Source organism: Megalopta genalis, chromosome 2, assembly GCF_051020955.1.
Source record: "Megalopta genalis isolate 19385.01 chromosome 2, iyMegGena1_principal, whole genome shotgun sequence".
Classification (NCBI taxonomy): domain Eukaryota; kingdom Metazoa; phylum Arthropoda; class Insecta; order Hymenoptera; family Halictidae; genus Megalopta; species Megalopta genalis.
Window position 1 is genome coordinate 7643811 of NC_135014.1, and position 286177 is coordinate 7929987.

General features: G+C 35.9%; 28 protein-coding genes and 6 long non-coding RNA genes across 52 annotated transcripts; 20 read left to right on the top strand and 14 right to left on the bottom strand.

Annotated features, from left to right (window-relative positions):
• Window positions 1-3937: 3937 nt before the first annotated feature.
• Window positions 3938-21829, bottom strand: LOC117218295 (uncharacterized). The gene is made up of 2 exons (XR_013037240.1): window positions 21355-21829; window positions 3938-5666 (listed from the first exon to the last, which is right to left on the bottom strand). It is a non-coding gene; the product is annotated as an uncharacterized LOC117218295 (long non-coding RNA).
• LOC143263876 (uncharacterized) lies at window positions 14089-49144 on the top strand. The gene is made up of 2 exons (XR_013037241.1): window positions 14089-14392; window positions 42482-49144. It is a non-coding gene; the product is annotated as an uncharacterized LOC143263876 (long non-coding RNA).
• Window positions 49145-74951: 25807 nt separating this feature from the next.
• Window positions 74952-81677, top strand: pug (pug C-1-tetrahydrofolate synthase, cytoplasmic). 2 transcript variants are annotated; one of them, XM_033466658.2, is made up of 13 exons: window positions 74952-75006; window positions 75828-75893; window positions 77104-77439; window positions 77833-77925; window positions 78009-78150; window positions 78238-78349; window positions 78956-79521; window positions 79621-79924; window positions 80003-80220; window positions 80294-80757; window positions 80818-81070; window positions 81181-81366; window positions 81432-81677. In XM_033466658.2, exons 1-13 carry the CDS (start codon window positions 74981-74983, stop codon window positions 81519-81521), a joined length of 2856 nt encoding a protein of 951 aa, XP_033322549.2. In that variant the 5' UTR covers window positions 74952-74980; the 3' UTR covers window positions 81522-81677. The 2 variants fall into 2 exon arrangements, with proteins under 2 accessions (XP_033322549.2, XP_033322550.2); XM_033466659.2 differs by lacking the exon at window positions 74952-75006 and adding an exon at window positions 75712-75730.
• LOC117218353 (putative methyltransferase-like protein 15 homolog) lies at window positions 81513-83006 on the bottom strand. Its single transcript, XM_033466662.2, has one exon. It carries the CDS (start codon window positions 82870-82872, stop codon window positions 81685-81687), a length of 1188 nt encoding a protein of 395 aa, XP_033322553.2. The 5' UTR covers window positions 82873-83006; the 3' UTR covers window positions 81513-81684.
• Window positions 83007-83581: 575 nt separating this feature from the next.
• On the top strand, window positions 83582-85634 carry DNApol-epsilon58 (DNA polymerase epsilon subunit 2). The gene is made up of 4 exons (XM_033466660.2): window positions 83582-83823; window positions 83914-84457; window positions 84549-85232; window positions 85316-85634. The coding sequence occupies exons 1-4, from the start codon at window positions 83756-83758 to the stop codon at window positions 85592-85594; spliced, it is 1575 nt and encodes a 524-aa protein (XP_033322551.2). The 5' UTR covers window positions 83582-83755; the 3' UTR covers window positions 85595-85634.
• Window positions 85635-85689: 55 nt separating this feature from the next.
• On the bottom strand, window positions 85690-100432 carry Hph (HIF prolyl hydroxylase). The gene is made up of 5 exons (XM_033466661.2): window positions 99890-100432; window positions 98732-99426; window positions 88823-88942; window positions 87805-88015; window positions 85690-87176 (listed from the first exon to the last, which is right to left on the bottom strand). Exons 1-5 carry the CDS (start codon window positions 100284-100286, stop codon window positions 87145-87147), a joined length of 1455 nt encoding a protein of 484 aa, XP_033322552.1. The 5' UTR covers window positions 100287-100432; the 3' UTR covers window positions 85690-87144.
• On the top strand, window positions 91840-93082 carry LOC117218357 (uncharacterized). The gene is made up of 2 exons (XR_004489758.2): window positions 91840-92744; window positions 92839-93082. It is a non-coding gene; the product is annotated as an uncharacterized LOC117218357 (long non-coding RNA).
• A 1523-nt stretch (window positions 100433-101955) lies between the features above and the next one.
• Ttc30 (tetratricopeptide repeat domain 30) lies at window positions 101956-105940 on the top strand. Its single transcript, XM_076528796.1, has 9 exons — window positions 101956-102155; window positions 102258-102323; window positions 102404-102742; window positions 102807-102942; window positions 103016-103180; window positions 103252-103520; window positions 104806-105213; window positions 105287-105671; window positions 105739-105940. The coding sequence occupies exons 1-9, from the start codon at window positions 102090-102092 to the stop codon at window positions 105879-105881; spliced, it is 1977 nt and encodes a 658-aa protein (XP_076384911.1). The 5' UTR covers window positions 101956-102089; the 3' UTR covers window positions 105882-105940.
• On the bottom strand, window positions 103368-104812 carry LOC117218355 (zinc finger CCHC domain-containing protein 17). Of its 2 annotated transcripts, XM_033466665.2 has the most exons (3): window positions 104442-104812; window positions 103701-104334; window positions 103368-103410 (listed from the first exon to the last, which is right to left on the bottom strand). In XM_033466665.2, exons 1-3 carry the CDS (start codon window positions 104556-104558, stop codon window positions 103379-103381), a joined length of 783 nt encoding a protein of 260 aa, XP_033322556.2. In that variant the 5' UTR covers window positions 104559-104812; the 3' UTR covers window positions 103368-103378. The 2 variants fall into 2 exon arrangements, with proteins under 2 accessions (XP_033322556.2, XP_033322554.2); XM_033466663.2 differs by lacking the exon at window positions 103368-103410 and having other exon boundaries at window positions 103522-104334.
• Window positions 105941-108002: 2062 nt separating the features above from the next.
• Window positions 108003-109042, top strand: LOC117218288 (26S proteasome non-ATPase regulatory subunit 9). The gene is made up of 4 exons (XM_033466576.2): window positions 108003-108161; window positions 108285-108384; window positions 108463-108650; window positions 108726-109042. The coding sequence occupies exons 1-4, from the start codon at window positions 108051-108053 to the stop codon at window positions 108951-108953; spliced, it is 627 nt and encodes a 208-aa protein (XP_033322467.2). The 5' UTR covers window positions 108003-108050; the 3' UTR covers window positions 108954-109042.
• A 4319-nt stretch (window positions 109043-113361) lies between these two features.
• On the bottom strand, window positions 113362-126395 carry Acph-1 (venom acid phosphatase). Of its 2 annotated transcripts, none has more exons than XM_033466643.2 (7): window positions 126261-126395; window positions 116067-116187; window positions 115835-115945; window positions 115016-115281; window positions 114609-114892; window positions 114252-114460; window positions 113362-113851 (listed from the first exon to the last, which is right to left on the bottom strand). In XM_033466643.2, exons 2-7 carry the CDS (start codon window positions 116169-116171, stop codon window positions 113600-113602), a joined length of 1227 nt encoding a protein of 408 aa, XP_033322534.2. In that variant the 5' UTR covers window positions 116172-116187; window positions 126261-126395; the 3' UTR covers window positions 113362-113599. The 2 variants fall into 2 exon arrangements, with proteins under 2 accessions (XP_033322534.2, XP_033322533.2); XM_033466642.2 differs by lacking the exon at window positions 126261-126395 and adding an exon at window positions 121904-122086.
• On the top strand, window positions 121667-132450 carry LOC117218339 (venom acid phosphatase Acph-1). 2 transcript variants are annotated; one of them, XM_033466640.2, is made up of 7 exons: window positions 121667-121713; window positions 128486-128612; window positions 128745-128861; window positions 129595-129808; window positions 130684-130892; window positions 130995-131336; window positions 131814-132450. In XM_033466640.2, the coding sequence occupies exons 2-7, from the start codon at window positions 128532-128534 to the stop codon at window positions 132075-132077; spliced, it is 1227 nt and encodes a 408-aa protein (XP_033322531.2). In that variant the 5' UTR covers window positions 121667-121713; window positions 128486-128531; the 3' UTR covers window positions 132078-132450. The 2 variants fall into 2 exon arrangements, with proteins under 2 accessions (XP_033322531.2, XP_033322530.2); XM_033466639.2 differs by lacking the exon at window positions 121667-121713 and adding an exon at window positions 126552-126741.
• LOC117218338 (uncharacterized) lies at window positions 132291-136088 on the bottom strand. Its single transcript, XM_076519431.1, has 5 exons — window positions 136005-136088; window positions 135352-135472; window positions 133542-134947; window positions 132487-132784; window positions 132291-132441 (listed from the first exon to the last, which is right to left on the bottom strand). The coding sequence occupies exons 1-5, from the start codon at window positions 136086-136088 to the stop codon at window positions 132380-132382; spliced, it is 1971 nt and encodes a 656-aa protein (XP_076375546.1). The 3' UTR covers window positions 132291-132379.
• Window positions 136089-137087: 999 nt separating this feature from the next.
• Sem1 (Suppressor of exocyst mutations 1) lies at window positions 137088-138154 on the top strand. The gene is made up of 3 exons (XM_033466657.2): window positions 137088-137248; window positions 137325-137421; window positions 137971-138154. The coding sequence occupies exons 1-3, from the start codon at window positions 137164-137166 to the stop codon at window positions 138020-138022; spliced, it is 234 nt and encodes a 77-aa protein (XP_033322548.1). The 5' UTR covers window positions 137088-137163; the 3' UTR covers window positions 138023-138154.
• Window positions 138099-142659, bottom strand: LOC117218336 (uncharacterized). Its single transcript, XM_033466633.2, has 10 exons — window positions 142530-142659; window positions 141818-142448; window positions 140924-141583; window positions 140518-140857; window positions 140103-140437; window positions 139811-140036; window positions 139397-139735; window positions 139116-139269; window positions 138868-139031; window positions 138099-138792 (listed from the first exon to the last, which is right to left on the bottom strand). Exons 3-10 carry the CDS (start codon window positions 141526-141528, stop codon window positions 138490-138492), a joined length of 2466 nt encoding a protein of 821 aa, XP_033322524.2. The 5' UTR covers window positions 141529-141583; window positions 141818-142448; window positions 142530-142659; the 3' UTR covers window positions 138099-138489.
• Window positions 142660-145887: 3228 nt separating this feature from the next.
• On the bottom strand, window positions 145888-148909 carry LOC117218342 (actin, muscle). The gene is made up of 3 exons (XM_076528803.1): window positions 148754-148909; window positions 147247-147394; window positions 145888-147099 (listed from the first exon to the last, which is right to left on the bottom strand). Exons 2-3 carry the CDS (start codon window positions 147370-147372, stop codon window positions 146095-146097), a joined length of 1131 nt encoding a protein of 376 aa, XP_076384918.1. The 5' UTR covers window positions 147373-147394; window positions 148754-148909; the 3' UTR covers window positions 145888-146094.
• Window positions 148910-149720: 811 nt separating this feature from the next.
• LOC117218349 (uncharacterized) lies at window positions 149721-150810 on the top strand. The gene is made up of 2 exons (XR_004489757.2): window positions 149721-150180; window positions 150470-150810. It is a non-coding gene; the product is annotated as an uncharacterized LOC117218349 (long non-coding RNA).
• A 471-nt stretch (window positions 150811-151281) lies between these two features.
• LOC117218347 (actin, clone 205-like) lies at window positions 151282-155330 on the bottom strand. Its single transcript, XM_076528805.1, has 2 exons — window positions 155173-155330; window positions 151282-152690 (listed from the first exon to the last, which is right to left on the bottom strand). Exon 2 carries the CDS (start codon window positions 152659-152661, stop codon window positions 151531-151533), a length of 1131 nt encoding a protein of 376 aa, XP_076384920.1. The 5' UTR covers window positions 152662-152690; window positions 155173-155330; the 3' UTR covers window positions 151282-151530.
• Window positions 155331-158822: 3492 nt separating this feature from the next.
• Window positions 158823-160841, bottom strand: LOC117218341 (actin, clone 205). The gene is made up of 2 exons (XM_076528804.1): window positions 160694-160841; window positions 158823-160117 (listed from the first exon to the last, which is right to left on the bottom strand). Exon 2 carries the CDS (start codon window positions 160094-160096, stop codon window positions 158966-158968), a length of 1131 nt encoding a protein of 376 aa, XP_076384919.1. The 5' UTR covers window positions 160097-160117; window positions 160694-160841; the 3' UTR covers window positions 158823-158965.
• Window positions 160842-161003: 162 nt separating this feature from the next.
• On the top strand, window positions 161004-165417 carry LOC143263878 (uncharacterized). Its single transcript, XR_013037242.1, has 3 exons — window positions 161004-161295; window positions 161483-161555; window positions 164244-165417. It is a non-coding gene; the product is annotated as an uncharacterized LOC143263878 (long non-coding RNA).
• Window positions 165418-167008: 1591 nt separating this feature from the next.
• On the top strand, window positions 167009-174756 carry LOC143263877 (angiotensin-converting enzyme-like). Its single transcript, XM_076528800.1, has 9 exons — window positions 167009-167196; window positions 171255-171618; window positions 171916-172234; window positions 172573-172797; window positions 173000-173363; window positions 173436-173597; window positions 173762-174016; window positions 174106-174281; window positions 174472-174756. The coding sequence occupies exons 1-9, from the start codon at window positions 167183-167185 to the stop codon at window positions 174540-174542; spliced, it is 1950 nt and encodes a 649-aa protein (XP_076384915.1). The 5' UTR covers window positions 167009-167182; the 3' UTR covers window positions 174543-174756.
• Window positions 172838-181494, bottom strand: Gnf1 (germ line transcription factor 1). Of its 2 annotated transcripts, XM_076528797.1 has the most exons (17): window positions 181108-181494; window positions 180843-180971; window positions 180610-180759; window positions 179541-179646; window positions 179057-179466; window positions 177793-177972; window positions 177285-177704; window positions 177047-177212; window positions 176719-176934; window positions 176390-176616; window positions 175972-176306; window positions 175666-175884; window positions 175396-175569; window positions 175237-175312; window positions 174975-175154; window positions 174740-174898; window positions 172838-173349 (listed from the first exon to the last, which is right to left on the bottom strand). In XM_076528797.1, the coding sequence occupies exons 1-16, from the start codon at window positions 181114-181116 to the stop codon at window positions 174767-174769; spliced, it is 3129 nt and encodes a 1042-aa protein (XP_076384912.1). In that variant the 5' UTR covers window positions 181117-181494; the 3' UTR covers window positions 172838-173349; window positions 174740-174766. The 2 variants fall into 2 exon arrangements, with proteins under 2 accessions (XP_076384912.1, XP_033322523.2); XM_033466632.2 differs by lacking the exon at window positions 172838-173349 and having other exon boundaries at window positions 174258-174898.
• Window positions 181495-181655: 161 nt separating this feature from the next.
• On the top strand, window positions 181656-188570 carry LOC117218334 (RNA polymerase III subunit A). Its single transcript, XM_033466630.2, has 21 exons — window positions 181656-181745; window positions 181843-182191; window positions 182626-182761; window positions 182839-182988; window positions 183093-183428; window positions 183620-183952; window positions 184032-184169; window positions 184238-184435; window positions 184533-184769; window positions 184861-185194; window positions 185257-185506; window positions 185592-185821; window positions 185914-186264; window positions 186406-186574; window positions 186659-186998; window positions 187084-187271; window positions 187348-187495; window positions 187581-187733; window positions 187813-188013; window positions 188097-188230; window positions 188394-188570. The coding sequence occupies exons 2-21, from the start codon at window positions 182148-182150 to the stop codon at window positions 188482-188484; spliced, it is 4161 nt and encodes a 1386-aa protein (XP_033322521.2). The 5' UTR covers window positions 181656-181745; window positions 181843-182147; the 3' UTR covers window positions 188485-188570.
• Window positions 188571-188724: 154 nt separating this feature from the next.
• LOC117218346 (parkin coregulated gene protein homolog) lies at window positions 188725-189946 on the top strand. The gene is made up of 4 exons (XM_033466655.2): window positions 188725-188974; window positions 189049-189367; window positions 189444-189593; window positions 189668-189946. The coding sequence occupies exons 1-4, from the start codon at window positions 188870-188872 to the stop codon at window positions 189838-189840; spliced, it is 747 nt and encodes a 248-aa protein (XP_033322546.1). The 5' UTR covers window positions 188725-188869; the 3' UTR covers window positions 189841-189946.
• On the bottom strand, window positions 189863-193599 carry GlnRS (Glutaminyl-tRNA synthetase). 3 transcript variants are annotated; one of them, XM_033466636.2, is made up of 10 exons: window positions 193461-193595; window positions 192949-193253; window positions 192682-192872; window positions 192198-192450; window positions 191820-192117; window positions 191143-191522; window positions 190748-191066; window positions 190441-190661; window positions 190090-190282; window positions 189863-190026 (listed from the first exon to the last, which is right to left on the bottom strand). In XM_033466636.2, exons 1-10 carry the CDS (start codon window positions 193590-193592, stop codon window positions 189976-189978), a joined length of 2343 nt encoding a protein of 780 aa, XP_033322527.1. In that variant the 5' UTR covers window positions 193593-193595; the 3' UTR covers window positions 189863-189975. The 3 variants fall into 3 exon arrangements, with proteins under 3 accessions (XP_033322527.1, XP_033322525.1, XP_033322528.1); XM_033466634.2 differs by having other exon boundaries at window positions 192198-192453; XM_033466637.2 differs by lacking the exon at window positions 192949-193253 and having other exon boundaries at window positions 192198-192453; window positions 193461-193599.
• A 58-nt stretch (window positions 193600-193657) lies between these two features.
• Window positions 193658-195190, top strand: LOC117218344 (EEF1A lysine methyltransferase 1). 5 transcript variants are annotated; one of them, XM_033466652.2, is made up of 5 exons: window positions 193658-193795; window positions 194158-194432; window positions 194533-194680; window positions 194742-194969; window positions 195027-195190. In XM_033466652.2, exons 2-5 carry the CDS (start codon window positions 194283-194285, stop codon window positions 195158-195160), a joined length of 660 nt encoding a protein of 219 aa, XP_033322543.2. In that variant the 5' UTR covers window positions 193658-193795; window positions 194158-194282; the 3' UTR covers window positions 195161-195190. The 5 variants fall into 5 exon arrangements, with proteins under 5 accessions (XP_033322543.2, XP_033322545.1, XP_033322541.2 ...); XM_033466654.2 differs by having other exon boundaries at window positions 193665-193795; window positions 194267-194432; window positions 194742-194973; XM_033466650.2 differs by having other exon boundaries at window positions 193665-193795; window positions 194267-194432.
• A 354-nt stretch (window positions 195191-195544) lies between these two features.
• LOC117218321 (uncharacterized) lies at window positions 195545-202180 on the top strand. Its single transcript, XM_076528801.1, has 6 exons — window positions 195545-195896; window positions 196026-196079; window positions 196379-196648; window positions 196727-197531; window positions 197705-197913; window positions 198020-202180. The coding sequence occupies exons 1-6, from the start codon at window positions 195801-195803 to the stop codon at window positions 198095-198097; spliced, it is 1512 nt and encodes a 503-aa protein (XP_076384916.1). The 5' UTR covers window positions 195545-195800; the 3' UTR covers window positions 198098-202180.
• A 558-nt stretch (window positions 202181-202738) lies between these two features.
• On the bottom strand, window positions 202739-204213 carry LOC117218291 (mitochondrial import inner membrane translocase subunit Tim13-B). The gene is made up of 3 exons (XM_033466578.2): window positions 203939-204213; window positions 203786-203854; window positions 202739-202874 (listed from the first exon to the last, which is right to left on the bottom strand). Exons 1-3 carry the CDS (start codon window positions 204050-204052, stop codon window positions 202776-202778), a joined length of 282 nt encoding a protein of 93 aa, XP_033322469.1. The 5' UTR covers window positions 204053-204213; the 3' UTR covers window positions 202739-202775.
• A 766-nt stretch (window positions 204214-204979) lies between these two features.
• LOC117218305 (sugar transporter SWEET1) lies at window positions 204980-209145 on the top strand. Its single transcript, XM_076528808.1, has 6 exons — window positions 204980-205269; window positions 205949-206026; window positions 206150-206273; window positions 207128-207283; window positions 207369-207488; window positions 207568-209145. The coding sequence occupies exons 1-6, from the start codon at window positions 205193-205195 to the stop codon at window positions 207673-207675; spliced, it is 663 nt and encodes a 220-aa protein (XP_076384923.1). The 5' UTR covers window positions 204980-205192; the 3' UTR covers window positions 207676-209145.
• Gyc88E (Guanylyl cyclase at 88E) lies at window positions 209135-230570 on the top strand. 6 transcript variants are annotated; one of them, XM_033466596.2, is made up of 13 exons: window positions 209135-209274; window positions 218175-218365; window positions 218972-219185; window positions 219795-220068; window positions 220667-220790; window positions 220874-221015; window positions 221253-221379; window positions 221499-221703; window positions 224774-224920; window positions 225281-225413; window positions 225778-226005; window positions 226281-226610; window positions 227411-230570. In XM_033466596.2, the coding sequence occupies exons 2-13, from the start codon at window positions 218198-218200 to the stop codon at window positions 227800-227802; spliced, it is 2484 nt and encodes an 827-aa protein (XP_033322487.1). In that variant the 5' UTR covers window positions 209135-209274; window positions 218175-218197; the 3' UTR covers window positions 227803-230570. The 6 variants fall into 6 exon arrangements, with proteins under 6 accessions (XP_033322487.1, XP_033322486.1, XP_033322493.1 ...); XM_033466595.2 differs by having other exon boundaries at window positions 209136-209274; window positions 218172-218365; XM_033466602.2 differs by lacking the exon at window positions 227411-230570 and adding an exon at window positions 226661-227078 and having other exon boundaries at window positions 209136-209274; window positions 218172-218365.
• LOC117218306 (uncharacterized) lies at window positions 214750-230870 on the bottom strand. Its single transcript, XR_004489749.2, has 4 exons — window positions 230655-230870; window positions 226298-226598; window positions 217001-217241; window positions 214750-216403 (listed from the first exon to the last, which is right to left on the bottom strand). It is a non-coding gene; the product is annotated as an uncharacterized LOC117218306 (long non-coding RNA).
• Window positions 230871-231181: 311 nt separating this feature from the next.
• On the top strand, window positions 231182-237617 carry LOC117218294 (uncharacterized). Of its 3 annotated transcripts, XM_033466582.2 has the most exons (9): window positions 231183-231418; window positions 232533-232655; window positions 232728-232848; window positions 234550-234811; window positions 235981-236106; window positions 236200-236290; window positions 236367-236503; window positions 236746-236878; window positions 237421-237617. In XM_033466582.2, the coding sequence occupies exons 1-9, from the start codon at window positions 231266-231268 to the stop codon at window positions 237469-237471; spliced, it is 1197 nt and encodes a 398-aa protein (XP_033322473.2). In that variant the 5' UTR covers window positions 231183-231265; the 3' UTR covers window positions 237472-237617. The 3 variants fall into 3 exon arrangements, with proteins under 3 accessions (XP_076384925.1, XP_076384926.1, XP_033322473.2); XM_076528810.1 differs by lacking the exon at window positions 237421-237617 and having other exon boundaries at window positions 231182-231418; window positions 236566-236782; XM_076528811.1 differs by lacking the exons at window positions 236200-236290; window positions 236367-236503 and having other exon boundaries at window positions 231182-231418.
• A 4918-nt stretch (window positions 237618-242535) lies between these two features.
• Window positions 242536-245956, top strand: LOC117228333 (uncharacterized). Its single transcript, XM_033484031.2, has 3 exons — window positions 242536-242904; window positions 243151-243355; window positions 243705-245956. Exons 1-3 carry the CDS (start codon window positions 242612-242614, stop codon window positions 243981-243983), a joined length of 777 nt encoding a protein of 258 aa, XP_033339922.1. The 5' UTR covers window positions 242536-242611; the 3' UTR covers window positions 243984-245956.
• A 30473-nt stretch (window positions 245957-276429) lies between these two features.
• Window positions 276430-277982, top strand: LOC117218320 (uncharacterized). The gene has a single exon (XM_033466616.2). It carries the CDS (start codon window positions 276753-276755, stop codon window positions 277770-277772), a length of 1020 nt encoding a protein of 339 aa, XP_033322507.2. The 5' UTR covers window positions 276430-276752; the 3' UTR covers window positions 277773-277982.
• Window positions 277983-286177: the final 8195 nt, after the last annotated feature.

Below are 286177 nucleotides of genomic sequence, written 5' to 3' on the forward strand. Positions count from 1 at the left end.
CCCTGAGCCTCTGCCGCAACTAACAACTCAGCTTTTTCTTGAACAACCAACTACGAACTAATCTATAGCACACATGTCTCTGCTCGCTGTTATACTATTGGCTGCCCCGAAGAACTTCCACCATCCTTATCATCCCAAATCCGAGCCGAACGAGCCGAACCCCGAAAACAGTAGAATGTTCCCGAAAGCTCTTTCCGGATGCCAGGAAACGGAAGTCGATTTCAACGGCGACAGCCGCTGAAGCTCGATTCTTTGACCTTACCGGTGGACCAGACTTGATCGTCCAGGATCCGAGAGGAGGTTAGGTTTAAGCAACTCTGTAGAAGTTGCGGACAGGGTTGGTTGGCCAGAGGGCGGTGGCAACTATTATAAACTGTAGCACCTCGAACTACCGCCTACAGCCTTCCTTCTCTTCCTCTCCTCTGACCTCCTCCCCAGCACCCTGCGTTACCTCCGCCTCCGCCTACTTCTCCTTTCCCAGCCCCCCCCCCTCCTGCCCCCTACCGCCACCTTCAGCCCCCTGCAACCCCCGACATCGCCTCTTGTCGGTGCAGGCTAGAACGAACGCCGGCCGCGTCTCCACACCGCCCCCAAATAACCTAGGGTCCCTGCCGAACTAACCCGCACCGTGGAACTCTAGCTCGACTACGGGTCTCTCCGACGGCGTACCCTCTAATCAATCAACCCCCAGGCATTTCGGCTGGTCTGCACCAGGGATCGCGGGTTTCCAGTCTTCAGAGAGACGTCTCTCTATCTGGAAAGACGAGGTCGGACCGCCACAGTAACCCTGTTGCTGCACACTCCGCTGGAACCGCATAAACACGGAGCACCGACCGGAATCTCTATCGGCCGGGGATGAAGATTGAAAGGCTGAACGTCCCGGCGCTCGGCGACCCAGTTCTCAGAGCGTTCTTAACGTGCCGAGAATCGACGCCGGGCGTTCCGAGGATTTCAAACGGTGATCGAACCTCCTCTCCGAGACTCCTTACGCGGGAGGCGATGCTGATGTTCCACCTTCTATCAAGCGAAAATCACGGTACCTTGATATTGGTTTTCCTTTGTTGACCTTTGTTAGGCCAGGGTTGAAGGAAATTGGTTGACCAGTTTCTGGATTTTGATGTTATTGGCATGCGATGACCACTAGAGCTAGACCTTCATGTATCCCTGTGTTCGAAAGATAGTTGCAAAATTTGTTGACCGCTTTCGAAAGGATTCTACCATCTAGTTTCTTTTTTTTTATTGTGTTTCCCTCTACGAAACATAATTTATGAGACATGGATATTGGTTTTCCTTCGTTGACCTTTGTTAGGCCAGGGTTGAAGGAAATTGGTTGACCAGTTTCTGGATTTTGATGTTATTGGCATGCAATGACCACTAGAGCTAGACCTTCATGTATCCCTGTGTTCGAAAGATAGTTGCAAAATTTACTGACCGCTTTCGAAAGGATTCTACCATCTAGTTTCTTTTTTTTTATTGTGTTTCCTTCTATGAAACATAATTTATGAGACATGGATATTGGTTTTCCTTCGTTGACCTTTGTTAGGCCAGGGTTGAAGGAAATTGGTTAACCAGTTTCTGGATTTTGATGTTATTGGCATGCGATGACCGCTAGAGCTAGACCTTCATGTATCCCTGTGTTCGAAAGATAGTTGCAAAATTTACTGACCGCTTTCGAAAGGATTCTACCATCTAGTTTCTTTTTTTTTATTGTGTTTCCTTCTATGAAACATAATTTATGAGACATGGATATTGGTTTTCCTTCGTTGACCTTTGTTAGGCCAGGGTTGAAGGAAATTGGTTGACCAGTTTCTGGATTTTGATGTTATTGGCATGCGATGACCACTAGAGCTAGACCTTCATGTATCCCTGTGTTCGAAATATAGTTGCAAAATTTGCTGACCGCTTTCGAAAGGATTCTACCATCTAGTTTCTTTTTTTTTATTGTGTTTCCTTCTACGAAACATAATTTATGAGACATGGATATTGGTTTTCCTTTGTTGACCTTTGTTAGGCCAGGGTTGAAGGGAATTGGTTGACCAGTTTCTGGATTTTGATGTTATTGGCTTGCGATGACCACTAGAGCTAGACCTTCATGTATCCCTGTGTTCGAAAGATAGTTGCAAAATTTGCTGACCGCTTTCGAAAGGATTCTACCATCTAGTTTCTTTTTTTTTTATTGTGTTTCCTTCTACGAAACATAATTTATGAGACATGGATATTGGTTTTCCTTCGTTGACTTTTTGTTGAATTAGGATTGAAGGAGATTGGTTGACCAGTTTTTGTCATGTTAGAGTTGTTGCCATGTAATGGCCACTAGGGCTAGATCCTAACATATCGTTAAATTTAATTAATTGGTTAAAAAATGGGTTCTGTATCAATAGTATAGTTTTTACTTGTTTCACTCATTCTAAACACGATTAATGTTATTTGAATTCGAAAACAGAGGTTCCTCAAAACTGGACTGCAGATCCGATGATGGTTATTAGACTGCGAATCTTTATAAAAATTCTCATTTTCATACATTATTTGATAAAAATTAGAATTAGAGAAAAGTTTCTTTCGTCAACGAAAAGGTTGCGCATTGTAAGAAGCAAATAAAAATGTTGTTAGATCTTTTGAATTTGTTCATAAGTGTATAAAAATTCACAGTGTAATGATAATAACTGAACACCGTTTGTTCCAGTTTTTTAATAGTACACAGAGATTCAAGAATTTTATTGGCCACGCTCTATCCGCATTATTTACGTTTGTTGAATTAAATTCTATTACTTGAATCTAATAAAAGGCGTTTTGCGAGAAAGGATTCATTAAGATCCGTAAAGCGAATGTTTCCTAAATCTTGTGCGAAACTTTAATAATGAACAATGTCTTCGCCATTGAAAATGTTTATCACACCTCGCCGAAAACAACTCTTTTCGTATCAGAGTATTTACGACACGTATCAGTGGTACGCAATCTCAGACAGCTGGCGGTATCAAAGAAGACGCCCGAATTCAACGATTATTTGCACGATTGGAAGACAGGTATTGTTCTTTAGATAGCGAACGGTGCCAGCGCAGCTAATAGGTAATTATCACAGTGCAATTTTGCCCGGCAGCCAATCCCATTCATTTCCTCGATATCTTGAAACGAACAAGCTATGCCCCTCCTACTGGTTTCACCCGCACGATCGTATGTTGCGTTCCAATATCTACCAATTTTCTACCACCGATTCCATCCTACGAACTACTACCAGCAAACAACTATAGGCGCAGGAGGAAATAGAGTAATTATAAGGAAATGACGGGCGTTGCCTGTGCGGTGGCTAACATTGAGAACCGTGCGTGGGATTCGCGTCCTCGTTCGTCCAGTTCCCCTTTCCGTTCCTACAAAATTGAAATACAAAGTTGCCCGGTCATGTTTCGAAAACGATACCAGAATTTTCGGTTTTTGTAGATATTGGAATTTCTATCGGCATGCCATAACATAATCAATACATGCTAATAAAAATATTCTTCCGAAAAAGAAAACGCTACGAATCAGAATTCGCCATTTTCACGACAAATAATATTTAATAGACTAGATTTTATCGATTAAAATATTTGTTCAGAATGATTACTCTCGCTTAATTATTTGTCACACTTTTTAACAATAAATAATTTTCAATAAAGTACATACTTTATAGAAATAGGTTCGTTTTGTATGTTTCAAAGTGTTACTTCCACATATTTTCTAGCGTTTTATACATCGTAAAAAAAGATAATGTTCGAACATATTTCTCATTGCTTATGAAAGAGATTGCAATAGATAATGAACAAGATTTGTATCGAGTCGTTTCACTTCGGTTTTTAACAATGTTCTTTTAGTCATTCAAAGCGATTTTTATTTCATGTATGACAACTAACGTTGCAAGCACGTGTAAAATATTTAAAGCCAAGAAATTTCAACGAAATTAGCATTCCAATAAAAATTAGTGATACATTTATTTTATTTATATTAGGTACAAAAATAAAGAAATTGTCCCCTTATTCTAATCTCTGTAAAATAAATAAGAAAACAATTAATAAAATAACTAATAAAAAAATTAATCAAATAATTAGTAGAAGAATTAATAAAATTGATATTATTAATACAATGACGTATTAGACAGATTCGGTTTACGGTGTGAAGAAACTCGTATCAGGGACGAAATTTTTTAATCAGCATCACCGATGAGTGAGCATTTATTTAAAAGGGCGGCCCCTTCGTGTCGACGACGCAGTGTATCGAGTAGACGTAAATTCGTTAACATTTAATTGCGCACTTACAATTAGTTCCCTTCGACACTTGCGTACGATGGCACGTGAGCCATGTACACACGGACAGCCACGCGCTGACAAACACGCACGCACACTACAAATTGACCGAACAGGCGACGAACCAATACACTCTGCAACAGCGCCGGGGATCTACAACGCAATTAATATAATTACTTTCGATCACACGGTTAGACACTGACCGTGGATTTCGAGATCTCGAACAATGAAGAAGTTTGCCGAGTTCGAGTCTTCTGTTCTCACTAAATCCCTCTTTATTCTCCGAATCTGTCAAGTAATGAACAGTCGAGAATAAAGGCAGGAGAAACAAAACTAAATATTTTCATACAATTTTCGACATTGTCGATCATTTTCTGTCAGACAGTATGTTCTTTCTTATATATAATTTTGATCATCAGAGTTAATAAAAATATTTAAATGCACCTTAACAAAATATTCAAAAAAAAATGACCATAGAAAGTATTTCTCCGTGCACGTCATTTGCCTTCTGAAACGAATTGAGCTGCGTTCGAACCTTTTTGTCATGTTACGAAAAATAAACAAGATATTTACGTGTTCCATGCATGCTGCAATCATTAATATATAATTATTAGTAAAAATCAAATGTAGATATATCAAACGAACGCTCTGTTAAAAATATTTATATCAAATCAATTCTAAAACGTAGATATACACAAAGTTATGCACTGTATCTTATTTATCTTATTATTCTCCAAAATTACGATATTTTACTAGATGCATCGAAAAAAGTTAAACAACAAATATCCGTACATATTACGTGCATAAACAAGTCGAAATTATCCACGTATGATGTTGATAACGAGTGCGTTAATTTTCTCATTCTAATAACACAAGAGTATGAAAATATAATTAATATCTGAGGGAGACAACAGGCAGAGTGTGCTGAAAAAATATTGCGCCAGCAAGGAGGTCTTATTATAGAAGACAGTCGTATCTTGGTATGCGAGGGGGATTGCCGGCAAATGATATTCTTCAAATATTCAGGGGAAGAGAAGATGCTGTTCGCAGCTCGGCCGAAGTGAATCCAACTTGCCCGTACTTGCAGCCGGCCTAGGTATCAGCGCGCGTCTGTACACGTGTACATATACTTTGGCCCGGGGAACAGTGGAGCTCATGAGTTTGCCAGAACGAAACTACGTGCGTGGTCCAGATGCATGCAATTTTGACTAGATTAACGCTGCATTATTCAGCTAATTAACTGCTAGGAAAGCTCCTCCCGGTGTTTTCGGTATCTCCCCGAAAACAATGTCGTTTGTCTTGCGCCAGTGCTCTGAGACACTCTGCCGTAGGCACGGACCTGGCTTATTCCGGCTATCCCAGTGTGCAAGTTAGCCTCCCATGGTCCTTCCACTGCAATAAGAACAGGCGGATTTCAAGGAACTTAGTCGCCATTGTTCCTCGCGAATACTTCAGCCTCGAATTCGAAATCGTTTCTGAACGCGGTTGAGCAAACAGAAAATTATTGGTCATTGTTGTGGTGGCTAAAGTGGTGAATCATGGCTTTGTCGTCTATAATGGAATCATTTGTGAACAAGGCTGAGCAGACAAAAGATACATGCCAATTTGTGCAGCGAAAATAGTGTGTAGTTATTTTACGAAATATTGAATATTATAGATGATCTTCGGATAGTTTCGTTTATTATTAAACCACGGATTCATGTGCAAACTTTCTCATCGTAAATAATTTTTGTCACAGTAAATGAAATCTGATTATCGCGGTATTAAAGTCTACGGGACGTAAAATAACTTCGCATTTAGCCGAACCATTATTTGATGCGCAAACAGGTGCAAAAGTTACTCGATTTCCCCTTTGACCTTGCCGATTTAATTACAAGCATCGCGGTAAATCGAGCTGCGGTTAATTACTCTTTAGTTAAAGATTGCTGGTTGAAGCTCTAGCTAATGAAGTTGTGTAATTCGAGATTGTAGTTCTTATAGTACCGTACCGATGCGTTGTTTCATTTAAAAACCCGTGGAAATTCGAATAGGAGAATTCGGGATTATTTATGTGGAGACGGTTACAGATTTTCACTTAAATCTCTTTGAAGAAGATAACGGTCGCGTATCGTGCTTCCAATTTTCATGGATGGCATCCAAAGGGAAATCATGTGTATTTCAAGCACACGGAACGTATCAAACGTTACAACCGCCATCTTCTTCGAGAACATTAGGCGATATTGCAGTGACGTTCAGCGTTTCCTCTCAAGCGCGAGCTCTCCAAACTTTAGGCGAATCGAGGATAGAGCAACAGAGGAAGAGAAGCAGCAACCGAGAAACGAGAAAGCTGAGGGCAAAGCAGGAGGAATGGTTGAATATTCCTCGAGGACGAAGCTGCAGTGGCCGGTAGCATAGACATCTAAGCGCACGCTGATTTAGGAACTAAGGTATAACACTAATATAGAACCGTCTTCGCACACATACGCGCACACTCGCATTCGAGAACCATAAATGGGTATTTTGCTAAATGTATACGGTTATTTACTGGCATTAATGGCAAATTGCTTGTTTCTATGCATGATTGCATCCTGAAAATATCGATATTATTCAGACTGTGACCTGTGTTGCATAAAATTTTGAAAAATCTTATGTTTAGTACGGAAATGATGGAAAATAGTCTTATATAAATATAACTACCTAGTACCTCATAGACTACCATAGTTATCGTTTAGTTATTACACGTATTTAATACTGTTACTTCCTCTATTTTGATACTTTATGCTTTTTTCATGATTTTAGTATTAGAATTTCTCAAAGTATTTGTAGTTTAAGAGTTGCAGTATGTAAAAAAAGAGGAAAATAAACATTTAACTTGTTTCCATAGTTGTATCTTTATGGACTTTGCTTCGGTAGAAAATCTAAAATAAATAACAATTAAACGCATTAACAATTAAGATATAAAATCTACAGGTTTAAAATGAGCACCATTAGTCGATCGACTGTTTATCCACTTCGACGAAGTATCATGCACTATCAGCAAAATGAATATTATGTCTTTTTCGAAACCGCCTTAAGTTTACCTATAATCGATTCCATTCGTATAGGAAAACTAGTCAAATTACATTTCACAATTGAAAAGTGACGATCGTTTCAGTACCCAAACGGTCAGCAAAGAATATTAGAATCTTCCCTCTATGAAGAAATACGAAATAATGTTCTTGAACGATTATCAATGTTTCGTAGGCCTTCCCTAATTAATTGCTATACAGGGTGTCCCAGGTTTTAATGTTCAAACTTCGTTAGTGTATTCTATGGCGCAAAGTAAGAAAAAAATGTTATGTAAACATAGGTCATATAGAGCTTTATTAAGAAGTTATAACAAAAATACAGAATAGGAATAGTAATTAATTACTGCGAGCATTGGCTTGAATAGATAAACACATGCCGTGTGTTTATGTAAGCTGTGTTTATTAATACATTTCGAAACGTATTAATAACCGTTGTTGACAATACATGATTGACATCGATCGAAGATTTCTTTTTATTTTTTATTTTTTTTTTTAGTTGATTACTATCCCTATTCTGAATTTTTGTTATAACTTCTTATTAAAGCTCTATATGACCTATGTTTACATAACATTTTTTTCATACTTTGTGCCATAGAATATACTGACAAAGTTTGAACATTAAAACCTGGGACACCCTGTATATCTATTTTGTATCACCGTCTTCCATATTTCATTCTCGTGTTAATACAATACCCATTGTACCCAGCAAAGGATTATTATAACAATTGAATAAAATAAGAATCAACGTAATAACATTTTCATCCATTCCCAGAAAATCCGTTTCGGAAACGAATTTGCCCGAAATCTCGAATCAAGAAGAAACGAGGTATCCTCCACCGTTCTTCGCGCCCGTCTTCCATTGTTCCCGGATCTGCCATTAACGAATCCTCGATCAAACGGAATCCCAGAAGCGAGCCTCTTCGCGAAGCTTATTCGTAGGAAACAACCGTGAGGGGTTGAGAGGGCTGGTGGGTGACGTCAGAACGGTACCACAGAACCATTTCGTGGGAATTCGAAGATATACAAAGGTATATGAGACCACGAGCATTCTCTCTGGAGGGGCAGCAACCAAGCTGCAAGTAGTGCGATCGCGTTATGTTGCAGACTGGAACTCCCGTTAACCGTGTGTGCCCGTACGTACGGGGACCCGTACACCCCCAGGACCCACTCCCTTGTTCACCTCTGCTTCACCGAGCCCCCTTCCAACGTTCAACCCTTCCTTATTGCAAGTTCTACGGTTCGTGCATTAAACTATGGAGTTGCCCAGGCATCGACCCGACCCAACCACCTACCATCTGGATATGCGGCCCGCGCGCATATACGCTATGTACATTTCTAATCAAGCGATATTGTAACTGCGGTCTAACCTCCAAACACCACGGCCTCCAGCACCTCCATCCCCGACTTCTCCGCCGCCCCGCAACCACCGACGTCGTTGCTTTCTCGTACTCTTCCCACCCGACCCCATGTCTCTCCCTTCCTCTCCTCGTCTTTCTCCCTTGCCAGAGCCTCTCGTTACCTTGCTAGGCTACCTTGCTTCCAGAAACTAGTCGGCAGACTGCCAACATCTGCGAGACTCGCGAGGATCGAAAGATCTTTCACGAATAAAAATATCAGAGTCGAACAGAATGTTGCGTTAGGGTATGCTGTGATGTTGGTATTGACGCGATATATGTAAAAGTATCGATCAAGAAATTCAGCGATGTGTTGTAAAATATGCGATTGCTTCAACCTGAATATTAATCGTTGTAAAAGAATAGTATGTTTTCACGATTCGCAGCTTCAACGCGAATCCCCACCCTTAGTCTAAGACCTTTTGCGTATTGATCCGTTGGAAATGAATTTTTGTCAGGTCTGTACGACATGTGTACAGTAAAAGGGGGAAATGTTTGTGGTTGTCTAGAAAATTCGTTTCATTCTTCTATGATTTTCACAGGCATAGATAATTACGATTGCGTTCACTTAAACGCGTCGACTGTGTTGAACTACCACCCTGAAAAGTCCCACAAGATCGAAGCAATTTAGTTAATGAGACTGAAGCTACCGTATTCGAGTTTGTCACAGTGATTACTCGTTTTAACACGTTTACGTCTTGCCAGTTCCAATGAAATTCAATTTGCTATGTTACCAGAAAAATCAATGTTTAAAGGTGGGCGAAGATACGAAAACGTAGAACTCGCACTGTGCTATTAAATAAGTAAAGAAGGTATGTACTTCCGATGATTCGCGCGCGCGCGGATTTGAAGGTTTCGCGTGATAAATTGCAAGAAAGAGTTCATAGTACAAACATTTCACTAACATAATTGTTCCTCGAATTAATGTACACAGAAACCAGAGTTTATTCTTTCAATCAAGATGTTTATCCGATATTTAAAAATAGATGGTTAGTTTCAATTTTAGGATTTCATAGCGACTGAAAGAATGAAATAAATTCATATCACAGACGGTTTTACAGAAGATTGCTATATTTTGAATAGAGATGCAGAGAAACGCTTAGAAGTTACTTCGACGAGTGAAATAAACAGTATAATTGTTCGGCGGTTTTAATAGCAGTCGTTCGGCGAAGCAAGAATTTCCGGAAATGTTTTCGATATCGAGTTCTTCAAGTCAAACAACATATATCGACAAACGGAATTGCGGTTTGTGTCTTCGACAATCCCCTCTCTGCGCAAATTTCTCGGAAAATCAACGGACTCTGTTACTACCATTCCTAACCCATGCAAATATGGCTGCTACTGCGTCGTGACTGCAATCGACTCGAAATGGAATTCGTGTGCAATCGTAGTTGAAGTTATGCAATCACGAAGACCGCCATAATCGTGGAATAAGACATTTAATGAAAAGCTAAGTGCACAAACCGCCGGGCAATTGGTAGCGGAATCGAAATTAATTTTAAAATGAAATTCAAGGAATAGAATAGATTCAATTATGCTTGCACGTGTTTTTCCTTATCGGACCGTGGAACGGAAATTCGCCGGAATAACGTTTCCCTTTTGTTTCCAATTACTAGAAAGGGTATATACCGACATTTATTTATTTTAAATCCAAGCAAACTCTGCGACAGCGAGATAAAGCTATTGGTTTGTGTATTAGTAAAGAAATAAATTTTAATCGATGCTTTAACTTCAAGAAAGGGAAACTCGCAGTAATTTCAATGAGGCATGATTCCGTATGAAAATTTATTCGTTACGATGTGAATAGATGACATGTGCTCAAAAGAGGGCTTCATTTCAATAACATTTCTATAGAATTACTCGACTGTAGGGAAAATTCCGTTGAATATGGGGGTCCATTTTGTGCGAAGTTATTTGACGCTCGATTAATGATACGAACATTAGGTACGGCACACACTCACCCTAAACCTATGTTTCAACCCTTGGACGCCTAAGCACCGTTGTGGTATTATACGATTTTGCAAACGATAGATCCGTATAATCCGTAAAGGATCGTGGCCAAGTGGGATGAACGGAGAGGTGAAAAGTTGAGAAAGACGACGTAACCCCTCGGGTGCGTTTAATCGTTTAATTATCTGAGTAACACACCCAGTAAATCTGTAACTGCCGCTCCTAATGAAATGACGGAACACAATGTTTTCACTGGAAGTGGAATGTTTGCTTCAATCAACCTTTACGAATAAACTACATATGAGCCGTTTATTTTGAAAGTGGCATAAGTCACCTTTTCAAAAAAAAATCGAGTTAATGGTAACACTAATTACACTTGAACGGTATCTTTCCATTTTTTAAAAATTTGCAATCAATAAGTTGAGAAATATTGAGATTTGTTCGAGAGAAGTTTTGCTAATTAACGGTATAACAAACATGTTTATTTTGAAAGTGGCGTAAGACGCTGTACTCAGGAAATTAATTGCGGGGCTTAGTGTTAAAGAAATAGAAACGTGTGATAAGTGTATATGAAGTATTGTTTTGAATTATTTTTAGTATCTTTAAAAAAGTTGTGATCACTGGACTTATTTTTATAAGTGCGAAAGAATAGTGCAGTTTTGTAAATTATATTATAGTGATGTGGCGGCTACCTCCAGACCCGCCAGCAGATGGCTATAAAATGTTTTATAAACTAACTTTAGATGAAAAAGATGAATTTCTAACTTTGGATTTGTCACCAAAAAGAGGAAGACCTAGGCGTTATTCACAAATAGAAATGGATCCGTTATACGCTGATCTCGTCCTGTTTCTTCAGCAAAATACAAAGGCATGATGGACTTGCTTAATTATATATCCCCAATATATCACAGTTATTTAAAAAATTTCAAACAAAACACGATTTCCGAGGACTTAATCACTCCTATTGATGACGAAAATTAAATTGAACCGATATATTTTCATATAAATTACTTATACTTATGTTTCAAAATGTACTATTTATTTTTGTATTTTATGAATATTAAAATAAAAAATACTTAAATCAAACCTTTATATTAAATATGTTCATGGTATAAATTATTATTATATATGTAATTTATTCAACAATTTTAGTAAATCACTGTCCTTTCAAAACGTCACTTCAGTAAAATACGTCGGACAAAATTAATATATGTCAGTCATTTTTCTAAACTATTTATTTTGAAAGTGGCTTAAGTCACTTTACCGTAATGAAAAATGGAGATTTTTTAATGTTTATACGAAATTATTTATACTGAGAAAAATATCAGTATCCTGAGATAACAAATACAAGTAAATCTTCTCGAAAGTTAGCATCCATATTTTTAAACGTGTTAAAACGCAAACCCTTAAATATATCGACTTCAAAACAAAGTGACTTATGCCACTTTTAAAATAAACGGTTCATATGTACACGACGACGTTTTTATTTCATCTTCAACTTTACATTAACGACTTGTATATTCCATTGTATCATCAGGCATTGTAAATTAAAATCGTATATAAAGATATGAAATCTTGAAGTTACTTAGAAGATAGCTCAACATTTCCAAAAACTCATCTGAAACATGTCAATATCAAAAATTTCCTACAATGTTCAATAACATTCGACTTTCTAATTTGACGGCATACTTTTATACCTCTAATGTATAATAAATCGATTTATAATTATCCAAAAGAGTAGAAATCTATAGCCATTTTGCTATTCCTTGAAAAGCACATGAAACGAACTTTTTAAACATGATATCCAAGTATCGATATAATTTATTGGGTAATTGTTATCTCCAAGTTCAACTTATAAACATATTCTTATAAAATTAATTTTAAAAATATTTTTAAACTTGTTCAGAGGACCGGACTCCTAGCATCCCTTAGAAGAAAGTTCCCTAGAACAGGTCCAGTCAAGGAGAGAGATCAGCAGATCAGTCCGCTGCGTCGCGTAACTGATTTCGTGAAAACCTGTTCCAGCGTAAAGCAGTCCTGGACCAAGCACTTTTCTCACGGTGTCTGACCTATGGTCATCTCACGAGACGCGAGAGAAACGCAAGGATCTGCTGCGCACCCTTAGCCAGTCAACAACGGGAAAGCGAAACTGGTCGTAACTCGTTTAATAGAAATTTTAATACCACTTTGTGAACATCCATATTCTGGGATATTGCAACTTCTTGCTGTTGTTGATAATACGCGATCGAAATAAGGTATGCAAATTGCAAATTTATGTTATGCACGTAAACATTAATGTCTTTCCGAAAGTTAAGAAGAAAACGACATTAAATAAGAAACAGACGGTACAAATCTTATTAAAAAATTCTAGGCGAGATATGATGCTGTTTCACTAATTTGTACAAAAGATAGCTATATGAAAAATTAAGTGTTCAAGTTTGTAGGGTATTTACGAAACATTTTTAATATAAAACTTATAATTGTTATTCTTGTTAAACACTGCTTATTAAAGTGACAAAATACGAAGGATTGAATTAAATCGGTATTTTCATAACCAGCGCTTGGAAAATATTAAACTTTCATTTTCTTAATGAATACTTGAGGATATATTACAAAAAAGACAGTCCCAAGTTCTCAAGAGATACGACAAATTAAAATGAAGTATAAATAAAATTTCTTTTTATTTTCTGTTTCTAAATATTGTCGACGGATTTTACGCATTCGTTAGAAAAAATATGTAGATGGGAAACAAAGTAGTGAAAATGCTAGAAAAATTAAAAAGTTTATATCAAAATCAAGTTACCAAGATTAGCTCTTTAGATCAAGATTTACAGAGAGTTTAAGAGTCCCAAATTCGTAACTGTCAAGTAATAATAATTTCGTTCGTATTCGTGAGATTTCTGAAACCGTCACTCGCAAAGGGAATAAACGAACCTTTTTAACAGAGTACCACCCAAGACAACTGTAACATATTATGCCCATCGTTATTAATTTTCATGGAGAAATTCAAGAGGACTAAAATAACCTAAACATATACAATGCAATCCTCCAATAGCGAGCTCTACAAACTCAGTTATGAGGTTCAACAAGCAATTAGAAACGACAAGGCTCTTAACGGTTCCTCTCCCCGAACAGCTGAACAAGCCGCATATTGCTACGTGATTTGTCGACAATTTAGAAATGCGTGATAGGTGATCACAAATTCGAGAAGGGAGAATCGACGGTTCGACGATCGAAAGATGAAGAAGAACCTGTTCTTCCGGCCACACGGGGCGACAGGGTGCTGGACCACCCTGAGTTCTCACGATGCCGTGGACCAATGGTCATCCTCCGTGCTCCCGAAAAACGCCGCAGCTAGAAGTGGGGTGAGTTTTAAATTTCGAGAAGAAAATTCCTCTTCCTAATTGTGTGCATCATCGACGGGAACCAGTTTCGCGTATTTCAACCGACGGAAATCTGGGTCTGTCGGTCAGTACTGGGGATGCTGCGGTCCATGCAGCATCCCCTTTGCTCGTAAAGCAATGTGTCATAATCCAACGATTACTGACAGTTCCTGACCGCTGCGTCGCGCCGCAGAGCCCCTCTGTCTCGTAAAAATTTGCTTTCGGAAACGTGAATCGTAAAGTGTCGCTATAAAATTCGAACCGGCTGGCAATTGGTGACTCTGTGCAGAGGTACCGCAAGATCTGACCTCAACAATCACGGCAACATTTTTGCACTTTTTATGGTGAGTATTTTTTGAACATTTTATAAGAATCGGACGAAAATTATAAACGGACTGTGAAATTTCGCGCGTCCGCGATAGAAGAAACGAGTTGGTTATAACAATTTTGTAGACTACAGATTTTATGTTGTTACGATCAATAAAACGCGAAATACTGAAATGATCTTAAAATGTAATAGTAGAAATCAATGTTTGACATTGACATAACCTTGACATAACAATTTTGTAGACTACAGATTTTATGTTGTTACGATCAGTAAAACGCGAAATACTGAAATGATCTTAAAATTTTCAAGACACAATCGTTTGACACCTTGAATTTCATCAAATTATTAATAGTAGAAATCAATGTTTGACATTGACATAACCTTGACATAACAATTTTGTAGACTACAGATTTTATGATGTTACGATCAATAAAACGCGAAATACTGAAATGATCTTAAAATTTTCAAGGCACAATCGTGACACCTTGAATTTCATCAAATTATTAATAGTAGAAATCAATGTTTGACATTGACATAACCTTGACATAACAATTTTGTGGACTACAGATTTTATGTTGTTACGATCAATAAAACGCGAAATACTGAAATGATCTTAAAATTTTCAAGACACAATCGTAACACCTTGAATTTCATCAAATTATTAATAGTAGAAATCAATGTTTGACATTGACATAACCTTGACATAACAATTTTGTAGACTACAGATTTTATGATGTTACGATCAATAAAACGCGAAATACTGAAATGATCTTAAAATTTTCAAGGCACAATCGTGACACCTTGAATTTCATAAAATTATTAATAGTAGAAATCAATGTTTGACATTGACATAACCTTGACATAACAATTTTGTAGACTACAGATTTTATGATGTTACGATCAATAAAACGCGAAACACTGAAATGATCTTAAAATTTTCAAGACACAATCGTGACACCTTGAATTTCATCAAATTATTAATAGTAGAAATTAATGTTTGACATTGACATAATCTTGACATAACAATTTTGTAGACTACAGATTTTATGTTGTTACGATCAATAAAACGCGAAATACTGAAATGATCTTAAAATTTTCAAGACACAATCGTGTGACACCTTAAATTTCATAAAATTATTAATAGTAGAAATCAATGTTTGTGTGAATCCTGTTTCTTGAAATCAAATCTAAGATCCGCGCTCTAGTAATAGCTGATAAACGTTTAATGTCAAATTGCTAGAAAATCGTACAAAATCATCGAAGAAACCAGAACTAGAAGACAACATTTATAATTATACTATTAACTAAAAATTTCTTTGTAAAGTTAATAAAAAAAAGTGTCATTCACGTGTGATAGTCAATGTCTTAATATTATTTGGCAACGGAATAATTTTCGTAAAATGCTATATTTTGATGGTACGGTTTCAATGGCCCCGCTCCAATTAAACGGGAAAAGAATCGAAACTGTGGGATAAGGGAACTTGTGAGTTTGGTGTACAGTTTAGTCGAGACCAGTCCGGTGAAACGAAATATCGAACTTTACATCGGAACATTATATTCCCGCGGCATAAAGGCGCCCGGGAATATTACTCGACGCAAAGCAATATCACGTTACATCGAGTACCGTTCTCGATGCTCGTGACTGAACCAGTTTAAGGTTAGAATTATTGATCTAATACTCTGAGGAAGCTAAGCCGAGTGTCTACAGTGGCCATAGATGTATCTTATACTTCCCACCCGACCGTTCGCCCCCGACTGAGCTCAAAGCCTCGAGTTTCGCAGCCCCAAAAGGAACCCCATAATTAATCGGGTCCCAGGCGAAACGCCCTCGATAGAGGCAGTCCATCACTATAGCTAAATGGAATCTCCATAGAGTTACCAAGAGACATTGAAATCCGCTTTTTTTCTTTTTTAAAATAATAATATCGCTCAGGTTTTCCTTTGAATGGCCACACCCTGGTTTTCTCATTTTTCGTGAGAAAGATATATAAACATCCGAGCGAATGATCGTTCGAACTTTATTGTTCATTAAAAGCGATTAAAGCAAATGATTAATAATTGCGATCGCCTAAGCAGTATTAGATCCAAGAACAAGGAAGTGGATGTCCTTCCTTAAATAAAAAAGATTATGATTTTGATATAGTGAACAGAAGTGGGTTTAACAAGTATAGACGTTCTCTGACCATTTTTGAAACAGTCCACAGCTTGAAGATGATAGAAAACGTCAGACAACTTTCCCAAATACTATACAAAACTTTGCTGGTTCATTATTTCATTCCGAAAACTAACTTTTAAATCAAATTTATTCGATACTGGTTACAATACTGGTTACCTATGCTTTCCGAAAAATTGTATAAACCGTGAAGACACAAAAAAGCGCAGATTTCAGAAAATATTTGAACGAGATCTAAACGAAACTTGAATCTGTCTGCTACCTTGCTTGCCTTAAAAAATGTTGTGTAGAATAAATGCTGAAAAAAAATAGCGTGAACTTGAGAAGACGTCTAAGAAAAAGAAAACGAGTTAGCATGTGTCCGTTGATCGCTTAAGATAACGATGGCTGCACGCATCGTTCCGTGTGGTCGGTTCGGGAAAAGTCGGCGATCGGGAGCAATTAGGGGAACACGAGGACGCGGGAAACGCGAGCATCGACAAACACCGACAAATTAGATACATACGCGGAGAGAGAGGGTTCAACCTTAGACGAAGTGTTAGGTCGGTCAAGCCAGGTTGGAAACTACGTGCGGCCGGTGATTACGTCGATCGTCGAAAGAACAAACTCCGGATTGGATTAAGCACACGGCTGCACCGGCACCTTCCCCATTTACCGGCCGTGGCCGGCGCCGCCGCCACGGTTTACCATAAAGTTTACAACTTCTGTCGGGCTCCGCGGCCGCTGTAACCGTACTAGAATGACGACAGACCGACCCTTTGGTCCTCGGTGTCCCTCTACGATCTGCACACTTGTGTCCACTGACACTGCACTCGAATGCACACGTGCGATCACGCGTCTACGCGTGGAAGGTACATTTTTCAAAGGATCGAACTCCTTGAAGATTGCGAGGAGAACAACTTTCGATCAGATCAAAGTATTCTGCTGCTTTTATGTCACCTAATGTGATCGATACCTGGAGGACTGATTATGTAGCGAGTAAATTCTATGCATTTATTGCACACTTGGTCTTGTGAAATATTGTGTATAGTAATGCATTTATTTAAAAAAAGCAAAAAAACCAAATTAAGGGAAACATTACAAAGAGAAATAATATTTATCAATATGCAATTATTTATTAAAATGTTGGTACCACCGGGAACTGAGAAATTCCTAAGGTCATTTGAAGTAACTTTTTCCTTAGCGCAAATGCAATTCGCTGTTTTGTTTACGAGTTATAATAAAAAAAAAACTGTGACCAATGAGAAGCTTGATGCGAGGCGGCCGAACCAACGAGCGGAACTGGGTTTTGTTCGCTCCAGCCTTGCGCCTCCGAGCTGTCCTCACATTGGTCAGTGTTTTTCGTTAATAACTCGTAAACAAAGTCGCGAATTGCATTCGCGCTAAGGAAAAGGTAACTACAAATAACCTCAGGAACTCCTCATTTCTCGGAAGTACCATAATTTTGCAACACCCTGTATATATAGTATAGTAATGCATTTATTTAAAAAAAAAACAAAAAACAAAATTAAGGGATACATTGCAAAGAGATATAATATTTATCAATATGCAATTAAAAAATTAATTAATCGAGTAAATATATACTAAATATATATAAATATACTAGTAAATATATATATATAGATTTAGTATATATATACATATATATAAAATTATATGCATTATTATTCGACTGGAAGTTTTCGCACAAGACAAAAATATTGTTTCATTTTTCACGTAATTTATGTTATCATAAGTGCATAAAATCCAAAGTCTAACTGCTGTTAACGATCAAGTAAAATTTCGTTCAATGAATTCGTGGAGAACGCTGAAATGAAGATATTAGCGTAACAGAGTCGTCGAATAATCGCAAAAATTATTGCGAGGCGTCCATAGCACAGCATCATGGCGCAGTGGAAGCCTCTAGGGTAAACATAATGGATCATAGCGTCACCCTTCGCAATTGGGGGGAGACTATCCCCGAGGGTTGGCAGCCGCCACCCTTTCCTTAACTCCCAACTAAGATGGCAGTCGTCCTGTCGGCCATTTAGCTCACCCTCCCCGCAGGACTTCTTGCGCGAGTGTAAAGCTCCATTGCCGGAGTCCAGGGTGGCGTTATAGGGATGCGTAAAGGGTACGTGAGAAACGAGTGATCGTCTCCGTGTAACATCGGGGCCAGGATAATTTTCTCAATTCCGCCGTGTCTCCCGCGGGGTCAGTCGTTAAAGGCTCTAAGTGAGATTCCGGGAGGAGGTGGGGAGATTGCGGAAGGCCTCGGGAAAGGGACGGTAAGGGTTAGACCGTAAGATAGTTTGATAGGCTTGGTTGCCAGGAGACCTCTAAGGCCCTATCCTCCCCCGGCTCGCCTAATGTCGAGAAAGGCTCCCGCAAATACATATGTACTTATAGGCTTATAAGTGATCCCGCTTATGTATCCACTCGTACAGCGCAGCCTATCTATCGAGCAGAGCTGGGAAGTAGCAAATATCGATGCAAATTAAATGATGTTCCTGCCCTAGAGATGCCAGGCTCTAAGGATTCCACGATAGGCTGTTAATGTTTCAGTGGATACGGTCTCACGGCGGCTAGAGGACTAGAATTGCAAACGGCCCCGCGATGCCGGTCAAGAATTTTCACGGGAATCTGCCTAAGGAGATCAAAAAAATTCGATACGTCCGAGAATCGTTCGCTGTGGTAGTAACAGAGACACGTTCGGCATACAATTCTGAAACTGAAACAATCGAGTGAACTAGATCCATTGGAAACTTGTTGAACTTTCTTTGCCCATATCGCGTTCTCAATAGGAGCCTTTCTAAATTCAATGGCAGATCGATGATGGACCCTGCGAGATCGACGCCGGTGCAGAACATTCAGGTGTAGAATCAAGGTCCCACACATTCGAAGAATTCGTACAGAAATGAAAGAATCTATGAGAATGCAATTAAGATGAGGAAGCAGGAGAAGCTAAATCGATGATGTTGAAGCCGACGAGCAGCGATCCCAGCTGACGAAAAACAAGTTCGCTTGCATCCCTAGCTACCAACCACAAGTCCCTCGCATGAGCGATTTCAGCGAGCAGGCATTAATATTGTATAATGTACCGACATGTATACCTGGCAGACGAGTATAAGGCTACAGATACTCTCGTGGCCAATGGCTGAACGTGCTGGTCCTGTACAGAACAGTTTTACCGATAAGACCCAGCGTGTTTAACAGCCGCTGGCTAAAGCACCGCTTCCCCGCCCCCGAGCTCTCTTAACCACCGCGTTCATTCACCATAGAACGTAGACTGGGTGTTACATACTGTACACGCACAGTACTGCCAAAGGAGATTCTATAAAACTGTTCCATCCACGCCTGAAACGACCTGTACACCCACGGTTGCGGTTTGCCGGCGAAAGTTCTGTCGTTTCCTCGCGAAACACAAGATTTCTGGATTTTTACGGCACTCGGAACAGTGTCGAGACTCTCTAAATATACAAATTGCAGAATTTTAGAATCCAGATTGATGATTCGCGATAAAGGAACGAAACTCGAACTATTCAAGAGATTCAAACGAAATTAATGAAAATGAAGAAAACTGAAGGGGATTCTTTAGCACTACAGTTACGAGAGATTATAGATATGTTGTTTATTGAAACTAGGATAGTTAGGAAGTTTTATTTGTTTTCGTTGTTTGATATTGATTTTTAAGTGTAACATTTAAGAATCATAACAGCTAATAATTTTCCATAAATTAAGAATCAGAATCTATGAATCTCTTTACAAATTGTTTAATAGCGACACAAATTTTGTTCACCAGTCAGTAAGCTATTTGATGACACATAATTTAGTAAATTCTTTTTGACGCTATTATTTGAGTATTCTATTATATTACTTTCAGATGTAGCACATAATGCATTTTATAATTTTCTTTAGATATTAACAATTAATAGACATGTTTTATGAAAAACAAAGCGATCACGATATATTCGTATATTTAGTGAAACAAGTAACGCCGCAAAAATTATATTCATACTAAATGGATCGCGGATTTTTATGCATTCAGATGTATTCCGATAACATTGAATAATGTTTCCAGTTCAATTCGAAAATACCAAAATCACTCGCATCGATAAGTGTCCATAAGTAAAGCCCGCAGCATTTGATTTTACACAATGATCCGCAGTCTACTAATAAATTTAAACGTATCATCATCGATCAAAAAAGATTCAAGGTACAGAAATTTGCACCTGACCCAGTCAAAGGTTGAAAATTCGTTCAGCAGATAAAATTGGCGTGTGTTATCGGTGACCGATCGTAGAATGAAGAACAAAGATTACGAATCGTGAAAACGTTAGCCCGTTGCGAAAAAGAAAGCGTGTTCGCACGAGGTCGCATCGACCGCGAGAAATCCCGTTAAAGTGTAGCGTAAATTACGGGGCGGCGAGTAAAAAGGCTGACTTTCAAGGTTACGCGCGTAGGGAAAGAAGTTGAGGAGAGGAGCGGAGGGAGATAAAGAGAAAGAAAAAAGAAGGAGTGGAAGCCGGATTTTCTTCGGTCCAGCGGGATTTGAGTAACCACCTCCTAGGGCACAAGAAACAACCTTAGACCCGGATCAATAGAAGAAGGGGGGTTGATACTCTCCTCGAGGAGTGGTGAGGATGTAAGGGGTGAAGAAGCGCCGAGAGAGGGGGTAGCAGCCAAGAGGGTACTGGCGGCAAGAGGTATGGAAGGGGGTGAAGTGGAAAAATCTTAGGTTTCCCGCACGGTGGCAGAGGGAGACTGCTCGAGGATCAAAGTGGGGGTAACCTTAGACAAGAGGCGTGGTCTGTTCCTATTCTCACCCCCGGGTTTCCACGGAGAAGCATCCCTTATAGCCGACGTGGAAGCCATGGACGTCGACTAGAACATTCACGAGAACAGATGGTGGAGGATGGCGCAAGATAATTAAGTAATATCCTTAAAATTTCCGCCTTCGTCTGTTGCTGTTTTCCTTCTTCTGCTTCTTCTTCTTCTTCTTCCTCTTCGCGTCTCTCGGGAGAATATCCTCTTCCCTCTTCGTTCGTGCTTTATTCCACCGTTCCCGGTCGTTTCCAGCGTTTCCTTTGGGATTCCTGGTGCGTAGGCACGTAGAACGATTATCCGGGCACCAAGAAAACGCGATTACAACAACAAATTCTGCACGAAAAGTCGTCGGGAAACAAACACGTCCGCCGCGGCAGCGTCGAACGGGAGTCTCTCGGCCGGAGAGCTTTTTTATCGGCTAACCCGTAGACGAAGCCGAAGAGTAAAACGAACCCGTGGCAGCTGTGCTTTTTTACGGCGCATGCGGGTGTTTCAGCAGGAACGAGGTGGGGGTCAAAAGAGAATCGAACTGGCCGTTTGTTTTCCATCCTTCCGTGCCGCAGCCCGAATTCACTCAGAGAATACGACTCGTAGAAAGTAAGGCGCCGAAATGTGGATCAATTATCGACCGACAACTTATTCGTTGGAAAATGTACGTTGGATCTCCCGTTACATTTCCAGAAGGGAACACAGTTTTCTGAAGATTTATCGCGGCGCATTTTGGCAAAGTGAACACGATGAAATCGTGATCAGTTGAGAATTTGGCTCGTTCGTTATTTGTTATCGTCAATTTTTTGTGCAATCATTTGATACAGCCACGCGGTTGATTCGGTCCGTATTGTATTCAAATTATGTTAAATAAAATGTCCCTTGTTATGCGAATATAGTTCAAGGTTAGTAAATCGTGCTATTTGAAAACTGTGTTATTTACACCTGTGTTGTAAGAGGGTTGTCTATACTTTATATTTATTCACGTAATTTATCAATCAATTCATATTTTTGCTTGAATTGACACTAAATTTTTATTTTGTTACCTGTAGAAAATATTTTATAGATAAAATGCAAAACTACTGTAACAAAAGTATAAACAAAATAGAATTATGCATTTAAGAACCAGCTTTAACAACGCTTTCTTCTCCTAATAAAGCAGTTTCGCTTTTTTTACAATGAAAATTACCGTACATTCAAGCATATAACAGTTAGATGTTACGATTCATGTGCTCTACCCTGTGTACTGTTTCCAACGACACATTTAGAACCCATTCTTACACGTCATTAAGTTCTTACATAACATCAATTATTATCACCGTAAAATATGCTTCCGTTCGATCAATAGACGATTATGTCAACATAGAACGTTACGCTCGCATTTAATCTACAGGGTGTTTTTCAAATATAAATAACGAGTGTTCGTATAACGAAATCCAACTTTTCAAAGTATTCTTTACCTATAGAAAATAAATTGTTCCGCGTTACTACTTGAAATAACATGTCCGAACGATTGAAACAGTTCCATCACATTTGAATTGTTTCCAAGAAACACAAAACTTGCTCGTATCTTTATCACAGTACACATTTTTTCAATTTTTCCTAAATTTCATAAGTTTCAATAATAATTATTTCACCAGATAGTTAACTGAAAATCTAGATTTTCAACATTGCGTAAAAAATTGTCAGTCTATATGAACAAAACTCATGAACTAGAGAATTAAAGATCACCAAAGTGGCTAACATTAGCATATAGATATCAAAGTAGCGTCGTTGCGTCTGTTCATTTCCTAAAAACTAATAGTATTTTGATCTGTATAAAAAGTTGCAGTCTAACGATTAGCTTGTCACTTGATTCATTAACCGATATGTACTCCTTACGTTTAAATGAATTTGCTAGTTTCATCTAGCCAAAGAGTTGCAAAACGCTGAGAATCTATTATCTCGTCTCACTCGAAAATTGCCCAAAAATTATTTGCAGTTGTTCATACCTCAAAATTAATGTATAAAAATTATTTGTACTTTGCTCCATCGATTGCTCGAAAATGCACGGGAAATCAGAGTTTTTCAAAGACGATAAAAAACCGCGGATGGGAAGTGCCAATGTGTCTGGCCCATGGAAAGTTCTTGGCAACAGATAATCAACGCGCTTATCGGCGTGTAAATCGTACGATTCGTGACACGGACTTCTGATCGTGCGTGGAGTTACACGCAAGAGCGTCGCGAGGGCTGCAACGATGGACATTTACACGTGCAACCGTGGCAGTACGAAACGTTCATACATTTCGGTTACATTACCGTAGACATCATCGGATGTGTTGACGGGAAATTCGAGCATAACTCAACCAAGGCTACCTGCCGGGATTTCGCGAAAACCTCCCTCTCTCTGTCTCGCAATTTCGCCCTGTCTTTCTCCAGCACTCGCCCACCTCGTGCGTTTTCTCTCTCCCACGATCTGTCTCTGGCGTGCACCCTCTGCGTGCAATACCTCTCACACACAGACTATCGCACACAGGTTATCACGGCTTCTATTTATCTCTGTCTAATTCGCGGATCCGCCTAGCAGCCTCTTTCTCCATCGCGAACGAACCCCTTCGGCTCCTCGTGGAACGTTCACGCCGCCCCCGCCGCTGTCTTCCTTTTCCTGTCTCCCTCTAACGTTGCACTGAGTGATGACGTCATTTCCTACGGAGGATTATACATCTCGCAACATATTTCCGTCGGCCGATTAAGATTGGGCCGACATTCGGATGGAAAACAGGATTTTCGGGACGAAAGCGCTCGCTGCGAACTTTGAACCAGATCCTGATGCTCGTCGAATGAACAAATAGAATTTATTTGGACGCATCGTGAATAATACGGTCCCGCTGCACGTTCAGGGCGAGTAACATTATTTTTATCCCTTAGCTATATTCTTCGGTTATTTCAATCATTCACTGCAAAGCGTCCAGATTCTCTTATTTTGTGCCTCTACTTTTTGAATTTCATCCATTCTATTGTCAGTAAATCATAGTTTTTATGAAAATCAAGCAAGTCAGAGGCGAATGTTAAAAGTGACTATAACCCTCCTTTTTAATCATTTTAATAGGTTACGGCATAAGAGTATTCTCACTTTCCTATATTAATTTCACAGTTTCGCAATCTTATTTACTTTTTGTTACGCCTTAAAAACCATATTCTAGCCATATTCACGAGCCATATTCGTATCCATTAAATATTGTTGCATTACTTTCAATTCGTTAAAACTATTCGAAGAGGACATACGTTTTTATTTAATCCTTGTTTCTTACAATCGAGGCAGAAGGTGATTTTGCAATCTAACAATCGAAAACGAAAGATTTGATTGAAATTTAGTAATCCGTGATTTTTGTCCTACCAAAACAATCTTATCAATGTACCACTTGTTTTATTTATAATATTCCATGAGCAACGTTGGCTAAACGGTGTTCGAATAAAACGTGGAAATGGGGTATTAGAAAATGTAAAAGTAGAAAGTGTAATTATTTTCGAGAGACATACCGAGGATCCTGAGTAGACCGAACGCGCCACTCCGGCTGCAAAGAAGATGGTCAAGCTTCTAGAATTTCCTTCGTATTTTTCTCCGGTCTTCCCTCAAGGAGGAGTTAAATTACTCCTACTGGACTGTAATCCAATTCGCATTCCTTTCGCGTAATCTGGGGCGAGTAAAATGTAATCAAATGGTCGTTTCGCAGGGTAACAGCTTCAAAGAAACTTTACTCCGTTCGAGGACTGTGCCGGGACATTAAGTAAAACTACAAATGCGCTTAAAACGCGGACACACACACACACACACACACACACACACACGATCGATGTACCTGTTTTGCGAATTAAGGAGAGCTTCTTCGAATTGCCTGCACGTTTCGTATCCGAGTTTAAAAGGTTGTTTAGTTTTCCGGTCGGTGGCGTTAAATGGCACTTGTTCCGGCTCCTTATAATTAGCATGTACATAATTAATCCCGAGCTTCTAAAGAGAAATTCTAAAACTTTCTCAATTAGTCGATCAACAGGATTCGGAAGTCCGTCGACAGAAAATTAACTCTGATATTGTTTCGCAATTGAAAGGATGGAATTGACACAATGTATTAGCTAAATAGTACCTCGGTTCATAGAGCCGTGATGTAGTTACGCGAGAAAGTGTCGCGCCAGGGGTATGGTAATTCAAGGGTTGTACGGCTTTTACGTTGCAATAACAGTAAAAGCATCGCGTTCACGGGTTAAATAGCAAATTGTCCGACTTTGCGTTCGGTCGGCTGTTCATATCGAACTCAACCGAACACGCTGCAAATTAACAACACGCTGAGCGAATTAAAAAGCATCGCAACAGGACGGGAATTTGTCACGAAGCTTCACATGTTTTATCGCTCATGATTATGATCCGCAGATCTACAATTTTCAATTAATAACGATTTTAAAGTGGCTAAATTATGTGTACGAGATCAGTTCCGGAACAAAAATGACATTTGCACGTTATATTTTACACAATCTTGATTGATACACAATTGATTACTCAACGAATGCATCAGAGGTAATACTTAGGGATGTAGTATTATAGGAAACGAAAGGTTTAAAATCATTGGAGATTCGCCCATTACACAATTGACTTTTATTAGATTATCGGGAACAACGTGTCATTAAAAGTCTTCGTTCACCGTTAGTTATATCGTGCGCTCGAAGGTGATTTTCTGGTAGAATTTCCTGCGGATAAAGACACCGTGGACGATCCGTTCGAGCCGAGGAAAAAGAGATCGGGCTGCGGAATTAAATCTCCGGTGCAAGCAAAAAGGGAAGAGTCTTAGTTGGTGCGCGGTCAACAAGTTTAGCAAAGGATCGGCAAAAAATCGGTGTCGCGACGGAGTTGAGAACTTATCAGCGCGTAATTAACGACAAAGCAAACTCGTGTCGTGGCCGGGCAAAAAGCCCCTCGCACGGATACAATCCCGTAAATTTCGTGGCCGGTCCGGCCCCCTGTCCGATGGCAAGCAAGAAAATCCCTTGTTCGTTGTTTTGCACGAGTCCTCGACGCGACGTGTTTGCCGGAATCAATTGTTGTTTCGGGGTTTGTTTGCGGCCGAACCGCGCCTCCCAATGAGCCAACGCGGAAATATTATCACAGCAACGCGAGAAATTACACAATCAGCGCAGTTGTAACTGCGGGACCGTGTTACAGCGAATACGGCCGTGGAACGGACCGACACGTCCTCGGCCACGGGGAATCATTCCGGGATGCGTTCTGCTTGCCGACCATACGCGCGGAAATTAAAAACCGGCACCATCGCGTCGACCTTTTTTCTGAATTCCGCTCGCCTAAACGCGCCGCTTTCTGTATCCTAACGGGACGGAAATTAAGAAGCAAATGTGAATCCCCTACTTTTGGTACGTGCAAAGTAACCGTATGCTTCGCGCATTCCAAGCTTCCCAACTAAACGACAATTGTCATTTTGATCGATCTCGTAAGATTTAAAAAGTTGTTCGCATTTATTACTGTTTTCGGTCAAACTTATTTAACGATAATAATAATTACGAGAACGATGTTTAAATTTCAAATTAATTGATTAAGTTCCAACGTTCGTGAGGTGATGATTTTAGCAGTCGTAGACTCAGAATGTGCAGACGATTTTACGCATTTATAATAAACTTGAATAAGTGTAAAATACAAAACAGTCCCTTGCAATCATTTCAATCCGCAGTGATTTTTCCTGACAAATTACACTACTCTACAGGAATAGTGCGAACTAAGTTAATTTGTCAGAATTGAATATCCCCGCCGAAAGCATAATGCAGTCGGGAAAACGTCCATTAAGTGTTACGTTGTGCCAACATTAGAAACATGATTAATCGTAGAAGAATTCAGAAACGGTGTTTGCCCGAGCCGTGATATCCAGACTGAATTAATTGAACGACTATTTCCGACAAACTCCTTCGTACATTGAAAGGAAACGAGAAATGAATTCTTGTCCAACGTGTTTTTGTTCGATCAAATAACTTCAGGCATTTCTTTAATCTGAACTTTATTTAAAAAATAATTTCTGCACACAACAGTCCGCAAATAACAAATCTGTGAATCTGTATCGTAAAACGTAACGTTAACATTTCCACGAGATGCAACACGGTTTATCGTATCCCGCAGCAAGCATAAGATCCCCACTCGAGAATGGAGCGGAAAAACTAGAAATAGAGGATCCTCTAGCACTGTTGCATTCGAAAATCCCACGGGTCAGCTTCCTCTACTGGAATCCCTGGACCGCAGAATCCGGATTTCGAAGAGGGTAACTTCTCGCGAGGGGAAGAATTTCGGACGTGGTCCGAAGGTCGTGAGACAGTGTCCTCTTCTGGAACTAGTCTAGAGAATTTTTGGGAGAACCTGCCCCCGACTGGAAGACTCTATCGATCGCCAGTTAAAGCGAATCTATTTCACCCGAACAATTCTGTAGCTGCAAGGAAAAACGCCGCATGTCATAATTTCAAAAAATTTAAGCTATTGTATCAATCGAACTGTAGACTCGTGAAAACAAATTCAATAGACTCAATGAAAATTATGCAATTTGGAGGCACCACTAATACGAAGCATTAGTGATCAGACCTTTAAGCGACAATATCTTAGAAATGAAAAAACATGCGATATCCGGCGTTCTTCCTTGCAATCATAGAATTGTCACCCGGACGGATCGGTCGCAGAAATTGTCTTTGTCCGCTTAATTAACCGCTGAACGGCGCCCATTTCATTTCACGCCGTTTATTAATATGAATGTTTACAAAGATAGCCGACCCCCACTTTACCTCGCTGCGGCCAACGCGAATAAAAGCGACGCTTAATTATGCTCCATAATTCAAATTATTATTCAATAATTTACTCCGTGCGACAACCGAACGGACAGCAGTTATACACAATTTCGGTTGCGATCTGACCTGGCCAATTTGAAATTTAAGCAAAGCGACCGGCATATTCGTTAATCGTGTTTTCGACCCCCTGGCTGCCCCCCATGTGGCACCTCGCGCCATTCCTTTCCTGTGTGTTCCCAGTCGGCGCGGACAGTAACATACGAGTTTCAACCGAATCCAATTAATGCTGACACCTCCGCGGGTGTCTTTCACCATTTTGAATTTTAAGCGACATAATATGCTGCTAGACACGTTCTGTCAGCCTTTCGAACTACCGCGGCTCGTTTCACTTTTCGCGGAAAACTGAACGCCCCATTTCGGATAGTGGAGGGGGAGCGGCACTGTAATGAAATTGTCTACGCCGCGTTGAATATCTTCGGCATGGGGACCCGTAACGAGATTATGATCTCGTGGTAACGGAGATCCCGTTCGTTCGAAGACATTCCTTTGTCGAGGTAAAGTCTCGACGTTGAATTTTACTTATTTCACTGACTTTTGTTACGTTTATGTCATATTATTGCATCGTATGCGAGAACAATTCTAGAATTTCTCTGCTGTTCCAAGCGAATTGGAGTTGCAAATTCAACAATGGTAGACAGGGATTGCGTTCGACCGCGGAGCATAAAAATAATTCGTCGAAACGTATTTTAGCTTTCTAAAACTGTATTAGAAGTATTTGGATTGCTACGTTATCAACGAATCGCGATTTTAATATTTTATTCCAGAGGTTTATAGAGACCTGATGATATTTAACTATAAACTGTTCAGTAAACTAATCTTCGCATCTTATAACAAAAACTCTATGTTCAGCCACAAATATTTCCTAACTCGAATATCGTAGAACAATTACATACTCGTTTAATTAATACGAGAAACTAGCACAAATTTATTACGACGACCACCCCTCAGTTTCGAAATTTAAAACATCGAGGGTCGGCGGAATCGAAAATACAATTAACAGAAAGCTTTCAACGGAGGCGTGATTTTTTATTGTTGCAACAGCGAATCATAGAGCAGAGAACAATACCGTTGTTCCTTACCTAATCCTGAGACAATGCCCGGCCAGAATTGCGTCGGCGATTTCGGAAGGTGGAAGGAGGGTCCCGGTTCTCTCGAGGGTGAGAAGCGAGACCCCTTTAGCCGGTCGGATATAGCGCTGGTTGGGGGTTGGAAGGTGGAGAAACAGGAAGAGGAGACGTAGACCGAGGAAGAGAGGAAAACCAGGGGGACAGAGAAAGAGGAAGAGTGAGGGTGGTCACTTGGCGATTAAGAACACGTACTAACCCTGCCTGGTTTCCACCCCTGCAACCTTGGATCAATACAACTTAGTTTCCCGTCTCGCCCCCTCCTTGCACCCCTGGCAACCTCCAGCGAACCCCTTTGCATCGCCGCCACCACCATCGCCGGCAACAATGTTCTTATGTCGTGGCCGAAGCTGCGCTTCTTACCGTGGAGACCTGCAAAACCTATCTGAATGGATCTACTACTTAACGGGTGGGCCCAAACAAAAGATAAAAATTCAACAACTATCGAGCTTAGCCTCCTTAACTTGCAAATAACGATGATGGCAACGTATCTCGTTATATTCGTTGTGGACCTTGGAGAAAATAATAACATTCATAAACTTCTTCTTCATCAGCTGTAGTTAAGACATTAGAAGACTCTGTACATCTCTTCATTTAAATATGGTTTCAATTTGACTCGAGTATTAGCTAGGTTTCATTCAAACGAGACCTTTTACAGTTGACTACGTTCGTTATAGATCTCAGAGAAAATTATAAACAGGTCCATAAACTTCTCCTTTTTTTGCTTATTTGTATCGACACGACTATTCGAATAAGCCGAGCCAGTTTCATACGAGGATCCTCCAAAAATGTCAAGAATGATGTCAACGGAAAATGTGACGCTTCACTGAAAAAAAGAAAAAACGCAACCGCAAAGATAAGCTTCGTAGTGCGCGAAAGCAGCCCGATCATTTATTTACATGCGAACCACCCGGTACAGGCTGCAGCATGAAAGTGTGAGGATTGTAGGTGTGGAAGTCTTCTTACGATCAATAGAGGTTAGTCGCGCCCAGTTCCGCGGATGAAGGCAACCACCCCTTTTCTAGGCTCCGTTGGGTGGTGGTGGTGACCCGAGGCAATCGCCTTCTGGAGGTGGAAAGTCGTTTCTTCGTCTCCTTCTTCTTCTTCTTCTTCTTCGAGAGGCACGTAAAAGCTCGCGGCGTCGACTCCTGACGGCTGCCTCCTGAACGACCCAGCTTTTCCCCCGATGGAGGGGAGCCTTTCAAGTCCTCTTTTCCTCCTTTTCGCTGTAAACATCCCCTTCCCTCTCCGCGAACCGCCCCCACCTTCGGCTGCTGTGCTAAGCCCAGATATTCGCATCTCGTTCTAATCCTTGCTTACTCCGGCGTACCTATTTTGCGTCTATCTCTCCTGTTCCTCGTCCAACCAGCGCCAGTCTGCATCTTATCCTCTCTCCGTTTCGGTCCCTTTCCTTCCGCCAGGTCGCGGTATACCTTTGTCCTCGTTTAATCGCCGAGCTTCCTCCGTATCCCCGGTTCTTCCACCCCCGCGCATTATCCTCTCGTACCCGCGTCTTCGCCCAGCGATTCATTCTTGTCCTTCGCAGAACGCTTCTTCCGAGTTTTTCCATTTGCCAGCTGCTCAATTAGTCCGTCTCTTATTGCCCAATTCGTACCCTTCCAGTGCCTCCCGGCACTCTGTTTGTCACGCAAACTGTCTTCATCTTTCATCAACCCAGAGGCCCTCCTCTCTATCCCCCGTTGTCCGGCGTCTTCCTTCGGGATCGCTTTGTCTCCCGTTCCTCCTTGTTCCTCCTAGCGCTCAACAAATTCACGCCTTTGTTCCAGCCGGTGTTCCTTCTCGCCCTTCCTTGTTGCTCGTCGAGCAACCTGTCTGCGTCTTATCCTGCGTTTGCACTCTCCGCCACCCTCCCTGCTCTTTCGAGCTTTTCACCCCCTTTCCGTCCTCTCGTTTAGCGGGGCGCAAGCGCTGCTAGTTGCAATTTCTACGAGTTTCAGCTGCAATATACACAGACACACAGACACGGGCAGACACGCCGAAATCCAAGCATACACATATCGCTGGTTGCCTCTCGCGAGAAGGAGTAACAATCTCCGGATCTCCCTTGGCGCGAGATATGGCGGTATTTCAGGTCGTGGCCACTCGGTTTTGGAATGTTTCCCTGAAGAGTGTCGATGCACACCGGAAACTTGCTATTGCCGGAGTTTTCGCGACGGAGGAGCCATTGTCAAGATTTCGTTCGCCAGCTTGCTAACGAAAAATCTCTTCGTGGTAGTGTCGTCAGCGTCGAAGACGAAGGAACACCAAAATCGGTAGACCACGGATTGCCTGCTTCTGCGAGAAAAATCGTGTTCGATAAATCGAAATTATTGAGAGTACTTTACAATGAAATTGCACAGTCGCATAAATAAGTGCAGGCTGAAAATAAGTATTCATAAGCTGACAAAGTACGTCGATGTCATCGTCGATACTTTATTCAGCAACTTTTGAAAAGGATGTTTGCGTCGAAGAAGAAGAGTGGAGGCTCGGAATTAGGATCGACGAGCCACCGAAAGAGGATAATCGCGGCCAACACTGTTTATCATGCGTGTGATCATCGGGTTACAATGGCCGGGGACATACGCAAGTCGGAAGTAGCATTTCTACCTAAAATATTTTAATTCGATATTCTGCTGAGTACATGGTTTATAACAACGCGCGCGGCGCGCACGGATTTAATAATCGCATCACATAATTTATTTCCATGGTCGCATGTAATCGCTTTTCCGGGGAATTTGTAATAACGGTCTACCAATTTTACATGGCAACGATTCAATATTTGCGCGGACCACATATATCCGCAAAGCAGGATGATTCCAAAATAAATACCCGACAAACACTGTTCCCGACGCAACTAAACCACATATTAAATACACAACATATTACAAAATTATTTTATAATTCATGATCCAGCTCGGAGCCGTGGACAGGCTTGGCTAGTTATCCGAACCGGTTATAGAAACCCCATCAGACGATGGGGTCGGGGCGGATTTTTCTGGTGGACGGCGAGCCGGATGCAAGAGGTTGCGTCTCCTCAAGATGGGTGTCGACCCATGTTGACAGGCGGCGGCGTAAACGGTCAATGATCGTCATTCGAAGATTCTGCAGGTGTACCGAGACAGCAGCCTCATTAAGTCAGCCATTTTAACCGGAGTCCCTCGATAGCTTTTCCTAGGATACCTGGTGCCACCCCTTGGATGAGCTTCAGCCGGCAGCGTGGCAAGCCAACCCGGCAAAAGCGATTAATTACTTTGAGCAATTTGCTCACCAACTCCACTCAGCTCGTAGACCGACACTATTCTCATTTCTCTGTCCGGGCAGCTACCACCATCTCTGTCCAGCCTGCCCGTCCATCCGTATCTAGGTACGTCCGTATCATACGCGTACATGAACGTGTGCAGGCGCGCGCGCTCGCGCTCATGCAACCCTGTGAACCTAGCCTCGGCACACGGGAAAGACACAACGACACAACGCGCCGCGGCGGCGTATACTTATGGAACACACCAGCACGTAAAGCCCGGCCACGTGTACTGGTCATTCAACGAAGGTACAGAGTGACTTCCTGTAAAGCTATATACATCCAACCAGGCATTCTCGTTCAAGTTGTCGAAGGGGTAGAGCGGTTGTAGTCAACATCCACCGAACGCTATTTTCCGCCCGAGTACCGGGTGGCACTTTACTACCGAATCGATCGCGCAACCCCGACCGATCGTACTTTCACGATCGCTCGTTACTATGAGAAAAAGAGAAGACGAGCCCGGGCCCCTTCTCGGATCAGAGCCGGGCTACTTTTCGTGCTGCGCCCTCCGTTTAATTGTTCAATAAGCCGTGTAACCTTCCACGGGCTGGCGATCGACGACGTCGCGCGACCCTCGTTACAGTACGCGCGGAAAAATCATGGTTGTCAGCGCGTAGGTTGCGATTTCGCTGCGAGGATGGCTACGGGCTTGCCCTTGATACGTGGTTTCGACGTGTTGATCACCTGTTTCGGTGGCTTGGTAGGAAAATAATCTCCAAAGATACAGTTCATTAAGCCGTAACAATGTATTGTTAGATTTTTTAGCAGTGTTAATCATTGGTATGAGTCATGGATTACACACAAGGTTCTTATATTGATTTTTAACGAGTATTTTGAGAATTTTTCGTCTTGAAATCAGTTATGCATGGGTCATCAAACCAGCTGGCATTTTTAATTGGATAGCTTGTAATTTTTATATTCTAGATTCGATATTGTAAACAAGATAGATAAGTTTCCTGTTCTATTTCTTTGCCAGGAGAATTTCATATAGCAGCTGATAACTTAATATATACTTGTCATTATTATCGCGTGCAGTTTCATGTCAAAGTTTAATCGTAAAGAATTTCAAGGTTTCTTTGAATGCACAGATCTTCTTTGTATACAACGCTAAAATTATTTATGAAAATAATATTTATATAAATAAATAAATAATGTTACGGATTTTTATATAAAGTCTACTTTATAAAAATTAAGCCGCGCCCGTCCACTCCATGCACGCGGGCAAGTTTTATGAAAATAAAGCATGCAAAACTTTGCAGAATTGGAGCAAAACTCTATCAGTTGGAGGTCTTCGGCTACGTGTTGTAAATTAGCAGCAATTATAATCGTTAACGGTATTTTAATTTCAAATGAGAAAATCGTTTAAAAGTCTTGAGAATCTAAATTGTTTAATATGTTTATTAACGCTCTTAAAGCGGTATGGCCTTCAGTTTTTACGCCCTTCTTTACCCCCGGTGTTGTGCGTATCTAAATTGTTAATACATAATACGATTATTATTTAATATTCCACTGTAATACGCTTATAAAACATATAGAATATACATTTGAATCCTGGTCGCATCGTGAATAATGATTATTTGATGATGAAATGCTAACTTCTTTGAAATTACCCTGTCGTTACCCTGCCATAACGCTCGATGGCGTTATGAAAAGAGGCGCGCCCGCCAAAGGGTTAAGTATAAAATGAAAAGAGTAGAATATTAAGAGATACAATGCCCTTTCCAAATTATTTAAGCAACAGTGTCAAGCTTATATTGATTTCTGTCTATATATGATTTTGATCCTGATGTTTCGATACAGCTTATTTTCCAAAATTGTTTATTCATATCTGACAAATAGGATTACAAAATATTGTTTGCTACCCAGAATTCTTAAAATATAAATATTAGTAAATGACAAGCGAGAGAAGAATGTATGACATTAAAATATGTTATGGTTAATGATAGTAACGAAATATGTAAAAGCCTCTTTTCAACTTATCGGACCCGCTATTACAGAATATTATGGATGGTGCACTCTGACGCACCTGCATAATTATGTTTTTATGCTAATGCCGCTCTCCGCTCCATAATAAAGGATTACCGAATGGCTGGGTATTAACCACAATTTGATGTGAGCTTGCGACGTTAATAATACGGTGATCGTGTCGGGAACCTTAGGCAAATGTTTGATCGAATGTCTCTGGATTCTGTAAGATACGACACGGCTAAACGTGAAAATTTTCATATCCAAAGATCATTGAGTTTTTTATTTCTACAAAAACCATCAATTTTACACATCCATCTTCTTTATGTAAAGTCCGTGGTTTTAACGAAATAGCCGTTACAATGTTAGAGATTGAATCAAAGTGCGATAGAACATTTTCACATTTATATTTCATGCAAAATCGAATTACCATTAACGTCTAATTAATAGTTCAATTATAATAATAAAAGTTCGTACGTTCTTTGTCTAATTAGATGTATTGATTTTAAGTCAGCGTCAGCGTTTAATCTATTCAGAAATGAGACAAACACGGTGACACGTTTCCAAGACAAAAGATGTAAATTTCGGAAAGCAGATCCGCAGAGATGTTAAAGTAATGAGATTAATTAATAGAATAGACCCGGAGTTAATTTAGAAGCATATGTCGGGTTGACCACGGGGTTACTTACATTTGCGATACGCGACACAGTGTGTCTACAGGATGTTTCAAAATAAACTTACGAATAATTAATGTAATGATGTCTCGTGTATTTGAGAGCAATTTTAAATCGTACAAACAGCGGCGCAGCCACAGCAGCACTAGTCCTTCGAAATAATCTTCCTATTCGTATTAATAATTTCATAATTTCGGTGACGTGGCTGTACAACTCTCGCGTGGAAATGATTATTAAATTAACCAAAATAAACAAGAAAATGTTTTCATAAAATCGAATATTTTTCATGATGTTAACAAACTATAATAAATGCAGAGATATACTAATATTAATATTATATTGTAATATTAATGCTCGGACAGTGAGCCATGTTTACAACGATACAATTGTTATTTTTTGTTATTTTTTAGATACTTCTTGCAGATATATCAATCTTTCTATTGCTCTTAATGTAACAGCAATTCATTTAATTTAATTACCAAAAATTAAGTAAAAAAAAAGGTGAGAATTTAAATACACTGAGTGAGAAAAAATGACCCAGTAACCGCAGTCCAAGGATTAATACAAAGTCTGATATAATAAATAAACAAATTATATAAATTTAATGGTAGTTCTATTAAATGTAAAAAAGAAGGTCGCAAAAAGGGATTTGTGAATTTGAATGATTTTGTGAAAATTAAAGAGTTTTAGTTTATAACAATACGAAAATTAACAAAAGACATTTCCAAGGAATTAACATGGATTTTCGATCGAGCGAGTGCTAGTTACTTTTTCGAAGTACAAAGAGCAAAAGCCAATGCAGCGTTGTTTACGGATAAATGTCTTACTTCCCCTACGTCGGTGGCCGCGGCCATTTTGTTACCCCGCCTTTCCTTGCAAAACCCCTTTCATATTCCCCTGCAAATGTTAGACTACCACCACCATCACCACCACCACCGCTAGTCTCGTCTTACCCTCTCTAGAAAACGTGCTTCCCCGCACCATTCGCCCCACCCTAAGCATCTACCATTCTAACTTACCCCCGCCCCGTCCCAGACAATGAGAAGGCGCTATCGCGAAGACGTGAATTTCTTTTCCACCCCTAGATAAGAAATACTCTGATGAATTATGAGGCCACCTACCTAGAGAGCTGAAAGCGTAGCAAATCGTTAATTAATTTCTAGGAAAATGAAATAGAAGAACATCATACTTAACTGCAACTAGAAAGGAAATTAGCTTGCTTCAATTTGCAATAAATGTACAAATAAATGTTCTAACAATGAACGTGTAAATAAATGTCCTCTAACCATACTAAGCGAATGAATTTTGCTTGAGAATATAATCCCTTGGTAGAATTTATCTTATCTTACAGAGAGCAACAGAAAGATTGATATATCTGCAAGAAGTATCTAAAAAATAACAAAAAATAACAATTGTATCGTTGTAAACATGGCCCACTGTCCGAGCATTAATATTACAATATAATATTAATATTAGTATATATCTCTGCATTTATTATAATTTGTTAACATCATGAAAAATATTCGATTTTATGAAAACATAATTTATCTTATCTTATCTTATCTTACAAATGCAGTTGTTGAGAAATTAATTAAAATATGCGTTCAAACGACTAGAAATTTTAGTCACCACAATTTAATTTAATTTTCAAGATAATACATCGAATAATTTTTCCCATAATCTGTACAGTTTTTTTAATATGTCAAATTGATGGAACACACACAGTACATACATATATTAGATCAATAATATTTGTATAGACCGCTAAATACAATTATTACAAAATCGACAAAAATATATTACTGTGAAAATACATTAAATAAAAAGGGAGCACATGCTGACATACACATTGAAGATCCAAGTATTCGATAATAAATAATATTCGGTAACCAGAATTGCAATATATATTTCAAAGTAATGTGTAAAAGAACTGCTGCTATATAATATGCGCTGTCCTTTTAATACGTAGATCAAGCGAATGGAACGGAGAACAGATTCTTTCTATCAAATGAAAACGAATTGACAATCTCTTCCTGTTGATATTAAAATATAAATTCATTGCGAAGTGAATTCTTACGTCTGTTCCCATCACGGAAGAATAGTGTAATCGAATAACTGGCAATTGAATCAATTCAGGCCGATTAAATCCGGCATCATATATTCCGTGTTTGATCGATCGCTTCCATTGGAAAACCGAGTAAGTAGAAAAGGTTTGCCATTGTTCCGGCGGCTGAACCGCAACACATTCCATTAAATCCTTATGGAATTATACTCGGGATTCCTCGAACCTCGGAAGTTCGTGTTTTATTCATTTCACTTTCTGCGTCGCTCAATTGATATTATCCGCGTTATCAGGATTTTATTTCTACGATTTATAACGGACACGTTTTTTGCATCCAACGTGTTCCTTTAGTAGTTTCATTCTTTCTTCAATGTTATTAATAGACGGCGGATCTTATGAATGTAACAGAGGAACGATAAAAGCATTAGAAAAATTGATTAGTTTTTCTATTAGGAAAGAAAATAAATTTCTATTTGTTTCCAATTTATTGCAATTCAGACGAAAAGCAAAGGTCCGCGATGTAGCTGTTCAACATCATTTTTTAAAGGAGGTAACATGAAATAGTAACTTTCTGTTCATTACACTTAAAAAAATACAAAGGGTCTTTCGCGTGAACTGGCTTCCCTTATAATAAGGGTCATGAAACAAGTCAAGATAAAAATAAAAGAGTAAACAACGCGGGGGCAAGCACTTACGAGTAATAGCATACATTATACAGTCCCTATTTAACGCGTTGACTGCCATGTTCGTCGTATGTGGCAGGCACAATTTCATTTTTGTTACAACGTACCTGCGTAAACGAAATTTCAATTAGATCTGCACGATCTAAAAGAATTGAAGTAGCATCCGAAACAATAGTCTCGTTAACTGAATGATTATTTTTGCAATGACGTAAACTAAATCACTGATTAATAGATAACTAAGTTACGTGATTTAGTGGAGATATTCGGAGCAACAAACGTGTTAACTGTTTCGCAACACGTTTAACATTGACTACATTTGTGCTGAAACGTTGGGAATAGTTCCACAATTCGTCAGCGTATTTATTTGTGAATCCGGTGAATTCGAGCAAGAGTTTCCGATGAACGAAAGGTACACGAGAAAGATCACTAAAAAGGGAGAATGAGGGGGAGAAATAGTGGCCGCAGAATACAACGTCAGGCTGGAAGGATTAGAAGGATCCTTAATCGTCGAAACCCAATCCAGCCGGGGAACGGAATGTCCTCATTTCCATCGGTGCTTCCGCTCCCAAAGATACGTGGAATTTCGGCAATAAAGATAAAAGTCTTCGATTACTGGCGGTTTTCGCGCCCGCGGATCATCCTTTGCTGCACCCTTTCTTCTCTCTTCCCTCCATTCCTTTCTTACTTTTTCCCTGCACCACAAATATTCTCGTAAAGAGGTTGTCACGGATTTTCGCCGACTAGGTGATACGCATATAAGTCCATTTGTCCTCCACGAGATGATTATATTAGTATTGGATTGCATTATAGATTGATTTATTTATTTGTTTGTTGAGGATAAATTATTTTCGAAAAGTGAAGAAATTGGTGTGAAGTTGTAACACAAACCTGGATGTGGAAATATAATAAATAAACTGACTGGAAATATATGTTCAAATCACGGTTTAATCTACTAGTTCCTAGACACCATATGGATTTTATAGATTTATAAAGAAAGCTTAGATAAAATACAAAACAGTAGAAACATCGAATTAGAACGATTAAACGCAATCATTTTGTATCTGACCCTTGGTACTTGAAATTCATGCAGCGAAGTTTTATTTTGCATAAAAACCGACGTTTATTTAATACATATAATTTTTAATATTTTTTATCGGCATGTCATTTGAAACTTGCTCTATATCACATATCATAGTATCATACGTAATTCTCCCAATTGTCTTGTATTCCATTCTTTACCTCGTTCAGTTATCTTAACCGGCATACATTCTTTGGGCTAAAATTAACACCTTCGCTTTTCCTGAACATTTTAAAAATATATATTTCTTTAAATGTCACATTATCAATGAAACGTCATATGTTCAACAATAATGGATAAAGTATTTATATATAAAAAAAATCCTTTACAAGAGTAAAGATAATTCAGGGTCTACGTGATAATTTTTAAGAAGACTATAAAGAAGACACTTTCAGAGCGAGGAATTTTGATCTGCGTCTGTGGAAACAGCATCGTTCGCGAACGTATCGCCTAAAAAGGCTTCTCCCCAAAAAAACTCCAAAACAATCTTTCTTCCTCCCCAAGATTGTCCAGCGAGCCATCGAGGGTCTAGGTCGCCCTAAAAACGAGCGCGTGCACGCGTAAAAAAAATCGAACAACGGGTATTCGGTGTCGGCATCGCGTAACATATCTCGATATCGAAATTCTGGCTGAACTCCGCGACTAACTGCGAGATAGAAATCGGACATGGACCGTGTCAGGATGGGCGGCGAGTGCGAGGTGGTTGGCGAAGGAGGCGATGGAGGAGGAGGTGGAGAGGGGAGAGATGCACCCCCGACCGAGAGAAGGACGAGAACAAGGATGTGTAAGGACGTGCTACTGCAGGTGAAGGAGAAATGGGTAGAACGTGGTATTCTGGAAGCAACGACGATCAATACCCAACAGCCCGGCACGTACGAGTCTGTATAACTATACCAGTGTATTCGGTGTACACGGGTAAGGGGGGTAGTTGGTAGAAATAGGGGTGGAAACATCCCCAAGGAGCCGATAGTAGCCCATAGCGCTGCCAACCCACCCCATAGTTCTGGCCAATGGATGCCCACTGCGATCTCGAGCTCCGTGCTACGAATGAGGAGCCTTCTCAGTCTGTCTCTTCTATCTGTCTGTATGCAAGCACTGCCTCTGCTCCGATCTATTTTCCGTTGCCCTCGGTCCCTCATCTCGAGAGTGACTTAACAATTAAATGCATCTACACGTCCTCCTCCGTCGAGACGGAGGCCAACGGAGAGAACACGGACCCGACGACCGCTGCACTCTTTTTCTTTCCTCTCGACGGTTTTAATTTGGGGATCCGGCCAGAGAAGCTCGCTCGCATCAAGAGTCCGTTAAAGAGTCGTCTGTTTCCACGCTTCTTCTTCTCGTTCTTTTTCATCCCGTGTTTGCGCCGAGGTCCGCTAATTGCTGGCTTTTCATCCCGAAAGCAGCCCCCGACAACCGGCTCGGCTCGCGAAGATCGCGGGAACTCCTCGAAAAATTGTCGCGGCCAACCGCTCGCTCGCCAGACTCGGGAAACACGAGAATCTTTGACTGGCGTAGGCTATTTACCGTGGGCAGAGCATGGCTTCGTTATAAATAAACAATTACGCGATCGCCTGTCGCGCGCTCGCGTGCAGAAAAAAAGGCGAGCAAGAAAATATTTCACGCTCTCTTTTGCGTCGCGCCTAGCCGCTTATTATAGGAAGAGGCAAATAGAACAAGATGACAAGGCGGCGTGCGTGAAATGCATCGGGTTCGCCTAACCTAACGTGGCGAGCTCGGTAAAATACCTGGAGAAATTATGTTTGAACAAAGAATGCGATGTTGGAATAGTTTTGTTCGAAACTATTTCTGCAGATTCACTTTTCAGTGAAATCGTACTTCTTAAAGTATAAGATTTTAATTCTTTCCGAAGTTAATTTTTACGTTTTCATTGTTACGCTGTAATAAAGATGACGTTAATTTTATAAAAGAAAATTTAATTTTCTTTCCGTCGATATATCCGCCGCATTTTTTCATTACTTCTTGGACTAATTTCGGCATCAGCTTTATTAGTTCGTCTATTATTTTTGATATTCTTTGATTCCATGCATTTTGTAGTATGTTCCATGTGTTAAGGAAACATATTATGGAAGAGTATGAAATGTACCCCAGATTCGAAGTGACAAACATTTATAACTTAATACGCACTGTCGACAATATGATGCCATATTGCAGACTTACAGATATTACCCAAACTGAATGGAATATTTACAATTTACACTAAATAAACAGGTGTCCTAATACTTTTGGAAGCGGGCTATACCTGTGAAATATAAGCAGACAATCTTCTAAGAACTTAAAGAACATTATTATCTCATTGGCAACTCCGAAATATTGTTTAAATAAGAAATAAGTTTGCATTTAAACCACACTCTTGTTGCTGTAACGATGCAGGAAATATTGGTTTTGCATAAAGGTGATATTCGCGAAGAAAATATTAATACAAAAATATAAAAGACAATTTTGTTAAGATCTTTGCAGCATTTTTATTGATCGCATAATTTTATTAATTGCATATCATAAAGGTGATATTCGCGAAGAAAATATTAATACAAAAATATAAAAGACAATTTTGTCAAGATCTTTGCAGCATTTTTATTGATCGCATAATTTTATTAATTGCATATCATAAAGGTGATATTCGCGAAGAAAATATTAATACAAAAATATAAAAGACAATTTTGTTAAGATCTTTGCAGCATTTTTATTGATCGAAGTTAATTTGTTATGCCTCCTACATATTGTTGTCATTTTAAAAAGACAAGCAACTTGACATTGTTTAAAATGCCATATCCCATCTTTCACTTCTAATAGACCCCCAAATAATTCTGCGGCCTTGCACCAAGCTCTCCAATCCATTTACACACAGAAGTCTCAAGAAATAATTAAATTCCAGATGAAAAGAATCGCGAAACTCTCGAGGCAACGCGTACACAAGTTCTCCGAACCTTTATTTTTTATTGATTCGCATCCTATCGAATTCAGGGAACTAGAAAAGGGGGAAAAGAGCGTCGCGTTTCTTTTTCATCTCGCCGAGCGTCACCCGGGGATCGCCGGTACCCTTGAAAACCATGAATGACCTTCGAAACCGGCGACGCATAATAATCCCAACCGCCGACCCTTCCTTTTTAAAAATAAACGTGCTGCGTGCGTACGCGTGGCGAAGTTCCAGGAAGATCTTCCGCCCCCTTTCTCACACCCGCATGTCGCGGCCCCAAGTTTATTACCTGAAGCTACGAATGAATGGAAGGAGCATGATAATGCGCGTTAAAAGAGGGTGGTAGTCCACTCCTGAAGGCCGTAAAGGGGTGTAGGAATTGTAGGCGGGCGTCAGAAGGGACGGAGAAGGGTGTAGAGAAGGGTTTCATTCATGAACGTGTTTTATTGTTTCAGGCAGAAACGCGACTGGAGGACAGAGGAGGCCGGATAATAGCAACGGAGGAACCGGAAAACATAAAACCCGCGCAAAAGTGGGAACCACTTCAAGCGTTTTCTGCGATACGACCTTCCCGAATATTATCCAGGACGACCCGCCGCCACGCGTCCTACCTTAACGAGAGATAAGAAATTCGGCAAGAACGTTTCCAAAAATTCTACGTTTTGCAAATGGAAATTCCAAGAGGAAATTTACGAACGTAAGGATAAGGACTTGTTGTCGGAAATAAAAAATTTAACGAACACGCAAAGATACGGTATTCAAAGAGAAGATTGTCGAAGAAGGAGACAAGGACTTGTTTCAGAAATAAGATGTTCTGTAAGGACGTTTCCAAAAATTCTATGTTCAAAATACGAATTCGTGGACACATATTTAAGAAGAAAATTTTCGAACAAGAAGACAAGGATTTGTTTCAGAAATAAAGAGTTCAGTAAAAGCGTTTCCAAAAATACTATGTTCGAAATGAAAATTCAATGACAGATATCCAAAGAGGAAATTTTCGAACGTGGGAATAAAAATTTGTTTCAGATCTGAAATATTAAAGAATGTTGTTTCCACGGAGATAAAAAGATAAGAAGCGAGACAAAGTCTACAAAAATGAAAATTTTTTACTTCTTGTATTAAAAAAAGTGCTATGTACATTCTTCCATTTTGAACATGTAAAAAGTAATGCAAGATGTGTCTGGGGGATGAAAAAGAACCTTGAGGAAAGAGCTGGTACGGTAGCTTTGACTGTAGAAAAACTAAGGAACGTGTTTTAATGTTTGAAAACAAAAAAATTAATTTTTTTTTAAATTAAGAAGAATAAGGAAATAATATATCTTCAAGATAAAAAGATGAATTTCATTATTATTGTAAAAATGTGTAAAATGACTTCTTAAGAAACACGTTATCCTTATCAAAAACTGACAAACAAATTTTGCCTTTATCTTTAATTTTGTATAATATGAAAATTGCTTCAATCTTGAAAAACAAAGAAATTAGAAGACGATGCCAGTAAAGGGTGGAACAGAAATTCAAAAGAAAAGTGTCACAAATATAAAAGTTCTCAAAAAATATTTCAATCATTAAACTAATGGACAAACGTTTATAAAAATGATAAAATTAAATATGCCTTACATTAGAGGTTCTCAAAATTTTATATCAGAAACTCTAAAACATGGAAGATACGGAAAACAAAATTTGAGTGAAAGGACACCATGAACCTTAAATCTAGGAACTGTCTTCACCGAAACATCAAGAACATTCTCTTGAAATGAGAAATTACAACAAGGAATAATCTGAACTGAATCATGCGTTCAGATATATGATTAAACGCATTGCATTCGATGATACAATATGTTAGAAAAAGAAGAAACGAATGCATCAACATTTGAATAACAAAACTAATCATTCTGGAAATTGAGAAAGTGACGATAACACAAAAATAAATAACCGAGAAAAAATGAATCATCAAGAGTTTGCTCAAAAGTAAACATTTATATCTAAAATAACAAGAATCCAGATTGCAATATCGATCGAATTACGACAATTCGAGTTCGAAGAACATACAAACATAACGGAACAAGTAAATAAAGGTGCAAAGAAGACCTTCATTCGATAGAGTGCCATTGCTAATATTGTCGATGTAGAACTTAAAGCATTGCCACGCCCTTGCAGCAACCTTAACTTCCGGCACCACCTATAATAAACCCTTTAAGCTCTAATGTGCATCGCGCCTCCCTCTTTTCTCCCATCCCCTAACTCCAGGGTCGTCCAAAGTTCTAACTCTTTCGACGGTCAGAACTTTTCCCGTTTCAAAAACTGGTTTCGGTACATCCCCAGGCAAAATTTCTTTCATGACAGTGAGCCACCAAGCCTGCTCCAACGTTAAAACTTCCACGCAATTTCACCATACTGGTCCGGTTAGATACACCTATGAAATTTTACGGTACGAAAAACTAATTTGTTCACAGCTCAAAAGAAATACATAGCCTCTTAATGCAAAACCACTTTTCACTACAACTCGTCAATTCATTTCAAAACATATTCAAAGAAAAGCCAAGTGCATGACGAAGCATTGAAATGCGCCTAAACGGCAACAATACTCGCATAGAAACGCTCGGAAAGCCCACGAACATAATTTTGTACAAAAAATTCAAATGCAGTTTCCTCGTTTGGCATGACAATTGAACGAGACAAGCTCATGCTGAAAATTCGTAACATGAAGTATTAGAAAGGCGAAGCTGCTCGAATAATAAAATTGCAATAACAATAGAACTATTGAAACTGGATAACTACTATCAAGAGTTCAAAGACGTGTAAAAATATCTCACAGATTAATGATCATTACGGAGAACTTCTAATATTTCTCTAATATCCAAATTCGAACAGTGATTAAGGGTTTCGAAAACTGCAATTAACCGAGCGAGGAAAATACGCAATGTAAATCCCACCCCCGGGTGCAGGGCTCGGCGGTGCACTGAAATATCTTTCCTTTTCCAAGACGAAAGAAAGAAATGGCTCCAGCTTTCCAATTAGCATTCTTACTCCTGCCGGCGCTGGCAAATTCCGGCTTCACGGAGTGCCAAGTGTGCAACATAAACCGCGCGATAAAACGCCGCCGCTGGCTCGTGTATATCACCCATACAGAGCCGGTTCTTTTTCATTTTACTTTCTCGCACGACGAGGTGGAAAGCGGTAAAGTAGAAACGACAGAAACACGGCCAAGAAGAGTTTATAATGCTCTCGTCGTGCCGCCTCGACGCTCTGCCACTTCGTCGACTAAACGAAGACGGTTCTCAAATTTCTCTTCTCGCGGACTCGAAGACTCGCAGTTGCGTTCGCGTCGTTCCATCTTCTCTTGCCGTACGCGAAGAGGGCGGAAAAGAATGAGAGACAAGTGGTACGAACGGTAATGAGGAAATGAACTGTATATTAGCCAAGACTATTTTGAAAGATTAGTTCGAAAGGTAATTCGTTCAGAAAGATGCCTTAATGCAGATTATTCGTCGACTTTGAACATAGTTAAGCGTTTGTTATCATCGAAATAACTAAATTGTAGAAGAATTGAAAATTTGTATAGATGCCGGTGGAAACATTTTCGTGAGTCTTTTATACTCTAACAGATTGTATCTACAAAATTAAATACAGAAAAAGTCATCGAGTATCGATAGTTCGGTCGATGAAGAAATTAATTTTCTTAAAATCGGAAAATTCGTCATTGTTAAATAACCCTGACACTGCTGAAGCTTTTATGGACACGTTGTATATCGCTACAGAGCCTGCCGAGATACTTACCATGAAAATTCACAGATCATCAGACTAAACTGATCAAGAAATGAATAACAAATTTCACGTAATTTAATGTAGAAGCATTACGTCCACAAAAGCGAACAAATTCTATATGGAAATAAATAATTCTCAGAGATGTGATATGCGAAAAATGTGACTTAATCTTATTCAAGAAAATTATAAATTACAAGACGAAAGTTATTATAAATTACAGCAAAAATACAATATCCTCTTTTATGCACACATGCATAGTCGACGCAAACAGAAATCATTCATGGAAGCAACAGAACAAGAATGCTGCACTAAGAGTTTCTAGAAAGTCCATTTTATGCAACAAGTTACCGAAAAAAAAACTACACAAGTTTCCAATAAGAAAAGAAAAAATGCACCGTTAGAACTAGAATTCCTGGTTCATTAACGCAAAAATGAATCAGTACCAAGTGTCAATTTAATAACATAATAAAAATTGCATAAAGCCGAAGAATGTCTCGTTTGCATTCTCTGTCGCTGCATATGCGTCAGGATGATTTGAATTTTACAAATGATATCAATCTTTCGCGCCGAGTATATATTAATTTGTTCAGCTGGAGACACGTTGAAAAGTCAGGCGTTGAGAGTCACGGTGAACGAAGACCTCGGTGTTTTTAACCCTCCGCGAGAAATTCACGCCGCGGGAAGACGTCGGGAAAGCAGTGTCTGGGCTCCCGTTGCGGAAAAGGAACGGCACACGGTCAAAATTTTCGCCGGCGATCCTCTTACCAGTTCGTTTTTCTCCTCTTTAATTTAGCGCCGACGACTCTTAAGCGGCAGCAACCGAGAAAACGCACGAATCGCCGACAGTTCTGCGCCCATGCAACCCGCTAATTATTTAATTATTTATTTACCGAGTTCATTTCGCCGGATTATACGCAGCGACCGCGTGCACACACACACATACGCACCAAGAACTCCAAGGTTGATTCTTTATCGCAGCCTATACCGCTGCACGGTCGACTAATTGTTTACTAAGCGGCCCTTTGCTCCTCGGACTTTCGCGCTAATCAGCAGGAGCCATGGTTTAAACAACTTCCGGTGCGTTTAAACGGCATCGCGAACAACTTGGCCATTCCTTATTCATGGGCAGACAATTCCTCTCGTTTCGGTGAAAGGTGCGCCGGGATCGCTTCATCGCCGACCAGTTTTTTGTATCAAGGGACACCACGAATTAATTACCGCAGAACTGCTTCGATCGTGCTGTCATCCATGCGATGTTCGGTTCTTCTCTGCAAGCTTTTACAGATCCATTTTGAGACAGAAAAGATTTCTTGGTGCTCGATGCAAAACGTACGGCCATAGTAATATTTCTAACAGTTAATTATTATGCGATCACAAATTAATCCCTGGTACATGTCTCTCGATAATACTGACATTTTTGTGGCTTCTAAATGATTTGGAATTGTTCAAAGTACAAGTCAACGACAGTTAACAATCATGGTGTAATAAGCTGATGATTAAAATCCTCTCGATTTTTGCTCTTCAATGGTTTTAACAAGGAAACTGGTCGTGCGCAAGACAAGCTTACTAACATTACAGTAAATTATATAAATATTTCTTTCGATTCATGTCTAACATCTCATATTTGCAGTCTTAAACACGAATGACTGCATCATTCTTTAAAAGGGAAGCGTGATAAAAGGCAATAACAAGTTCAAAGGATACGAACATCCGTAACCCTTTGCGCAACACTTTCTTTCAGAGCTAAGCTAATTACCACTACTTCTTTGTCGCTAATAAATTCCTAAATTAATATTCATTGCGTGCTAACCTTTCATTTAATACTTATATATTGATGATAAAAAAATAAGATTTTATTTCGATTTAAAAGAAGCACGTAACATCAATATTTAGGACTTTATGTTCAAAATCTTCGCAACATGTCTGACACGATATTATAGTACAAGGGGTTAAGAAGATATTTATTCTTGAAAATGATTAAACTTCGACGCTCGGTACAAGTATCGTTGTACCAGAACCAGAAAATAAGAATCTCAAATAGTGACGTTTTAGAAATATTATACTGTGGCACAGCATTAATTTTGCGAACGGTTTCAAAATGTTGTATAGGCCTCCGATATGTTTCTTTAAATAATCAAAAACTGAATTAATCGCATTACTAATTACAGTTCCACAAATTTGAACGCGCCACATATTAATTACTGATTAGATGAATGCTTATCACTGGCACAGAACCGTATCGATCATGTAAATATCCACCTGTGAAATTTTCTTTTACAGAAAATACTGCAACGCTATTGACAATGTTTGACGCTATCGGAAAGCTGAATCGAGCAAAAGCATAACGTAAATTATTCGTGATGCTCGTTATTTTCAATAATGTCCCGCGTATATCGAATGAATCGAAAGGAAAGTGGAAATAATTAAAAGTGGTTGTGCCAACGAAAGGGAAATTAACAGATTAATTGACGGGGCTGTTTTAATAATTTTATGAAACACGAATTTCATTCATTCGCACGAATTCGAACGCATTAATGAGAATATCGTCCTCTTCAATTAAAAGTGAAATATTTCGTGGCTCTGAATAAATGTAGCATTTTGCACCGCGCCTGCATTCAATCGATATCATTCTAGAGAAATTATTTGATCGAAAGTTAATATTTACCTCGAATTCACATTTAATAAATTATTTATGCGGCCGTCCAATTTTAATTGAAACGATCCTTTCATTCGTTTAACGTACAAATTTGTTTACACTTTAAAAGAATTGATTTTACCATATCGAGCTGGTTTTAAAGCAATCCGAAGTCTCTTTTCGACACAAGTGTAACACATTCTTCTGTAAATCGTAACAAAACATGATTTATAAAATCTCATCGCTTAAGCTACAAAAATAAACGCGCCGTATAAACGTAACTATTTTTACTATTAATGCAAGTTTTCGTTACCGAAGAAATCTAAATTATATAATTCATCGCAGAAAATACAGATTACCAAATTGAACAATAGCTCGTACATGAAATGAGTACAATAAGCGCTATGATAAATTCGAACATATTAGATCACAGTTTATCTGGTAAAACATTTACTAGAAACAGGAAAACAGTTTTCATTTTCAAATTCAACATTAATTCGTTCTTGGGCAACATCTAAAACTTGCCTTATAATGTCGTGAAAGAATCAGGTAAATCATTGTAGAACAATTTCAAACACGTTTCTAGCATATGTTTAAAACATATTTTAAGCGAAAACAATTTAAAATCGAAGTACGTGTTAAAATTAGTGCGCAACCAATAAACCTCATCTTTGTAACATAGAATGTTAAAAATAAAACACAGCTGTATTTTATTTTACATTTATTCTTTCATTTTAATCCCATAACAAAAACCGAACCAGAAAAACGCTGGCAATATTTATGCAACGTTTCCAATAAACAAGGAATATTTTTCAAAATATTTGTACTTTGTTGATAAATTCGATATATATTGCCCTGAAGTTTTTTATACATAAATCCTATTGATTTTACTATAATTCCATCTTTTGTATATCAACGATAATAATCCTGGCTCTCCTTGACAACGAGACAATCGTAAAAATCAGCGAATCTGGCTGTGCCGCAGACTCTGAATGATCCAATCCCCCATACAACTCCTTCCTGCTGGATTTGATTAGCCAAAAGAACTGCAGCTGGACCAACATCTGCCGGACCGGTTGGTCATCTCGATGTCCAGCTCGGTCGCAACGGCATTTTCCGTGTTTTATTCAATGGGGACCGGTCGATCTATCGGCCGCGACTGGTCCACCAGGATGCTGGAAGAATCCCTCTTGATCCTGGGAGGACCAGTTCGTCCGGTACTGGCTGGCTCGTGTCCGGCCACCCCTATGCAAGGGGTTGCGAGGACTGGTTTTCAAAAGCCGTATCTCCTTTAAGTACCGCATCTTTTCAGCAGATACAGAATGAACGTGGACAGTTTGTATCGTGCCAGTGAATCGGATTGTTGCCGTCGATTTCCAAGATGAACGAATGTAAGTAAACGTATCGATCGCCAATTTCGCTATTGGCCTATCTGAATTTTGCAACTGTAGCATTTGCAAGGGGTGACAGCCCCGACGACTTTTATCGAGGAAAGTTTTGAACCGTTCGAACAATTACATCTTTTATATTTAAGAGTTTGCTTGAAAATTTCCACGTTGCATTTAATCCTTACGCTAAGATCTTTTCATGAGTATTGTAAGTATATTAAGCGTAAATATCATATCTGGTAATATTGATTAGTTACTTCGTACTGCAAGTTGAGCGCACACAAATTCCGGCATATTATTTTGCTATTCATCATTCCTTAATGTACAGGGTGGATCACGCAACGTGATCAGCTTAATTTATTCTGTTGCTAGTGGTTCGATTGTAAACTTTTTGAGCTAAAATAACGTGGTTTAAAGAAAGCTTTAAGATGATTATATCAAATTTTTTGTTAATTCTTTTTTCCTCCGGAATTGTCAAGGTAGTCTTCAGTTTTTTATAGGTTGACCTACAATTTTTTTGTACCCATCGCTTAGGGGATGCTTAGATGAATTCGGCGAACATCATAACATGTAGCTTTTTCAGAATCTAAACAAAATGAAATTGTAGGTTTACCTGTAAAAAATCTTGATAACTCCGGAAAGAAAGGGTTGACAAATTATTTGGTACACTCATCTTAAAGCTCTCCTTAAACCATGTTATTTTAGCTGAAATAACTCGAAACATTAGCAATAGAATAATTATTATTATTACTTTGCCATTTGCAATCAAAAGAATAATTCATCAGAAATATTTAAAGAATTAATGATTAGAGAAAATTTACTATTCTGTACGAACCTTTTATTTTTCAACTAATCTTTTCCTTGTCTCATAATTTTCAATGGCAAGAGTAGTTTTAAGCAATTTTAACTAATTAGTGATTATACATATATACGAAATTGCTTCAATGAAAAAAAATTTACATAGAATAAATAAATTTAGTTCAGCGTGCCAGATTTATGTCCTTTCAAAATATAAAATAGTGTTTCGCTTTTTTGCTGATAATTTAGAATAATAATGGTAAAGTAAGAAATTAATTAATCGATTACCGACCAAGACTTTGATTCATTCTACACGAGAATGATAATCGTAGAAAGTTTCCAAGCTTTCGCGTAGGTGGCTCTAGTAAATGATGGGGTTCAGCTGGATCAATATTCCTCCCACGTACTCCTGATTCAGTCATAAAATGGCAGTATGCGCCATCTTTTAGAAGACTATTGGACACCGTCCACCATTATTGCGCGGTTTAATCAACAAATTAATTTCTACTTTTTAAAAATTATAATAAAATGATTCTTACAATTATGTTCATTATTTTAAGATATCATAGAAATAATGTATACAGAAATGAATTAATCTTTCTTAAAATTTTAAATAAAATAGGTAACTATTTGCTATGTTTCATAACTCGATAGACTTGTGGTTACACATGTTCACTACTGATCAACAAATTTTATGCATTTATAGAAAACATAAATCTGTAATATAAAATAAAGAATTTAAAGATACTGCAATTTCTTAGTAAAATTTCTGAGACAAGGAATAATCTTATATGTAAAATCTACTAGCAGCTATGCTGATTGTGCATATGTAATATATCCGCAGTATATTGTTTGTCAAATCATGATACATTGTAATAGGGCTTGTTGAAACATTACATTAGCCTTTGGTAATACATGTGCGCTTGGTACTAGTATACGAAATGAATATGAACATATCACACAATTATATTTATTTTAATGTTTCATTGATCCGCAAACATTCACTTATTTTGCCGCAACATTCATTTGCTTAAAAGATTGTTCTAAATTCGCATTATGCACAACAGTCGGGGACGAAACGAATTTTTGGGAATACCTAATACCATCAAGATATTGATCTATGCCTGTTGATCCTCCAGGGCAATTGCTTTCATCGTGCTCGACCAGTCGTTTATGTACGATATTCGCAAACGTTTTCTTCAACCCCCTAATTTAGGGAAAGTGGCATGGCATAGACATTGAGATTAATTTCGTTGAAGTCGGTCAATCTTAAGGCGGCAGCTGCTTCTGAAGGAATCCATTAGTAGGCTTATGGCGTCGGCATCTTTCCTAGGGAAACTAGCACCACCCCCTTAAGGGTAGTAGAACTCTGCTTTTGTCCGAGATAATAAGCCACCATTGTTGAGATAGGTGGATCCGTCCAACGACCTTATTGTCCATCGACCCGCTTTGCTTCGAATATTCGCGATAAGAGTCGAATTCTCGTCGTCAACCAACGAGACCATTTTACGACGACTTGACCACGGATCTTCCCGGCATAAATTATTCTGCGACGCCGTAAAAGTTTTTAGCTGCGACGCATCCACCCAGGATCATATCGTTACTCTCTTCCTATATGAAATATTTTTTATCAAATTATATTTACTTTGCTTTACTACTTTCTACTCACAGATTTACTTCACAAATTGTTTAGTTATATAAGGACAAGTCGTCTGACGCAGTCGCGATTACTCCTACGTCATCTTTCAAAGTGAACTTGAAAAATGTAGCACGTCAATTAATATATTTGACATTAATTTGCCACAACGAGTTAACGTAATAAAAGTTTATCTAAATCTACAAATATAATAGTTGCATCGATATATACGTTAAATAATCAGCATTTTGAATCAAGTCGCAACGAACATAAATACCAATTTAACACTGGAAGTATCAAATCAATCAAAATGAATGATTGAAAATTTAAAATTATAATGCAAGCGGTATTAAATATTTGTTTTCTAAAATTTAGTACTGCTATAAAGATTGCAACTTTCTCAATAAAATTTATATAAACCTAGTTTTACATTTCTCACGTGATAAATTGTTCTCAAAGAAATTAATGAATGGTAATTTCTTGCCAACGTATAATCTAGTCGTTCACGGGCATCGCATTTCAGAGATGGAATAACGAATTCTAAGTTGCGTAATTCTCTAAGTAGAACGCAGATCGCTGAGAAACGGAACAATAGACTTGAACGCGTACTATTGTACAGTTGCAGGCTTTTCTAGAAGCCCAATTAAGCTGGATAAAGGACGGCTTGTTTATGATTTTCTGGACCACGTGGATTTGCGGCTATACATTAAGCGCTAAACGTGCACCAACAACGTGTCGAAGAGATCTCATTAAACCACGTAAATTTCTAACAATACCTGCAGAAATTTTGGTTGTGAAATAGAATTCTGTGAAAAGAATTTGCATCCCAAAGGAAACATTTAAATATTTGACTGCGCATTCCAAACAGAAGGAAACCCGCGCTTCTTAGTATTTATTCTTCCCAAAGAAATTAGATACGGTTCATTTTTAAGTATTTTGTTTTCGAATCATTTTCTTGTTACCCTAAGTTGTTTGAAACTTTCTAACTTTATGTTACATATTATGGTTAAAACTCGCATTCATAATTTTCTTACAATTCATGGTTTTTATCTGCTGAATTGTACAAGCATTTGTTTCATTGCATAACTGTTTCAAATGTTTTTAAGTTGAAACCTACCAGGAGTATGTTATTTTCTCTTTATTCGTGTTTATGCTGTTTTAAACAAGAACTTGAAGATCTTTTATACAATAAGAGTTCCGACAGAAATTTATTTCGCATGGAAGCCTGCAATCTAAACTAAAATGAACTACATTATCGATTCATAAAACGATCTCTAGTAGATAACGATTTGTATAGGACATAATTTATTAACCCTCCACTATCTCATTGGGTCAAAATGTACCACATCTTTAAATTAACAATTAAATCAATACATTCGGAAGTGAAATATCGAGTTCTAATAAAGGAAACGATGTTCTAAAGTGTTCACATTTTATCCTCAAATTTTTCTGACTCGATATTATTGCTGGTTTTTTAGTAACAGTTTTATTAAAACGTGAACTGGGTCCGAGTGACCCAGTATAACATATGTGTTTCGGGTAGGAAGTGTGACAACGGAGGAGTTAGAAATGACACGTATCTGGAGAGCGCGGAAACAATGAAATATCGTCATCGAAACATTCGTCATCGATAACGTAGCAAAGCCTTCAAGTAAAGGAGTTTACCGAACGTCTCTTCTATCAAATGAAACACTTCTCGCGAAGCCAGTGCGCCTTAAAAATCGAGCTCCATAAGGATCGTTTGTACAAAAGTAGGAACAAAGAGGGTCCTAACAGACCGTTTAATCATAAGCCACAGGAAACCGCAGCGATGCTCATCGCAAGTCCGCAAACCGTTCGCCATGAAGCAAGCCAACGGCATACGATAGCTATGAAGTAGCCTCGGCTTGTGGAACGGTACTGCACCCCCAGGAACAAAGTTATATCGGCTCCTACTGCCGTTCGGTGAAAGAGGAGGTGAGGGCGATGAGGCGGGGGTGGGCTGGAGAGGGGGCTGGAGGTCGACGGGGGCGGTGGAGTCGGGGTGATACGCCGTGGCCGGTTCCTGAGGGAGCGACGAAGTTCGGTGATTACCTAGGACTCTCCTAGGAACCGAGAGTTTCGTACTTCGGCCGTGCGCTGGCTTCAGCAACCTAACAGTCAAGCAAAGTAACTAAGGTTATTCGGAGGTACGCAGGAAGGAGGATAAGGAGAGTTCCGGGCCGGGCCTAAGGGATGCACTGTCGATATCGTGACCGTCTGCATCAAGATATCCTCACTTGAGTGATCGCACCCACGAGAATCCTGGCCAGCGTCTGACCAAGGGTGTACACCCCGCAGATTACAGATTTTCATAATTGGTATCGCGGCTGAGCGAGGAACGTCTACGTCACTTATTGCATTGCGGATTGATTGATCTAACATACGAACCTGGACGGTCGCGAGTTGTCCTCGATTTTTATTGATTTTTAAGCGTAATGGATGAACCGGCGATATCTCTTGCGCTGTTCATTGTGCGAAACATTTTTTTCACAGGATTTGGGCTCGTATAAAATACTTTCATGTTTCTAGACTTATAGATGTATGTAGTTAGAAACTTATTTTGGTAGCACTGATTATAGCAGTTACTCAAACATTCGCCTGACTTTATATCGACATATTAAATAGACAAATAACGATATGTTTTGAATAGTTAACAATTTAAACTGGCTACTAGAAAATTAGAACACATTTGAAACTTTACTCTAATCAATTTTGCTGAATACGCCTTTGTACCCAAATGTACCCAAAAATCTTTAACTTAATGAATTTATTATATAATTACTTGAATCTTCCAACATTGTTTCAATTGCCACCTTTTAATTAATGATCTTGTTGATCTGAGTTCTAGTAAAAAGGATTTTCCATGGTAAACTTCGATCGTCCCTAATTGCTCGAATCGAAAAAGACGCGTCCCTATCAAGGGTCCAATTTCCCGCGACTTCAAAGGGTTCGAAATATCGTAAGGACAGGACATCGTAATAACCATAATTCAATATGGCTGTTAAGATGGTAGGCGCTTCGAGACAGTCTGGGAATGGGTTCCTGGACCTTCCCACCGATTCTCTTCTACACCCCGTATCCTCGATACAGATGCTATCTAAGAAGGGAATTCAGGGTGTACTATTGTTCTGTACCGAGAGATCTCGATGCTTCAGCCCGAGTGCACCGATACTCCTTAAACTTTGGACAAACTTTACCTTGCCGCCAAGTCCTCGTTACAATGGGACATATCTACGGTATCGGACAATTAATTCTCCCGAATTCAACGCACATATTTTTATCTTACAGATACCTTAGACTGATTTAAAATACGTGAAACTTGTTGGGAACTTTTCTAAGTTGAATCTGCTCATCACTAGTGATATTTATTGTTGAACGAATTTTGACGTATCGAATAGCAGTCTTAGCATTAGTATTTACTTTGGAAAATAATAAAGTAATATATATCAACGTGTACACATCCTCTAATTCATTTGTGTAGGAGGATGTCTGGTCATTGAATGCTATTGAAAACCGTATTATAAGACACAAAATATTCTTTTTTTAGAAACAAGTATCGACAATGCAAGAAATGATGTATTACTTATTGAAGTGTTACACGTAGTTACTTTGGTTATTAATAAAAATCAAATAGATAATACTTCTAACAAGTAAGAATTACATCAGATGCGCGGATTGAATTTTATTATATATTGATCGGGGTTTAATAGTAATTGAAAAATATAATTGGTTTATTGAGAATGTTATGAACACCACTTTAATTCATTCATTGGAAACGAGGTTACGTTATCTCATTTTCATTCTTATCAAGACGGCTAAAACTTATCCATTTCTCAATTATAAATCCCACATTTATTAAAATGAAATAATCGAAGGTAGGTAGAGTGGTGCACACATACTTAAGACCACTTGAAAAACGGTATAGCTTTTTTAAAACCAGACTAAATGACTTGAATTTTTTATAGATGATAGAAGGACCAGTCTATATATACTAGACTGTCCAGTCTCCAATACTTTTTTTTAAATTATGCTATTACTTGGATCGACAAAGAAATAAAAAAACTCATGTTTTGTCAACTCTTCTTAACTGAGCCTACATCGAAGATTTAGAAAAATGCATTTTGTAGATCTCGGTAACTTAGATGCATGCTGAAAATTTCATCGAGATCAGTTGACCTTGATAGGAGCTGTAAACAATTAAAGATCGCGAAAAAATCACAGTTTCGTTCCGACTTTTTACGCTGTCGACCAATACCTGTCATAAATATGCAGTTTCTAAAATATTTCAACAAATTGCAGCTTGGCTCTGCGTTAACGAGGTTAACGAAATTTTCAGAGATCTGCGTTAACCGAAATCTACAAAATGCATTTTTTAAATTTTCGTTATAGGCTAACATCGAAAAGTTAACAAAACATGAGTTTTTTTATTCTTTCGTCGTTCCAAGTAATAGCAAAATTTAAAAATGTATTGGAATCATTGTCTAGTAAGCTGGCCCCTCTATCATCTAAACAAAATTCAAGTCATTTAGTCCAGTTTTAAAAAAGTTATACCGTTTCCCAAGTGATCTTAAATATACAGTGACCCACAAAAGTGTTCGTACACCTTTTAAAACGTAATAACTTCTTTAAAACTCAACTAAATGATGTGAACTTTTTTCAAATGATTGAGGGACTGGTCTACTAGACGACGACTAAAATAACTCTTTTAAATTTTGCTATTATTTGGGATGACAGAAAAAGATAAGAAACTCTTGTTTTTTAACTTTTTTATCTGAGTCTATAACAAAAATTTTAAAAATGACTTTCATAAATCTCGGTAACTTATATGCGTGCTGAAAATTTGATCGAAATCGGTTAACCCAGAGTCGTGCTACAGGCGTTGAAAGATTTAAAAAAACTGCAGATTTCTTCCAGTGTTCGATCAAAATCGTGAGGAAACTGCGAGTTTTGTCATCTTTAATTTGTTCTAACTCATAACAGTGTCTACTGATTTCGATAAAATTTTCAGCATGCATATAAGTTACCGAGATCTCTACGAGAGGCATTTTTTAAATTTCCGTTATAGGCACAGATAAGAAAGTTAACCCTTTGCACTCGAATGGCGACTCTGAGGCGCCACTAAAAATTGGTGTACCATTTTTCAAAATCATTCTAAGAGCATCGGACTCGTTTCTACTTGAAAAGAAACTATTAAAATTGCATTGTACTTGTCAACAGGCTCAATTTCATGCGCATAAGTCGCAATAAATTATATAAAATAGAACTACTGTAGATCAGAAATCATGTTTTGGATTTCGAATTCGAATAGCTTCGACCGCAAAGGGTTAAAAAACAAGTAATAGCAAAATTTAAGAAAAGCATTTTGGTCATCGTCTAGTAGACTAGCCCCGCTATCATCTAAAAAAAATTCGAATCACTTAGTCCAGTTTTAAAAAGGTTATTGCGTTTTAAACGGTGTACGAACACTTTTGTGGGCCACTGTATGTCCGTCACAGTAAGTAAATTCTTGAAGAATATAATAATAACTTTGTATTTTTATTTGTAAATTACGAGATCGTAGTATTTACCAACAAATCTTCCACTTATGCGCGATTAAACCTCGTCAAGTCTCTTTTGTAATTCTTAGCCCGTAATAAGTGACCAATCCTGTTCCTCGACTTCCATTCAGAGGCAATCAATGTTCTCTCAATCCGGTGCCCTCGCATCAATTTCTTCGTAGTGTATAGAAAAATTAAATTGTACGCATTTTCTTCTCATACCAGGTAAATTTAAAACCTCTAACACCGATAAATTGAATTCATCGCCGTGCACAGTAATAACATATTCAGCGAATAGAAAGCTTTTACAATTCTCTTAACAAGTTCCCTTATTTTCAGCATTCAATGCTCGAAGCAAACAGCTCAATCCTTCCAATTCAAGTACTTGAGAAGGTAGAAGCTGATCAAGTTAAATTAACCACAGCAATCTAGCTTTTGTAAGAGTACTTTAAATGTTTACAATGTTACAATTGCTGCTACAAATCATTCAATCTGCGGGAATATTTCTGTCATCATCAACATGAAGATGTAAACATCAGAAATTTCTCACATTATCTTTCCGGATGAAGTTAATGGCAAGAGAGACACGAATACAGGCAATTCAATTTTAACACATTAAAGGCGGGGGATCTTGACGAAAGTATGCTAGGTAACGCGGCGACCGCCCCGCCTCGTTTTTCGTCCTAGAGCGGGCGATATTTTGTGTAATCATAAAAAAATGTAGACTTAAAAAAGTTTATTTAAACTCTTAAAAAACTAAAAGAAATATTAAAAAAGAACTAAACACTAATTACAAAAAATGTTTTAAAGTACATATTTATGAGAAGTCGAGATAAATCGTAGTACTACGACTCCCGCCTTTAATGTGTTAATACACAAATTCGCATTATTTCCACGTGGTCCAGTTTGCAGCCAAAAGATTTGTATATTTTTCACGACTAATTGTCCAGCATATGACTAGGTCTATATTCTAACCTAGGACGATGAATTCGTGCCCCCCCAGAAATCGTATTTAGTCGCGGCCATATTTTTCCAACGCATAGTAAGTAGAAGGGTGAAATCGTTTTGATCGTAGAGAAAGAGAGATGCTAAATAGAGGGTGATGCCCACACGGGGAGAACCGAGATGGTGAGGGGTCGCCCAATCAACCCCCAGCAAGCCGCGTCTTACCCTCTCTACAAAGTTATCTTTCTTGTCCCTGCCCCGAACAGAGTTAGAGCACCCTCGAAATTCCCAACTATTGACCGAACCACTCCGGACCATTGCTACGATCAATCAGCACTTGCGTTACTAAAGATGCGATATGAATTTCATATTCCTTTGAATATTCTTCGATCGTTCCCCGTAAATTCATAAATTCTTCGAGATATCTATGAATGAGGTTCAGATTAAACGAGCTGCTTGATACTCATTTACATTCAAATGTATAATAACGTATCGATCATATTGTGCATGAACAATGTGAACACATTGTACAATATAACCACCAATTGATAAGACTTTTATCTTTTCGTCAATCGATTTGAGTGACGAGCAAGATAAATAAGTATCTCGTAAAAACTAGTTTTCACAAGAGGATACTATAGTCCGTCTATTTATAAATTTTTTTTTGTCATTGCTTTTATTATTAAATATATTTTACTCATTTCGTTTGATGAATTAATTCTGTCCAATTATGTTTTTAATTATTTTCATAGAGAATAAGTAATAACAAAATCACTATTTTGTTGACTGAAACATTTCTAACGATGAAACTAAAGCGAAAACACCATCAACCGTGGCTCATAGATATAGTAATAGACAATGCTACAAACGAATCCTCAGTTTTCCCCAAGTAGAAAATAAAAGACGCCACAGCGGTATAAACGCAACCCTATTGCTATACGGATATCTGTGAGTTCATCGAAGTGGATACGACTTCCAAGTACGTTTAATCCATTTTGCGGCAATGCCTCCGATCACGGGGCTGTCAAATTTCTCTGGCTAATCAATAAAAGTACTTAAAAGCGGAACGACAGTGCCGAATCCACTACCTAGACCAAATGCAAAGTTAACTCGTATAAACTCGCGACACTTACCTACTTCGATATACCCAGTACATTTGATCAATCTCATTAAACTCCGGAACTTCAGACATTCGTTTTTAGAATTGAAGTTTCCGTTCTATGCGTACGTTTAAATATTTAAATCTGCGTTTTATATTCAAGCTTTTATTCCAATTTATGTATCGACGTACTTCTTTTTTTTAAAAAAAAAAAAAACATCGTGTACTGTATGTAGCAAAAGAACTGAATGTTGCTGAAAATTCGACAGAGATAAATAAATAATGAATTTACAAAAACGTGGCAATTGAAATAAATAGAACTTGCAGTTTAGCACTTTGAAAGCCATATTGTTTAAAAATTGATATCAGGATTAGTTATTTAGATATCAAAATTTATTTTCATATTAATATATTCTCAGTGCACCGGTTTAGATCTGCAAAATATAAGAAGGTTGATAGAGTACTCAACAAGGTGCGAATATTTAGGTAAATTCCCGGTTTCAAAAAATTGTTTCATAAAAGTTAAAGTAAAAACGAAATTTTGTTTATCAGTTAGAGGATTTTTAACGTTAAATGTGATACAAAAACGCTTACTTTAACAAATATTAATGTCATTTTGTATGCCATTGGCAGGCTAGTACGCATACATTTTTCAATTGTGATTTCATTAAACAAGTTACTTTGATTTTAAGGTGCTGTGCGGAGGTTGCTGTATTGGCAATCGAAGTGTAAATTGAAATTAGTTACAGCAAAGGCATAAGGAAACGCGCAGCCATAAATAGCAGATGTAATCATTTCCCAAAACTAAATCCCGATGGCCAAGAAGCGGCGATTCGACGAACCGTCGATAATTCAGGCCTATCTGCTAGCGTCTCTAATTTCCTTGATATTCACATCGAAGGGTCCTTACGGTCGAGAAGCCTAAGGATGCCAGAAATACCTATCTGAAGGCAGGAGCGCCTTCCATGACAGGTCCGCAGGATGGAGTTGTATTAATTTCATATCCCTTCCGCTGTCCAACGCGAAGCCTACGTTCAATCGTCTATTTATTGCCGACACATCCAATCTCGTACCATTTCCAGAAGATATCGCCTAGATGCGGAGGAGTGGCAATTGACTATTAATTTCGATTAGTCTCTCCTAAGGAACCTTGATTGGAAGCGGTCGCGCGACCTACGAACAAATTATAATGTGTACGTTAATTTGGTAGCCGAGGCAAGTGATGTCATTAAGGAATGTTTTTTAACACTAATTTCGAGGGAATAATTACAATATTTATAATTTTTAACAAAATTCATTGTTCTAATTTTGACTATTGTTATATCATGGCTGCTATACAAACGACAAATTTGTGTTAAAGAACGAAATGATTTATCGTTGCTTGAATAATTAAACTATTTAGTTGCATACTTAGGGGCTGGTGACTCAAAAGATTCAGTGAATAACAGATTATTTATCGTTACACCCAATTATACGGACAATAACGATGAAACATTCACTGTTATATAATTAATTATAAATTAATATAAAAATATAATTAAATAAATATATAATAAAATATATAAATAAAATATAAAATATATATATATATATTAAAATAAATATAATAATAGAATATAAAAATATAATTAAATAAATATATAATTAATTATAAAAATTTATTGGTACAAAGTAAGATCGATTTTGTACAACATTACCCAAAAAATTAAATTCGAAAATGTATTGTAACTATAATGTTAGTAACAATGTATACCTCTTTTTATTTTATACTCTGCACATAAAACGATAATTCATCTTTTAACCGTACAATTTAGTTTGCTAAAGCACAAAGCATAAAATGTGGAATAAACTGGACAATTTTGCATTTTTGTAATTAATATTGAATATAGGAAAGTGCACTCCGCGTGCTTGTTATTCGGAGCTAAATTTCGTCGTACCCGGCCGAAAAGCGCGATATAAATGTAAATGTTTATGGGAAGGCACTAAATGTAAAGTGTTGTAATGGTAGGTTTACGAGCCCGGCAGTTTACACGTGGCTCACAAAGTCGGCCGATTCATCGAGTAATTTGTGTCCCCAATGGTTTACATTTTGAGCGAACTCTAAGTGCCGCGCTAATCGTTCGTGTCTCTAATAAAATTATTACGTCCTCCGCCCTCTGCGAAAATAAACGTCGTCGCCTCGTCGGACAATTAAATGGTGCTAATTGAGACCGAATCGTGCAATGAAATTCTGTTTTTCATACTGGCGAAAAGAATAAATGTAAAAATAGGATAAAAAATATAAAAAAACACGTTTTACATTTTAGAGCTTATAATTTTATATTGAAAGTGAGATTATAAATCCAGAGTCCTTCGAAATGATGGATAAATTGAGTGAATTTGCTCTTAATCATTATTTCTTTTCAAAGACTCTGATTACATGATTCCTCATTCGTTTATTAATTATGTAATAGTGCCGATACAAAATGTTTCATACACTGATTTCAGCTATTTTATTACAAAATAATTGCAAAAAAAATATGAAATTTAAGTGTAAAAAATCTCAGAGCGCCACTTCATAGTCTAACAGAACATAAAGACGGCACCATTTCAGAATTAACACTTTGACGGCAGCGTCACCCATATGTGGATAGCGGAATTATTTGCTCAGAATAGAAAATTAATTTTTACGCTAGTTTATTACATCTTTCTAATTTTATTAAAAGATCGATGTCGTTCGAATTAACTTTCCAATTTCAAAATTTGATTAAATACATATATTACTTTAATTTTATGAAATTTTTGAATTTGTTAACGTGGCAGTAAAAGTATTAATATTTAACTTACTCACAATTAACATTCTCACGGCTGGAGTCACGTACACACGACTTCGCAAAAAGTTGGATTATAAAAATGGATTTAGTGCAGTTTTTTAAAAACTGTATCGTATTTACATTATTAACAAAATTTTCTTCTATTTATATTATTAATAAAATACATCATAATTGCACTATTAACACTTTGAATGCCGCAGCATCCATATATTGGCGACAAAATTATATATATAAAATTCAATTCTGAAAAACTAATTTTTACACTAGTCCATTATAATTTCTTAATTTAATTAAGATTCGCAAGAGGTAAGAATGATGGGAAAGTAATTGGTGTCATATAACTTTGCAAATACTTTAATTCTATTCAATTTTCTTTTGGCGTGGCCGTCAAAGAGTTAACATAAAAAACGTATAACAGAAACTGCGTTAATCTTACACAATATGTTTTAATGTTCTTTATATCTTTTTAGACGAAGACGCAACTCACGAGTTCTCGCGAAGCGCAGATGTGCATTGCAGCTCTCATTGTCGGTATCCCCCAATTACACAGAGCCGGGTACAAGTGTCCCCTTCAAAAGCCGGCTAGAGTTCGACGAATAAAATCCGCAGGCCAAGTTGGACGCGACCTATTAACGAAATCGAGTCGATTCCTTGAACATAGCCGTGAATGCACTCCGCGCTGTACCGCGTAAAGGAATTTGCGGTCCAAGTTGCTTTGCTATCCGAGATGGAGAAATCTTCCACCCTATAGCACCCAATCCAGCCCCTTTCCTTCGACCCCGCCCCCTCCCTTCTTGCACCCCGCAGTTTACTTCAGCCCTGATCATCCGTGGCTGCAGTCACCCCAAGGCTAGTTTCTCCGTAGAACCCTTAAGCTTAACTATCCGCAATAGTTGGAATCTGTACGTACCTATTCCACGACGGAGCTACGAACTCGCCCCCGTCTCCACGAGGCAGCACCCTTCATTCAGACTTGAACACACTGATTCGGATTTCTATGTATTCGGAGGTCCGAACGCCGGAAATAATCGATGGGCAGCTGAGAAACAAAACGAAACGAAAAACCATTCCAGCGGAAATACATGTAAGACGTTTTTTTCCAAGATAGACTTATAGATCTTTTGCTCATTTCCGAACAATGTGAATTTCATTTTTAATGTACAGTTGAATTCTTGACAGGCATTTTACATTAAATTGCAGTATAGACGCTTGATTTCCTTTGTACAGAAAATGATAACAGATTTCTCTGAGTTTCGTATGGTTTGCATGTAAAAAGCAGTTGTTGAATTGGAGGTATTCATGGTCAAAGACATTTTTCCTCAGAATCTATGCCAATCGTTGAGAGACAGAGGATATATTGATGAACGTTGCTTTTTTTGTTCTTTTAAGGATTGGAATAAGAATGGAGATATATCTAAGAGAGAGAAGAGCATCGTAACAGTCGTTTTACATCGCGATTTTGTCACGTGAGTTCAAATACATACCGGTTTCGGTAGTAGCATTCGAGTCACCCCTTCAGGACAACTGGCTAGCCGGAACCTGTTACGCGAATCTTTAAACGCAATTCCTGAGAACAAGTGGTCGGAAAACGTTTCGCTATGAAGCATAGTACATAAAAATTGTGTATACAGTGCTTATAAGAAAATAACCGGTCATTTCCAACAGATGTTACGCCAAAGTTAAAAATGAAAAATGTTGAATATAAAAGAAATACTTGAATCTGAGATTACTAGACTCAGATTTTATGCAGTTATGAGAAAAATGAACAGGTCAAATACAAAATTTTAAAGATCTTAAAGCTATCGTTGAATTAATTGTAAACTTATCACAAGACAACTTAATAAAAGACGAAACACATTTTCATCTAACTTATGATCCTCACAAATAATTTTAGCAATTTTAATTATAACAGATTAAATATATATATATATAATAACTAAGATTAATTAACAGATTAAATAATTAAAAGCAGATTAATCAAAATATTATTATTAGATTATTATTAGATTATTATATTATTAGATTATTATATTTATTAGATTATTATTAGATTAATCAAAATATAATTATTCCAATGAAAGAGGAAACGTGATCTTTTTAAAATTTATACCACTGCTTTAAACTACTCGTAACGGGGAACTTCGAAGCGCTACGTCTTCGAGAATACCAAACTGGTTGCGCACAAAAGGGTACGCGAAGGGCTAGTGTAAGTCAGAGTGATATTGATTCAACGTAAGATTGCCGCCGGCATATTTTGCGAATCGAGATTGAGTTGCAGAGACGTATTGAAGGGAAATGAATCGAGTGGGAATAGAGAGAAGAAATGAATAGAAAGCGTGGCCTTTGATGACCGCGACGGTTGAAGTTTCCTAGAAGATCGGCCACCTGAATCACAAAGTCGATGGAAACGTAGGTCCTCGAGGAATTATGGATGCCGACAGCTACATTGATCCGGCAATTTCACGGTGACCGCCAATTTCCCCGTGATCTTCGTCCACATTACTGTTGGTCTAATATTAATTAACCTTAAACTGCGAAGACCCGCGAGATTCGAGACTTGCGTGGGGTCGCAAGTCCTTCGGGAGGCACGCTGCAAGTGTGCTTAAACAGTCAACAATTTGAACGTTTACGTACATTTCAAGTACAGTTCCTCGATTACCCAAACCTCCTGAATTCCGATTGGAGAAGACACAGTAATGCTTATTTTACAAATCAGTAGAGATTTAATTTAGCACTTTAATCAAGTATCTTCCCTATTATCGAAACACTCATGTTTCTCTGACTAATTTAGTTAACGTATAGTGGGAGACAAAATTGAGTGGACACTCTTCAAAACGCAACAACTTTTTTAACCCTTTGGAGTCTATCGGGACATATGTGTACCAACTATGTATTTTGTACGCCTATTGGGAGAAATGAATCCCGTTTTTCCATAATACACGAATATACCAATCTCAGAATGCGTACCACGCACATATTTGTTTATATACACTTACTGACAAAAGTTCAGAAACAACGTAATCGTTTGATACATTTCGGTATATTCCCTATCTTCTAAGATATTAGGTCTACCGGAAAGTTCTGTCCGATAGTGTCACTTCAAGTTTCAATCCATATGCACATGTTGATTTGAAACATATACGACTATCTCACTTTGTCATTGCATTTACTCACATGTACTCTCCTAAATAAACTGAAACAAAAAGATGTCTCATGTCATTATTAAGTGAGACGCGATCGCAAAAACATGGCTACCGATGATAATGTCAGACCACACGCTGCTTTGGCGACTCGTCAGAAAATCGCAGAGCTAGGCTGGGAAATCCTGTCGCATCCACCATACTCCCCAGGCCTAGCCCCCTCCGATTATCACTTGTTTCTCCCTTTGCAAAACTTTTTACAGGAACAAAAATTCAAAACTGAAGCTGATGTCAACCAAGCACTAATTGAGTTCTTTGCCTCTAAAAATAAATCATTTTTTAAAAATGGCATTTACAAGTTGCCATCACGCTGGCAAGAAGTCATAATTAACGATGGAAAGTATATTCTACAATAAATATTATTAAATGTATGAAAATTGTGTTAACGGACAGAACTTTCCGGTAGACCTAATACATAGGTTGGGACTAAAAATAGCATAATGAGATAGCATCCCATACATCAATGATCAATGAGTTTGTTCTCAAATATACTTGTACAAGAGCCGTAATTAAATTGAATCGAAGAAATAAGACAAAAGCTGCGCGACATAAGTTAAGAAACATACATCGCTTAAGTTATATAATCACTTTTAAAGAAAAACAGCGATGTGTCAATGTCTGTAGTTTTCATAACAGTCTAATAAGATGTTGGTTGACCTTTGGATGTTGAGGACTGCATTGCATCTGCGTGGCATAGATTCAATTAATCTTGCACAAAACTCAGTCGGTATTTCTGACCATATTTTCGTGATTGTTTCCATTAATTCTGCTTTTTGTTAAAAGAGTGACTTATCACGAAAATTATAAAACGATTCAATGAATATGGAACTGTTAAAACGGCACCACGAATTGGCAGACCGCGAAAAACAGATGAAAAACTAGATCGTCGAATTGCAAGACTTTCTAAGTCGAATCCATTTTACACTGCTTCTGAAATTAAAAATCAACTGTATCTGGAAAGCATTAGTAACAAAACAATTAACCGTCGTTTAGATGATCGTCGTCATATCAAGTAATAACAAAATTTAAAAAAAAAAAAAGCATTTTAGTCATTGTCTAGTAGACCAGTCCCCTTATCATCTAAAAAAAGTTCAGTTTTTAAAAAGTTATTGCGTTTTAAGAAGTGCCACTGAATTTTGTTCCCCACTATACCTCGAAAAATCGGTTATATAAACTGCAAATAATGTTTTTTGGTACCAGCAAGAGTAATGTAATTATAAACGGGGAAACTTAGGAAATCTTTTAAACCGACGATCACGAGAATGGGGCTGCTGTTTGTTATTTAATTATGTAAAGCATCGTAATGCTTTAAATCAACAATAAAATAGTAATCACGCAAAAATTCCTAACTTAATGCGTATTCTCTTTAGTCGAATAATTATATTAGGTTTTCACATAAATAGGATTTCCACCGGCTAATATTGTTGCGATTGTGGTCGTTATATTATTAAACATGTATATTTTAATTACGTTTGTACCTGCAATAAACTGTAATGAAACTATCTACTTTATGCATATTTTATGAAGTCCATTTACTGCCACGGTATTAATTGTTTTGTCAGTTCCCGCCGTCGGTGGAAAATAAATTATTGAATGCTACAATGAATTATTGTTCCTAATGTGCAGCGTATTAAATCGCTATTTTCGTGTACAAAATTATACAGAAATTGTCTGTGTCACGGTTTCAATTTTTCAATAAGGTGGAATATTTTGCTATTACCAAAGTTAAGAAATCCTAAGCTGTGGCTCGAAATTCTCAAACCTTTAACTATGATTTTAAATACTACACTATAGATAAATGTATTCAGATTTATGTGTATATATATAGAGAGAGAAATCTATAGAGATTTTTTATGAGTTTCGAAAAATTTTATCTGATCCGTCATGATTTGTAAATTTGGTAAAGTTCTTTAAGAATTTTGAATCTAATATGTGTGGTAGATCTCAGACTGGTACACCACAGGGAGGAGCTTCACCCCGTAGGAGAAATTCATACGTCCTATTAGCAGCCTAAATAATTTAATTTCATAAATATATTTCACAGTCGCATAAAATCTGGAGATTCTTAGGGCGCCGGACGACTTGAAAAGATTTTACGTCTGCTGAAAACGGCTCAGTGAAACGGAGCGTGGCACGTTATACGTCCTTTATCCGGTCTTCGCGCTGATTGGGGGATCTGTAATGTCATTAGGCCGCGGTTTTCGACTGGCCCTTGTACCGTTTCACCATCGGAGGTCGGCGCAACCGGCGAAGATTAGTAAGATTAACCAAGATCCTGCTCTTCCGTGGCTTTCCGCGCTCACAGAAAGGCGTAAGTCCCACAAAGGAGAGCGATTCATGGCCACCTCTCCGATACTCTAGATTTCCCTATCGTTCAGGGCAAACCGGTCTATCTCACGGGACAACTTTACACTCCTGCTCCGTATTCACCCTCTCCCTACCACTTTCTCCACTCCCCTATTAAGTTTAATTACGTTTTGTCGGCATATTTCTTGCAGACGTCTCGTCTACATCTTCCAGACGAATGATCAGATATATTTCTGTTAAGGGGATTCTTTGGCGTAGAAAAAAATAAATTCTCTTTTTATTTAATTTCCTGAAAGCATATGCTTTCAAAGATATTTCTACCAAAAGATATTGTTGGATTCAAGAAACTGATGAAATTATACATAGCTGTTTGAACGGTTCTACCATACTGCGTACAACATAAAAAGGAATCAAAACATATCTTGACCCATACAGACCGACAAAAGAAGAGGAAATTCAGGGTCTTTTTTTTAACAAAAGGAAGGTCCATGAGCTGACAGTTTATCTATGTATATGATTTTTATCTAAATCAGAGCTGTTCAATATCTTGCCCGTACCGGCAGCGATTTTCAGTCCAAAGCAAACACCGATCGGCGAGTCTAAGAGCAACGATGCCCTATCCTTAGTTCCTGGTGAAACTCCCCACCAGTAACGACACATTATATGTATGTATACATATGAGCCGTTTATTTTGAAAGTGGCATAAGTCACTTTGTTTTGAAGTCGATATATTTAAGGGTTTGCGTTTTAACACGTTTAAAAATATGGATGCTAACTTTCGAGAAGATTTACTTGTATTTGTTACCTCAGGATACTGATATTTTTCTCAGTATAAATAATTTCGTATAAACATTAAAAAATCACCACTTTTCATTACGGTAAAGTGACTTAAGCCACTTTCAAAATGAATAGTTTAGAAAAATGACTGACATATATTAATTTTGTCCGACGTATTTTACTGAAGTGATGTTTTGAAAGGACAGTTATTTACTAAAATTGTTGAATAAATTACATATATAATAATAATTTATACCATGAACATATTTAATATAAAGGTTTGATTTAAGTATTTTTTATTTTAATATTCATAAAATACAAAAATAATTAATACATTTTGAAACATAAGTATAAGTAATTTATATGAAAATACATCGGTTCAATTTAATTTTCGTCATCAATAGGAGTGATTAAGTCCTCGGAAATCGTGTTTTGTTTCAAATTTTTTAAATAACTGTGGTATATTGGGGATATATAATTAAGCAAGTCCATCATGCCTTTGTATTTTGCTGAAGAAACAGGACGAGATTCAGCGTATATATAGCCACATATATATACAGGCTGTTCCACAATTATTTTAACAGCCGAAAATGAGGGGTAGCTGAGGTCATTTGAAGTAACTTTTTCCTTTGCGAAAATGCAATCTGCGGCTTTGTTTTCGAGTTATTAACGGAACACACTGACCAATGAGAGGTGACAGATGGTCGGGACGGACTCGAGCCGCGTTCGAAGTATTGAACAAATCACGAAGCGAGAACTTTCCGGATTTCTTTTTACTACGTAACAGTGATATTTTCAAGAAAAACGCTGTTCACCTTTACTTTAGAACGTCTGAAGAATATTTACTAATTTTTCGGACCCGAAATAGTAAATAATTTAAGCGTGACGGCCGTTTTAATTTTCTAGTGTGCATGACACCTTGTGTGTCATAACCTTGACATAACCTTGATATGTCCTTGACATAACCTTGATATGTCTTTGACATAACCTTGATAGGTCCTTGACATAACATCGATATGTCCTTGACATAACCTTGATATGTCCTTGTCATAACCTTGATATGTCCTTGACATAACCTTGATATGTCCTTGACATAACCTTGATTTGTCCTTGACATAACCTTGACATAACCCTGATATGTCCTTGACATAACCTTGATATGTCAAGGTTACACACAAGGTGTCATGCACACTAGAAAATTAAAACGGCCGTCACGCTTAAATTATTTACTATTTCGGGTCCAAAAAATTAGTAAATATTCTTCAGACGTTCTAAAGTAAAGGTGAACAGCGTTTTTCTTAAAAATATCACTGTTACGTAGTAAAAAGAAATCCGGAAAGTTCTCGCTTCGTGATTTGTTCAATACTTCGAACGCGGCTCGAGTCCGTCCCGACCATCTGTCAAAGCCTCGTGCTGCGGGCTCTCGAACTTCGTGCCGTCACCTCTCATTGGTCAGTATTTTCCGTTAATAACTCGTAAGCAAAGCCGCAGATTGCATTTTCGCAAAGGAAAAAGTTACTTCAAATGACCTCATCTATCCCTCATTTTCGGCTGTTAAAATAATTGTGGAACACCCTGTATAGCCACATCACTATAATATAATTTACAAAACTGCACTATTATTTTGCACTTATAAAAATAAGTCCAGTGATCACAACTTTTTTAAAAATACTGAAAATAATTCAAAACAATACTTCACACACACTTATCACACGTTTCTATTTCTTTTACATTAAGCCCCGCAGTTAATTTCCTGAGTACAGCGACTTACGCCACTTTCAAAATAAACATGTTTGTTATACCATTAATTAGCAAAACTTCTCTCGAACAAATCTCAATAGTTCTCAACTCATTGATTGCAAATTTTTAAAAAATGAAAAGATACCGTTCAATTGTAATTAGTGTTACCATTAACTCGATTTTTTTGAAAAAGTGACTTATGCCACTTTCAAAATAAACGGCTCATATGTATATGGCTGAAGCAGGGACAGAGATCGACTGTAGGTTGCGTCGAGATTAAGTGAAATAGAATGAGCATCGCACGATATGCATATAACGGCAATGCGTGCGAATGAGAGAGGAAAGATGGCATGAAAACGTAAACACTTCGCTTTCTTTTCTCACGTCTCCACTCCGCTAAGACGCTTGTCCATAGCTTTGCCCTTGCAAGGCCTGTTGAACAGCTTTGATCTAAGTGATACAAAAAAAAACTTTAAACGTGTTTTTTCGACATTATCTAACAGCAGTATAATCTCACAAAATATAAAAATGAAATATAATGTCAACCTGCCAGACTCGAACATAAAGCAAATTCATTATTGTATAGAGATTCTGGTTTGAAGCAGGATTAAATGCCATGACATCAAAGAGCTTAAACGTAGTTTTTTGCTTAGTTCTGGGGTGTGGTCGAGTCGTCAGTCTGTCGACGTTGAATAGAATCAGGAAAGCAAGCTGTTTTTGTTGAATTCAATAGGAAGTTCCAAAGGAACTCCACAGGTAAAACCAGATAAAACTATTCACTGAACTCGTTGTGAACAAAGTACACTGCCTTCAGTCTGACGCAAGCATGTATTTACATATTCCCTGAATTGTTATTTACTATTCTGGATTTTTTTCTCTCAAATCGTTGATACTATTTGTCAAATATTTTTCTTGATTACAGCGTTTTCTACTTTATAGGATTTTATATTCTTAATAACCCTTTGCACTCCGAATTTTATTTCAATTTCATTACCAGCAGTTCCCAACGCTTTTAAGTGTTTTATTCAAAATTTACTTTAACTAATAAATGAGCCGATTTAAATAAAGAAAGAAAGAAACAAATTCACTTAAATACCAGTTTTATTCACACTATTGTCGTATTTTGTAACTTTCAAGTGAATGATATCTCTTGAAACAATTTCCAGGATGCAGTCCTGGTTTTCTTTCGCACGTTTCACAAAAAAAAACTGGTTTCTCTTCTTCCTCCAGGTATCCTTCTATTTGAGCAAACTGCATAGTCCTTCTGTTTTCCTTTGGAATGTACGAAAATGAAATGAGGCTTTCCATCTAAACGATCGTGTTTATCATAATTTCCAGGCCTGCCCAATTTTATATTTGGAACACGAGAATCACGTATAAACATCGACAAAATGTTTTCTCGAAATGTCGAGTGGGACTCGACAAAGGAGCTCCTGAGATAAAAGCTGATGTCGAGTCACACTCGCATGTTCTTTTGTATAATAAGCGGTAAACAAGATTGTGACAAAATTTAACATCGCAAAAATATTCGGTCAGTGAATGAATTACATTAATTTTATATAAAATGAATATCTTTTTAATCATGTTATCATAATATTAATATTTTGTCGGTTGACCCTTTTGTTTTATTACTTCATGTAATTGCTTGGGCATGTTACAGATGATTTTATTTAAATACTCCGGTGAAATCCGTTTCCATTCGTCTAACAAACGTTGTTTTAACTTTGTTGGTTGTCCTTGTAGGTGTTGTACGAATTTTGCGGCCCAATTGATCCCATCAATTTTCAATCGGATTTAAATCAGGCGATTGAAGAGGAGAATACAGTACTTTTGGACAATTGTATAATAAATATTCCTGTACAATTCTGGCCTTGTGTTTAGGATCATTGTCCTGATAAAACTGAAAACTGTTACGTATACCCATATTTATAGCACTTGTAAATAAATTCTTTTTTAAAATGTCTAAATACTTCATTTTGCTCATAATACCATCGATAAAAACTAGATCACCTACACCTATAGACGAGATACAACCCCACATTATTACATTCCCATCACTGTGTTTCAATGTCGGTCTTAAATTTAAAATGTTTAATTCTGTATTTAGTTTATGCCACACACCATTTTTCGTCTGTCGGATCCGTAAAGATTAAATTTGCTTTCATCCGAAAATATTACATCATTCCACCATCAGTTGTCTTTGTAAAAATATTCTTTTGCAAAGCTCAATCTTTTCTTGCGATTTGCTTCATTTATGTATGGCTTTCTACAAGGAACTCTTCCGCTGCAGCCATAAGTTTTTAATACCCGTCGTACTGTGTCCGGGTGTACCTTCTTCTCAGATTCTACGAACAACTTCAGAATTTTTCTTTATTTGTTTTATTATCTTGCGTTGGTCGCGAGAATCTAATAATTTTGGACGATTTTTCTGAGGGATTAAATCGATTCAATCCTCACGAATGTACCGACGTGTAATATATCTGCCACACTACTCTTGCTTATATTTAATAATTTGGCTGTATCTCTGTATGATTTTCCTTTTTCCTTATGATAAATAACCAATTGTCGGATTTCAAAAGACGTATTTCTTCCTTTTCGTCCCATTTTCACAAGTAAAGCGTCTGATATCACCAATAATTTCTGTGGCACCGAGTTCTCACAACGAATTTTTATTTGCTTATAAAATTTGTTTATAAACAATGTATGTTAGCGGCGTCGTCAATGTAGTACAGTATTTTACTCTGGCATCTGAGATGTTGTATCCGAATATTTTTGCGACGATAAATGTTGTCACAGTCGCTTATTATACAAAAGAACATGTGCAATAAATAAACAAAATTTATATTTCTACTTACTTTAAAAAGTGCTTTACTATATGATAAACAATTGATTCAATAATGCTATCATAAACAGTAAAAAGTAGCAATAATTTTTCTAGTAATATCGTGTCCGAATATTAATGCGAGTCACTGTAGGAGTGCAAAGGGTTAAAACGTCAACAATATTTTTCTTGAGCTCGGATACAAACAAAACACAATGTAGGATGTTGTCAGTAGCTATTTTGTAAGCAATAATCTTTATGATTGTACTTATCGCTCAACGAAGTAATGCGACATTACGTAAACACAGATGGCAATTCTTTGTAGCTGTCATGGAACGAAAAATATTTGGATCTAAAATAATTTTGAGAAAATAATAAAATATTAAGCATAAATTGCAAATAAGATAACTAAGTTATTTAAACAAACAGATCTCCATGCAAATTCTGAATGAATTCTTGAATAATTATGAATTTCGATTTTCTGCTAATTCGAATAATATTATTGTTTATCTTTCGATGTAAATAGTTATACAAAAATAAAAAGGATATGAACAGAGTTTTATTTATGTAAATAAATAAATAGTCTGGTATTGCGACTGCTTCTTTCATGACCAAAACATAGGTTACATCATTTAGCTAGGGAATCCCCTAATTATTTCGAGTGTTCTACTTAAAGAGCTTATTGATTCGGTAAATTATTTAGTTATCAATGGACCGTGAATAAGTTAAATTCGCAATTAGCAGTCTACAACTGCCCATCGTGTTTCTCTTATACAGAGTAAAATAGATATTTTATACAGCATACTGGAATTGTATATCGCATACTTTGCATAATCATTGAAAAGGGGTCCAAAAACATGGACAAAATATCCTAATCAAATATTGACCTCTAACTATTTTACGAGAACGTTAAATTTAATTATGACGGTTTTTTTTATATTGTACATTGCAGATTCAGTTCGAAAAACTTTAAGCTGCTTAAAAAGATAAGATGACTTTTCGAAAAACAGCGAACCTAAACAATGGAATTTAAAAGGAAGATCTATAATGGCTGGAATTTCATTCGGCATCACTACGAAAATAAAGAAATATAAATGAAGTAATTAGAATTAAGAATATTTAGCTAAATGTTATTCTATGTCCGTAAAACACTGTACAACAAATTTCTCTGTTTTGATCTTATTTAAATAATTTATTTCTCTATACTGGAAAACGATATTTTTGCAATATTGCTTTATAAAACGACAATATAAATGGTGCTATAATTGAATTATTTGTCTCGTTAATACTATGTAACATACAAATAAGTTCTGCTTAGAAATTTAAGATAACCGATAATAACACTTTTCATGTCAATGGTTATCGGTTTGGGTTTCGACACATGAAAAACAGCTACATATAGTTTCTTGCCCCCTGTGAAGATTGCTTTTATGATTAGTAGTAACCAGGGAATAGCTGAGTCGAACAACCACATGACGCGATTAGCGCAAGTCTATAAGTAAGACGATTATTTCCGTTAATATTTCTCCTACTAATTACTTTTTCTGAAAAATATCCATCTTTCAATTTTTGTTATTATTTGTTTAATCACTTTGTGGCATAAATGTGAAGAAATAAATAAAAATCAAGAAACGATGCAGAAATCATAAAATTTATTACTCCGTAAATGCAATTAAAGTGTAATTATTAGTGAAATCATTTTGACGCATAAATGTGAAAAAATAAACTAACTATAAATATTAATAAATCATTATCAACGTAAACAGCAGTTAATCTACTATTTAGCATAAAGATCATATAAAACACATGCTTAATAAATTATAATTTGTCAATATTAAATAAATTGAGTATCACTGCAATACAGAAGCTGCCGAAAAAAATCAAAGAACGAAATTGAATGTACAGTAAATTCTCCTTAATTGACGCTCAGCTTATACACAAAAATGGACAATTTGGGAAAAGGAGATACGATTATTCGAGCCTTGCGGCTCGTTTTTATAGTTACCGATTGTCACAACTATAAAAACGAGCCGCAACGCTGGAATAATCGTATCTCCTCTTCCCAAACTTCCCCTCTTCCCCACCGCTTTCCTCTACGTAAATAACCTACACACTGATATCTCCACTAATGCATACATACACATGTTACAGCGACTGTAGTGATCGTCAATAAACCGGTTGCCTATACTAACTCCATTCATTTTAGCATCGACGATCTTCCGGTAAATTTCTCCGGCACGTGCATACGCATTCTTCAGTTTACACGTTATATATAAATAAATAAATTGCAATCAACAGTGATTTCTTCTGTGGATCTAGATTTTTCACGAGAATTATGTCGACGGACGTGCGAGGTGTCGTCTTGTCTGGGACCGAATTGGCAAAGTAAGTTGCATTCTTTTCAACTATAGATACAACAAATTCAAATTTACCCATGCGTATTACAATAATTCCTTCTTTATTGAAGTTTATTATTATTTACAGCGTACATTTTTAAATTCAATTCTACATGTTTTTGTCGATTTCCCGCAACAACCGAGCAGAGATTTTTAAAATCATTTTTAACTTAATATTCACAAATTTGCTGTTCAATTATCAACTTAGAGGGATCGATAATGATCGATGCACTGACCTGAACTTCAAAATCGAGTTACAGATAAATCGTTTTAAATTCTCGAAAATGTTTACGTGCATGCACGTTGTAAATGTGAGGTTATGCTTGCTTTTAATCTCGAAATTATATGATCTTAAAATTATATTTATTGCAGCAGAATGCATAACTGCGCATGCCTACATATTTATATAAACTCGTACAAGTTTACGAATCGATTAATTCATATTACTCTCGTGAAACGAGATTGCCCATAGAAAGGCCGCGAATTTTGAATTTTCGCATAATTCGAAAATTCACATAACTCCTGCAGGGCAGTAGGAATATGATTTGGAAATAATATGGAGGAACGAAAAAAATATACACTTTTCGTGTTATTAACTATTTTTAAATACATATCTTATATAAATGACAATGTAGACGAATAGACATTTTATTTTTTGCAACTGGTTAATATACACTATTATTATATTACGTATTTTATGTATTTATAACACAAATTTATAAATTATGTACGGAGCAGTGATAGCATTAGAAAAACCTTAGAATAATATCACATTTTCAATTTGTTAGAACTGTTAAAAGAAGAAATACATTTTAACTCTTATTTTGTACAATATTTACAGAAAATTTGTATGATATACAAAAAGATATAACAGTATAATTACTATCTATAAAATATGATTTATGTTTTTAACAATTATTACAACGAAACATCGATAATTTTTCTATTTTATTCACTGTTATTTTGTTACGTATAACAAAATCGTTCTTTATGATCCAGTTATTGTGCAATTTGCATTTAAATTTATTATAAAAATGTTTTAAAAAAAATATATATATATATATATATATATATATATATAAAATATATTATAAAATATATTTAATATATTATTATATATATATTATATATATTTAAAAATTATTATAAAAATGTTCATTTCATTTCTTACCAATAAGACGGATCTTTTTCATTCACAGGGAGATCCGTCAAAGTCTAGCGCAGGATGTAACATTGTTGAAAGCGAAACTGCCAGGTTTCGCACCCGGTTTGGCTATCGTGCAAGTTGGCGGTCGGGAAGATTCAAATGTTTATATCAGAATGAAAATAAAAGCGGCGAACGATATCGGTATCGCAGCGCAACACGTGAAACTTCCAAATACTACGACAGAAAGGGAATTAGTGAACAAACTGAACGAATTAAACAATAACCCGAACATTCACGGTATCATTGTGCAAATGCCTCTCGATACTGTGAACAAAATCGACAGTCATATGATTACTGACTTGGTCTCGCCTGCAAAAGATGTGGATGGGTAAGTCTGCACAATTGTTCGTAATAATTAAATTCATTCTATAAATACTACAATCAAAAAAATTCTTCTGGATATATGGCAATGTTTTACAACAAAAATGTATAACGTTTCAAAAATTCTGTAATTAAATTCATTAAACAATGTACCGAATGTGGCAATAATGTAAATCTTCCTGTATATTACAGATAAAAAAAACAATGTTTCGTAACATGCTCAGATAATCACGTCACGCGTTTCTGGACTCAATAAATGCAATAGCGATAATTTATTATTTATGCGTGATTACGTCACTATACTTTCGTAAGCGCAATATCGTAGATAAATCCAGAATGAAAAATTTAAATCTCTAATTTTGTTAAACAACAATAATATTTGAAACTCCATTTTTTTCAGATTAAACACAATTAATGAGGGAAGAGTCGCCGTTGGTGATATGACAGGATTTCTACCGTGCACTCCGAACGGATGCATAGAACTTATCAAAAAGTATGTTTATCAAAAGTGTTTTCATTCGTTCATATAATTTTATTTATTATGTACATAGCTAATTGTGTAATAATACGTTCCAGGAGCAACGTACCAATTTCTGGTGCCAGAGCCGTAGTTTTAGGCAGAAGCAAGATCGTTGGTACTCCGGTTGCCGAATTGCTAAAATGGCATAATGCCACGGTAACAGTATGTCACTCCAGAACGAAGAATCTTCCCGAAGTTGTAAGTAGCGAACAATAACTTCTGGATAATTTTTTAAAACAATTTTTAGTCAAATGCGTCTATACTAGTCACCGAATTTGATTATAGGTCTCACAAGCTGATATCTTAGTGGTTGCTATTGGCCAACCAGAGATGGTCAAGGGAAGCTGGATTAAACCAGGAGCAATCGTAATCGATTGCGGAATAAATTCTATTGCAGGTAGATATAATTTCACTTACTGGATCTGTTAACAGGTTTTTAAATAATTATGTCGTATCTAAAATAACCTTAATAATTCTCATTTAAATAACAATCTGAAAAGAAATAATTAAACTATGTTACTCGAGACAATTTATTAATTTACGAATGAAATTGCTATCGCTATTAAAAAAGAGGCCTATGGTATTAGTATTGAGTTCAGTAGACTGCTGCAATCCAAAGTATAGTATGTACATACATTATTATATCAGAACTTATAATTAACATTCCGACCATTTTTTTCAAATGCCAAGAGATTTCAATTACTGTGGCTACTGGAAAAATTGGTTAACGACTTCAAAAACTAGATATATTAACCCACGCCGGACGAACTCAAGGTCCATTCGAACCCATATTTATAAACAATTGAACGTCTCCAGGCGTCTCGAATTATCCCCTTCCTAAAGTATATTCACCGTATGGGCCCGATTGGACCCTGAGTCTACCGTGCAATTGATTGCTAAACGATACATCGTGGAGGATTAAATAATCACTGGCGGGTAAAGTATTCAAGTAAAATATATTTTATTTAGAGTAGATATTGAAACGTATGAAACTATATTGCAGACCCAACAAAGAAGTCTGGACAACGATTGGTAGGAGACGTTGATTATGAAGAAGCCGCGAAGGTGGCATCATATATTACACCGGTACCTGGCGGAGTTGGCCCGATGACCGTAGCCATGTTGATGACGAATACAGTGGTATCAGCTCAAAGATCTGCAACCAGAATCTTGAACACTAAGTGGAAACTAAATGTTTTGGCGATCAGTCCAAAAACGCCGGTTCCCAGTGATATAACGATCTCAAGGAGTCAAGAGCCGAAGCCGATTACACTTTTAGCAGAAGAAATTGAGCTGTTGCCGAACGAAATCAGTCCTTACGGAAGTAAGAAGGCGAAGATTAGTCTGAACGTTTTGAAGAGACTGAAAGACCAACCAAATGGAAAATACGTAGTAGTTGCTGGTATCACGCCAACACCTTTCGGAGAAGGTAAGAGCACCACGTCGTTGGGTTTGGTGCAAGCTTTGACTGTGCACAAGGGGAAAAACTCGTTTGTCACTTTGAGGCAACCGAGTCAGGGTCCCACTTTTGGTGTGAAAGGAGGAGCTGCGGGTGGAGGATACTCACAGGTTCGTTCATTTTTTCAATATCTATATTATAATACATAAACACCCCCCCCCCTCACACACACACACACACGAAAGTATTACGATTAATATTATTTCTAGGTCATTCCTATGGAGGAATTCAACTTACACTTAACCGGAGATATTCATGCTGTGACTGCAGCTAATAACCTGATGGCGGCGCAAATCGATGCCCGATACTTCCACGAATCCACTCAATCCGATAAAGTTCTTTACGACCGACTCGTGCCGACGATTAAAGGCGTAAGAAAGTTTTCGAGCATTCAACTACGACGCTTACAAAAGCTTGGTATCACGAAGACCGACCCTAACAGCTTAACCGAGGACGAAATTAAGAAGTTCGCGAAATTAGACATCGATCCAGAGAATATTCCTTTCACCAGAGGTATTGAAGCTAAAATAATCCAGAAATCTATTCATGAAAATAAGTAGATGAAGTAAAACTAACATTTATATATTTTAGTAATTGACACGAATGACCGATTCTTGCGTAAAATCACTATCGGTCAAAGTCCAACCGAGAAAGGAAAAACGCGAGAAACGTCTTTCAAAATTTCCGTCGGTTCTGAGATAATGGCAATACTCGCACTCTCCACCAGTGTCGATGATATGAAGGAAAGACTCGGTAACATGGTGGTAGCCTTCAACAAAAGTGGAGAACCCTTGACTGCAGAGGACTTCGTTCGTAAATTTACGATTCTAATCATAAAATTATTATTCCATTTATTTGTAAGAATTATGTTCGTGTTTGTAGGGTATGACTGGGGCGATGGCAATTTTGTTGAAAGATGCCATCGAGCCAACATTGATGCAATCTTTGGAAGGAACTCCAGTGATGGTTCATGCTGGACCGTTTGCGAACATCGCGCATGGCTGTTCTTCGATTATTGCAGATGCAATTGCGTTGAAATTAGTCGGACCAGAAGGTATCGTGGTAACAGAAGCTGGTTTTGGTTCTGACATCGGTATGGAGAAGTTCTTCAACATCAAGTGCCGAACATCTGGACACATACCAAATGCTGTTGTACTTGTTGCAACTGTTAGAGCATTGAAAATGCATGGTGGTGGACCTCCGGTAACTACGGGTGCTACCTTGAAGAAGGAGTATAGCGAAGAAAATCTTGAATTAGTTAGGAAGGGTCTTCCGAATCTGCAGAAGCATATCAGTAACGGAATTAAATTTGGTGTGCCAGTTATCGTGGCAATTAATGTCCATGTGTAAGTTTCTCTAAAATTTATACTTTCAAGTATGTGTTGAGCAATAAATTAATGTTTCAGCACTGACACACCAGCGGAATTAGATTTAATAAAGCAAGCTGCTATCGAAAGCGGTGCAGCAGATGCAATAATATGCAAACATTGGTCGCAAGGCGGTGCTGGTGCAACGGCTCTTGCGGATTCAGTTATAGCTGCCACGAATAAGTCCAGTAATTTCAAAGTATTATATGACTTGAATATCAGTATCGAACAAAAGATTAATATCATTGGAAAAGAAATGTATGGTGCAGGAGAAGTGGTTCTTTCAGAGGAGGTAAAGATCTTCGCAAATAAAGTAGATATAAATTTAGATACAATGAGCCATAAATAAATATAGATATAATAAGTAATTAATAAATGTATATATAATAATTGTTATTGTAGGTGCAAAAGAAGATTAAAACATATACCAAACTAGGCTACGACAAACTGCCCCTTTGCATGGCGAAGACATCAAACTCTTTAACAGGTGATGCATCAATTAAAGGTGCTCCCACAGGTTTCACATTGAGTATTACAGATATATTTGTGTCTGTTGGTGCTGGCTTTATAGTACCAATGGTGGGAGATGTAAGTGAATTCTGTGTAAAATTATTAACTTCATGAATAAAATATAAACTAAAATATTTTTCTAGATAATGATGATGCCAGGACTTTCTACCAGGCCAAGCATTTATGATATGGATTGGAACAGTGAAAATGACGAAATAGAAGGATTGTTTTAAATATTTTTCTTTAACTGCAAAACCATTCTCATTTATAGTATATTACAAATGGTTTTCACAGGATGAGATATTTTATTTTTTTACATAGTTTACGAAACATTTATACGTATTTTGTATTATATTACACACGATAGTAAAGTTAAAAATTTATCATGACACTTGTTTACGACACTTTACTGACACCCCGTAACTTCGCAGAACGTGATCTCGGATTTATTTTAATTTCTTCGGGCGAAGGTGTTATTACATGTTTATGTAACATTTTCCATGGTGTGTTTATAAGGTTCTTGTATTCGTCAGAGTCGTAACATTTGCTATGGTCTGCAAATTTTAATGGTAATTTATTAGCAACAGTATGCATTACATTTCCGGAAATGTGCCTTTTAACTATTGTGTCTTCTAAAGAATGGAAAGATATTGTGACTAAGCGACCATTCGTTTTTAAATATGTTGCAGCCAGGACAATACCATAATTGATTTCATTTAATTCATTATTCACAAAAATTCTCAGTGCCTGAAATGTTTTTGTAGCACAATGAGCAAGTCTACCAAGCTGGTCTAGTCTTTTTTCATTTACAACACATTCAACTAGTTTTGCTAACTCTTCTGTAGTTTTTAAACTTCTGAAACTATATCGAGCTTCAATAATAGCTTGTGCAATTTTTTTTGCCTTCTTTTCTTGGCCATAAGCCCTCAAGACTTGAGTTAAATCTGTTTCAGTTATTTTCTCTAGAACATCAGCAGCTGTAGGTTCTTCAGGATACCTAAATCCATCCATCCTCATGTCTAAAGGTCCATTTTTAGATATAGAAAATCCTCTCTGTGCAACATCAAATTGCATTGATGAACAACCAAAATCAAACAGGAACCCATCTATACTATTTTTCTTGACTTTATGCTGACAAAGCAACTGTGGTAATTCAGAAAATCTTCCTAATAAAGGTATTATTTGACCAGGATATTTTTCTGACAATTTGTGTGCAAATTCATATGCAACAGGATCTCTGTCCAAAGCAAATATCCTCACCTCAGGAAAAGTTTTTAGAATGTTTAGTGAATGTCCTCCAGCACCAAATGTCATGTCCACTATAAGTTTCTTTGGTGAAGGCTCTAGATATTGTAATACTTCCTTAGCCATAACCGGCATATGCAATACATTGTCGACATTTTCATATGCCGACTGACTGTGCTTTTTTGTATTTTTTAGACTTTTTAAGCAATTTTGTTTTTGTAATAAATAGTGAATAGTTCTATGACTATGACTAATGCTGTTATATTTTACTATCTTTACCATCTTATGTATTACTTTTTGTACTATTGTACAACTTGATTCTGGAAACATTGAACACATCTCCAATTCTTGAAGCTACTCGTTTAAGAAATCCTTTTTCTTCGTTCTCAAAGTACTCAATTAGTTCTGGTGATAGTGCCATATTACATTGTTCCCTTGTTAAGCCACTAGCATTATCACTACGTGTGCGGACATACATTTGCCCATATTGGTTGGAAGAAATTCTTTTCAAACTTAGATAATAACGATCACATACCTCACGATTAACCTGGGTAGATGCCTCACCTTTTGCAAAAGAAACTTTTAATTGATCACGAATGTGTTGCCCTAAGTCTCTACAACAAATATAAATTGTCATTAAATCTGCGTACATTTATATATATATATATGGTTATATATTAATAATTAATCATTTAGAAGACGAAAAATATCATGAATGTATATATGTATCCTGCTATTATATGTTTTGTAGCCTTCATTCTAACCTTAACGTACGCACGTTTCCACAAAAAAATTAAGACTACATTAAATTGACAACAATATTCTTTCCAACAATAATTGTAGAAAAGCATTTAAAGGCCTTCAATTTATTTGCTCGAGAGAAATTACCTGCCAGCTTTCGATTTATCCAGAGGCCAAGATTCTAATAATTTCATATAATTCCTGTAGTTACCGGCCATGACAGTATGTGATATAACAAGTACATATGCAACGTATGGAAATATATACATACACATGTATCATGTACAATACATACATACATATTCAATTGGTTATGTATGTATGTATTTATGCAATGGTTAAAAAGGCGGGAAAGTTCTACTATTCTGTTGTACATATTCTGTATCGAACTGTATATGCACATGCAGGTCAAAGAAGTGATTGCGAGTATATGTGTAATGATGTCTTAATCTTATAGTGTGGCAAAATATCTTTACTCTAAATGGCTGATGAAAAATTAGTGAAATCTGTGCAAAGCACTTTTTCTATGTATGGTCTCAATCTTTCAAGGTATACTTTTTCTATTCATTAAAGCATATTTTGTGGAATACTATCACAATGTACACATTAAGTAAGATCACATTTTTTTATTTCATTTAGAAAACTCAGTGTTTCTCTTGCTAAAGAATTGTTGAATGTAGATGAAAATGAGCGCAAAACTTGGCTTACACAGATTGTGGAGCAAATATTGACACAAAATTTAAATGATCCTCAAGTTACACTGGAAAGTCTCAAATTAGCAATAGAAGAATGCATAAGGCCTAATACGTTGAAAAATACAGAAACAGTTTTTAGTATCATAAATGCATTTGAAATACCAAAAATTAAATATGATCCAACTAAAAAGAAATTTCTTCTATCACCTGTGACACCAGATTTATTTGCTGAAGCTCCACATAAGTCAGCAATATTTAAAGACCGATTTGAGTTACTCTGGCGTAGGACCTTAAGGCATGAATTATTTATTCCCCCTAAACTTGGTGAAAAAAAAGAGAATTGGATTGAATTAGTGCCTATTGAATATTTGTTAAGTGAAAGCAAAAAAGGGAATGTTTATGTAATGGGTCTTTTAACACAATTAGTAGAAGGCCAATATTATTTAGAAGACACAGGAGGAACAATTAAAGTTGACTTGAAGAAAGCAATATCCTTTGCTGTAGAAAATAATTTAATTCATGTTACTATTCACCTGATGAAAATATTTTTAGAGGTTCTTTTCCTTAACAAATAAATACAACTTTCAGGATGGTTTAATCATGGAGGCATCTATAGTAATAGCTAGTGGAGATTATAGAGATGGTATGTTGTATGTAAAAGATATAGCTTTTCCACCAGCTGAGTCATCTAGTAATGCACGTGCAGACTTTGGTGACTCCAATACATTTGGCAGCTCACATAATCTTTCCTTGAAGCTATCAGAAAAATTAAAAAGTTATGAGGAAAGTAACAAAGATGGAATGATTATTTTTTTATCTGAAATGTGGCTGGATGATGTAACAGTATTACGTAAATTTAGAACTATGTTGGAAGGATATTCTGAATGTCCACCTATTGCTTTTGTATTGTGTGGGCATTTCTTAAGCTTTCCAGCAAATATAACCAGTGCACAAAAGCTAAAAGAAGGATTGAAAGATTTAGCTGATATAATAATACAATATCCAGATATAAAAAGGTCTTCCAAATTTATTTTTGTACCAGCACCAGATGACATAGGATCACCAAAAATTTTTCCAAGATCTTCAATTCCAAAAAATATTTCAGAAGAGTTCACAAAAACTGTACCTGGTGCAATATTTACTACTAATCCTTGCAGGATTCAATACTGTACAAAAGAAATCGTCGTGTTAAGAGAGGACATTTTAACGAAAATGTGTAGAAATACACTACAATTTCCGCGAGAAGGAAATATTTACGATCATGTAGGTTTACATAAGTTAAAATGTTTGTTTATTTTTATAATTCATAAATTATTCTATTCAATTATTCTGTTATCATTTTTTAGTATGCCAAATCAATTATTTGCCAGTCGCATTTGACTCCTTTAAGTCTTTCTGTGATCCCAATATATTGGAAATACGATCACGCTCTACAAATATATCCAACTCCGGATGTGATTGTGGTTGCGGACAAATTTGAAGCATACGAAACCGTTTATTCTGATTGTCGTATCATTAATCCTGGACTCTTTCCGAAAAATGGTCATTCATTTAAAGTATATGTCCCTGCCTTGGATTTAGTTGAACACTGCGCTATTCCCAAAGACATGGATGATATTAATTAAATAATGTATAAGTATACAAATAAAAATGACATACAAATCGGTGAAATGAAAAGTTTCATAAAGAATATCCAATAATTATGCTGTAAACAATTCGATGCCGATTTTGTAAAATGTTTATTTTCACATCACAATTCTCATCAGTTTTACAATACTTCAAAAAATGCGTTATCAGTTCATAACTTATTTCACAACAATCTTCGATATTAAACATAAGAGCACATTAAATTAAGTTCATCCATCGAAATAACTTAATCTCTTTATGAGGATACTAGATATTGGTCCTCTGTGTCCAATAATACAATCAAAGAGAATCGAAGAGAATCACATATTCTTGCGATTGAGTAAGTTTAATGTTATCAACATAATACACCTTAGAAAAATTCAACACTCCTTGCTTATCTTTCTCGTTCTCTCTCTATTTTTTCACTCGCACACATGCACACTTTCTCTCTTCTTTCCTTTTCCACCTCTTCTCCCTTATTCAGATTGACTAACAAAGTTTGTATATCAGACTTTCTATCTGGGACACAGGAAGTACGTGTTTATATTTTTCCATTTTTACTTATTCAATTTATATAAATAGATACAATACAATAGTAAACACAATGTCTCTACCTTTTCGCAATGTACATAACAATATTACAGGTACGGACTGGGCCCCAACATATCTCAATTATCGACACTGGAAGCATGAGTCAATTACTGGCCATTCAATCAAACATCAGTAGAAGGATTGTAACTTGCAGAACAATGTTTAATGTGTAAGAAGTAATAATAAAATTGTAAGAATTTCGCAATTTTATATTAATAACAAGCTGAACTGTTATTAATGATACTAACTATATATGTGTTAAGACAGAAATTGTTTTTGAAATATAATAAGTAAGATGCAATTTTAGAAAATTTTACACATACGAACATTTTTGTATAATTCAGATCATTCACTCGCTCTTTCTGTCTACACTCACACTGTTTGACTATTTCCCTCTCGTTCTACGCATGCACATACACGTACGCACGCATTAATTTCTCTGTACACTATTATTTCAGCAAATGTACGGATCACAAATCGCCGTAAGGATTGATCGTACTCCGACAGTTAGAAGCTAAGTATCGACGTCGATGACGAACAAACTTTTAATCGAATGGCAAGCAAATACTAAAATTTTTACTCTTAAGACATTCGGTTAGAGTGAGAGCATTAAGTGTTAGAAAAAACGGAGTTAATAATTGTATTTATAAATTGAGAACCGTAAGAGCTATTACGCACTTAGCCCACGTTTGAATATATTACAGTGCCGCATAGAAAAAAGAAAAAGAAACAAAAAAAAGAACGCGCTTACAACTATTGCACATTCTTGAAAATCTTTTTTTTTGTAACTCCAATATCAGTAGCTCCTTCATTCGACTATATCTTAATACGTAGTAATACATAATAATTTTATGTACCAGTGCTTTCTTTATGTAGCTATATACACATGTGTAAGTTCAGCTAATAGAGTTACAATTTCAGTCAACGGATGGTGTGACAGTCTCTCACACTCCATGTCTCACGAATTTTCTTTCTTAGAGTGCAGCTCTCCTGAAAGTCAGATAAAAAGATATTTAGTTCATTAGGCTCTTGAATTTATTAGCCAACATTAATAGAATCATTAATTTTAAACTTTTCAATATAAAGTTTAGTATAAACTTAATTTCTCCAATGGTATTTAATATTCCTAGTTTAATATTATCCTAGTTTTAATATTCCTAGTTTAAAGAAGAACTAGTTATTACAAAACATAATTTTAAATTTGCAAAAAGTACATTTTATATAATGGAAAGATCCACTAATAATATCAAATGCTTTAAAAAGTATAGCTATAAAAAAATGCAGCTTCATGCTGGAGGTCGTCAAGGAGATATATCTATAAATTACGAAGCCACACTTTTTGTGTGTAAATCTAAAAACAAACACTTTGAACATAAAGTAGGAATATGAGTCATGGTTTATGTAAATCAGAGTCAGAGAAGTGACCTTCTGTAATTCTTCAATATTTATCCATGCTTTTTCATTAGAGTATAATATAATCATCAACAAAAAGAAGTAAAGTAATGTCTGTTGCTGTGCATCTTGTGCTTAAAAATTCAAAGAAAATTGTTTATGAAAAATCTCATTCTTTAAAATGAAGGAATGTCTCTAGCATACGGATTACAATTAATATACCCACTTTCTCTCTGATATCTTCGGCAAGCTTGATTCCTCTCTTCGGCGTCGAAGTACCACAGAGTGATCGCGTATCTGGTTTTATATGCCGGTTGTACTTCGTGTGGATTTCTCCTGTCAGACCAGAAGAACAGTATCCTGTCGAAAAGGGGCTCGATATCTGCAACTTGATCGCGCCAGCCTTCTGGAAATATCCTCAGGAGGCCACCATTTCTCTATAATCAGATAACGTCGAATTATTATTAGTTAGAAACGCAACTTTGCGATTAAAAAAATACAGCATACATAGTGGACCAAATGAATATTTTGAAGCCTTACAATAGCAACATAGTATGGAACAAAATTTTATTAATTTAATTTTAATACTCCTAAAACAACAACAGTATGAACATTTAAAAAATATAATGAGTTGTAATGGGTGCAGAACATTTTTATTTTGCACGAAGTACTGTAGTCTATTGATATCAAACTATCATTATATAAAGTTTCTGTTATATAGAGAATTATAATTATAAAGGCTTTTTGCGTCCTTAGCTAAAATTAAGTTAATAGGTGCATATTATATAGGACTTTTTTGTGAAGACTTTCTGCTTATAAAGGCAGCGTATATTTTTCATGTGGCCAGTGTAAACATTGCTTAACCCGGTCTTCCGGTACATATGCGGGATAGAGGTGTTACATGCAGCAACTCACGTAGGCCCTAAACGCCCTTGGTAGTTTCCTCGTTCGTTTTACGTATTGCGGACATTGAAATTCAAGTGTTTGAGAACCTGATTAACGTTTAACCACTGTTATAAAAATGTATGAATATGATTTTTCAATTCATATAATTTTATAAATATTAATGTTGCTTCTTCAAAAAGTTATAATATTGAATGATCAACATTTTAATCAATTTTTGTTTTTTTTTTAAATAAGCCTTTTTTTATTTTTTAGAATAATTATTATTTGATGTACAACGCGATAATCTGAATAAACCTGGAAATTAGAGATTACGACCTTTAATGTACTCTTAATCGTACCTTGATATCCCAATCTCGATTGAGATAGTATATTGCAGTGATGCATCGTCCATCTCGATTAGGATTGTCCACATGTTTCACGTAATGCGAACCGTGACCAGGATAACATGCCACCATTGCCTGTAAAATAAATAAACGTTGTAAGAAAATAAGAAATTTGAATTTACACAGATTTTATTAAAGTTAATTAAAATTAATCAAAAAATAATGGAAAATTGTATTTCAAGTGATAATTAGACATTGTTCAATAGTTCTAAGTGCGGGATAAAATATTTGCTTACATAAGACTAGAAAATTTAGACAGTTTTTTAGAATACTATTTTCTTGATTTATATTCACGACAGAACAATATATCCTGAAAGTTTTCGATAGAAATACTTTAAACTTAATAAATACAGCAGACGATTTTAATTATCGATATAAGGATTGACGTGCTGAGATTTCTAAAATAAGAAGTCAAGTATAATTTAAAAGGTTGAAGCAAGAAAGAAGTATGAAACAGGAAATGTGGTGCTGTGAATGAATTTGACGTAACAACTAATGAAAATAATGAAGTTGGAATAGGAAGTTTTCTCCATACGTGACGCAGATCACGAAGGGTTGCACAACGTGCTCCAGGTTTCATTGAACAAGATGTCTAAAATAAAGTATGTCTAAAATATATTGTAGATATGGAAAACAATTAAATTACATAAATTGATTCTTTTTAATAATGGGGCAAAATAGTTTAAACTTGAAATGGCTTCTTGACGAGTTGCATAATTAAAATAGCGGACGGTATTAGAGGACAGAAAATATTCAGATGATACTACGAAATACTGAATTTCTAGCGAAAATGATGAATTCAGTAAGTATAATAAATAATTCTGAGCCCTGGAGTGAATATATCAATTAAACGCTCCAGCACGTAGTGGTCTGAAAACCCCGTGTTTTGTAGCCAAAATTCAGAATTGCATCGCAACTGTCTAAAAATTGGTAGTTCGGGTTTTTTTTTGTGATCGCTGATAACGAATTCGGCACTAAAAATTAACGATTTAAGATAATTAATTAATTCACTTCAGGCGCGTCCAGGTCTGAAACGAAATATCAGAATACCTTTGACATAAAATTAAAAGTAGCGCGAGGTAGCAGCTGAATTTCAAATATTCTTTTTTAACAAAAGAACTTTCATACAAAATAAGTTCGAAATCTAGCACTTCTAAGCATTTTTCCAACAGTCCCCACAAACCTCAAATCGTTATAAAGATGTAATATTTATATACGGATTAAATGATGCTTAAAACTGGATTAAATAAGTACACCTGCTAACATGTATAGAACCAACATTAAAACCTATTTTCTGATATCCTATTATTGATATACAAAACGTTTAATTTTACTTTGAATTTTATGATTTTGTCTTTAGACCGCTATATCTCATCACATGATCTAAAATCTAAAATGAATAATATTTTGGATTTGAGACTTTGAAGGATTGTCACTTTCTAAGAAAACAAATCCTTTTAATCAAATTTGAAAAATTGATTTTGACCAGAAAGCGCGGGTTTCCAAAACACTGTGCAGCGACGGCGATGCCCGCACGTGCGCAAAAAGGGTTGTGTTACTGGTAAGGTCTCTCGAAGTAGGTATACAAATAGGGATCACATTGTATCATTGACCCGAATAGCGGGCTAACCTTGGTATGACATTTGTCTACGCGTAGAATCTCACGTAAGCCACGAAGCAAACGTTGTACAATGTTAATTTTTATAATCGTTCAATTATAAAAATTGAAAATAATTATAAAATTTTATAATCATAGAAAACCCCTCTATTCGGGTTGATGATACAATATTTATAACAAAGAATATGTAAAACGTACCCGCCACTTAACAATATAATGATTTCTAGTTATATAAAAATATAAGATAAAATATAGATATTCGGACAGAGAAATGATACTAAAATGCAAGTTGGTCATCTCTACCATCTCGAAGCTAAGCAAATACATATAAGCTGCCAGAACAGAAATCGTTTTTTGGAAGCGAGGTCAAATGAAGCATACATTCACACATACTTATTTGTTCTAGGGCTCTAAATCCATCTTCGGCACAAGTCTTATGGAACTCGTTGTACATATATGTATAGGCTTGCACAAGCGTTGAATATATGTTAAAAATGTTGAATGAAACTTTCTCATACAAAATTCTATTTTTGTGAAAAGAAATTTTCAAAATTGATCAGATACTCTTTTAAATTCGACTGGTGAATGTCAGTGTACACTTTTATTATAGACTATAGACAATTTCTATTTGCGGAATAAATCGTGACTTTGATCTAGACTTTAATCTTGACTTCAGGCCAATTTTCAAGCATGTGAAATTGCCAACTGTCTCCTTAAACCACATCTCGTATTACAGAAAAAAATACATTCTGAATGAAATACTAGCGCTACCTGTTCTTTAGCAGCGTTACAGAATGCCTTTCACTCTGTTAAAAAGGTAAACGATGTAGGTGGGACAACGTTTAATAGAACTTCTAGAACGCAGACCGACTGGAAATTGTTTTTTATAAACATCATTCTAATAAGCGGGATATATAGATTTTTCCAGTGACCACTGTACGCCATTGTGTAGCTTGTAAGGAAACCATCGACCATAATTTCCGCGCTACGGACAATAGATAATTATTGTTATGAGTATAGAATGGCTCGGCAAATGGTTAATTTGCCGTTATCTCTTTTAATTTTTTTTCAATGTCAATTGCCGCGAGAATCATTCATGACAATTACTCATAAAACCACGTCATTCCGCTTTAGAATATTTTCTGCAAAATACAAATGTTTTCTTCTTCGTACATACAGAAGATAAAGAAAAACATTATTTGCTAGACCAATACTTTGGAAACATTCGAAGTAAGCTATATCATATAAAAATAGGCAGTCCAATATAATTTTTAATAATATCCGTACACGTATATTCAAAAAGTTTCTTTCTTTTCGTATTGGAAAGAAGATGCTTACGATTGTAATATGCGAGTTTTGCAAATTGTTTAAACAATTTAGGGAATCGGTAAAAATTAACATATGAATTTCTGTTATCTGCATTTATTAAACACTATTGAGGTATGTCTCGACTATCCTTCGATTTGTCCTCTTTAATTTGCAACTGTGTTATCTTACCAGATGATTGAATTTATTAAGCGAAGCCGATCGATATGATAGACTACGCTATCGGTCAGAAGTACTTTAGCAGTGATAGTGAAGAAGGAAGGCACCAGTCGTACACTATTCGACAAAATTTTCAAAATCATTCCGACAATTCGACAGATCGCGAATTTTGAAACTTTTCCAGATAAATAGCGTTCGCGAATTTTTTGTTATTGGAATTCATTGTCCAAGTGGTCCAGCATTTTCGGGGGACAGCATAGATAAAGTGCAGCATCAAGACAAAAGGTCGATATTGAGTCACTTTACGTGTAGCCGGTCACGTTTTACAGATAAGGAACACAATTCGCCGAAAGTATGTACATTATCGAGATAACGCAAGAGTCGTCGGAGCTGGATTAATCGTAATACCGGTACAGTTGAAAAATGCCTCACCTTTTGAAACGTCATTCTCGGAAAGGCTAGGTGACTGATGTTGTTATGTCGATTTCTGACATCCAACAGTCGTGCGAAGTTGAAATCCGCAAGCGATTCCGTTTTTCGTTCGATAAAAAGCATCGCGGGGAAAACGCACAATGCAATTGTGTTCATTTATTGATCTATTGACAACGTATAATCTGTGAATTATAAATTATAACTTAGACTTGTAGAATTTATAAACATAAATAACTTCTCTCCTTTTCTTTTTCGACTGTCTTTTCTGTGTCTCTTTTAAATAAGAAATTTTCACTGTTATTAGCTGCTGCTGAATTACTTCTTCACTTTGTTCTATATTCGGTAATGTCACGATGAGTATTCTAGACAAGTTTATCATTGAACAAACTAACCTAGTTCACATTTTTTCAAATTCCTATATAATATCTAATTATAGGAGGAACATCGAGCTTATTCAGTGGACGTTTTGTCAAGCAAATTATTCTCCGCAGGATGTGTACCGAAATCTGAAGTGGATTTTGAAGCAATGGACCGCTTATGATGATGCATTTGAAACAGGAGTATCGACGATGCTGCTTAGATTTCTCGCAAATTAGTCACTGAAAGTTCCTATCTTTTGTTCCAATTAGATTGTGACGCAGGATTTATGTAACTACAAATACATGAAGAAATGACTTTAAGTTAAAGATTCTATTAGATCATCCTCCCAGCAGTGCGCGGTTTTTCTGAGAGTCGAGTTTAAGACAATAGAGCTCTTCATGATACATAATCCGCTTTTTGAACGCACAGTACCTTGCGGCTCGTTTTTATAATTGTTGACATTTGACAACAATAAAAACGAGCCGTGAGGCTCGAGCAACCATGTCTCCTCTTCCCAAGTTGTCCATTTTCGTTTACAAGCTCAGAGACAATTAGAGAGAATTTACTATATCTCAGTTAGGTCCAGCCAAATCGAGAGACTCGAGTAATTCGTTTCGAAGATTCTTCTGTAGCTTTGTCAACAATGTAATGATGCTTTCATTCACAGTTTTTTAATTATTCTTCAGATGAACGAGAAAAAAAGAAACATATGAAAAGTCCTTAAACCTAATCACTAATTAACGCACAGGTATACTGCAAGGCATCGTTTAGATGTGACGATTATAACAAAAGCTAAAAGTTTTATTAGATGTCAGAAAAAATGTCCGTTGATTTCCTAAATGTGCAATCCTCTCCTTTCATAAATTGAAATGTTTTCAAAATTTGTGTCTTCCGACGAAAATTATTTGAATAAAATATTTAGACAAACAGATTTGAACAATAACTTTTAGATCGATTAGATTTGAAAAGTTAAAATGACTAAGACAACAACTTACACGATGTATAAATTATGTTAAAATAGCACGAATCTTTATAAAGACGGTTTGCCAGAGTGTAGGAAAACAATGATCGATTTCATCGACCCATCGGTCACTGTTTGTAATATTGTCCTTTCTTATCAAATACAGAACTATTAGACAGAATGTATGCTTGTTATGTATGTTATCTATGATAATGTCAGCTGGCACACAGCAACAGCGATCACTTTGCTATTTAACTCCTAATTGTTGGTGAAACATGTGCGGTTCCTGGCGATGAAGAGATTCGTTATCCCCGACATGTCGTCTTCAAAAAAATGACAGTGAATGCAAAACAGACCAATATTCATTTACTTAACAGATTAACTTTGCGATTGTAAGACTTTCTGCCACAAAAGCTGATTTGACAGGTTTCAAGGAAATTGCGTTTCTCCCTTAAGAAACGTTAAAACTACAAAAAAGAATGATGCGAAACCTGACAAAAGACCACATTTCATCATTGCTAAAACTTTTTGTTTGGTAGAAATTCCTCTTTCAAACTTGCAGTACTAGCGATACGTCAGCGGTTACGTCAGAATAGCTGTTTTAATATTTGAACATCGTCCAAGATGTATTTGAATCATCAATCCAGGACTAATTTCACCGTATAATAAAGTCATGCGATAGATACACATTTCGCAACCGTTAATTACGCGCAGACGGGAATGTCTTGCCAGGTTGACTGTTACTTTACTGATCGATCAAAAGAAAGGTAGGCTTGAATCTTTGTCAGAAACGATGGATCGGAAGAATGATCGGTGATAACAAGAATTTTGCATTTAGCGGGAAGATGAGCTCAGTCACTGAGATTCTTTAAAAGTTTGAATATTAAAAATCATCAATGCTGGGAAACATAAATGATTGCGAAGAACTTTAGCTTAATATAATAAACACTACCTTTCCTAACTTGTTGAAAGAGGTAAACAAAACATCTCTCGTACGGTGCATCATCGTGAAAACAATGCATGAATTTCGCGAAGTAAAACGACAAAGCGTGACGCGAGGTATTTTCTCGGAAAAACGATCTGTCAAAACTATAATAGACGATTCAGAGAACCGACAAGGAAAACGCAGCTCGCTGCATTTCAAACACAGAAAACGTTTCTTATGTTCCATGGATCGTCGATCGTGCTCTCGATATTTTTCGTCGTTCTATTAAATAAAAACATTTATCGCGGAAACCGTTTATAAGCTTAGTTTTCGTGATATGTACTGCGCCCTCGCAAAAGTTGCGCATAAAAGCCAAAAATAATTTCCTTCGTGAACATGTTCTATAGGATAAATGAGGAAAACTTCGGTGTTGCTTACACTAAATGTATCGCGAAGATTAGTACGACGTGCAAAACCTATGAAAAATGATGTTTTACGTTCGTTTAACTTGCCACTATTCCACGAAAAATTACCAGCGAACATATACGCATCGAAGTCCTGTCGGGTATATTTGAACATTGTTGTATTGGTGATCGTTGGCTCATCGGAATATCTGTATTAAAACTTGATCAACAACGTGGTGTACGTGGCTTTAATTCTAGAGGTCATTTGGAAGGAGAACTTCAAGGTAAACATGTTTAGCTTTACGAAATTAACGCGCGTCTTAAATTATATTTACATTATTAAGGATCACGGATTCCACAGCTTTCAAGAAAGCAAATGTAAAATTCTGCGGAAAAGAGAAATTACTACACATAAAATTAGTAGTAAAATAATAAAAAAAGTAAATTATCTTCCGTTATTTCTTAAACAGTTTTTCGTTGACAATAGAAATTTTATTTGCAAATTGATAAGTTATCCACAGTAGTGCAATTTGTTAGTCTTTCTTGCGATTAGTATTTGAAAGAAGATTTTCTCAAACTACATTTAGATTTTTCCTAGTCATGGAAAATCCTATTAATAGACGTGTAGTAGATAAAGCGTTGCGAGAAAAAAGCAATGTAAGAGAATGTTTCTATTCTTGAAATGAAATGTAAGAAACCCCGATTTAGTCACGTGAATAATCAAAAGAATTTTTTGGAATTTCGTGAGTTGCTCCATCCCGCTCCGACTCCATTCGTTTGAACAACCTTGCAATCCGAACATCGTTGACACGGGGCCATTATAATTACAAATTATACGAAAAGTATTCTGAAACGGTTGGAAAGTGAAACAGGCGACGACAAGTATCCTCGTAGAGACAGACGAACAGGAACGGGACCGTCCCCAGACGATTGGCACGCTCTCATCGCGTATTTAAGTATATGCACGGATGCATATGTACATATAGATCGCACCTCGTCGATTCTTTCACCTCCGGCAAGGTTAAACAGGGAGATGCAATGGGCTGCCCCGAAGCGGAAGACCGGAACAAATTTTTCATGCGAAGCATCAGTCAGTTAGTTACTTAGTCGCTTTAATTTTTTCTGATATTACACAAATTAATTGTAGTTTCTCGTATTTTCGTTTAAAGGAAACTACATATATGGTATACTATAGTACTACATTTAGTATACATATTTTCTTCGAAGTCTCAGATTCAAATGAAATGTGATATTATCCATGTGTGTTGTCAACATGAAAATTAAATAAAATCATTCGTCGCGCCATAGTTTCCGTACAATAAGCGAGGTGCAATTGAAATCTTTAGTAAAAAGAACCGTATATTATTTATGTCAAATTATCTGATAACAAATTAGCGAATTGGACACTGTTCAATAACCCTTGAAAAAATGATTATGATACTTTCAACTTTCTTATTAATTTTCTCCAATCTTGATTCTTCGATCATCGACAATAAAGCTGCATGTCGCGCAAAATTGCGTGATTATATGCTAGTGAAATGATGTTACACCGGCCGGATTAATACAACTACATAAACAGTACTTATAATACTTGTTTATTTAGTTTTTTTTTTATAAAACTCTTGAAAAATAAGTATCAAATAATTTTTAAATGAATCAATTAGAAACCAATGAAATAGTTGGTTAAAATAAAATCAATTTTTTATCGTTGCCAATTTCATATTAATTTATCAACTTTATACTTGTATATTTTATATAAATCTGGGCATTCCTTCCTGTGTCACTTAGAATTTTCCGTTTGACCAGGACACGGAATTAGCGTTCTTTTTTAAAGCTACCGCTTGGTCAGCTGAATGAAATGAGTCCGAAGTAACAACGTCCCGTAGAAGCGCGTAGAGAATGCACTCTACAGAGTATGTATTCTTAAAATACAGGTTGAGTCACCGGCGATAAAAGATACTACAATAAGTCTAAAATGCTCTATGAATTGACCCTCCATTGAATTGAGTGTATTCTATGAGCGTATGGGGTACGCGCCTTATCTAGAACCTAAGACAATAAATGATGATTATACAACATACAATTAAAGAAAAATTTATAAGTATGTATACCCTCATAATCACCGACTTTAAAAAGGTGGTATTTTAATGGAAAAAAGCGCTGCGATGTTTAAAATCCTAAAGGAAGGCATTCAACACAAATGGCAGTAAACTAATATTTGAATAACGTTTCACGTACGTTACATTCACGGAGCAATGATATTTAGAGCGACCCATATCATAACTATATTTCCGACTTAGCCGTTTTCCAGAACCATGTAGAAGCGTTGGTTTACATCCTAGAAACGACAATATTCGTGTCATTATCACGCGCCGTCCGATTCAGAAGTGACATTTCCATTAGAAAAAGAGGAAATAAAGATAAGCCTAAATTTTCAATGTCGAAATTTTTGCACAAGCTCGGAAAGCCTTGATAACTTCAAAAATAATTCGACGTGTCTGTACGCATGTCGTATGATACCAGTAGCTTTTAATCGATGACATTCTATTATCTGGATCTGTGACACACACAGCCTCGATTTCACCTGTACCGTCTGCTTAGAGCAGTGTTTATAAAAACAAGTCGTGTAATCGAGACATACACTCATGATGCCGACAACTTTCTGGGATAACAGAAGAAAGAGAAAGTTAGTAATAGAGAGAAAGAGATAAAGATATATAACGAGGAGCGAGCCAACAGTACGGCGTACGTGACCGACTGCACTACGTGTGGTGCCCACTCCCGCCGTTCGACGCCCGAGCTACCCGAAAGATCGTTGCAATTTCGGGATCCTGACCTTCTCAGTCTACCACCGTGTCACCTCCCACCTTGCGCCTTGTTTTAGTACCAACCGAGGAGATTGGATGCCGATATTCGACCGGGAATCCGACTATGTACTCTTTCTCACCGATACCGGCGCGGTATCGTTTATCGGAACTTCATGACGAAACGGGGAAACTTGGCAGGCTGGCTGCATTCAACAATGACTAATATGATTACGGCAAACATTGCGGAAAACAATGTCTCGTTTTATACGGTCAAACGTACAGATAACGTGAACCACTCTGACTCATTTAAATTTTACATAATTTGTCTCCCGCCTAATGTTTTTTAAACACAATGCTAAGTTAATATATAATTATTAATTTTTCCCTTGTTATGTGATCGTTCAACGGCTCTTCCGGAAATTCGAAATCAAAATTTAATTGTTCTGATGTGTATGGAAGGAAGTAAGTTTCGTGTGAAACTGTTTAAATTTCTAACTAGATAGCTTTTGAAGCACACCCAGCTACATTTGAACTAATGCAACTTCTAGATTTCCTGTTCTCATTTGAAATCGGGGGTCTAATTTCGTACGCGATACTTGATATCATGAGCTGCCTTTATGAAAGAAGTTTACCTTGCCAAAACATTCTAGAAATTAATGAACCAGTTTATTCGTTTATGCGTCCAATTAGTTGATGTTTTACGCATAACCAATGTTCGGTGAAAATAAATTTAAAAATTGTTTACAACGAAATACATAGTTACAATGTGCAATGAACACCTGAAATGTATTACAACATTCTTACCCCATGTACCTTGAAACAGTGTACTTCTGTGTAAAAACCCAATTAAGTTTTAATTTAGTTTTTCTTACCTTTGTTCTACCATTGATTGTGTAGTTTCCCATTTTTCCATTGTTCCGCATTTTGTTTGCCCTCATAATAATGGCATCAACTTTGGATATGAGCAGCCCAATGTTCTGACATTGTTTTTCTTTTCCATCTAACCACGTTATCTGATCACCACGAATTGTTTTTAAATCATTTGCACCTGCTTTATTAGAAACCAATTGTCCATCCTTAAATAATCCAGCACTATACATATTTAAAACTTCATTTAATACAGCACGACCTTTCTCGATGCCTAAAAAATTATCTACCACGCACACACCATATTCATCCATATCCTTGATCACATTTCTGCAAATCTCATTCAAGTGCAATTCTTCCAAGTTATTTCTGTTTTTATGAAGGAATGGTGGTAACAGTTCCTCCTCGCGAGCTAAATGAACCTCTGGGAAGTTCTTCATACCGTTATGATGTTGCGTAGGCATGTCTAATTCATTATCCTGTAGATTATCGAGAATTCTTGAGTTCTCAAGAACAGGATTTAATAATTCTGCTCTGGCACCTAGAATTGTGTCTTCTGAGCTGCCTTCATATGTTATAGGAGAAGTCCATCCATCTGCTCTGCTTTTACTAGTGCCTTTTCCTTTAGACTTCCTCTTTGAATTTTGGCCTCCCTTGTGATCTGATAATTCTTTCAATTCTTTTGTGTGTTTGGTAGATCCTATAAACAATGTTATTGAAAATATAATGCCTATGTATTGTTAAAATGTATTATAATAATCAGAAACAGAAAAATTATCTTTCACACTTAGGATCATAAAGGTTCCATTACTCTTAAGTACTAGACTAACGAATACAATTCTTTGAGTTAAGTAAATATAAGTATAAACCTAGGCAGTTTTCCTGTCACTGATCTATAATGTTAATCTATTTTGTTTGTAGGCTTTCTAAATTACTTATATATATATATATGTACATATGTAATGTGTTGTCAGACCGTCATTGGTATAAATTGACGAACACAAAAAAATATATTATTAGGAAGACATATTTTCGACTCCAATGCTTTCTTTGAAGGCAGACACTTGTTTTGTATGAAACGATTGACAGCAATGAAATTTCCAAATACCGCAGTGGCTTATTATGGAATGTGTAGAAAACAGAACCGAATTTAATGTATATACCTCCAAGATGTTTCGCGTTGTAATGCACTACTGGAGCAGCGTTCGATTCTTGCGTTGTGTCTGACACTGGCTTCTCGCTTAGGTTAGAAACCACTGGTGTATTTGCTTTCTGATTTTTCTCCTGAATGGATTCCTTTTTATTGGATTCCAGAACAGAATTTTGATTCGTAGGTAAAACGGTACTGGGTACAATCGATTGCGAGGAATGAGTTGTACAAAATTCTTTGTGACGTTTCCAGTCCCGCCTTTGGTGTTCCTTAGTGCAATAGAAGGCGGCCTTGCACCGCGAACACTTCAATAGCTTGTCAGTCCTGTTACAAACTACGCAGATCACCGTTGCACCTATTCGAACATCACCGCCGAGTGTCTGCGCACGACTGATTGTCGGACCGGACATGTTTCGCCGTTTATTTCGCGGCCACGAATGCCGACGACATTTCTCCAACCAGGCAAGTCACACACGCACTTGATCTGCGTACAACACTATGTACCGCGCTATCGAGAAACCGCACTGCCTTGCTTATACGTGCGAACCATGGTTTACATATGTACTATATATACATACATTATCGAATCTGCAAAACACCTATTGGAGCAGCGATGATCAAAACTTTGATCTTCAATATCCATTACTGCCTACTACGATTGCACGTAGCATCATCTGTTAGCATCATCTGTTAACCCTTCCAAGACGACTAGTACACAAATGTATACAGGTCTATTCTTCTACACTAATCATTAAAATTTGGTACACGCTCGAACCATGTCCAAATACTGTTGGTACTCATATTACCTTCTTCCCATTCCTCCGTTAAATGGTATAACAAGTTTTCATAAACTCCTACTTGATAAAATAATATAAAAGGTTTCTGAAGCTTCTCATAAGTGCAGCCTTGAAAAGGTTAGTTTCGAATAGTACTTTGTCAAGATTTTTGAAAACCTATTTGAAAATTAGCTATGTATTTACAACTTGACATTGTTATTCTGTTATTTAGAGCAGCATCAGCAACATTCTCTATATGTTCAATGAAGCTCGCAAAAGTAGTGTATGTATTTCTTAGACCATATATATGTACATACAACTACTAAACATGGCATACAAATATGTAATGCGTATAGTGTATGCAGTAGAAAAGCCAAGAGTTCAGTGAAGCAGAGGTACCTGTTCACTGTAACGTCACGCGGAGTAAAAAGATGATCATTCAAAATGGTTGACATGACATCAAACCAATCAGGCTTGATTATATCTATTATAAATCAACATGTTGGGTGAACGTAATTTTGAACATTTTTGAAAATAATGGTACCTGCGCGTTATTTCAAAAGTTGCAAAGAGAATCAAAATAGTGGTGGGAACATATCCATGCATATTTCATATTTAATTAATTAAATTTGTTGTCTGAAAATTGAACACTTTTATATATTCATTAATGTCAAACATTAAAATTGTTCAACATGCCTGGAACATCGGTGTGTTACTCTTTCGAAATTGCAGATATTACATTACGTAGATGATTCCATCTTTGCTTCAGGCAAACTATCTGAAGTCACAGTATCTATAGGTATAGGTATACAATAATTCAGATTGATTCAGGTTTTGTACGATTTTTTTATCTTCTTTGGCTTTTGCAAGCATCCTTACCATTTTACTGCGCATCTAATCCATAGTGAATCTTGTCTTAGCATTGAATCATTAGCCAATCAGAGCAAAGCAATTTCTACTCCTATTCTCGCTAACAGATCGCGCTGCAGGGAGAGTCTTGCAGAAACTTAGGTACATGTTACTATTATTTACGGAATACAGTTTATGCACGCATGCGCAATAAAAATACTAATTTGAATATCTCTGTAAGTATGGCAGTATGACGGGTGGCAATGACTCTGGTAAATTGTGGCAAATTACACTGTGGTTGCGTTAATAATTCTATTTTGAAAACCAAATGTAGTATTTTGTATCCCGTGTATACACTATAAAGCAATTTATATAAATGAATAAAGCTGTGTATGTACATTTCATTACATATGTATTTTCTTTTCCCCATGAAATACTATTTGTTTCTATGGTTACGAAATGTAGGTTTTATCAAAACATTGTGCGCTAAATATGTAGTAGAATAGTCGAATAAATAGTATATATGTAATTCAGTGGAGGAATGTGCAGTTAGTAACACATTCTAAATAAACCAGTAGTTTAAAAAATATGAGTACTTTCATAGAGAATGTGCAGATAAAAGATGGAGAATATACAAAAACAATTTATACCATGGTAAATATTTTTTAATTACCAAAAGTAAAGGAGGAAAAATGTCATATGTTACTAGGTATAACTAATTATAAAATAAAAATACAAAATTATAAATATTTTCAGATAAAAGAACAGAAGTATACAGAAACAATAAAAGTCTTAATTACACTTCTCGATTCTTATAACTCTGTAAGTAAGATCGGTAAATAACAATATGATCATTTCTATTGTAATAAATAAGTCCATATAGTTAATAATTTATTCTACAGTCTAGGCCTTGCCTATCACTGCTTGCATATTGCTACTTCTACACACAAGATTTTATAGCTTCTGCACAGTGTTATGAAAAACTAGTTCAATTATGCCCAGACGAAAATATATACAAATTATATCATGCTCAGTCTTTGCATCAAGCTTGTATGTATCAAGAGTCTTGGGCAATATGTTCTAATATTATAAATCACAGTAATTTAGAGTCTAAAGTAAAGAAGTTGCAAGCAGCAATAAAATATGGACAGGAAGATATGGTTGTTGCAAAAAGCCTTGTTGATCAATGTCCAGTGGATGATGTTGATACAGAAATTAATTTAGGCTGTCTTTTATATAAGGTATTAGAAAAAAGAGAAATTAAAAAAAACATCTAGCAATTTTTAAACATTTTCTTCATTTTAGGAAGAGCAATATGAGCAAGCTTTAAAGAAATTTGTAAATGCGTTACAAATTGCAGGTTTTAAACCCCATTTGTCTTACAACGTAGCACTCTGTTATTTTAAATTAAAAGAATTTGCTGCATCGTTAAAATATATTGGTAAAACTCATGCTACTATGACTAATTCAGCTTAATATATGAAAATAATATAACATTTATTATACATTACTAGCTGATATTATTGAGCAAGGGATACGAGAACATCCAGAATTAGGAGTAGGAATGACCACAGATGGTATAGAAGTCCGTAGTGTTGGAAATACCTTAACATTACATGAAACAGCTTTAACAGAAGCGTTCAACTTAAAAGCTGCAATAGAATATCAATTGCAGAATTGTAATTATACACAAAAGATATTTATTATTTGATATCTCCTATTGTTACTAAATTTCGTTTGATATATCTAGATGAAGCAGCAAAAGAAGCACTAACAGATATGCCCCCAAGATCTGAAGAAGAACTTGATGCTGTTACATTGCACAATCAAGCTTTGATAAATATGGACACAAAGCCAAGTGAAGGATTCGAGAAACTTCAATTTTTATTACAACAAAATCCATTTCCACCTGAAACGTTTGCTAATTTATTACTACTGTATTGCAAATATCAATATTACGATTTAGCAGCTGATGTTTTAGCCGAAAATGTACACCTGACTTTTAAGTATCTGACATCAGTAAGTATTATTTTTTTATTGCATTATTACAAGTATCGAAAGTGCATAGATCACAAGTTACACACTAAAAATATTTTTGTAATTGAAGAAGTTATAAAAGCTACATACAAATTAGTCTTCAAATCTGCACGAATTGTATTATGTCTCATCGATCTGGATATTTACTTTTTGAGTGCTTACATTTTTTTGTACGTTTCTCTGAGCTTTCAGAATGTTTTCGTTTGTGAACTTTTACATTATGACTAGAAGAACTGTCATTAGAACTATCATCACTAAAGGAACTGTCATGTTTCCTTTTCTTCTTTTTTTTCTGATCTTTGGAATGTTTCCTCTTCTTTTTCTTTGTTATTTCTTTCTCATCTGAATCACTATTATCTATGCCTTGCTTATTTTTTTTAAGTTTGTGTTTTTTCTTAACTTTTTTTTGTTTGTGCTTCTTTTCCTTCTCATTTTCATCAATCGGTTGTTGAACAACTTCTTCTTCAATTTCTGGAATTAAGTCATATTTTTTCCCATCAGGAGACATGAAACAATCATTCGATAAATGACCAGCAGTTCCACATTTTGTGCACGTTGTGTTAAGAACTGCTTCTAAATGTATTGCTTTATGTTCATATTTTCCGAAAGATTTCTTCTTTTGAGCATCCCTTTGTAATTCGACCCCATTAGGATCTAAGTCTGTCCCATTTCCTTGATTCACATATTTCATAGACAACCCTATTTTACCATCATCTCCCATAGAAATTATTTTGCACCAAACTCGTTCTCCTTTTTGTAAAACCTGCGCAACATCATCGACACGAGCATTGCTTACCTAAAAGGGTTATGTTAATACGAGTTATTCATTTTGCAAACTTATATTATAATGCAAATAGGAACTTAACTATTTTGCAAATATTGTTGAATATATTGTTTTCTTACCTGCGATCTGTGTAGTAATCCTTGCGATGCACAGCCAGGAATTCGAATGAAAGCTCCGTAATTTTGTACAGACGCAATTTCTCCAAGAAATATTTGATTTAGTTTGCAATTTACCATTTTCAATAGATTTAATACAAGTATATTTTCATGCGGGTTATGAAATTGTTTTATTGCGTTAAAACAATAATAATAAATCACCGTCAAGAAAACATGACACAAAGGTTAAGATCACCTAATTGTTTAAGTTCAGGGCTGTAACAAGTATAAACAACATGGGGTGATATGAAGCTGCGAATGATTACAAACCCCGATCATGCATATAACACGTTTTAATAGAATTTAATAAGTGTTAACTCATTTTTAGTATTTATACGATTTTTTGGATGCTTTAATTACGCAACAAACTTCACCAGAAGAAGCGTATCGCAAATTCGATGATCTTGGAAATAAGCACATGGAGATTTTAAGTAAAGCAACCAAGCGGGTTCAAGAAGCCAGACTTAATCATGATGATAATGCTGTTAAAAAAGCTGTAACTGATTACGAAGAAGCTTTGGAGCGATATGTACCTGTTTTAATGGCTCAAGCCAAAATTTATTGGGAACTTGGGAATTATACACAAGTTGAAAAAACATTTCGAAAAAGTGTCGAATTTTGCAATGAACATGATATATGGAAATTAAATGTAGCACACACATTATTTATGCAAAAGAACAAATTTAAAGAAGCAGCAGTATTTTATGAACCCATCGTAAAAAAGAAATATGATAATGTTAGTTATCTCGTGTTTTTTCTTCGCTTATGGCAATTATAAGTGATTAATAATTAATTTACTAAAATTTCAGATTTTAGATGTAAGCGCTATAGTACTCGCTAATTTATGTGTAAGTTACATTATGACATCTGAAAATACAGAAGCTGAAGGCCTAATGAAAAAGATAGAAAAAGAAGAACAAGCAATTTCGAAGGAAGACCAAGATAAAAAATTATTTCATTTGTGTATTGTGAATTTGGTAATAGGGACACTGTACTGTTCTAAAGGAAATTATGACTTCGGTATATCTAGAGTGATGAAAAGCTTAGAACCATACAACAAAAGATTAGGAACCGATACTTGGTTCTACGCGAAAAGATGTTTTCTTTCGCTTTTGGAACAATTGGCTAAACAATTGGTAGTTTTGAAGGACACAACACTTCAAGAGTGTATACAATTCTTGGAGCATTGCGAAGGTACTAGTATATTTTTCGTTCTAAAATATTATGTTTTCATAATTTTAATACACGTTTTTATTTTTAGTTTATGGGAGGGACATAATGACAGTAGTAGAACAACCTTTCGATATGCGAGATATGCTTTCTATGGAACCACAAGGGAAACAAACAGTTGTATACGAAGCGCGATATTTAAAAGCACTGTTTTTAAGATTTCAAATGTCCTAAATTATTTTCATTTTTCAATCTTGTTATGAAATGTTAGAAATAAATCACAATTAAAAATACTGGGTTAAAATAGGCCAATGAATATCATGTGATTATGAAAATTAACGATTGACATGATCCAACGCACTTCTATATGTATATGTACATAATACACAAATAGACAGTGTATTATGATAAAAGTCTGCGCATGGTATCTATCTAAGTATATGCGGCACTGACGGCTTATATTTACAATGTACGCCTTAGATTAGAAAGGTGCCTAAAATTATGGTATTTCCGAGAAACGAGGGGTTCCTGAGGTCATTTGAAGTAACTTTTTCCTTAGCGAAAATGCAATCTATGGCTTTGTTTACGAGTTATTAACGAAAAACACAGACCAATGAGAGGCGAGCTCGCACAGCGTTAAGCGGCCGAGCCAATTAGCGAAATTGGGCTTCCACCGCTCATTGGCTCGGCAGCCTTGCGCTAGCTGAACTCACCTCTCATTGGTCACTGTTTTTCGTTAATAACTCGTAAACGAAATTGCGGATTGCAATTTCACTAAGGAAGAAGTTACTTTAAATGATCTCAGGAACCCCTCATTTTCCGAAAGTATCATAATTTTGGGACACCCTATATATGATTTGTAAAACTTGGACCATATACATACTACAGTAATGGGACCTACTCTTGCTTTTCTTACTTCCTAAGGTGGCGCGTACATCCCCATCATTTTACTGCGCATTTAATCCGTAGTGGATATTGTTTCGGCAATGAATTATCAACCAATCAGAGCAAAGACAATTTTTATATCGACCCTCGCTAACGAATCAAGCTGTGGCCTGGAGCTGTGCAGGAGTAGGATCCATTACTGTATGTCTAAGTTATGCAGGGTTTCCCCGAAAATAATGAACAAACTTCGGTATCGTATTCTGTACCTCCTAAGGATGAGAAAAGATCACATAAACATAAGTTCAGAAACTCTTCGTTGTGGAGATATAAACACTTTATGTTTGCAAGATTAGAGTTTAAAGATTTGTAACTTACTTAAAGAAATTGCTGAAAATGACTTTCCTGTGCCATGATTCACGCTCCTCACCTACATTTCATGGACCGCTGAATTCATTTAAAAAGTCTGCCTTTGGCGAGTCGTTGGGTCTTTGACGTTCAAGGCTCGACGCTCTCGGCATCGCGTTTATTCAAGTTGGTAAAAGTTATTGGAAGATTTATTCAAATTCTCTCTCTTCGAATAAATATATAGATAAAAGATGGAAATTTCATTCAACGCTGCGAATAAAAAGGCATCTTTATTCGTCGAATAAATTCTCCTCGAATAAAATTATTTATTCGATACTCGTCGAATAAAAATACAAAATATATTAAAATATTATATATATTATATATTAAAATATAAGTGTCGGTCAACGGTGACCCCCGTGGCATTCAACGTGTTATACGTACATGTTTATAGGAAATGTTTCGACAAGTTGAGCAGGATCAGGATCAGCTAATTATTGCATTGCTCTGAATGGTAGCGGAAGAAAATGAATATATATAATAAAAACTTAATATCTCTTTTTAAAAAATGTTTCTTTGATCGAAATATGACCCACTTGCTTCCATACACTTTATAAATGTCATTTTTAAAAAGTTTTGGTCTTATGCATGAATACATTCAGCTATGGAAATTTGAATACTATCTTCACAAAGGAAGTGTTCATTCCGTGTGAAAAGAGTTCTATTTAAAACATGAAAATCTATTGGCGATAAATCGAATGTATAGGGTGGATTGTAAAGTTACATACTCTAATTCTTTAATTCTGAAACTGTTTTTTGTTCTTCTGATCCTGCTCAACTTGCGAAACATTTTCTACAAATATATGTATTCAAAATATATCTCAATGTGCATTGAGCATCTTTCGCAATTACGCTGGATGATGTGGTCGAGAATACTACAAGGCGACAAGTACAAGTAGAATACAATCTCTACGTTTTTGACTGTGAGAGCAACACAAACTGTGAATCGTCAGCCAATCAGATCAAAGCAGTTTCTGTACCATATCTCGGATAAGGAGCCTTGCTACCTCTGAAAACAGCTGTAAGAACGGGAGCTGATGGTGTGTATGGCTGTCACTGTGTTGTATATGCAGTAGTCTAATCTCGTGACGTCACTGCTAGCTGAAAGTAAAAATGGTGGTCGATATGGAATTGCAGGAAACCAAGAATTACGTCCTTCAGCTTATGAAGGATAAAGATGATATTGAAGCGGAAATAAAAGCTTTGAAAGAAATTCTAGATTCCGTACGTATATAGAAACATTTTAGATTCGTAACAATTACAAACTTAATTGTGTCATCATAAATGACTATTTTTATTTCGCAAATACCATGATCTGCCAATTTTCTGGGTATGCAATGATCGTAGAATCATGTTGGTATGGATGAATCGTTGGTTGATTCCGAGGGATATCCAAGACAGGACATCGATGTTTATCAAGTCAGGCATGCAAGGCATAAAATTATATGTATGTATAATTATATAATCTTTGTGTATAAAATGTAAATAATTTGAAACAAAAATAAATGCATTACTAAATGATTAGGTTCTAGGAATGATCATAAAACCTTGATGAAAAAAATAGAAGAGGGATTGCACAAAATACATGCATTGGCAGGAAATCGAGCAGATAGTTCTGAGCCAGTTGAAGAAAATGATGTTGAACAGGCTGTGCAATTAGAGCCTTTCTTAAGGGTAAACTTGGTTTCCCCTGATTCACCAGCTGAGATTGCAGTAAGATATATATTATAAACTGTTAGAATAATGAAATAATTTCAAACATGCATAATATTTAATTTCAAATTTTAGGGAATTGAAGTTGATGATCTCATATTGGAGTTTGGTTCTATTGATTATCGGAATTTTAAGTCATTAAGAGATATTGGTGCTCTAGTACAAAATAGTAGGTACAAAAACATAAGCATAAAAATTAAACGTGTATCTAATATTTTAGTTTTGAACTTAATTCCACGTCCTTGGGCTGGCAATGGCCTTTTGGGCTGCAATGTAATACCTTTAGAGACTGTTGAGAGATAAAAGCATTTAACAAAAACGTTCGTTTATAATTATATATAATTTTTGTGTATATTCTTAAATAAAGAAGTTTTCTAAATTATTATATTTAATATAGTGTTAAATATTTCCTACACATGTCACATTGCATTCATATGTTTAAGTCTTAAATAGCTTTTGTAGTATAATCCTGAATTACATTATTCAGGCCTTGAAATATAATATGTGTAACTTTTCTGACATGATTAAAACTTGTGTGTTTAGAACGGCGGGAAAATGTGTATAAAATGAACATTGATTCATGCTTCATTCTTATGAAGCAGCAATCAGTATTTGGGTGCAGCAGCAAAATGCATTTTACACTGCTTGTAAGTTGTCATATTATGTACATATACATATTATTATTTTTAACTATAAAGCATTGTTTAATCTACGGAGTACTGTGCTTAAGTATCCTTACATTGCAAGTACTAAATAAGGAAAAAATTTATACAGAATATTCGGATCAACGTCCATGGTCATTTGGTCATTTGGTCATTTTTTACAATTATGAAATATTGCTTCAAATACGGAAAACTAAAAAATCTGTGGACATTTCTACAAATGTTGAAACTACAACTCTTGAAAAACAAGATAAAATGCATTTATATTTTGATGATGCACATCAAAAAATGGTACAAATTTACAAACATAAATGAAGCAGAAAATATAAATAGGATGCAATCTCTGAAAAATGTATACCAACTTTCTGGCTATGCAAGTAATAGCAAAGTAATCTTCTATACAATAAATGTAGACTCTAACCGTTAGAGAAACAGGGAACTTCGGTATAATGCGAATTGGAGGATGATATATGGGAGTATTTTTTGTATTTCTTGTACTTATAAAATGAAGATTCTGTATTTTTTGAAACATAAAATTACAATTTTTACGGATGAGAATTCATATATCTATGTTGTAGAAAAATAAGCATAAAAATCAATCTTAAAAATGGTCAATGGAATCTCGTTTGGACTTGGTGATGCAAAGAAGTATTCTGTTTAAAAAACGACATTTACAATGTATTACTGCTTCATTCTATTCTTGTAATTAAAATCTAAATATGCGTGCTTGTAGAAATGATTAAAAAGTGTTATTCGCAATATGTTTATAATAAAGTATTATTCGCAATATGTAACAAGGAGAATCTACGATCTTGAAAATCTCAAATGAGTTCTTCAGAATAGATCTTCGTTTTTGAGATATTTTGATTTAAAGTTTGTGCCATATAAGATGAACCACATACCACAGAAAATGGGTATATTTACAACGTTAAAAGATTTATAAGAGAAAAGAGCATTGCATGCAATGTTTACACGGATTATAAATATGCGATATTGAGTTGTTGCAAGAGTAATTTTGGTCTTTTTGTAAGCTATCTATTTGAAAAACTGAAAATACATTTGCAACAATCTCTTGAACGATCAGCCTGATCGGGCAAACACCGTCTGTCGAGTAAATAAAGTTGTCCGTGTACAGATCAAGACCTCGAATTCATTTCGCGAACTCGCATACTCGAAACCCCCGATACGTTTAACGTTCAAAGTTTCGCATCGAAGCGGTTATTCGAAAGTGCAAGTACATAAGGTAAGTTATCGATATAGTCTATGTTCGCTAATATTAACACTTTACCGATCGCTAACGATTCGACTAACGCTCGTAACGCAACTGAGCAACGTACCTCAATACTAAATAACAAATCACAACTCACATAATAATAATTGTTTATCGCCATGGCAACCGATTAATAGACTATCGGTGGGTAAGCGTCAGCGATAAAAGCCGATTAATAGGCTATCGGTCGGTAAAGTGTTAATAAAGTGTGTTTAATCTAATATAACAAGTATATCTGTAGTCGGTAATGAGGTTTTGCAAAAGTCTGATATCGAAGGATAAAGCTTTGCAAAACCATGATATAGAAGGATCAGGCTTTGTAAAACCATGATATAGAAGGATCAAAGTATGCTTTTGCGCGCGTATTTATTGTATGTTTCTTTTTTTTGCAAAATTGTATCAGGGTTAAAATGCAAATAGTAAGTAGCAAAATAGTAAAATGCAAATGTTATAATGCAATAGTAAGCTTATGTTTTTTAAGTTTATCAAGAATGATAAATATTATACGTAAATGTAGTACATACAAGTCTTATTTATATGAATTATCGTAATTACGAAAGACGTATAAAATTTTCTGAAATTATATAAAAAATTAAAGCGAAAAGTCCTGTGCGCTAAAAGAAATCAAAAAATTATTTTTTAATTTCAGAATTATGAGGCATTATTTGAATGTTATAATTCTGTTGCTTTAATCGACTAGATTGTCACAATCCTTTTTTGGTAAGTAATATCTGTTTTTAATTAACCGCACAGTTTATAGCATTGATTGAGATAGATTGCAGGTGTTATGTATCGATAACATCATATTTCTTCTTCAGGTTAAAACTAAGACAGAAAAATCCATAAGATCTTGCTTTTACGTGGTGACGGCATTTTAAAACAAATTCATCTCGTGTCTGTGTTCACAACTGATTTCAGTTTTCTCTTCTCACAGACATCGGTCAACTAAACTGATTTCTATATCTCGGACGAATTTTCTTTGATGTACATATGAGCCGTTTATTTTGAAAGTGGCATAAGTCACTTTTTTAAAAAAATCGAGTTAATGTAACACTAATTACAATTGAACGGTATCTTTTCATTTTTTAAAAATTTGCAATCGATAAGTTGAGAACTATTGAGATTTGTTCGAGAGAAGTTTTGCTAATTAACGGTATAACAAACATGTTTATTTTGAAAGTGGCGTAAGTCGCTGTACTCAGGAAATTAATTGCGGGGCTTAGTGTAAAAGAAATAGAAACGTGTGATAAGTGTGTGTGAAGTATTGTTTTGAATTATTTTCAGTATTTTTAAAAAAGTTGTGATCACTGGACTTATTTTTATAAGTGCGAAAGAATGGTGCAGTTTTGTAAATTATATTGTATAATATATATATTATATATTATATATTATATTATGTTATTCGCTGGATCTCGTCCTGTTTCTTCAGCAAAATACAAAGGCATGATGGACTTGCTTAATTATATATCCCCAATATACCACAGTTATTTTAAAAATTTCAAACAAGACACGATTTCCGAGGACTTAATCACTCCTATTGATGACAAAAATTAAATTGAACCGATGTATTTTCATATAAATTACTTATACTTATGTTTCAAAATGTACTAATTACTTTTGTATTTTATGAATATTAAAATAAAAAATACTTAAATCAAACCTTTATATTAAATATGTTCATGGTATAAATTATTATTATATATGTAATTTATTCAACAATTTTAGTAAATCACTGTCCTTTCAAAACATCACTTCAGTAAAATACGTCGGACAAAATTAATATATGTCAGTCATTTTTCTAAACTATTTATTTTGAAAGTGGCTTAAGTCACTTTACCGTAATGAAAAGTGGTGATTTTTTAATGTTTATACGAAATTATTTATACTGAGAAAAATATCAGTATCCTGAGATAACAAATACAAGTAAATCTTCTCGAAAGTTAGCATCCATATTTTTAAACGTGTTAAAACGCAAACCCTTAAATATATCGACTTCAAAACAAAGTGACTTATGCCACTTTCAAAATAAACGGCTCATATGTAGTTTCTCGATTCTACGTCGCTCGATATTTTACGATCGATTGCAGAGTCCTTTTCTCATAAACAAAGGTTGGTGGAGAAACTATTTGCTGAAATGGCATTTGATAGCGTAGTAAATATACGAGTATCGATAAATATATTTAAAATAACAATGTTATTACAACATTCATCTTTTAAAAATAACTCCAAGTGTTCCAAGTTCTCTGTTATTCTCATTTTAAAAGATCTTCACGAGCGTCCATTTTGTAACTGATTTAATGAATTATCTTAAAGTCGTCATTTATCTCAGAATTTATGATCGCGTTTTAGCCATATTTCGACATGATCTTGAATTTTCTTTTAAACTCAAGTTCAATGAGAATCTATTTTAAAATGATCCACAGAATCGTTTTGAAGTCACGTTATTATGTTTGGAATTTGTAATTGCATTTCATCAATTTTTCGACATGATTTTTATCGGAAGCCTTTCAAAGCCTGCTAACAGATGAGTCTGCTCAGAATTCTTAGATGTCTTCGAGGTTTTACCCCCTTGAATAACATACGCTATTTATAATCCTACCCTAGTAATAAAATAAATTGTTAATACTGATTTATCTGATTTGACATATTTGTATTTTATCCTTTAGATTTCACATTAATGCGAAGAAACACATAGTAAATATTAAGTACGAGATATGTTCCATATGTTCGTGAAAGAATATCGAAATTGCGACACTGGGATAAATATGAAAGCACAATATAATTTAGACACTATTTATTAAAAAGAAACTCAAAGTTTACATATATGTATTGACGTGTACAAGTACGTACATAAAGTTTATAAATAAATATATATTATATAAATATCTCTAGTCGCAGAGAAAGTTTCTGTCGCGGCAGCAAAAATTAATTAAGATGCTAGACACGCTTTAACTAGAAAATTACATTTAGCATTTCCGTAGACATTTTCTCTTTGGTTTAGCGAGACGAGGGTCATCTCAAAATGTTACGTTTGAACTTTTCGTTTTGTTTGTATTTGCCTTAGATATTCTTGATGCGACTATCGTATTGAATCTTATTATATCTACTTCCTCCGACATGTTCGTTGTACCCTTATCGCACGTTAGCTCCTCTTGCGTCGGCATCAAGTCCTCGGTCATTTGCAAATACATATCCAGAGGACACATAATATCGCAGTTCGGTAATTTAACCTCTTCAACTCTAGACGGTATGCCCAAGTAATGGAGAACCTGCAAATGCGAATCGAGCATTAACAGATAATTTAAATTAATCGTTTTACCACAATTTATTAGCGAGATAAAGATGAAATGAAGGAAATTGAAATCCGAAAGTGACAGAAAGGAAGTATAGTATCGTTTTCCGAAATATACTTTATCCTACGTCCGTGTGACCGATTCGCGTGAGCATACGTGCAAGACGTAATCGACGCGAGTGTTATTAAAATTCTTTTAAAATTACTTTCAGGTCCTTACGTGTGTTGAAGCGATGGAAGGATAAGATGGAAAAAATTACTTCTCTCGCATGTTTTCCGATTGTAATGCTTCTAACTATTAACTCGAATTAATTAAATCATAAACGATTACTTATCGAGATGTTTAATATTTCGGCATGGAAATAGCGTTCACATACCTTGACGTAAAAATCCCCATTTATTTCATGGAGCTCCATTATCACAGCACTGGAATATGCAGGAACGTGAGGCTTGTAGACATCCAACGCGTGCAAAACTGCAGCAATATTAGTCTCGTGTCCACTGTACAGGTACATCTTTCGCGGATTTTGAGCTGTTCCGGTAATGAGGTTCAGCATGGTTCTCGTGACTAGAAGGAGATACGGTCCTGAAACAGAGATAAATAATACCTTTAACCTATCGTCACAGCAGCCAGTAATGCGAGAAATTGTACTTTTGTAGTTGTTAATATTACGCTTGAAATTTGACTTAATTCGAAATGAAAAAAAAAGAAGAACATATAAGCGATACCGTACCCGCGTACAGCTTCTTAAGCGTAGGTGTGGCACTGCCAATATCATAAGCGAATATAGTTGCATTCTTCAATTCGCCATCAGGGAAAATCGAACGCGTCCACGATGGCAAAGGAAGGCCGCGAGAGTATTCGGCCATCAGTGTATGGTAGAGATAGTACATATCCAATGGGGTACTTATGTTCTTTCCTGTCCATGTTGTCAATTGTTGCATAAACCCGTCGTACTTCGACAACGCTGCTCTTCCCTCGGTCGAATTCAAGACTCGGTTGTATTCTGCCAAATAGCTACAAACAAAACGCGCATTCGCATTGACAACACGTAATCGGAGAACGTTATAGAAAGATCTTGTGCAGACCTTCTCCATAGACTCCGCGATTTATTTAAAAATAAGTCTCTTCAACGCTTACCCGGGACAATCGTCGGGCAAGAAGATATTGTCTTCAACGCGAAGCAAGTATCTCGCGGGAACCGGTTGCCAATTCAAACGTGAGTTCCACTTTTGTTCTGTGTTTGGTGGGAAAAGCGCTGCCAGGACGAGTTGCAAGGACATCTTGGTTCTGTCATAATCCGAGCTCAGAGCAGAGACGGACTGCGCTGTATAGAGATCCCCCAAGAAACCTGAGTACATTTCGTTGAGCACCCTTCCCAGTTGGAATTCTCGCAGTTTTCCTTGCTGAAATTTATCAATTACAATCGAATATTATTTCAATATAATTAATATAATATTATATAATTATATAATAATAATATAATATTAATTAATTATTATTAATATATATTAACTACTACTAATATTAATTAATAATAATTATAATAATAATATAATTATATAATATAATATAATATTAATTAAAAATAATATTATTTCAAAACAAGCATTTATAGAACGATAACGGTCATTTAAGAAACACGAGAATAGATGTATACGTTTTATCTATTGCTATCAAACAGGGTGAAAATAATCATCGATATTCATAGATTCGTTTCATCTTTCCACTCTTTCGAACTACACCTGTTCACATTTGACAGGGACGCGTGCAACGCGCATCGTAACGATCGCAGTCGTAAATTATTCTACTCGTAAATTATATAAGAAATTGTGCCGTCTTCTATTCTTCCTCAGTCGATAAAGCTTATTATTATAATTTTATCGAATTGTGCACTAACAATAATTATATAATGACAATCGTATATGACAATTACACATTGTTTGTAGAACTACTCACATTAGTCAGCTGACCTCGACCCTCTGGATAAAAATCGAAATTGATGTAGGGATCGTTTGGATACATTTCGAGGGGAGTATCATCCGGCGCTCTGTCACCGTGTCTGAATATCTGTGGAAAAAACAAGTGGTAAAAGCGCAACGTGTAATTTTCAATTAGACAAGTAATTTGCCTTCCAGGAAAATATTTGAGCGCAAAAAAGAAATGAGACATAAATAACTGCCGTTCTTACCACGTTCACTTGTCTCAGTTCTGCTTGAATGATCGACGCGTATACTGCCAGACCAACGATTGTATAAAGCAACGAGGTGGTTTTGCTATTACCGAACGAAACCATGTTGCTGGTATTCTTCCTGAAATAGGAAATACGTTAAATTGATATTGTTTTCGAAAACAAGATTTCCCTGTTATTAACTGGTTAAGTAAAAGAGTCAGTTTTAATTTATAATATACATTTTACGTGCATTTTATGCATTAGTTTCTTAGTATACTATTTTACGATGATTTCGTAATTACTATCTAACAAAAATCACATTCCCCATAAAAACCGTACTTCCACTCTATTGTAACAGTCTGTGCACATTAAAACGACGAAAAAACCTCGTTTCTATAAGCAGTAAAATATCATTACTGGAAAACTCTGAATCAAAAAATATTGAACTATCAGCAATTTTCCTAATACACATGTATATACATATATTATATATATATATATATATACTTATAATGTTCAGATATATTTATAAAATCACCACTGTGCTAATTTGTAGTAATTACAATATAATATCCACACGGTAGAAGATGGAGACAAAAAAGTAAATAGTATATGTTTCACTTACGTTTGAGATAAATAAATAAATAAATAAATAAATAAATAAATAAATAAATAAATAAATAGCGACGACGCAACGTCTGCGATGTAAATTAATACTGAAGTCACAATTGCCGATGCAAATGGAGTACTGTGGGTGTCGAGTAGCTGACAGGGATTTTAAAGGACTGTAACACGTCATAGGAGCATGTCCTTTCGTTGAATCATTTCCTAACATTTCTTCATTTTGGTCACCCATTAGTGCATCGAGGAAGTTCCCGTTTCCAAATTCGTGGTCTTTAATCGTACGCATTTGTGTGGTTAAGGAAAACCATTTAAGGAATTCTGCGCTTATGACGTAGGCTGCGACGATGGCCCAACAAAAGCGTCCGCTGTAACTGTGACGTATGCCGAATAAAAGAATTACGAATAGAGAAAAATTTGCAAAGGATGTGAAAGGAAGTTTCCTATTAGATCACTTTTACGCTTTTCCTCTTTATGCATTTTTCCTCTTATGAACGTGAGTCCAGTAATCGGTTAAATGAGATCATTTCTTTTATATATGAGCCGTTTATTTTGAAAGTAGCATAAGTCACTTTTTCAAAAAAATCGAGTTAATGGTAACACTAATTACAATTGAACGGTATCTTTTCATTTTTTAAAAAATTTGCAATCGATAAGTTGAGAACTATTGAGATTTGTCGAGAGAAGTTTTGCTAATTAACGGTATAACAAACATGTTTATTTTGAAAGTGGCGTAAGTCGCTGTACTCGGGAAATTAATTGCGGGGCTTAGTGTAAAAGAAATAGAAACGTGTGATAAGTGTATATGAAGTATTGTTTTGAATTATTTTCAGTATTTTTAAAAAAGTTGTGATCACTGGACTTATTTTTATAAGTGCGAAAGAGAATAGTGCAGTTTTGTAAATTATATTATAGTGATGTGGCGGCTACCTCCAGACCCGCCAGCAGATGGCTATAAAATGTTGTATAAACTAACTTTAGATGAAAAAGATGAATTTCTAACTTTGGATTTGTCACCAAAAAGAGGAAGACCTAGGCGTTATTCACAAATAGAAATGGATCCGTTATACGCTGGATCTCGTCCTGTTTCTTCAGCAAAATACAAAGGCATGATGGACTTGCTTAATTATATGTCCCCAATATACCACAGTTATTTAAAAAATTTGAAACAAAACACGATTTCCGAGGACTTAATCACTCCTATTGATGACGAAAATTAAATTGTACTGATATATTTTCATATAAATTACTTACACTTATGTTTCAAAATGTACTAATTATTTTTGTATTTTATGAATATTAAAATAAAAAATACTTAAATCGAACCTTTATATTAAATATGTTCATGGTATAAATTATTATTATATATGTAATTTATTCAACAATTTTAGTAAATCACTGTCCTTTCAAAACATCATTTCAGTAAAATACGTCGGACAAAATTAATATATGTCAGTCGTTTTTCTAAACTATTTATTTTAAAAGTGGCTTAAGTCACTTTACCGTAATGAAAAGTGGTGATTTTTTAATGTTTATACGAAATTATTTATACTGAGAAAAATATCAGTATCCTGAGATAACAAATACAAGTAAATCTTCTCGAAAGTTAGCATCCATATTTTTAAACGTGTTAAAACGCAAACCCTTAAATATATCGACTTAAAAACAAAGTGACTTATGCCACTTTCAAAATAAACGGCTCATATATTCGAAAAATATGTTCTGCAATTGTTCATCGAATTTCGATGTTAGGCTCACCGGTACGGCTATTCTCAATTTACATCTACAGTGGCACCTCTTTAAAATTGGAGCAAACGACTTGGATTCTTTTCACTAATTTACTAAACTTACTAATTATTGTGCAATGTTTCGATAAATGCGATCTTTATTTTTAAAACGAAATATAAACTAGTCGCTTTTTTTAGTGCCCGGTAGTTTTAGTTTCAAACATAAACAGACGAAAGAGCGTAGAACATATATGTATAATATTAATTATGATTAAGTACAATCACCGTTGGCTTCAGAAATTTTTATTTTAACGATACCGATACAACGAATGTCTTATTACCGGTGCTCATGATCCAAAGCTTAATAACGATGACAAATGACAAATTACGAAACTCTGATTAGAACAATAATTTTCGAGAAAACAACTTGATGACAACCATTACATGTAGATTGGATTATGAAAGACGCACTGTTCTTTGGATTCCTCGATCTAGCATCCTAGTCGCACAGATTATGAACTGTCCTTTTCTCTAATTCTAGTAAAAAGTTTATTCTCTTCGAACGGTCTATAGAAATTGGGAACTCAATGTAGCGAATGCAAAATATTTTCTATTAAATGCGTTAAAAATTGAGAGAGTTGAATAAAGCGAATTATATATATTCTAATCTATATATTATAACTATATATATATATATATATATATATATATATATATATATATATATATATATATATATATATATAGTTGAATATAGCGAATTATAATTAGCAGGTATAATTAAAAAATAGTTTACACAAGGATCGTATGATATTGATTTCATTATGTCGTAAATTCCAACCGTTCTAATTTCAGTGGATAACCACATTTTCATCTTTACGAGCAAGCAATTTCTTATGACATAACAGACCCCGAGATTACGAATTAATCGCCGCTATAGACAGCCCCTGTCCACGAACGAGCGTAAAAATGGAGGACAGGCGCATGGATGCAGTTATTTACATGCTTGGTGAGGTAGATACAAGCGGCGTTGTTGGAGAAACTATTAAACCATAAAATCTGCAGCCATATGCAAGCCAGTCTTGTCTTGCACAAGATTATTCGATGATAAAAGCTGAGAATTTATATGAAACGTTTACGTTCTTGCGGAAGTAAGTTCGCGGTTACATAAACTCGGATGGCACTAGATAACGGTGGCCAAGGTATTAACATTTAAATAGACGTATCACCGGATACACCAAGTAGCCATCTTTCACATTTCAGCCATTAATCTTAACATGAACGACAGACGGACTAGACTTCGTGGTATCTGTTAAGAGTAATTAAAAGTAGTTAACAAATGTGCATAGATATGGCAACGCAAAGCACTGTAGACGAAAGAAAATTATACCAAGCTAAGATTAACTCGTTCAGAATTTCAAAAAATTTATCATTTCTTTTGCAAACGCGTCTGATAAATTAAAAAGAATGCAATGAGATTTCATTAACTCGCGTGTGAAATCCTGTCTTTCACACGCCATAAATACAGTTCCGGTATCAACCAATAATGTGGTACTTATTCACGTGATAATTATCATTGCGACAAGTGCAGTATAGAAGTTATATAAGTTTTTCCATTGATTCTTACGCAAGACACGACATTTTTTAGAGAATTGAAAATAAGTCAACGATTAGAGAGCGTGTCTTCATTTATAGCGGCTGCGAACATATATTTCGAATGAAATGTTTTTATTCTATCATTTTTTTCTATCAAGTATTTTTTTCTTAACGATATTAATCAAGTAGACTTAACTGGTATAACTGGTCGAGACAATGGCTCGTTTTCAAATTGATCTTCTAAAAATTAGTACCTTTAAATATGCTACGCTTTGCTTGTTTTTAATTTCATTTTTACCAACAGTGGTCTATAAGTTATGGTATAGAAACTTATAGCGATTGGTACTTCGCAACTCTGCCATTTATCACGTAGAAGAATAAATATTACCAGGAAAATTTACGATACCATTGATACTAGATATAAGATCACCGAAGGCAGCTATGTATTGTATTTAATAACGCTTCATAAAAATACGAAGCATATATTTATTGAGATTTTTGACGATTTCTACTATAATATTTGTTATTTTGACGCAGTCCGTAAACCTAATGTTAAAGATCAATGACAGCAACTTCTTTTTTTTAATTTGCTCAGGTACCTTTATATCTTGTTTAAACACGTTATCGGAACCATAATCGTGTCAAATACACAGACAATTCCCAGAAATGAAAACAATGCGAGTAACATCTTGTTCGATCCATTTACATTTCAAAAGAATTACTGGTATAAACAGAAGCGGATTTATATTTTTGCTTCCCCTAGACTCATATGTTTTATTGCCGCCCGCGATAAAAAGAGAAGGGGTAAGAGGCAAGAGGGAGGATGATCGCAAGTATTTGAAATGCTAGATTTAGTATTTTTATGAAAACACATATTATTTATTATTTAAATTTTTAGAATAATAAATCAAAGCATCGGTCTCTACCAAATCATTGGTACAGTAGAAACGTACTATAATACATATACAGGAATTAATTAATATTATTTGTTGAATACGTAATAATCGGTTGTAAGGTCGTACAATTTTTTAACGTGCGTAAAAAATCTTAAAGCGGAACTTTTCCCAAAAATCTCCCCACCCCCACCAAAAAAGAAAAAACTGCCACCCTAGGTTATAGCCTGTTTAACCTATATCTAAATCTGTCTCTGGATATAAACGTATAATTATAAAGTGCAGCAAAGATATAAAATGATGGAAATTACAATCTCTAAAATATCGAAGGAATACAAATAATTTTTAACTTGCAAAAAATTTCAACATCAACTTAATCGAAGGAACATCGTGATTTTTATCCGGTGAAACTCAGTTAGGCGTACTAAATTTTCCCCAAAAAACTGTCATAACAACTTATTATCACCCTATTTAGCTAATTTTGAAAAATGTCATTCTGACATTATTTCGAATTGCTATACTTCTTCTCCGTTACGTCTGCATACACACAACTATATCGTATATTACGTAATACATGTATAATGTATTTACCTAACTATTAAAAAGCTGTTATTTAAAATTTAAAAGACATATTTATCTAATAGAAATGCATTTACTACCTTCATCGATGCGATCAACGTACACACAGTATTTGTTAACAATTACTTTTAACGAGTCATTAACAAATGCGCTAATCGCAACATTTAACTATTACATTTAATTGTTCTGGCGCAGTTTAAAGCCAAGCGATACGAACGCGTTCCTACAGTTCAGCGTCTAAAACTGCCAGTACGTAAGTCCTTGTTGTAAAAATGCCTCTGTTACCAGATAGTTTCTATGTGTTTTAATTATCGCTATTTTTAAAAGCTACGCTGGTCTGAAAAATCTACACTGTCCGAGCACTAAATAAAACTAACTAAAAGTATTAGAAAAAGAAATCGGTTAAACGAAAATAATTGGTGGTCGCAGTGTGCCTTACACGAAATACGAATCCTCTTCGTTCTTGAATCGTGGCGTGACAGAATGTCGAAACTAAGCAACTGCCAGTAATGTCTACCAACATTTACGATACATTTCCACACTCACGTGATTGGCTCCGTAGCAATAACCGGTTCAAAACACAAGCAAAATAATACTGTTTAAAATATCCCGCTACGTTACACGAAAAAGGTACTTTTATCTGCTGAAAGCAAAACGTACTTTGCATTTAAATGTACCTCTTTTGTTGATAACTTATCTGCGTATCAACCGTACGAAGTGTCTTATCGGGACCATTATTATTTGACGGATAATGTACGACATTGCCGTGGGATCATTTAATTCCGGCATCTGTTGAGAATGACGTGCCGTTGCATCAATTTTCAACAAAGATTTCCGGAAGCAAATAAACACTTTTGGTTCAATTTAACGTTGTTGGAAAACCGAAATGAACTACAACGATTGAGCGAACGAGATATTATTTGTTGTAGAGGGCATTTTATTTGAAACGTATGAACGCATATACGTTCTATTTAAAATATATTATATACATATTTTTCTATTACAAATATATTTCATCTTGCAGTTATAGGCCAAATGATTTTTATATTATTATATTATATATTTATATTTGCGCGGCCTTTTATGTTCGTTGAATTGTTACTTCTTAGAACTTCAAATGCTTGAAACTTGACCATCAACAAGTTCATAGAAATAATTAAGCTAAACTTGTCTTACTTGACGACACATTTACATTAATGAAAAATGGTTACGCCTTGAAAAAATGAAAATTCTTCGATAACTCTGAAACTTTGCAGACGTTTTTTTATGATGTATATCTACTCAATAAATAACTCATCAACCAACAATGCCATGCATGAACTAGAAAAATTTCAAATTAAATTGTATAGTCGGTATCAAAGATGCTGTTTAACGCTAAAGAAAAAAGATTATTTTAGTCGGTAATGAAACTATTTTTTCTCTGCAAAGAAATGTATATGTCCAAATTAATTATCTTGAACTTGTAACATCAAGCGAACACGTTGGATAGTGTTGTTATTGCTAATTAGATTATTTTATTTCTCCACTATAGGGTCTATAGATGGTATTAATATTTTTTCTAGTCGTATGTAGCACTTTATTTGCGTTGCAAATGCAAATATTTCAAGTATTTTCATCGCAAATAACGACACCGAAAAGTGAAGCATTTTGTCACAAATACGATATCTCCATAAAGTGTTCGAACGTTAAATTTTCGAATTTCAATCAAAAGTATGAAAGACGTTCGAATACATTTCGAAATGTTCTAAAATTAATTAAAGCGAGCATTGTGAAAATATGTAGTTCCTTATCTTGTTTAGAACAAGTTCGATGGGAATCATGTTATCCATCATATTGCCGTACATATTGTGTCATGCTACAATGAATCATTGGAACGATCGGTACAAATCACGATACAAAATGCACGCGATTATATGTATCTTTTCGGTAGGTGGCAAGTAAGGACCTCGTACAACATTGCATATGTATACGACCGTTATCTTTCTACGAACTGGATCAATGAATTTTTTGAATGACGTCAAAACGTAGCAAAGATAACTAAAACACGTAATATTCTGTTGTACGAATACGCTGTAAAATGTTAATTTGTGTTTGATATTCTGAAGAAGTATCGGGTGCATGCTTGACACGTGGTTGGGCTTATTATCATGAGAACGATAAGATTCTTGTTAGGCTATTGACGCGTATTCAACCGATACACGTGAAACGGCTTTCAAAATGGGTTGTCGATAGGAAAAACGATCTGCAGGATAATTATCCGCCATTGTGCATCGGTACGTGCACTAGACACTCTCCATTTACCACGGTATTACAACGTGTTACGTTGCCTTTAGTTCTTGCTCAGAATGCTCCGTACTCCCCATAACGTCAAACATTTTATCCGGTATTGTAAACAATTGGCAATTTATCACGACTCTGTTGTATATCAATTTTATTGTGTGCTGCTTACTTCAATTCTCGCGCACTCTTCAAAAGTAACAATATTATAACAATAATTATAATACTATATACTATACTATATACTATATAATATATATATATATATATATATATATATATATATATATATATATATATATAAAATACGAAATTACGAATAAGACGTATATAATATTGTTATTATATTGTTATATAATTATTGTTATAATACTATATATATAATATATATACTATAAAAAAAATACTATAATATATATTATACTATAAAAAATATACTACATATTATATTATATACTATAATATATACTATAATGTATATTATACTATAAAAAATATACTACATATTATACTATTATACTATATAATATGTAGTATATTTTTTTTATAGTATAATATATATTATAGTATATTTTTTTATAGTATATATATATTATATATATAGTATTATAACAATAATTATATAACAATATAATAACAATATTATATACGTCTTATTCGTAATTTCGTATTTTATAGAAATATATGAGAATGCAACAGAATCATAGTAAGATATGGAATTTTGCAGTATCTAAAAGAAAAAAAGAAAAAGAAAGAATAAACGATTTCTCAACCTTGATACTCTGTAATCAAGTAATTTGTTATATTCATATTCTGTACGATGGTTCAACGTTCAACGTATGTACAGTATTCTTAAATGAACAAACGTTTCTGCGATGGAAAGATGATCACAATCATGTTTCACTGTGTACTGTAATTAGATAATATTATTTGTTGGCATTCAGAGAGTTTAAGTGCTAGCTTTATGAGATTCGATTTTTTATACTACTATATCAACTTAAATTCATAAGTTGGTACTAATGTGTACATTTCTATTTAATCGTATCGCCAGTTCAAATTTACATTTAAACCGACAACACCTATGTTGCAATCAATATCGATCCATCGATGATGATCGATATAATACACATGATAAATCTTAGAACTCCAACATCGAAACTTGCTCAGGATAAGCGGCAATAGATAAAAGTTTATAATTAGACTAAATAATCGTGTGCGTATTTGTCTTAAGATATGCGCGGAATCGTTTCATGTAATTAAGTTTCCTGTTCGCATAGAGGAACAGGAAACATTGCACCGTGGACCAACTAATTTTGAAGTAAATTAGAAGAAATGACGATAGTAAAGTGACGATAGTAAAATATAAAAATAACGTAGCGTATCGATATTGCAAAAAGGGGGAAAAAGTTGCAATTTCAATTAATTAAATTCTTTCAAGATATTTTAAACCTACAGACGAAATCCTATCTGTATGTAATTAACAGAAGTCGATGAAAGGAAAGATGTCCGTAAAAGTATAGGGAATTAAATATTTCCAAATTATTCCATTTCTTTCTCGTTCCGCAAAGATCGTAAAGATTAAAAATGATTTCGTAAGTGCTATTTACAAATCTCTAGACTACCGACTAGAGCCTACCTCTAAGAACATTTTAAAGTGAGACGTGATTAGATTACGAGGATTCTGCGATGGCGACATATTTACTGTGACCTATTTCAAACAAGTCTATAACTGTATTAAATCTGATTAAATGATATTTAGTTAATTCGATTGGAAACCAAACATAATTAATGTTGTAATCCCGACTATCTCGTAATAAACGAAGATGACTGCTGGAAGAAAACGTAGCTATTTCAACGTTCCTATTACTGTATAACAGTTTTCAATCACGGCAATTCAATTTTTTCTAAAATCTTTTCCTGAAAATGGTTTCGATTGTACATATTTTTCTGACATCGACAGAACACACTCACCGATGATTACGAAAGAACAAGTCCGGAACATCGGCCAACAACAAAAGATAATGTACATTCACGGTCGACTTTTCATCTAATATTTAACCAACATAACGCAAATAACTGTATATTAAAAATACCGTATACTTTTGAATACGGTGCCCATTCGATTTGGACCCAGTCGCGGATTGGATCGAATTGCAATGTCAATGTTCAGTTATTAATAAACTGCGGATCTTTATGCAGAGAATAAAAATTGTTTACAGTGCCTACAAGATACAGGGATTACGTGAACTATCATTTCTTTGCTTAACGATTTTACCGAATTGATAACAAAATGCAACAGTATCTTCAAACTCTTCAAATGTTTTCACTGTTTTGTATTTGATCTTCTGATTTTTATCATAAATGCATAAAATCCGCGTTCCAGCTATTACAATTAGACGGTCGAATTTGACGCGGTGTTAGCGAACTGTACAGTATGTGCACTACACTTTGAAGGGTCGGGACACACAGTGGCAAGAAACAATGATGATATATGAGTGTGTGACGGCAGGACATCTTACTGTGAGCAGGTCGTAGCTCCTAAGCCCGAGGCGGATTCGAAGACTGCAGCGTGTCCAAACAATCTCCACCGGAGCTGCCTCCAGAAATCATTTTATATGAACCACGATCTTTGATTACAAAGATTCTTTGGTGGAAACGAACTGATTGTCAAGTATTACACAAAGCACCGTCGATTCCTGCCTCTGATAAAGATGACGATTTCATGCGAAGGTTGCCGATTAAATTAAGCACGAGCGATGCACCAACGTGCGGAGACACATCAAAGACGCTTTATCTGATCGCAATCATCGGCCGAAGGAGTGTAAGCAGTGTTGTGCAGTCCTCTGTGAAGTTGGAACAAGTGTCGCCACTTTTATTGTAGCTCGCATTCCTTTCGTTGTCTGAAAACTGTTGTGCTCCGTTTGGAACGGAGCAATTACGGATAATTGTATAATCGCAGAGGAAACCTCGCGTTGCACACCGTGCAGCACAAGGAGGCAGGTAAAAGCTTCATCGATACAATTTTCTGTACAGTCGGTTCACTGTATTTTTAGCGGTAAGTTAGGATAAAGATTATCGTCCAAGATAAACGTTAATTGAATCTGTTCGCAACCTGACACGAATATGTTCTATTATACCGGCAACAATGGGATGTGTTTTCATTTGAACTGTGTACAACGTGCTCCAGAGTTTTCTCGTTTAATCTATGTTTTATCATGTGAACTTACAAGTGTTTCATTAAAACGTTATGACTTTGCAAGATCGAAGATGATACGTCGACTTTTCCTTCGACGCTTCTCAACGCTTACCTCGTATATGCGGCTCCGCTTCAAAGTCTTCTTCATGCTTCCGAATACGTTGGATTGACATCTCTGAGAAACCGAACCAATTATATTACGTACCTCTTGTTGATTTCTTCCCATTTCAGTGAACGCATTACAAAATCCATTCTTGTGTATGCTGTACTAAGCAAAACGTCACAGGCTGTCACCGAAATCATTTACTAAAACATTGCTCGGTGTACCACCATTGTACCGAACTGTATCAACAACATTGCTTGTATTATTCGTTTTAAAAAGTTTAATGTAAGCAGAAATATTTGCGACGAACCTTCACTTTCATGTGAGCCGTTTATTTCGAAAGTGGCATAAGCACTTTGTTTTTAAGTCGATATACATATTTAAGGGTTTGCGTTTTAACACGTTTAACAATATGGATGCTAACTTTCGAGAAGATTTACTTGTATTTGTTATCTCAGGATACTGATATTTTACTCGGTATAAATAATTTCGTATAAACATTAAAAAATCACCACTTTTCATTACAGTAAAGTGACTTATGCCACTTTCAAAATAAACGACTCATGTATCAATTGTATTATGTATTGGGTTGGCAACTAAGTAATTGCAGATTTCAATTATAGATGTCTCTCATTCCCATTTTTATGATATCCGTAAATGTTATATTATAAAATTATTATTCTTATTATTATGTTATTTTTTATCATCCGTGAATGTTAGCAACTGGACAAATTGAATACAGCGGTCAAGGAAAAGCGACCAGAATTGGTCAATCGTAAAGGTGTCATTTTCCAGCAGGACAATGTTAGGCCGCACATGTCTTTGTTCACTCGGCAAAAATTGATGGATATTGGTTGGGAATTGATGTTACACCCACCATATAGCCCTGATCTCGCGCCATCGGATTACCACTTATTTCGATCCCTGGACAACTCCCATCGTGGTAAAACTTTTAACGATGATGACGCTGTAAAATCTCACTTAACTCAGTTTTTGGCCGAAAAGGATCAGACTTTTTACGAGCGTGGAATTTTCAAGTTGTCGGAGAGATGGCAAAAGGTCATCGAACAAAATGGAAAATACATTACGGATTAAACTTCATTCCAAGTAAAAAAATATTTTTTATTTCATTGAACAAATCGGCGATTACTTAGTTGCCAACCCAATAAAATTCTGAATTATAGATGTAGCGATTTTATTTATAAACGACTGGAGCGATCTGTGTCTACCCTATAATCGTAGGGTGACAATTCTAGAAAGAAACATTTTTTCTCGTGACATATAGAACCATTGAAGTTCAAAAAAGAAATGTTTTATAAATTTTCGTCACTGGAACCATCCCCCCCCCCCCACCCACCTCAGTGAAAATGACTATCGCAAATGATAGAAATGTACTTAATGTCACTTAATTAACGCAATTTTAAACGACATTAATTTGTTTTCAGGAATTTCATACACCATCGAAGGAAGCGTAAATCCACGTAACTGAATATGAAAGCAGGCATGCTATGCTGGTTATGTATTTTAATAACTGCGATAAAGGCCAAACCTGAGTTGCAGTTATTACAAATCGTAAGCAAACATCAAATACCGCGTACACGCACAAAACAACTTGAAATTTTCCGGGATGATTAACGAAGCTTGTGAAAAACAAATGGTCATCTTACGAAATAAAAAAAGAATGCTTCCAACAATTTTTTACAGATATTTGCCCATAAGACGTACGCTCCAATTTCTCCTCTGGTATACAGCAACGACTCAAGTTTTCCAACTGCACTTACTTATGACTACTTCAATTTTGCTACACTCCAGATGCCCAACGTGAGTCTGCAAGGATTTTCAATAAATCGTTTCATTTTACTTCCGTATAACGCTTTACCACCTACATTAAAAAGATGTTATCATTTGCCTGATGAACTTAATTCTACCGAAATCCGTTGGTAAACCAAACACGGATGTTTGAAGTTTGAGATACTCAAAGTTAATCCGTGCAATTGGAAAAGAGTAATCAAACAATTCGGATCGAGTAATCTACAATATGTGCTTTTCAATATGTCTTTTAGACTTACTTGGACTGTGATTATTATAACAGGTCAAATTTGTTTTCTTTTTTTTTTTTAAATAACTATCGAAATTCTAGTTAACCGTCCGATTATATTATAAGCACACGAGAAATAGATACATAAAATCCTCATAGTCCTGTAAATTAATACAATTGGACTGCTGGAAAAGTTCTCAACTTTTTCGAACTGATAATTGAAAATTGGCTTTAAATTATAACGATTCAGTTAAATGTGTCGACATTCTGCTGGATGGCCTTCTATTAGCTCGTGAATATTATATAATAGAATTATATAATATTATTATATAATAATAATTATATATATTATATATTATATAATATCAATATTATAAAATTTAGAAAAATAAAAATAAAATAATAATATTAATATTATTATTCTATTATTCATTATTATACTGTTTGTGTCGAATTCAGTTGAAAAATCAGAAAGGTACAAAATTTATTACACGACTAACAAACGTTTCTGAACAGGTTGGCAAACTCAACATGTACGATCTAGGAACACATATACGCAACGTTTACGACAAATTTTTGGGAATGCAGTACAGAAGTGAAACAATGAAAGTGAGAACTGCAGAATATCCATTGTCGATACTGTCGGCGCAGTTGGTAAACGCTGGACTCTGGCCACCAACGAACCTGACTAAATGGAGCGATGATATCGATTGGCAACCAATACCTTTTGGTAGGCAGGGTAGATCGGTTTCGAAAGTAACGATTTTTACCTTATATTACGATTTTGACGCATACAAAATGCTAAAACCAATATAAAACTGTACATCAAAATTGTATAATGTATTGGGTTGGCAACTAAGTAATTGCCGATTTCAATTATAGATGTCTCTCACTCCCATTTTTATGATATCCGTAACTGTTATATTATAAAATTATTATTATTATTATTATGTTATTTTTTATTGGCCGTGAATGTTAGCAACTGGACAAATTGAATGCAGCGGTCAAGGAAAAGCAACCAGAATTGGTCAATTGTAAAGGTGTCATTTTCCAGCAGGACAATGCTAGGCCGCACACGTCTTTGTCCACTCGGCAAAAATTGATGGATATTGGTTCGGAATTGATGTTACACCCACCATATAGCCCTGATCTCGCGCCATCGGATTACCACTTATTTCGATCCCTGGACAACTCCCATCGTGGTAAAACTTTTAACGATGATGACGCTGTAAAATCTCACTTAACTCAGTTTTTGGCCGAAAAGGATCAGACTTTCTACGAGCGTGGAATGTTCAAGTTGTCGGAGAGATGGCAAAAGGTCATCGAACAAAATGGGAAATACATTACAGATTAATCTTCATTCCAAGTAAAAAAATTTTTTATTTCATTGAACAAATCGGCAATTACTTAGTTGCCAACCCAATAGTTGAAATTACATATTTAAGAAATTTTATTGTAAGCTTCGTAACTAGACTTCATATGATAAAGCGAACGCATTCGCTTTAACGAAACATTCGCCATAACGAATGTATGATGCAAATACCATAATGGAACGTGAGATAAATGAAAAGATCAGCTCAAACTGTTCATGTTCAACGCTTGCAGATTATGCAATCGCCGACGAGGACACTCTATTATTAGGATTAGATTGTCCAAGTTTTGCGTCCGAAATGGAAAGCTTGATGATGTCGGATGATGTGAAATCAGAACTACTGCATCATAAGCCTTTATTCGATTACGTCTCCAACCATACTGGAATGAAGATGCTCTATCCATCGGACATAGCTCTCTTATACGCGGTTTTCGAAACAAAAGTAAGACGCGCGTACATCTTGTCTTTAAATTTGTTCTCTTTCGTGTTATTTTGGACTTGAACGTTTTTCTTGATCCGAAAATAACAACGGGTCTAATCACAGGTTAGTCTAAACGAATCTCTCCCGTACTGGGCCAAAGACATTTTCCCCGATGGAGAAATGTTGAACGTTACGTTGTTAAAATACGATCTCCTCTCGCAAACTCCTCTGCAAAAGAAGCTAAACGGAGGAACATTCATCAAGGAAATATTAGGGAATATTTTAGGATATATTCAAGGAAATATATCCAGTGAACGGAAACTTATGCTATACAGTGGTAATGATAGAAATATAGCTGGCATTTTGAAATCTCTTGACGTATGGTCACCGCATATTCCTAACGAAGCTGCCTCAGTGATCTTCGAAAGTTACTATGACAATGAAACCGATCATCATGGGATAAAGGTATGTATATATATATATATTGTCATGTTCAAAGTTGTACCAACTATAAAACCTTTTTTATCCTGTGTATCTATTTTAGCACTTGCATTTTCGAAAATTAAAAATACTGGAGAAAATTTAATTATACCACGTAGTAAAAGTAATCTAAAAACAAAAAAGTAAATAAATGTATTAATAATACCATTAAACGTGCAAGACGTCTTCGAAAATCATAATCATTTTTCTAAACTGTTTCAATAGCGATAAACGATGTTGCAACTATTTTTAATTCGTAGCGTAAACAATGGTTTAGTATATTTTATAGACCGTATTTTTAAAAATCGAAATATATATATCAAAATATCACACACATGTAAAGAATATCTAAGTTAAGAATAGAAACGTTTACCCGTAACTTTCCATTGATTAATGAACAATATATGTAGTACGAACGTTCTAGAATTGAATACTGCACTAACTACGCAATTATTGTTTCAGATAAATTATTATACAGGAGTGGAAGGTGATATTATACCTTTGACGATACCAAGTTGCACAGACATTTGTCCTTTGGATAAGTTTATAAATATAGTGTTCGACGTAATACCGGAAAATTCAAAACTGTTGTGCCATTGGAAGAATTTTAATATCTCTGAAGAAGAAACGATATTATTTAACGTCACTTACAGTCGATCCGAATCTCATCAATTATGTAACGTAATATTAATATTTGTATGCGTTTCTATTTTCTTCGTATATTAAGTATAAGAAGTATTTCATTGTTAATTGATACTTTTATTTTAAATCGTTCAGTTTAAAATCATTATTTATCATACAATACATCGTAACAAGTTCTATTCAATGTATTTATTATTTAGTAATAATTTTGCGCAAAAGGATTTTTAGAAATGACTCTTATAAACAAGAAATTAGTCGAGAATCTCGGTCTACTTGAATAATTTAATTGTACACAAATTGTAATGTTTAATGCTTTAATGAAACCGTGAATACAACTCGCAGTAAGAACAGTACATTTCGTGTGCATTTATTATTTATGACACTGTCTATTTACGTGTTAATATATTCAATAATCTTTGCGACATTTCTGTAAATTTAATAAAACTTTCTACAGCAATTGTAGTAAAATCATTCAGTATCATTTGCCACCGACCTTCTCGTATTTGTCTGCTTTCATCCGCTTGTTTTTCCGCATGCTCTTCGAGATGATTGTCATCTTTACCAGAAACTACTAACCGATATTTCTCCAAACATAAATTTAACGAATAAAAGATGATGTGCAATGAGTTCACTATGTTATGGACGTCCGCTTTTTTGCCAGTCGCCAACGAAGTCAACATACCTTCGTACGACTTCAGTCTCGTTAATAAATAATTTATAACTTCGATACAAACTCCCATACATGCACATAATTCCACAATAATGGTTACTTGATGGATTAATATTGTAGCCTAGGATACAACAATTTCTAGTTTAATATGTATACATTTTCAAATACTGTTTATTCAGTATTCAATGATCAATTAACAAAACGATTTACTTTGCAATACTGTTCATTGTGGAATAGTGGATAATAACTATTTCGAATCGATAAAATATTTGAAAATTCTTATTTGAAAATTATGTTAGACAATTTATCTTCTCATCTATGATCATAACTTTATACAAACTTGCAGATTTTTTCTGTGATCGTAAATGATTACAAACAAATGTATTATACATTAAAATTCGTAGTTAAATTTTTAATTTCAAACAAATTTATGAAATTTCTTTTATTCAGTAAATAAGAAACATTTTCTTTTTAATGTTAATTTTTTAAATAAGAAACAACAATGATCAACTACAAAGTAAGATGTTTTGTAATTCCAATTAAATGTACTTTAATGACATCTTTTTAAATCATTTAACAGTTCTAGATTTGTAAGTGCGCGCGCGTGTAATCCGTGTCTCAAAAATAACTTCTTGAATAAATGTATAATATTTTCTTAAATGTTAAATTCTTGTTAAATTCTTAAATGTTAAATTCCAACCAAACTTTTAAAAATAATTTTTCGACTGGAAGTTTCAAATATTCAACGTATAAAAGAATATAAATTGCAAATGTCATTGTCTGTAAATTAGTTTAACAAACATATGAAATATGAATAGGTATAGACTACTTATCGTGTCAAATTGTATTTTACGATTCTATTATCGTATTCAATTTACCTTTTCCAATTCTGTGTTTCCAATGCATTTGTCTAACGTGTTCGTAACCACCTGAATAATTTCATTCGTGTACGCCTTATTTTTATTCTCACTTTCAAAAACATTGCAAAAATTTAATATAGCGTTCACTAACTGCATTTCAATAGTATCTTTCCAGCATCTGTTTTTCATATACTGCATTATTACCTTCTCATCCAGTAGAACCGAAAGTGTTGCCTTCATCGATTCAAGAGGAATGTTATTCGTGTTGGGAGCATCAAGGATTAAGGTCAACCACGCGGAAGGAATCCTTTCCCCCTCGTTTTTACGAAGCGCGTCTACTTTATTTTCCAAATCTAAGTTTCTCCTTTTTTCAGAAGGATCCATACGTTCCTCATCTTCTACCGAATTATCATTTTGCAAACATCGTCCATTTTGTTGAAACGATACTACGTCTTGAGTGACATTCTGAGTAATCTGAATCAATTCGATACTTTCACCACACAGTTGGAACGAAGACGTACACAACTCTTGAGTTTTATCGTTAATCCCTTCCTCCTCGTCCATAACGACAGTAGAAAATTTTAAATTATCCACAAGACTGCATCTCTGGTACCGGGTGATGCTATCGATCTCTAAATTTGTAAGATCGCTCTCGTCTTCGTTTCGGGAAAAACAGTTCTCCCCGTTAGATTGAAATATATCGTGCGTAATGTCCCGTTTAGAAGAATGAAGCTTTTGCGAAATTGGTGTAATATCAAGTATACTTAACCCTGGCAATATCTTGTCGTCATCTTTTCGTGAATTATCAACGTTTTTTTGATGCAACGAACAGCATTCGTGAAATGTAACATTCGAAGCGTTTTCATTAGCAGAGATGTCTCTTTCTGTCTCTGAAGTAATATTGTGCGATAAATCGTTGCGATCGTGGGTTTCGATCTGTGACGGTAAGGATCCTAATCCCACCAATTTGTTGATGTAATCGATCCCATTGCACGAACCCTCGTCTATTTTCTCTTGACTTGCATTATTGTTACCTGCTTCCTGACTCCCCTCGGAATCTTTGACCGTGTTCGAGCAGAAGGAGCCTTCACTCTGCGATTCCGATATCACATAGTTTTCTGAGACTACAGTAGTCTTAAAGATGTTTTTCAAATAACTTTGTGTATTTTGAGAAGAGAAAGTGGATAGGCTACTTAGATCTTTTGGAAGATCGTTATCTTGTTTTGTATGTTGCTCAAATTTTGTTGTTCCAAACCTTTTATTATTGCTTGCGTTGCCGGAACAACTTACGGGACCGGTCGAAACTCTATCACTTTCTTGAATTACGTCTTTCGATAAATTCAAAGTCAGCCATTTATTTGCATGTAATAAATGTTCAGGAAACGCTTGAGAATCAACAATGTCGAAAATGCTGGAATCTTCCTCTGTAATTTTTGAAATTCGTATTATTTAACGTAAGAGATTACAAACTCAATTTCGCTACTATATGCTACAGAAAATTATTATATAATTACAATCATATTATGAAAGGTACCTAGATATTACACAAGTATTCTAACGTATTCTTTAAAGCTTCTTTAGAGCTTAGCTCTAGCTTAAAGCTTCTATTCTCTAACTGCTTAAAGTGAAAATAGGGTCTAAGACATAAAAATTAAGAGAAATTCTAATTATTAATAAAGGAACAGCTCTTCCGACTTTCCAAAGATGTATATTTTTCTTGTTGAAAATAAAAAGGGAATAAGGTTTGTTAATAAAAGAAATGTTATACTTGTTTACATAGTTTAGCACTTCTAAAAGACCGGTCGTGTCTTAATTATTCTTACGCAACCTGAATTCGTTGTTTGCAGTCCCGAATTTTTGTTACATATTTTTTTCAATCCAAGAAGAATTTCATTCCGATTTTCAATGTGACTATCTATTTTTATAGTATCCATAGTGCCGATGTCCATCTGAAACATAAAACTAACGCATTAAATTAGACTAGGATAATAATCTCACATTTAATTTAAATATTCAAACTATATATATATATATATATTCGATCTATTTGAATTATTGATATTATTAAATAATATATATATATTATTGAAATAAAGTATATACAATTCAAAATTCAAATACATTGAACAGTTTGAATATATTATTTACTTCACTTCCTTCCAGTATTTAATTTATAATTGCTTATTTGATTATTGAAATCAAATATACAATTCAATATATATATACAAATATTATCACCTTATTATGATACCAGGATTTTTAAAAATTGAATAATAAAACCCACCGAAAATTATACAATAATTTCGCGATCATAAAGTCACAAATTAAAACGAAAATGAAAATTAGCTCCATCTTGTAGTGAAACCGTTGAACTACGTAAATAACTTTACAAAATCAACCATTAGAATATTTCTGGATCAACTATAAAAATAATAAACTTTATTTCAATATTATATGTTTTAATATATTTAAATCACGAACAGTAAGGCCAGTGCATATGCTTGGATTATGGGTAAATGCTTCGATACATAACGTATGTGGGTTTCTTCTATATACGTGCGTCATATTTCAGGCATAGTTTCCCGATTCAGAAGCAGATAGCAGCACTATGGTGTCACTGTGCCAGATGTAGATAATTAATGTTTCATATTTTATCGACAATTTTTAAATATCGATTAAGTTTACGAATTATGTTAATAAGGTTTTCGTCACCATGTAAATATCAATTCATTTATTATTGTTACCTACCGAAACGAGTATACAATTTATAATAAATCTTCTTACAGTGATCTTACAAATCTTCTTACTCATTTAAAATGTTAAAATTATTTTAAATATTTAATCAAAATATTTGAAATATTTAAATCAAAAAATATTAAATACCTAAATAAATTATAAGTGTTGAATGGAAATATTACAATCGATTAGCTTATTTATTCCATACCCCCCATATCACCCAAAGATGGGAGACACTTATTCCCACGGACTTAGGAATACATAGAAGGATGGTGCACAAACTAACGGGATCCCTTTCGTGGCTGTTTAAATTATTTAAATTAAAACATCATTTACGAACTTTGTTAATCTTCACTGTACACCTTGCATAAAAATTTCATATGGTACACACGAGGTGTCATGCACACCAGAAAATTAAAACGTCTGTCACGGTTAAACTACATATTATTTCGGGTCCGAAAAATTAGTAAGTATTCTTCAGACGTTCTAAAGTAGAGGTGAACAGCGTTTTTCTTAAAATATCACTTTTACGTAATAAAAAAAAAATCCGGAAAGTTCACGCTTCGTAACTTGTTCAATACTTCGAACGCGGCTCGAGTCCGTCCCGACCTTCTGTCAAAGTTTCGCGTGCTGCGGACTCTCTCTCTCTCTCTCTCTCGCGTGCCGTCACCTCTCATTGGCCAGTGTTTTTCGTTAATAACTCGTAAACAAAGCCACAGATTGCATTTTCGCAAAGGAAAAAGTTACTTAGAATGACCTCAGCTACCCCACATTTCCGTATTGCGAGACATTTTTGGGACACCCTGTATATCTACATATATGTCTATATATATTTGTTTCATGCTTTAGTTGCTTCTTTCTATCGCACGGACAATAACGTTGTTTGTCACTATCAAATTAAAAAATGACCGAGAGTAAGAACGATAAAGCGAAAGTGGATTTGGGATTGTTGGAGGAAGACGATGAGTTCGAAGAATTTCATGCGGAAGGTATGTGAATTTAAGATTACTAATATTTTTTTGTAAATGACGAGATCTAACCTCAATTGAATGAATGACTTGGTAGATTGGACTGCGGCGGACGAAGACAATGAAGATATTAGTGTTTGGGAAGACAATTGGGATGATGATGATGTAGAAGACGACTTTAATCAACAATTGAGGTAAATTTTGTGACAAAAATACGAACATTCGCATAAAATAAATATACAGGGTCTCCCAAAATTATGGTATTTCCGGGAGATGAGAGGTTCCCGAGATCATTTGAAGTAACCTTTTTCTTAGCGAAAATACAATCTGCGGCTTCATTTACGAGTGGTCTCTCATTGGTCAGTGCTTTTCGTTAATAACTCGTAAACGAAACCGCGGATTGCATTTTCGCTAAGGAAAAAGTTACTTCAAATGATCTCAGAAAGCTCTCATTTCCCGGAAGTAGGACAATTTTGGTACACCCTGTACACGTTAACGTTAAATATGTATATTTTCAAATTGTTTACTTATGCTTGCAAACTCTTGGAAAATTTAATTTACATTAAATTATATTTATGTTACAATATGATATTAATGAATAATATTATCACTAATCGAAAATGACGTTTTATTTCTTTATAAATAGAGAAGCAAAGGTTTATTTATATAAATTAATTTAATCATCACATATATTATTGAAGCTTTTAATATCATATTCAATAAAATGTGTTTATTTATTTCAGAGCTCAGTTAGAGAAACAGAAAGTTAAAAGTGAACAAGGGAAGGATAATTAAATAAATTATAAATTAGATGTTATTAATTGTAAGAATAAACATGTATTAGACTACTAAGAACTTGCATACATTTAAATCTCATGTATATTGATAACTTTTATTAATTGTGAAATATAATGTTTTTGTCATAAATATTTGTACAAAACTTAAACATTAAATACGAATGTACAGTTTAAATGCATACCGTATGCAGTATATACATCACACATCATTCAACTTATAACTCAGTTTAATGGAAAAAATACTTGGCGTCCTTATTTTAAATATGTAATCAGGTACATAGTCTGTTTTTGAAATCTCGATAGTTCTAAATTGTCAACAAATTTACTATGGCACATCAATTCCTTAGTGACTAAAATTATATATCAATACTTTACGATTCCAGACATCAGTAATTCATGTGAATAACATACACATTCTATGCACTGCTTCCACTTTAATAAATTAACAAACAGAAAGTTAAACTATTAAGAAATTGCGCGATGATGAGCTGTCCTACATGAAATTAACAGTTGCGACGCTACAACGTCTAATATTTGTAGGTTCAAGTCGATATTAATTTTCCTTATTTCATAAGAACCAAGTAAATATTTTAGAATATTTATCGTATCATCCTCGCCAAATATTAATCTCACATCATTGGAAATTGTAGTTAATATTTCCTGCATGAATCTTTCCCTTACTTGTACTAATGATTCGTCAGAAACTTTGGTTTGTACGTTATGAAATGATTTATTACTCAAGAAATCAAAAATTTTAAGAATTATAGTCTGCAAAAAAAGAATAATAAAAGTTCATTAATCATCTTACAAATACTACCAGCTATAATCACCATGAATGTTTACCTGTAACACAGATTCAGTGACATTTCCGAAAAGTAATTTCGTCCACCTAACAACTGCTTCTTGCTGCAATGTGTTGTTACTTCCTATACCAGCCAACAATTCACAGATAAGATCAACAGCCGCACATGTTAATGTTAAATGAGAATCCAGTTCATCTGCTTCTTCTGTCGAGAAGAACAGAAAACGAATATAAAAACAGATTAAATGCTATCTTATATGCCTAAGAACAGCATGTAGACTGAACTTACCTTCGTAAGAATCGTTTACGGTTTCCAACCAGTGACCTATTAGTGCGGTATCATTGCTTCCTTCTATAGAATCAACAGCTTCGTAAGCTGTGTCTACAGAATAATAATCAGTTCTGTCAGCGACCAATTGTTGGAGTTCACTTGCTAAACTTTTCTGTGCAAATTAAAAAAAAAAAAGAAATCTACATATAGATTTTCATATTAAATAAGGAATAAAATATTATAAATATTATTAATAAGTATATTGTAAATTTGATCAAGATTTACATTATAGTTGTTACCGTTTTAATGTTTTCCACAAATCTCCATGGTATATCAGCTAAGGGCATCAATGTAGGTAATGGTACACTTTCTTCTTCCTGTTCAACTTCAAAACCTGGGACAACTGTTCTTAAAGTGTTGAAAACCCCACTTACTGTTTTGGCCAAGAACCTATCAAGACGAGGTGCTACGATATCTGCTTTTTTGTCAGCACTACTGCTTGGTCGCAAAAAATGTCGCAATTGTGGCGGACATACGCTAGCTAAGCGTGTAGTTAGAGTTATGATGTAATTTTCTAACTCGGTACGCCCACCTTCCGGTAATACTAAATTTTTCATCACGGATGCTAATTCTGGGATCTATGTGCCGTACGTTATAATAAGTAAATGAAATAAAATATTGTGATGTACAGAAATGTTTAGTTTTCAAATTACCTCTTGTAAACTAGCATGTAACTGAACAAAATCACGATATTGTCTTCTAACAGTTGCCGTCGTAGTTACAAACAAATCAACACCGCGTTGTTCTATATCATCAAATTGAATGCAATAAAGTAACTGTTGCGATCCATCGGGTTCAGTACGAAATTCCGTCCAAGGAATCATTAGATTTGTAAATTGACTACCTTCGTAAACTGCGTACGATTTTTCTTCCATATGTCTGGGAACGTACAATGTAATAGGATACTCGCTACATTACTTAAGTGAAAATAATTTTGTAACTTACAAGGGTGTAGTCACAGTTGATTTTTGTTGTAATACAGTTCTTAATCTAGCAATTGTTGATGCAAAATCTGTAGTATCTTCATACACAGGAGATAATTTATCTTCGTCTAATTCGTTATCGCCTTCGGACATACTTTGACCCCAAAGACCTCTGTGTTCTGTAGGCAAATTGTCTAAGCGCAAGGTCGGTCTCTTTTCGTTGATAGTCAGTGTTTTACTTTTATTTTCGGCTGTCGCTTTTACAGATGTGTCTAAATTTGATTTCAATGTTGGTCTTGGAGTTATAGCAGCTGTTGAAGATGTTATACCATCGCACAAGACCTCAGATACCAGCTTCTAAAACAATCATCCTTTTAATACAAAATATGACTAACTGACTAATGATCAGTATAGAATTTTATAAGAATATACTGTACTTTTGTGCGTAATACAGTTTCTTCTGCGCTTGTCCTTTTATCTTGAACTTTAGCAACTTCATTTGATATAGGCTGTAATAATTCCAGCAAACGTTGAAAAAGCCAGTTTGGACAACTGACTGTTTCTATAAATAATAATAGTCGTTTTGCTAAAATAGATAGCAATAGTTTACATGGCAACGAACTCGTCAATTCCCATTGTAAAAATTCTTGTGCTATGATATTGATCATTCGATGAAGCATATGTTCCAAAGCTGATACATTACGAGAACCAGGATGTAAATATTTAAATGCTTCTTCCACATTTTTTGCTGTCCCTTTCTCTACTCGCCGCAATGCTCTACAATAGCAATAAATTACTTGTAATAACGATGTATTTAATAAATCTATGAACGAAAATTCATACCTGCGATACTCTTTAAAATGTAATAGAAACACATTGGCTAGATGTTGAGTAAGCTTCACCTTATCCATCACATGAATTCGATAGAACAATTTGGTAAATAACTTTTTAAGTAATTCCTGTGCTTCGTCAGGAAACGATTTGTCATTACTGATAGATTCATACCATACTCGTATACATTTCGAGTCTATTTCTTTCACTATATCATTCACTCCTATCAATCTTTTTCTTTTCGAAGAAATTCTTCTTTCTTTAGATGCTTTTTCTTTCACTGCATTTGCATCTATTATTTTCCCGGTATCTGGTTTTACCGAATTCTTGTCCACAGGTAATTTTAGATTAGTTATTAACTTTTGATATAACCAGTCATTCAGGAATGTTATGTTACATGGATTTTTTGCTTTTAATGCAAGCTGAAATAAATAACAACTGAGCCATACAGACATTATTGTAATAAAAATAATCCATAATATAGAAACATAAATTGGTAACGGTGTGAGGCCAGCCCATTCTTGTATAACCAAAGACAAAGTAGCACTTAATATACTTAAAATTAACAATATCTGGTTCAACCAGCTCATTGGTATAATTTTCCCCATTATAAACATAATTTAATATTAATAATAACTTGGACATTATACTTTGTACCGATGTAATGTGAACCTGTAACAAATATATTATCGTTTTATATTACAAAATAAAATGTTTCGCTACATATTCACCAAATAATATAATTCTTATTCTACCAATTATATAATAAGGAAATGACAAAGTCCAATCTAAGAAGAAAAATGATTGTATGCAATATAATATTCTAAATATGATTTTATTAATTTTTTAAAGTTGAGAGAGAGAGACATTTGTGTTTTATTACCGTGATGAAATTATAAAATATACCTTTTGATCTTAAAAAGATTTGTGATAATTGACATCATAATTCGGAATTTAACCTCAGTGTTTTCCATTTTCTCTCGAATCCAATCACCAAATTCTTATTTTATTAATGTAGATTTTTCATGCACGGTGACATTTGTAATTCTCTATCTTAGAACACACGTATCCATTTGTGAGCCTGAATGACCATTTCATTTAAATTTTTACTGCACAGAACACACGAAGGACATCTTCAAGAGCAAGACAATCCTTATTCTTTCCATCTTCACTCGTATTCTCGTCACTTTAATGCAACAGACATTGTTGTAACAGCGTGGTATTTATTTTCTAGCACAAATGACAGTGTATGGCATACATACGCCGACTAAAATCAAACGTATAAACTTGCTCGCATCGCTCGCATACAAGTGTATTATATCACAAGTATGAGATTGAGCAAGTATTTGTCTTTCACTTTTTGTTGATAAAGAAGCACGCTACATATGCTCTGTAGTGACATATGTATGCGTATAGAGTATTGTGCATGTAAAGAAGCGTGAAACGACTGAGCATGAGCTACATTGTACAATATTGTGTACGTATAGACACATAATTTAGGTCATACGTAGCCTTCAGTTTGAAGCTTTGCTAAAAACTAAATCGTTTCCAATTACATTTACGCTTATCAAATAGATGCTGATGCAAAAAAACTTATGTATATTATATGTATACTTACGCCTACACGCTTACAGTTTATAGGTAATGTTAAATTGATCTATACTCGTCGATTACAATTTTAGATTTTACAGTAGAATTCCGACAATGTTGTGTCCATCATACTCGAAATCGACACAATGCCGGGATAATTGGACTATTTTTATCATTCATGCCACTTCAATAAAATATAGCAATTAAGATATTAAACGAATATTTTGAAGATACAGAAATATGTGTGTTCAAGGAAATTTTCTACGTCTACTTTATAGCAAAAAGGCTATCTATTGTTATTAATAGAGAGAAAATTGAATATATAGATGATTCTTTAGTTAGCCGCAAAAAAAATATGTATATAGAAAATGGGATGAAATCTTCCCATTGTTTTTTATATTTGTTGTTAATTTTAAGGATATTTAATTTAACGAACCTATCAAATATTATTTTTGTCTATTGTCATCGTTTAAATATACGCACCATATATAATTGTCACCGAGTTATACGATTAGTAATTCATAGTTGAAATAAAGTATACACTTGTTTCTTACTAATAAATTTAAAATCTAAAACTATCGATAAGTTATCGACGATATTATTCTTGTATTTCGTTTCCCTCCATAGCGAATAGTTTGAGCGTTTTGCCACTACATCTAATGGCACTATTCTTTATCTTACGAAGCAGATGATTCGTGCCGGAATTTACATCATATCTTATGGAGAAAGCGAAAATAATCATCTGTACTATATAATACAATTTGCTGTATTTTCTTGAATATTTCTGTATCCTTAAAATATTCTTTAGCCGTTTTTCCCGATAAGGAAGATTCAAGTAAAATAAAATTTTGATTAATCCTCGGAATCGAGACAGTTCCTGCGACCACTTTTTGTTTTTTAATAATTTTTAAACATTTCAGTAAATAAAGAAAAAAGCGATGAAAATATGTAGGCTGACATTAAAATTTGCGATTTGTAACTTACCTTATTATTTAGTCTAAATGTTGTTGATTTCTTCTTTTCAGAAAAGTAAAAGATCTGCATACGCATCTAAATTTTAACGACGAACATCTAAATTAATTAATATTTTTATATAAAACTATAACAAATCATATTATTATATTATTGGAAATAATCGCTTCGTATTGGCGATAATGGTGGCACTGTTCGTGACAATATTGAATGGTTTCATCGAAGTCCGATTTATAGATATGTTATCGTTGTAGAGAAATCAGAGAAATTTTTTGTTAGATGCAACGTCACAAGATATATCTGCGCGTAATATAATATTGTACGATACTAGTAAGATCGTTTCCTATCGAACTATCTGATTTTCAAAATACAGTAATGTTTACCGTAGACGATGGTATTTTCTGAACTCTAGCTAATAATAAGCATTTAAAGAGCGTCCCGTTCGTTACTCTATTCAAACAGATGCAAAAATAGATATTTCCGAATTTTGTGGATCAATTTTACAAAATTTTCCAATACATTTCAGAACAAAAACCATATAAAATTCTATGAAAAAAATAACATTATTATATAAGAAAAGAAAAAAAAGAAAAAAGTTAAGAAAACTGATCACTGCGGAATTCGAAAGAAAGGAAAGACTCGGTTATTCCAACAGCTTTAGTATTTGATCTTATAAGTAAAAGTGGACGTAAAATGAATATGTATTTCCTTTCTTCGATTGAATCGTTACAAAAGGAGTAAATATGAACTGAACACGTGCCGCATAAAGTAGAACTCTCACTCCGTGTTCAAAAAACAAAATGCTCCCCGATACTGCGAATCGAGCATCGCTCGAATAAGTTTTAAAGTTAGAAACTTTCCAAACTAACTTGTACATTGGTGTAACGATCGCCTTATTGGTAAAGTTTGCTCGTATAAACGGGCAGCACGTAAAAGCATGCGAGTTATAGCGTTATGCGCGCTCGCGAACCAATCCGTCCTCTTCCCGAGAGTGTTTAATACAACACACGGTGTCCGACTTACGAAGAGAGATAGCGTCGACCTAAACTGGCGCGCATCCACCCCATGCAGGTGCACGCGTGCATGCAAGCCCCGAGAAGCGCAGGCTGCTCTAATTTTAGTCGTCGAAGCGTCAGAATAAACGTAAGTCACTCGGGGGCCTTGTAAGGCTAGAAGATGCGCCCGGGGACCCCCGGCACGCACTCCTCAATAGCCGTGAGGAGCATCCACGCATTCGACTACCCCGACAGCTCTATTTTCGCTATTTCTTTATTTGTACCGCGGTTTTGTCGGTCGTCTTGGATTACAATTCAGCCGTCGCTTCGACTTCGAGGAAACGACTAAAATCAGCCGTTCCCGGGGCCAGCCGAGGACATCGCGTTCAAGAAGAAGAGGCGAACATGTTACGTATCGACGAATCTCAACGTGTTACCAAACACAGAAACGATCGTTTGATGAACGTCGAGATCGCAGGTCAAAATAACTCTCTAGCGGCACAGAAATGTTGAAACCTAATTGCTTCTGGCTAGATTTCATCGTGATCTCTGGCTAAACGTTACAATCAAGATCTCACGTAAAATGTTAAAGTCCATTTACTTATTGTCCATATTTTTAGGAGAACCGAGAACTGCAGATTTCCAATAACTAACGTACGGTAAAAACCCGATTAATGTGGAACACGTTTCTATGATGAAGTTCCTGTTGAAACATTCCTGATTATTCTCGAATAGATCGCGCGTAAGAAAAATGATCATGTTTTTTTTTTTCTTTTATCGCTGCGAAAGAGAGATCTTAGGAAACCCCTTATTACCCCAAACCTAACAAAAATACAGTCACTTAAAGTTACATACGGATTGGCTGGCTGCCAAAGTACACTGCATCCAGAGAGTAAAATGTCATGAGAAACGAAAACACAATATTTCTCCCAATTCTCGTAGGGTATGAAACGCCAATTTGTTCACGACTATTGTGTCATCGCGTTGAACATTCGCCAACGATATCGACCGCGATAAGGTTCACATAATCCGACATCGACTTACTATATAATACAGTTTTATTATCATTAATCATATGGTATAATAAGAAGAACAATACGCCAGGCAGCAATATGAGCCGACGTTGATGCGCCTGGTCACGGTATTTTCTTTTCTTTTCCGTTGTATATTTCCACTCTCTCGTCGATTACCACCCCGTGCAAATCGCAAATGCCAAATCAAAGTGCGCGTACGATATAACAAGAAAGCATATCCGAGTGTGTATGTACTGTGTGAATACATGTATATCTGCGTATACACGTTTTACGGGACCGAGAAGGGCTCGTTGCAATGACCGAGGAGAATTATCAATAAATTAATTAACGTTAATAATAAACAGTCGTGTTGTATAAACTACAAAGTAAAGTACAGTCTGATAAATGTGTAGAATAAAGGCACTTCAGTAATTTTCGTTTCCCAAAACCACATACCCCCGATTCTACCTTCTTCTCTCCTTCTTCTCTGTAACCTCGGTACGCCAGCATCAATGCGGTGACCGTAGCTCGAGAACCGCCGAGCACCAATAGAAAAAAAAAAGAAAAGAAAGCAGGTGATACAATTGTGAATCCCAGAGCTCGGCGCGACACCTTAGAAACACTTGCGGTGTACGATGCCGGGACCGGACTCGTCGTACTCCTGCTTGGAGATCCACATCTGTTGGAAAGTGGACAGCGAAGCCAGGATAGATCCGCCGATCCACACGGAGTACTTCCTCTCGGGTGGAGCGATGATCTTGATCTTGATGGTGGATGGGGCGAGGGCAGTGATCTCCTTCTGCATACGGTCGGCAATACCGGGATACATGGTGGTACCGCCGGAAAGTACAGTGTTGGCGTACAGGTCCTTACGGATGTCGACGTCGCACTTCATGATGGAGTTGTAGACGGTCTCGTGGATACCGCAGGATTCCATGCCCAAGAAGGATGGCTGGAACAGGGCTTCGGGGCAACGGAACCTCTCGTTACCGATGGTGATGACCTGCCCATCGGGCAACTCGTAGCTCTTCTCGAGCGAGGTGCTGGCGGCGGCGGTGGCCATTTCCTGTTCGAAGTCCAGGGCGACATAGCAAAGTTTCTCCTTGATGTCGCGGACGATTTCACGCTCAGCCGTGGTGGTGAAGCTGTAGCCTCTCTCGGTCAGGATCTTCATGAGGTAGTCGGTCAAGTCACGACCGGCCAAGTCCAAACGGAGGATGGCATGGGGAAGGGCGTAACCTTCGTAGATGGGTACGGTGTGAGAGACACCGTCTCCGGAGTCCAAGACGATACCGGTGGTACGACCGGAGGCGTACAGGGACAGGACGGCCTGGATGGCGACGTACATGGCCGGGCTGTTGAACGTTTCGAACATGATTTGGGTCATCTTTTCACGGTTAGCCTTGGGGTTCAGGGGGGCTTCGGTGAGGAGGACCGGGTGTTCCTCGGGGGCAACACGCAATTCGTTGTAGAACGTGTGATGCCAGATCTTCTCCATGTCGTCCCAGTTGGTGATTATACCATGCTCTATAGGATACTTTAGAGTAAGTATACCTCTTTTACTTTGGGCCTCGTCCCCTACGTAGCTGTCCTTTTGACCCATACCGACCATCACACCCTGAAAACAAGAGATATAAGATTCAGTGATTGCGAGATATCATCGTGTCAGCTACCAAAATTCATGTTTAGGGTCTTCGGCGTGTTCTCTGGTATGCTTGAATTTTGCTTGATATCAATCAAATTTAACGATTAATAGCCAACTAACCTGATGACGCGGGCGGCCGACAATGCTGGGGAAGACAGCACGAGGTGCGTCATCTCCAGCGAATCCCGCCTTGCACATACCGGACCCGTTGTCCACGACTAATGCCGCAACATCATCATCGCACATCTTGGCTGGTTTTAGTTATTTTCTGCAAAAATTAAACGAGTTACGTAAGATTTTATTGTCTAGTTATATGAATCTAAGAGCAGGATTGCAAAAGGTTAATAATATTCTCATTTACGGTCTACTATCCTCATTTAACGATTTTTCCGAAATATTATAGTTACTAGCGTAAAAGAAAGAAACTTGAATATTCTGTCGAGTTTATATACAATTTGGGTCATAAACGAGTAAACATGAACATAATAGAGAAAAGTATTCTAAATAGATAATCTGTATAAAGTGTATAAATATATAAAGGAATAACTATTTTTTTGTCTTAGCTTGCGATTGACAATAGAAATAACAAATCTTTAATTTAACCTTAAAGACCAGCAGTTTAATTACAATGATTTTACGATATTTGATGTAAATTGAACGAATGATAATTAGATAATATAGCTGTTTAAATATTGATTACGAAATACTGTGTATTGCTTGAAAAGAAGAAAATGACAAATATTTAATAATATTATATTAATTAAATACTGATTGCAACGAAAAGCAATGATTTCAAATAAGAGATAAAGTAAAAACTACAAATAACATAACGAGTACGTACAGTTACGTTCATTTTAATTGAATTAGTTTGATTACAATGATCGTAATTATTTTCTAATGTTCTGTATAATTTTAATGATTAAGGACAGAAGCGTATATAAAATATAGTTAGTAATACCGTATGAATAGAAAAATCATCGCAATAGCCGATATTAAATGACAGTTAAAAAAAACGTTGAGAGCATTGATAAAAAGATTTCTTTAGTACCGCGAAAAATTTGAAGCGGTTATACGGCACACGAACGATTTAAAAAATAGGATGTAAAAGTATTTGTTACTATCGATTGGGTGTCAATCGTTGAAAGGAAACCGGCAGTAATCAGCGTGTTTTTTTTTGCGATTTAGTAATCGCTTAGAAATTGCCGTTATTAACTGTCTCGGAGATAAGAGAAACTATCAGTTAATTACAAGATAAGCGGTGTCAACAGGCACAAGTGTGAAAATCACAATTCGCGGAACATCAATCACTTTCACAATAATCCGCGGACATGCAAACTCGAGCAACGATATCTTCGAGCGATCGACTGCGCTCGGTCCTCGGTGCAGTTTGGACAATCGGTTGGTATCGATTTTCCGCCGCGGGATCACTGGAAGAGGGTGAAATAAATCACACAAAAACGGAGCCTCCGAGATCCACTGTTGTCCGCGGGCGTTATCGATAGATCGCGAAACGATAGATCGCGAGGACCGAGGAGCGCGATGATCCCGAAGACGGCTTGCCGGTGCTTCACTGTACGGTCTTTAGAGACGGATGAAAAATAGAAGACACCCGACAAAATGCATTTACCGTTCACTGACGAGTCGAAAAATCGGCAACGGTCGCTTTGGGCGTACGTCGTGCAAGAGACCGAGAGCGGCGAGTGGCACAGTGCCGGCTCTGTGGGGTCCCTTTATCCATATCGGTTCGCAGCCGAAAATAGCGATCCGCCCCTTAGATGGAAATCTATCGTGCATTAACACTCGTCTCAGCCCGCCGCCACCGCCTAGTCCTTAGTCGCCCTAACAGCGACGCCGAGAGGGAGAGACGCCGCGCGTCGCGACGAGGCGGCTGCCGACGGCCCCCCAATCCAAATAAGGACTCGTCATGCGCCAGGGCCGTCGTTCGTTGGGTGCTAATAACCGAGGGTCGAAGGGTCGAAGGGTCGAAGCGTCGAAGGGCACCGACACGACACTGTCGATACGCCTCGATCACACGCCTTTCCCCGTCTCGGTTGTCGAATATTCGAAACGACATAACTTTGCACATTAATCGGAATAGAAAAAATTCATAGAAAATTCAACGCGCAGGCTCGATCTATTGAATCTAAAACCTAAGAAAGGGCGAAGATAGTCCCTGCCGAGCAATGAAATTCGAAAAATTCTAATCCTAATATATTACGATGTTTAGAGCATTAAATTTTCACTATTCCATATCGTTGATTATTTTATCGTTAGCAAGAATCGCCTTATATCAGCTTTGCTTTGATATCCAATGAATTAGAATATTATTCATCTTGCATCGGTATAAATAAACAATAATTCCGATTAGAACAACGCCAGCGAAATTCAATCTTATCTATAATATTCGAGCCTGATAAATTTAATCGAACGGAATCCAATGATTCATGCTAATGCATATTGGCACAACGATCCCTCTTGCGCGTTATATTAAGTCTATTACGACGTCATTAAAACAACAAAATGATCCAATCTGGGCTGTTCATTCATGCATGGGCAGCGATTTACACCGTTCGCGTGCCAACGATAATAATCGATTTTCTGTTCATGACGCGACGATATTTTCGATGCTGCCGGGCTTGTGATTAGCAGCCGCGCGCACCGTCATTGGAAATCCTTGGCCAATTAGTCGATGAAAAGTTTATATAGAACCGAATTATTGGTCGATTAGGCTGCTTTCTATAATTGGGAATGCACGGGGCGACAACGGAGCTCGAGCCACCGCCGATCCCCTCCACCTTTTTGCAAGGTTCGGCTGCGGAACCGCTCCGAACCGTTCGCAGATTCGCATTGCAGAGTTTCAACCCTGAAACGGCGCGGCGCGTCTTTGTTACCGCGGAGACTTGTACGCGCAATCTCTTCGTCGCGGCGGTGGTCTCGACCGATTGAGTAAGAGTTTCGCTAACTTTGGTGATCGTGCCACAAAGATGAACCAAGAGCAGAATGATTTAAGGCGATCCAATCTGCAACGCGAGGAGCCTCAGTATTTCAACCAAGGTAGATACGATTATGTAAACGGCCATGCCGTCGATTAACGATTTCCTTATAATAGTCCAAGTGAAACGTAGAGAACAGCTCCTAACGACGAGACTTTTTTCTTTTTCGAGCAGTACACCGCGTTGGGAAAGTTCGAGCGATTCTGATTAGTATGTATTACATAAAAAAAGGATAGCAGTCTCTCGCGGTTAAGGATAGCACATGTCTGCAAAATATATATGTCTGCGTAGCTTCGATTGCCCAAGTTCGCGAATGAAACGAATGAAATTGAAATGATAAAAATTTACAGATACAGCGATACGGCAAAAATGAGCGAAGCGTTCGAAGCATGGAACGCGTCGAAGGCAAGAAGAGCGAGTGATTTGCACGACCACGTTCCAGGATGAAGTATGCATCTGTCTACGATTAATTTGGCGACAGAGATACCAATAAGAAGTCCGATCGGATACTCCTGGTAATTTGAATAGAAGCAATCAGTTCTTCCCTCGTATGATTCAGCCCATGCATGGTAGATGATGTGTATACTACTACTACCCCTCCCAAAATTGATTACTGGTAGTACTCTAGGTAGACACGAGTGCCGCTAGATTTTTATACGAGAAACTTAATAAACGACATTTTCTTAGAAAATGTTTTTTAATGTCCTAGATCCTCCATCCCCTTGTACTGTCCTATTGTTTTCTCATTTGTTGCATTTTTACGTAGCGAAAACCGTTACCGGCGTTTTTGACACTGATCGAATTCACCCTCGGCTACGTACCTTTTCGAATTATGAGAAAATGGTGTTAACGAGAGAATACCGATCTCGTCCTTTGTCGCGACGGTGTATTTTAACAAATTCCGGACGAACCCGGTAGATCGTATGCCTATTTTGCCTATTTTGAAACTCGGCAGACTTGCCGAGCGAACTCCGGGGCGCGTCCGTTATAATGGAACGTACAAGTACCATTGTAACCTAGACAAGCTAAATTAGTCTTGACAACGTACTTTAATTCAACCGGAAGATAGTGTACTAACGACGGGATATTACCCCAAATCGCCTCGATATAGAAGTACAATTCTTTTGTAATATTTAGGGGATCGTTAAATGAACAGCTACGATTTGATTCGTTGTAAGAATATAAGACTGATTTATTCCGTAGATGTAAACTTATATACAAAAGATGACGTATATGTTCGGACGATGTTCGCCGGAAAAAATCTCACCGCCACGTAGAAACAGTACCGATAGGATTCAGCTAACGGAGACAAAATTAGACGAAGCGGTGCGGCAGTGAACGGTACATTTTGGGAAAAGGTGTAGCAATAACAATATTGATAGTAATAATAATTTGAAACGAGCATAACTGCTTAGAAGCACTTGCGGTGAACGATGCCAGGGCCGGACTCGTCGTATTCCTGCTTGGAGATCCACATCTGTTGGAAGGTGGACAGTGAGGCCAGGATAGATCCGCCGATCCATACGGAGTATTTCCTCTCGGGTGGAGCGATGATCTTGATCTTGATGGTCGAGGGGGCAAGGGCGGTGATCTCCTTCTGCATACGGTCGGCGATACCGGGGTACATGGTGGTACCGCCGGAGAGTACGTTGTTGGCGTACAGGTCCTTACGGATGTCGACGTCGCACTTCATGATGGAGTTGTAGACGGTCTCGTGGATACCGCAGGATTCCATACCCAAGAAGGATGGCTGGAACAGGGCCTCGGGGCAACGGAACCTCTCGTTACCGATGGTGATGACCTGCCCATCGGGCAACTCGTAGCTCTTCTCGAGCGAGGTGCTGGCGGCGGCGGTGGCCATTTCCTGTTCGAAGTCCAGGGCGACATAGCAAAGTTTCTCCTTGATGTCGCGGACGATTTCACGCTCAGCCGTGGTGGTGAAGCTGTAGCCTCTCTCGGTTAGGATCTTCATGAGGTAGTCGGTCAAGTCACGACCGGCCAAGTCCAAACGGAGGATGGCATGGGGAAGGGCGTAACCTTCGTAGATGGGTACGGTGTGAGAGACACCGTCTCCGGAGTCCAAGACGATACCGGTGGTACGACCGGAGGCGTACAGGGACAGGACGGCCTGGATAGCGACGTACATGGCCGGGCTGTTGAACGTTTCGAACATGATTTGGGTCATCTTTTCACGGTTAGCCTTGGGGTTCAGGGGAGCTTCGGTGAGGAGGACTGGGTGTTCCTCGGGGGCAACACGCAATTCGTTGTAGAACGTGTGATGCCAGATCTTCTCCATATCATCCCAGTTGGTGATGATTCCGTGCTCGATCGGATATTTCAGGGTGAGGATACCTCTCTTGCTCTGGGCCTCGTCACCGACGTAGCTGTCCTTTTGTCCCATACCGACCATCACACCCTGGTGACGGGGGCGACCAACGATCGAGGGGAAGACGGCGCGGGGAGCGTCGTCTCCGGCGAAACCGGCCTTGCACATACCGGATCCATTGTCAACGACAAGGGCTGCTACTTCGTCGTCGCACATTTTTTATCTTCTTCTTAGTTTTTAGCGCTCTGTAACAAAAATCGCGGCCTTTCTTGGTTCCTCGTTGTCGTTTGTTCGATACGCAGGGTATTGATAAGTCGATTCATCGTAAATACTTCACTTCGTAAATCGTCTGTCTCTGATTTTGATTTTGTTTTTCTGATTGTCTCTCGGAAACGTGTAACTTTACTGTTAGGATAATCTAAGCCCGACTGCTTCTCTAAATCGACGAATCAAAGATTCGCGATGGCTAACAATGGTAGTATTCGGTGAGAGATATTTTGTCGTTTATGGAAAAACATTATACGGAAAATCGAATTATTGAATCGTAATGAAAGAATCTAAGTGTACGGAAAGACTCGAGAACATTCGTAACAAAAAGTAATGGAGAGCGGTCGAAAAAGTTTTCACTGGCTGAGACTGATCAACGAATGTCCGGATAGTTGTCTAATTTCGTCGACATGAAAGAACAAGAACAACAAATGGAGAAGAAGGTCCAAGAAGGAATGTCGATAATTTTTATATTGAAATACCGATGCGAAATAAAAATAAATTTATCGGAGAATTAAAAAGAAATGATCGTGTTGGGGAACGGCGAGAATGTCGGATGATTCGATAAAGTTTTCACGAAAACCGTCGGCACTCGCCAGAATTGACCCAGTTGCCTATAAAACGATAGGCGAGCGGTCCCGGCGTCGCAGCACTATTTCGGTGCGCCGCGCCGCTAACTTTAGACGTACGACCGACGGACGATCCCTAATAAGTGCAAGCGACGATTATGGTGACCACCGCTGTCTTCGTTCGCCGCGCGGCTGTGCTCGGTACACGAGGATAAAGCATAACGACGAGGCCCGCGCGTGCCAAAATTATGCCGGGCTCGCAAAAGGACGAGCCTTGCACACGGGCAAAGACCTCCAATATGTCTAAACACGATGATAGGGCCGGCCATTCGCCCCGCGAGCTTATTTCTGGCCTTGGTGATTAGTTTCTTCGAAGAATTTCGTGGAATTACCGAAAACCGAAATCCTTGAGGGGAGGGGGGGAGAAGAACTATACATGTGTGAGCAAAAATGAAAAACTTTTGTTGCTTAAAACTGTGATGATCCTTATTATCGACTGAGAATACAATTTGCGAGGGTTTGTCGGAAAGTTAGAAATAGCCAAGCGACTCGAATTTCTTGGATTGCTACACCGCTGTCTCATAAATTTCTATCCGAATATCGTTAATTAGGAACTGGCTACTTTATCAAACGGTGCTCGGATTGTGATATATGCATCGAGTTCTTTACAAGATACGTGTCATTAAAAATAACGCGATCACGATTCAAATAACATTTTACCGCTTCGCTTACGATGAGACGAATTATGATCACCGATAGACCATTCGAATGCTATGAATTTGCAAACTTTTTTATACACTTGCGGGTTAATTTGCCGACTTTTAAGGATGTAGTACTATCTATAGTTTCATATTGAACAGTAAGAAGTGTTCCGTTATTATCGAATTAATATTTTGTAAAAATTGTAAGTTTGCATTCGATTCAACAGATATTATGTTAAATATCAAGAAAGATAGAAGCTTCTCACCGCGTTTCGAAGCGCGGCAAATATTGTCTGAATGGCTCCAAAATGTTGATACAATATCAAATTATATATATTTCGAGTTTATATAAAACATTCAAGCTAAACGATAAAACAAGACAGCTTACTTTCATGAAAGAAAATAAATAATCCGGCCACTTTCGCGTACAAATAATATAAAAACCAGATTGAACATCGTCCGACTTTGAACATACACGAATTGGTAAGCTTCGTTCAATGGAAATAAATTTTGTTACAATTCATTATCGATGTTACTTTAAGCTAGCCAAATGTCAGTTTAAGACGCTGCTACTAAAATTAGGATCGATAATTAGACTGCGAATAATGTACGCCGACACTCGATCACTTGATCGTACGAAATACAATAGAGAGTCGAACGAAGCTTCGCGAGCCACCTACTTGATTTTTCCAATTTACTAAAACCGCGGTCTGTTCGATTCGAAATTCTAAACAGCGGTCTTTAAATAACCGCGCTTGCACGAATGTCAACAGTCTACAAATATACCGTTCCATATCTGTTATGAAAATGAACAAAATTCCGAGAGATCCGAATAAGTATTTCGATTGGTTTTACCGATGAAACAGAACCCGTACTCACTCGTAGGTAATTTAGCGTGTATCACTTTAGTTTTCGAGCACCATTTGACCGAACCCTTGATGCTATTTCAGATACAACAACTGGAAGGAAGTTCGACCGCTCCCTTAAAAGAGCGAAACGTCTGAAAACGAACGCCGGACTCATGGATTCCCGGAGGAGGACCGTGGGCCGAACAAAATTATCGAAGGTAATGGTGAAGAGGATCGATCGCGTGTAACCGAATGGTATCATGGACAGCGTCGAGGGTTCGGGAGGTAGCCGATAGTATCCAAAGAGACGCGATACCGTTCCAGAGAGCAGTTTCTACGTACCGTGCACGGGACAGAGTTGGAGTGCCGTCTGTGCTTGGGGAGCGTCGCGACGTCGAATATATGCTCTCGTCAGGACGCCCCCGCATTCTCGCGCGATGGTGCTTGCCCGACAGGCACGAAAAAGGCTTGCCTCGTGTGGCGTCGCGACGCTCGCCGAACTAGGCGGCCCCCAGGCCCTAACGCGGGCCGAGGGAACTGCGTCTCGTTGTGAAAACACTCCACAACCGTTTCCCCTTATAGTTTTCCGACTTTCCGCGGATTCCCCGGATACCGTCACCACCCCTTTTTCTTCGCTTTTCGGGGGGAGGTTTCGATGAAATATTTGTTCGTAAACTCTCGATTCTAGTATTCACGATTCTGGGAAAACTCGGAGACGGCCAAACTCGCGTCCGAGATTTTTGATCGCGATGTGATATTCCATCTGTATTTATATTGGTTAAGTATCGAATAGCAGCTTCGGTAAGGAGATCGATTCGGTAAAGATCGATGTCCGCGTCCGAGAAATAAGCGAACGAATTAGTAAAAGAAATTGATACGGAAGAGGGATTCGAGCGAATCTAGTAAATGATCGCGCGAATTGTAGTTTGTTTCTTCGCGCGGACTTTGGTCGTTTGCCTGTTTTGGGGTGACGAGCTGTCGATTGCCCGCTAACAACGCTATGCGATACACGCCAACTTGTTGCGCGCGCGTGCACGGTGTGTGGAAAGGGTGGTTGGCATCGAGAGTTGAATCCATTTGTCACGGGAGGTGTAACAATGGTCGGCCACAGGTGTAGGAAGTCTACAGCACCCCTAACGAAACATCGCTGCGCGCGATCGAATGCTCGAAACCGAAGATACTAAATCTATCTAAGCGATAGGATTCGCGGAACGAACAATGTCGGCGAAAGATTGAGGGGACAATTAAAGAATATCCTGCGATTGCAGGAAAATTTATAATTTTCTGATCGGTACATGCGAGTAGGGACTGTTATGCAGCGTGCTGTTAGCTCGTTGCCGCTCGATTCCGCTTGCTCTTCTTGCCCTCCGAAGATTATAACGAGAGTGGATATTACTGGTACAAAGTTAACGTTTGTTTTGCTTTATTACGGAAGTGGATTTTCAGGCCTCTGTCGTTGTTTTATTGGAGAAGCGTCAGAGATGGTTGCGCTACGCTTCTAGGGAAACGATGCTCCTAGAAGATTCCAATTAGTTTTGCTGTAACACTTTCCGTGTTCAAATAGCTCTTCCCTTTGAATTTGTTTAATACGTTCGTTGAATATATCATCGATGTGAAAATATGCTTAAAAGCGCTTCTTTTTATATGTTCTATTTTAATTATATAAGTTCTTTATTTCTCTATATCTAAATACTACTAATTGATATTTTTAACCATTTAAATTAGTTGGATTCAAAATTTTAATATATATATAATAATATAATAATTCTTATAATTATATAATTATATATTATTATATTATTATAATATAATAATATATAATAATCATATATATATATATGATTTATTTTTACTCTCTTCTGTACTCGTTTATTTGTGAAAAGTTTTTCAAACATATGCAAATTATGTACTTAGAAAATGTTACAGGATTTACATTTCTCATTCAAAGAACGAGTGCGGAAAAACAGATATTCAAACGTAGATAGATTATATTCGAATTATATTCGTATATACTAGAAATGCATCGAATACACTACTATTTGGAACTAAATGTCGCTCGTAATAGGTTGATACCGAACCTGAGGCAATTTCCATTGTCTAGATTGGTTCCCAGTCTCTATACATACATAGTGCCATTGATATGGTACTCTGTTCCCATATGAAACTGACATACCTGAAAGCTGTCCTACGACACTTCTAATCGTCCGTTTAAAAATACATGCAACGACTGTAGATATTGCGCAGTCCTGTTTGTGAATACTTTGAAAAGAGAATAATGTAACGTAATCGCATGTTACCTCTACGAAACAGAATTAAAACGCAGAAAAATAAAACTCGCAGAAAACTAATGGAGAAACTAGATCCTGAGATTCGCGGTAGTTGACGGTTAAATTATGCGTAAACATTCGCAATTGGTTGAGGCATCTCTTGTTAGTTGTATCTTCGATAACCGATTGCGATTCCCCTTCACCATTAAAGGTGTTTAAAACCCGTCGAATGGCTCGGTCAATTTTAGTCCGATGGCTGACGCGGGGTGAAGCTTGACTTTTACACGATACGCATTCGCCTTTTTCTACCAGATATCGGAGCACAAGGAATATTTTGAGATTACGCATAGGGACGAAAATAAATCGCAGAAACCACGGCTCTTTTATCGGCCAATCCCGCGTTCCGGCATCCGCCTTATCGACGGAAGAGGTTCTCGGAGAATGTGCAGCGAGGTATTCTCCGCTGTGAAATTACCAAACCCCTGAAAGTTCTGACGCTACGAATCAACCGACTGAAAGATACGAACGGGCTTTTTTTAGGATATCTTCCGTGGGGAGTATATGCGAAAAGGAATCGTTCAGAAACAGATTAGTCATATTAGGCCAAGGTCATCCGCTACCGCGAAGCCACAACAATAGTTATTTTAAAATAACTTCGGCTTTCCACCGCTGTGCATGCGTGAATCTTGGTTAGGCACTCGAGCATCATGAATATAATAGCGGTATTTTCTTACAAATGTATATTAAATCGTCGAGTTTTACGAAAATATATATACGTAATACATATATATATATGTATATGTATACTTATATACTATACGTATATATATGTATACTTGTAATACTTCTTTGACATTAAAATCGTTCGCGTAAATTCTTACGATAACTATATATAGAAGGATGTCGAATAGATAGCAGAAGTCTTCGGTAACGCTCGGCTAATACGGCTCTGAAGTCTCCGAACATTCACTATTACGTAGGTTTCGATGTTGCAGATATTTTTCCGGAGCACAACGCAGGGGAGCAGAGTGGGGGAGGAGAGTTGATCGGAATTAACAACGACTATGACCGATCTGATCTGGTGCGACCTTCTAAAGCATGGGTATTAAGGTACAGTACCGAACGACTTCGGATAGTGGTACTCGAAGGATGCAAACAGTGGTATGAGACAACGTGTATGTATTTAATTTGAGATTGATATCGTATAACAATATAGCAATATATAGTGTATAATATTTACAAAATAAATTAAAGTAGAAGTACATTGATGGTGACTTTGCTTCAATTAACAGGCTAACTATCATATAATAGGTTTGAGAAATTTTTTGGAGGCGCAGGGATCTCGCGTAGCAGTAATAGAGACAGCTTTTCTCGAAGTTGGTCCAATCCTGTCCAAGATCCTATATTTGCCGCGTACGCCTATAATGTCCCTTTCTTGCTCGAAAGATGCATTTGGTAGCTGGTCAGCAGACAATGTATAGCAAACGACATTCGTTTTCGATACTGGATAAGGAATGGCCACCCACGAGCTAGCTCTGGTAGCGAGAGAACCAACGCCTTAGCCGACATCCTCGGTCGTGATGAAGTGACAGATGAAAGCGATCTTCGCAACTCACATCGAGAGTTATACGATCAACGATATGATCAGCCGGGCGGCCGTACCGTGCGGGACGACGTACATGGCCACGATGATGAAGGTTCGATGAGATCTGATGATGATCCAAGTTCTGCGATATTCCGATAAAATTATTTTTCTGCAGCATCGTAGTCGATCAAGATAATCAAACAGATTGTATGTTTGATCATCTCGACACCGACTGGTGATTGTTCGATATTCGTGCGACGTCGATGATGCGACGACGATATGCTTAGAAGCACTTGCGGTGGACAATTCCAGGGCCGGACTCGTCGTATTCCTGCTTGGAGATCCACATCTGTTGGAAGGTGGACAGTGAGGCCAGGATAGATCCGCCGATCCATACGGAGTATTTCCTCTCGGGTGGAGCGATGATCTTGATCTTGATGGTCGAGGGGGCAAGGGCGGTGATCTCCTTTTGCATACGGTCGGCGATACCGGGGTACATGGTGGTACCGCCGGAGAGTACGTTGTTGGCGTACAGGTCCTTACGGATGTCGACGTCGCACTTCATGATGGAGTTGTAGACGGTCTCGTGGATACCGCAGGATTCCATACCCAAGAAGGATGGCTGGAACAGGGCTTCGGGGCAACGGAACCTCTCGTTACCGATGGTGATGACCTGCCCATCGGGCAACTCGTAGCTCTTCTCGAGCGAGGTGCTGGCGGCGGCGGTGGCCATTTCCTGTTCGAAGTCCAGGGCGACATAGCAAAGTTTCTCCTTGATGTCGCGGACGATTTCACGCTCAGCCGTGGTGGTGAAGCTGTAGCCTCTCTCGGTCAGGATCTTCATGAGGTAGTCGGTCAAGTCACGACCGGCCAAGTCCAAACGGAGGATGGCATGGGGAAGGGCGTAACCTTCGTAGATGGGTACGGTGTGAGAGACACCGTCTCCGGAGTCCAAGACGATACCGGTGGTACGACCGGAGGCGTACAGGGACAGGACGGCCTGGATGGCGACGTACATGGCCGGGCTGTTGAACGTTTCGAACATGATTTGGGTCATCTTTTCACGGTTAGCCTTGGGGTTCAGGGGGGCTTCGGTGAGGAGGACTGGGTGTTCCTCGGGGGCAACACGCAATTCGTTGTAGAACGTGTGATGCCAGATCTTCTCCATATCATCCCAGTTGGTGATGATTCCGTGCTCGATCGGATATTTCAGGGTGAGGATACCTCTCTTGCTCTGGGCCTCGTCACCGACGTAGCTGTCCTTTTGTCCCATACCGACCATCACACCCTGGTGACGGGGGCGACCAACGATCGAGGGAAAGACGGCGCGGGGCGCGTCGTCTCCGGCGAAACCGGCCTTGCACATACCGGATCCATTGTCAACGACAAGGGCTGCTACTTCGTCGTCGCACATGTTGCTGCTTTTTTAGTGTCTCTGAAAAGAAAAATTAGATTGTTCCATTCATTTTGTACAATGGGAGGGCGTACGATGTTTAGAAATCTTCGTTCGGAATGTCTCTATTTTGCAATATCTACTGATCATTTACCACCTTACGTACGGTACGAAAATCTATTTTTACTTCTTCTAAAAAATGTTCTTTCATACTTTCAATTGAAATTGAAATATTCTTTCAAGCTTTTACAAAAACTCGATCGAAAAAAGTCGATTCTTTATCAATTTGAGCTTTACGATGAGCAATTTTAGCTTATTATGAGCTTCCGCTATGAAGTATCTACGCAACGAACTACGATGATCAATGTTTAATCTCTCACTGCTCAAATTTTACTACTCGACCGACGATTTTTAAGAACTCCTTGCACTGAACTTTAGAGATCGGATCCCACGTACTAATTCCTAAATCCTATGTACCAATCTCCTACAAACACTTTAGTCACCACAGAAACACAGATCACCCGGCGGATCGTGCTGCACTACACACCGGAGCCTCTTCGTATACCTGAAGGAAATAGAGAAGAAAGAGAACGTGGAGGACTTCGTGGAATTACTAACCGTGGGGGTGAGTTGTGAATCGGCGGGCGGCTGAGGCGCGGCTGAGGCTCGAAGGCGTCGCGACGCCAGATATAACATCCGCAGCGTACGCGACGCTACCGAAGATGGGCACGCGGGACGCCTCCAGGGCTGGCCAGCGCCTCTACCCACGCAAAAGCTTTGCGTGGCGATGTCTGCGGATCCGACACGCTACGAACCAGGAAATCGGTATAGCACAGATGTCGGAATCTCGATAGAGGGTGGACAGCGTACGAATTTGGACGGCCCTGGCCGTCCGAGAACAGCGGTGAGAATTATGCTGTTACCTCCCACCGGCGCTCCAAACTTACCCAAGTAGAACATAATCTTGGCTAGAATTAGTTTTTACATCGATGTCTATCGGTATTTCAATTTCTTCGCTTTTCACTAATTTTTCAATGATACCGTTCGCCTTTGTTTCGGACGCTCAGGGCTGTGGCTAATTTTCTTAGGTAATTCCGAGAGACACGTGTTCGGATAAATAGAAAGCAACGTTTGGATTTCTTCTTGCATCGTTTTATGGGCGATTCGTTTGGCGAAGATGCAACATATCGCGCGATCCCTGCCGTTTACCGCTTTTGAACGTATGTATATTATTCGTATCGTCACGACACCTTTTTCGTAATCACTTTGAATTATTTTATCGAGAGTTCGTTACCAAAGCATTCGTTCGTTCGCAGCATTTACAGATTCTACGTCTTCGCCGTGAAAAATATTTAGTTTTTAACATCGCGTTTTTAATTTTTGTAATTTTTCACATTATTTTTATAGAATGCCTAATCGTTTGTGGATCAAGCATGGCGCAAACGTTTTTTCGGAACAAAACTATTTGTTAATAGCAAAGGTAAGTACTCCACATTTTTTACAAGTTTCTCTACATGTTTTTCTGCTTCGAAGGACGTTGCAAATAATAGGAAGCATAGTTGCTTATTGTGTTAAATTTGTGACGCTCGTCATTCCGATATCATGTACAAAAATATACGTGTGGGATTACGGCGCGTCATTATGTAAGTCGACTGTCTCCCAAATCATTAATTTTCATTCCTAACGAATTCCACAATAAAACGAGATAATTTATTCAAAATTTTTCAGTTTTCCGTTAAGAATATGCACACAATATTTTATTTCAATTGCTAGTGCAATAGTTTCAATAGATATTATCTACTGTTCAATTTTAAAAAGTTTACACTGCATTGCATTTGCAGTTTTATTTCGTTGCAGTGGCAAGCTTGCCTTAATATCATCGTAAAGTCGGTTGGATTACATAAAAGAAAGAACGTATTTATAGTACTCTGTGGCTTACAGTTTGGAAACTTCGAACAAATAAACTTTCGCATTTCCATTTTTAAACACGTTTCGAGAACTGTTTATCGAGTGAACAAAATGTTAACGAAAATAAACTTGGTAAATGAATTTATCAATTGGCGTGTTATGATTTTATTACGGTCTACAATGGTGCACCTGACATAAATATGTATACGGAGTCGCAACCTAGTAACATGTTTCAAATGCTAGAATTTATTGTGCAGCTGATTATACATTTCGCAGAGGCTGGCACATGAAGGACACATTTCACTTACGACTTCAACATGTAGAAAATGTAACATAAAAGCTACAACTAATGTGTGTATGTCCAATTTTATAGTATTAACATGCAACCTGAAATCTGTTCTCTATTTCTCAAATAATAGATGTAAATTATTAATTATTATTTCGCTATTTTGTGAATTTACCCTACTTAGTTAACTTGAACGTAAATGAATACCGTAACACGTTATCTTCATCGACTGAAGCCAACACTGCCTGCCATTCTTCCTTATGCGATCATTTTTGTCCGAAAATAATTTTATTAATGACTCCTTTTTATCGACGCATTCTATTTCAGTACAAAAAGAGTTATGTATTTTTTATTGTCTGGACAATTCGATCTAATTATTAGAATTTGAATCTTATACGATCTCTCACTATTTTCCTTCCACATTTTTTAATGAATATTTTTAAAACGTTATTATCGTAAACGCTCTTCACAATTTTTTTTTTCACACTCGTATAATATATTTAGCTCTGTTTCATATGAAATTCGTTACATTCGATAAGAAGCTAATATTAGCCTCGTCTTAACAGCAAAAATGATCTCCAACGACTAGTAAAATCAATTGTACCTAAAAATATACGAACGAATGAATCCTTAAGTATGCTGCTACAGATATGAGCCGTGGCTCTTCTAAAGTAACTGCGCTCTTCTCATGATTAAATCAACTCAAGTGATCTTAATTTATAAACACTATTGGAAAAACTGTTCGTAATTAAAAATATAAGCAGAATAAAATGATTATTCGTGTACGCTAATCAAATTTACTAAATCCGATGTAGTTTCCTCACAGTTTACCAAATTTTTCCTGTAACATGAGAAACTTGTATAGGACAAAATTTTGGTATTCTATACTATTGGTGTGGCATCGAAGATGCGTCGTCGAAGGCATTTGTAACAGGTTCTACATAAGCGTCAACAATAAAAGGAATTCAAAATAACCTCAGACCCGAGACTCCTGCAACGTAATAACTTGATTTGCTTCTTTCTACGTGAAATTCGTGTTTTTCAATTCAAATCTGAAATTTCTTATTTCTTTAATGACGCGAATTTACTATTCAATATTCTGTCGACCAAGTATCTGTAAAAACACCAAAGTCTTTAACATAAGAAACTATTAATTATAATAAAATTACGTTATCATATTATTTCTACTAAACATTTTTCTTGATATCGAATAAAATCGAAACTATTTGAAGAATATAAGACTAAATTAATAAAAATATTATCATTTAAAATTGTAAAAACAACATGGACATAACTTAGTGCACATTGATTTGTTTCATAAAAGCGGAGATATTAAGAATACCGAAGCGAGAAAGTAATTTAAAAAGAAAAGATGAGAACTTTTCAAAATAGTTCATTGACAAAGAATCGGGTTTACATTGACATTCGCGCTCTAATAACTAGTGACGTAACGAATACCTAGTGAAGTGAAACACACCATTTTTTAACGATTAATTGCATTACATTTACCGAGTGTTCTACCATTGTACAAAACAGAGCTCTGTATTATTTCAAACAGAAAATAGTGGACAGTCCATTTTATTTTAAATCGTGGGTATAACATTGAAAAAGTCATATGAATATTTTCGTTTGTGATTATGATTATAATGTAACATAATATAAATGTAATATAAAAATACAATCTAAACAGCTGTACAAAAACTACAGCGTACTTATTGTTAGTTCTAAGTGGCTGTGTTCCCGTTAAATCATACTTACTAAAACCGACACGAAATTCACTTTGTCAAATATTAAAGTCGCTTTTACATATTTAAAATACAAGATTAAAATATTTTATATCATGTTCGATTTAAAATAACAATCACAAATCTGGCAACTGCGAAAATTAAGAAAATACGAATATTATTTATTTAATAAAACGAAACCTAAATTTAAATTTATAATATCGGTGTAAAAATTAATTTTTAATTTCAGACAAATGATTTCGAAACCTAAGTATGAATAACACGACGATCACCGTTGAAATACCATTTCATCCGAACAGTGCAGTGCTTAAAATAATTTTGTCTCTAAATTATACGCAACTGTGGCGAACGATCACCCTGAAACGCTTCCTAGTAGCAGACGAACGATCTCGGTATGCGAAACTGTTGTACAACGTGCCGGGGAACATGGACATTTTTATTCGATTCTCGTAAGAAGAGCCCTTGAGGCGACCACGAGCGGCGATGATGCCATAGCTCGTAGAATTAAGAACAATACGAAAGCACGCGTCGAAAAAGAAACCGGAGGACGTTACGGTGTACACAACAAGGACACTGGATCCTACGGATCAGGAATGTAAACTGGCCCCGGGAGGGCCGCCGGGTGGCGATTATTAATGCTAAGCAACCAGGTCGTTAATATTGCTTCGAGGGGTAAGCGATATATGTATAAAAAGGAAAAAGAAAGAATTTGCAAAAGGCCTTCAGAAAAGTGGACCTTATCTACGTATACAATTCGGTACAATGTGCATATATCTCCAAGATTCGACGACATTCGACATTGCCCGGTTGTAGTCGTTCCATCAACCTCAGCGACCGGAAAGAACCAACACGATGGATCGATTAAGTATTCAAAATAACGTATACTCGAAGATAAAGGTGACTACATATTTACATAAATAAAATTCTTCTGTCATCTTGAAAGTGTATTTATATTCATAAAAATGCTTCGTCGGCGTATTTAAGAATTTATATATAATCTTTATAATACAAGTTAGAATATTGAAAATATTCATCTTCGAGGAGATCGGACCTAGACCAGATTAGATTAACACGTTCCGTGCCACGTGTACCATCGATGGTACACGCTTGCATGTTTACTTAGTGAACTGAACAAATTGTTTACAAGAAATTTAGAACCGAAGAATCAATTTCCACCGCAAGAATGGGCGTTGATAAGTTTTTGTTACGTTGTTATGTGTACGAGAATTAATAATTGCACGTAATACATCAAGTTTTAGTAAAATATCAAAGTGTGAAGATTCGAGTAAAAAAAGCTCGGCACGGAACGTGTTAAGTATTTTTTATATTTAGGTGAAATATGAAAACACGATGTTATTTGTTGGAACACTTGACGGATTGATTAAATTTTGATTGTATTCCAATTTGCGTTAATTGATTTATAAAAGTGATTTATGCACATTTTTATAGAAATCGCAGAAATCGCAGACAAACGGTACAATGCGAGCGGCTGGCGCGTCCGTCTATCGCTTATTTGTTCTACTTCTAGCGAAGGAATATGGCAGTACATATTATCTCGCTATTTAGCACCCTTTCTGTTCCCTGAGATATTGAAATAGTCGATGCATCGATGATCGTCCTCGATGTCACCAAAAATTTACCATGTCACTAACAATTTCTATAAATACCATCGTCGTAAATCATACCCAAAATAATTGAAAAGAAAAAGGAAAGCAACTCGCAATAATAATTGTACCAACGAACACGTAATTTGATTGGTAAGAATAATTTTACGTAAGAATTAATCCATCTGGTTATACCGTCTTCTCTATTTATTCGTTCGTCTAGAATTGCAGAACGATAAGTAATATATTTATAAATATAACAAATCTTCACGTATGCTACAAATTCAAAAAAAAATGTAGCGATCCAATAATTACTAATTAATCTCAGCAATAGTTAACAATGGTAAGATTATAACTGTACCGATCTATTAACCGATCACAGTCGTATACTATTTAACTGATCGGTCGATGATCGTGGATGTTGATTAAGAGATCGAATCAGAAAAACAATATATGATCACCACGAGCGATTAACTTATCGTTACCTGCGTAATCGCCACGGCTCTCGTCATCCGGCCTAAACGAATTAAATAAGTTTCTAGTCGAATATCATCCCGCCGACATATTTGATCTACATTAACTTATAAGAATGAAAATACGGTAGAGACTCTCCTATCTGAATGTTTATTTTTGTGATATCGCGTGATACAAAAATATTCTATCGTCTAAAAATTTCATTCTCTATTAGAAGTTCTCTGCTAGATGATAATGTATCAAAATAACAGAAAGATTAGATAATGGAACGTTCGGATACTCCGCTTTACTCAAAATCTTATCTATTAAAAGCTTTGCTAAATTGCAAAATAGTAATAATAATAATAATAATAATAATAATAATAATAATAATAATAATAATAATAATAATAATAATAATAATAATAATAATAATAATAATAATAATAAAATTACGTCGCTTCTTTCGTGTTTAATTTTCATTTTAATTCATAGAATTATGTTATCAAAATCAGCAAATTTAAATTACAGCAGCACCCATAATTTTGCAACACGCGTTACAACAAACTCGTAGACAATTCAAATAAACAGTGCAGAATCGTTTCTCGGCCACGAACTTCAGCCGGTGCGGCTACGGCATAAAATTGGTTGTTTTCCAGCTTCCTTCTTCGTACAAATTATTATATGTTCATTACGTCTGATAATCAATTACCGCCAAGTTCCGATCCGTCGGCAGCTTCGCGCCAGTAACAAAAACAAGAGAGAAAAAAAAGAAAAAAGAAAAGAAAAAAAATATTGAACCTGTTAAAACCCTCCTCTCTCGCAATGCACGACGATGGAACTGACAGAACGAGTCTGTAGTGGTTAATGTCCAGTTTGTTCAGAGCCAGGAAAACACTATTTGAACAGAGTAGGGGACCTTGCATAAAAGTTAGCGTATCTCGCGGGATGAGATCACTCGGCGATCGACCGACAGTCTCGATCCCGCGGTGAACATTGGGGGCCCTGTGAAAGTTAGTCCTCGATTGGTCGTGATCGTTCGCATCGACGACAACATCGACGACAAGTTCCGAGTTCGAACCGAATCGGCAGCGTTCAACCAGTTGCCGCGATGACGCTACGACTGTGAGTACACGCAAAATATGTGAACAGAAAACGATAATTTACCGTCGAAACGGACCTCGGTACACCAGCTGTCACAGCAACAGGCGTGACAGTGATTAGCCAATGATCAGGAAGTACCGAAATGTTTTCTTAGTTGCGGTGTTTCGTAACGTTGACACTCTCGTTGTCGTTACGCTGTCAGAGCTCGGTGAATCTTATATAAAAATGCATTCCGAACACGATTCCAAATAGTAGGCGTTATATCCGAAGTTGGCATATTTTACGAATTGTAATGGCTACCTTCGATATCTTGAAATATACATATGCCCAATAATAATATTCCATTCACGAGTTTGTATAATGTGCGTGAAACACATTCGCTTGTCCTAAAAGTTCTTTAAACACACAGTCTCATCATTTTTCTCTTATTGCTTTATTACCTTGCGAGGCTTGAATTATTTTTAAACGCTCGGTTTATACTTCCTTAAAAAATATCTATACTGGATTTTTGCATCGATCGTATTAATTGTAAACGAAACGAACTTTTAGGACAAAGTGATTTTTCTTGACAATTTTAGAAAAGGAATGGTACTATAAACCAACAGATAATAGTAAGAGAATCTGCGCAGAAAAATACTTTTTTTTTTTTATTCGACGTTCTTCGAACGAAGTCATATTTTTCCTCTCGAAGTCCTCTATCATATTATTGGTGTCGAGTTTGTCATTCCTTCTACCGACATGAGAATAGCAGCGTTGCTATACCACTTCCTTAACAAGCCGGAAGTTAAAAAGTTGTTCGCACTGTATACGAGTGCATTTGCTAAAAATGTGTGCTACAAATGTAGAATGCAACGAAAAGTATATTATGAGAATCCAGTGATCTTAATAAATAATTTATGATCGACAACGTTGTCTCTTACAGAAAATAGAATACATAAATATATAAATAATATACAAATAGTAATTGTTCCGATAAATAAATTGCTACAAACTATCGATCTAGTATCGATAACGATCGCTAACTAGATATTAATTTAGATGGATATTAAATAAATTAAATCGAATAAAGTTCTAAAATGTTGCTCAACAAAATCGATAAGATCTTAACGGTGATTATTTCTTCGAAAAGAAATTATTTAATGGATTATAATAATGAGACATGGTAATAATTTAACTTCAAGCAGTTGTACGTTTTAATTATTGAAACTATGTCGAATTTCAAGTATGAAATAATACATAGTTTGTAACGTAAAAAAAACTCTTTCAATAAATAAATAAAAATAATAGAAATAAATAAAAGAAATAAAATTATAATAATTATGTATGCGATTATAAATTGGTTAACGTAATGAATGATTTATTACTTCGCTCTCATGAAATTATTGCTATGATTTAATTAACATAGAAACGCGCGCGCGATGGCTATCATTTTATCTAACGTCATGAAATCGTGATCGGACATTTCAAATGTTGAAAAACCGCAGATGTCATGAAGAAGCGTCGTATGTTGAAAAAATGCAGAATCGTGTTAGCTTTTCTTACATTTATTTTATTTCTTAAAATTGGTCGATAATAATAATCACGGTTATCGATACCTTTCCGTCAACTTATCTATTTCTGCGATTTTTTAATACTTTAAAATACTTTCCTGCGAAGTAAGTTAATTAAAAATCACTATCAATATAATCTTGAAATACCTGTCATACAGCAGTAATTGTTCGGAAATTAACTGACGTATCAACGTATCGGTAACAGATAAGGCAACACGAACATTCAAGTGCTTCGTGATATCGGATTTATAATTATCGAATAACGCAACCAAATCGTATAATTTAATCGGATATACTCGATATATCCAAATATTAAGTTACAAAGTGCAAATTCCGTAGAATATCTTTTTCATAATAACCGTCATAACCATAAATTAATAATAAGTTAAAATTTTATTTTTAAGCAGGTGAAATAATTACTACGATTAACTACGCGTTTTTCTTTGGTTTTAATTTTTGTGAAACATTCCTCGAAAATACAAGTTTGCATAAATGCAATTATAGATCCGGTATGAATATTTATGACACGTTACATGAACTTTCTAAATGAGTTCGAAGTATGAGACTCTTAAAATTCAAGAAATGATCTCTAATCCATAGACTGTGAATCTTTATAAATATATGTTTCTATTTTTATAAAATATCTTATGGAAATGAAAATATCTCTAGCCAGCTAATTAGTGTAATTACTTAAAAATATCTTGTTGAATTATCAAACCGTCGCTGATAATAATTATAATTTAAATGTTTACTACTATTATTTCATTATTCTCCTTAACGTTCCGGTACTGCGCAGGCACTCACCGCAACCGCTCATCTTATAATTTAACTCTTTCATTGCCATAGGTACGCTGCACACGATAAACGTAGTTTATCAACCGAGTACGCAATTACACAAGCTTTATATATGTATACACAAGTAGATCATAGAATAAATGTTCCGACTTTCATTTTGCTTTACGTTCATTAATTTGAAACGAAGCATTCGCCGTGTCTACAGAGAGATGCTGAAATCATCGGATTGATTTGTAATCCTTCCATAATTCACCAGCTTTTTTTACAAAAATACACAAAGATTAAAGTTAAACAAATCATTATTTACCGTTTCATTACTTCATCATTTTCTTAGATCATTGAATCAGACATGGTAATAATGAAACATGAAAAATACATTCTCTTTCTTGTTCTTTTCTTTAAAACATTCATTACCAAACTACAACCCCAAAAATTCCCACAAAATCGAGAGAATTTATTTCAATAAATAAATTTATTTCAATAGCCCCTTCGAATATTCTACATTCTATTAATAGAGAATGAAGTTGAGTCTATTGAATAATAATTATTATCAAATATTGAATAATTGTCTGCGGGCAACTGGATTGCAAAGAAAATATCAAAAAAGATTAAGAAGAACTCAATGATTAATTAATACTAACGTACATTTGTCTCTTAAAAGTGCATGTATAGTTGTCTAAGGATTAAGGCTTGATAGGATTATAATTTGGCATTTTGATATAAATCAAGTACAAGAGATCAAACATTAATTACATTATTACTTCAGCGTCGTGTCATCGATGTTTCCGTCACATTAGTTTTTGTGAAAGAATTTATAAAAATGAGATATAGAAATCTCTAGTCGATTATTATTCAAACAAATTTCTTTAAATATAACGATAGCGTTATTTGAAGAGATAATTTGCCGATACTTGTTTCGTTTTTAATCATTCACCGCCGATTATTCTATCTGTACATCTCGAAATAGTGCACTCGCGCGTATCTACTAAATGCCTTCCAGGCATAAAAACTCGGTTTTGCCATGAGACCTATGATGAAAGTTTCGAAGGACGTTTTTTAGAAGCCATTTAACAGAGCCGAAGCTGTAAATACGTTTCTACATCGGTGCTCGCGAGAAATGCACCGAGAGTATCTCCTCGGAACACGGCTTTAAACCAATTCTACTTTTGTCGATGCAGTCGCATTGAACGAATGCGACTGCGCCGTGAAAAACTTTCGAATCGTTGAACCAAAGCAGCTTTAATCTGTAATCGACCTCGCGACAATACGATACTCTGATTTTATTCGCGGCCATGCACCAGTGACGAAGGACGGACAAGTACCATTCATGAACGATCAATTTAAAGTTTGCACGTAGATTCGGTCCGCTTCCGTTTTCACGCATGCCAACAAAAGGATGCAAGATTGTACAGCAATTAATTAATATCGCGTAATGCGATCTTCATGTTAGAGAAGACTGCGTGGTCGAAAAATTTTTTCACCGTAAAAAAAATAACAATTCTCTCTCCCTAAAAAATAACAATTTATTCGGACAATTTGCTAGGACGATTGCTGCCACGAATACCGGTTAATTCGAAATTAAAATTTCGATAAGATTTGTGGGACGCGCTCTATTATTTACTCGTCGAACGAAAAACTGTTCGAAATATTGATTCATGATAAGATTGCGCGACTCACAATTGTATATTAATATAATAAATCTCTGGGCTAATTAGTTTTCTCGTTTACTTGCAGACTGCTAGTAGCAGCTTTCGTTACTTTGGTATGGGGAATACCGACTACCCAGGATGCCAAGGACATCGAGGTTACAGAAACACCCGAAGATCTATTGAAGAGGGCCATTAAATTCCTTAACAAAATCGATCAACAGCAATCAGAATGGAGCAATAAACAATCGCTCGCAGAATGGAACTACGCGTCTGACCTGACTTCAGAAAATTTAGAGAAAAAGTTGAACGTTTCTTCGGAAGCCGCTAAAGTTCAGAAAGCCATTTGGAAAGAAGTGAACGAGTTCGCTTGGGAGAAATTGCAGGACGAAAGGATTAAGAGACAATTCTCGAAACTCAGCGTCCTGGGCACCGCAGCTCTTCCAGAAGATGTAACGAACTTGCTATATTACATGTATTTTGTGCAAATTTTTGTAGACTGATACGAAGAAACTAAAATTAAAATAGAATAGTCGAAGAAGAATCTTAAATTCGCTAGAGTACAAGTAAAATGGGAAACAATTCTAATTTCATTGTATCTTTTATAATGGTGTATGTTATAAACGTATAAATATCAATTTGTGGATTATCGATGAACGCGATCAGCTAATTATTATTAGCTAATTTTCGCAATTATTATTATTATTATTATTATTATTTCACAATCAATTATTATTGATTGGTTGCAGGCCTACCAAAAATACGAGAGAATCATCAGCGAAATGGAGAACATATATAGTACCGCGAAAATCTGTGATTATAAAAACAAAACTAAATGTGATCTAGCACTGGAACCCGAGCTTACGGAACGTTTGATGAACAGCCGTGATCCTGAAGAATTGAAGTACATCTGGGTTGAATGGAGGAAAGCAACGGGTGAAAAAGTGAAGCCGCTGTACAAGAGGTACGTCGAGTTGAGCAATATGGCTGCTAGATTGAATAACTTCACCGATAATGCTGCTTATTGGATGAAGGATTACGAGGCCGATGACTTCCCAGAACAAATTGGTAAATACATCAAAGTACATACACGTAACATAAGTTAAAACGCTATGGGAATAAGTCCTCAACCACTGAGATAAAGAGCTGATAGAATGCCATAGAACTTTTTAAACAAATATTAATTTGATTAAATTTACTACCAAGGAAATACTTCCTATTTTAATAAACGAGCCAAATTTATTTGAATAATTGTAACTAAGTTGTAAAAAAAAAAAGATTGTAGCAAATTCGGAATTTATATAATCACTTTCGCTCCATTTCTTCGTTAAAGAAATTCTTAAATTAGAAATTTATAAAGATTACTTAAACGCATGATCGAGTTTTGTAATGTTCCACCATTTTAGAAAACCTCTGGCAAAAACTGAAACCTTTCTATCTGCAATTGCACGCATATGTCCGACGAGAACTTCGAAAGAAATATGGTGAAAAGATCGTTTCCAAGGATGGCCCTATCCCAGCACATTTATTGGGTAATATGTGGGCACAAACTTGGTCTAACATTGCGGACTACACGATCCCATATCCAGGGAAACAATTGCCAGATGCTACCAAGGCTATGGTTGAACAAGGTATACTCAAATTTTTTTTTAAATTATTTATATTGCTACATTCGTTCGTATTGCTCTTTTATTCTGCAGTATATGCTTGACTTATACAATTTAATTAATGAACTCTATACAAACCTTTCATTATGAGAATAAAGCAAACAGATTAAAATTTAGTTGACCCAATGTATCAACATTTATAAGATAATTACTTATGTTTTTTCAGGATATAATGCAACAAAGATTTTCCAAGTTGCCGAAGACTTCTTCACTTCGATAAATTTGACTGCTATGCCCGACTTATTCTGGGAACGGTCAATTTTAGAAAAGCAGAAGGATCGTGAGATGATTTGCCATGCAAGCGCTTGGGACTTCTATGACGGCAAAGATTTTCGTATTAAACAGTGCACAAGAATAAACATGGAGGATCTATTGACGGCCCATCACGAAATGGGACATATTGAATATTATCTTCAATACAAAAATCAACCCACTATTTTCAAAGAGGGTGCCAATCCAGGCTTCCATGAAGCTGTAGGTGATGTTATAGCACTCAGTGCATCGACACCCAGTCACCTGAAAAGCATCAAGTAAATAAAACATTTTATATAGCAGATATAATTTTCAATTATGTTTATATCACTATTATGTTTATATTTTAGCTTGTTGAGCGATGATGCAAGCGACAAAGAGGCCAACATTAACAATCTGTACTTGAAGGGTCTCGATAAAATTGTCTTTTTGCCATTCGCGTATATGATGGACAAATGGCGATGGAATGTATTCCAAGGTGAAGTTACAGCAGACAATTACAACTGCAACTGGTTAGTAAATACATATTCTAGAAAATATCTATTTATTTATAAAAACCAATGACTATTATTTACAATGTGATCTGAAATCGAGAAAACTTGTAATCTCATTTAGACAGTAAATTCTGTTTCCTGAAAGATATGGTAAATATATATGTCTCATTTTTAATCGTTAGGTGGGATCTTATTGAGAGCTTCCAAGGTATTGAGGCACCGGTGGATCGATCGGAAGATGATTTTGATCCTGGCGCGAAATATCATATAATAGCTGATGTAGAATATATTAGATATTATGTGAGTTTCATTGTGCAATTCCAGTTCCATAAAGCACTCTGTATAGAAGCAAAACAATACGATCCGAAGAATCCAGACTCGAAACTACTGCATCAATGTGATATTTACAACAATAAAGCAGCAGGAAACTTGTTGAAGTAAGTATAAGATCTTAAATGTATTTAAGAAATTAATTAACTCCTCGGCTACTGCATATTTATGTATCGTATTATTTTTTTATGATTAGATCAATGTTAGAATTGGGTTCCTCTAAGCCATGGCAAGATGCAATGGAAAAAATCACTGGCCAAAGGAACATGGATACCACTGGACTCTTAGAATATTTCAAACCATTAACGGATTGGCTCACGGAGGAGAACAAGAAAACTAACGAGTACATTGGATGGAAACCTAGAGCAAAGAGTATGTATTCTTACAATAGCATAGTTAATATAGTATTCTTACAATAGTATAGTTAATATAGTATTCTTACAATAGTACAATTTGTGTATATAGATATACGAATTCAGATAATCAAACAAATATGAACATTACAGTTGAGAATTTATGATTTGTTAAGTGCCAAATTAGCAATTGTTTTTACTTATTTTAGAATGTGTACAAACCAGATCGGAACTTGCGGCTCCTGAAACGACTGAAACGGCTGAATCCATTGAGGAGTAAAAACACTTTACATATTATAAATATTATCATTCCAAGCAAACATATTTGTACTTCAAATCACATGACAGTTGAAGATATAATTTATAATCTCATTTCGCGTACAACGAATAAGTAAAATAAATGAATGATACAAATTTAATGACAAACAATGCATTTTGAAATATCAATATCATTCCGTTTCGTTGAATAAAACTCACATTCAAACTTCACAGTATATGCTTGTGTTATTTTGCCTTTCCGCGGCCCCTTCCACGTTTACTAGTTGAGGGCTTATCACTACTGTTCCTTTTCGTTGTACTCGTGTCTGTACCTTTACTTTTTGATTCTGTTTTCTTATTGGAGGTGGCCTTTTTCGCCTAGAAATATATTATAAGTGATACATAAGAGTTATTTGTTGTTAAGTTTCAGTGATATTCAATAATGTTAATTTACCTTGATCATTTTATCAGATTCTATATTATCGTTATCAGAATTCTCCTCTTCGGAGTTTTCATCTCCTAAGTAACCCTCTTCCTCTTTACTCTGTGCAGTTTTCTTCTTTGGCATACCACTGACTGTGTATGGAACAGCCATAGAACTTTTATTGTACGACCTTGTAAAGGCTGCCTTAACCTACAACACAAGCTTCCATTTTATTTTGTTGCTTACGTGGTTTAATATTATTCAATCAAGTATAATAATAAGTGAAACTGACCTTACTATCAATAACTTGCATAGGATCACGATCACCTGGCCACAAAGAAGTTTCTATCAAAGAATCTAAATCCTCCCTAACATAAAAAATACAAATATTTTAAAGACCGAGTTTTTTCTACATACATTCGTATTGTTTCTATTCATAAATAAAATTAACCTGAGCAGGTGATAATGATTCATAACATCTATTGCTGCATTTACCCCTTCACTACAATCAACTGCTAGTGGTCTAACAATAGCATCTCTGAGAGGTTTAATATAATCCAAAATTATAGCTTCTTTGCTTGCACCAGTAGCTAACCGTGTATGCACGGTTATCTCTTGCATTAATCTACAATATAATAAAAATTTTACATAAATGGTATAAGGATCATAATGTATTTTGTGTGTGTGTATGTGTGTGTGAGAGAGAAATAGATATATATACCTATCAAATTTACCAGCTTTCGAGTTACGCCCAAGCCAAGCAGGGAAATTAATTTGACCAGCAACATGACCAGACATTATAGTTCCAGGTATAACAGAAGAATAACAAGCTTGCATAGGCAAAAGAGACCAAGATCCATTACTTCTTATTGATTTTTCAACTATATCTCCTAATGCTAAACTTTCAGAACTTTGAGCTACTTTTTCTAACAATTTACTTCTGTGTAAGAATAAGACATGAAATAAATAAAACAAAATATTATTAATTCTGGCTGTATAGAGAAGAAATATACTACTTTGTACATACTTTGGTCCTTGTGGTGTAACCAATAAATAATTTTCTTGTACAAACAATGGTGCTATATTATAATCATGAAAAAACAGGTCACTTTTATCATGAATGCTCATCTGTTTGTGTTCCTCAGCAGAAAATACTTTTTTCACAACGTCCCAAGGCCCTAATTTTAGATCTTTGTTGATGTGTTTTTTCTCAGACTTTTCTTGGGTACCAGTTTTTCCAACAAACAAAGCTAAATGATTTATTACTTGTCGTATATCTTGATTAGTTGATTCGATTAAGCGATCCAAATTTTCCGTAGAAATATTAATGTTTTCTTTAAAACATATAGATTTCATAGCTCCCTGTATAAATAATTACTTTTGATGAAAAAATATATTATGAAGAATCAAGCTAAATATTCATATTTAGAACAGTTTCATTTTACCCTAATTTGTTCTAATCTAGGCTTTGGAAATCGGAGATCGAAAACATAATTGGCAAGCGTTCTCATCTTAGGATTATTTCGATCATTACAAATACAAACAACTGGTACTTCGGTTGATTTAATCAAACTAATCAATTCTTGTACACCACCACGATCTTCATTACCAGCCATACCGTCTACCTCGTCCATTAATAACACATGTTTCGATGTTGGTTTGTTTTTAGGATCTATAACATATGACAGATTTGAATCTTACTTAACATTTACTACCATCTCTATATATTAATAATAAATATATATATTATAATATATTTATAAAGCATGCGTACCTATGAAATAATCCTTTAATGAAGTGTTAGATAGAAGTTCGGATACGCTCTCTTTTAAAAGTTTTTTGCTCCTGGTGTCGGATGCATTGAACTCTACAAGATCAAAACCTAATTCCTTACAAACAACTTGAACAGTTGTAGTCTTTCCAATTCCAGGTGGTCCAGATAACAGGGCAGCTTTAAAGAAAGCTCCATCATCATTCTTCGCCCATGGATCTAATGCCAATGAAAAAATACATCACCATAAAAATATATTATTATTATAAGTAAAATGAATCGAAATACATAGAAAATATGAAATTATTGTAACTTAAACATTGAAACATACTGGGTTTAGTACGCTTCACTTGACCATTTTGATTTTTATGCCAGTTATTTAACCACATATATAATTTTTTTGCATTGCTTTTGTCTCCCTGCTGACCTAAAACCTGTTTCATAGATTTAGGTCTATATTTTTCAACCAAAGACTGCACTGGTACATCTACATTAATCTGTAAATATACATAAACATAAGATCTCATAAAATTTATCTGCTTAACTTATACTTAAATGATAAATCTCACATTTTGTAACGAATCAGTTCTCATTTGTAGATCTTTAATATCCTTCACTTCTTTTTTATCATCTTTCATAATTACCCTTTCCATTATGTCTCTATCATCATGTATTTTCTTAGGTGAAATCTTTTCTGCTTTTTCATCAGCATATTCTTTGTTTTGCATCTTTTCTATAACACCGTCTCCACTTCCATTTTTATTAGGCGGTTGTAATTTTGCTGACTTTTCTATTTCTTGATTTAATGCAGTTTTTGGTTGTTTAGGTAACGAGGAAGACGTACTATCCGAATCTATGTGTTTTTGTTTCGTTCTATCTTTTGATTTTGTACGAGACTGTTTTACATCTTGAATTTGACCTGATTTTTTTGTTCGAATCATTTCTAAGAGATCATCTTCCGATATTTGTTTTACATTCAGACTCTTTGCCTAAACACAAATGTGCACATGCCATTATAGATCATAAAATTTGTTTATGTAAAGAACCAGTATTTAATACTACAATAATTAATATTACCTTTGATATTTTTGATGGACCAGGGTCATCGCCAACTATGACATAATCAGTTTTCTTAGAAACTTGATGTAAAACTCGTCCACCATACTTTTTAATAAGTTCTTCAGCTTCTTCTCTTTCTAGACAATCCAAAACACCAGTAATCAAGAAACTTAATCCGGCAAGACAGTATTCAGAACCCTAAAACATTAGTATTACAGAATGATTTATTATATATTATATATATATTATAGTTCCTATACTATGTGAATTATACAGGGTGTTCCACAATTATTTTAACAGCCGAAAATGAGGAGTAGCTAAGGTCATTTGAAGTAACTTTTTCCTTTGCGAAAATGCAATCTGCGGTTTTGTTTACGAGTTATTAACGGAAAACACTGACCAATGAGAGGTGATGGCGCGAAGTTCGAGAGCCCGCAGCACGAAGCTTTGACAGATGGTCGGGACGGACTCGAGCCGCGTTCGAAGTATCGAACAAATCACGAAGCGAGAACTTTCCGGATTTTTTTTTACTACGTAACGGTGATATTTTTAAGAAAAACGCTGTTCACCTTTACTTTAGAACGTCTGAAGAATATTTACTAATTCTTCGGTCCCGAAATAATAAGTAATTTAGCCATGACAGCCGTTTTAATTTTCTAGTGTGAATGACACCTTGTGTGTAACATATGAAATTTTTAAGCAAGGTGTACAGTGAAGATTAACAAAGTACGTAAATGATAATTTAATTCAAATAATTCCGTGTCCGAACACAGTTCAACGAATGATTCGCAAAGCTAATTTAATAAATAATTATCGTGTTAAAGGACGTAAGGGACCTTGATTGATTGACCTTGACATAACCTTGATATGACCTTGACACGATTATTATGGATTAAATTAGCTTTGCGAATCATTCGTTGAACTGTGTTCGGACACGGAATTATTTAAATTAAAATATCATTTACGTACTTTGTTAATCTTCACTGTAAACCTTGCTTAAAAATTTCATATGTTGACCTTGACGTAACCTTGACAAGACCTTGACATAACCTTGATATGACCTTGACATGACCTTGACATGACCTTGACATAACCTTGACATGACCTTGACACATTGGTCAGTGTTTTCCGTTAATAACTCGTAAACAAAGCCGCAGATTGCATTTTCGCAAAGGAAAAAGTTACTTCAAATGACCTCAGCTACCCCTCATTTTCGACTGTTAAAATAATTGTGGAACACCCTGTATAAATCACTTGTATAAATCAATATTCATGCACATACTTCTGGAATTTCTTTTGAACCTGGATTCCTAGCTCCTCCCCTCTGAAGATATTGTTGATATAGGGCACTGCTCTGTTTTCTCTTCTCAGCTCGTTTTTCATACTCATCTAAGTTTTTGGGTGATTTTTTCTTTGATTGTTCTATTTCTAGTTCATAAACACTTGATTTTGCTTTAGAAGTATTTTTTGCATGCTTTGATTTATCATCAAGTTTAGAATCATTTATACCGACATTTGAATGTTTCTTAGCTTTATCTATATGGTTTTTATTACGTAAGTCTGTATTCGACTTTTGAATTGTACTATTCTCTTCAATTTTATCTTCATTTTCAAATGGTATTGTCTTTTCCTCTTCATTTTCACTATTGCTTTTAGGCAAATCATCTTTTTCACATACATTGTGAATGGAGTCTATAAAAAATAAAAAATGAAATATAGCTTTATACTTTCTTAGATATTACTCATGTCATATTCAATATTAGTACCTTTGTTAGATTTTTGACTTTCTTCTAAATATTTTTGTTCAATATCAGATATATCTAACTGACTCAATGTTGCTTCGAATTTTGTATCATCATGACTTTCAGCTTCCTATAAAATTAAGAAAGATTCTTGTACAGAATGACATTAATATTATTGTTAACGACCCAAACATATGGGCATCATGTGCAACAGACCTAAACAAAGACTTTTGTTAAAGCCAACATTTGACTTTAATCAGTGAACGACTCTGACGATACCACGTGACTTACATTTATACTTTCCTACTTAAAATTGAACGTTCTTCCGATCTACGATAATTTCGAAAACTACACTATGTACTAAAAAGTGAATATGGCGTCACCTTTCTTCCTTCTAATTCTATAACTTCTGTATTTAACAATTTTTAATTAGATGCATAATTTAAAAGTTATTTGATGTGTGCAAGTTATGCTCACACCGTACCTCGACCGACTAAACCGGCGTAACGGTATGCCATATGCCAGTGCAGTATTCACTTCAAATAATAATCAATTTTAAAGTGTCCACATTTTTGAAAAATCGACTGTAAAAGAGTCACTTAGAGCTATATTCTCTAATTTTTTCAAATATTTCGGTGGTGCCCTGAGTTAAGGCATTGCATTTGTTAAAAACGATTGCAAAATAAATAGTGAAAAAATAAATTTTTTCAAGTGACATAATTCTCAAATCCAATCATGTTTCTACTATAAGCATCCAAAAGCTCATTTTCATCAGTTTGGTAGTTCAATAGCTATGATTTAATGGATAAGAATGTTGACACATTATATTGCAGGCCAATTTTGAAAATTTGAAAAAAATATCGCTCAAAACTACAACATATTCAAATTTGACCAAACTCAGAAACAGTGCTGCAAAAGGTATCTGATTTTGTATAACTTTTTACTTTTAGACAAGTCTAAAATTGTCATTTATGAAAATCAGAGAAATACGTTTAATTTGAAAAATGGTACTACCTCAACTCATTCACAGTTTTCTTCCCCTCTAAAGAAGTGTTACTGCGCTCAATTTGTACATTGTATGAATAATATTCACCTCTTTCCGCAATTTTTTCGATATTTTTGCAGCTTCTTTTCTGTTTATTGGTTTTTTACCAAAAATATCACCAGGAGAAACTGTTTTCTTCTGTTTTCCTTCTTCATCCGAGTCAACTGAAATTGAATTCTTTCCTAATATTTTTATTTTCTATAAAAATACAAAATTTATATCATTACGACATGTGAAACCTAAATTTTAAAAATGATGCGACAATAAAAACATTTTGGAACCTTGGATCGTTTAATAGGAGATTTTATCTTTTCATCGTCCTCATCGGATGAAATTATTCGTCTTTTTGTGGGTTTTGTTGAAGTAACACTAGGATTAATCTTAGTACTTTGGAAATAAGACCGTATATCCTGTAAGTATGAGAAAGGATTATTAAATTTGATAAGAATGAAAATTGAACTATCAGCAAAAATGTTGAATGTATGAACTACGGTCACTATCTAACCTAACTTATTAGTGACATTCGATTACACGATATAAACTTACCCTCGGCATGTTTAATGTTTGCAGAAACCTGTCGGGATGCTTAAAACGGATTGCCAATATTTTAGCAAAGAAATATTAAGATAAAAATACAATACATATATCCTGATGAAGATTATATGGCACAAACTAACGTACACATACTTGACGCGTATTTCACAGTGATACACAATGGCACATCGAACGCGATTTTAAATCTAACAATTTATTGATTCATCAATACAATGAAGCATATTTAAGATGTGTACTTTGTATAAAAGAAAGCTTTGTATTAAAGCAATTTTTATGTCAGAAAACTAATAAAAGGAAAGATTGAAAATTTGTATGTGCTTGTACTCTTGTGACCACCAATTTTATTTACACAAAGTTCTACAGTAATGGGACCTACTCCTGCGCACTTTTCATACTCTCTAATCTAGCGCGCATATCCCAACTATTTTACTGTTCATCCAATCCGCAATTGATTCTGTCTCAGCAGTGAATTGTTAGCTAATCAGAGCAAAGAAAATTTCTATATCGACCCTCGTTAACAAATTAAGCTGCGTAGATCCCATCACTGTACATCCTGAGAAAAGGGGAGAGGGAGGATCCTGTTTCTTTCTACATTTCTACGTAGTTTCTATATTATATCTTCAACTCCGGTACGGTTTTCCACCTCTTTAAGGAAGCGCTTGCATCCGCACTATTTTACTGCGTATCCAATCCGCAGTGAATTTTATCTTAGCATTGAATTTTTAGCTAATCAGAGTAAAGAAATTTCTAATCCTATTGTCACTAACGGAACGCGTTGTGACCGAAGAGTGTTGCTGTCAGTACTGTTGTGTATCTACCACCTGTCACATTCGAGATGGCAGCACAAATGAAGAATAACACGTGCTTGAAGAAGGATTCCCTGAATTCTTTTGACTGTTTACATAATTTGTATAAAAACACTGATGTATACACTATGATAGCTTAAAGTTGATTATTGTCCATATTGCTTCATTTTTTGATAAAACAATATTGAATAACATTATATCAAGGAATAAAATATAACCTCCACAATGGTGAAAGAACAATTTAGAGAAACAGACGTAGCCCGTAAAATGTACGTATATTTTAATGGATTATAGAAATCCACTTTGAAACCTACTTTATCTCTTATTTTTTATTATATATTCTATTGTTAACAAAACCAAGTAAAATTTTCATAATGTACTACTACATTAAATTATTATAAAGTCTTTTATAAAATTATTTGTATGTAATTACTGGAATCCGCCAGTAAAAGATATATTTTTGAACTTCTACGTCAATAAATATTGTCATCTTTAAAGCCATGTCCTTAAATATCTATATAGTGCATGAGATGAAAAAAACAAACAGGATAAGATTTTTATTCTTGATTTTCATGTTGGATGATTTTGTGGAATGTTTAATTCTATATGGGATCATAAAACTGAAATTTAATCCGCTTCATTAATATTTATAACTGTCAATATTTTGTGTATCATTTTAAACTATGACTTTTATTCTTATTAGTTCCCATGTATCCTTTGGAGTCGATAGTCGCCACAACATGGAAAGGCAGGCCCATATGCATGTTGTGGCAAAGAATTTATATAATCAGGATGTTGAACATACTCCAGTTCCATATGGCGTACTTGATAGAAGAATGGTATTATTAACATTGCATTTCTTGGATTTTTTTCTTTAACTATTATACTGAAATTATATTCCTTTATGTTTTTTCAGGGTACTTGTAACAATACAACAAATTGCGTATCATGCGGCAAAACATTAAATGAATGTATTGGACATTTTGGTTACATTGATTTAGAATTGCCAGTTTTCCATGTTGGTTACTTCAGAGCAATCATTGGGATTCTTCAATCAATTTGTAAAGTAATGTATCTAGTAATTCCATCTAGTATCTAAAGTAATTCCATATCTATTTATATTAATTAATGTTAAAATTCTAACATTAATGATAATATTTGAATTTATAGAATTGTTCTCACGTTATGCTATCCGAAGCTGATAAAAAACGTTTCCTAGCTAGAGCTTTAAATCCTAATTTAGGATATTTATCTCGTAAAGCTTTACGTAAGCAAATATTAGATAAGGCAAAGAAGACTACTGTTTGTCAAAATTGTGGAGACCTTAATGGGACAGTGAAAAAAGCTGGTTTACTTAAAATAGTTCATGAGAAGTATAAAGCAAAAAAGAAAGGAGATACTGTTCTACAAGAAAAGTTAGCAGAGTATGATAATGTGCTTAAGGATAATAAAGCCTTTGAAGCAGTACTTCAAAGTGGGTTAATTAATGTCCTAAATCCATTGGAGGTAAATGTGTTCTCATTTTTAAAATACATTCAAGTTTGTATTATTGTTTAACGTGTTTTTGTGAAAATTATGTTAGTAAATTATAGATTAAGCTTAAACCTAATATCGCAAAATTTAAAAGACACAGTATTGCACAAGATTAAGAAACTTGTAGCTTTAACTCAATACTTGTAACCATATTTTGATTTAAGGTTCAAAATATTTTGGAAAAGATACCAGAAAATGACATTCCTTTGCTATTGATGAATTCAGACTGTGCATTACCAAAAGATTTAATATTAACAAGAATTCCAGTGCCCCCAATTTGTATTAGACCCAGTGTTGTATCAGATTTGAAAGCAGGTACAACCGAAGATCACCTAACAATGAAATTATCAGAAATAGTCTTTATCAATGACGTTATTCAAAAACATAGACAGAGTGGAGCCAAGGTGCAAATGTACAGTGAAGACTGGGAATTTCTCCAGCTACATTGTGCTCTTTATATAAATAGTGAAATGTCTGGTATACCACTTAACATGCAAGTGAGTTTTTAGCAAATGAAAATTAAATGGCTTATTTATTGGCTAACATAATTACATGCACCGTATTAAAATGTTTTAGCCGAAAAAATCTGGTAGGGGATTGGTTCAACGTTTGAAGGGAAAACAGGGTAGATTTCGTGGTAATTTATCTGGTAAACGTGTTGATTTCTCTAGTCGTACTGTCATTTCACCAGATCCTAATCTCAGAATTGAACAAGTAAGTTTCAACTTATAAATTTCTATATTATTTTTCATCCTTGAAGACAAGATCTCGTTCTCCATTAGGTAGGTGTGCCTATCTATGTTGCAAAGATTTTAACATATCCAGAAAAAGTGAATCCATCAAATATAGAATTAATGCGAAAATTAGTAAAAAATGGTCCAGATGTACATCCAGGTGCAAATTTTATACAACAAGGAAAAACTCAGTTTAAGAAATACTTAAAATATGGTAATCGTCACAAAATTGCCCAAGATTTACAGGTAACATTGTCTTATAAGTGTCTATCCAATCTTATACAATTTAAAATCTTACAATATATTCCAAATTATCATTAATTGATATTCATCATCGTTATAGTATGGTGATATCGTTGAAAGACACCTTAGAGATGACGATGTAGTATTATTTAATCGACAACCATCTTTACATAAATTAAGTATCATGGCTCACAAAGCAAAAGTATTAGAACATCGGACATTTAGATTTAATGAATGTGTATGCACTCCGTATAATGCCGATTTTGATGGTGATGAAATGAATCTGCATTTACCACAAACTGAAGAAGCAAGAGCAGAAGCTTTGGTTTTAATGGGGGTAGCGTATAATTTTTTTTTTACATTAGAATTTATGTTATGTATGTATGTAGGAGATATAGCTATATACATTTTTATTTATTTCCTATCAGAATAAATCAAATTTAGTTACACCTCGCAATGGAGAATTATTAATAGCAGCAACACAAGACTTTATCACTGGAGGATATCTTTTAACTCAAAAGGATATGTTTTTAAATAAATCTCAAGCAAGTCAACTGGCTGGTTGTCTTCTAGCAGGAAATGATCTTTCTATGTCTATTAATTTACCTGAACCTGCTATTTTAAAGCCAACCATGTTGTGGACAGGAAAACAAATTTTTAGTTTGATTTTAAAACCTAATAACTCTTGCAACATCAAAGCCAATTTAAGAACCAAAGGAAGAGCTTACACTAAGAACAAAGAATTATGTTTGAACGATTCATGTACGTATGACTTGCTAAATGCGTATACATTCACACAGTAAAAAATAATCCACAAATTGCAGATGTAATTATTCGAAATTCAGAATTAATTGCTGGATCTATGGATAAGTCAACATTGGGTTCGGGATCAAAACAAAATATATTTTACATTCTTCTGCGTGATTGGGGTGAAGATATTGCAACAACTGCTATGTGGCGATTAGCACGAATGGCTAGTTTCTTTCTTATGAATCGTGGCTTTTCTATTGGCATTGGTGATGTTACGCCTGGACAGGGGCTGCTTAAAGCTAAGCATGAGCTTCTGAATGCAGGGTGAGAATGAATAAAAAAAAAATATATATATATATTAATATAATATTATATGCTGATATCATTATTAAGTTATGCTTGGATTTAGATACTATAAATGTACAGAGTACATCCATCAAATGGAAGAAGGTCGTCTTGTATGTCAACCTGGATGTACGGAAGAAGAAACTTTAGAGGCAATGATACTCAAGGAACTTTCAGTAATTCGTGATCATGCTGGTAAAGCATGTTTGAAAGAGCTTCATCCAAGTAACAGTCCATTAGTTATGGCCTTATCTGGTAGTAAGGGCAGTTTCATTAATATTTCACAGATGATTGGTATGTACTATAATTGTGTTTACAAAAAGCATCTATTTTATTTGCATTTTAATGTAAGTTCATATGCCTTAACTTATTTTTTCGTTAATTAGCTTGTGTAGGACAACAAGCTATTAGTGGTAAGAGAGTTCCAAACGGATTTGAAGAGAGAGCTTTACCACATTTCGAGCGACATTCGAAAATTCCTGCAGCCAAAGGTTTTGTTGAAAACTCATTCTACTCTGGCTTAACGCCAACGGAATTTTTCTTTCACACAATGGGTGGAAGAGAAGGTCTCGTAGATACAGCAGTTAAAACTGCAGAAACTGGCTACATGCAGCGAAGATTAGTTAAAAGTTTAGAAGATTTGTGCCTTCATTATGATATGACAGTTCGTAACTCGGTCGGAGACATTGTACAAATATTGTATGGCGGAGATGCGTTAGATCCCACCTACATGGAAGGTATGAAACTATTTTTATATATATTTGAATATTATTTTAATAAACGTTCACCTAGATTCTAAATCAAGAGAAATTATATTTCAAAATATTTCGTAACTAAACTTAAGTATATCTAAGTTAATACTGTTTACGTAATAACAGGAAAAGATTGTCCAGTGGATTACAAAAGAATATTGGATCATGTCAGGGCTAAATCACCGTGTAAGAATGAAAATCCTTTAGATGGTCCTAGTATAATAAAAGCTACAAATGAACTATTGAATTCCGATGAGTATGAATGCCTCAGTGAGGAATTCAAACAAGAATTATCGTAAGTATAACGTTACTATCAAATTTATCATTTTAATGTAATTACCCCGAAATTATCTTGTTACACATTATGCTATTTTTATAGCACATTTCTTAAAAGTGTAGCGCGTAAAATAGCCCGTCTTCGACACAATGCTCCACTCAATGTACCTGTAATTTTGCAACTCGAGCGACTTACAGTTTCTCAATTGGTAGAATTTATTCACACTTGTAAAGAGAAATATATGAGAGCGAAGATTGAACCGGGCACTGCCGTTGGTGCACTCGCTGCACAAAGTATTGGAGAACCGGGCACACAAATGACCTTGAAAACTTTCCACTTTGCTGGTGTAGCATCTATGAACATTACTCAAGGTGTACCGCGTATCAAAGAAATCATTAACGCAAACCCCAGGATTAGCACACCCATTATCACAGCAGCCTTAGTAAGTTTCATACTTAGTATACATTTTTGTGCTCATGTATTAGATATTGATCTGTATTTTTTCTTTTTCTATACATGTATTTTAGGAAAATGATAGTGATCCAGAATATGCTAGGAGAGTAAAAGGAAGAATTGAAAAAACTACCTTGGGAGAAGTAACAGAATACATTGAGGAAGTATACCTACCGGACGATTGTTTCTTATTAATAAAATTAGACGTCGATAGAATAAAACTGTTGAAATTGGAAATAGACGTAAATTCAATTCGTTATTCGTAAGTATTTGAATCACGATGCTTGGAAATGCTATGTAAACGAACATTTTTCAAACACATTATTTTATTTACTTAGGATCTGTACATCAAAGTTAAGACTGAATCCGAAAGCAGTAGATGTTAGAGGCGACTCAATTATCACAGTGAGTCCCAGCAGAGTTAAATACAGTTTAAATTCTGCTCTCACTCATCTTAAAGAGACAATTCCGAACATCGTTGTGAAGGTAAATAAAAAGAATGAATCGACAAAAGAACTTTTTCAAATTTGAAAGATCCACACGTCTTATTGCCCTACTGTATGTATTGTAGGGTTTACCGTCGGTTTCTAGAGCTGTCATTCATAATGACGATTCAAGTGGTAAAACGAAATACAAACTATTCGTTGAAGGATACAACATGCGTGAAGTCCTAGCAACTCCTGGTGTTTTAGGGCGAAATACAACATCAAATAATACGTTGGAAGTAAATATAAAATAAAACATTTTTAGGATAATATAAATAACTAAGATAGATAGTACACACACGATACATTGTGTCCTAGGTTTTCAAAACTTTGGGCATCGAGGCAGCAAGAGCAACGATAATGACAGAAATTAAATTAGTGATGGAAAACCATGGAATGAGTATCGATCGGCGACATCCAATGCTTGTTGCAGATTTAATGACTAGCAGAGGAGAAGTATTGGGTATTACAAGACAGGGTTTAGCAAAGATGAAAGAGTCTGTCTTAAATTTAGCTTCGGTAAGATATCCTTCACGAATATGATGATAGTTTTATGCATTTCAAGTTCGAACAGAAAAAACTAATAAATATCTGTTCAACAGTTCGAAAAAACATCGGATCATCTATTTGATGCAGCTTATTATGGGCAAAAGGATGTAATCTGCGGTGTGTCTGAATCAATCATTATGGGTATTCCAATTCCAGTAGGAACAGGAATCTTCAAACTACTTCATAAATATCCTTTTCAAACTTACTTATTCAAATTTTCAAATAGTCTACTGAATTATCGAAAATTTGGAATATGTCATTTTATTTGATTTGTTTTTAAAGTATTACTTCACTTAATCGTAGGAATTACGAATATATTCATTCCAGTATTTTCCTTATTATAAAAATACAGCTGATAAGGACGAGCCACATAAGAGGGATTTGATATTTGATAATCCACAGTACCACAAGAAAATTACAAAAAGCACATCTAAAATATAAACTAATTGTTATGTACTTTGTAATGAAATATCTAATGTATATAAAAGATAGATGTATTCTAATCAAACGATTAATTTTTATACGTATATAGTAGTTTCTCTTGCTTGAAGTTTATTTAAATTTTTGAAGCAAAAATATACTTTTAAATAAGTCTATACAAGTGTATCATTGTGATTAATTAAGCAACATATTAGTTGCTAGGATACATGTTTAATCCATATTTGTCGTATCCTTATATAACTCATTCAGTCTCTTCAGTCTTCACCCTCATTTAGCAAAGTGATATGATTTCGATGTGAAAGTGTTACATACTTCAGTTTGGACGTAAAGGTGTTAGTACAAGAAGAAATTTCGTAATAATTGGATATCATAATAAAATATCGGAATGGTAAATGAAACAGAATTTTGGAATGAAATTCGGAAAGATATTCCTCGATACAAAAAAAAGAAACCGAGAGTTGTTCCCGCATTTACGATTCAAGCTTTACAAGTAAGATTTGACTATTTTATTATTGCATGCACGTATGTGGCTTTCATTAAAACATTCATTAGTAAAATTTTCAGGAAAACACTGTTGTTGCAAAACCTCCACGGTGCGGATTGTATAATCCGCAGCCGCCTAAACCATCCACTTTTCGTAAATTCTACGAACGCGGTGTATTTCCAATTACATTAGAAACTGATTCATTCGGACCTAAACTCTGCTGGAAAGTTGAAATCGAAAATTTAGATTTCCATCACTATTTGCCATTATTTTTCGACGGATTAACAGAAACTGAAGAACCGCATAAATTTTTAGTAGAACAGGGAATATCTGATATGTTGGAACAAGGAGGTCCAAAGATTTTGCCAGTTGTACCTCAATTAATAATTCCTATTAAAAGTAATTTCTTCTTTTTTTTTGAACAATCTTTTAAATTACATACCTTAACATTATAAAATATATACATTTATTGCAGAGGCTCTAAATACAAAAATGCCAGAAATCATTTGTATTACAATGAGAGCTCTTCAAAAACTTGTACGTTCAGCAGATTGCGTTGGAGAGGCTTTAGTGCCATATTTTAGACAAATCTTGCCAGTTCTTAATTTGTTAAAAGATAGAAATGGTAAAAAGAAAAAGAAATTTCCAATCGGTGGTGATATATTTACACTAAAATAATAATTGTATTTAATATTTTAGTCAACCTCGGAGAAGGGATTGATTACGCACAGCAAAGAGGAGAAAATCCTGCTGACATGATACAGGAAACACTTGAAATGCTCGAGATATATGGGGGTGAAGATGCTTTTATAAATATCAAATATATGATCCCTACTTATGAATCCTGCATGATGAACTGTATGATGAATTAATTATACATACTCGTTATCGGGCTATTGTTTAAAAATATTATTGACAAAACTTTATTGAAATTGTAAATTATAATAAAATTTCGAAATAAAGCAATATTAAATTAAATTATCCACGTATTCGTAAATTAATTTGGTTTACATATTTTTTGAATCTTCTTTCAATGTCACGGTTCTATTGAAAACAAGCTGCAAACAGAAAAAGCACATTTATAAAAATACAAATATCTAAATGTCACAGCACATTTTTACCTTTCCCGGTGTAGTATCAGGATCTACAGAGAAAAATCCAATGCGTTCAAATTGGAACTTATCTAGAGGTTTCGCCAAATCTACCAAACTTGCATCGATGTATCCAACAATTTCTTTTTTACTGCTAGAATTAACATCGCTCAAAAAGCCGTTTGGCACTTCATTTACATCTTCCGGATGTTTGTGTTTAAATCTAATAATAACATTGTATATTAGTAAGAAAAGTGTTGTAAAAGCTGAGAATATCTACATGTAAGAGAATTATAAATTCACATCTATAATATTTATTAATATTTATCAATAAGCTATATAACTATTATGAAATAAAACAAAATAAATCCACCTACTTACAGACGTTCATACAACCTAATAGATGCCAATATAGGATTTGACACCCAATGTATAAAAGCCTTAGGCTTATTGTTTTCAGAAGCAGGTTCTTGTGTAGCAATAATATTTACGATGTTACCACTGCTATCCCTTTCTATCTCTTTAACTGTTAGCACTACTCCTGCATGTTTCAAACCAACAGCCTGATTCAGAGTTAATCGTCGAAAGTCTTTCGATGCTTTCTACATTAACATTTATAACATTTTAAAAATAATTATAATAGCCAGTGTTTTCTCTATTATGTTGTTGTGTAAAAGTTTAACTGTACCTCTTGGAAATCAGATGCTTCAATATAGATTACTTCATCAAAAACAATATCATGTTGTCCCTTCCCTGGTTCATTAGGAAAATCGGGAACAGTCAATTTAATAGGGTTTCCATGTGTAAAATTACTAATAGTCACTTTTAAAGGATCCAAAACAGCCATGTGTCGAGTCGCGGTTACATTTAAAACATCTCTAACACATGCTTCTAGAGCAGCTGGATCAACAACTGCTTGAGCCACTGTTACACCCATTTGTGCACAGAAGTTATTTATTGCTTCAGGAGGAAACCCTCGTCTGCGAAGAGCTGTTAACGTAAATAATCTAAAAAACAGAATCATATGATTTTAGAATATACGACTTAGGTTTCTATATTTTTATGAACATAATATTAAAATACCGAGGATCGTCCCAGTCAGACACGAAACCCTCTTCAATTAATTTGGCAATTTTTCTCTTAGAAACGACCGTATAGCTCACGTTTAACCTACTGTATTCCCATTGTACGGGACAATAAATATCCAGAGCATTGCAAAGCCAATAATACGATGATCTTCGTGATTGAAATTCTTTTGTACAGAGAGAATGCGTGATATGTTCTATACTGTCGCACAAGCAATGGGTGAAATCATAAGTAGGATAAATACACCACTGATCTCCTGTTTTATGATGAGGTATGTATTTTATTCTATATGCAACTGGATCTTGTTTTCCTTCTTCTAATGTTACTTTCATACGTAATGTGGCTTCACCTTCTTCAAGTAGGCCATCTTTCATATCCTACATGAAAAATAATAAGATTCCAACTGGTACAGTAGAGACACCCTTAACCGAAGGTTTATTTTTGTAATATCCTAATACCAAAACATTCTATTATCAAATTCAATTTCTCTATTAGGTGTAGACGTATCTAAATAATACAATGCTTAGATAATAGTACGCTTGGTTACCAGAATATTCTAAAAATAAATGTTTGAATAAGGGAGTCCCTACTGTATATTATTAATTTATATAACTTCTAGAACTATGTATACAAATTGTTGAGATCCTTTATTTATCTATGGAAAATGTAATTACTTGAAAGAGTTGAAGGCTTTCTGAAATTGGTCTGTTCCGCCATGGACTTGGAGGAGGATTGAAACCTCTTATTTCCTCACTAGATTGATGACATACATATGCAAAACCTCCCTTTATAAGTTTAATAGCCCATTCGTATAACTGTTGAAAATTGTCAGAAGAATGTGTAATCTTTGCTGGTTTATATCCAAGCCATTCTACCATTTCCTGAATACCAAGAAAAAACTTTTCTTCTTCCTTTTCCGGATTTGTATCATCATAACGTAAGAAACATATGCCATCATGAGCTGCAGCATATCTACAATAAAAACAATGTCTCTACTGGAAACAGTAAACAAAAAAAATGGAGCATAAGAAACATTGAAAAATAAAATATACCCAAAGTTAATATTGATTGCCTTTGCATGCCCAATATGTAAAATTCCATTAGGTTCTGGTGGGAACCTAGTTCTTACTTTACCACCTGTTATTTCCAAGTGCTCTTGCAGCAACTTATGCGTGTTTGGAAGTACAGGATATCCTTCAGTTTTATAATTTTCTCCTGGTTTATGGAAATGAACTTTAGTTTTCATTAATTCACTTATTGTTTGAGCACCTATATTTTTACTCGATGCCACCACACTTTTCAGTTCTGCTGAATAAAAAAAAATATTAAGTAATTTGCTTTTCAAACATTGTATATGCAGTCTAATTCTTTTTTATTAAAATCTTAACTACTAGACTATAACAAATTACTTAAATCAATGATAATTTAATTATATGTATTGTAAATAAAATTTTGTTTATAATATGAAGAAAGAAAATTTGGATGCATAAAAATCCATTACAGCTATTAAAAGTTAATTATAACTTTGCAACTTACCTTTTTCCTTCTCCGTTTTTTTTGTATTAACTTGTTTTACTGTTTTAGGAGGTGGAGCAAAATCAAGATCAACTTTAGGTCCTAGTAGTACGAGAATCTGAACATCAAATTCATTCTTAATTGCTTTTCCATCTGCCCACTTTAAATTATTACGAACATGCTGCATTAATGGACCAATATTAAAACGATATCTGTAAATACATACAGTTTTGTATCTTAAAATGTTAACTAGAATTAGATTTAATATTATAAAGTAATTAAGAAAACCTCTTGTCCAATATTTCTGACTTATGTTCCTCTATAACTTTTTCTACTTCAGTTTCAATTTCTTCTGGGGTAACTACAATCCCTATACCACATTCTTCTTCAAAATTTGAAATGTTATGTACTTCTCCTACATGATGAAGTAGATAACCCAATGCTGCATCGACCCTCTGTATTGTATCTAACTTATTCTCAAATATGTATTTAACCACAAATGGTATTTCACAAAAAATTTGATTCTTTATTTTTGAAGCAAGATGGTACAATAAAACTCCAATTTCTGGAGTAATCGTTCCATAGTGAGAGGCCTACAAATTCCATATTTATTGATTACATATGGTAAAACCAAATGTGGCAATAACTCGATAATAGAAATAGTACTTTTTAAATCCAATAAAAATTATATATTCATAATAAATTTAAGTAAATGGAAGATTTATAAATGATAATGAACGATAACGAATTCAATGTTACTATAAGTCTATGTATTCTTAAGTATTAAATAATTAACTAACCTGTCTTATTGCATGTTTCAAATTATTAGATACTTGTTTATTTTTTAAAGTTTCTTTAGCCTTTTGTTCACTCAATCCAATTAGTTGGAACAATTGTATATCATCTTCTATTTTTGTCATATTCTCCGTCATATTTCTATTCTTCTCTTCAAGAATGAGTTAAAAGTTGTTTTTGATTTCGAACCGGCAAATCAATTCTTGCATTGATATGATGCAATTCGATAACCTAAGACCAATATTGGACAATATGTACATATTAGGGTTATGTGGCCATGGGAAAAGGAGAGATGTGTAATATGTAATAAATCTGTATATTATAATCTTCGTTGTGAAAGGTCAATTTCTACATTTTGGATTCTACATATATAGGAATTTTATTGTTCAATACTATTCCATACACACATAATATAACATAATTAAAACTGTATAATAGTAAACAGCTAATTTACTGTAAAATTACAATCGTAATTATAAATATTTAATGAATGTGTTTGGTGCGTAAAAAAAAAGATAATTAAGACATTCGGCATACAATAAGAATATCTGAAAAAATCACTCATTTCGTCTTGTTCCTCGATTCATTATATGTATATACGAATTTTATTTGAAAAAACATATAATTTAAATTAATTATGCTGTCATGAAATCAACAAATTTGTCTAAATACAATTTATGCATATGTATAATATTATTGCAGGTATTATAGAAGTAATTGGTCGATTCAAATGTAATATATAAACGATTTGTTCAATCGATCATATCGATAAAATTTAGTATTTTTTTATTAATAAGATATATGCGTGTAGCAAAATCGTACGAAAAATGAGCAACAGTGACGATGATGATTTACAATTGTGTCCCACAACACTTGCTGCTTTAAATGAATTTCTTAAAGAAAAGGAAGAAAGGGAAAATGAATTAAAATGCATTTCAGAAAATCAAAGTCTAGATATTTGTTTCGATGAAAACTGGGTAAGTTAACTTTTATTATATCTCAATAACTATGTTATATTAGCTATATTAGAAGATATTAATATGATCTGTATAATCTCTGAATTTTCAATATTGATAGCAATTGAGTCAGTTTTGGTATGACGAGTATACTACAGATACTCTTGTCAAAGGTGCTATAAATTCTACAGATTCTACTGGAAAGATTGCTTTAATTTCATGTCCTACACTTTACAATAAATTAAAAAAAAACTGTGGCTTACGACAAGGTATAAATTTATTAGGAATAAATCTTTGACTTACATGATATGACTTTTAATAAATGTTTAGCAAATTCTTTGTTAACAGTAACACTTTTTGAGTATGACGAACGCTTCAAAATATTTGGTTCTGACTATGTACCATATAATTATAAATTTCCTTTGGATTTAACAAGAAATATGGCAGGTTATTATGACTTGGTCATAGCTGATCCACCATTTCTTTCTGACGAATGTTTAACAAAAACTGCACTTACAATCAAATTCCTGGCAAAAAAGAATATTGTTCTTTGTACAGGTAAGTGATTATTTCTTATTTCTTATTTAAAATTAATTTACAACTTTTTGTTACCAGGTGCTGTTATGGCAGAATTAGTAGGAAAGCTAATGGATGTTAAAATTTGTAATTTTATACCTCATCATCAAAATAATCTTGGAAATGAATTTTATTGTTACTCGAATTTCGATTTCGATAAAATGTTAAAATAAATAAGTATCTAATAAAAATATTGCATATGACGTTTACGTATTTGAAATTGGAAGAACAATTTGTATACATAGTATATAATGTACAATTGTAATATGAGATTTAAACTTTCGAAACGTTCGTTGCATTTGAATGGCTATGTTACTTCCGGGTTTTTTTTTCTTAATATGTCAGTATAGAAAGTAACATAATTATTTACATAAATGAACACAAAAATAATCAACTAGTACAGATTTCGTTGTTTATTTTTTTTTCTAATATCTTAATTTTTACATAAATAAAACAATTAAAAACTAAAGTATATTGGCAATACTGACATATTGTAATATAATCGAACAAAGTATTAAATTTGATCACTTATTTTACGTTTTGTATTCTAAAAGCAACTATTGTGTAATAAGCTCTATTTTAGTTTTATATACACTTTCATATAATCGAAGAAAAAGAACGCGAGAATACATTTTTACACATATAAAGAAAAGAATACTGTACAACATTCAACTTTCTCAAAGTTGAGTTTAAACTCCCTAGGCAGGGAAAAAATAATCTCTAGGTAAACATCTGTGAAAAGAAGACACGCGATGGAAAGCGTAAATATTTACATTTCTTGAGTGTTTGCGGGAGTAATTTTTATTTATAATCATGATAGACGGAAACATTTCCATGGAGGAAGATACAGAATTACGGGATTTGGTGGTGCAAACCCTTGAGAATAATGGTGTTCTTGCTAAAGTGCGGGTAGGCTGAAACGAAATTTTAAAAATCACGCCTTTTTTTCTAGGTTATGTATATTGTGTCAAGGAACTTGATCAAATTTTTCAAATTTTTGCTGTAATACTCTTTTTAAAGTCTTTTATAATGTTATAGGCAGAACTGAGAGCAAGTGTGTTCTTAGCTTTAGAAGAACAAGAATCAGTAATGGTATGTTAACATTTTCTGTAATATGTCTTAAAAAAATCTTTGAATTTTCTTGTCAGGACTTATAAAAAAATTGATTATATCTTAATTTCCATTGATCGATATTGAAATCATAGTTTATAATGTAGTATTATTAATAACATAGGGTTAATATTAAATTGTAGTAATATAAAGAGAGAATTTGATTTATTTGTAATTTAATTTAGTAGGCGTTTTTCACTGTAAACAATAATAAGAATTTATTATTCAAGTTTCATAATCTTTTAAGGCATTAGTAGTGCATAATTAATTTAATATTTTAGAATCCAGAACCACTTCTCAATAAAACTGTAAAACAGTACCTGGCTAATTCAGAAGGAAAATTATTGTTTTCCTTGGTTAGGGAGTTCCTAGAATATTTTGGTCTTGATTATACAATATCTGTATATGATCCAGAGACATACTTTGGAAAAGAATATAATTATGTTGGAAGAAATAAATTATGTGAAGAATTAGGTATTGAATCAAATGAACCATTACTTGGTGAAATTTTAAAAAATAGCATGATTAGTGCCTTCAATAACACACAGAAGGTATTTATATCACAACATTTTAATTCATATTGTATTTAAAATGTTAAATATAATTAAAAAATATAATTATTATTACAGAATGAAACTGATAACAGCAGGTTTAATAAAACCAATGAAAATGACACAAATGTTGCCAATGCAACATTTGAAATTTCCATTCCGAAGGTATTAAATAAAGAAACAGCATCTTTATCCAATAATAATGATATTTCGGGTAAACTGGAGAGTGTTTCGCAACAAAGCCCAAAACTTCCAATAAATATGACAATAAATGATAACAAGAGTAAAGAAATGTCTTTTGATGATATTTCAATAGATCGATCAAATTCTGAAAAACAAAATAATTCTCTCAGGAAAAGTATTGCTTCTGAAGACTCAGAAAAAGACAATGGAATTGATAGCACAGGGAACAATAATATGCATTTTGATACACTCTCTGTAAGTCCGAATGGCACAACTACAGTGATGAATCACATGACAGAGGAGACTGAAGTAGATGCAACCATCCAAACAAATTTACTAAATAAAACCGAGCCTTTAATTAAGTTTGATGAATCTATAGTTACTGAACTGCAAACAAATCAAAATGAAGATATAAGTAAGCAAAATAATATAAATAGTTTGGATTTACAAATAGCAAATAACGTACAAAATAAAAAGTCAGTTAATACTGGAAATAGTTTTGGGAAAACTGTATACTTTGAAGAAATTATTGTTGATGGAAAAAAAGAAAATATCAATACTATACATAATAGTGAATCCTTTTTACAAGATTTACCATCATTAGATAAGAAATCCCATTCTATACTTAGTGATCTCCCGCCATTAAATGGTAAAAAGACTAATATTAATGATCTGAAAGAATTGATGGATATTGGACTTGGTATGTTGATATATGTTAAACATTTATGGACTGTAGGCGTCTGTGCAAATTTATTTTAAAATAGAAAATTATACCTAATATTCTTGAGTAATTCTTGAGTAGCACATTTGCATAATCATCTACAGTGTAGCTATGCACTTTCACGTCTTATACTATTAAAATAATCTTTTCAGGAACACATGGTGTTGATAATTACGAAGAAGATTTCATTTCATCTGCATCCGGTAGTGCTTATGATCAAAGCCCTACCAAAGAACCTGAAAAGTTAAATAGCCCAATAAAATTACAAACAAAAAGACAAGACAAAACTCAAAGTGCGCATAGTGAAGAAATAAGTGAAGAAATTGAGGAAATTGATGACGTATTAAGCAGTACTTCATGTGTAAGTAAACACAATGTGAAACAAAGGTCTTTTTGTTTAATATATGCTACTAAGTAAACAAATTTTCTTATATAGTTTGAATATTCCACTTATAATTCTTTTTTAGCTTGAAGACATAAATATGGATAAAAATATATCAAATTTTACAACGGGTATTACTGCTAATTGCGCAAAAGAATTATAATTGAAAAAGCAAGTACAGCTTTTACATTCTGCAAGTATTTTAAGACGTTATTTTTTTTTTATAATATTCATACTTGATATCCTACATTGGGATATTAAATATGTTAATGCAGATTATGGTGGATCACAAACTTGCAGAATTATTTTGGTTTTTGACATGGCACTGCCATTTATGGCTCAATACTTATAAGTTTTTCTACAAAAAACGTAGAAGGGAAATGTCTGAATCTATATCCAGAAGTGTTACATTTTCTGTATTTTATAGATATTTCTCAATAGAAACATATTTTTGTACAATTCATAAATTCATATTTGATATATTCTAGCAGTATTTAAAAATGACAACTTTTGAACGAATATTCTGAATTTATTATAAAATAAACATTAAAATATTTTAGGTATTTACGAAAAAAAGGTATAAACTATATTATTAAAATGAGTTACATGTGGGAAAACAAACTAAACTGCCAATGCCTTTTGTTGCTACTGCAATAAGATGTAAAATTATATTTCGTGTAAATCTAAGAATTGAAAACAGAGATCATTTGAAAGTTCCAATAGACTTGTACAACAAGTGTCGTTATCGTATCTACACCGCCGTAACGCAGTAAGGAACACTTGCAATTAGAAAATTGCATTGATACAAAAAATGTGAAACATTATTTAATTCAATTTGATACATTGAATAGTCAAAATCAGAATGTGAAATGTTTTTGTTTTGGAAATTGTGATACATTGTTAATTGAATTAGAATTGTAATACTAAGACTTTTAATTAGATTTTCAGACAAGCTGCCTTCTACGTTATTCTGTAAATATGTCTAGTATTATTATTCTTAAAGCCAATTATCTCAATGTTAAAATACTTTAAGAAGTGGAAAGTAATCAGCTACATTAATGATTGTTGGATACTTAGTTATGTCTCTCTAAAAAAAAACTTTGTAATATTTTTGTTGTGTTTACCAGAATAATTCTTGTCTGATTTTATGACTGAATGTCATTAATTACCTCACTTAACTGAAGATACTGGTATAGTATCGATAGCAATATTGATAAATTATCCGTCTAAAAATGGATTGCCTAAAAATAAATCAAATTATTTTTTTGAAAGGTAATGGTGCTAAATACGTGAAACCGAAATAATTATTTATAAAAATTGAAGTTATTTTATGGAAATTAGGAGCTCATGTGTTTCTTTGCATCCCTAATTTTTAATGTCTCAATTATTATAGAAGCTTAAGACTAAGAAACTAAATTTTTGGGCAATCCAGTACCTTGATAAAAATATTCGTATAAATATACTATGCCGCAAATAAGATGCAATAACTAAGTACAATTCATGGTGGATCAACAGAATGCTTGACAAATCAAAATCTGTTTGTAAAAATGTACAGCCTGCTTTCTTCACAAAATTTTTTAGTAGCACACAACTACTGTGAGATCATCAATATTAAGTACTAAAATGGATTCAAACAAAGAGATTTCAGAATCTTTTAATGCAACTTACAATTCCATCTGCACAAGACTAATCCTATTTAAGACTAAAAGTATAACATTTATAACTAAAACATTTCATATACAATTTAAATAGAAAATAATTATTGAATGTAATTTCACTATAGCAATGTTACTTATAATACAATGTGACATATTTATTTTTAAGAAGAAACCGTATCAGTTTGTGCATTGATTTCAATGAAACTTTGTCATGTGAGATACACTTTCCAAAAAACAAACACATATATAAACATTTTTGCGAATAAGTGTTCTTTAAAAGAATATTTATTAACGCGTTATTTAGGGGAACACTTATAATTTAAAGTGAAAAAGTACCAATTATATTTCTTTTATTAGTTAAATTGCGTAAGTAAGTCACTGATACATTAAGATTTTAACATTAAACGCCATCGTAAACAGTGCGCAATCACATAAACATTTGAATATGTGTCTGCTTATTTTTATACAAATTCACAATAAGAAATATAATTGAGATCAATTACTTAACTGACATGGTACTTTCTTCTTAGTATTGCTAGTGGTTGAGTTTCTTATTTTACATATTTTTCATGTTTAATCCTTCATTAGCTACAAATAAAAAAGTTGATTACTGTTTTCATATCTTCAGTATATGTTTATAAAAATTTATTATTGAAATAACAAAACGATACATTCACTTATTTCTGCATTATTCAGAGTATATGTAGAGCAATGAAATCACTTAGTTTGAATCGTCTTTTATCTCTATGTATAATATTAAAGCAGGTGTGTTCCTGACCAATCAACGTGGTTACATTTTAAAATCAATATAACATAATTTTATAAACACAATTTCAGGACAACACTGAACATTCCTACACTATAGACGTAAAGCATAAATACATTCCATTGTTATGAAGATTATTACACTTTTGTTGTATTGTTAGAATTAGTAAGCAAATTTACAGCATAAGTATTTTTCACTATAGAGTATAAGAACGAGAGAGCTGACGCGAGAAAGAGGGCAAGTGTATGCGTGTGTGTGTGTAATTTAAGAAATATTTTATAATTACATAATATGTTGAAATTTTATTTTTCATTCTTATAAAATTAGGAATTGTTTCTATAAACATTTGTATTACAGGATATACAAACATTTTTATATTTATGTAGTTTCAATTAATTTTAAACATGATTGTCTTATAGTTATGTAGTCCACTCGCATTTTAGCACGTATGAACATTTTGTTACAGGTTTATAACAATTTTACATTTGCTAATATCGGCAATATATTTGTTACATTCATGTAAAAAGAAATTTTTGATACACTGATATCACTGATATCACTTATGGCCTGTGTTAATTCTAATTTAATTGGGGAAGAATTTAACATGGTTGCAGACTCTTCGGTTTTAAAAAATTAATAAAACCTAGAAGTTGTTTTTTTTACACAACCGTGATCCTATAGTTTTTGATCTATTTTTCAACAGCACAATAAAAGTTCTTAATTGATGATGGTTTATTCTTAGACTCATTTTTTAATAGACTGCTTATTTTTCACATACATTGTTGTATTTTGTTAATAGTAAACACGAACTGAATATGTCTATTTAATGAGATTCAAGATGATTACATGTATTTTCTATTTATCAAATTTTCTTATCATATTACATCACTTTCCCCTTATTTAAGTATAATTCAAATATAATGCTGCACATTGTCTATTACTTTAACGATAATATATTTTAGAGTAATTTCAATGAAAACAATATTACTTAAAATATTAGATGATCACATTTCAATAACATTTTGCTTTTTTAGATTACTAACTTCTAAATTTTGTGCAATGTCTGCTACCATGTTATAGCATGCTAAATTGTTAATTCTCAGAGATGTCATTATTTGTTTCCGTTTCTTCTTTATATGTAACAGATGAATAGATTTCACCTACTCTAATACATATGCAAAATAACTCAAAAGTCTTGTTACATGTTTTTATTTTCAAACATTTATAAAATGTATATGTAGCGTACATTACAAATATGCGAACATTTCATTTTATACATGACACATGTAGGAGAATGCAGTACAAAAAAGTTTGGAAGTATATGTTCCAAGAAAAAAAATACATTACTTTTTTTCTACATACATCTTTAAAGCAGTTTTTTAATAGAAAAAAAATATTATAAATGAGTAAAGATATCAATTTGTTATGTTATGAAAAGTAACTGTATTAATCTGTATATACGATAATGGTATTTAATGCACTGTATGCAAATTGATTATAGATCCTGCAAACACTGGTACGAAATAGTTGTAATTATTGTTATTTGCTAATTTATACTATCAAATTAAGCAGATGAAGTATTAATGAATTATTCACAATATTTTTTCATACAGTCTTAGGTAATTACATCTGTAACCACGTTGAAATATTGGTAGCTATATTGTGCCTTTTAGTGTGTATGAATAATAAACAATGCAAATACATACTATGGAATTGTGGGATTTACAAAACACCTAAGTTACTTATTTATGATTTTGAAGTACGATGTAATGATATTCATGTATATGTTATTTATTTTATAAAGATTTTTCTCTTTTGCAAATGGTGTACATTTTTTGTAATTACCCCGAATACTTCATCTTTATTCTGAACTCATGTAAGTATCCAAAACCATATCAATGATTTACTCATTACATAATTCTAATTTCTATTAAATAATTTTTGTTTTTACAAACTATTACATTGCAACTGGTAAATTAAACAACACTTATACAAGTGTTTTAATATTACATGGAAATATAATGTACAAAATGTTAAAAATTATATATTTATTCAATTTTAATTTATTACATTATGTTAATATTCTATAAATGCACATAACAATGTGATTATTAATTAGGCTATTAAAATTTTAAATATTTTATGAGTGTACACAAATGTACAAATACAAGAATCTATTTGGTAGTTACAATTAAATAGAATTCATATCTTTATGTACAAATCTGTTTAATATTCATGATTAAGTTGCAACAATTTACTCTGTGAGAATCTTATAATAAATACACATTGTATTGATGACATTATACAATGGTGATACTTGCTAACAATGCTTGGAAAATAGTTGACATATACCTATTACTTTTTAGTAAACTACTAGATGTACAATAAGAAAACAATTTATTCAAAAAATTTTACTTTTACATTCTATTACGCTCTCTTTGTAGTCGTTCACTATATGCTTTTGATACAAGATTAAATGCATCCATATATCGGTCCATACACATTGCTACACATTTCTGTAAATAAAACAAAATAATGAATAAAATGATCTAATATTCACAAGAAAAATTTGCAGTAATTATATAGATTAGGGCAAGCTTTAACCAATTTTGGTAATTCTTAAATATGTTTTTCGAAGATATTTGTGAAAAACTGTTACTACTATTCCAATAAATCCTACGTATGTAAATCCTAGATGTTTGTGGTGGCGTATGGGTCAGTGTGGGACCTGTGGGCTTATTTGTCAGGAATTAATATACATATATAACCAGCAAACGCCTTTTAATTAAGAGTACCTTTTTTACAAAGTTAGAAGTTGTAAGGTTGAAGTATCATACCCCTGATAATATATTTAAAAATTACCAAAATTAGTGAGATGTATACTAATCTACGTATTCACTAAATTTGTATGTAACATTGTAACATGATTTTAATTATATACAAAGATAATTTATATTATCAATTTATGTTATCAATGTTTAAAAAATGATAGTCTCAAGCAAAGTTTTATGGCAGATTTAAAGTATAACATTGTGCTTATATATATTTTCCCCTTTTATATAAGTATTTATAAGACATAATTACTTTTCAGACATTTATAGTGATGAAATTTTAAAAATAACTACATAATGTGTATCGTTGTATATAAAAACAAATGTACAAATATATTTAAACTATTTTTATTAATATTTCATAAAATATACTTTACAGTTCATAAACTTAATTATATGAAATATTAACGAACGAAAGTAAATATTTTGGATTAAAATTATGTTACAAAATGATTTGTGTGCTACTTTTCTGAGTCACCATAAATGTAGGTCTGTAGTAGGAAAAGTTAAAAATCAGTCGATTTACAAATCATTACTTTTCTGTATCAATATTTAACAATTTTTAAGGTTATATTTTACAAAATAAACGATGTTACCTGTTCAGAGCTATCCAGCGATGTACCTGGCTTGTTTATACACTTTTTGAAGCATTTCTCTGTCATTTTCTAAAAATATGAGATCAAATCCGCGCCAGTCATTCATCTTACGTTCGCAAAAGTAAAAAATAATATGGACTTGTGTAATCGTACCGTAAGTAACTCCTGTGCGTTTGCAACAGCGATTTGTTGTTTAATTTGATCCATAAGCTCATCTCGTTGGGAACTTGTTAATGAGCCAGGTGATAAAGACGATATGGAATCCATATTTACACTCTAAAGTAATTCTGTCTTTATGTGATAATATACTAAAATCAAAATTATTTTACAGCCCTACTGTTTCTGAACCACTGTGTTAGCCCGGTTGGTTCAATATACCGGAAGCACGTGAAGTTACCTTAAAATGCCGTTTCCAACGATCTGCAGACTAATCTTACGTAATGAACAGCTTAATACATACTAATTATTAACTAATGCCGATAATGTAACGGTAACGTGTTTTTATTATGTATAAAAACGAATTTTAAACATATTGTTCACAATGTTTTTACTATGTTTAATCAAATTCAAGGACTAATTCGTATTGCTAAAGTATGTGCATGTCATGATTACATAATTCTTTCTTTTTATTACTCATTTTTAAGTACTGAAGATTTACACTTATTAATTTTGCGGTATTATCTGATGGGAATATTAATATTGAAATCAATAAAGCTAGATTCAGTGGTGGATTTAGGTATAGGCTAAATAAGCTATAGCCAAGGGCGTTAGTTTATAAGGGGAGGAAGTTTTTTGAGGAAAGTTCTATGTTATATTTTTTTATACATGTACGGTAAAAGATCATACGACCTTAATAATTTTACAATTGATTACAGTAATTTCTCCCAGAAATGTTCGGAGGTCGTTATTAAAATCGGGAGATTTGAGAATAATAAGTCGCGATTCTACGGGCCTCACGGCTCGTTTTTATAGGAACTCGGGGCATGCATATAATTTACCGTGATCTACGAAACGTATTTTTTAAAGTTCATTATATAAACAATTCAAGTCATTTGAACCAATTTTAAAAAAGTTATTCCGTTTGAAAAGCTGTCAACATATTTCCCGAATGTAGGTTGAACCCATCGTGTCGGTAAGCATGGTAGTGTGTCTTCGTATCGCAACGGGGCGACACGTTAGCATTTTAGACTTTGTGTACATTGAAAACACACACACACACACACACAGAGTTTGGTTTAACAACTACATTGTACAAAATATATTGCATAACACATCTATACTCTCCTCGTCATCCTTTTAATCAACTCATTTATGCCGGGAGTGTGCAGAACACTTGAGAGAACTTTGCGGTAACCAGTGTGACGAAGTGATTCTACAATTGTAGAGAATAACAACTGTTAGAACAGAATGGGTTTGGAAGATTACAAGGAAATTGTGGCAACATGTGCCTCGATTACTACTATTGGCCACATGTTATCTGGCACGTAAGTTGATTTACCTTTAAATAATTAATTATGTTCTCGATCTAATGTAATCTATTTTCTGTCAAATGTATAGAATGTCCAAGTTTCTCAATGTAAACATGCAGACTAACATAATGTTATTTCTTATTCCATCATATAATTATTTGACAACCTTTCGTTTTACTAAAAATTTTACTAAAAAATGTCTATACCAAATAAGTTTTGTAACTTTATACATACTTCACCATGTTCAATTTAAATTTCTAAATTCAGTTTATTTGATTTATAGAGTAAAACATATTTGTTTGGAAATAAATTCTTACGTTAAGTTAATATACAAGTCTAGATGAAATACTGATTAAACTATAAATTAATGAGTTACAGAGTATGAGATATGACATGCTGACATTTATGTATGCAAAATCATTAAATGATATGCAATAAAAATTTATTTCTTTTATTACAAATGATAAAATAGGTAGATATTATCTCCTTAACTTTAAATAACATTATGTATTTTGAATTTTTTGTATCTATTAATTTTGGAGCATGGGATACATTAACGTACATGTATGAATCTATATATATATATATATTATATGTATATTTAAAAATTTCTATTTTTGTTTATATTATTAGAATTTTTTTATCGAAAACTATCAATAAAAATAAATTCACTTTTCTTATTGTTTAATTATAGATTAATATGCAAGAATATTTATCAGAAAGGATCATCAATGGGTTTTGATCCAATGCCATTCTTGGGAGGTATAGGAATGTAAGCGTAAAAACTTTTTGTTTTATAATTTCAACTAACTGTGCTGTAGTTGCCAAGTAAAGTTTATACCTATCTAATACGATACATTTGAAATATGCATAGTCAATTAAACTTTTTTTATAGGTGCACTTTGATGCTTCAATATGCATTCATTGTAAGAGATCCTGCAATGGTTAATGTTAATGTTTTTGGATTACTCGCAAATGTGGCATATATGGCTGTGTATTACTATTACTCATCCCAAACGGTACGAGTTCTTATTTATAAAATAACACGCATGCTGTTGCTTCCGATTAAAGTTTGCTTCTGCTGTTTTTGAAATAAATTTTCAATATAAAAAGTATAACTTACTGTACACAATATAACTTCCAAAATTGAACGTGATAAGAAATTCAGAAGAAAATTGAAGCAAGTAAATATATTTCATTCAATCTTACTCTTTCACATTGTACAAATATGTATTATTTTGGGGCAGGTCACTGAGGATATCTTTTAGATATATTTTATTTTATTTATTTTGGACAATTAATTTTGTTAAGTGTCATAGTTTAAGTTATTTAACGTTATAATAAATGTAAATATTCTATACAGTGCTTTATATACTGTTATTCTTACTTATTGTATTATGAGTGTGGCTGTTGTATTAGACAAGGTAATTCGGATATTAGTATTGCAGCTGAAAACTCAAGCGGTCGATCTACCTTTAGCACACAAAATTTTATAAGCCTGCTGTATTTTATAATTGTCAGTCTCTGTACGGTCGCTAATGTATAAGACACTTGCTTACTTGCATTTATGACGCGACAATTTTCTGTTTTATCTACACCCTTCTTATCTACGTTGTTTCTTATCTGCTATATCCTTTTGTGGTCTACGTAGATTAAATTATCCATCAATAAATATTCATAGGCATTGAAACATTAGGAAAGTATTTTTAATACATCAGAGTGAGACTCATTTGGTAAAAATTAAGCTCGGTATAATTAACGTATTCAAATTCACGTTAATTAATTAATTAATGATGTTCTCAGACAAAGATACGAAGAAATCGCAGAATGGAAATTGCTAATAGATTTGATTCTGAATTATACAAATTTTTAGAAGGACACGCTTGCTTTAATAGGCAAGGCTACAGCCTTTGTTGCGGTCTTCCTTGCATATGCTCAAGTGGAAAACCCTGAGAAGATCGAATTCCGATTTGGTATAATCGTGACGGCACTATTGCTCCTCTTAATCATGTCTCCGCTTTTCCATCTTGTAAGTTTTGAAAGTTTTCCACGTACACATAATTCATAGTTGCATAGTACAAATTATTATCCTATGTTTGTTCTCTTTCTATCAGGGAGAGATAATAAAGACCAAAAATACAGATATGCTTCCATTTCCTATTATTTTTATGGGAACACTTGTTACTTTCCAATGGCTATTATATGGAATTATAATTAATAATTCATTCATTATCGTAAGTAAACAGTTGATTGTGTAAATATATAACATATCCTCACGTATTTGTCAGACACTAATGTTTTATATTATAAAAGTTCCAGAACGTTGTCGGTTTTCTCCTTTCCTTGGCACAATTGTCTTTGTTCGTAATATTTCCTTCAAAATCGAAAGCAAAATCCAATAGCCAAGAAAAGATGGACTAACAAGAAAGAAGAAAAAGATCTCGTATATATCGCGCCGCTTACGAGTATTATATTTTATTGAAATTTTTTGCGTATTTTAGAAGTTTCGACTTCGTATATCGAAGATTCGATATCTAAATTAAGTACTTATAATTGACCTTGAAAACGGCGGCAAATTATCTGTGTAAAGATTAACATAAGGTTGACTAATCACATTCCTCAGCATAGCATGTTATCATTTCATACAAAGAAAGAGTATATAGAGAGTTATGTTATAAAACTGTTGCTTTATATATGTATATAAGTATATTATATATGTAATGCAACACCAATGTGATAATCTTTATATTTTCAGTACGATTTACAATTGATTAATTTTTCGTATTGTATAAAGTATCTTGTACAGTACTATATCCATTAATTTAAATGTGCTTATATGTGTATTTGAATAATTAGTGCATCAGTAGTATGTTTGAAAGATGTACCGCCGCAGTTGTAATTATTTTGTAATAAAAATTTCTGAATCATGTGAACATCGCGTCAAGTTATTATGAGATCTCTAGTTGAAGACTTAATAATTATTCCACAACAAGACAAAAAACGTTTTGTCCTGATTTTGGTCGTTGATCTCGTTTCTATCGAAAATCGTACCGAAAGTATGAAGAATCTATACCGTTCCAAGATCATGTGTAAACACAGAAAATTATAATAACTTTTCTAGGGATCCGATACAAACGATTATTCTACGCGAAGTTGAGCTCAATTATTTCATCTTATACAGAGTCGGTCGTTATGTCAAGTATCCATTATGTAAATTGAATTGTACGTCTAATAATAAGCTTGGGATAGATACTTTTCAATGATTGACGTAGTCGTACGTGGCTCGTTGAAGCCTGTTCTGTCGCGAGACCAAACCAATGGCGATTACCATTTCACTTTCTACAGGACCGTGTTACGCTGCATGCAAATGCAATCCTCTTGACGACTCCGCTCGCTGCCTTCCGTTGCGATTTACGTCTGCGGCGGCTCGTTGGTAGTCGCGGTTGGTATATCAGCTTATTATATGAGCGGCGTACATCATCGCTTGACTTTCCGATCGAGTTTGCCGGCTAATAGCAGGAAACAGTGACCTTCCATGTAGACAGTGGCGTCTGGTATCGTGGCCAGTAAGTAACGTGTCCGATTGTTCGCCGGACACCGGTAGTGTTCTATGGGTCCCTCGTCAATCGTTAGGAAGCGTGAATCGTTTGTCATAAATTGACCTGTAACAGACGCGAAGGAACACAAATCTCATTCAGGTTCATTTAGGTGATATTTCCGAAGTAATTATACCGCATTCTTGCAAACGTAAAATTACCGATACTCACCGCGTCCTATACCGGCGATCGTTGTTGAAGTTATTTGCGATAAGAACCGAATAAGAGCTGTGCTCTTCGGTTCCGACGACGATGTTCTTAGTAATAGTAAATAAACGAACGTAAATGCAATGGACCTTTGTCTCGTGATCTCTTCGAATAAAAGATGTAACTCCTCATTCTAGTGTCTAGGATTAATAGAATTTCTCCAGGAACTTTGATATTCGAGCTGGCTAAACGAGAATGGACAGTGAGTTGGGACGAGGTAAGTGTGTTTCACTAATTTTCTCCAATGAAACGAGATAGAATTCGCTCGTAGATTGTTACCCGAGTTTTGCGTGTTCTAATACTTCGCTCGAGAAAAAGCTCGGGATAAAATACGCGCTCGATTAATTCTCAACGTAGGTTGATTGGATAGATATATTAATATTAGCGGAATGCAAATTAGAGAAATAGATTTATTCATTTTTATCGACTCGAAATATTTCGTATTTTTCTAACAAAAAAAGGAAATTTCTTTTTTATTTTTATTTATTGTACCAATTCTGTTTTATTTCATATTGCAACACATCATCTCTTCGAGTAAGAAATATTATCAAAAACTGTCCATAAATGTTTATTTTATAATAATTTCGTAATTTTTTCCTAAATAATTTCATATTATTCGTATACATATGACGTTTTCGAACTACGTACATATGTGTTTTAGACACATACAACATTGTATTTACCCTTAAAATTGTACGAAGCTTTTGCGGGCTTGAATGTACCCCGTGCTCGTTTTCATGATTTATCGTTTTACGTTTTTCTTTTCTTTTCCTTTTAAAGAACATGGGATTTTTAAGAGAAATTGATAGTGTCTTATCGTGCCGAGGAAAGTCGTATGTTCATGTAGCATCGAGGAGATTCGCGATTGCGCAGGATTTTCTTTGCGATTGATCTCGAGTATGCGCCCCGGTTGGCTATTCGTATGTTCACACATAGGTAAATAGCTGGTTAACGTGAACGTGTTACTCTTGTGTGGATGTGGACTGCTTCTAACACCTGCTGCATCCCTTGAACGTCTACGTCACGTGGATCACTCGACGGTTCGTATGGTAGAATACATCTGGATGATTCGTCACAATAAAACGACAATAACAGCCGCCACTTTCAGCTATGTAATCGTAATTTTTCGCGATGTTACATTACATACCGCGTGTATGTATCTGGCAAATATTGGATATCTTGGAGAGTCGATGATCTCGCATACACGTGCTCTTTAATTGGCTACGCGATGAAAGCAGCTTATTCAGAAGATAAATAGTTTCTTTTTCATCGATTACACCACTGATTTGTAAACATTGGAAGCTTTTTTTTTTAAAACGAAACATGTAAACGAGAACGTTTTGTTTTGATTATAAAACACGTGCGCTTTAATTATGCGAGCGATTCATATTATCACGAAGAAAAATACATCGCAGCATCGAGACGGTTTAGGAATGCTGGAGAAAGCTTTCTCAAATAATATTACATCGTTTATTAAAAAGTTATTAGAGATATTCTTCTAGAGAACTTCTAGGAGAACAATCTTCGGAATCATGAAATGTATTCACGATTTTTTAAATTAATATAATCATCGAATGCGATTGTGTAAATAATACGAAGAATATTAACACAAATTGTATGCTCGTCGACAAATTCCCACAATTAAAATTTACCCTATGTGATTATCTGGTACGTTCCGTTTGAATATTAATACTCTTGTGTACATTTTGAAGATAACGAGCTCCTTAATGACATTTTAATACAGTTACAATTTCTCAATATTCATTCCTTAAATTTATTATTTCCACAGTTAATAATCTTTGCATTTATGAGAAATAATAATATGCTTATTTATAAATAAAATGAGTTTGTCTATTACTTTTACGTTTTTATTGTTTTCATTGAAATTTTTTGTCGATTCATGTGCTTTTTTTTAAAGATTTTACATATTTCGGTGATTCAAAACACTATTGAACTTCTTGATCAATTACTATTATGATATATTCATTTTTCACAGTTTAAAATTTATAATTTTAAGAACAATAAATAGTGATGCGCGTTTATTTAAGACAAAAAAAAAGGAAAAGGATCGAAGAAAAATTGTAACAAGCAGTTATTTATTTTTATAATTTGCCAGTGAGATATATGAATTAGACTAAATAATAACTCAGCCAAATGTATAAAAATATTACATATCGAACCAGCAGTTTTTCATTAAACTGCAAAATATAATCTTCCGATTGCCACGCTAAAACCACTTTATAAATTGTATACGTTAGGAAAAGCGAGCAATTTTCCATTGCGTTCACATGGCGCACGCTCGTCCTGAAACAACAGTCCTCCCCCATCGGGCTTAATATCAATTTAGAGCACGATACAGGGAGCATTTCGATGTCGTGTAATTTGCTTGAACGTTCATTAAGTATACTAGGACAATTATAACCGTATCCAATAATGACGAGGTCGCACGAGTTGGCCGGATATGGTTGCAACACGTGTCCCTTAAAGGATCTTATTAGAAATGAATCATCTTAAACTCTCTTCGAAAATTAAAAAAAAATCTGTGATGTAAAAAGAAGAAATGTATGAATCGCAAGAATTAATAAAGTATGCAGCTTGGAATCGTATAGTTAGAGGTACGAGAGGTACGAAAGGATTTATTAATCGACAGAATAAGAAACGCGGATAAAGATAAAAATATATTAATGTGTTACTTAATTATATATTTATTTAACATTTAATGTTAATTATTCCGTCACGTTACGCGCACTTTTCTAATCTCGGTTTTCGACATTTTGTTTCGTATTCGATGGACAACAATTTGTTATTAGAAAATATTAAATAAATCGAATTACGTATTTTGTGTAATTAAAGAGTATGCATAGGCAAATATCCTGCATCTTTTATCGAAGGTAATGTAGATAACAAAAGGCTAATAAAGTCTATCGATTACAATGCTGTGTAGCACACTTCGCGGAACTGAAAGTCGCAACAATGTTATCGTTAATTTGTTTATAATTGTTTTATAATTAATTAAAGTAGATTTGCCGGATAAAAGAGATAATAAATAAACTTGCAAACGTTTGCGATAAACAACAATTTGTTTGTTGTAACAATATAAAAGAGAAATGTAGGAGAAATTCATAAAAAGAAAGAAACAAGTGCAACAAATAGATTTTAAATTCTCACAATTGGGATTATGACTCCCATAAATCCAGATATCTGTGCAATACCTTTGTCTGAAGCTATTGTATATGTATACATATATATATATGTATGTACAGTTATGACAGATGCTAACACAGCTTGTTTGAAACTCATTTACAGAAACTTTCATATGACAAAAGTTTTCTTTTCATATTTTGTCTTTCAATATTGTGCTCTTATACAATTCAAAGTTAGTGGTTTGTGGAGTTTGGGAAATAGAGTTGTATTAAAAAATAATGTATATATTTTATCAAATATGTCAGAAATCCCCTAAACAGAATTATACCGATGATTACGATAGGAGTTTATTACAATTCGTTTATTTTATTTTGCACTTATTTCAAAGATTCTTTGATTGTGATATTAATATTTTATATACCGTTTATAGCACAAAATTAATTTTCAATAAATATTTTATTCCATTTGCTGAAACTCGAATTCCCATTTAAAATACTATCTCATTTAATTTTACACCGAGGACCGTTTAAAATAAAATTCATATTGTTCAGAATCTTTGCTTTAAATCACTGTTATAATTATCGGTACATGCAGCAAACAATTTGTACGACATTTTGTAAAAACTGTTACATAACCTTGATAATTTTATTTAAAAAGTTACAACATTGTTTAATTGTTTATAAAATTATCATATAATTCCGAGTAAATCCTATCCTTCATAAATCGAACTTTCGTTCCTACGAAAAAAATGTGGTTTTGCTTATACATATACGTATAAAAACGTACTTTCATTTATTGTTATCTTTTTGATGCGATATCTGTGGCACGCACCGCACGATCATCGGCAGTTACAAAATCCCTGTAATTTTCCCTAGCATTTTTACCTCTACATCAATGACTTCGCAAAGAAGTAAAGAAATCTTAAGCGCGTTTAGCATCGCTGTACGCTTCTGTTTCTGTTCGTTTTTTTTTTCTGAACTCGAAACTGTTTTTCAAGTCGTTCCAGTTGAAAAAGAACGATTCAAAGAATTACCGGGTATCTTCGTTAATTACGATATTATACGATGACGATACTCACAGCCTCTCTGAGCTACAGGCGACGTTCCTTGTATAAATGTAGCGAGCACTCGTTCACGCCAGGCGTGACGTTACTTTCGAATAAAAATCTTGGAAACAGTATAGATTATAGCGCCCTTATAGTAATTTCGTGTAGAGTGTAACGGTTGTCCGGAAGCAGCATCGGTCTATCCAAAAGTCACTGACACCGGCAACTTCTGACGTCTCTGTAAATGGGTCTGACAGAGCCGGAAAGGCAGAAGGGAGGGATGGATCACGGCAGGGTACGGGGGATGAGCAGGATAAGACGGAAAAAGGGGGAGAGATCCTGCTTGTCCGACTATTCCATACACTGCACTGCCCCGCAGGACACGTGATCCGGCGCTTTTGCGAAATGTGTAACGCGGTGGTGTAACGCTGGTTTCCTTCGTGTCTCTCTCTCCGTTTGTCTATCTGCCTTGGAGATCTATCACAGATTTTCCCCGTGTACTCCTTTGGATTCATTTTTGTGCGCGACAGCGCACCGGTGCGTCTTTCTGGCCGCTACAGCCACAGTGACGCAAGTGAAGTGGTATTCCTGGCGAATCGTTCTGTGAGTCCTTCTTCTATCCGGTAGTCGTTAGATCGTAAACCAAGTCCTTGCAATTCTTCCTTTGCAATTTTATACGAAACGTTTCCTAATCGATTGCAAACACCCCCCCCCCCGACGTCGTCGATGATCGTTTCCTTCCACATTTCTTCCATGATCCATTTCCACTTCTCTTACCGAACCTACCATCGTTGATTGAATGGTCAGTTTTGTAAATTTTATTTCACGATGATTAATTAAATGACAAGGATCCGGTCTATATGAAAAAGGTTTACGAAAAGCATGTAAAATTTAAACGGATTCCATCTCGTCATTCTTACAAGCCGCGTCAGTCGCTTTTAAAGCTCGCGCTAGGTTTAGCCTTAAATTGAGTTTTAAAGTCGTAAACGCGAAGACTTGGTTCGGTGTGTAACACTTCTCATTTTTTCAGAACGTCGGCATGAATATTTATTTTTTTTTTGGATATACGTTACGCGTATGATTGAATCTTGATCGCCTGATCGGTGATTGGACCGTTTGGTTAGATCGTTGGAAAGTAAATTTTGTCGGAAAGTACATTTTTGCAAGTCTTTTTAGAAGTCGAAACGTAACCAGACGATACATAACATCTTCGTTCGTGCGAGACGCGTCCTTTCACGCTCGGATCGCGCGGTTCTCGATATAGTTATAATTTCATCTTACTCCTTTACTTGAAAGTGTCATTTTTATTAAAATATCGACGCGACCTACACATGTAGTCGACACCGTTGTCACCGTTTCTTTCGGCAACAATCTTCACAATTATAATTTCCATTCGGTCGCATCTACTTTATTGTACCGACAAACTGTAACGATAAATTATTTTAATAAATACTCGATATGTGCAAAGATATGGTTAGCTGTTAATTTTCTGAATAATTCTAGTATTTTTCTGTATGTTTTGGATACTTTATTTCGAAGAAGCTGTCGAGATATATAATAATATAACGGAGAACGTGTCTGGTTAAAAGATAATAGCAAAATCATAACCTTCGGAAAGTTGAATTTCATCGATAGCGATTATATAAATATATCGACAACTATAATCTTTTACTCGTCTTACTTCTCGTTTACATACATTTATCAACGATGATTCGAATTCGCTGAAACATTTGCAATTTAAGAATGGGAACTCGATGGCTATGTCTCGCGATAACTGTATGCCGAGAACATGTACGTCGGCGCTATACATTTGCGATGCATACTTGAAATAATAAGTATTCAAGGCATGCTTTATTGTTATTGTATGAGATGTGACAACGTAAATGTAATGAAAGCGAAGTTTTATGGCCGTCCACAAGTAAAAGGCATGCCGTAGAATCCTTCGTTTGTTATTAAAAGTTTCTGTCTGAGACGTAAACAAATTTTCAACGACCTCCTTTTTTTTACAAAAGGAGGCTACGATAAATTTCAAAGAATATATATATATCTATATATCTACTTGATAAACCTTCGTTTCTTACAATAAATGTAAAATTTGTTTTAATTTCCCTTAGAGATTTTTTTTAACTGTTTCACGATTTGTACATCTCTTTTACTTTTCCATTGTAATTTTCAAATATTAAAATTTGTTACACCTAACTGTAAAAGCGCAATTATGTATTAGTCCTGTCAGTCTCTTCGCTCTTCCTATGTAGGTAAAAGAAAAAAAAAGGAGATAAATTCCATAACTTTTTGTAAATGTTTTTCACACAAATCGACCGATTCGTATCTCCGACTTTTGCCCTCTAGATTGCAAATACCGAAGGATCGCGATTCGTAGTTCGCAAAAACCGTGGACCAGAGATTTCGTCGATCCAGCCGGAGGCTCGCAACAGTGCCCGTCGAAGCGATATCATTAATTGGGAGGGTGTTTATTTCAGGATATTTTTCTAGTGACTCCACGGTCGTCTGCCTAGTCGATCTTATAAATAGAAGTCGCAGATGCGGTCGCGTGATATGTGTGCACCTGAATGCGCCGTCGTTCAAAATTTTCCGGGGAAAGAGAGTCACCGAGTGGAGAAGTATAGATGATAGTAATTAAAGAATTCGCGTGACGCCGCGCCGTGATATTGCTCTAATACTTTCCCGCGCACCGACAACGAAACGCGAGCGTCGATCGTTCTCTTCTTCGTCTCGTGTCTGGGATACTCCCGGTGTATCTCGATATTAGAGCTGGTCTCGTTAAACGGAGTATCAACGAAATAATTGACCCGATAAGCTTAGAACAATGACATTAATTGGAATTGGATTCGATTGGAATTGAGATCTTTATTTTGTTACGAATAAATTAAACAATTGGCATTATGCTCGTATCTATTGTTCGCTAAATGTTTATCTCATTGGTAGAATTTCGATCGTTTTTTCAAACATCGTTATATTACTATGATTACGTTATATTAGCGTTTTTTTTTTTAAATCGTAGATACTATTATTCCATCGTATATGCCGATCAAAAGGAGAACAAAAGTTAAGGTCGTTTCGTTACGAAAGTGGAAACATAAGTGCTCCGTAAATCTGTATTAAAATACTGCGACTGCCCCCGCTTGTGTGTCGATATCTAGAAACAAAATAAGTGACATTTTGATCGTTCGCATCATCGAAGAATTTTTATTTTGTAGAGTTTTCGAATCGCTTATCGCTAATCGAAGCATAAAACTTGCGTTGGATGGTGCACCTAGCTTAATTATGGTCCATTTTTTCAATGAAGACGTACGTTCGCGGTCGTAATAGCGACTACGAACCCGAACCTGTCTTATTACATTCAGACTTTTAACACGAAGGAGGAGACAAAAACGGATCGTAATTATCACCGATGCGACTACTTTTACATTTCTTTTCGCAATTCTGACCAAACGCAATCTTCCAGAAACATCGTATGTCGGCTAATACTTGTACCAGCGTCTCGAAAAAATGTTGTTCGTACAAATCTCGAAAAAGGTAACTCGGTTTTTTAAACGGTGCTGGGAGAATTTGTTGACTGGCATCGATGATAAAGTGAAAATCGTCACGAGCTTACGCGAATCATGAAAGAATCATTCGCGAAGACGAGTCTCGTTTATCATTCGCTGTCGGCGAATCTAGGCGCGCGTGTCCATCGGCGAAGGTGCATGCGTGAGCGAAATTGTGAACGATCTAATAATAACCGTGCACTTACTTATGTGCATGGTTGATTTCAATTCAAGCAAAAACGTCGGCCAGACCCCGTCCTTTCGGGGTTCGGGGTCAGTGTACATCATAATCAAAAAACGCGAGGAGCATCCGAAAGTGGTCGAAATTGTCGGCGGTCCGAACATCACGCTCCGAAAAGATTGTTCCTCGGGAGCTCCTTGATCTTGAGTTATTTTCGTCGGTTATGGCAAAGAATCTTCATGATATCGCCGCCGAGACATCGCGAGCTGAAATGAAATCGTTTATCATTGCTGCGTCTCGTTACAACGTTACTTTCAACAATGATAATCGGGGCCTGTTTCGATCGGAAAATAATCTTCGTCGGGAAGGATCTCGATATACGCTCGTAAAACATGTTCTTATTTGCGTGAAAGCGACCTAGTCGGATCTTTCGATTCGATATATAATTTGAATTTCTATTTCCTTTCACATGGTTCGATTTTGAACCGTTTCTTCTCATTCATATCTCTAAAATACAATATTTCATTAAAATGTTATAGTCATCTACGATCGTAATCTAATTCGATGGAATAGATACGAACGCGATATTTAACGCACGTACATACATCGGTAAATATATAATAACTAATAATAATTAAATAACTAATAACAACGTTCCCATAAAAATTGCTGGTGCTGGTAATCGCGAGAATATGTAATATCGACCGACTGATTTTGATAATTGACTCGGTATTAACGCATTGACTGCCGATCTGGTGCTCGCAAAAATCAATATATAATAATTCACGTAATTAAACGGAAATCGTCTTGTTCTCTTGTATTTCGTAGATTCTAACGAAATTTAATTTGCTCAATGTACCGGCACGAAAATTAATTTTGAAATCTGAACAATGAATCGTGTGGCGATAACTGGCGCGGTAGTCAGCGTGCTAATGTGTATTCCGCTATTTCTCGTCGGCAAATTAGTATGATTTGGTATGCTTCTGGTGAAAGTTTCAACATCGCATATATATATATATATATATAATATATAATATAATATATAGTGATAATTATATATATATATATATATTATATATATATATAATAATATATAATATATATAATAATAATATATATAAATATATAATGAAATTTTCTCTATATATACGCGGACGAAACGCGCGATGAATTGAAATCAGATGAAAATTTTTCAGCAGAAACCGAGCGAAAATAAGTAAAGATGTACGGCCTAATATTAGAGAACATGTCCGAGTACATACGGCAAGTCTACGGAGAAGATAGATGGGAGGAGATTCGACGACAGGCGGCCGTAGATCAACCGAGTTTTAGCGTTCATCAAGTTTATCCTGAGAATCTAATACCCAGATTAGCAAAGAAGGCGATTCAGGTACGATTTATGTGGACTTCTATGCGATGTAAAACAACTGTTTCGAAGCTTAGATTATCTTGCGTTCTCAAAAATATTAAATTCGCGTCCCGCGATTTACATGTAGTTGCCTGAAAGTTAAGAGCATCTTGTAATTTCAAAAGTAGTAAATGGTTACTTGAAATAAAGACAAAAAGAAAAAACGATGGATACAAAAAACATCGTTTAGCTATCGACTAAAAAACTTTTCACGTTAGAAGCTGCAACAAGTACCTAAAATACGTAAAACTCTGCAGTTCATTTGAAATATGACAGTCTATAACATTATCGAGCGTGAAAAGTTAAATGAATCATTTGATTATTTGTACGTTTGTAAATATCGAGGATCTTTACAGCTCTTTCGTAAATCCTCGTAGAGTAGAGACGCGAGGAGTGCATACGTATAATAGAGTTGTATACGTATTCGGACGCATACACGAGGATGCGTATATGTATATTTTCTGTTCACCGTCTCGAATACTTTGTTCTTTCGTACCAGATATATTTCGATCGATAGATTAAATAGTTGTTGCCAGTGTTGGTATTATATTTCCGTCCAATCGAGTATATTCTTCACTCACACCACAGGTACTTGGCATAACGGAGAAAGAATTTTTCGATCAACTGGGTGTACACTTCGTAGGATTCGTTGGCCAGTACGGTTACGATCGTGTGCTTTCAGTACTCGGACGTCACGTAAGAGATTTCCTTAATGGGTTGGACAATTTACACGAATATCTCAAGTTTTCGTACCCGAGGATGAGAGCTCCTTCGTTTATTTGCGAAAACGAAACACGCCAAGGTAAATACCGACAGCCGTTCCGAATGTAATACTCAATTTCCCAGTATAGGAGTCGAGATTCTACCGAACTTTAAACGAATTTTATTCGTTCGAGCTAGAGCCACGGTTTTCGATGGATCGCGTTCGTTCGACAACTGAGAAATTGTTGTGACATCTTTTTTACCAGAATATAAGGGAACGTCTTATTTCTGATGCAGAATATCGCAATGCGAATTGATTCGCGAATATTCGGTAAAATTTTATAAATCTGTATTAGAGCTTACCAATTCTGGTCTAATAAAATTTTATTAAAAAATGTACGAGAGCTCGACAATATCATAAGTCTGGTTCAATGAAATTTTCTTCAATTTGTATTACGGAAAATAACACGAAAATTAGTTAACATCGTAAAATCGTTGTTTGTAAAATGCAGAATTACGAAACCTGGAGGAATTATGATTCGAATTGTGTTTTCTTGTCTACAGAAATCTAGAACCGAGTTCTGTCGTTCTAATTGTAATGTTAACGGTGTTACCAATTTCCAAATAAAACATTTCTCGATGACAGGGTGCGATAAGTATAGGAATTGCCAAGTAAATCTCGTAACCAATCTGTTTCCCTCTATTCCAGGCTTGACTCTTCATTACAGGAGCAAGCGACGCGGTTTCGTTTATTACACGATGGGTCAGATAAGAGAAGTAGCTCGTCATTTTTATCACAAGGAACTACAGATCGAGCTCGTAAGGGAAGAAGTCCTTTTCGACACGGTGCACGTGACTTTCCAACTCACCTTCGATAACAGAGCTTTCACGCAAGCTTCCTTGGCGATGACTCGCGAAGAGAAACACCTGCCGATCGGAGCTTTCGTATTGTTTGAAATATTTCCATTCTGCATTGTTTTTGGGTACGTTGATTTCGATTTTTATCGCGTTTATCGCCACCTATACATATACATATGTGTACATCTACAAGTATTAGGCTAAAATACAAAAATTGTCAGTAGATTACTATATTGCAACGCGAGAAAGTGAATTCCACCGATTCGATAAGTAATTTCGATCTTTACCCAAGGAAAGTTAATTCTACCGATTTGTTAAGTAGTTACGATTTTTATCTAAGGAAATTTTTGATACTTAAAATCTAAATGTTCGAAGATTTTTCTAAAACTTAAACAGTTTTGTTTTGCACCTTTATCAGATATGATTTTGTCCTTCTTTCTTTAAACATTACCGTTCTATTTTATTACTAGATATTATGTTTGTAATTCTCTTTTCAAAATCCCTGTTCCGTTTTAATACTAGACCGTATGGACATTGTGCGTTCATCGAGCATAACGATCGCCAAAAAGTTAATAAAATACAAATAAAATACAACCTCGACAAAATGAAACGTAATCGTTTGATAAAAATGTGCACCTCTCGTAGTTTCTGCAGTTTAACGATCGCCCATGCGAATAATTATAATTTCTTTAGGTAATATGAAAATAAATTACTGTTTTTCAGGTCGGACATGGTTGTAAGGAGTATCGGAAATTCGCTGATGGTAATATTACCCGATCTCGTTGGTAAAAAAATCACGCATTTCTTCGATCTTGTTAGACCGCTCATTGCGTTTAAGTTTCATTCGGTAAGCGCATCCAACGAAATTGTCTTCGACTATCCTTAATCCGGTTTCCGCTTTTATTATACGAAGTAATATCTGTGTTACAGATTTTGAACAGAACGAACAACATCTTCGAGCTTGTAACGGTAGAACCGATTCTGACAGAGCGACCATCCGATCGGCACAGGGATGAAATTTTGTTAAGCGACGAGCTTGATTCTGTGGACGACAGAACTTTAAGATTGAAAGGTATCTTTTCGATCAAAATCAGTGTCACGTTTTTTTTTTCGTCGTATCACTTTCGGACAGGTACAATTGAAAATCCGATAAAAATCTGCTGCGCGATAACTAGACCGTGCACGCTTCTACGCATTCGTACCTTGTAAGAAACCGTTGACATCGATAAATACTAATTTGTATTTAGCGTAACGATCCGCGGTCTAGATAAACTAAAGCTTTCGAATAATATCGACTATACTTCTTCAGGCCAAATGATATACATGGACAATTGGAAGATGATAATGTATCTTGGTACACCCGTAATGCCCGACTTGAACGCCTTAATCGCGACTGGACTATACATAAACGATCTCTCTATGCACGACTTCAGCAGGTACAGTATATTTTTTATTTGTACGTGTATTCCGATTCTGTAAGAGTCTAGTGTACACCTACATCAAGTTTTTTTTATTTTATATAAATTTCGTAGTAGGAAGTTATTGTTTTTCGCAGGGACCTGATGCTCGCTGGTACACAACAATCGGTGGAACTGAAGCTAGCGTTGGATCAGGAGCAATTAAAGAGCAAGAAACTTGAGGAATCCATGAGAAAATTGGACGAAGAAATGAAACGAACGGACGAGTTGCTTTATCAGATGATACCGAAACAAGTGGCGGATCGTTTGCGAAATGGAGAGAGCCCGATAGATACGTGCGAAGTGAGCAATACGTTTGATATTATTTAATACGTATGTTTACGAGTTATTTGTTAATACTCGATAGAGATTCAAACACTTTTTCGACAATTTAATGAATACACAACAATTAAAACAACTATATTTAATTCTTCTAAATTATGTAAACGCATATATACAGGGTGTTCCACAATTATTTTAACAGCCGAAAATGAGGGGTAGCTGTGGTCATTTGAAGTAACTTCTCCCTTTGCGAAAATGCGATCTGCGGCTTTGTTTACGAGTTATTAACGGAAAACACTGACCAATGAGAGGTGACGGCGCGAAGTTCGAGAGCCCGCAGCAGGAGGCTTTGACAGATGGTCGGGACGGACTCGAGCCGCGTTCGAAGTATTGAACAAATCACGAAGCGAGAACTTCCGGATTTTTTTTTACTACGTAACAGTGATATTTTTAAGAAAAACGCTGTTCACCTTTACTTTAGAACGTCTGAGGAATATTTACTAATTTTTCGGATCCGAAATAGTAAGTAATTTAACCGTGACTGCCGTTTTAATTTTCTAGTGTGCATGACACCTTGTGTGTAACGTATGAAATTTTTAAGCAAGCTGTACAGTGAAGATTAACAAAGTACTTGACATGTCAAGGTTATGTCAAGGTTATGTGAAGGTTATATCAAGGTTATGTCAAGGTTATGTCAAGGTTATTGATAATATTCTTCACATTCCTCTAACAAACATATCTCTTACGTCCTTTAACACGATTATTATTTATTAAATTAGCTTTGCGAATCATTCGTTAAACTGTGTTCGGACACGGAATTATTAAAATTAAAATATCATTTACGTACTTTCTTAATCTTCACTATACATACACCTTGCTTAAAAATTTCATATGTTGACCTTGACATAACCTTGATATAACCTCCACATGACCTTGACATGTCAAGGTTATATTCAAAGCTATGTCAAGGTTATGTCAAGGTTATATTCAAGGTTATGTCAAGGTTATGTCAAGGTTATTGATAATATTCTTCACATTCCTCTAACAAACATATCTCTTACGTCCTTTAACACGATTATTATTTATTAAATTACCTTTGCGAATCATTCGTTGAACTGTGTTCGGTCGCGGAATTATTTAAATTAAAATATCATTTACGTACTTTCTTAATCTTTACTGTACACCTTGCTTAAAAATTTGATATGTTTCACACAAGGTGACATGCACACTAGAAAATTAAAACGGCCGTCACGGTTAAATTACTTACTATTTCGGGTCCGAAAAATTAGTAAATATTCTTTAGACGTTCTAAAGTAAAGATGAACAGCGTTTTTCTTAAAAATATCATTGCTACGTAGTAAAAAAAAATCCGGTAGTTCTCGCTTCGTGATTTGTTCAATACTTCGAACGCGGCTCGAGTCCGTCCCGACCATCTGTCAATGCTTCTGCTGCGGGCTCTCGAACTTCGCGCCGTCACCTCTCATTGGTCAGTGTTTTCCGTTAATAACTCGTAAACAAAGCCGCAGATCACATTTTCGCAAAGGGAGAAGTCACTTCAAATGACCTCAGCTACGCCTTACTTTCGGCTGTTAAAATAATTGTGGAACACCCTGTATATTTATATGAGCCGTTTATTTTGTAAGTGGCATAAGTCACTTTACCGTAATGAAAACTGGTGACTTTTTAATGTTTATACGAAATTATTTATACTGAGAAAAATATCAGTATCGTGAGATAACAAATACAAGTAAATCTTCTCGAAAGTTAGCATCCATATTTTTAAACGTGTTAAAACGCAAACCCTTAATTATATCGACTTCAAAACAAAGTGACTTATGCCACTTTCAAAATAAACGGCTCATATATACAGGGTGGGGCATTTTAAACAGGTCACCTGAATAACTCGCTTGTTTTTGAAGATAGGAGAAAATGCATTAGACCAAACTTACTTGGTATCGGGGAGCTCATAATCTGGTATTACCAATTTTTCTGTAGGTGGAGACGTCAAGGAGATATGAAGGTTAATTCTGTTTTTTTAAATGGAACAGTAAGTTTTTTTACTTACATTCTGATAGTGTTTCGAGGCGAATATGAAATGAGTGAACTATTATGGAAGTCATTCAAGGTCACCCAAAGTCAACTGTAAGAGAAAATAAATTGTCTCAGAGTACTTTTCGAATACTTGTGTATCACGTGTGTGTATTACGTGACACGGGTCACAAAAGATAAACAACTATTCAATCACATTGTACGCTTATCTGTATCCTCAAACATTATTGATAATTTTAAATGATCTGTTTTAGAAAATAGTTTGAAGAAAAATTCAGAGATTTATACATTTCAGCGAAGGATTAGAAATGTCGTAAATATTTCTGGACTTTTCGTACTAAATGTCATATGGTCATAGTGTTGTGGTCGTTGCATTGGATTTGATCTTAGCTTTTACATTGTGACGATAAAAATTGCACACAAGTAAATAGATGACATTATTTTTTATTAGATTTATAAACAAATTTGTGTGATTATTTGCCATTTTACTGTATCTTAGCTTTGCTTTTCTGTGTCACTTTGGCCGACCTTGAATGACTTTCATAATAGTTCATTGTATTCGTCTCGAAACACTATCAGAATGTAAGTAAAAAAACTTACTGTTCCATTTAAAAAAACATAATTGACCTTCATATTTTCTTGACGCCTCTACCTACAGAAAAATTGGTAATACCAGATTATATATATATGAGCCCCCCGATACCAAGTAAGTTTTGTCTAATGCATTTTCTCCTGTCTTCAAAAACAAGCGAGTTATTCAGGTGACCTGTTTAAAATGCCCCACCCTGTATACATATATGTATATGTATGTATATACATATGTATGATTTTCACCGAAACTATTTATCGCACAACATGCGTTTACTTCGTTTTCATGTCTAAGTTAAAGGATCACATACGATTGGTTCGAATAAAGACACAATTGCGTAAAGTTATCGAATCGATACTACATAAGTAAACGATTAAAAAGAAAAAAACAAAACGAAAAAAAGAAATTGCGATTATACATTAAACTTTTTACTTTTGTCCTCGATGGTTTCAGATGTTTGACAGCGTATCGATTTTATTCTCCGATGTTGTTACGTTTACCGAGATCTGCAGTAGAATCACGCCGATGGAGGTCGTGTCTATGCTGAACGCAATGTACTCTCTTTTTGACACGTTGACAGAACGGAATCGGGTGTATAAGGTATTCTTAGGTAGTTAGAGTTAGCATTTATTTGTTCACATACCGTAGACTCGCGCTTGCTTCGAGAGAATAAAGTAGACGTTTACCTTAGATTTCTCTCACGGTTACATTATCGTATTTACCGTACTCACGATTTATCAAAGAGAAAACAATAGCGAGTGGCAGCGTGGTGTTAGTCTCATCTTTATTGTTTCCAGACAGTCGAATCGCGTACTCGTTCGAATTTCTTTCGCTATATCCTTGAATTGTATGCGATATTTCAATTTTATAAGAAACATTTGTATTATCTTTAAAAGTACATTAATAAATGTCCTCCGTATATTTCCGCTGTAAGTTCAAAAGCAGTTTTCCATTCTTCAGGTTGAAACCATCGGCGATGCTTATATGGTCGTGTCCGGCGCGCCTGTGAAAGAAATCGACCATGCGCATCGCGTATGCGATATGGCCCTGGACATGGTCGAAGCCATAACAGATTTGAAAGATCGATCCACAGGTAGGATTACGAAAAGTATCGCGTTCGAGATTGTAGGAATTTTTCATTTTATAAAATTGTATTAATTTCTTCCACACTTGATCGATGATATTATTGTCACACGTGAGATTTCGACGTTTTTAGATTAACTTATTTATACTCTTGAAAAAATATATTTACACCTTCAAAATTCTTCTCCACAATTTCTAATTAATCGATATCTGTATTGTAGCGAATGGGCGTGCGAAGAAGAAAGATGACCCTGTTGCGTAGCGTGATTAGATTTTGCCTGAGAATATTCAATTTTAAAACTCTAGTTCGCAAAGAATTGTCAAACAACGGTTCGACTACCTTTTTAATGATGTTTAATTACTTTTGTTTTCAGGACTTCATCTTCAAATACGCGTTGGGATTCACAGCGGTGCCGTGGTGGCTGGTATCGTCGGCTTGAAAATGCCTCGATATTGTTTGTTCGGCGACTCGGTGAACACGGCATCTCGAATGGAAGCGACAAGTCAGGCGATGCAAATTCATATATCGCATTCTACGCGAGAATTGCTGTCACCTTCTTACAAAGTCAAGGAGCGGGGAGAAATTGAGGTGAAAGGCAAAGGTAAGAGCGGTGCGAAATTATTGAAATAGTGGTGGAAAGCATATTTAATATTCGATGTAAGATTAGTTTGTTAGATTTTACTCAACGTTGATAATACATAGAAAAACGATGACTTGTATTGTATTCTTCAAAATTCGTTTTGTTATTTAATAATAAACATTGTTTCTGATTTTCGTCTTATATCGACACGAAGAATTATCTCTTAAATTTTTCTCATCCGACCTTGACGAATCGTTTCGAAGAGGCTATGAATTATGCTCGCTCCGGTGCTTCAGGTACAATGAAAACTTACTGGTTGGAGAAAAGAGAGCACAGATCGTCCACGACGAAAGGTATCACGATCCAAGAACCACCGCAATGGCACGCAAGAACCATCGAGAAAAGACTGTCGGCGGGAACGTCCGCGAGCTTCGTTTCTGCGACTATGTTTAGTCCTCAGAATTGTTTGGAGACTTCGTCTAGGCGAGGTTCGAAGATAGCGTCGCCGATAGCCGTGGATTCGTCGTATCTTCCCGAAGAGAGGAGAATTTATTCGCCGATCACGTTTCAAGATGTGGCGCGGAGATCGGTTGCCAATTCGCCGACCAAGATTCCTGACACGAGAGGTGAGGCAGTTATTTATTGAATAACGTTTATTATTAAATAAATCATAAAGTTTAACCTTTCAGTTACTACATGCAACGATAAATGCGACGGACAACGCTAAATGTGTGGAATAAGACTGTATCGATATCTTCAAATTTCAGAAATATTTCAATTACGATTAATCTGATATTTTCAAATTTTTGTCACTTCTTTCGATCGCCCATAATCTCGGTTACCCGATGACAATTTATAATTCATTGAACGTAACTTCATTTCTTTCATTCATTCGTTACCAGTCTGACTATTTCCCTAGCTTATTGTATAACCTCGAACGTACAATATTGTAGAATTACCATTATAAAATCGATAGATCATGAAATAAAAGAGGAATTTTCTAAATGCCCCCCCCCCCTCCGACTTACTTTGCTCTGTTTATTATCTTTTGCTAAAAATTCTGGATCTGTAACATATGTATTTTTCATTCTCTTTTAAGATTTTTCAGATTTTAATTTAATCCTTGATCCTCTCTCGTGTCCTTTAAACTAATAGCATGAAATACGATTTGCTTTTGCCAAGAATGGTTTGTCTCCTCGGGGCATCCATTTTAAATTAAAAAATATCGTATCTTCGATACATTCGAAAGAAATCTCATTTCACTGCGGATCTTTATGCAAAATGAAAAAATTTGAAGCTTCCATCGTGGGAAGAAGATTAATCTCGGATCAAATAGAATTGCCTACGATGTATCTTAGACGGTCGGATATTTTTTTTGTTGTTACTGGAAATAAAATGAATCTTTCTCCCTCTTTCTATTTTATAGAGTGTAGATCGAATTCGATGGGCGCTGTGATCACCAGGAATATGGACCTGCTAAATTCCCTTCTGAACGACACGGAGGAACACTTCCGACATCACAGAGATAGTCTGTCGCCGCGTGCCGAGAACCAAGCGGTTCTGGTACACGCGAAACCGGAAGTGAACGTGAGCGTGAACGCGAGTTCGAGCTCGTCCTCCGAGGAGTTTCGCGAGGAAAAGGTTCGAGCGACTGTTCCGAAACGAGAGAAGAACGTGCCTTGCAAAAAGAGCAAAGAGAATCACGCCAACGCCCACAATTCGCAGTCGCTGATGCAACAGGATCAGTGTTGTCCTGGGTTCAGTATGTCGAAGAGTGGTAAAACGCGTCATCAGAATAACGGCTGCATCGTTGCCTAATAGACAACCGATACTTATTGTTTTCGACTTATCTTACCGACGAATCGAGTCCGATTACGGTCTTGAAATAGAAACTTCTCGATTCAACCTCGGCCAGCGAATGTCGAGTCGCGGGAGATCCATTTATATTAAGTTTCCGATGTTTCCTTCAAAAACGTGGCATTATCATAATTTCCATCGTTTTCAAGTAACATTGTTCGATGCGAATTTTAACTTTTTTTAGCTCGAAAATCATCGATTCGGAGAGAGGCGTTTATGTAATTGTCGACTATATTTATATAACGGATACGATAATCTTGATATTTGCAGAACATTTTCATTTAAAATAACTATGTTTGTAATATTTGTTACGGTATGTTGGAATCGACTGGTTTCATAGTTCGTTGTTCGAGGTTCAATGAATCGACACACGTTAGAAGTAAAAAATGTCAAGTACTTATGGAATAGACGTGGAACTTTATACAAATTCACGTTTCCGCGGACTTCTCTCGAAAACGAAAGTTCTTCATTGTTTCGATAATAGATTCGACGAAGAAAGAATGAAATATAAAATGGTGTAATTTACAAAATTTCAAGTGTACGTATACTTATACGCTACAAAGATGCGCCAAATGCATAAAGATTTTACGGTGTACTCGTGAATGTCAAGGTTAATTATTCAGCCTCCACAGTTCGTTTCGTCGATTTTTTTTTTTTTACACGAAAGCAAATGATTCGATCGATTAGGTTCGCTTGGTACTCGTAAAAACGAATTATTCGTTCGAACTCGGTATATGTAAATCTCTTTCAAATATATTCGAATCTCGACAATATCGTGCATACAGAGGAACGTATGCGCATCTGTGTTTCCTATAACATATACATACGTATGTGTATGCATGATGCGCGAAAGAATAGTTAAAACATGGAGAAGAATTAAATTCAGTTCGAATACGCTGTAACCGAGTTCGAGTATTCTCAAGATCGAAGTTAGATCGCCTCTTTTATTTCAATGAAAATCTAATAATTTTTTTATTGCGACGAACATATTCTTATTCGTTTCCAGTTTCCCTACAATTAATTTTAGTAAAATTATCTTTTACATCTCATAATTCCTGCTTGTCAAAATAACTAGACAGAGGATTCGAACATGCTCTATACTTCTAAGTTTTAATTTATTCTTCGAAGTAATTAAAAATGGTCCAAGCATATTGGTAGAAATCGATGACGCTTGTAAGCACTGATTTTGTTTTTCAAATTACTTAAATAGGATTCGAATCTGTGCCATCTCGGTTTCGATTCTAATACCGGCTGCGATAGATTTAATGAAAGTTATCGCACAGATAGCGTAAACATCGACGGCAATTCGATATCGGCTAGTAATCGAAGTCGTTTTAACAAATAACGAGACTCTCTGAGTTTGTAAGAAGCACGAGCACGATTGTATACTGGGAGCAACCTGAGACTATCGAAAGATGAACTGCGCTTCGTTAATAGGTACTATTCCTGGACACAGCGATGGTATTGTGCTCCCAACGAATACGTATATCGAACAAGGGAACAAAGAAACAAGTGTGTAGATCCGGAGAATAACGCTTTGGTCGCTTGAGTTTATAATTGCGGAGCCGATGGAAGAACTGATTTATCCAATCAAACTGATTTCGGGAATGATCGTCTCGACAGTATAATAAATTTGTATAAGTACAGTCGGACAGTATACATATATAAGTTAATGCATGTGCCACGTCAATTTCCCTGATTCGATCATCGCGAGACCACACATTTTTTTAAAAATTTCATTTGTAATCGCTACACTGTAGTAATGTAATGTGTATCCACAACCTAAGATTACAAAAGGTCGTGTTCCTATGCATGTCTGACCGTAACGTTTAATCGGATGCAATAACAAAATACATATATAGATGTAGTAGTAAGCAGAAAGATGTCGACATCAAAATTAGATAATTAATATAATGGTCGCTATGTGTTTGTCAAATTATAATATGCTCGATTTATAATCAGCTGCAAGTATCTAAAGTTTCCAACGTTCGCTACCAACAAGAGTTTATAGGCGACTTTCGTTTAGCGCGATTAAAATTCGTCTTTTGGGCGACAAAGTGTCTCTTCTCCGAACGGACTAATTTTTCGGTGTTCAAATTTGTTGAACGGAATCGACAATTAAGCGGATACTATTAACGCGGCCCGCAATTATACAGAATTACATCCTGAAGTGTCTTAACTACAAGGTACCTATCCTCTGCAATTTAATCGTACTACTGTATATATACAAACATGTCTTCAACAATCGAATATAATTTACTTAAAAGAAACACGGTCGTCCTCTATTCCACTTGTGCGTGACCAAGTCTGTGCATTATGACCTGTAATAATGAATTGAACGAATCCGTGCGATCGGTTGCTGTAATTACTGTTTCCGTTTTCATTCGCGTTAACTGTCATCGTTCTAACCGATACTGCCCGATCGTTTATTTAGGCGCGACCATTAGCGAATATTTTTTTTTTTTCAACTAGGACTTAAGAAATTTGAAGAGCGCAGCGTCTAACGAACGTTGTCTTTTACTTTACCGAGATGTCTATAGCGTTGTAGAAACAAGTATCGTTCTTTTGCATTGCTCAAATTCTTTTGTTAAAAAGTATCACGGTTATCATATTTTGTCAGTCTTCTCGTTGTACTCTCCGGTTTAGAAATGTTATGCCGCGTATTAATTTAAATGATGTTGTAAGAATTAATATATGGATAATAAATATATTACACATTTTCGATTAAACGAGAGTGTTTACGCCTTCCCGGAACATGCTCCGATCGTCGCGTTTTATTCGAGACTGTCATGATAATTAACAGAATTACGTACCCGATCTTTCCTCGGCGCTCGTTGATGAAAATTATTCGATCGTTGCGAAAAATTTGATATTCATGATTGACGACAGTTCGATCGAGAAGAGTATAATACAGATATGTATTTTCGTATCTTCTTAGAACGCGGCGGAGGTTTTAAGAATGGTGGCACATACTGGCAATGATACGTTCCGACCTACCTTACGTACCGCATGTGTAGTAAATGAGCGTAAAAGGGGTAGAAGAAAGTAGGAAAATCGTCATCTGTCGTTCATAGATGATTCACAGTTTCGTAATTGTGGGAACTTTGAAGTAATCCGACCAAAATTTTCTATGCACAGACGACAGATTACCGAAGAATGAAAAAGCACCTTGCGGTATGGGATTTCATTAGGAATTATTGATCTTTTAATTCGTCGTAATTGAACCTTTGGCTCCGCGCATCGCCTGTTCCTTTACTCTACCTAATAGCTTACGCGAAGAATCGAGCGAATCAATTTAGGATAATTATTTTTCGTCGACCCTCAAACAGAATATGTAACAATGCTTCCTGCAATCGACGCGGACATCTCTCGCGATAAGCATCGAGCTCAGTTTTGAAACAGAAATAACCAACGAAAGGTCGAAATGGAGAACATGGAAATTTCCCAATACGAGTATTTAAAAGTCAATAGGTATTTGTTATGTTGCATAGGACAATGGCCTTATCAAACACCGTGGTCGAAGATTTTAGTTGGAATAGTGGTCCTGCCATTGGTCATTACTCAAACTGTTTTTCAGGTATTGCAATTTTATGCTGAAAGTTACAAATGTTTTAAACGTTTCCTTTCTATAAGTTTTATACTACGTAAGTACCGTTGTTCGTAACGATTCGGAGATAGCTTTAAATATTTGATAAGAATATATTAGTTTCTACGTTTAGCTAAAATTAAAAAATTAAACATTAATTTTTGTTGGTGAACGTATTATACTTTCTGTTTGTTTCAATTATATTGGCTCTTAATTGTGCATGTTAACTATTAGAACACATCTAAATCTAGCTGTAAATGACTCTTGCCGTTTTTGCTGTAATGTATTTGCAATTAAAATTTCTTCATTGAGGCGATATAAAAGAACTATAACAGAATACTGGGATGAATTGAGACTACGAATATATCTTATAATATTTAAAACTTCAAATTGCAGTGTAAAATATATAATTTACAATAAAATAATTATTATATATAATAGTCATCGGCGCCCCCCGGAATATTCGGATAAATATTGGAATAATGCTACATAGGGGATGCGGATATAAAAAGTATCATAAAATCCGACAATTCGGAGACCAACAAAATTTCTGAACATAGAGGAATGTTCACAAGATTTTTTGTATAGACACGATGTCAATATGATTATTTATTCTTGGTAAATTAATTCGTAATGGTAAATTATACTTGGTAGATTATATATCGTGTATACGACGGCACGAATCGTGTGCTTACCGAAAATCTACGAACAGCGCCAAACCACATAGCGGTAGAATGCTCGAACTGTTGAACAATTTAGTTTCGATTCTCTCCGCTAGATGACGGATTCACTCGTAAAATCGTAGCGCCCGTCCGTCTCTACTTCCTGCCCGGGTGCTACCGTGAGTCGGAAATCCCTGTGCGATCTTAATGTTTCTTAACCGAGACGCACGCAATTATTAATTAAGACTAGGAATTAATTAATAAATTAGATGATAAAATAGCCGAGGGACCGCTTAACAATATCCGCCTGCAAAAGAAATTAATATAAATAGTAACCAATTTCGGATAATTAATTTATTAACCCTCGGTGAATGCGATGTCTTTGTGAAAAATACCAATTGTAAGTTGTTGTAGTTTTATATATAGAATGAAAACATTTTCAGGTTGGCGGTGTAATAGCTGCACAAAGAGACGGTGACATGGATGCGTTCGCGGAAGGTTTTGCTCCTTCTCTCATTAGTTTCTTTTGTATTGCGAAATATACAAATTTTTTTAATCGTGAAGCGGTACGTTCTTTCAATTCTTAGTACGAACAATTTTAATCGATTACATCGCAATGAATTCGATCCTTACTACAGATGAAGGGTCTTTTAAACGTGATGCAAAATGATTGGAGGGCTTGTATGAAATCGAAAGAGGACTATGAAATTTTATCTAGTCAATACGCGCTGGGCAAAAGAACCACAATTAGATATACAGGTAAAATTATTTCGTATTTTGTATGTATACATGAGCCGTTTATTTTGGAAGTGACATGAGTCATTTTGTTTTTAAGTCGATATATTTAAGGGTGTGCGTTTTAACGCGTTTAAAAATATGGATGCTAACTTTCGAGAAGATTTACTTGTATTTGTTATCTCAGGATACTGATATTTTTCTCAGTATAAATAATTTCGTATAAACATTAAAAAATCACCACTTTACATTACGGTAAAGTGACTTAAGCCACTTTCAAAATAAATAGTATAGAAAAATGACTGACATATATTAATTTTGTCCGACGTATTTTACTGAAGTGATGTTTTGAAAGGACAGCGATTTACTAAAATTGTTGAATAAATTACATATATAATAATAATTTATACCATGAACATATTTAATATAAAGGTTTGATTTAAGTATTTTTTATTTTAATATTCATAAAATACAAAAATAATTAGTACATTTTGAAACATAAGTATAAGTAATTTATATGAAAATACATTGGTTCAATTTAATTTTCGTCATCAATAGGAGTGATTAAGTCCTCGGAAATCGTGTCTTGTTTCAAATTTTTAAAATAACTGTGACATATTGGGGATATATAATTAAGCAAGTCCATCATGTCTTTGTATTTTGCTGAAGAAACAGGACGAGATCCGGCGTATAACGGATCCATTTTTATTTGTGAATAACGCCTAGGTCTTCCTCTTTTTGGTGACAAATCCAAAGTTAGAAATTCATCTTTTTCATCCAAAGTTAGTTTATAAAACATTTTATAGCCATCTGCTGGCGGTTCTGGAGGTAGCCGCCACATCACTATAATATAATTTACAAAACTGCACTATTCTCTTTCGCACTTATAAAAATAAGTCCAGTGATCACAACTTTTTTAAAAATACTGAAAATAATTCAAAACAATACTTCACGCACACTTATCACACGTTTCTATTTCTTTTACACTAAGTCCCGTAATTAATTTCCTGAGTACAGCGACTTACGCCACTTTCAAAATAAACATGTTTGTCATACCGTTAATTAGCAAAACTTCTCTCGAACAAATCTTAATAGTTGATTGCAAATTTTTAAAAAATGAAAAGATACCGTTCAATTGTAATTAGTGTTACCATTAACTCTATTTTTTTTGAAAAAGTGACTTATGCCACTTTCAAAATAAACGGCTCACATGTAGGTTGCGTGAAGAAACGCGCTTCGAAACTGTCGCTAAATTACGATACGTGGAAGCTTGCTTTTTCCGACCATCGGTTGTTTTTCGAATCCAAGTCTAATATATCGAGTTCGTTGGTTGAGTATCGATTAATGTCGATAACTGTAATAAAATTCGTATTTTTGTCAAAAAAAAGAGAAACAAAAGGAAAAATAATAAAGATAGTTTTCTTGGTTTTATCGAAAAAGATATTGGAACACTTTTTTCTATTCTTTGAACTAATTAGAAAGTGCAATTTTCGACAGAGTAATCGTCAGGTTTGACAGGTTAAATGAAAAATGTAGTATGAACGTTATCCGTAATTGCAAATCGACAAAGTAATGAAATTATGTTTGCTTGTGTAGCATCGTGATTATTCTGCCGGTTTATATGTTACAAAGAACAGAATATTATTCGAACTATCGTTTAATGTAATTACATTAAAATAATACATACACGAATAATGAACGTATTAATTAATACGTTGATTGCAGCAACAATATACGGATGCATGTTGCCTTTCATGGCGATGCCAACCATATTGACAGTAATTAATAAATTAAACGCTGTCAATGGAACTTACGAGCGACTGCTGATGTTTCGTGTAGAATCTTTTTTGGACGTGGAAAAATATTACTTGCCTCTTGCGCTACACAACTACGTCTGTACCATATCATTCATCAACATAGCTGTGTCTTGCGATTCGATGATAGTACAATTCGTTCGGCACGAGTGTGGACTTTGTGAAATTTTTGGGTAATTGTGCAATAACTGATTAGGGAGTGTCTTAAGTGAAAATATTGAATAGCTTGGAAAATTTGCGGCGTCTTCGATTTATGGTTTACTAAAATATACGTAATTGCAATATATATATAAATCTATTCTACGTATAAATATACGTAAGAATATTAATTTGAAACGGTTGCAATTTGGATTTGACGCATGCAACGAAATTTCCAAGCAATTTAATATCATAGCTCGGAAGGATCTATACAAGTTTTTTATTCTACATACGATTGAGAATGTATTCGACTAATCTTTTCGGATTTTGCTTAAAAAATAAAGCAAAAATTTAGAATATTCTCGGACAGAATTTAATCGTATAGCAAAAGTGTTTACGCACACCCGCGTGTCTTATGAAAATGAAGGTAACGCTATCGATTCCTTAACTACTCGGTCGGATTTGGATGGTCGTAGTTACAAGGTTAAATGTAATTAACGATACGTAGCAGTTTATTTTTCCTTATATTCACGATATACGGATGATTTTTAAAAAATAGGAATATAACGCAACGTTTGAATTTTTGCACGACAATCGACAAGTGCCGATTGTTTAATATCAATGAGTTTTGCACATTTGTACAATTATTTCTCAATTTAGAAGTCGGTTCGGCCGAGTAAAGACATAAAAATCGTTTAGCAAAGAGAAGAAACGTAATATTATTTCTTTGAGCGATACACAGTGATTTGGTACGATGAAACAAAAGCATGCGTATTTGAATCTGATATTGGACATCCCGATATGTCCAATCCTAATATCGGACCTGATCTTGGTATTGGACATCCGATAGTACGAATCTTCGAATAACAGGTGTAAAGCAGATAATAGAGTTCAGGGAAGGTTCTATAATATATATATATATATATATATTATAGAACCTTCCCTGAACTCTATTATCTGCTTTACACCTGATGTCCAATCAAATGGACATCGGATGTCCAATACCAAGATCAGGTCCGTATATATATATATATATATATATATATATATATAATATATAATATATATCTTTCATTTTAAACGAGACGTACGGTGCACGCGTACACTTTTGCTCGTCGCTGTAAATCGATATACATATGTCACAATCGTAAAAGATAGAGCTTGAAGGCGTATCTAATTCTTTTGTAAATTTAACAATGTTTAGACGTAGATTACAACACATTCTGGAAAATAATAATAATTTGGATATAGAATTGTATCCTAACAAACGGGACGACGTAGCCTATCGAACGCTGAAAACCTGTGCAAAATTACACGATCACATATTTGAGTTAGTATTGATTTCTTCCAGTTTTTCTTTCGCATTTATATCCGTTAGCAAGCGCAACCGAAACTTGTTCTAACTAAAACGAAAATATTGAAGATTTGCTCGAACACTTGAGTCCACGTGTACGATATCTTATTTCTTCCAATTAGGATTCAACATGGTCAGTGTGAGCTTCAGTCAGTTTCAGGTCGGTTGCAATTCGCGTAAACAAATTTAATGAATTAATTTTTTTCAGCAATTATAGTTTTTCCTTTTATAATTAGGCGATCGTGAATTTAAACTCACCGAGCAAGAGTTTCGGATACGCTTCGTTGTCGGCATGCATGTTGAATTCCTTGCTGTTCCTGAGCCTGCCGGCGCAACACTTTACGGACGCCATTGATCGTATCTATGATTACTTGTAAGCAATCCGTTAAAAATTTACAAATCAAAACTTCTTTTACCATCGTGCTTGTGTCTCAGCAATTTCAGTGAACAGCGAATGCCCCGGTATTTCGTTCGAAGCGTTTTATTTCTTGTTCGTTTGAGATAAAAGGACAAATATCTTGCTGAAACTTTCGATACGATCGCAGCAGAGTAAAACATGCGACTGTTGTATATTTCTACCTCTCGCTTAGCCTCCTCATGTTCAATTAATTTCAGATCTTCGGGCAAGTGGTATCAATTCTCTTTAGGTGCCAGAAAGCTTCTACAGATTATGTTGTTAAAAAGCATACGACGCGTAGAACTAACCGCAGGCAAGGTCTACGTTTTCAATTTAATGAACTACAGTTCGGTAAGATGTTATTTTCGTTGTAATATGATAATAATAATTTTTACGATGGTACACGATAATTGGTCTGCACACTTTATGTATCTCTACTATATATATGCTATTTTTCATTTATTAGTTCGTGATTTACAGTTTAAGGGAGGCCGTTTAGACGAAAATCAACTATCGATGATGTCACAGATAAAATTTTAGAAATATGCATTTTGATAGCATTTTTTAGCGTTTATTCCAATTATAGTTTTTGAGCCGAATTTTTTACCGCAGTTTCTGTACATAATATCGAAAAGAATTGGGTACGGTTCTTTTTCCATCCGATCTTTTTTCATTAAAAAAATGTTTTATCAACAAAAATACTGGTTGGCAAAATAATTTTCTCATAATTCGAATCAGCATAAAAAATGCTATCGATACGCGTATTTTCAAACTTTTATCTGGGAAATTATTGATAATTGATGTTCTACCTGAACGCCCTTCCTTAATTTACAGCAAAATCGTACTATAATAGTGTTCGTTAAAACGTGTAATTATGCTTACCGTTTTTCAAGATTCTCCAGACGTCGTTTTCTTACTGCATGGTACTATGCTCGTTTCAATAATTATCATTTGATAAACGAGGACCGATGCTTGGTAGTTGAATGGACATGTACAAAATGGGGCGAATGGATCTACGTGGACGAAACTGCACTGTAACACCGAACGAACATATTCATATAACTACAATAAAACAAAGCAATTCTCAATATTTTTTAGTATGTTCATTTTTTATCAGAACAATTTAATGGATGTTTTATGTTAAATGTTGATATAATAACTGGAGTCTTTTTATAGCAATTAGATTCTCTTATACGTATAGAAAATTATTTTTTACGATAAGAATTCGGATCGTTATCCTCGAGGTTCTTAAGTTTGTAATTTTCCATAATTACAAATTTTCGCGAGCGTGTATTTTTAAATGTTTCGTTCGCGAAGCGGCGTTTCTAGAAATCTGACGGCGAAGTTGTCGGTAGGTAATTATAATTATGAATCGTACCAGAAATTGATAAATAAATTTGATAGGTATAAATTGAGACAAAAGCCATTAACGGGCCATCCATTCTGTGCCCTACGGCTCTCGATGTTGAAACATCGTTTCTCCCTTCGCCGATTAAAATTGGTTCTTGACGAATAACATCGTGCACAGTGACGAGCGTTAACAAGTTTTTATCGACGTTCGAATGACTTCTTCAATGGGCACGGACCAGAAATCAATTAAGTTCGGGCGGAGGTGGGACGCGTGCCGAGTGTGATAGATCGGTGTTGTCGTTTTCTGCGTCGACAACCTATTTCTCCTGGAAAGGAATTAACCCCCAGGAACCATATGGCGCGACAGGCGTACGATACGATTCGGAAAACGTGGAACATCAAATTTGCTATCTTTTGTTCGAGCGGCACCGAAGAAAATTCTGGACTGTAAAAGCAAAGTCTGCAGACTCGAAAAATGTATCGTTCAAATGCTTTTTTTACCTCTTAACAAAAATTATAGAATCGAACTATTTACAGTGCCTTTGTTACACTTGCGTCGTAATCGTTAATATGTATATTAACAATTTATCGTTAGTTTCTTGCATCATGATTTATTGTTGGACCAGGATTACCTAATATCTTTACAGAGTTCTTTATATCGCACTAGAAAAAATGAAACAGATAATTCTATTTCATATTTTTACCACGTGTCTGACCGAATGTTACAAGAGGGACGATAGCTAAAATGAAAAAATACGTCTCTTCGTGAAAGAATTATTTGCATCTCGCGTGAACGAAGAACAAACGATAGAAAGCCGATAAGTGTATGAGTAAAGGGATCGCTATGACAAATTTTTCTGTAACAATCGATGTTGCAAAATCACGGAAGGATAGGTTTAGTCTCTGGTGCATCGATATCGGATTGCCGTGGACGAGCCAGAAACGACGACTGGCTCAAAACTATTGTTCGCACGTGAAAACAATTGTTGAACGTAAGCGGAAAATGTTGATATATCGTTAATCGCGTCAAGTATTATTTATAAAAATGCTGTCGAGTATGACGCGCTGAAACGAAGCGCGTTTCACAGTTTCTCTTGGAACGATTCGTGGATCGATTTAAAAGACACCACGTATCGCTGATTAGCAATTTCATCGCTTTCTTCCTCGGGTTAACGGACTTCGGTCCTAGGAGGGACGATGTCTTCGCGTCCCAGTGCTTCCGAGACAGTTTTTTTCTCCCCTTAGTCGGTACTCTTTATCCTGCAATCTCCTGCACTCGGCGGGGTAACACCTTGCAGTTCCTTTCGTCATGCGCCCCAGTTGCTCGCTGGCGCAGGGCACGCGCCGCTTCGGCCCAACAGCCCCTTCCTCGCAGACCTAGGTCCTGCTGCAAGATGGCTATCGCTAATTGTCTCAAGGCGATTTGCCCCGAGTTGCGACCGTTGTGTTCCGTCAATTTTTCTCCGTTTTTACCGAAAAACCTCCGCGCGATCCGCGTTGTAAAATTAGCCGACACTCGTTGTCCCTAAGAATACAATTTTGGTAACTTTTTATTATTATATTATATATTATATATTTTATATATATATAAATATTATTATAATAATATATATAAATAATATATATATATATATATTATATATTATATATTGTATATTTTATAATATAACTTATTATTATTATCGTAACATTTCCCATGGAAATGTCTTTAACCCTTTGCAGTCGAAGCTATTTGAATTCGAAATCCAGAACATGATTTCTGATCTACAGTATTTCTATTTTATATAATTTATTGCGATTTGTGCATGTGAAATTGGGCCTATTGGCAAGTACAATGGAATTTTAATAGCTTCTTTTAAATATAAACGAGTTTGATGCTTTTAGAATGATTTTGAAACATAGTATACCAATTTCTAGTGGCGCCGCAGAGTCGCCATTCGAGTGCAAAGGGTTAAAATTCTCATAATTGTAAAATTGGAGGCCGGTCGTTCGACAGTGGTAGGTTTGGCATTAAAATCATTGGACGTTGCGATATAGTCGACAACTTCGCAAAGACCAACGAGGAACGTCGCTCGGTCGTTGATCATCGGTTTTTATAAAAGCTTGCACTCTACGGTCCATCTCAAAAAAGGATTCGACAAGTATCTTTTTGTCGATGGATAAGTTTAGGTTTAGGAAATTATTATTAGGAAAAATTACATTTTCAATCGAGATTGCCGCGATAATATGATTTACAATACTTGCCGATGCTGTACCCGAACCGTGGAATATCATCGACTACACGTGTCCGGAGACGTCGATGCGCGTCGCGCGAGTATTCCGTTTCCACTTTATTTTCACTTCCTCCGTCATTGTTCTCTTACGCGTTGGATAAGATGCACGTATTACACGCAGTTATTATATTCTGTAGCTTCCATTATAATAGCATCTGTCGCCCCGTCGAAGCGAACCGACGAAACGGAGAAAGTCCGCCGGTGTGCTCTGTGTAAGTGAGACAAAGGCTGGAAAATCGGTAATTGGAATTAAATTTTCAGCGTGAAGCCCAACGTCGGTTCGAAAAACTTTCGAAAATTGTATCGGTCGCATCTGCTGGAAAATAGGCTATAAGATGCGCGTATCCTCCATGCGCGAAGAAACGTAGTTCTGGCGCTAAGTTCGGTGTACACGTATTGTATCGACGATACGCGAAATAAGTTCGGAAAAGAATTACTCGATCTGATAATAGAAAAGTAAGTTCGTTTTCAGATAAACTTTTCGGCTCGATAAACGTTTCTTATTGTTAAGACTTTACAGCATAAAGAGAAGCATAATTTGTATCGAACGTCGGTTTTTGCTGTTATTTATTATGAAAATAAACCATCTTCGATATTTTGTACGATTAAGATTACAATTTAAACGTACACGTTATTTAATGTTTAGTACATATTTACGTATCTATTACATTAATACGATGGAAAATGAATAAAAGTATTTTCACTTCAAACTAATTTTATCGTGCTTCGATTTCCTCTGATGTTTCAACGGAGAAACAATCACGATTAATAGAATATTTCCGAATACAAAGATAAATGAAGGAAAGTGTGTTTTTTAATCGGAATAAAAGATGTACGGTGAAAAAGAAGATTTAGTTTGCTGCCTGTGTGCTTTGTAAGGAGAGAAAATGCAACTGAAGAGGACTAAACGAAGAAAATTGACACGCGCAACAGAAGTCGGACGTTTCTCGCGCAGGACATGTCTTACGCAGTCGTCGAAGTCGCTGGACTTACACACGAGAATTGCAGCGAGGGAAGAGATTGCGTTTTATGAACCGAAGAAGAATTCGAACAACGCGAAAGATTGCTCAAGATTGCTATGCCAATTAGCAATCGCTATGTTACGAATGTTGCTATACGACATTATTTATGTATAAGGCGTAAAAAGTCCCTCGAACAGTGATAAAGGAAATGAAATAAATTAATCATCTTATCTTCTTGAACAAAATTCTGTACTGATACGGAAATATTGAAATACAATGTCTTAACAAACGTGTCATTTGACAATGAATTAGAAGATTCGATACAGCAGATTTAATCTTGGCATACAAAATCCAAAGTGTTTGGCTAATATAAGTTTAACGTTGACGAAACGACAAACGTAATTGAATAAAATCTGAATAAATCTGCAAATATCTAATTCTTTCTCGCCAAGAAAGCGACGGTATCTAAGTTACGAAAAGCAGTTTAAAAAAAATTGGCAGTACAGTGAATTCTGTTCGATCGTCCCTCCGCTTATAAACAAAAATGGACAATTTTGGAAGACGAGACGCGACGATCGGCGACTAAAATAAAAACGTGGCATAAAGCTCGAATAATCGTATTTCCTCTTTCAAAATTGTCCATTTTTGTTTACAAGCTGTTGGGGAGAATTTACTGTAACCGATTTCGTAAATTCGCATTCCTTTAAGCCTTTTAACGTCGTTCGAGTTGTCGTCGATTTTCCAGGACGGGAATTTAAATCCACGAGTACTCGTTGGCCGGCCTCTCCGTTATCTAAATCAACAGGTACACCTTCCCTTCGGGAAGCATCGTCTAGTTTCTGCGTACGCGGAACAGATAACGCTGGACACAGGAAAGGGAAGAAGGAAAAAGCGAGCGTGTCGGTGGTGGGAAGCGGTGGTGGCGATGCGGCACGCTTCGGTTCAGGGTAAAGTGATATTAGACGAAGAGGAGGAGAGGGTAGCTACGGAAGGAGCACGAACTGGCTACCAGGTGCACCTATAGAATGGACATAAAACGAAGTGGGAACCATATGTTGATGCGCCGAAGGACGCACGGCACGCGCCACACTCAAACTCCAGCCTTTAGACCGCGAAGATCGGCGACTTCTTGCTGTTCCTACTGTTGTTAAACCGATCGCGCGATCTCTGTGTCCGGTGCGCTCTTACCGACGCGATCTCCGCGCGGTACCACCGGTACCAAAAAAGGAATAGCGAACGAAAATCTCGTCGAGACGTGTTCACACCGAGTAACAATTCCGCGAGTTGCTAAACGCGAGTTCGAATGTCATCGAGTTGTGTTATTTTCCACCATGCCTTAAGCTTCCACCGAAGATTGGGGAAAGTTCAAGAGCCAGTTCGAGAGCCTTTTAAACATTTTCACAATATAATAATTTTCATCATATGAAACGCCTGTGAGCATAATTTCGGGGATGATCGTCGTTTGATGCGGCCCGATCGTCGAAGCAAGCGTCGGAATTATGGCCCTGACGACGAACCCGCGCGACTATCCGGTGACCACCGCGATGATAACGACCACGTACTCGGGCACGAGAACGTTCGATTCCTTGTACCCCTCGCCGTACAATTCCCCGAGCTATGATTCCGTGAAAATCCCGTACGGCGAGAACTTCGGGCACAAAGGTGAGCACACGCCGCGGAAAGAATCGGAGCCGGCCGGCTACGAGAACGAGGCGGTTCCGAAATACTCGAGAACCCCGGACTCGTACGACAGGAGTTCTTTCGGTGTGTTGACACCCATGACACCGCAGAGGTAAGTTCGAATCTCGATCTGTCCGGCCGTTTTTCTTTTATTTCTGCTGCGCGCGCGTTATTCGACGCCTCGCGTCGCTTTCTTGCCTTTCGTGCGACGCTCGCACCGTGACACTGAAAGCACTCATTTTTTACAACGTTCGTTGCGTTCGCGACGAAAGAAGGCAGATTAAATTGCTCGTAATGCCATACATTAGCTGATCCTGTGGTCAACGGATGCTCATGTATTTCCATTCAATTTCAACAGGTACGAACCACAGCACGCGATAAGTCACACGGTTTCTCCCAGGTCGATGTTACACGAAGAGAACTCCGTTGAATACGTCCCCGCGGCTTATTGCTACGAGACACCACCGCAGGAACAAAAATTTCAGATGCTTGAAAAGAGCAAGCCGATGCAGATGATCGCCGAACCGCGCAGGACTTGTTGGGAACCTGTCGCGTCCGCGCAGGTGCGTTGGAGAAAGATCGGCCGCGCTTTCGCCTTTCGTTCATCCTAGTTTTCTATTTTATCGTTTCGTTTCGTTGCAAATACGTTCGGCCGTGGAAATGTCGGGCGTCCGTCGGAAGCAGATACCTCGAATTTCTGTTCGAATCGACCCCTCGGTTAAATTGTATTCATTCCATTCGTCCATTTACGTTTTATCGTGAGGATCGTTTCGTGCAAGTATTTTTTCTTTTTTTTTTTGGTAGCGTGCCAGGATCGATGCGAAACGAAAAAAGTAGCGAAGGAAATGTTTTTGTTCGTTCGCGATGGAGATCTTTGAAGAATCTAAGATCGGATTTACCGAATACTTTCAGAAGCAATTGTCGCCGACGAACAGCCCGCGGCGTGGAAGACGACGATCACGGGACGTGCCACCCTCGCCGAGCGTCTTGAAGCGGCGACGTCTCGCGGCGAATGCGCGGGAAAGACGCCGGATGAACGGTCTGAACGACGCTTTCGACAAATTGAGGGAAGTCGTCCCGAGCCTGGGTGCCGATCACAAGCTCAGCAAGTTCGAGACGTTGCAAATGGCGCAAACGTACATCGCGGCGCTGTGCGATCTTCTCCAGAGACACGATGGAAAATGGCAATAACGAAAGTAGGTCGTTGCAATGGGTAGGAATAAATGTTGTTCTGCCGCTTGTTATTTTATTAACCCGTCGACGAATTTTATTTTCCGATGTACGATCGTTATTCAACTGTTACAATCGCTGGACAGCCGGACAGCGATTGTACAAGGACATATGAGCCGTTTTATTTTGAAAGTGGCACAAGTCACTTTGTTTTCAAGTCGGTCACTTGGTTTTTAAGTCGATATATTTAAGGGTTTGCGTTTTTTAAACACGTTTAAAAATATGGATGCTAACTTTCGAGGAGATTTACTTGTATTTGTTATCTCAGGATACTGATATTTTTCTCGGTATAAATAATTTCGTATAAACATTAATAAATCACCACTTTTCATTACGGTAAAGTGACTTATGCCACTTTCAAAATAAACGGCTCATATAAGGTCGATATTGCGAGGGTATTAATAGAGACTAGACTGAATCGCATAGTATGAAAAGGATCTTGTGATCGTTATCGAATGAAAAAATAACACGATATAATATAACGTAGTCGTAATTTAGCAACTAGAGACGCGCTTAGTTATCGTTAATCGTCGAAGATTAAATTGTAAGCTTTATGCATGCGCAACGAAGATGCATTTACTTTTGTAATATGTTTTAGAATAGGATAAATATTTATTGTAGGTTATAATCGGCATTGCGCGATTTGCAACGAATTGCAGAATATAACTTAAAATAATGCACTGGAAATGATGAAAGTGTTTCTGTGTGTTCGAAAGTCTCGTTTTTCATTTAGGCTTTTATATATTTGCACCGCGTATACGTGCGCGAGCGTTAAACTGTAAACGGATCGCGTGTAAATATGTAGCCGTTATTTTCAACAAATTCCAATCGTTTCCGCGATGTATGGATCCAAAGATTAGGGAAACGCTCGATATTATTGAATCTAATTTGAGTAGGGTGTGAAATTATTTTTAAATAAGCGGCAATCTTTTTATGTGTACTTATTAATACCACGATACGACTCGGTGTTTTCAATTCCTATGTAATACTATTAACCCTTTCGCTACGGGCGGATTCTCCGTCGCGGTACTTCTGCTGAACAGAGCGCTGCGACATCACTGCACGCTACGCGACGGCGATCGTCAGCGGAAGTCGGTACTCCGCGGCGGTCGGCGGAGAACCTAAGCTGTTTGAATTGAATGAATTTTTCGAACGAAAAAATTTTTCTCCAAAGGGTATTTATAAATAAAGGGTATTCCAGGGTATTTTATAACGTCTTAGCATGCGCTCTTTAATTTACAGTATGAGAGGAAATAACATTATGCAATATAATGCATCTTATGGAAAGCCACTATAGTGATCCGTAGTACCTCAATGGCACCAAATGGAAAGCCACTATAGTGGTCCGTAGTACCTCAGTGGCACCAAATGGAAAGCCACTATAGTGGTCCGTAGTACCTCAGTGGCATCATATGGAAAGCCACTATAGTGGTCCGTAGTAGCGAAAGGGTTAACGGAGATCTAATCAACGTATGTTCGAGTACTTTTGTTAGAATAACCGACCGAGCGCGTGATAAGTGATAGTAGAAATGTAAAAGGATAGTGCCATCGATGCTCTAATAATTATTTATATTTAGGATTGGTCAGTTGGTAGCCGTGTTGCGTTAAGTTTTACAACGGAGTTCTGCGAAGCGTTACCATTTAACAAAATTATTACAAATATTCAAACGGTATAGAATATTTAACTTAATTTTAATCCACGTTCGATCGATAAGGAGTTAACTAGTCAAGAAGTTTTGATAATTATCCTAAGAGAAGATTACGGCACATAGTCGGTTTCTGCCGTCCATTACGATATTATAACACGGGGCCAAAGAAGAATTTGCGACGCGACACCGTTAATAACTCAATTTAATAAAGCGACGTTAGAGTTATACGAAGAATCTTAAATCACCGATGTCATAAGATATTGTAAATAAAGCATTGTTTTGCAACCGTGATATAACAACGCTATTATTCTCGATTCCTTTTCCGCATAAAGTTAAATTACAATCAACGCGCGTTACGTGAATTTTTCTGTCAAACGATTCTTCTCAATCGTTTTCAACGTTTTCACTAAAATCCTTGGTAACATTTTTGCTTCGTAAGTCGCAACGATTACTTTTCATTGTGGCATGTATAATAGATGCCAATAGATGTAACCATCGATGCCCCACTTATTGTTAGTCGGTAGAATACTGTCCGAATGACAGAAGGGTCAATTTTGATCGTCGGCGTAGATCGACGAAACGAGCGAGCAGAGCGATTCTAGGCATTTGACGGTTCTAAGAGAATCCTTTTGCTCGGAAAACGATCATCGAGCGACGCCCGAACGATAGAAAGGGGTTGCGACAGCGATCGGTAACCCTTTTCCATGCAGCGAATTGGCAAGTGGTCCGTGGAAAAACGTTCATTTCGGAACACGTGGGCGGACAGCGGCACGCGTCTCACAATAGAGCTCATTATCGTCGGTTCCGCGCGATTTTCGTGTTTTTCTCTTTCATCGAATGGTCGGTCATTCAGCTTTCAGTCGTAAATGAGAATTTTTCCCCGATGTTGAACAATTAGACATCACCGATTTCTGAATGGGCGTAACCTGTTTAAGAAACGAAACTGTTCTTACGGATACCGTTGAATTTATTTTCCGCGATTATAAATGCATCAAGTAATGAAATGTATGTATTTACACGTATATTCACGAAAGTTTTTTTTGTCAATCGGTTCGTTGACTTTGTATTTAGTCGCATTCGTTGTAAGCGTATAATACGTTATCATGATAGACACGATATGAAATAATATTTACCGCAGTGTTAACGAAATTAGACGCTATGAAAAGTTTAGGAAACAACTCCTTAAATACATGTATTACTTAAATACGGTACTAGTACCGTTATATTTACAATTCGAACAAACTATTGGGTTGGCAACTAAGTAATTGCCGATTTCAGTTATAGATGTCTCTCACTCCCATTTTTATGATATCCGTAAATGTTATATTATAAAATTATTATTACTATTATTATTATGTTATTTTTTATTATCCGTGAATGTTAGCAACTGGACAAATTGAATGCAGCGGTCAAGGAAAAGCGACCAGAATATTATGGTTATTAATATTGAATATTATGTCCCCATTATGGGACGCTTTTCGGGGGTATAAGATTGCCAAGATTGTACGAGCGTGCATCTAATATGGAACGGCATTTTTGTATCATATTCCCGTGTTTCGGATTGATTGTCCCTATTTTGAAACGCCTACTTCAAATGTTTTTTTCCAAAATAGGGGCATTGAATCAACTGTTCAATAAATCCGAACGATGAAGAAATTGAAGTACACAATATGGAACAGTATGTTATTGTTTAGAAACGCTCGTATTCGAATGAACAATATTTTTTACAGCTAATTGTTACAAACAGTATTTGTGCGAGTGGATTTATAAAGAACAATATTCAAAAATATAGGAAGAATGTTTATATATTGGGTTGGCAACTAAGTAATTGCCGCGATTTCAGTTACAGATGTCTCTCACTCCCATTTTTATGATATCCGTAAATGTTATATTATAAAATTATTATTACTATTATTATTATGTTATTTTTTATTATCCGTGAATGTTAGCAACTGGACAAATTGAATGCAGCGGTCAAGAAAAAGCGACCAGAATTGGTCAATCGTAAAGGTGTCATTTTCCAGCAGGACAATGCTAGGCCGCACACGTTTTTGTCCACTCGGCAAAAATTGATGGATATTGGTTGGGAATTGATGTTACACCCACCATATAGCCCTGATCTCGCGCCATCGGATTACCACTTATTTCGATCCCTGGACAACTCCCTTCGCGGTAAAACTTTTAACGATGATGACGCTGTAAAATCTCACTTAACTCAGTTCTTGGCCGAAAAGGATCAGACTTTCTACGAGCGTGGAATTTTCAAGTTGTCAGAGAGATGGCAAAAGGTCATCGAACAAAATGGAAAATACATTACGGATTAAACTTCATCCCAAGTAAAAAAAAATTTTTTATTTCATTAAACAAATCGGCAATTACTTAGTTGTCAATAATAATTAAAACTTAGTTGCCATATAATAATATATTATATATTATTAATATTTACACGTATATTCGCGAAAGTTTTTTTTGTCAATCGGTTCGTTGGCTTTGTATTTAGTCGCATCCATTGTTAGAGTACAATACGTTATCATGATAGACAAGATATGAAATAATATTTACCGCAGTGTTAACGAAATTAGACGCTATGAAAAGTTTAGGAAACAACTCCTTAAATACATGTACTAGTACCGTTATATTTACAATTCGAACAAACTAGATAACTGAAACATCTAACAATTTGCGATCAATACGTTGGAAGCTAAAATTACGGAATGCGCCAAGAAATAAAGCGAATTCGTGAAGATCGCTGTTTCTAGCCTTGCACGAGAAGTCGGCGTGAAAGATCACAAGCGGCGCAAATTTGACCTGAAATGGATACCGGTTACAATTTCGAAAACTCGACCATTTTTGGTCACGCCCAACGATGGAGCCTGTATTCGGTCAAATCCGTCCCACGAATTCTTCGAACCTCCACGTTCTTTCTTTCCGTGCTTTGTAAACGAATATTTCGCTTTTCCATAGATTTTGCGTTTCGTTTTTATTTTTTTTTTTTTTTTTTTACGTAAAAGTACTTGAAATTCATATCACGGCATCTTCGAACGAAGCAAATTGCGTTTGAAATATTTTTCAAACGATAAACAGTTGCGAAGATAGTTCGCAGCGATTCGAATGTTCGCAAAGCGAAGCACGGTTACGGCAATTGATAATACTGCGACGAAATGGCGGTTTCGGAGCTATCTCGCGCGCGGCTGGTAATAATGCTCCAACAAAAATTACATCCTCGTTACTACGGCATATTGTTCGTTAATGAGGCGTAACCGGAGGACGAAGGACCCGAGTTCCTGAAGGGAAGGACGATTCGTTCCAGGGCACGAGGGTGAGCGGATCATCGAAAATCTTATGACACCTCGCTACCCTTATGGTGTCAAAGGCAGCACCCTCGACGAGATTACGATTCCAGCCACCTGACTCCGTGTCGAAAGATTTTGCCACCGCTCTCTTCGACTCGAACGCAAAACTCGTTAACCCTTTTTGTGATTAACGCGATCGTCGATTGTCCCGTGGCGGAGGAAAATCTCAGACCGATCGCAACGCTTTGAAGAAGCAACGAGGTCGGAATTCGTTTCGATAACACCCATGGCGCCGTGAGAAATAATATTTTTGAACGAGTTGAGAACATACCGCGTGACGAAAGACGCTTTATCGACGACCCTTGTGCGAAAGTATAGCGCCTGATGGAACAAATTTGCGGAAAATGAATCCGAAGAATAAGCTTAGCTTAATCGTTACAATTTATTATTTTAATCGTACTTTAGGCTTTCATAATATAATTTTAATATAAATAACTTTGTACAATATAATGAAATATGCAACGGTGGAATTATACGGTGGGTCGATTTGGTAAATGTACGATACGTTGCTTTTCTTTTTACAACGGTGATTAATGTTTACCGCGCATCTGAGGATACCTATGAAAAAGTTTCATTTCAGGTTTAATTTTAATTATTTTATTATTATTAATTATAATTTAATATATATTAATTATATATATATATATTATATTATTATATATATATATTATTATTATATATATATTATATTATTATATATATATATTATTATTATATATATATTATATTATTATATATATATATTATTATTATATATATATTATATTATTATATATATATATTATTATTATATATATATTATATTATTATATATTATATATTATTATTATATATAATATATATTAATTAATAATTTTAAATTATTATTAATTAATTTCATTTAATAACGAAAGAGAACAAGAGTTTCGTAGTTCCATTTTAGGTCAGGTAGACAGAATTTCCGTCGAAAAGACATTTCGTATTTTTAGATCGTTAAGGTGTCTTTCTATCGTCTTTCTACCGCGATAATTAACAATGATACTATTTTTAGTAGGTTTACGAAACAAGATGAACTTATCGACAGGATACCTTTAATTACGTTTGTCGATTTTTCGAGAATGATACAAAAAATACGTTCGTACGCCAAAATATAAGTTACTTTGTTTTTAAGTCGATATATTTTAGGGTTTGCGTTTTAACACGTTTAAAAATATGGATGCTAACTTCCGAGAAGATTTATACTTGTATTTGTTATCTCAGGATACTGATATTTTTCTCGGTATTAATAATTTCGTCTAAACATTAAAAAATCACCACTTTTCATTACGGTAAAGTGACTTATGCCACTTTCAAAATAAACGGCTCAGTTATCGAAAAGCCTGTCGTCATTTGTGCGAGTACACGCGTACCGTTCGAAATGGAAAATAATTAACGATAAAAAAAAAGGCAGGACGACGCATCGACGAATCGTATTTTGAAAATATGGAACTCGTCGAAGGTGCGAGGTCCAAACGCGTTTATTAGCAATAAGAAAAAATAAACACGGCGAACGCTGTAGATCTTTTAAAAATATTCAAAAGATGGGGTCAACGTCGCATCATATGGATTTAGAAGAAATCGAAGATACAGTATGTCATCTTGAACTTTAACGAAACATTTAAGAAAGCGCGCACCGCAATATTCGCGAGCCACTGGGTCACTGCCAGTCGAACTCCCTATCGGTGTCAAATGTGGAAAAGTCAAGATATAATATTTTGAGAATCGTGAGAGCCTCGTAAGCGGTAGTAAGCAGCGTATCTTTGGGACGGCGTCAAGGCACGATCGCCAAGAGAGCGCATCCACAAAGAAACGTGTACTTCAACTTCTATCTCGTTGACGCTTCGGACCCCACCCAGCGAAATCGCTCGGACTGCGCCTTATATACTTACTAACGATACAGCAAGCACTAGCGAGAAAGTGCTCGAGTCAGCGACATCTATGATTTGCAGTTTACAGTTGCGCTACACGAGTTTGCTTGTTATCAAACTCGATAACGCCTACGGCACAATGATCGTTGCTTGCGTAATTAATAATGCTTAATGCGTAGACCGCTCGGAACGCGAATGCCGAAAGATCTGAAAGTATAATCGCGTCCTTGAAATTATTCTGTTATTCTCTACTCGCTTCAGTTTTACAATCGGTAATAAATAATATGTCTCAAATTCATTTTGCAATCGTAAGAATAATAGTTGTACTATTTATCGTCGGAATTGCAGCACTATTAATTACCATTAAAATACTGCTTCCACGATTCTTTGTAGAGAATCATAGAAAAGTATAAACGAGAATAACAATCGATTCACATATTAATATCCGAATTTCAAGTTTATAATTTTCATATCGGCTATTATAGAAGTTAATTTTAATAAGTAGTTAAACTCGATTGAACGGTGTCTTACATGTTTTTTTAATTTTACACACAATTGTCAAATCGTGGAATCGGACCGAGAGTGATTAACGTTTTATGAAAATTTATATTATTCCAGCTGATATGTCTGATACAATTAATTGCTGGGTGCGACAAATACGTATAACTTATCGTAACTTTAAATCGTATAACTTATCGTATCGGAGGTTCGAACAAGGATCGAAACAAAATCTGCCAACCGTATTTCGAAACCGCAACAAATGACGACTGGCTCTTAAATGTGCGAGGGTGTGGTCATTGGTATTACGAGGGATGTTTCAAATATGAGAATTTTTATGAATTATGTGGGAAGTTGAAGGAAAGATAACATAACGATTACTTTCTTCTTTTATAATCTCTAAACCGTAGCAAGTGGACGCTTGTTTCAAATATGAGAATTTTTATGAATTATGTGGGAAGTTGAAGAAAAGATAACATAAGGATTACTTTCTTCTTTTATAATCTCCAAACCGTAGCAAGTGGACGCTTGTTTCAAATATGAGAATTTTTATGAATTATGTGGGAAGTTGAAGAAAAGATAACATAAGGATTACTTTCTTCTTTTATAATCTCTAAACCGTAGCAAGTGGACGCTTGTTTCAAATATGAGAATTTTTATGAATTATGTGGGAAGTTGAAGAAAAGATAACATAAGGATTACTTTCTTCTTTTATAATCTCCAAACCGTAGCAAGTGGACGCTTGTTTCAAATATGAGAATTTTTATGAATTATGTGGGAAGTTGAAGAAAAGATAACATAAGGATTACTTTCTTCTTTTATAATCTCTAAACCGTAGCAAGTGGACGCTTGTTTCAAATATGAGAATTTTTATGAATTATGTGGGAAGTTGAAGAAAAGATAACATAAGGATTACTTTCTTCTTTTATAATCTCCAAACCGTAGCAAGTGGACGCTTGTTTCAAATATGAGAATTTTTATGAATTATGTGGGAAGTTGAAGAAAAGATAACATAAGGATTACTTTCTTCTTTTATAATCTCTAAACCGTAGCAAGTGGACGCTTGTTTCAAATATGAGAATTTTTATGAATTATGTGGGAAGTTGAAGAAAAGATAACATAAGGATTACTTTCTTCTTTTATAATCTCCAAACCGTAGCAAGTGGACGCTTGTTTCAAATATGAGAATTTTTATGAATTATGTGGGAAGTTGAAGAAAAGATAACATAAGGATTACTTTCTTCTTTTATAATCTCTAAACCGTAGCAAGTGGACGCTTGTTTCAAATATGAGAATTTTTATGAATTATGTGGGAAGTTGAAGAAAAGATAACATAAGGATTACTTTCTTCTTTTATAATCTCCAAACCGTAGCAAGTGGACGCTTGTTTCAAATATGAGAATTTTTATGAATTATGTGGGAAGTTGAAGAAAAGATAACATAAGGATTACTTTCTTCTTTTATAATCTCTAAACCGTAGCAAGTGGACGCTTGTTTCAAATATGAGAATTTTTATGAATTATGTGGGAAGTTGAAGAAAAGATAACATAAGGATTACTTTCTTCTTTTATAATCTCCAAACCGTAGCAAGTGGACGCTTGTTTCAAATATGAGAATTTTTATGAATTATGTGGGAAGTTGAAGAAAAGATAACATAAGGATTACTTTCTTCTTTTATAATCTCCAAACCGTAGCAAGTGGACGCTTGTTTCAAATATGAGAATTTTTATGAATTATGTGGGAAGTTGAAGAAAAGATAACATAAGGATTACTTTCTTCTTTTATAATCTCTAAACCGTAGCAAGTGGACGCTTGTTTCAAATATGAGAATTTTTATGAATTATGTGGGAAGTTGAAGAAAAGATAACATAAGGATTACTTTCTTCTTTTATAATCTCCAAACCGTAGCAAGTGGACGCTTGTTTCAAATATGAGAATTTTTATGAATTATGTGGGAAGTTGAAGAAAAGATAACATAAGGATTACTTTCTTCTTTTATAATCTCTAAACCGTAGCAAGTGGACGCTTGTTTCAAATATGAGAATTTTTATGAATTATGTGGGAAGTTGAAGAAAAGATAACATAAGGATTACTTTCTTCTTTTATAATCTCCAAACCGTAGCAAGTGGACGCTTGTTTCAAATATGAGAATTTTTATGAATTATGTGGGAAGTTGAAGAAAAGATAACATAAGGATTACTTTCTTCTTTTATAATCTCCAAACCGTAGCAAGTGGACGCTTGTTTCAAATATGAGAATTTTTATGAATTATGTGGGAAGTTGAAGAAAAGATAACATAAGGATTACTTTCTTCTTTTATAATCTCCAAACCGTAGCAAGTGGACGCTTGTTTCAAATATGAGAATTTTTATGAATTATGTGGGAAGTTGAAGAAAAGATAACATAAGGATTACTTTCTTCTTTTATAATCTCTAAACCGTAACAAGTGAACGCTCTGACCCGGCGATGCGGGTGAGACCGTCCGTTTACAGTATTTTTTGTTTTTTCCTTGAAAATGGTAGTATATACTTTAAATTGACGATACATATCGTATATGTCGTCAAAGTGGAAACAGGTAGTGTTAGCTGTTCAAGGAGGAGGTGAAATTATTAAGAATTTGTCCATTGATTCGGATAATCGAGGAGTAATAATTGCAGTACGAATCGCAGATACTTAACTGTCGAAGATACACAATCGTTCATCGAACATCAGAAAACCATACGGTTTCGACAAATTATCGCTATCCGCGTCCGAATGTGTTAGCAAAGCGTGCCGGTTTCGATTTGGAACACTCCGTACACTACGTTACACATCAAACAATAACATCGAGCAGATCAATTGTACACGCTATAAACTATGAAGCATGAACGCGGCCGATCCGCGAGCAATACGAAATATCGGTCTAGCATGGACTTGGCAATCCGTATTGCAAAGTTTTTACAGAACAGTTTGTATCTTCAAATTCTCGGTGTCTCGTTCAATTACAACCGACTGTCGAACCATATGTCTTATTGTCCGCATAAATTATTACCTCGGCGTGGGCTCTTTCGTATCGTAATTACTTATCGTTCGTCATTGAATCCATCGGTGTGGTATTATCGACACGGCACGCGCCGCACCGTGTCCGAAATATGGCGCACAGATGACCATGGCCGTTGCAAGCGTATTCAAGTAGACTGCACCTCACGCTCGAATCTGCCGGCGTTGCCGAAGACGAAAAACGAAGCTTTGTGCGCCAAGTGTTACGGCCGGATGAAACGAAACCGTCGGACGAGCGGTGCGCGACAACTATCATTTCGATCGATTCTTCTTTTCCATACTTTCATTGACTCCGCGATCCGGAGAATTCGGAATATTCGCTCTTCAGCGTATGTCTGTATCATCTACAGAGTGTTTCGAAAACGTAGTCTATCTACAATAGTTTCGCAAATCACAAAATCTCGCTTCTATCGCGATTTCCACTTGGTTCTGAAAAAATATTAGTAAATTTCTGACAACGATGGCCGAATAATTGTCTATTCGTTAAATTAACGTATTTCTAATTAAGCTTGGATATATCGGTATTACTCCATTATGTTCGAACCAATTTTATTTGTCCGTGTAAGTACGCACAGTGTCTGTATTCTTACTGTTATTTATTTATTTATTTATTTATTTATTTAGCATCAATTTTAGCAAAGTTGACTTTTTAAATTTAATTTATAAGAACGACATTGATAAAAACTCGATGGGATCTCGTGGAAGATCGTAAGTAGATAAAATTAGTCAATTTGATTATTATTGATTCGCTTATTACGAAGGATCTTAGTTTTCTTCGCCGTAATTTCAAGTACACGTGTTTTGAAACATGTTCGAACAATTTTGAGACCCGTGTCATAGTATAAAAGCGTCCTTAAGCAAGGTATAAATCTGCTGAGAGAAATTAGTCACGTATCAGAGAAAATGACACCTTTACGATTGACCAATTCTGGTCGCTTTTCCTTGACCGCTGCATTCAATTTGTCCAGTTGCTAACATTCACGGATAATAAAAAATAACATAATAATAATAATAATAATAATTTTATAATATAACATTTACGGATATCATAAAAATGGGAGTGAGAGACATCTGTAACTGAAATCGCGGCAATTACTTAGTTGCCAACCCAATATATAAACATTCTTCCTATATTTTTGAATATTGTTCTTTATAAATCCACTCGCACAAATACTGTTTGTAACAATTAGCTGTAAAAAATATTGTTCATTCGAATACGAGCGTTTCTAAACAATAACATACTGTTCCATATTGTGTACTTCAATTTCTTCATCGTTCGGATTTATTGAACAGTTGATTTAATGCCCCTATTTTGGAAAAAAACATTTGAAGTAGGCGTTTCAAAATAGGGACAATCAATTCGAAACACGGGAATATGATACAAAAATGCCGTTCCATATTAGATGCACGCTCGTACAATCTTGGCAATCTTATACCCCCGAAAAGCGTTCCATACTGGGGACATAATATTCAATATTAATAACCATAATATTCTGGTCGCTTTTCCTTGACCGCTGCATTCAATTTGTCCAGTTGCTAACATTCACGGATAATAAAAAATAACATAATAATAATAATAATAATTTTATAACATAACATTTACGGATATCATAAAAATGGGAGTGAGAGACATCTGTAACTGAAATCGGCAATTACTTAGTTGCCAACCCAATATAACCGAGGTAGCGTTAGAGATGTCATATGTATTTCTCAATTGTTTGTAAGAACTCGAAGTTAAACGAAGAAGGCGCTATTCTTCTTAAGATTGTAGAATTAAGAATATCTGTAAAAACAATATATAGAATATATTGTTGTACATTTAAATATAATTTTATCCAACTGTGCTCCGAAGATCTTGAAACGGAGTCCACGTACCCCCGATATTTTTTTATTTCACCGTATCGGTGAAACTCGGCTTGTACAATGATTCACGAAACATCGTTCGACAGTAGTAGTTTCATTTAACGCTAAAAGCACAAGCAACGTGCACTGCTTTAAACTGATCTCTGCGAATACGTTTCTCCCTATCGTAGAATTGTGGATTCGAAATTTTTTCGCAAAAGACTCTTTGTTATCGAAAAAAGTTGAATTCTCGTATCTGTCGTAGCGTCGTACAACAACATTGATTTGCTTGTAACGTCATCGCGTGTCATTAATACGTCGTTGTAGAAGAAGATAAAACGAGAATCTTCCGTTGTCTAGAAATTATTTAACGGCTGTTTCATTTTCCCTTTTTAATTCGGTGTCGCTAATTGTTACAATTCCGTTCGATTTTTATAGAGCTACAAAATTTAAACCGTTAAATCCTCTTGAAATAAATATTGATATTTTACGGAACTATTCGTACTACTTCTGTAGGTCATAGTTTCGAAATCACAGGCTTGCCAGGTCCTGAAATCGATCGAGAGAATATCGGATTTACTTCGACCCTTCCGAAAGCGATCCACTCGTCGATCTGTTCCTAGGTCGGGCCAAAGTCGAAAGGTATATCCGTTTAGGGCGCGATCGTAAATTAGCTATACCGATGACGTGTCGGAAGATGGTTAGAGGGGATCGCCACATGGCACGAGTCTGCAGTCTTTGGGGCGGAGAATGACTGCGGTATCCCCGGCGTAGCGATAGGCTGGGTGGTGCCATCGAGAAGCGAGTGTCATCTGTTGCATCGGTTACATCCTGACCGGCAAACCGTGACCGTGCTCGGTGGTCGGCTACTATAAACGAGGTGCACGGGATTAATTACTTCCTAATTGCCCCGCTAAGCATCGCCGTTCTTCCTCCGTATCGATAACTAGTATTCGCTTCGTGACGCGTGACCTTGTCATTGTAAAATGTTGAGCCAGCCAGGAAAGGGTGAGTACGGTACAGTAAATTCTGCCCAATTGTCCGTCAGCTTGTAAACAGAAATGGACAATTTCGGAAGAGAGAGAGAGAGAGAGAGGAGATACGATTATTCGCGCCTCGTTTTTATAATCGACGATTGGGTGGGGGGGGGGGATTTATTGTATCCCCCATTCAACGTATTTGCTCGTAAAACGACCATGAGTAAATAATGTGCAAAATGAAATATGGAGAACAAAATTTGCATTAATCTCCAGCGCGCCAGCATGTAACGAATTTCTTCTCCGTGACGATAATATCGGATCGTTTCATGTTACTTCGATTACTTTTGTCACTGTGAAGTGTTTTATTTAACCCTTTGCGCTCGAAGCCATTTTAACGGTAAATCTAAAATAATTTTTCTGACTTACGGTATATCCATTTTACATGACAAAGTGCATTTTATGCATATGAAATTGATTCCTGCGATGACTTGTGACGACAGTTACACTTTCAACGATTTTTTAAATTTAAACTTCGTTAATATAAAAATTATATTTTGGAACGTGAACTAACAATATCAGTGGTGCCTCAGAGTCACCGCTCGAGTGCAAAGGGTTAAAATGAAATACATTTCTCCGTACATACTTCGACAGTTTTTATACAACAAAAAGTTCATAAATGCTTGAATTGAAATTAAGAATTCACGACAAAATACGATTTAAACGCTGCTAAATATCTCTGTTTAAAAGCGATGCCCGCCTTCGTCGACATAAATTTCATATCGACGAGCTGTCGAATTTATCGTTGATTTAGTTGGTTGTGATTTTGTTTAAAAAAGAAAAAAAAAAGTTCTCTTCTTAACTTTTCTATCCGAGCCTAGCACGCATTTTGTATAATTGGATCAACGTTTTTCTTTCCACTTTTTATTTGTGGTTTATCGCGACCCCGACGCCCCAGTTATTTTTGCGAATATCGTCGCACCAGCTAAAAGAGTCGAGTAACTCTGCGAGCTACAAACCGAAATCCCTTCTATTAACCCTTAAATGCATGAATTAATGAATTTTATTTAAAAAATAGGGTTATAATTTTTCAAATGAGTGGAAATCGGGAAAAATATTAAAAAAAATTATAAGTCATATCTTATAGGGTTTTTATTGAAAAATATTAATGATTCATTTTTGGTACACTATGCAAAATAGACATAAAAATTCTTTAGTTAGTATGACATATCTATAACAAAATTATAAACCACATGCATACCACACCAAAACAAAACCAACAAACCAATAAAGGAAGCATAGTACTAAATACATGTCGTAATTATTACCATTAGTGCATGTTGTCCCATTTTTGCATCAACACGAAATAAGCCCTCCATACACATGATAGTTACGGAATATAGACAAAAGTACTAGCAAATTAATAAATAAGAGCCTTACCTTTAGAAAATATTGTTTGTTTAACGAATACACCAAAATATTTCTAAATAATCCACTTCCAAAAGTACGTAAATGAACCCGCTATCAAAAATGCGCGCCAATTGGTATAACGTCAGAAAGATACAAATATTGAAGTCAAATGTCATTATTTTAGTTAATTTTTGATAAGTCAATGGACAAAGGAATCACTGCCATTCAGCCAAATGTATCGATATCAAAACTGTTGTCGGGTATCCGCGCAAAAAGTTATTGATTCATTTTTGGGACTCTATGCATTTAAGGGTTAAGAAGGACAAGCCTTGCGATAATACCACCTTCCTCTCGGACACACCGCGTTCTGAAGCGACTCGCGGGAGCTCGGGACAAACGCGTTATCTCGTCAGGGTTAAGTCGCCGTGTACCCGAGGTACCCGGGAGTACCGTAAACCCGAGAAGTTCCCGATGCGCGAGTCTTTATCGTTACTTTGTCAACCGGCACGTCGCGCAATGTCGTCGAGAGGAATATTCGCGGCTGTGCTCGCGACGATTTCTCGAGGTTCGACAGGAAACGTCCATTAGCGGGCCAGTCGACGAGAATTTACGACACGGGGGCCACCGTTTCCATCTTTTTTTCCTTCGCCTTCTCACATTTTTGCCCTTATCTCGCCGCCCCTCTCCCCCTCTCACCTTGTCCCCGTTTATCCGACAATTGCCACGAGAGTCGCAGCATCGGTCGGACCGCAGGTAACGACGAGGTTTTCGTAACGAGGCTTCCGAATCGTCGGGTAATCTTACAGCGTGGCAACATCGTCGGCATCGCCACCCATCGTAAAAGACGAACCACCCGAAAGTCTTCCGTGCTGGTTCGCCTGTCTTGAGTCCTAAGTGAAGTACCGTGTTGAACCATGCGCCAAGACTACTGCCGTTATCCCTAGATCTCCGACAGCCAATTAGGTTGTACCATATTAAATCGCTGCTTTTTTCGGCCGGTACAAAGAAGGTAGCTCCGGTTGGAGGAGGCTCGACACCTCGAGTGCCGCGTCTCCCAGAAACGTGACACGGAAAATCTTCTCTAGACTTAAAGAACGACTAATTACTGGTACATTTGATGTAGAGGAGAGCGGGATGATCGCGAACGCGTAAGCAAGAATTTATTAATTTTTTATAATTATGGTTAAACTATTTGTTAAAATATACTTTTTAGAAGAAAACAAAACCTTCGATGTTCGTAATAACCCGACTCTGCTGGGCGGTAACCTCGAACAGAACGCACGGAATAATCTCGAGCGAGTTGATAATCGAGGAGATTATCGCAGATTAATGCATAGAAAGCCTCTGGACGCTAACGTGAGTCGTGCAAGATGGAAATACGTAATATGTAAGAAAGACTATTTTGGATTTAGAGTTAAAACGACTTCGCGTGCAAAGGTTTAATAACCTTTGATAACCTCTTCCAATCTTTCTCCTGGACGAACGCGTAGAAAAGAGTCCCCCCTTTAGATTTTAACGGGACATTTCTCGATCACTGTACGTTGACGTATATGCAACAGAAAGTATTAAAAAAATTGTTGGTCGGACCGCGACGACCTTCAAAAAATTAAGATAGTATCCGATTTCGGTGACCTTAAAATATGCGATCGTGGTCCGACCGACCGTTTTTCTTTTACTTTTCCTGTTACTTGCAGTTTATCCGAGGGGAGGACACTTTTCTATAAGTTCGCTTTTTCCGTTTGAAACGGCACCGATCCATTCTTCTTGTAAACGCATAGAATTCATAGGTGAGTCAAGGTTGCGGCAGGGACGCTCTTCGACGAGTTGCGTACAAATTTATCGTCTTTATAATTTGGCCGATGTAGTCGCGTTCTTATGCTCGCTGTGAACAACGTCGTTCCTCTCGTTCACAAAATCGCCAAAATAGCGTCTAGTTCGGAAGCAGTTTCAAGATCCCGGGCGCAACCTCGACGGCTCTTAATCATTTTCGAGACAGAAGCACCCCCATAACGTTGCGTGTTGTCATATGACGGTTCGTGCGATACCGCGGTTAGGGGAAGGCGACACGACAGAAGTCAAATACCAATGCGAAAGTTAAGCTGCTGTAAATAGTCGTAAATAACGATAGGAGGGGTCAATTATCCTCGGTCCAGTAATTCGTAAGGGATAACGGAGGGCGAACAAGCGTTCCAGTGGCGTGGCACGGTGCACCGATATACCTACACTCATACACGAAAGTATTCGAACGCTTACGTTTTTAACATTCAATTGATAAAATATATGTGTTAAACTGAAGCATTTGATATAATATGACACATACAAGAAGGGATGGGTCTTAAGACTGCGTAAGCAAAATTAGAAAATAATTCAACAATATATAGCGTTTTTACAGTACATTTATTGTAAACACGTACCAGAAATGGCTCATAAAAGTATTCGAACTCTGACAATTAACAATTCCCGAAGATCGCAGAATGTGAAACAAACATTTCTCAGTTCACTAACAGTTAGTCCAAGGGAATCGGTGTTCAAAATTTCTGTCACAATTTTTATTATCGATAATATAACAAAATGAATCGCAAGAAATCCGAAACATGCAAATCAGTAAGAGAATTGATAGCGAAGTGATATAAAGAAGGCAGCGAAAATCATACAGCGAAATCGCACAATTTGTAAACAGAAGCAAATCCACTATTCATTATATCGTGAAGAAATTTAATACGCAAGGTAACGCTGCTGATAAGCACCGTTATGGTCGTCCAAAAAAGCTGAATGAAAGAGAAGAAAAGACAATTATACGAAAAATCAAACAAGATCCTTTTACTTCTGGATCGCAATTGGCATCAATGGTGGCTACGCAGTTCCAGAAAGAAGTGCATCCAGAACTGTGTCGCCGGTTATTAAGAAATAATGGTTTACATGCACGAGTTCCAAGAAGAAAGCCATTTATTAGCAAGAAAAATGAAATTGTACGTTTAAAATTCGCCGAAAAATTTATTTATGAAAATGATTCATTCTGGGACAAAGTATTATTCTCTGATGAGAGTGAATTTAACGTTTTTGGTAGCGATGGACGTAAAAGTGTTTGGAGGAAAAAGGACATAGAATTAGAACCGCTAAATCTACGTCCGATGATAAAACATAATGATGGGTTTGTATTAGTTTGGGGCTGCATGGCATCTAGTGGAGTGGGAAACCTTGCGTTCATCGATGAGATAATGGATGAAACGAAATACTTAAAAATTTTGTAGGAAAATTTAAAAAGCAGTGTATCAAAATTGAATTTACCTAGCGATTATTGGTTTCAGTCTGACAATGATCCGAAGCATACCGCTAAAATAGTCAAAGAATGGGTATTGTACAATGTTCCACACGTGGTGCCACATCCACCGTAAAGTCCCGATTTAAACCCTATTGAACATTTATGAGATGAAGTAGAAAGATGATTAAGAAATACGGTTATTGCTTCGAAAGAAGCGTTAAAACGAAATATTATTGAAATATGGCAATCAATAGATGCAAATGTTACTTCTAAGTTGGTCCACTCAATGGAAAACAGACTTAGGGCTGTTATAAAAGCAAAAGGTGGATCAACTTCTTATTAAAACCTTTAATCGTTCAATTTAAGTAACTATTAATTGTTTCGTTCGAATACTTTTGTGAGCCATTTCTGGTACGTGTTTACAATAAATGTACTGTAAAAACGCTATATATTGTTGAATTATTTTCTAATTTTGCTTACGCAGTCTTAAGACCCATCCCTCGTTATATGTGTCAAATTATATCAAATGCTTCAGTTTCACACATATATTTTATTAATTGAATGTTAGAAACGTAAGCGTTCGAATACTTTCGTATATGAGTGTATTTTCGGACAAAATTCGATAACTTTCTTATGCTCTAGGCGCAACCTAGAGTCGTCGCTTAACGCGAAATACCAACAATGCGACTTTGTTATTGCTTCCGACGAGAATAATAAAAAAGTTCGACCTTGGAACTAATGCTCGAGGTCAATTTTACGGCAACATTATGAAATCACCGTCGACCCAAGGGACAGAATCCCGCTATAAGGGTTACGATGTACCGTTTCCTTACATCCTGTACACGGTGTATCGGTCAAATCACAATTGCGCTGGAATACTTCGAGTTTAACATAAATTTTCAAGGTTAAAAAATGTTCATACCATATTCTCTCTAGTTTTCCCTTATTCTATGACGTGTACGTACTAACGTGAAAAATTAGCGTTTCAACGAAACTTCGCGACGGCGAAATATGGCGACGATGAAATCGTCTCGGTGAAATGATCGTCGAAGAAATAATTGTCGATACAGGAACAGTAACCCGTCTGCGAATACGAAGAGCGACCAAGGCGAATCGTCGAAGCGTGACCGAGGGGGCCAGGCCGGTGCGATTGCAGGGCCACGTGCCGATCGCGTGGCGCGGACCGACTATCCGGATCCTATGCTTATAGCTGCGCCATGGTTGAAGCGTCAGGGGCAACGGGCATCTGGACACCTCGCTGGCCTGGCCGTGTAACGCCACGCGCAATAACGTAATGTCCTATTCCGGTGTGTCATGTGCGAGAAGATCGTTGAGCCCGGCAGAGCACAACGGCACGCGACCGGGAACGCATCTTCGACGACTCCCTACCCTTTTTTTCGCCCCTTCCACAAGCATCAGGATTTCTTTCAACCGTGAGCGTGCTATGTCACTCGTAGACTCTCGGAATCGTTGTTGGACCAGTCGAGAAGCAGTGGTCCAGGATATTCAAACCAATCGACTTGCGATTTATTCTATAGTTAGGGTTAAATTAAGCTGATTATCGCTGGGTGGCCGATCGCTGTGCCTTTGGTTCGTTTTCGAGCAGGATTAACTTTATTCGAACAATACGTATTAAATTTTGTTATTCTATTATTTTGGGTATTTTTTCATACAAATATTTAATACGTCTTGTTCGATAAGTATAAAGTTAACGATGTCCAAAAAACAAACTCGCTACCCTACGGCGATTAGAACTTCGTTATCCTTCGGAATTTCCTGTAAGTTGAATCAAAAACTTGAATCTTATACCTGGTTGAATGGTTTAAATGGTTCGAATTAAATTTTGTTGGTTCACGGTACAATATTAATTACGAAAATCATTTCAGATTAGTAAGATCGATAAGAGTCGTGTAATAAAATCGACGACAGAGTAATCAATGTTTTATCGTTTCCAACATTGGAAAATTATAAGAATTAGTTGTAAGAAATATAAATATTCGATTGTTTGTCTAGTATTATATTATACCGTTCGTATCGTTTATATAAATTATTTGTATTCGCATTTGTTCTTTAGGTTGCCATCTTAGCTGTACAATGCTGTTATAAATATAACAATTCCGAAGCGAATAATATTGACCGCACGAAATGATCTTTCCTGCAATATTTTTGAGCGTGTTCGATGACACGACGAAAGGTTAACACACGGGACATCGTGATTTAGCAAAATTACGTATTCGTTCTTTTTTGTTTAGAGATTTTCTTGCTGGTAACGGGACGATGATGACCGTACGATTATCGTAAGTATCAGTCTCTCTGTCTCTATCTCTGCACTCGTCTCGTCTTCCGTGTCTTCGTCGCTATCAAAGTATCGATGCAAACCGTGTGATTTACACTTTTTTTATTCACGATAGTATTTTGTACATAAACGTCGCTCTCGCGTCAAAGAGTCGAGATATCAGCGAAGGAGGAACACGGGGAAATATCCGAAAATATTTCTTTTCTCTGTTTTGAAACGACAAGCTATCAATTTCTGTGTCTCGGAATCTATCTCTATCCTTTTATCGAAGTTCAACGACACGTTTCAATGGGTATTTTCGATTGAATTACAAAAAAAAAAAAATTGAAGACGAAAGTATTTTAGCCAATACTAACTTAAATATACGCGAAAATAGCATTTCGAATGAAAAATGCGATATCGAGCATTGTTCGTAATGGATATTCTCATTGAAATGTACGCTATCGGATCTTGAATTAAGTTTCATTGCTTGAATATGTTCAAATCTCTGATCTAAATCTGAAATATTTCAAACCTGTAATAGAATGTTAAAATACAACGATGAATCAAACAATAAATCGATAATATCGTTTATTAACATCAACATTGGTCAACGATAATATCGATTATTAACAATTAATGAATCGATGATAAATCACAAATTTTAGTTTGGAAATATCTTTTTTAAATAGAAGAATTGCCTCGAATTCTCTCGTTCTATTGGGTTGGCAACTAAGTAATTGCCGATTTCAGTTACAGATGTCTCTCACTCCCATTTTTATGATATCCGTAAATCTTATATTATAAAATTATTATTATTATTATTATTATTATGTTATTTTTTATTATCCGTGAATGTTAGCAACTGGACAAATTGAATGCAGCGGTCAAGGAAAAGCGACCAGAATTGGTCAATCGTAAAGGTGTCATTTTCCAGCAGGACAATGCTAGGTCGCTCACGTCTTTGTCCACACGGCAAAAATTGATGGATATTGGTTGGGAATTGATGTTGCACCCACCATATAGCCCTGATCTCGCGCCATCGGATTACCACTTATTTCGATCCCTGGACAACTCCCTTCGCGGTAAAACTTTTAACGATGATGACGCTGTAAAATCTCACTTAACTCAGTTTTTGGCCGAAAAGGATCAGACTTTCTACGAGCGTGGAATTTTCAAGTTGTCAGAGAGATGGCAAAAGGTCATCGAACAAAATGGAAAATACATTACAGATTAAACTTTATTCCAAGTAAAAAAAATTTGTTTATTTCATTGAACAAATCGGCAATTACTTAGTTGCCAACCCAATATTATTTCTTTAAGATCTTTATTGTCGCATACGTATGTTCCAAACGAGTCTGGTTGGTAAAAATTTCGGTTCTCTGGTTCGATACTACCGTCTAAACCGATAATAAATCAAAATTAATGGAACGGTGACAGAAAAGCTAAGTGGAAAGACAGATGTACGTATTTTTCAAACTTGCTAACGGTAGACGCGATCACGAGACTGATTATAAAACGGAGATTAATGTGAAATCAGCGAGGCTGCACAATAATTCTAGAAAAGTGTCCGACCATTGGAAGACAGGCGTGATTACAAGGAGACAGGCAAACGAGTGTCGATTACATGTAACGGTTTCTTTTGGATATACACATTTATCATATTTACATGCCCGTGGAAATAATAATGCTGCTTGCGCATTGTGTAGTACGACGGTTTCCGTGCTGCATCCGGCAACAAAATCCTTTACGCGTGTACGAAATTTGGTCGGACAAAAGCTTTGGATAGAAGCTTCTTCGTTCGTTATTTTTATACAGGAAAATTGTCAAATTCATTTGAAATCTAATTTCTAATTAGACGATTTTTATCGTAACGCGTTAAACATAATTGTAGATATCTTTGAAGTTGGTTAAATTTTTAAGCATCTTGCGATCGTACTCGAACTTCGAGCAAACGACGAATGAAAAATTGGAATTACTATATAACTAACGAGAGACATTGCTGCTTTTGATTATGCTTAAAAATTGTCGAGATGTGATTTATTAAATTTTTGATCCAGCCGATTCAATTGCTAGAAAACGCGATGGTGCGACGAGCGACCCGCGATTTAATCCTGATATTTTGATTTATAACTATCGGGAGGCCGTTGCGCACTCGTGGGTAACGACCCATGCAAACGCGAAGAAGAGGACACCGACGTATCCCACAGTATCTAAGGGAATTCCAACGAGTCCGATGTACTTCGACCGTTATCCTCGAAACGGCTGCTCCAACCGAATCTACGAAATCTCCCGCCAAAACGGAGCGCACGCTCCGAACCGTGACGTCTCGACCGTCGTAATTAGCTACTTAAAAACAGGTCGTCGTAAGTAGCCCGATCTGACTCGGATGCCGAATTTGCTAAATTAATTGCAAGAAATAGAAATTAATTTTCATTTCATTATTTCTTTCAATGATCTTATTAAGTCAACAACAGTGAAACAGACGGTTTCGTATCGAACCGATTCACTGTTGTCGTAAATCCATAAAATCGGCAGTCCACTGACGAATAATTAGAAGACGTTAGGACAATTGGTGGCTTAGTTCGTACGATTTGTGTGCTAGAAATATAAAGAATAGAAAATAATTATATGGTACTCCCATATTACATATTACAGTTACTCCGTATGATATTAAATTCTAACTTCCTAAACCTCTTTAAAGCGTCGGTATATATGAGCCGTTTATTTTGAAAGTGGCATAAGTCACTTTGTTTTTAAGTCGATACATTTAAGGATTTGCGTTTTAACACTTTTAAAAATATGGATGCTAACTTTCGAGAAGATTTACTTGTACTTGTTATCTCAGGATACTGATATTTTTCTCAGTATAAATAATTTCGTATTAACATTAAAAAATCACCACTTTTCATTACGGTAAAGTGACTTATGCCACTTTCAAAATAAATAGTTTAGAAAAATGACTGACATATATTAATTTTGTCCGACGTATTTTACTGAAGGGATGTTTTGAAAGGACAGTGATTTACTAAAATTGTTGAATAAATTACATATATAATAATAATTTATACCATGAACATATTTAATATAAAGGTTTGATTTTTAAGTATTTTTTATTTTAATATTCATAAAATACAAAAATAATTAGTACATTTTGAAACATAAGTATAAGTAATTTATATGAAAATACATCAGTTCAATTTAATTTTCGTCATCAATAGGAGTGATTAAGTCCTCGGAAATCGTGTTTTGTTTCAAATTTGAAAAATAACTGGTATATTGGGGGTATATAATTAAGCTAGTCCATCATGTCTTTGTATTTTGCTGAAGAAACAGGACGAGATCTAGCGTATGACGGATCCATTTCTATTTGTGAATAACGCCTAGGTTTTCCTCTTTTTGGTGACAAATCCAAAGTTAGAAATTCATCTTTTTCATCTAAAGTTAGTTTATAAAACATTTTATAGCCATCTGCTGGCGGGTCTGGAGGTAGCCTCCACATCACTATAACATAATTTACAAAACTGCACAATTCTTTCGCACTTATAAAAATAAGTCCAGTGATCACAACTTTTTTAAAAATACTGAAAATAATTCAAAACAATACTTCACACACACGTATCACACGTTTCTATTTCTTTTACACTAAACCCCGCAATTAATTTCCCGAGTACAGCGACTTACGCCACTTTCAAAATAAACATGTTTGATATACCGTTAATTAGCAAAACTTCTCTCGAACAAATCTCAATAGTTCTCAACTTATTGATTGCAAATTCTTTTTAAATGAAAAGATACCGTTCAATTGTAATTAGTGTTACCATTAACTCGATTTTGTTGAAAAAGTGACTTATGCCACTTTCAAAATAAACGGCTCATATTTAAAGCGCAAGTAAATGTTTTCAATTTTTACGATCATCATAATTTTATGATCGCAACCAGAGTTAATTCCATCTGTTTGGAAAGTATGCTTGAAACCACGATTGCGAGTGATATTGTATTAAAATACATTAAATAGACTCAAGGTTTAATTTTCTATTTTCATTTTCGTCGCACATTGTATCGGATAACGATGTTTAAGGATGATCAAGTTCAATTACGCGTGTACCATTTAATGAGTTATAAATTATAAGCTTACATACGAGGCGCGACGCGCCTAACGCACATGCCGCCACAGTTCGTCGCCTTTCAATTTTCGATGATGATTTCGCGAGGCAATGACCCGTAACCTTCCCTTCCTCATTACACGCCAACGGGCTTACAGCGAAACGACAAATGGGAAGCAATTAATCTAGATCGAAGATTAATGCTTGCGATGTTATATTAACATGAACAAACAAATCGACGTTCATTTTCATTATTTAAAATCTATTTATCATAGGCAACCCGAGCAGCTTCGATACGATTGAGGTAGACTGGGAAACGGTATAAATAAATTTACTTGTAATACAATTATTATACGATTGTTACATATTTTTAGAAAACAGGTTAAAAAGCGAAACCTAGATAGAAAGTCTTGTCACCGTAGGGCTTCGAAAATGTATTATTTGTTTCGAATACTTTGCACGTGTCGTATGTTTTGCATAACTTTTTATGAAAACGCATGCACGTAGACACATATTACACGTATTACATACGTTTATGACAATTTCGTCTTCTAAAATCGATGCTCGCAGACTTTCAAGTATCATCTATTTAAATTTGCTGATTAAGTAATCGTGTACAACTGCCATACGGGCGCCACGTGTTTCCCTATAATAGTTTGCCGATCGGTCAATAGATGCCAAGTATACGAGATTCGGTTAGATAACTCGAAGCAATTTAACGGCACTTAGATAGTACAGAAATAAGATCCACGAGATGCCGAAAGCAAGGTTCGGTAGACGTACGAAAACATGAAATTGTATAGGCACGATATCGGAAAAAATTTTGCGCGCGATGGAGAGATTGCCGTTCGATGTCAAAGGTGTGAAAAAAAGGTAATTTGTTGAAACAACAGAGAGAGAGAGAGAGAGAGAGAGAGAGAGAGAGAGAGAGATCGCAGTTAATTAAATGAAATAAATAAAATTCGTGGACACAGAAGCGATATTCGAGAATACAACAGTATAAGCGAAGTATTTTTGATCGGACGATACTAAAATCGTGGAGAAAAACGACAAAATTTCAATATTATTAATTTATTCGATATTATTAAAATTGTCGAAACAAATTCAAAGGGTATAAAGAATAAACGATATAAAGGAATTAGTGTTCGTAATTACAAAGAAATCGCGATTATAATTGCGACCGATAATAAGACGATCGAAAAATGATTAGAACGCTACGATAAGATGCATAACTGTACAGATAAGAGTTTATCGGTCCTGTACCCGGTATTCGGCGAAGCTTCGATTTTCTAAATGATTTAAGATCCCCTTCCTCGTGGTTCGTTCAAACATGACCTCTATAACAGCCAGAGATTTATGGGAAACCGAGGCCCCTAATTAGAATCACACGGAGGTGTCCTAATTACAGGGTAGGTGGCAACGTTTTCGAGCGTTTCCGAAGCCGTGCCTTTGGCGCAAAACGGTGCGAGTCCTGCCAATTTCTGGCTTCTTTCGGTAACAGCTGATTAATTGTAGGAAAAGTAGGCAACCGTGGGCGTTAGTTACTTCTAGATTTACATCCGATCAGCTCGCACCATATCCGACCGCGAACGAGCCACTTAGGCGCTCCCTTTGTTGCTGTTCCTACCGGCTTACTATGGGGCGATCGCGCGCCAATCTCGGTAAAAAGTCATATTTCTACAAGTATGCTTACGTATGGTTGATAAAATTTTTACCAACAGTTACCTAGGCATATGAGCTATAATGAAATGTAAATCGTCGATTACGAGCGTTTTTTGCCTTGAAATTAAATGACAAGCGATAGAAATAAGCTTACCTAGTATGTACTTAAATTGTACATAAATTACACTTTTATGTCTGTTATGATACTTTTTGAGTTTATGCCTAATTAAATATGTTGAATTTTCATTTCATTTTTTAATTCTGAACGCAGTGTTAGCTTTGGTCGCATTTTAAAGAGAGAAAGAGAGCGAAATCTTATCTTCTCGTTGAAAAAAAATTTGGCTGCTATTAGCTGCTATTGCGAAAGCTACACCTTGGTAAGTACACGTTGCGAAGTAAACAGTGGCTCCGGCACGTGCGAGCATAGCCTTAACGAAACAGGTTACGCTTGCAGAGATACTCTTTCGAACATACGAGATCACATGTTATTTACCTAATGTTATTTACTAATATTCTTAATGTTACTTACCGATGTCGCTTCAATATTATTTCACTAATGTGATAATTATAAACGGGCATTTAATTACGTTGGCTCCTATAATATCAAGTCGAAGAAAAAAAACAATACAATACTCCTGATCTCTCTCGATATCGCGTTATAATATATAAAATGTAATATATAAAATATAATATATTGTTATCATTCTAATGATATTAATTAAAACGCGTATAATCTGTTCCCACGATAAAGTTCATATACATGTATTACTTAAAATGTCGGTGTACTTATATGATAATTAAAATGCTTTGAAAGCGTAATTCCGTGAATTGTTACCGAATTTTTGTACGCTACTATATGTATTATCAGTTGGAACACAATAATTCATAATAATGAAATTAAATAATAATAATTACACAATTCTAGTTTTACGAATTAAAAACAAATGAGATTATTGAAAAAATTGATATTTTATTTAGGGTGTGAGAGTTTCCAATTTTCTATTATTTTTTATTTAATATATTCTAGACGATATCCGCATGAACGTCGCTTTTCGATCTCAGCTCATCATTTCTTTACTATTCTTACATGTATACTTACAAGGGATAGTATTGGGCTGGCAACTAAGTAATTGCCGATGTGTTCAATGAAATAAAAAATTTTTTTACTTGGAATGAAGTTTAATCTGTAACGTATTTTCCATTTTGTTCGATGACCTTTTGCCATCTCTCTGACAACTTGAAAATTCCACGCTCGTAGAAAATCTGATCCTTTTCGGCCAAAAACTGAGTTAAGTGAGATTTTACAGCGTCATCATCGTTAAAAGTTTTACCGCGAAGGGAGTTGTCCAGGGATCGAAATAAGTGGTAATCCGATGGCGCGAGATCAGGACTATATGGTGGGTGTAACATCAATTCCCAACCAATATCCATCAATTTTTGCCGAGTGGACAAAGACGTGTGCGGCCTAGCATTGTCCTGCTGGAAAATGACACCTTTACGATTGACCAATTCTGGTCGCTTTTCCTTGACCGCTGCATTCAATTTGTCCAGTTGCTAACATTCACGGATAATAAAAAATAACATAATAATAATAATAATAATAATAATAATAATAATTTCATAATATAACATTTTGCGGATATCATAAAAATGGGAGTGAGAGACATCTATAACTCAAATCGGCAATTACTTAGTTGCCAACCCAATATAACCGAGGTAGCGTTAGAGATGTCATATGTATTTCTCAATTGTTTGCAAGAACTCGAAGTTAAACGAAGAAGGCGCTATTCTTCTTAAGATTGTAGAATTAAGAATATCTGTAAAAACAATATAGAATATATTGTTATATATTTAAATATAATTCTATCCAACTGTGTTCCGAAGATCTTGAAACGGAATACTTTTTATTTTATGCTAGAATCAACTAATTTTCTATCGAACTTGATATTTCGACATTTTTCTTGTCGAAGTTTTTAAAGAAAAATAATAAAGGAAAATATTGAAGAAATTTTTGCCGCAATAGCACGTTCCCTATCATTGGAGGAATTCAAATGCGAGCGCGTTAACGGTACATATCAGGTAATTACGAATCATTACATCGTCGATCACATGCAATCGCCTAAACTGTAACTATACTCAATATGCCGCGGCCGAGTAATAATAATCAATTTGCGGCCTTCGCTGTTCATAATAAATTTATTATCGCGGGCCGTTGCATTACATGTACATCGGCCCGGCCGATAGATCGATCGTTATTCTAGCACCTACCGAGGATCTATTATACATCGATAGACTTGGATCGCACAGTCGGACCGGTCTCATTCGTTCCTCGCTGTTTGCATACCATCATTGGATAGATCGTATAGCGAGATGATTGCGTTTGCACCTATCGCTTGAAAAGATTTTGTAAAACACAGATTTTTCAGATTCTACAGCTTCCTGTATCGCTCTAGGTGGCTTTGTAATAAATAGTTGGAAGGATGATGGTATCCTTGTAATATAACAACTTCTCCAGTTTTTTTGTTGTTGTAGTTTTATTGCCAATCGAATTGGATGTCTAATCCCCTCGTTCGAATTGATTTCTGATTAGCGAACTGCACGCATCGTTTCTTTTTTAAAATGACCGTTATAGAAACTAGTTTACGACGAAAAGGAGCACAGATCTTATTTTCTGTACTTTTGTCTGTTCAATGGATTTTGTAAGCATCTAAAGATCAAAAATTTGCTGGCTTAAATGTACGAGCATGTCGACGATGACGACGACGAGCACATTTAAATGAGCCGTTTATTTTGAAAGTGGCTTAAGTCACTTTACCGTAATGTGAAAAGTTGGTGATTTTTTAATGTTTATACGAAATTATTTATACCGAGAAAAATATCAGTATCCTGAGATAACAGATACAAGTATAAATCTTCTCGAAAGTTAGCATCCATATTTTTAAACGTGTTAAAACGCAAACCCTTAAATATGTATATCGACTTAAAAACAAAGTGACTTATGCCACTTTCAAAATAAACGGCTCATATGGGTCTTTCCTTGCAAATTTTCAAGACAATCGCTTTAATTTCTACAAGGTAATGAAATTGATGTAATTTTGAGTAAGCATTAAGACATTTTTCCGAGAACGAGACACCTCGGCCCAGTTTCACGTATCATTTGTACCACAGAAATTAAAAAAAACCCTTAAATATATCGACTTAAAAAACAAAGTGACTTATGCCACTTTCAAAATAAACGGCTCAAACGATGTTAAAGCTAAGAAGAGTTTCCGATTTCCTTGCAGCGTGACATTTATACTTAATAACAACTATTGTGTACAAATGAATTCGTTGAATGACGGCGCAAAGCAGTGTAATAAGAATGTGGAAGAGAAAAACTATTGCAAGAGGGAACGTGTAAAAAAGATAACTGGCACGCGAAGCAGGTACCGACGGAAGGGCTTCGCTTTTCGGAGGGAAAGTACCCTCGTGGGCGTAAACCCGTATCGTACGGGTTTGTTGCGGCTCATTTGTTGCGTATTAGCTGGGATTAATGAGCTTCTTAAAACTGCCGCCTTTTGCGAACAGCCAAGCGACTCCGAGTTTCCGAAAAAGGAGAACGAAAACAAATGAGACACGCCTACGGTGCTCGGAGCCGGGATTTCCTGGGATCGAGGAAATTTGGAAATTCACGGACTTACGCTTCCAACGGAACCGAACGTTAATCGATTTTATTTAACCGACTTTATTACGTTGCTTCCTAAAGATGCGATCGCTAGACGCATGTGGATCTTCGTGCATTCGTGACAAGTGCAAAGTGAAATGCGTCGATGCATTTATTTTCACAAAAATGGATAACGTTCGCGGCTTAGTTTCGCCGCAACGAATCTTCTACTTAGCGAAAAAATTGTTCTTCCAATGCATAAAGATATTTGCGGTCCAGCGATTACATTACGTTGGAACAAAATTTGTATTACCCGGTCTAAAAAACAACCATGTTTACGTTAGATTCTAGTATCGACTAATGTTTAAATTGTTTCAAAGAGTCGTGGCTTGCGTGGTATTTCGTGAAAAAGTAACAGAAACGGCGTCTCGTAAGAATGGTAATAATTGGACTGCCGATCTTCGTGCAAAAATCAAAAATGATCAATTGCAACAAACACGAGTCAAATAGAAATTTTGTTCGTTTTTTAATAACTCCACCGAGTTGAAAATAATAGATAAACGTTCTTATATATTCTTTTAATATTTTCATTGTTCGTAATTTCACCTACCCATTTTTATCACAAATGCATCAGATTCGCAGCCTAGTTATGTTTCATTATTTTTACATAATCGGATACAGATGGAAACGATTACGGGTGAACAATTTGTTTATGGATGCGGGTCCCCCCGTTAAACGAGATTTCGTTGAACGCTAATTTAATTCTTTACCGTATAATTATAATTAGACTGCCGATCTTCGTGCAAAAATCAAAAATGATCGATTGCAACAAACACTAGTCAAATAGAAATTTCTTTCCTTTTTTAATAACTGAAAATATTAGATATTAGATTATAACTTGAAATTAGAGATGATTAGATTATAACTTGAAAATAATAGACAAACGTTCTTATATTCATTTAATATTTTCATTGTTCGTAATTTCACCTACCCATTTTTATCACAAATGCATCAGATTCGCAGCCTAGTTATGTTTCATTATTTTTACATAATCGGATACAGATGGAAATGATTACGAGTGAACAATTTGTTTATGGATGCGGGTCCCCCCGTTAAACGAGATTTCGTTGAACGCTAATTTAATTCTTTACCGTATAATTATAATTAGACTGCCGATCTTCGTGCAAAAATCAAAAATGATCGATTGCAACAAACACTAGTCAAATAGAAATTTCTTTCCTTTTTTAATAACTGAAAATATTAGATATTAGATTATAACTTGAAATTAGAGATGATTAGATTATAACTTGAAAATAATAGACAAACGTTCTTATATTCATTTAATATTTTCATTGTTCGTAATTTCATCTACCCATTTTTATCACAAATGCATCAAATTCGCAACCTAGCTATAATGTTTGATTATTTTTACATAATCGGATACGGATTTCGTTGAACGCTAATTTAATTCTTTTTACCGTGTCAACTTTGACGGTGCAAATGCATCGCGATTCTAAGTGTATTTTGTTAACGCGCGGACACATGGTAGCAGAATGGTAAACGTATTTGTGAGAACTCCTGTAGCGATTCTAAATGGTACAACAAGCGTGAGGACCAACGTAGATGTTTGCGCTGGTAAAAATAATCGCGTCCAATAAGATTCGTCAATAAAGATGTTTCGCGTGGATCTGGCGTACCAGGCACGTTAGCCGCGAACATTATCCTGTACGCGGCACGTTGAATGCAAGAACTGCTTCTAACAAGTTATTGTTACCTTTGTGTCTGTTATGCAATTGCCCCTTACCGCTCGCAGCTTGTTTTGAATATTTGCTGTTTCGATGAATGTGCTTTTTCGCGTAGCTGTGTAAAATTTAAAGAAAATATATTCCAACGCCGGTTGAACATTAGATGCGATACGAATCGCATAAAACAATATTTGACGAAGCAGGCGACACCTAGGCGCGGATAAAGTATTCCGTTTCAATCGAGAATACTCGACATTTTCATTCCATGCTATTCTGTTATTTGGATATTATTTTAATTATGACGTTACGTTGCTCTCTAATTTTATATTTTAAATATATTCGCAACGTTGATGTTAAATATCAATTACAAGAAAAATAAAAAAATTACCGAATCCTTTCGGGAAACAAACAAAAACTGATTCGGTCGGATTAAAGAGACAAACGGCGAAACAGTGAAAATTGCTGAAAACTATAATTTATATGAATACAATATGTTTGTCGCTTATAAACGGTCCTTCCAATCGAACGATATTTCAGAAAAGGACGGACACAAAAATCGGTACTACGAATGTCTTTACTTCGAAATGGGAAGCAGTGCGTTGTTCGTACGTATATTCCAAATAGCATTTTTCATGTTACGCGATACTCGAATAATCATACATTGGTTCAATTTTTGGATCTAATATATTGTAACCGTGCGTCGACGCGGCCTTTGCTAGCACGCATCGAATGTCAAGAGCGCGGCGCCAAAGTCCCGTGACCAAAAGGCGCTCGACGGAGCGCCTTTCTTTCGTTTCCGCCGATCGTCTTTCGGCTCCTAACTTCCTGAGCCCCCAGCAAAGAGACGAAGGAAGACGGGAGGCGTGCCCCGTCGCGCGGCTTCTACAAGGAGATACCCACTTCCCTGCGCGGATCCCTTCCACTCCTCGGGGATCCCTTCCACGTGGGTCCTAGGAATTCTCAGCCCCCACCACCGGGGCCCAAGAAAACTGGGCAGCATGGTCCAGACCACGAGATCGCCAGGTAAAGCCAGTTTACGCAACGCTTCCGTACGCGAAGCATGCACACGGTGTCATCCGGAGGATCCCGAGAGTCCTAGCTTCTTGACAACTTGCGCGACGCCTGGGTGAACGATGGTGGTATCCTGCAGCAGAGCCAGCGGCCTTGTTTGACGATGTTCTGACCTCGGGAGAGCGGACAGGTCCGTGACGCCCGTGTCCCGAGTCGTTCTCGTCGCGAGGATATCGGCCCTATCGATGAGATGACGCTAGACTAGACGCCAGAAGCTGCCGGATCTCCGAAGAGTTCCATCGCGTTTGAACGAACCCCCGTCAGCGAGATCCAGATCGTAGAGAAAGCATTCGAAAAGAAAAAGTATAAAGCATGTCAACCTACGCCAGCTTCCAACAGTACGACCTGCTGGACTCCGAGGGCTACGGATCGGCGAGTAGTCCAGAGTCGAATCCGCGGAGCTGGACGCACCAGGAGATCTACCCTCAGCCGCCGAGGTCAAGGGGTAGCAGCTGCGGCAGCGTGAGCTCCGTGGACTGTCAGAATCGCGAGTACCAGGAGATCGGCGCCGCGGCGAACGGCGGCTTTCACGTGTCCGCGACCGGTGTTAATTTCTCCGAGTTCTATGAGGGCTACTACCAGCAGAAGGGTTGCCGAGCCGACCATCGTCCGGACCACCAGCCGAACGGCGCGAGGCCCGCCGCGAAGGATCACGGCAAGGTCGTGTTTAGGATGAACGAGCGCATGGAGAACGTTTACGATTGCGTGGCCGGCGGTGTCGAGTTCGCGAACGAGGCGCCGGACGGCGAGCAGAACATCACCGGCGGCATCTCGCCGAAGCTGGAACAAGGCCCCGGCAACGCGTTGCTCGGCAATTCCAGGTGCGACTTCGGCCAGCAGAGCCAACAGGAGAGCTTCTTGGCCGCGAAGAGTTACGGTGTCTCGAAGCCCGATGGTTTTTTACCTAGAAATAACGGCAATCCGTACGGGCAGAGGGGCGACATTCTTTATTTGGGCGCCGCGTACAGCGTGCAGAGGAGCGAAAGCTACGGGGCCCAGAGCGGCCAGGGCGGCAAGTGCGCGACGTCGCGGTATCACCAAAAAACGGACGCCGGCCTGCACGTCGCGACGATGGAGTACGCCGGCCAGAAGTCCAAGGAAACCATGCAGAAAATAAAGAACGGCACACCGGGCATCGAGGTGCTCAGGAAGAGGAGGCTCGCGGCGAACGCGCGCGAGAGGAGGCGGATGAACAGTTTGAACGACGCGTTCGACAGGCTCAGAGACGTCGTGCCCAGCCTCGGCAACGACAGGAAGCTCAGCAAGTTCGAGACCCTGCAGATGGCACAGACCTACATCGCCGCCCTCTACGAGCTTCTGCAGAGGGAGTGAACACGGCTGATCTTGGACCAGCTTGGCGACTAGAACCGAGGCAGCTCCTACAGACCCTTCGACGGTGAAGCGTCTGGGACAGGTTTTCAGCTTGGCTGTTCAGCCATTGGACCAACCGTTCCAGTGTCAGTTTCGTTGCGTTAAAATTATTCGAAGCAGCTAAAGAACCTAACGAATATTTGTCAATCGAAGCACGTTTGGCACATAGCAGTAACTTTAATAAAGCAACGAGGGTGAAACCCTCTCTTGGCACTGGAACGGTTAGGACGATGACGATTGGAGAAACACGAACGGATCGGAATGGATCTAGAGCCAGTCGTTCGCGTAACGATCAAGAACGTCCTCTACGAGCGGATCAACGAGAGGATCGGAGCACTGAGAGCAACAAGTATTCTTCGTTCGTTGGAATGCTCGATTGAAGTACAAAAATATTCAAAGCCGCGCGATCCCCGTTCGTACGTGACTTCGGCCGCAAGAGTATGGGCACCTTGTCGACGGAGAAGTATCAAGCGCATCGCCAAAACCGGCGTCTCTCAAGGTTTCCAGTTCTTGTAACTGGAGCAAGGTTTTTTGGTCGAGGTCTTAAATTGCGAGGACACGGGCCTCTCGACGTCGACCACGAAAGAGCCCCGTTGTCGTTCACCGAGATCGAGAAAACGTTCTTTACGATAGACGCACGGCCGACGTTTGGAACGGGCGGCGAGCAACGACGCTGTTGGCCGATCTATCGTCGATCGACCGGCCACGTTGATCGAACGAAACTGTAAGTACGAAAAAAAGCACGAGCGTCGGCGACGCGCGTGGACGGGACTCGCGAGAAACTAATCGTACGTAACGAGACTCTCGTAACCGACATTTCCATCGGTTCCAAGTGGTTCAATTTCTTTTGTACCGATTTCGTTCCTCGCGCTTCTATTCGTTTCACAATTTCGGCACCCGCGCAACGACCGGTACGTTAATCCGATAGATTTTCTCTGTTTCCTTTTCAAGCGAAGAAACGTATTTTTGGTATTACGAGCATCGTGTCGCGATTTTGTACGCATCGATATTCATAAATTTGATGATTTTTCCTGTATCTTGAAACTCATTTCACGAAAAGAGACACCTTTCGCGAGGAAACGATGAGCAGAAATTGTATCTAAATAATTAAAAAGAAACTCTCCCGAGCAGTCGTGTCTAACCGCGGAAATAAACGAACGGAGTAACATGAATTTATTTCTGCCGAGATTCGTTCCGACGCGCGCTGAACAACCGAGATAAATTGTTGCAGATGCGTAAATAGATCTTCGGATTCACGGGCGGAATGGGTTACCCGTGTCAACAATTATTCATAGCCGTTCGAAGAAAAGAAAAAATGATTCGTGTTTCGGTCGTCACGGATAGTTTAATTAGCAATAATTGCGGTGCGCACAAACGCGGTATACGATGCTCGGCGCTAATGCTTTTTCCTCGTGAGAGAATGTTACCGGATTCCGGCAGATTTTTCAGCAGATCGAAGTGCGATAGTATCGATGATACGGGAATAAAACGAGTCCGACGAACTTAGCACATTACCGTCGCGGCATGGACAACGATTCGCTGTTGTAATAGAAGATATGAGCCGTTTATTTTGAAAGTGCCATAAGTCAGCTTTTTTTTTTTCTTTTAAATGAAAAGATACCGTTCAATTGTAATTAGCGTTACCATTAACACGATTTTTGTTGAAAAAGTGACTTATGCCACTTTCAGAATAAACGGCTCATATTTCGAAGAACACCTAACCGAAGGTTAATTGATAAATAATTGAGAAATTTCGCGCATCGATTAGGGAAACTGCTTCATCGTTGTACCGTGAGTTAAGTTGAATACGAAGGTTGACGTGTCCAGTTCAGGGAAAGCATTGAATCGTAATTGTTAGTCGAATTGTATCGAAACAAATGCACGAGTCGACGTAGTCAACGTTTTATTTTCAGCATGCGGAAGTCTATTTATAGTTAGCTAGACGGTAATGTGCTATTCGCGGAACATGCGATTTGTAAACTCTGGATGTACGTGCAAACTCCGGTTTTCATAGTCTCGTTTCAAGAAGGAGTCGAGTGAAACCGTTTTCCTATCGATGAAAAATAACTTAAATACGCGATGATCCGTACTCCGGTGATCGATACGAACAGAGAAAGAAAAAGCAGGGAGAGAGAGAGAGAGAGAGAGAAAGCGAGTGTAAGCGTTGACAGAATTCGTTGTACAATACGGAATTGTAACGAGAGCGACAAAATGCGCGCGAGTCCCGAGTTTGAATTGTAAATAGTATCATTTTATCGTTAAACGTAGGCTCTGTGTAAATATCCGATTAGACGCGATTAAGTTATTGCGAGGCTGTATAGGTAATTATGTACATATTAGAAATACGAAGGATTTTCTCCCGATCGTACCGATGGATCGCACGAGACTGCGACAGCGTTACACATATTTACGTATGCAAATAAGATATTTGCGCCAGTGAGACTGTACAGTAGAATTTGATTTATCCGTGCTTATGGGTGACCAATTTAGTGTAACAAACTGGTACCATCTCGATGTATATAAATCTCTTCCTTTTTACCTTAATTTATGATTAATGTTATTCGTTGTATGTTCCGCGTTGTTATTAGATCATCCAATAAATTCGTACTTAAATTAGCTAATGCGAAACATCGAATGGAATTAAATGCAATTGAATTTAGTTCTGTTCGAATCGAAGAAATTTCAGAGACTGAAATTATATGAAACTTTTCTTAAGTGTAATTTGATTGCTCAATGTTAGGCTACGTATGACCTGAATGATCGTGGTCATTGAACCGCGAAAGTTCCTGCAAATTTACGCTTTCGCAAGCACGATAGAATTACGAATAAGTTAAATTCTTTTGTTTTCACACAACCGCTTTCAGCAAAGTAAAATGAGATCTTACGTTTGAGAATTTGTCGTCAATCTTGCTCCTAATAAATTCGTAAAATTGTGCGGTCCAACGATCGTTACCATATATATATATATATATATATATATATATATATATATATATATATATATATATATATATATATATATTTGTTCAACGAGAATACCGTGTGTACCGATAAGAGCTTATCGTTGATCTTAGATGGAGTTCGCTGGTCATTTCGAAAGATTTCGTCGAGGTTAAATCGTGGTTCTACCGTATTTGATTGTAAAACGTTTGTCGTTGATCGAATTTGTTAAAATTCGTTCGTTCATAATTAGTTATCACCGAGGTAGGATGACGACGATTCGATGATCGAATCCTCGCGAAAGCGTCGACGAATATTGTAAAGTTAAGGAACGATGCAACGATCGAAGCACCTCGCAATTTGTACGAAACGACGTATTCCACGATCGAATAAGGGTTTCCCAGGCATACCAAAGAATCCGTAGGCGTTAAGGACGACATTGCGTTGCCCCGATTGTTTTTTCGACTATGAATAAATACATGTCTTTTTGACACGAAACGCGGACCAACATTTCTTAACCTGCCCAATTTCACGTTCGCGCGACTAGCGTAACAGCATCGAACGTTTAAATTAGAAGCAGAGTTTTCATTTAAATCGTTAGATCAGATTATTACGAATAATATAGGTCAGATATTAATTGCTCGACTCTTCTCGATATCCTTTAAAATCCGCGTAAAGTCGTCGTCGTCGTCGTCGTTGCAATGAAATTATTATACAAAAGGTTTCGCGCAAATTTACATTTCTGTCAGCTGTAATTAATTCGATCAAATTTCAGAAGCTGTTCCGAGGGGAAAAGTGTTTCACTTATTTTATCGAACTGGCAAAAACTAAAATGATAACGCAAGTCACCGAAACAACGTTATATTCGTTCGTCGCGAGCCTGAAGAAACTTCAGCAGAACCAATCCACGCGTCAAGCCATACAGAAAGCAATAATCCTGGAAGCTTACAGTATACTCTGAAACTTCCTAGATGACCAACAAATTTAATGGAACTTGGCTTGTGCCGGTCTCGAGTGGAAATTGTTGGCGCACGACCTGACAAGTTAATAAATAATTTGTTCTTTTACCGACGCGATCCTTATTATACAATTTAAGAAGTATTCGTTTACGTACATGCACACTTCACGCGAATGCAACGATCATATCTTTTTTTTTGTTAATCGGGCGATAACGAGCTTTAACGCTATTATAGGTTGCGTTGGAAGATGAAACTGAAATCTCTCGTGACACTTGCGACAGTTAAAATTATCTATTGCCTGCGAGGTGGTAATTGCAGCTATCCAACACCTTCGATACAAGATTACTCATCCAAGATTTCTTCTTATTATCCCATCGTCATTTCTCTATGCATAGTCGCGAATAATTAAATTATCACCAGCACTACCCAGCAAAGCCGCAAGGTGCTCGAACGCGGCCGATTCGGAGTTTTACTCGGTCGCAACACTGTTCCTCCCGCAATTAGAAATATGCAAAAATCGCGGTGCAAATGGCGGCGGTCGGCCACCTCCACTTAGCAGTCAATCACAATTAAATACAATTTTGCGCGGGCTGCGGGGCTCGGTAATGGTGCAAAAAGAGAGCAAATTGAAATCTCCTAGCTGACAGAATGATAGATGGTGCCGGCCAGACGCGAAAAGAGCGAGAACAGGAAAGAAAGGAGAGGAAAGAGACGGAGCGTGAAAAAGAGAGAGAGAGAGAGAGAGTGTGTGTGTGTGAGAAAGAGAGAGAAGAAGAAGACGAACGGAAGAGAGTCACCTTCCTTCCTCCTCGCGGTGTGAGAAAGCTGCTCTTCTTCGTTCTGAGTCCAGGAATCGCGAGGACGAAAATACAAAAGTCGAGCCGCGCGGCTGACGTTGCTCGCCACCGCCAGGCCGATTTCTCCGGCTAATATCGCTAATCCTCTTCATCCGGAGAAAATGGCGATCCGTCCTTAACGGAGAACAACGGCAACGCGCATTGATCAAGAGAGAGATTCTAGCCTGCCACCGAGCGTATTCTGCAAATGCAATTCTACGTGACTACACGAAATCCTTAGAGCCAATTATCATTGTTTTCTCCTTCTGGTTATACCCAGCACGCGGTAATTTCCAATGAAATACTATCTTCATTACGAGTAGTTACGGAGTACATGCAATTCGTCTAATCATCGATCAAAATCGCGCGGCTACCGACTGCGAAAAGGTTATCCTAGCAAACTTAGCAACGAACGGAAAATTCATTTTACGTCTTGCGAACGTTGAATATCTCTTGATCCTTCGGCGGTAGAGTTCGGATCCGTTTGGGCACAGAGTATGCAGATCGTTCAATTATTAAAGAGTACTTTCGAAAATATATTTTTACGAATGTTCATAAGTTAAATAAAACAGTTGAAAGGATATTCGCGGTATTGGACGCTTCAACTATTCATTGTTTATGGAATTTATTTTATATGGAATTTTATTTAATTTTATGGAAGTCCGATGGTGTTATTGACAGTCGAAGCATTCGGTATAGTTGTAGAAATCTGTGCTAGTTCTATGCCCTGATTCGGAACGATCTCCGAGAATGTTTCAAAAGAAAACTATTGAACGTTACGATTTCAAATTTGACATACTCATTAACCTACGTTCGAACAATTAGGCATTCAAATTTTTTGCAGGCGACAGTAGCGATTTTCTTCACGGTTACAAGCAGTAATAAGGAAGCGGCCGTCCGATACAAAAAGTGTAAAATATTTCGCGATCTATAGGAGTATAAATACCGGTATGAACTAGAATGAGTAAAAATATTTAAAATTAAATTAAATTAGTTCTTCGGTCGATTGGTTTCTTACATGTTAAGTTCGCTTGATCGGAAAAGAACTGGTTCGAGAAAAAAGGCGTCTAACGTTTTACGTCCCGTATCAGGTGTAACCAGAAATTACGATTACTCGGCCATTCTAGTGCAACGCTGAGTAATATACCTACTGTGCGTATGTATAATGTATCTCGTGTCGCATATGTATATACCAGAAGTACACCATGCGGCATTTAAACCATCAAATATTTGCCATAAATTATACGATATCTATTTAAAACATTTTTGCGTTATACAAAATAATGAAAATATATCTGGGATAGAGAAACTGGATATAATTAGCCAAAATAAATTACAATATTTGTCGTACAAAAATAGGTAGAGAAAAATTTATTTAACATTTTGGCTGTCGCGCTAACAACTAAAATTAAACCTATTTTATTGAAAGGGTAAGCTGTACGACGTCGATTAGCTTACTTTTATTTTATTATTAAGATATAATAGATTAGCGTAACGAATCGATGTTCGAATTGTTGGTAAATAATTCCGTCGTATATGGATGACGCGGTAGTTAAAAAGTGTTAAATATCTAAATTAGAGAAGAAATAACTACTTAACGCGTCGAGTGCCGAAAATTAACACCAAAATTTCCTCCAAACTCCTGCAAAACTGATACTAGAAAGATAAAATTGATTACCGTTGGTGCTAATTTAACTTTTTTATATCCTAATCATTCTAGTCGAATTCAGCATGTTCGAATATATTACGATAAAACTGAATTTTGAACACTAGTCAAAAATTAGTGTCATTCAACGTGTTGATGGTTACACTGTAAAATGGTAAAATGGTTAAATTTTACCATTTTACTTATTATTATTAAATTATATTATATGAATAATATTACATTAATTAATTATATAATATTATTAATTATAATATATTAATAATAATATTATATTAATTATTATTATTAAATTTTACGCTGTAATGGTAAAAAAATGGTTAAATTTTGGTTGGTGATTATACGACGTACGTCCAATCTGCACGCGAATCAATTTCAATCACGCAGCTTCCTCGATTAGGCCGATAAACGCTACGCCCGATTCATTAAAGAGAGAAAGCTAATTATTTATTGACTCGTTTGCGGCAATTGGAGCTCTGTTAGGTGTAACATAGGCAAACGAGAGAACGGCAGGAGGGGAGAAGGCTGAGGTAATATCGAAGCGGGACGTCGAAGGACCGCGCGATCCTCTCGTCGCATTCTGTCCTGTCCCGTTCCGTCTCGTCTCATCGCGTCGGTGTGCACAAACAATGCGCGCAGGAGGTGCTAATAAGTCCACGGCGGAACATCTTCACTTGCGCGGCGAGCGCATCAACCGTCGCGTCGCTGGAACCGGCGCTATTCGTCTTCCGTCCGGGATTTTTCATGGCTCGGTAATGAAAGGATACTGGATACGCTTTAGGTCCTCGGTAATAGTTCAGCGCCGAGTCCGTACCAAAAAAAAGCCAAGAAAGAATCACGGAGGACTAGGAGCAAGCTACGAAGACCGGGAAAGAAGAACACGATGGCCGAGCAGTAAAGGAACTCTGGAAATACTGGCAGTTTTTTCTTCACGAGGGAAAAAGCGCATTCGCTTCGCAGGGTTTTGTTTATTCGTGCAAGGACATCTAGCTCGTGTGTACGGGGTGGGCAAAAGTTCTCAGCGGAGATTTTACATTTTTTTAAATTTGTGTGGTACAAATGATGCGTGAAACTGGGCCGAGGTGTCTCGTTCTCGAAAAAATGTCTTAACGCTTACTCAAAATTACATCAATTTCGTTATCCTGTAGAAATTAAAGCGATTGTCTTGAAAATTCGCAAGGAAAGACCCATATGAGCCGTTTATTTTGAAAGTGGCATAAGTCACTTTGTTTTGAAGTCGATATATTTAAGGGTTTGCGTTTTAACACGTTTAAAAATATGGATGCTAACTTTCGAGAAGATTTATACTTGTATTTGTTATCTCAGGATACTGATATTTTTCTCAGTATAAATAATTTCGTGTAAACAATTAAAAAGTCACCACTTTTCATTACGGTAAAGTGACTTAAGCCACTTTCAAAATAAAGAGTTTAGAAAAATGACTGACATATATTAATTTTGTCCGACGTATTTTTCTGAAGTGATGTTTTGAAAGGACAGGGATTTACTAAAATTGTTGAATAAATTACATATATAATAATAATTTATACCATGAGCATATTTAATATAAAGGTTTGATTTAAGTATTTTTTACTTTAATATTCATAAAATACAAAAGTAATTAGTACATTTTGAAACATAAGTATAAGTATTTTATATGAAAATACATCAGTTGAATTTAATTTTCGTCATCAATAGGAGTGATTAAGTCCTCGGAAATCGTGTTTTGTTTCAAATTTTTAAAATAACTGTGATATATTGGGGGTATATAATTAAGCTAGTCCATCGTGTCTTTGTATTTTGCTGAAGAAACAGGACGAGATCCAGCGTATAAAGGATCCATATCTATTTGTGAATAACGCCTAGGTCTTCCACTTTTTGGTGACAAATCCAAAGTTAGAAATTCATCTTTTTCATCTAAAGTTAGTTTATAAAACATTTTATAGCCATCTGCTGGCGGGTCTGGAG

What these genes read in the sequence shown, in the direction of transcription:
- pug (XM_033466658.2), top strand. Translation starts at nt 74,981, where the DNA reads ATGACGCGATTAGCGCAAGTCTATAA. An exon ending in CCTGCAAAAGATGTGGATGG is followed by an intron (nt 77,440 to 77,832) that starts GTAAGTCTGCAC and finishes CATTTTTTTCAG; the next exon opens with ATTAAACACAATTAATGAGG. An exon ending in CGGAATAAATTCTATTGCAG is followed by an intron (nt 78,350 to 78,955) that starts GTAGATATAATT and finishes ACTATATTGCAG; the next exon opens with ACCCAACAAAGAAGTCTGGA.
- LOC117218353 (XM_033466662.2), bottom strand. Translation starts at nt 82,872, where the DNA reads ATGTGTTCAATGTTTCCAGAATCAAGTTGTACAATAGTACAAAAAGTA.
- DNApol-epsilon58 (XM_033466660.2), top strand. Translation starts at nt 83,756, where the DNA reads ATGGCTGATGAAAAATTAGTGAAATCTGTGCAAAGCACTTTTTCTATG. An exon ending in TATGGTCTCAATCTTTCAAG is followed by an intron (nt 83,824 to 83,913) that starts GTATACTTTTTC and finishes TATTTCATTTAG; the next exon opens with AAAACTCAGTGTTTCTCTTG. An exon ending in AAGTTGACTTGAAGAAAGCA is followed by an intron (nt 84,458 to 84,548) that starts ATATCCTTTGCT and finishes ACAAATAAATAC; the next exon opens with AACTTTCAGGATGGTTTAAT.
- Hph (XM_033466661.2), bottom strand. Translation starts at nt 100,286, where the DNA reads ATGTCCGGTCCGACAATCAGTCGTGCGCAGACACTCGGCGGTGATGTT. An exon ending in CAACGCGAAACATCTTGGAG is followed by an intron (nt 99,427 to 99,889) that starts GTATATACATTA and finishes CATTGTTTATAG; the next exon opens with GATCTACCAAACACACAAAA. An exon ending in CAATCAATGGTAGAACAAAG is followed by an intron (nt 88,943 to 98,731) that starts GTAAGAAAAACT and finishes TTTATTTTACAG; the next exon opens with GCAATGGTGGCATGTTATCC.
- Ttc30 (XM_076528796.1), top strand. Translation starts at nt 102,090, where the DNA reads ATGAGTACTTTCATAGAGAATGTGCAGATAAAAGATGGAGAATATACA. An exon ending in TGCATCGTTAAAATATATTG is followed by an intron (nt 102,943 to 103,015) that starts GTAAAACTCATG and finishes ATACATTACTAG; the next exon opens with CTGATATTATTGAGCAAGGG. An exon ending in AGAATATCAATTGCAGAATT is followed by an intron (nt 103,181 to 103,251) that starts GTAATTATACAC and finishes TGATATATCTAG; the next exon opens with ATGAAGCAGCAAAAGAAGCA.
- LOC117218355 (XM_033466663.2), bottom strand. Translation starts at nt 104,558, where the DNA reads ATGGTAAATTGCAAACTAAATCAAATATTTCTTGGAGAAATTGCGTCT. An exon ending in GATTACTACACAGATCGCAG is followed by an intron (nt 104,335 to 104,441) that starts GTAAGAAAACAA and finishes TAACCCTTTTAG; the next exon opens with GTAAGCAATGCTCGTGTCGA.
- LOC117218288 (XM_033466576.2), top strand. Translation starts at nt 108,051, where the DNA reads ATGGTGGTCGATATGGAATTGCAGGAAACCAAGAATTACGTCCTTCAG. An exon ending in TGCAAGGCATAAAATTATAT is followed by an intron (nt 108,385 to 108,462) that starts GTATGTATAATT and finishes CTAAATGATTAG; the next exon opens with GTTCTAGGAATGATCATAAA. An exon ending in ATTCACCAGCTGAGATTGCA is followed by an intron (nt 108,651 to 108,725) that starts GTAAGATATATA and finishes TTCAAATTTTAG; the next exon opens with GGAATTGAAGTTGATGATCT.
- Acph-1 (XM_033466643.2), bottom strand. Translation starts at nt 116,171, where the DNA reads ATGGTTTCGTTCGGTAATAGCAAAACCACCTCGTTGCTTTATACAATC. An exon ending in GTCGAGGTCAGCTGACTAAT is followed by an intron (nt 115,282 to 115,834) that starts GTGAGTAGTTCT and finishes GATAAATTTCAG; the next exon opens with CAAGGAAAACTGCGAGAATT. An exon ending in ATGGGGATTTTTACGTCAAG is followed by an intron (nt 113,852 to 114,251) that starts GTATGTGAACGC and finishes TCGCATTTGCAG; the next exon opens with GTTCTCCATTACTTGGGCAT.
- LOC117218339 (XM_033466640.2), top strand. Translation starts at nt 128,532, where the DNA reads ATGAAAGCAGGCATGCTATGCTGGTTATGTATTTTAATAACTGCGATA. An exon ending in CTACACTCCAGATGCCCAAC is followed by an intron (nt 128,862 to 129,594) that starts GTGAGTCTGCAA and finishes GTTTCTGAACAG; the next exon opens with GTTGGCAAACTCAACATGTA. An exon ending in CCGATCATCATGGGATAAAG is followed by an intron (nt 131,337 to 131,813) that starts GTATGTATATAT and finishes TTATTGTTTCAG; the next exon opens with ATAAATTATTATACAGGAGT.
- LOC117218338 (XM_076519431.1), bottom strand. Translation starts at nt 136,088, where the DNA reads ATGACGCACGTATATAGAAGAAACCCACATACGTTATGTATCGAAGCA. An exon ending in GCATATGCACTGGCCTTACT is followed by an intron (nt 135,473 to 136,004) that starts GTTCGTGATTTA and finishes TTTATGTTTCAG; the next exon opens with ATGGACATCGGCACTATGGA. An exon ending in AAGCAGACAAATACGAGAAG is followed by an intron (nt 132,442 to 132,486) that starts GTCGGTGGCAAA and finishes CAATTGCTGTAG; the next exon opens with AAAGTTTTATTAAATTTACA.
- Sem1 (XM_033466657.2), top strand. Translation starts at nt 137,164, where the DNA reads ATGACCGAGAGTAAGAACGATAAAGCGAAAGTGGATTTGGGATTGTTG. An exon ending in CGAAGAATTTCATGCGGAAG is followed by an intron (nt 137,249 to 137,324) that starts GTATGTGAATTT and finishes ATGACTTGGTAG; the next exon opens with ATTGGACTGCGGCGGACGAA. An exon ending in GACTTTAATCAACAATTGAG is followed by an intron (nt 137,422 to 137,970) that starts GTAAATTTTGTG and finishes TATTTATTTCAG; the next exon opens with AGCTCAGTTAGAGAAACAGA.
- LOC117218336 (XM_033466633.2), bottom strand. Translation starts at nt 141,528, where the DNA reads ATGTTTATAATGGGGAAAATTATACCAATGAGCTGGTTGAACCAGATA. An exon ending in TTGTGGAAAACATTAAAACG is followed by an intron (nt 139,270 to 139,396) that starts GTAACAACTATA and finishes TAATTTGCACAG; the next exon opens with AAAAGTTTAGCAAGTGAACT. An exon ending in TCACTGAATCTGTGTTACAG is followed by an intron (nt 138,793 to 138,867) that starts GTAAACATTCAT and finishes CTTTTTTTGCAG; the next exon opens with ACTATAATTCTTAAAATTTT.
- LOC117218342 (XM_076528803.1), bottom strand. Translation starts at nt 147,372, where the DNA reads ATGTGCGATGATGATGTTGCGGCATTAGTCGTGGACAACGGGTCCGGT. An exon ending in TCGGCCGCCCGCGTCATCAG is followed by an intron (nt 147,100 to 147,246) that starts GTTAGTTGGCTA and finishes TCTTGTTTTCAG; the next exon opens with GGTGTGATGGTCGGTATGGG.
- LOC117218347 (XM_076528805.1), bottom strand. Translation starts at nt 152,661, where the DNA reads ATGTGCGACGACGAAGTAGCAGCCCTTGTCGTTGACAATGGATCCGGT.
- LOC117218341 (XM_076528804.1), bottom strand. Translation starts at nt 160,096, where the DNA reads ATGTGCGACGACGAAGTAGCAGCCCTTGTCGTTGACAATGGATCCGGT.
- LOC143263877 (XM_076528800.1), top strand. An exon ending in CCGCAGCTCTTCCAGAAGAT is followed by an intron (nt 171,619 to 171,915) that starts GTAACGAACTTG and finishes GATTGGTTGCAG; the next exon opens with GCCTACCAAAAATACGAGAG. An exon ending in CAAGGCTATGGTTGAACAAG is followed by an intron (nt 172,798 to 172,999) that starts GTATACTCAAAT and finishes ATGTTTTTTCAG; the next exon opens with GATATAATGCAACAAAGATT.
- Gnf1 (XM_076528797.1), bottom strand. An exon ending in GTTCAAAAGAAATTCCAGAA is followed by an intron (nt 177,973 to 179,056) that starts GTATGTGCATGA and finishes CTAATGTTTTAG; the next exon opens with GGTTCTGAATACTGTCTTGC. An exon ending in GAACTGATTCGTTACAAAAT is followed by an intron (nt 177,213 to 177,284) that starts GTGAGATTTATC and finishes GTATATTTACAG; the next exon opens with ATTAATGTAGATGTACCAGT.
- LOC117218334 (XM_033466630.2), top strand. Translation starts at nt 182,148, where the DNA reads ATGGTGAAAGAACAATTTAGAGAAACAGACGTAGCCCGTAAAAT. An exon ending in GCGTACTTGATAGAAGAATG is followed by an intron (nt 182,762 to 182,838) that starts GTATTATTAACA and finishes ATGTTTTTTCAG; the next exon opens with GGTACTTGTAACAATACAAC. An exon ending in ATCTTCAAACTACTTCATAA is followed by an intron (nt 188,231 to 188,393) that starts ATATCCTTTTCA and finishes TTATAAAAATAC; the next exon opens with AGCTGATAAGGACGAGCCAC.
- LOC117218346 (XM_033466655.2), top strand. Translation starts at nt 188,870, where the DNA reads ATGGTAAATGAAACAGAATTTTGGAATGAAATTCGGAAAGATATTCCT. An exon ending in TTACGATTCAAGCTTTACAA is followed by an intron (nt 188,975 to 189,048) that starts GTAAGATTTGAC and finishes TAAAATTTTCAG; the next exon opens with GAAAACACTGTTGTTGCAAA. An exon ending in TTTGTTAAAAGATAGAAATG is followed by an intron (nt 189,594 to 189,667) that starts GTAAAAAGAAAA and finishes TTAATATTTTAG; the next exon opens with TCAACCTCGGAGAAGGGATT.
- GlnRS (XM_033466634.2), bottom strand. Translation starts at nt 193,592, where the DNA reads ATGACGGAGAATATGACAAAAATAGAAGATGATATACAATTGTTCCAA. An exon ending in TGAAACATGCAATAAGACAG is followed by an intron (nt 193,254 to 193,460) that starts GTTAGTTAATTA and finishes TGGAATTTGTAG; the next exon opens with GCCTCTCACTATGGAACGAT. An exon ending in TCTGACTGGGACGATCCTCG is followed by an intron (nt 191,067 to 191,142) that starts GTATTTTAATAT and finishes TCTGTTTTTTAG; the next exon opens with ATTATTTACGTTAACAGCTC.
- LOC117218344 (XM_033466650.2), top strand. Translation starts at nt 193,725, where the DNA reads ATGTGGCCATGGGAAAAGGAGAGATGTGTAATATGTAATAAATCTGTA. An exon ending in TATAATCTTCGTTGTGAAAG is followed by an intron (nt 193,796 to 194,266) that starts GTCAATTTCTAC and finishes ATATGCGTGTAG; the next exon opens with CAAAATCGTACGAAAAATGA. An exon ending in GAATATTGTTCTTTGTACAG is followed by an intron (nt 194,970 to 195,026) that starts GTAAGTGATTAT and finishes TTTTGTTACCAG; the next exon opens with GTGCTGTTATGGCAGAATTA.
- LOC117218321 (XM_076528801.1), top strand. Translation starts at nt 195,801, where the DNA reads ATGATAGACGGAAACATTTCCATGGAGGAAGATACAGAATTACGGGAT. An exon ending in CCTTCAATAACACACAGAAG is followed by an intron (nt 196,649 to 196,726) that starts GTATTTATATCA and finishes TTATTATTACAG; the next exon opens with AATGAAACTGATAACAGCAG. An exon ending in ATTGATGGATATTGGACTTG is followed by an intron (nt 197,532 to 197,704) that starts GTATGTTGATAT and finishes TAATCTTTTCAG; the next exon opens with GAACACATGGTGTTGATAAT.
- LOC117218291 (XM_033466578.2), bottom strand. Translation starts at nt 204,052, where the DNA reads ATGGATTCCATATCGTCTTTATCACCTGGCTCATTAACAAGTTCCCAA. An exon ending in ACGCACAGGAGTTACTTACG is followed by an intron (nt 203,855 to 203,938) that starts GTACGATTACAC and finishes TCATATTTTTAG; the next exon opens with AAAATGACAGAGAAATGCTT. An exon ending in CGCTGGATAGCTCTGAACAG is followed by an intron (nt 202,875 to 203,785) that starts GTAACATCGTTT and finishes TTTTATTTACAG; the next exon opens with AAATGTGTAGCAATGTGTAT.
- LOC117218305 (XM_076528808.1), top strand. Translation starts at nt 205,193, where the DNA reads ATGGGTTTGGAAGATTACAAGGAAATTGTGGCAACATGTGCCTCGATT. An exon ending in ACTATTACTCATCCCAAACG is followed by an intron (nt 206,274 to 207,127) that starts GTACGAGTTCTT and finishes ACAAATTTTTAG; the next exon opens with AAGGACACGCTTGCTTTAAT. An exon ending in TGTCTCCGCTTTTCCATCTT is followed by an intron (nt 207,284 to 207,368) that starts GTAAGTTTTGAA and finishes TCTTTCTATCAG; the next exon opens with GGAGAGATAATAAAGACCAA.
- Gyc88E (XM_033466596.2), top strand. Translation starts at nt 218,198, where the DNA reads ATGTACGGCCTAATATTAGAGAACATGTCCGAGTACATACGGCAAGTC. An exon ending in TAGCAAAGAAGGCGATTCAG is followed by an intron (nt 218,366 to 218,971) that starts GTACGATTTATG and finishes CTCACACCACAG; the next exon opens with GTACTTGGCATAACGGAGAA. An exon ending in CGAAAACGAAACACGCCAAG is followed by an intron (nt 219,186 to 219,794) that starts GTAAATACCGAC and finishes CCTCTATTCCAG; the next exon opens with GCTTGACTCTTCATTACAGG.
- LOC117218294 (XM_033466582.2), top strand. Translation starts at nt 231,266, where the DNA reads ATGGAGAACATGGAAATTTCCCAATACGAGTATTTAAAAGTCAATAGG. An exon ending in TGAGCTTCAGTCAGTTTCAG is followed by an intron (nt 236,291 to 236,366) that starts GTCGGTTGCAAT and finishes TTTTATAATTAG; the next exon opens with GCGATCGTGAATTTAAACTC. An exon ending in GATCGTATCTATGATTACTT is followed by an intron (nt 236,504 to 236,745) that starts GTAAGCAATCCG and finishes AATTAATTTCAG; the next exon opens with ATCTTCGGGCAAGTGGTATC.
- LOC117228333 (XM_033484031.2), top strand. Translation starts at nt 242,612, where the DNA reads ATGGCCCTGACGACGAACCCGCGCGACTATCCGGTGACCACCGCGATG. An exon ending in ACACCCATGACACCGCAGAG is followed by an intron (nt 242,905 to 243,150) that starts GTAAGTTCGAAT and finishes CAATTTCAACAG; the next exon opens with GTACGAACCACAGCACGCGA. An exon ending in AACCTGTCGCGTCCGCGCAG is followed by an intron (nt 243,356 to 243,704) that starts GTGCGTTGGAGA and finishes GAATACTTTCAG; the next exon opens with AAGCAATTGTCGCCGACGAA.
- LOC117218320 (XM_033466616.2), top strand. Translation starts at nt 276,753, where the DNA reads ATGTCAACCTACGCCAGCTTCCAACAGTACGACCTGCTGGACTCCGAG.